The sequence below is a fragment of the Brachycentrus maculatus genome, unplaced genomic scaffold (genome assembly GCF_059751285.1).
Source record: "Brachycentrus maculatus isolate JH-2025_06_01 unplaced genomic scaffold, ASM5975128v1 h1tg000139l, whole genome shotgun sequence".
NCBI classification, from domain to species: domain Eukaryota; kingdom Metazoa; phylum Arthropoda; class Insecta; order Trichoptera; family Brachycentridae; genus Brachycentrus; species Brachycentrus maculatus.
The window spans coordinates 472,383-706,356 of NW_028280892.1; the positions used below are offsets into that span (position 1 = coordinate 472,383).

General features: G+C 35.5%; 8 protein-coding genes and 2 long non-coding RNA genes across 14 annotated transcripts; 5 read left to right on the forward strand and 5 right to left on the reverse strand.

Annotated features, from left to right (window-relative positions):
- Nucleotides 1–6,957: 6,957 nt before the first annotated feature.
- Polr2I (RNA polymerase II subunit RpII15) lies at nt 6,958–7,617 on the reverse strand. The gene has a single exon (XM_088260577.1). The coding sequence runs from the start codon at nt 7,482–7,484 to the stop codon at nt 7,101–7,103; it is 384 nt and encodes a 127-aa protein (XP_088116703.1). The 5' UTR covers nt 7,485–7,617; the 3' UTR covers nt 6,958–7,100.
- A 2,173-nt stretch (nt 7,618–9,790) lies between these two features.
- Nucleotides 9,791–14,634, forward strand: RpS23 (ribosomal protein S23). The gene is made up of 5 exons (XM_088260571.1): nt 9,791–9,835; nt 10,183–10,342; nt 13,508–13,706; nt 14,336–14,430; nt 14,517–14,634. The coding sequence occupies exons 1-4, from the start codon at nt 9,832–9,834 to the stop codon at nt 14,402–14,404; spliced, it is 432 nt and encodes a 143-aa protein (XP_088116697.1). The 5' UTR covers nt 9,791–9,831; the 3' UTR covers nt 14,405–14,430; nt 14,517–14,634.
- A 2,131-nt stretch (nt 14,635–16,765) lies between these two features.
- On the reverse strand, nt 16,766–18,668 carry asrij (OCIA domain-containing protein asrij). The gene has a single exon (XM_088260578.1). The coding sequence runs from the start codon at nt 18,530–18,532 to the stop codon at nt 17,828–17,830; it is 705 nt and encodes a 234-aa protein (XP_088116704.1). The 5' UTR covers nt 18,533–18,668; the 3' UTR covers nt 16,766–17,827.
- Nucleotides 18,669–19,906: 1,238 nt separating this feature from the next.
- Nucleotides 19,907–64,269, reverse strand: Gapvd1 (GTPase activating protein and VPS9 domains 1). Its single transcript, XM_088260668.1, has 27 exons — nt 63,472–64,269; nt 58,072–58,283; nt 53,321–53,485; nt 50,413–51,058; nt 49,633–50,021; nt 48,355–48,518; nt 46,864–47,092; nt 46,174–46,315; nt 45,216–45,334; nt 44,264–44,372; nt 43,432–43,585; nt 41,812–41,930; nt 40,717–40,845; nt 39,171–39,373; nt 37,669–37,822; nt 36,595–36,746; nt 35,497–36,507; nt 33,356–33,519; nt 32,620–32,766; nt 31,352–31,514; nt 30,980–31,076; nt 29,500–29,699; nt 28,257–28,465; nt 26,415–26,529; nt 25,423–25,558; nt 24,882–24,998; nt 19,907–23,764 (listed from the first exon to the last, which is right to left on the reverse strand). Exons 1-27 carry the CDS (start codon nt 63,757–63,759, stop codon nt 23,612–23,614), a joined length of 5,886 nt encoding a protein of 1,961 aa, XP_088116794.1. The 5' UTR covers nt 63,760–64,269; the 3' UTR covers nt 19,907–23,611.
- Nucleotides 64,270–65,557: 1,288 nt separating this feature from the next.
- LOC148309091 (DNA-dependent protein kinase catalytic subunit-like) lies at nt 65,558–133,472 on the forward strand. Its single transcript, XM_088260590.1, has 51 exons — nt 65,558–66,027; nt 66,107–66,300; nt 69,310–69,496; nt 70,133–70,227; nt 71,119–71,269; nt 72,916–73,130; nt 74,250–74,483; nt 75,418–75,582; nt 76,613–76,843; nt 77,539–78,559; nt 79,610–79,812; nt 80,844–81,015; nt 81,543–83,053; nt 84,379–84,623; nt 85,613–85,782; nt 88,130–88,335; nt 89,080–89,223; nt 90,182–90,336; nt 91,047–91,200; nt 92,589–92,834; nt 94,212–94,442; nt 94,959–95,096; nt 96,554–97,430; nt 99,679–99,994; nt 100,666–100,833; nt 101,715–101,921; nt 102,354–102,494; nt 104,298–104,410; nt 105,179–105,321; nt 105,798–106,135; nt 106,583–106,752; nt 108,703–109,011; nt 110,783–110,976; nt 111,620–111,792; nt 112,518–112,715; nt 113,368–113,495; nt 115,665–115,844; nt 116,611–116,826; nt 118,417–118,580; nt 119,250–119,443; nt 121,648–121,772; nt 122,420–122,566; nt 122,907–123,139; nt 125,260–125,442; nt 126,088–126,184; nt 128,218–128,383; nt 128,580–128,683; nt 129,048–129,233; nt 129,836–129,990; nt 131,124–131,303; nt 131,671–133,472. The coding sequence occupies exons 1-51, from the start codon at nt 65,895–65,897 to the stop codon at nt 131,746–131,748; spliced, it is 12,084 nt and encodes a 4,027-aa protein (XP_088116716.1). The 5' UTR covers nt 65,558–65,894; the 3' UTR covers nt 131,749–133,472.
- A 1,230-nt stretch (nt 133,473–134,702) lies between these two features.
- LOC148309092 (uncharacterized) lies at nt 134,703–136,631 on the forward strand. The gene is made up of 3 exons (XR_015837601.1): nt 134,703–134,982; nt 135,798–135,950; nt 136,448–136,631. It is a non-coding gene; the product is annotated as an uncharacterized LOC148309092 (long non-coding RNA).
- An 869-nt stretch (nt 136,632–137,500) lies between these two features.
- LOC148309093 (uncharacterized) lies at nt 137,501–139,901 on the forward strand. The gene is made up of 3 exons (XR_015837602.1): nt 137,501–137,664; nt 138,477–138,566; nt 139,662–139,901. It is a non-coding gene; the product is annotated as an uncharacterized LOC148309093 (long non-coding RNA).
- A 488-nt stretch (nt 139,902–140,389) lies between these two features.
- On the forward strand, nt 140,390–215,794 carry alpha-Spec (alpha spectrin). Of its 4 annotated transcripts, XM_088260605.1 has the most exons (48): nt 140,396–140,522; nt 145,075–145,239; nt 148,467–148,640; nt 149,556–149,691; nt 149,796–149,926; nt 150,762–150,950; nt 151,695–151,883; nt 153,462–153,632; nt 154,647–154,814; nt 155,503–155,742; nt 156,297–156,485; nt 157,352–157,460; nt 158,052–158,231; nt 159,518–159,702; nt 160,169–160,321; nt 162,648–162,807; nt 163,393–163,598; nt 164,390–164,494; nt 164,594–164,716; nt 165,631–165,765; nt 173,758–173,892; nt 175,041–175,166; nt 176,206–176,397; nt 177,237–177,473; nt 178,455–178,618; nt 179,807–179,924; nt 181,264–181,308; nt 183,307–183,455; nt 185,092–185,290; nt 187,212–187,357; nt 188,018–188,120; nt 188,541–188,690; nt 189,205–189,342; nt 190,139–190,256; nt 191,078–191,282; nt 192,289–192,418; nt 193,450–193,637; nt 194,364–194,568; nt 196,516–196,720; nt 197,650–197,770; nt 199,005–199,224; nt 200,427–200,574; nt 200,997–201,111; nt 207,908–207,931; nt 211,887–212,149; nt 212,590–212,760; nt 213,676–213,842; nt 214,299–215,794. In XM_088260605.1, the coding sequence occupies exons 2-48, from the start codon at nt 145,165–145,167 to the stop codon at nt 214,425–214,427; spliced, it is 7,329 nt and encodes a 2,442-aa protein (XP_088116731.1). In that variant the 5' UTR covers nt 140,396–140,522; nt 145,075–145,164; the 3' UTR covers nt 214,428–215,794. The 4 variants fall into 4 exon arrangements, with proteins under 4 accessions (XP_088116734.1, XP_088116731.1, XP_088116732.1 ...); XM_088260606.1 differs by lacking the exon at nt 207,908–207,931; XM_088260607.1 differs by lacking the exon at nt 181,264–181,308.
- Nucleotides 215,795–217,886: 2,092 nt separating this feature from the next.
- LOC148309095 (cyclin N-terminal domain-containing protein 1-like) lies at nt 217,887–221,292 on the reverse strand. 2 transcript variants are annotated; one of them, XM_088260611.1, is made up of 4 exons: nt 220,954–221,292; nt 220,336–220,545; nt 219,473–219,626; nt 217,887–218,338 (listed from the first exon to the last, which is right to left on the reverse strand). In XM_088260611.1, exons 1-4 carry the CDS (start codon nt 221,276–221,278, stop codon nt 218,143–218,145), a joined length of 885 nt encoding a protein of 294 aa, XP_088116737.1. In that variant the 5' UTR covers nt 221,279–221,292; the 3' UTR covers nt 217,887–218,142. The 2 variants fall into 2 exon arrangements, with proteins under 2 accessions (XP_088116737.1, XP_088116736.1); XM_088260610.1 differs by having other exon boundaries at nt 219,473–219,638.
- A 1,562-nt stretch (nt 221,293–222,854) lies between these two features.
- Mps1 (dual specificity protein kinase monopolar spindle 1) lies at nt 222,855–232,644 on the reverse strand. Its single transcript, XM_088260584.1, has 7 exons — nt 231,973–232,644; nt 229,478–230,607; nt 228,018–228,163; nt 226,495–226,664; nt 225,833–226,026; nt 225,340–225,490; nt 222,855–224,454 (listed from the first exon to the last, which is right to left on the reverse strand). The coding sequence occupies exons 1-7, from the start codon at nt 232,466–232,468 to the stop codon at nt 224,249–224,251; spliced, it is 2,493 nt and encodes an 830-aa protein (XP_088116710.1). The 5' UTR covers nt 232,469–232,644; the 3' UTR covers nt 222,855–224,248.
- Between the last annotated feature and the right edge of the window lie 1,330 nt (nt 232,645–233,974).

Sequence of the window (233,974 nt, forward strand, 5' to 3'; positions counted from 1 at the left end):
GGGGGGTAAAATAAATATAAGTGATTTTTTCACTGTAATATTTATTCAATATTACCCTGGACTGCTACCTGAAGCGGAGGGCTGATCACCTTTCCTTCATCTGTAAACGATCAAGATAACACTGCGTTTATATGACGCAGTGCCCTATGCACCATTGGGGTGCGGATAAGGGTTTTATTATTTATTATTATTACATAAATTCCTCAGTTATTAATATTCACTAAGAAATAAAAATACACATAATTCTAAACTTATCTTTGCATCAATAAGCTCTACGGTTTGCCAAATGCAGACAGTGAAAAGTTAGTTGTAAACGGCTTCCAATGAAGACATTTTTATTTAAAAAATATCCTTATGTTATGTATCAGAATAACTCACTTTACACTCATGAAAGTCTAGAGTTCTAAGCTATTTACTATTTTAGTGAGCTCTTTTACCTTAAAGAAACAATGTCAGTTTATAAGATATATATATAGGATATATATATATATATATATATATATATATATATATATATATATATATATATATATATATATATATATATATATATATATATATAGTCATACAGGAGAAAGTGGCCAACTACCAAAACGTATAATGTTCAGGAGGCCTATTTAAGTCGTTTTGACATTAATGCAGTTAGTCATTGTTAACATCTCAACATATTATACTTTTAAGTTTAAAATCCTTTGTGATTTTTTTCAGGGCAATATAAAGCTAGTAAGATATCAAATAGTGAATGATTACGTTTTTGTAAAAAATGCACTTGGTCACTTTCTCCTGTATGACTACAATATATGTATGTTTATAGCCTTACATCATATCGTAGCTCTTAAATGTTAGCGTATATTTCTAGACTTATCTAATCTTCTTTCTTAAGCTTAAAATAATATAGTGTAAGCTGTACAATTTGTTAAATCATTACACTTCGCTCCTTCTACTTACATAATTAAATTGTTATGAGAATACCTCTTCGTTATCGAAGATACATATGTATGTATTTGTTATACTTATGGTTGGTAAAATGGATGGAATAAAATGCAAAGAATATTGTGAAATACTTTGTATAAAAAAAATATATGTGTAGTGTTATCCGAAGGAGTATCAGGTTTAACATACTCAACATATAATGATTTTTATACTACTACTACTACTACTACCATCACGCCGTTTCCCCGCAGGGGTAGGCAGAGAGGGTGGAACGCCACACTCTTCTGTCCTGACATACACTCCTCGCCTCCTTCACATCCATACATCTAGTCATACATGCCCTCCAATTACGCAGACTTTTGACACCGCCAGATTTTAGGTTCTGATTGATCTGATCGTGCCAAGTCTTTTTCGGTCGTCCACGTCCTGTTTTCCCTCTCACATTCGCCACATATATATTTATAAATATATATATATATATATATATATATATATATATATATATATATATATATATATATATATATATATATATATATATATATATATATATATATATATATATATATATATATATATATATATATATATATATATATATATATATATATATATATATATATATATATATATATATATATATATATATATATATATATATATATATATATATATATATATATATATATATATATATATATATAAATATATGTAGTCATTCTTAGTCATTCTCTCACTATCCATTCGCTCCACATGTCCATACCACCGCAAAGAGCTCTTCCTAATCTTTTCAATTATTCCTCGTTCATGATTTTTTAGATTCTTTGTATCTTTGAAAATCCGAAATAGATATTATTCCATTCATCATTTTAAGTTCCAAAAATTCACACATTTATTTCTTATTCATATTTCAGTAAAAATGGTACAAATTATTCTGTGTTTTTTTTATTATTTATTTGCTAATGAAATAAACCCTGTTTTAAGTCTAGAATAATAATAATAATAATAATTAAATCTTTCTTTCTATATCAATTAATAAACCTGACTTGTAATAAATGTGTAGACGTAAGTAGTGATTTCAACTTTATGATGTACCTAATAAATATGAATACGAATCGAGCTTTCGCTTAATCTTGCTATAGAACAATCAAATGTCTCATCTTCCAAATAACTTATGAACTTCCAAAAAGAAATTAGAAACTTTTGGTTGTGATTTTATACAAATGCTTTGTAAATTTAGAACACTGTATCCATTCAATTGTTAGAAATTTAGAAAATGGTTATATTGTTAATTGTTTTTATGCTTAAGCTGTTACTGTTAAATTTTTAATAAATATTACTTATTAGAGAACTTTGTGGTGTTAACTTATCTCAATTATTTCAAAACAACTTATTCAAAAATTGCTGGCGTTATGCAGATAGGTAATAGGTTAGTCCAGTTGTAATATAGTATTATGATTACTACAGTTATTATGATTACTAGATGAGCAATAGTAATTTGATTGTTAACCTTTCCCTCCTAGTAATATGTATTAACTAAACTCGACATTAAAAATGAAAATATTAATATAAAATATATAAATACGGGCTCAGATTTTTCGTCTCTCTCTGGTCTCAATCCTGCGGATTGGTCTGCAGCAACAGATGACATCTCTTTCGCCATTCTCGTCTATTCGGAAGCCCTCTTCAGCTCCTCATACGTCGATTTTTTGTATTCCTCCATAATATACACTTGGGTTTGTTTTTATGTGATAGATACGTTCCACGGGGAGTCGCATAAAAAAAGACTTGAAGTACATACAAAACTGGGGGATAGGTTCCATTTTTTTTAAAAACCGCATAACTTCAAATCAAAATGATAGAATGTACCAAAATTTGCATAAAAAAAGACTTGAACTACATAGGGATAGGTTCCATTACATTTTAAAATAACATAACTTCAAAATCGCATGAAAAAGATCCGCATAAAAACAGACCCAAGTGTACTTACGTATTACATAAAAGTATTTTAATATAAAGTTATTCATTTGCAGCAACGGAAATAAATAATTTGTGTAAAAATCAGGGATAAAATTACTAACACAAACGTTTCCCAGTGTGTGCATGCGTGCCGTGCTTTGCATACACGCGCACGTTGTTGCGTGTTTAACAGAGCACAGGTTGTCATGCTTTGAAACCGAAATACTAATGTAAAATCTATATTAATAAAAATGTAAATGTTGATTTGTTCAAAATTTTAAATCTCCTCAAAGTAAAAGTTATTCACAGATTGCTTTGAAATTCTATCACAATATTGCATTCGAATACACGCGTGTTTATCTATGCTCTTTTTTCTCTTTTCCATTTCACCAGACTGAGCCACAGCGATGCTTGGCCTGGTATGGTCATAAATAAAATAAACATTCATAATAATAGATTCATATTGTGTTCTTAATTTGAATATCTTTAGTTTAATATAGACTGGTTCCTTTCTGCATAACGTCTGCCAGATAAAATTTTATATCAGTTGTAAAAATAATTGTTTTGACTGCAAAATTAAATACAAAATAAGTCAAATGAAAAAAAGAAAGTATGTAATTATTTTTAAAAAATAGTGTCAAATTCAAAATTGATAATGTTAAAGTGACATGAATTTTGACACATTAACTGCCAAAAGCTGACTAGTTGGCTTTTCGCTGCCAACCGTAAACGACCAAACACGGCTAAGTTGGTTTTCCTAACGTTTACGTTGAATTGAATGACTATTGAATTTATTCAATCAAGAATATAATATGTGACTACAATAGATCCAATTTTACATTGTTGAATGGAGTTGGTTAATTAAAGTTTTAAAAATTACATCAATAAAAAAAAGCATTGAAAAATATAGTCTGTGTTTTTTATTGATTTAAAATTAGGTTTATTTTGCAATTGAAACAATTTTATAGTATCCATTTTTGTATTTGTAAGATCATATTTTTATTGGAACCAATTGGTTGCAACAGAAGCACATTTTATGAATTTATATAAAAATGTGGTATTTCCTTACTTTATCACACTAAAGTACAGTAAAAAAAAAATTATATATTCCCAGTAAATTACAAATGTTTTATTTTCCGATTGTATGACAAATAGAAATGCAATGGCAATCAATGTTAGTGAAAATTATATGCTTTGCAGAACAAAGATGTGTAGTATTTTAATGTAATGAAGCGCAATGGCTGTGATAAGTTAATAAACATCGTATGCAAAAAGTGTGTTTTATTTTCTGTCTAATGACCCTAATTTTATTAGATATATATCGTCATCTGTGGTCTCAATCTTGTAGATTGGTTTGCAGCCACAAATGATACCTCCTTCACCATTCCGGTCCATTATGCGCCACCCTCTTCAGCTCCTCATACGTTGAACAGCCCATATCCTCGTACAAGTCGCAAAGATATTCGCAGTGTTGGTATCCTTTGGTGTTTGTTCCCGCTATTATTAGGTGCAGGAAACCCTCCTGTCGCAACATGTGACCGATTCATTTATCGCATTAGGATAGTCGCGAGTAGGTGCCTTCTTTCTTCAATTATTCATAGTACCTCGTCGTTCGATATATGGTCCACATCTTGATAGGATATCCCTAGCATTCTTCTAAAGGTCCACATCTCGAAAGCATTCAGCCTATTCTTATATCTTTCAGAAAAGTTCCCAAATAAATATACCCAATTACTTATTTGTACACACAGCATTACCACTCGCTCTCTTTGGCGATGCCCACATACAAACTTTGTCAAGAAACTGTAATCTCTTCATAGCCTGGTAGCCATGGTATCTATGTGTAAAAATAAAATAATTTCTCTATTGGCTGAAATTTAATAAGTTGTGCATAATCAACTCTCCATAATATCACCAGATCGGCATATATAGCAAGTTCAATAAAAAAGCAACAGATATTAGCGAGACACTCATATCTGTGGTCACTCATACGAAGTTAACAATTGAAAAAAGTAAATTTGCATAAATAATTACGAAACAATGATAAATGCTTACATAATGTATAGTACCTATGTATAGTATGTTCACATATCGCTCACTCCTTTCAAGAACGTCATAAATCAAAATACTTGATTTTTCAGGAGGACGTTTTTAAAGTTAAAAAATATAATACAATGTCTTAAAAATAAATATCAAGCCACTTACTGAACTTTTTACTGTGCAACAGATCTTTTTAGTTAAAATCTGAAGGTTTTTTCTCCATTTGAAAAATATTTAGTATATTCAAAAAAATTATTAAACAATACCTTTTCTTCAATACTTTCTGCCCTGAAGCGGGTAAATATTAAGTTAAAAATATGCCGCTTTTGCTGGGATATAGTACGTTTTCTGGGCATTCCGAAAACATACACAACTGAAAATTGACGATTTTTGATTTATGACGTTCTTGAAAGGAGTGAGCGATATAGCATCAGACGTGTACATCTATTTATCTTATTATATAGTGTATAACGTCGGTCTCTTTTGCTCCACTCCCGTGGCATCAGAATGTGAAGCTCTCTTTCTCTTTCCTATGTTATATCTTTCTTTTTACCTATATAATGAAATGTGCCTAATATACGCAACGCGTCATTGAAATTCCACTCTTTATTCTCGTCCAATTATTGATTATAAAATCGCAGCCTAAGAAGTTTCACCTCCGCTTTTGTCTGCGTTTTTGTTCATATTCGTTTTTGTTCTATTCAAAAGAAGTTTGTCCACCTCCGTAGTGTAATGGTCAGCACGCTCGGCTACCTTTCTGGAGGATCCGGGTTCGATTCCCAGGGGGGGTAAAATAAATATGATTTTTTCACTGTAATATTTATTCAATATTACCCTGGACTGGTACCTGAAGCGGAGGGCTGATCACCTTTCCTTCATGTGTAAACGATCAAGATAACACTGCGTTTATATGACGCAGTGCCCTATGCACCATTGGGGTGTGGATAAGGGTTTTATTATTATTATTAAGAAGTTTCACTCCAAAAATAATATATTTTTTGCAACAAAATAGTGCTTATTAAATTATTACTATGGGTCCTTTCTTGAAAAGTGCTCAATCTTAACAAAATTTCATAAAACAAGTTGAATTGAGGCTAAAAATACAATTACTTCATTATTATTTTGAAGTAGGTTTAATGCCATTATTTATGAAAATAAAAATGGACCTCTTTAATCCGAATGCCAAAAGTTTACCCTCTGTTCGGATTAGTGGAGCGCTAGGATTACAGTACAGAAAATCTGTAGGGTATTTTTTATCAAATAAAATAAATATGTAGTATAAAAAGCTTTGTCTCTCAAATTACATTAAAGCATCTTCTCTGGCACAGGAATATCTACTTGGTCTAAGACATGGGTGGCCAACCTTTTCAGCAGCCGTACCAAATTTTAGAAATGAGATTTCGTACCGGGCCGTAAAACAAAATTTATTTTATTATTCAAAGCAAATATAAAATACATTGTTGTTTAAGAAAATATAACAAAAATGAGAATGAAATATATTTATTAGATTAGAGTTAGGCAATACGAAAAATAATAATAAAAAATAAACATAATAAAATTCATTTTAGTGAGACATCTGATTTTGTTTGTCAGAACTAAGTGCATCAATGTTGATAACGATAGATCTTTTTGCTTCACGCTTTCAATTTTCCAAATGCTCATCAGTAATTTGTTGGTAATGTGATAAGTCGGTTATAGCAGCTTGTATTCTTATCAATGTGTATTTAAAAGTCGATCACAAAATGTTGCGGTTGTTTTAACACGAATATACCATACAAGAAATTATCATAATAGTGAGTTACTTCCATATACAAGATATGAAACGAAATACGTACGATAGAATGTTCTTTTGGAGGTTTTATGTACACTTATAGAAAAATTTATGATTTGCTCCGCGGGCCACAAGAAGACACCCGGCGGGTCGCATACGGCACGCGGGCCGCGGGTTGGCCACCCTTGGTCTAAGAGGTCCTGCTGTAGTTTGGAGCTGTTATGAGATTAAAAATGGATATAAAAACTCAGGAGAATAATATAAAATATTTATTTCCAATATCAAATCGAGAATTACTTAAAAGTTAGATGAAACACTATAGTATTTTTTTTTTTTTACACATCAGTGATTGTTTGAAAATTATATGAGTAACAAGTACGATATCGGAGGGAAAAATCTATTCAGTCCATCTATGTTTACAACTTGTGCATACATAATAAAGCCTCATCTCTTCTTCTGCTCTCCTCGTCTGCCCCTGGAAGAACACGGCTTCTCTGTTGTTGCATTTGGGACATTGGTGCTCTTTCGTCCTAGGCAAAGTGGGATCGCTCACCACGTCAGGATTGATATGAGTCAATTCATCTACTTCGTGCATAATTTTGTTCACGTACACACAGTTAGAGTCAGCCAGCTGTTTGTAGTCGCAATTCCGGCATGCGTAGAGAAGAACCTTGTTGTTTTTATCTTCTTTCGGATATAACATGTTATTACATTCTTGACAAAATCTTATACCGACATAACCTGGCCCGCCGTCTTTCCTTGCTTCGCCCGTTTTAATCATGTTACTCCTATAGAGAATATGAATAAATATTTGTGTATATAATGTTACCGGTGAATTCTAGCTGAATTCAGCAAGATGTTCCAGCAAACTCCTTATGAAGTTAAATATAAACAAAAGCAAACTGCATGACAGTTGGGCTCACAGACTAACTATTTTATATAAAGACCGCCAACTACCTCGATTTTTTATGGCTGGAAGTGATATTCGCCAGCGGCCGGAAGTGACGTAAACGGCTAGAAGTACTAAGCTCCCGGCTGGGCGTGACTTCGCCGCGGCTGAATGTCAAATCCACCCGCCGAAATATTTATCATTCATTTTTCAGGTTAAATGGTATTTATATTGAAATTTGTTGTAAAACATATTTTCAAAATTATAATATTAATATTACAAAGAAGATATTTCACTATCTAAATTTATTTATTTCAGTGTAAACAAAAATAGAAAGGTCACGGCTAAAACGCGACATTTATAAAAAGAGTTCAGGCGATTAAAAATGGTTACTCAACTCAGCCTTACAATGGTAAATGGTAATGGTAATGGTGGTTTTGAAATTATTATCTCAAACTATGTATAAATATAAGGCTTTTCAACAAAAACAAAAACGATAGAATTTTCAAATTACTATATTATATTTAAAATTCTAGAAAATACAATATTTTAAAAGGGCGGAAGGAGTGCCCACCACTTTCTGAAGTTATGTTTCTTAACGGGGGTGCCAGCGCCCCTTTGTGGGCGTTTTGGAAGTCTGGCTAGGCGTTTTTAAATTTTTTGCATTTGGGGGGTGCTGCAGAAGTTCAAGGGAGCGTTGTGTTAAGTAAAAAAAACTACACTTTCATACGCAAAATTTAACTTTAACTTTGGCATAATACTCAATATTATGAAGTTCTTCATAGACGGATTTCTATTTTTCTATCGATAATTGTCTATAACCATAGTCTGTCCATATTTATTTGAAATATTTGAACAACTTGTTGGTATCTCGTATTTTTCGTTCCCGTTTTGGTGTTTTTGTTAGTGTATTAGTGTGTCTCGTCATTTTCTGGTCGTTTTTTGAACAATCTGACGTTTACGAGTCGACCCCCCCTGGTTGGGCTTCTTCGGCGATCTATTAAATTGCGTTATTGCCATATGTATTAATGAATTACTTAGATGATAAGTAAAAAATGGTATCTACCTATTTAAAAATTGAAATAAATATCATTAATATTATCCTACATATTTAGAAAATTATTGTTAGCTCCGTTTTCAACGAAGTCACTATTTTTTTTAAACATCGATTGTCCTCGGAGTTCTGGTAAATGGTTCTATCAATACATAAAAAATCCTTATATGAACAAATAGGTAGAATCCTTTTAAATCCAAAGGATGATTATGTTTACTCGAATTGGTATCGGAAGCCTAAAGTTAATTACTTCGTTCAAACGTTTATTTGAAATCATAATCACCTTCAGTAAATTTTAACTAAAAAACAATAACCAATATAAGAAATAGTACTTTTAATTAAAAAAAGATGACACTTAAAAAGACAATATAAACAATAAATATAATTTTATATGATTCATTTTTGCCAACTAACTACCACAAGAAATCTACAGAGATATGGGTAATCGTTAGTTCATCGGCAATGGTTTCTACACTTTATGCTTCCACGTCTCCCTAAAAAAAATCTTTTTGCACCTCTCTTCCTATTTTTAGTAGTAATTGATAGATATACTAATGTGGATACGATTTAAATAACAAGGTTTTGCATGTTTTAGCAATATTAAACCAAATATTTACATGTATATGTATACATTTGAACATTTATTTTTGTATAAAATTACTAAACAATCTAACGCATCAAAATTGAATGTGAAAAATGTTGCTGTTTATTGGCACGTTTTTTACGCCAGGTCATCTGTGTCTTGTAATATGTTTCCTACTCCTAGATGAATGATTGTGGAATGCATAATTGATCACGTTATCTTCGATGGATTCAATGAGGTGCACTATGTACAAAGCACAGCAAGAGTAAAAAAGTAAAAGTTTAAAATATGAATGGTTTAAAAAGTAATGAAAGTTCATGATAGAAAATATTTGTTATCGTGCAACAAAAATCAAAATAATTTTATGCCACCTTCTATTACAAACGAAATTATCTCCAAATTTTTAGATTTCATAATGTTTCTTATGAAAATTCATAGGTAGGCTACCGATGTTAATTTACAAGTAGCCATATAAAATTGATTGCCATACGAATAAAAAAAAAGTAAACGCAACCATTCCTATTTGTCGCGCATGTCCCATTCAGTTTATTTCTGACAAGCCTCTTTCACTTCCGTCAAGGACTGTGTCGTACGCGCTCAAGATGGGTGAGGCGACTTTTTAAGTTTATATGTTAAATTAAGTGATTCGGATAAACTTTGCATTTATTTATGTAAGTTTGTTGCTAAAGCTAAGCAGTGAGCGTAAAGATTTTATTTTAAATCCGTAAAATTCGCCAAAATACTCTGTAGTAATCGGTCGGCGTCGTAACCGCCATAGTGCCGACATGATTTTCGCGTGGTGCCTAATCGTAATCTCATTCATCCATACTCGTTCACTTTACTATTCGCTTTAATTGTAGTTTTGAACGGTGTATTTCGACTCGATTATACGTGTTGACGAAATATTTTTGGTTTTCGGCGGTTTCTCTAAGAGTTTTTTATCTTCTGTGCAGGCAAGCCCCGTGGACTCCGTACCGCCCGCAAGCACGCAGATCACCGTCGTCAGCAGCGATGGGCCGACAAAGAATACAAAAAGGCCCATTTGGGAACTCGTTGGAAGGCCAACCCCTTCGGAGGAGCATCTCACGCCAAGGGTATCGTCCTGGAGAAGGTGTAAGTACGTTTCCCATTTTCCATCATTTTCTAGAAGTAGTTTGCTCTACCGCCCCTGTTAGCGTCCACCAGGATTATTTGTAAAATTTACTCTAACCTATAATATATTATAAATTTGTTGTTGGTGTTGAAGTTCAAAATTCCAGACAGCACATGTTCCATCCATCAGTTATTTCATGCAAGTATTCAGCAAATATACAGTTCTTTTTAAAATAATAGCACGTTTATAGTATACTCCGGCGTGTGTGAATGAGTTCATGACATGTGGTGCTCTAACTGTTATTTACGTAAAACTAACTGTATTATAAAAACATCCGAGCTTAATTGCTCGGAAAGTTGAGGTTATGCTTTATAAATCTAGTACACATCTTTCTATAACTGCTAACCATAAATTAATAAAAAATATAATTTAACCTATTTCCATGTGCAACTGTGACAATTATTTTAGTGTTAAAATAATTGCACATGTTTTAACATAAATGCATCCATTTTGACTGCAGTGTTTATTTATTGGTTTGGCTGTAATCAATTCACATAGATTAAAAACTACTTTTGGATTTTTTTTCTAACCATATTACCACCACTAACCTAACTGTTTAGTTTTCCCTTTTTTAATAATTTATATGTGGCTTATTATTTTTTTAAATGTGCAACTTAGAAGCAGATGTGACTTAGTACTTGCATGGTTAATTATTTACTAATGATTTAATCATAAAATTAGATTTTTTTTCAAAAGAACTAAAAATAGATTTAATTATTAATTTCTATAAAGTTTAATAAAATTGATTATTTTTCTTTAAGGGGATGATACTTTTAAAAGTTCATTCTTTTATAAATTTTACGTAAATATTTACGGCTTATAAAATTTTCAAAAAAATAAGATTTTATTCTTCTGGTCCATGTCCACACCCAAGTGGTGCAAAGGACACCACATTGGAATGATACAAATCAATTTTGTCACTGATTGTATGAAGACATGGTGATCAGTCTTTGGGTTTTGAATACAACTACAATGAAATTTAGGTGTATGGTAATCTTTTTCTTTTGTGCATTTTTTAATTGATGTTATAAACATATTAAATATAAGCAAAGAATTTATGATGGAAGAAAAATATATGAAAATACTGTTCTGATATCGCTCACTCTTTCAACAACGTCATGTATCAAAAATTGTAAATTTTCAGTTGTACATGTTTTCGGAATGCCCAGAAACTTGATTTTTCAGGAGATTGTTTTTTAGGGTTTAAGAATGTAATAAAATGCATTTAAAATAAATATCAAGCCACTTACTGAACTTTTTACCATGCCACAGATTTTTTTAACCTGAAGGTTTTTTCTCCATTTGAAAAATATAAGTTATATTTTAAAAAAAAAATTAAACAATACCTTTTCTTCAAAATGCAAAAACAACACTTTCTGCCCTGTAGCGGGTAAATATTAAGTTAAAAATATGCCGCTTTTGCTGGGATATAGTACATTTTCTGGGCATTCCGAATACATGCACAACTGAATATTTTCAATTTCTGATATATGACGTTGAAAGGAGTGAGCGAAATCTATGTGCGGCAAATGTGGTTGGATCCATCCATCTCCAGCTGAGGAAGATTCCGCATGATCAAGTACCTCGGATACTGAACAGTGGACAGGTCAAGAGTGGGAATAATTGCCATGTAAAAAGAGATGCATGAATTTGATAGAGGTGAAGAATGTATGCAAATACTAAGTGTGCATAATATTCAGTGTTGGTTAGTTACAATTGCAGTTAAAATTTAACTGCTGTAAATTATAGTTGTCGGTAATAATTTTTTTGTGGTTAACGCATTGTTTGCGGGAAACGCCTAAAAGTGTCTTACATACTGTTGGTAGAGAGCGGAAGACGCTTATAAGTGTTCTATTGGTAGAGTGTGAGACCCCAAAAAACATTATAAAAATCGGAATCAGGTTTGGTTATTTAGATACGATGCTAATTAGCATACTAATTAGGGTCGGGGTTGATGAAAACAAACGCAAACAATGTGTTAATAAACAAAGATATGTTTTTTTGTGAACAATACTGCCGTAATTTACCCTTGTCATTAAATAATGTGGTTTTGAGGAAAACGGACAACCAAATGTTACTGTTACTCGGACTCTTGTGGTTTTCAGCCTTTCAAATAGCTTTTAATCATCTCGCAGACGTAATCCTAAGGGTCTTTTACCTACCAAGCTCCTCTGGCATACATTTGTGTGCCTCCGTACAAGAAGCCGTCGGAAGTTGCCGGAATGGCACACTGAGGCCCGTGGTATTACCCCTGTGAATGTTGTACACTGTTACACAATCACAGGATAATACTGCGAGTTTCGGTGTCGCCCTCTACCTCGCCCCCCCGCAGATGGTTGTCAATACAATATGCTAATGCTGTCTCCGCAGATGGAATGTATTATGTTCATTCAGACGTTGCTGTTCCAATTTCCTCGCCTGTTGTCTTGCAAATCGTGTTGTCCATGTACATGTGTGTAGATAGCTGATGTTTAATTATTTGTGTTTTATTTTACATAATTTAAAAGGTGGTAAAGTAATACAGTAATTTTTATCTTTTATACTTGTATGCATTATTTTTCCTAAAGATTCATTTTGAATATTATGTTATAATCAGATATATTTAGTAAAACTCTCCTCATATAAAATGAGATTTAAATGGTTCTAGATCTTCCACTAATAATAGTCAACTAATCTTTTTGATGTAAGATTCTCAATCCGAGTATTGCGTATAAATATTAAACAATGAATGTGTGCTATGACAAAACTAATACAGTTGAACTTTTAACTAACTTCCATTTAGTGCAGTTTCCCAGTTGACCACAGAGTTTTATTCTTTGGGTGTGTATTTTGCCCTCTAAATCAATTTCTGTTTCCTGTTTCTTTTTCCTGAGATTCATTTCCCATTATAGGGATTTAGGATTTCATCTTACGTGTGTTGAATTGTTTCCATTATTTTCTTTATAATGGTTTTTAACGTTTTTTTATTGTGGTTTACTTACTGACTGTAATTTATATGTAAGTTCCACTGATCTAGCTCCCTTAGAAGAATGAAATTACTGTATTTTCACCCTATTTATTATATTCATTTTGAGGTTTTGTGTTGTGTGAGATGTTCATATTAAATGGGTGATTCTTCCTTGCAGTGGTGTTGAAGCCAAGCAGCCTAACTCCGCCATCCGCAAGTGCGTGAGGGTCCAGCTGATCAAGAACGGCAAGAAGATCACCGCCTTCGTTCCCCGGGACGGTTGCCTCAACCACATTGAAGAGAACGACGAAGTTCTAGTGGCAGGCTTCGGTAGGAAGGGTCACGCCGTAGGAGACATTCCCGGAGTCAGATTCAAGGTAAACACCAGACAGGACTATTCAATGAGAGAGAATCTATAGCTAATCATCTACAGTGGAACCTCTCATAATGAACGAAAAAATTGAATAAGTTGCTCCCTTAGGGAGTTTGCGCACTACACGGAATTTTATCGTCCGTCACGTCAGTTAGCGTTTTAAAACGGCTTGTACTTTTGTCCATCTTTCTTCGGATCGGTGCGTGAACACGTTGCGCGCAAATTAGACCACGCTAAACTGTTGTCGCTTTCATTTTTCAAAACCGGACTGCCGGATGGCAAAATTCCGGGTAGTGTACAAACGCCCTTAGCAAGGGACATTTCGCATGAGTTACAAAGAAAGGGCAAGTCCCTTTTTCACATTTACTTGTGAGCCGGGTCTTCCGTACTAGTCAAAACACAAATCTTTCGCTTAAGGAGTAAGATTCCTTAAGGAATTACGCTTGTGAGAGGTTCTACTGTATTTAGGTTTGTAAATTAGGCCAGACAAATGATGCTACATTTATTTGTATTTGCTACTCTTGAGGTAAAATGATGATAAAACCAGACTGAGTCTGCCATTCACTGCAAATTTTCTGATTGTTTATTATATCGCGTTTACTCCGTAGACTAATGATGTTGTCTCTTTCTCAGGTGGTTAAGGTGGCCAACGTGTCTCTTCTCGCCCTATACAAAGAGAAGAAGGAGAGGCCGAGGTCATAGGCTGTGCTGTGTCTTCTAATTTTAAGGTATATTAATGTAAATGATACATATACCATTTTCTTATCCTGTTTATTACTTTTACAAATGTTGTAATGCTGGTTATTGTTTGCAGGTTAATTCCTCGGCAGAGAGAATGGTGTCAGCCGCACCGCACTCTACAGGGCTGTATTTATACGCGTTGACCATCTTATCGTGTGAATGATTCAATAAAATTGTTCATCTCCACCAAATTATTTTGTTTTCATTTACTCTGAAATATCCCAAAATAAACTTTTATTTAAACAATATCTCTCGATATAACAACAAAGTGAAGACCACAACTCTACCAGAACTTTCAGTGATTCTATTTTATTTCGCAGTTGGATTTTCCATGTTCAATTTTAGTTCCAGATTTAGTTTTAGGTAACACCCAAGACATTTTTCTGAAAATATTTTTTTAACAATGTGCGATATGTACATTGTCAATTAAATTGGTAAAATATTTTAACTTATTCCCAGATGGCCCAGGCCTATTTCACAGAATATATATATAATTTAATTCACATTCCTACCACATACATAGTTTAATTTTTAATATGCTCAATGCTTAACATTTTCATAAAATGTCCAAAATATTTCTTGTGTTTTGAGGTTTGATCTCATAAAATAGAAAGGCAAACCTTTAATTTATTTTCGATATAATTTTATGGCAAATAATTATTTTCACATACATCGAAAATGGGTAGCCGAAGTGCAATTGGAAGAATTAAAAAATTCTTGTTAGTCTGAGTGTGGGGTTGTCCCCACATAATAGTAATTTGTGAATTATGAAATAAGTATACTGTCAGCCACAGGTGTCAGACAAGGTATCAATTTGTTAAATCATGACATTTTTACTGTAATGCAAGCCTAGATGGAGTTGACATAAATTGGTATATGTAAGTACAGTGGAACCTCTCATAACGAGTGATTCACATAACGATCAAAACAAAATGTGAAAAAGTTACTCCCTTAACGAGCGATGTTTTGCATAACGAGTAACAGGAAGGGCAAGTCCCTTTTCCACGACATTTAATTGTGAACCTGGACTTTCGCGGCTTGGGAAGGAGGTTAACCAAAAGAACCCTCACTTCTGCTTGGAAAAACTTTGGCCAGAGAGTGTTGTCAAATATGATTTTGAAACAGTAACTGTGGAGACTACAGTCAAAGAGATTGTCTCATTAGCCAATATCATGGGACTCGAGGTGGATAACAATGATATTGAAGAGCTTGTGAAAGAGTACAGCCAAGAGCTGACCACCGAAGAGCTTATGGAGTTTCATAGCAAGAAATTATGGAGAAGAATCTGTTGATGGAGGAGGAAGAAGTAGCGGAGCAACAATCTTCCAGCACAATAAGAGAAATGCTGAAAGCATGGGAAACTGCTGTATTACATTAAGAAGCATCATCCTAATGGTGGCTATTAATGAATAGATTTGTCATAAATTCTTTTTTTTTTTTTAAATCTGAATTATATTCCGAGTTTTTACACTCCTTAACAATTTATATGTAGTTTTATTTGAATAAATGTTTTTCTTTCGGCCTGGAACGCATTATCATATTTTACATTGATTTGTATGGGAAAAAATGTTTCACTTAATGAGTAAGATGCTGGAACGAATTAAACTTCTTATGAGAGGTTCCACTATGATGAGTCAGTAATGTAATAATAAGCATACTGAAAAATATCCTTTTTATATCAATAGCTCAATGCATTAGTACATTAAAAACCCTTCTAAAATATATAAGTAATTATTTCGCTCTTATATTTTTCCTTTACTCGGATATTTATGACAAAAGTCAAGTCAAAAATATAAATGCATTTATCATGAAAAGCTAATTTTTTATTTAAATTTGTTGCCGTTACACGTAAGTGAAGTGGAACGTATGCCAAAAAATTAATGGTAATGGAAAGCTATAAAGCCCATCTTGTCATAAATTTAAGTGTCACTAGCTCTCATTAGTGATTTACATGGAAACAATGTGAATGATAGTTACTGTTGGTTGTGGATTCAGCATTCTGAAGGCGATTTGCCTATACAGTGAAGCTACCAAGTAGCGTGCATGATCCTATGAGAGATTACTGTAATGGATTTACGCATGTTCATTGCCAACATTCAGATAAGGTCTGTATCCTAGCAGCTGCCAAGTTTTGAAAAGTTTTATGTAATTTTCTGCCACAACTAGCTTCCGAATCATAAAACTAAATTGCCTCGAGATTATATAATATATGATCAAAATAGCACCAGCACCACATTACGTTGAAAGAAATTTACAAAAATCACTGCTTCTTTTACAAAAGATTGGAAAATAAAATGCTTATTTTATCCCAGGTCAATATAATTTTGGAAGTGTGGATGTCTCTTTTTATTTTTTTTAGTAAATTCAACATTTTTTATATTTTCAGTACAAAATAACATCAGTAATTTTTCATGCCTTTATAGTACAGAAATAATTAATCATTCTTCTGCATCGTTGTCCTTATAGCTAAGATCTTTATTCTTGAGTATCTTCTCTCCTTGTCCTTAAAAATGAATTATAATATCCAATCAATAATTCTAGTCATTCATGAATGTTTGGAGGGTATTTATATTAGTAAATTCTACTATTAATTTATCTTTGAGATATTATATATTACTCCATGACTGATTACTGTTAGATATTGATAACTATTTTACCCATAGTGAGGAGTGTGCTCAAATTTACCCAAAGCTGAAGTAAATCAAAAATTACTGACGAAATCCCAAGTTCAGCTCTAGCGTGTCGAGTTTACCAACTGTTTTTGTTATTCTTGATTTATTTAGCGTATTGTATTCACGTGATCGAAGGAACTCGTCCACCTATATTACTATAATACCCCGAATCGTCAGTTTAACTCGAAATATAAGTTTAAACACCTTTTTATATATTTTATAATAAATAATAAAAATGAGAAGTAATGTAAATTGTCTGATCAAGGAAATGTCTTCGAGATGAAGGGTATTACTAGGTGAATATGGAAATTATAGAGGACAATAAAGGACATTACATAGAATCTTTTTTTTAAAGGATGAAGTATAAACCACCGTAGTATAAAAACCGAAAAAGCATTGTTGATATGAAGTGTTTGTTTAGAGTGCTTTATCTTTTTACAGTGAAAAACAGCAAAGCAAGGTTTGAATAATAAAAGTTAATTTGAAGTAATTCTACAGGATTTCACCTGGACTAATAAATTTTTATTTAAAGTAAAGTATAAAAATTATCAGAGCAAGTTGCTAAAACAGTTCTGTTGTACAATAAATAAAAATGAATATAAGTTTCTTTATAACTAACAACAATGCTAGTTGGCTTTATTAATTGTTTTACACCGGGAAAATAACTGGCGGATTCCTATTAGTCTATTATGCTCTGCCATAATGTAAGCCGCTAGTTAATGTCGTCCCCATATTGGTTCTTTGCGGATTGCTGAACCCGGGGAGGCGGAGCTCTGGAGATGGGGGGCATGGGTTCGTCTAGCCTGTAGGGCTGCGAGCGCGCCGCCATGCTATCTTCTCTGTTCTTCTTTCGGAGCTCGTCGTATGTCATCCCCGGCGCCTTGGGAAGAAGCAGGTCTTCGCTCCCACCGATTACCGAGTCCAGAGATGGCTTCTTATTCTCCTCTAACCCGCTAAACGACGGCCTGTCAGTGTCTAGATCCAGGGAAGAGCTCTTAGAGCTGGCGACCGCGTCCGAATACACGTCGGGCGCCGCTGCCCCATACATTGACAGCGGACTTCTAGAATCGCTAAAATCTTTATTCTTACGCTGTCTGAGGATCTCCGCCAGTTGGCTATCGGGCAGCTGCATTAATTTATCGGCGCACTTTTGTTGATAGGAAAGTTTTCCCCCAAAATATCCAATCATGCACGCAACCATGACTTTAGGTACTGCGCCGAATTTCCGATTAGGAGCGAGGTATCCCGATCTCACGGTGTAATAAGTTAAAAATCCTAGAGCGCCGCTCAATGGTAACGATCTTTGATAAAAACTTTCCCTATTGCATTCTTCTAACACTCGAATTTCATCTCTCGAGAATTTGTAGCCCTTTAGCTGCTTCTGTGGATTCTCCATTGGGTCACTATTCGGATTCATATTGTTTTATGTAAGTTACGATTTCGTTATATCTTCTCAAATAAAATTTACCGACTTCAAACTAAAACAATAACACTTCATTGTACAATATATTTTGCCTATCAGTTACCTAACCTAATTCACACTGACATTACGAAACCATAGAAAAACATTTCTTTAAGTGCATAGAAAAAATAAATATGAAGTACTTACCTATGAAAATTCTTCTTCTTCTTCTTCTTATTGTAGGCCTTACGGCCTGTTTTTAAGAGCGATTAGCCTCCTGCGACGTCGATTCCCAGCTATCGGCCCATCTCTTTGGTGGTCTGCCCGGGAGTCGTCTACCATGGGGTTGGCCGTAAAATGCGATGTGGGGGAGTCTGGATGGTTCCATTCTCCTCACATGCGCATACCATTATCTTCTTCGTTGCCTTCCCCACCTAACGACATCTTCGATCTCGCATATTTCCCTGATCTTGGCATTTCTCAATCTATCTCGAAGACTCTTGCCTGTTATGCTTCTCAGAGTCTTCATTTCTGACACTCAAAGCGTGTTTTTTGTGGCAGCGGTGTCTGCTCTACTTTCGATTTCATACGTCATGATGGGTCGGACACAAGTACTTACCTATGAAAATTTAAAAATTAATAACAAATAGTAGGGTAGATACTTATTACAACAGAATAATAATAAAATAGTATCATTAGAAAAAAGCGAGGAAAGATAACGAGGTTAAAATGTCTCCCTGTATTGCCGTTTTTTTTTTAAACTTTAAAGTAATAATCAAAAGTAATAATATAGAAAGTGATAATCGAAAGTGGAGGCATAGAATATGCATCAATAAGTTTTTGTGACCTTGTTAACCCTTTAAGTGCCAGGAAGTATTAGTAAAGGTGGGGACTGACCGGAGAATTTCGTCGTAACGTAACGTCGTAACTCGCTCGTGGCGTCCGCAAGCATCGAGCGCTCGGCTCGCTGTACTGACTATAGGAATGCTCGCATCGTAACGTGCTACGTTACGACGAAATGCTCTGGTCAGTCCCCACCTTAAGACTGTTCCCGGTAGGCCTAAACATTTAAAAAAAAATTAAAATCTTATAAAAAAATAATATTTTGAATGAAGATTTACCAAATATGTACACAGTGCGGTGTTAAATGTGTTTCATATTTTAGATTATGAAAATTAGTGCTTGACATTGGTTAGAAACAAGCACAAAGGTAAGCGCGTTTACACTTTGATTTTGTATGTCCCACCTGGCGAGCACATAATTGGAGAGCGCGTAAATATGCTTAAGAATGAAAATCAGTTAAAGTTAGATTCAAAATTTTTTTGAACTGTGGTTTAATATAGTAAAAAAGTTTGTAAACACTTTCATAAAACAAAACAAGAAATAAAAAATAATCGTTTAAATATATAAGTACTTTATTAAATATATTTGTAAGATCAACTTATTGGGAGTTAATAAAAGCGATTGAATGTTTTACAAGTTCTCATAAAATAATATATTGAATAACAAATAATACCATGAACCTCTGATATTATATACAGCATTGTGCACAATGCGAGTACACAAACAAGAAAGTTAATAAAATTAAAGCTTAACTTTGAGATTGAGTGCGCAAAATTATACTTAGCATCGCTCCTACATCCGCAAGTTTAACTTGCCCCCATTTTGAGCAGACATTTTAGGGTGTACATTTAATTGACTAGCAAGACTTTTATTTTATTACACTTAAAATTATTTACACATGTGGCAACACTCGAGACTTATTATTTAACACAGCTTCGGCAAGAAGAATACTAGTATAGCAAAAAAAAAATCAAACAATATCGTTATTAAATTATTTAAATATATAATTATGTACAAATATGGAATGTAATCAACCTTGTACGTCCAACACTTGGTCATATTAAAACTATTAATATTGAATTATAACCAATTTGAGTGGTTCATTAATGATTACTAATTATTATTAATAGAGTCATGTCAAGTTTGGCTATGATTTAATCCGGCATAAATTACAATCCAGATAAGAGGCTTAATCTTAAACTGAAAATAACACTGAAATTTATATATTTGCATACATTGTAAAGAAAGTAAATATATTGCAAATAGAAAAAAGTTAAATCTAAAAATTATAAAATGCAGTGCCTTCATCGAAAAAAAAACAAAAAAACATATGGTCAAATTTTAAGCAGGTAGATTTTGGTCAGCGAAATTCTTTCAAACCCATTTTCGTCCTCTCATTCAGATGGTGTCAGTTGTTGACCTGATATTATTCATGTGTGGCTGTCAATCTTTTAAGTAATAAGAGAATAAAATTATGTTTTTTCATCAAATACAGGCAACACACAACTCCAATAAAATAAAGGTCTACAGTCTAATGTCTGTAAGTCGTGCGTAAAGTTATACAATTCAACACCATAGACAAAGAAAATACAGATTTTTCTTACAAGTGAGTAGTACTCTATGAATTTTTAGTTAAATTTGGCACAAAAAAATATGACAAAAGTTAGTTATATTTATTTTAAATTCTCTTCTTTGACAAACTTATCTGGAGAATTTTTAAGAGGTGCCAGTGTCGTATTTTTAATAGAAAATTGATTTCGACCTAGTAAAATTTTACAAAACAGTCCCAACGAAAGTTCTAGAGACAAGTTTGTTGAATGATATTTTTAAAAAAAATTGTGTACTGAATTTTTGGTTTTGATACAAGTTCACGAACGGCTGTAAAAATCTAAGAAATATATATGTATATTTGTATTGATTTGCAAAATAGAAAAATATGTTTGAATTAACCTTATTAAAAAAAAACTATGTACTTATATAGGCAGAGATACAAATTAAGTAATACCGAAAAATTCCTTTAAAATCTTCAAAGAGGTAGAATGCACCACATTGTGTGAATATTATTATATATAATTTCAATTTATATAAATAACAGCAGACTATCGATTTTATCGAGATGGTTGGTATACAATTTGGCTAGAAAAATATATTTTAATGGTTCCAATTTATAGGCCTTTAAACACATCAAAAGAACCTCGGAAGTTCAAACAATATGCGAGTGATTTTATCACATTGACCACCAACAATAAAAAAAATAATATATATAGTTCTTAACCAATAGAAATGTGCAGATAAGGCTTTTTTAAAAAAGCAAAATAAGAGGTTTTTAAAGTTCAACTATAGCACGCCAGTAAAAACCGTTTATTGCAAAGACACTATAGCGGTTGGGGATACCTTAGATTGTAATATTCTTATTAATAAAATAAAATACATATCTGAAAATACATATTTAAGGAACTCTTATTTAAAGACCTCTCTGCCCGATGAAGGGATTGAACAAGTCATCAAGTCAAAATTGACACTTTTTCAATTATATTACCTAACATCTTAAATCTTCATACTTTTGGCTGATCTGTAAGCAGAAATGTAAGCGAAAGTTCGTCTTAATTCAAGCATTTGATTTTATTCAGATTGATACAAAATTGACTGGTGTTTTTCAGAAAGGAATTTGAAAAAAAAAATTTGGTCACCATATGATTATTTCATGCTTCTTCAAATTGGAAACAGACCTAGGCATCGATTGCACACGGAAATTAACGCTTTAACCACAAAGTGTAGATAATTTTAAAATTACTTGTAGACTTTTATTTATATATATATATATATATATATATATAAATACGCGGAATGGATCCCTTGTGAAAAAAGTCTTAGATATGTTTTGAAACTAAAATACCGATTATTAAAATTATTAGTGAAATAAATATTATATTGAAATATTATAATACAGAAAAACCAATTGGGGATTATAAACATGTAACATGTATTATAAAAATATCTTTGCTTACATTACATACTTGTACATATGTCTACATTTCATAAATAAATTTAAAATTTCAATTTTTTTAAATAATAATTACACAAATAAAAGTTTCAGCTCCAATTACTTATGTGAGATTTAAATGGATAATTGGCAACACTGAAATTGAAAATCTGAAATTTGAGAAGACAATATGGATATTTAATCATAGGTAGGATGATAAATGTTACACGGTTAGTAAAATGATCACTTAACGAGTCAAAGACTCTCTGTAAATTGTAAATTCTGGGCTCTGTAAATTCTCCCTGTAAATCCATATTCTCATCTCAATAATTTCGGTTTGTTAAAAAATCTCATATTTTTTCTTCCAATGGATTCTTACCACATAACACCAGCCAATTATGTTTTTACAGATTTGCCATCTGCGACGGCTCAAAAGAAATTTGAAGTTATGTACGCAATGACTAAATTTTTTACAACTATAATGATTCTCCATTGACAATTATTATTACATTTCCCGATCCCAGCGGGAAGATGAGGAATCTCTCCAGATACATAATATCACAAAAACAAAATAAAAAGAGTAAATTTTCATTCTAAATACCTTGTGGTTCTTACCCATTTTATTAACGGACACAGATTATCTATGGTAGAATTATTCTAGTCATATTGCCTATGGGACGTTTATTACGAACCAGAGAGTAAAATTATTGATAATAAACTACATATAGACTGTTGCCAGGTAAAAGGCCCCAAGTCCGAAATGGCTACTTTTCATGAGATGCATTCGTAGCGGCATAATTTAATTAAGTAAGTCATTTGTCACTGGAGCCTTTTTTGGGCTGGCCACAGCTGATATAATCAATTTTATATAAGCTCTTTGCAATGAAGACAAAATAGGAAACTGCACAACAGTTTAGTAAAGCCACTTTGAGTAAGCACTTAATATTATAATGGCTTAGTATTTTGACGTTCAAACAACTAAAAATTTACTACAAAAAATATCCTAATCAATTGAAAACAAATCATTCTCAGATTTATATTGCAATTTGCGGGAATCGAAGCTATGATACCAGTTTTGCAGTCGGGTGTCTTTTAGTAAACAACAATTATTTTGTTCCCAATAGCAAAAATTAAATTGTCAAGTGGTTAAAGAGCCACATGTAGCTGACCCCTGACCTAGGTCAATCAATATGGGGTGTCGATTATATGTGTAAAAATATATGTAGAATACAAAAATAAATTTGATCCTATGTAGGGTGGTGGTGGTCCTATCTGCGGGCGGCGCGCGTATAGTCCATGGTCTTGATGTACTCCACCGCGGAGCTGAACTGGGTCCAGCAGTACAGCTGCTCTCCCTCTAGCGGAGAGTTCAGGAAGGTGCTGACAAACTGGACCGTCGACAGCAGGGATGGGGGGTTGGCCTGAGAGTGAAAATTCATTCATAAAGTTAATATAGACTAATCTACATTTATTCCTTAGTTTACTGTTTCTCAAAAGGGAGTATAGGCCGAAACTGCCTTTGCGGTCATCTCTTATATTCTATTTGAGTATCAGTCCAGAAAATGAGAGCGCTCTTCCGCAATGACAAACTTAACCTTAAACTTGGACAGAGACTCATAAAGTGCTATTTGATCCGTATTGCTATATTGCTCACTCCTTTCAAGAACTTCATAAATCAAAAATTGTCAATTTTCAGTTGTGCATGTTTTCGGAATGCCCTGAAAATGTACTATATCCCAGAAAAAGAAGCATATTTTTAACACAATATTTACCCGCTACAGGGCAGAAAGTGTTATTTTTGCATTTTGAAGAAAGGGTATTGAATTATTATTTTTTTAAATATACTAAATATTTTTCAAATGGAGAAAAAACCTTCAGGTTTTACCTAAAAAGATCTGTTGCACAGTAAAAAGTTCAGTAAGTGGCTTGATATTTAATTTAATACATTGTATTATATTTTTAAACTTTAAAAACATTCTCCTGAAAAATCAAGTATTTTGATTTATGACGTTCTTGAAAGGAGTGAGCGATATGGCTCTGAGACCTGGACCCGAAAGGTGAATATGATGAATCGGATAAAAGCATTTGAAATGTGGCTTCACAGCAGAATGCTTCATCTGGATCACAAAGAGAACTCTTGTTGAATATCAGTGTCGGGTTGTGGTCCCGTGGTTAGTGTCGCGGACTCTTAAGTCAGAGTTTCTCGGTTCGAACCCATTCTACCACAATTTGATACCTATTTCTAGTAATGAGTCGCTTAGGCTCACAGAAATAGTATAAAATTGAAATATTTATGTAAATAATAAAACACAAATATTTATCATTAAAAAAAAAAAGATTCAAAAGATTTCATATCTGGGTCATTTTTTCGTGCAGAGAAACACTACATTCTACAAATCATCATGATGAGAAAGATTCAAAGATTGGCGCAGGACTGCGAAGGGTGATCGATTAATAGTGAAAATGAAAATGATACAGAAAGTGAAGGTCTTCGAACAGTTAAGATTAGAGAAAGAGGTTTTGAATGTGGCGGCTGACCTTAATGATGACGTAGACGAGAACCGGAGTGAGGTGGTCCGCTCCCGGAGTACCCCCGTCGGAGGCCATGCTGAGCAGGGACATGATACTGCCCACACAACGCACCACACACTCCACCTAAGTTAAACAGATTGTTAACAACATTAAAATTATTTTTCATATCAGACACTGGGTTATTTACCCTACGGATGAGATGTCAATATTATAGTTGTCTCAACTTGATGACTTCGGAAACACTTAAAAGCGTCTTTTACATACTGTTGGTAGAGAGCGGGAGACACTTATAAGCATTCTCTTTGCTTATTCTTGGTAGAACGCGAGAGGCGCCAAAAAACATTGTACAGATCAGAATTCGGTTTATGGTTACCTCTGATTAATATACTGAGGGTTGGGCGGCGGACTGTCTGAGTATAATAAGGGTTGGGGTCGATGAAAAAACAGTCCGCAAACAATGTATTAAGAAATATGTGTGTATCAACAAAAAATAGCAACAAAACTAAAATTGGAATTGAGAACATAAAAAATGCAGCTAAATGCTGACCTTATCTCTGGGTGTTTTATAGACGGGTAGGTGAGCTAGTATCCTCTGCGCCGGCAGCCAAGGGGCGCCCGCGAGCCCCCGCTCGGGAAGCCCTATGCCCCCCGCACTGAGACGCCCGATGTGCTCATGCAGCAGGCTGGAACAGATATAATATTGTTACAAAATGCTATGTCAAGAGGAACTGCAAAGAATCACGTAGAATAATATTGTTAAATTAATGTTAACACATTCTTGTTGGGCGGATCTGCACGCTAATTAATGCCAGGAGCTGGCGGTTTTTACGTATTTTTAAAAAATTAAACGTTTGTGTATAAATCTTCATATCTTAAAAAATATTTTTAGTTTTGTGATGAAAGTTTTTGTGTAGTATTTAACATACTTAGAGTAGCGTATAATAGACGTATTATTAGATACATATATATTTGAAAATTTATCCACTATATATGAAATAATATACATAAAAATATTACTGTAGCTATAAGTGAGTGACTGTTTACTAGGAGAGACTAATCTAAAATGAAGCTTGTCAGACTATGTGAGTATTAACAACATTTTGAGTGTGTCCAAATACTTGATCACAAAATCTGGATTATCTCCAATTACAGCAGTTATTTTCATATTATTTTTTGACATCTCATCAAAGATGAAGAAGAATTTGAGTAGTGTGGTTGTCAATAATGGGCAGAATTGGTGAATGTTACACCTGTGTAAAGTGATCACTTAAACCACCCTATGACGGTCGTCAGCTCCGTAAATGCCCAGACTTCCATATTCTTCTTCATCTTTGATGAGATGTCAAAAAATATGTGAGTATTCACAAGATTGCGGGATGTTGTTATTACCACTGTGTTAGCAACATACACACATTCCTACACATATATATTTTGTGTGGTTCAATGGTTTATTGATCTCAAGAAAGGTAGTGCTCATATGAAAGATATGCTTTTCAGCAACCCTGAAATGTTCTAGAGTCGGTGTATAATGTGCCTTACAGATCTCTGAGGATGTCGCCGTCTCCGTTGGGGAACATGGCCTGAAGGTACACCCGCCCCATCACCGCTCTCTCCACCGTGAGGGCGGCTTGCTCCAACTCCCATTCAGAAGCACCTGAACAGAGAGAGTCAAAATAAGACACCTACCTTATCATCCATTGTTCACTTTGTGTAATACCGTAGAACGGGGCTACTTGAACATTGATGTGTTACTTACTGGGCTCAAGTACAAGTTTTTTTGTACTGGGCTCACAAAAAAAAAATTAGATCGTGGTATCGATCGAAGTATAGTGACAATAAGTGTCACCTGTCAGGGAAACAATGAATCATGTCGATACGTTCATTATGTAGACCAAATACAGATTTCTTTTTTTTTTGTACTGGGCTCAAGTAAAACATCAAAGTTCTACGGTACCACTTTTATTACCATACCACTACACATACCACAAGTTATCAATGCTTTCAGTATACAAAATATAAGTCAAAATAATTTTATTGAGTAGATACAGGGTTGTTCTACACTCATTTCACGGCTTTAAAAATAAGGAGTAATGCACTTATACAAAAATATACAAGATCAATATCAATAAAATATACGTTTGATTTTAATCACAAATACAGCCTGACATTGGATCCCAGATAGTTCATAAGGAACTCTCTTAAGAGGTTGTATCATACACGATAAAAATAGCGAAGGATATTGGTACCATAAACCAAGCTAGGACACAAAATGCTGAACCCTGAAGTGGAAGCGGAAGGCCTGTTGACGACAGCACGGCTTCTCCTGAGAATTTTTACGTGGTTTCCACCCAGCAATGAGCAAATGCTGAGAAGTTCCTGATTAGCCCATGCTAGTATATCCCTACAAATATATTTAAGTTTTTTGCTGATACTTTGTGGCACATTTTATAAACTTTATAAAATAAAACTCAAACATTGTTCCTGATTAGCCCATGCTAGTATATCCTTACAAATATATAAGTTTTTTGCTGATACTTTGTGGCACATTTTATAAACTTTATAAAATAAAACTCAAACATTGTTCCTGATTAGCCCATGCTAGTATATCCTTACAAATATATTTAAGTTTTTTGCTGATACTTTGTGGCACATTTTATAAACTTTATAAAATAAAACTCAAACATTGTTCCTGATTAGCCCATGCTAGTATATCCTTACAAATATATAAGTTTTTTGCTGATACTTTGTGGCACATTTTATAAACTTTATAAAATAAAACTCAAACATTGTTCCTGATTAGCCCATGCTAGTATATCCTTACAAATATATTTAAGTTTTTTGCTGATACTTTGTGGCACATTTTTTAACTTTATAAAATAAAACTCAAACATTGTTTACAACATTTGAGTGTGTCCAAATACTTGTTCACAAAATCTGGATTATCTCCAATTACAGAAGTTATTTTTTTTTATTATTTGTAGACATCTCATCGAAGATGAAGAAGATTATGGAAGTCTGGCCTATGACGGTCGTCAGCCCCGTAAATACCCAGACTTTCATATTCTTTTTCATCTTTGATGAGATGTCAAAAAATAATATGAAAATTACTCCTGTAATTGGAGATAATGCAGATTTTGTGAACAAGTATTTGGACACACTCAAAATGTTGTAAACAATGATTGAGTTCTATTTTAAAAAATAATATCAAACATTGTTTTCAACTGGTTTCAACAAGCACGTTGTCATCTATAAGATGCTTGTCGAAACCGGATGGAAAAGAGTACCAAAAATAAAAGTGGTTAAAAGTTTGAGTTTCATTTTATAATTTTTTTTATCAAAGTGTTGAAGAAATCATGTCAGGGTGGTAGTGTGAGTCAGTACCGGCCCAGACGTCCTCGCGGGCCATCTCCTGGTTGAGGGCGCGCAGTGTGTGCGCGAGGCGGTCGCGCTTCTCGTCGGCCAGCCCCGAGCGCAGGCGCTCCTGCAGCCCCGCCAGGCGCGCCTCCCGCGCCGCCAGCGACACGCGCGCACGCCCCGCCGCCACCAGCGCCGCCTGCCGCAGCGCCTCCCCGCGCTGCCACTCCGTGGCGCTGCAAACCACATTCCAATTATTATTCTAGTTCTACTTATAATACCTGTTGTATTTTTGCCAGTGCCCTTTACTATGACCTAAATTATATTGTATTCCCACACACAGGCCATGCCTTTGTGGGATATTTTTTAGTATTTACATTTTATTCATATTTTGTATTTGTATTTTATTAATATTTTTGTCCGCCTACGTAGTGTAATGGTCAGCACGCTCGGCTACCGTTCCGGAGGTCCCGGGTTCGATTCCCAGGGGAGGTCAAATAAATATAAGTGATTTTTTCACTCTAATATTTATTCCATATTACCCTGGACAGGTACCTGAAGCGGGGGGCTGATCACCTTTCCTTCATGTGTTAACAATCAAGATAACACTGCGTTTGTTTGATGCAGTGCCCTATGCACCAGTGGGGTGTGGATAAGGGTTTGAAAATTTTTTTTTTTCATATTTTTATGTATTTAAATTTATGTCATGTTTGTATAATGCAAAAGAATTAAAAATAAGAAGAAAAAAATGTATCATTTTTATTTTTTATTATGAGGTCAAGGGATATTGCATCCCTTATGTCACTGCGACCATATTAGGTCTATTGTGACCTCCCTCTGTAACATAGTTCACTCTCAAGACCTACATGAGTCATGTAGCTCATGACCTGTCTTGGTGGTAAGAGCTTCACTTACTATATAACATTACTAAAATCTCACACTGCTTTATAATATTCTTCACAATCCCAATGCACCTAAATTTCTTGCTGAAAATATTTATATACTTCTCAGATCATGGTCTATCACTTTCCATTCCTCGCCATAACACATCATTCTTCAGTAAACGTCTGAGACATACTATCCATCATTAGATTCCTAACTGTCCATCCACCTTCCTCCCCTAGTTTTTTCCTCTACCCCCTCTAACGCCAAAATAAAACTTCACTTGTCTCTCGAAGACGAACCGTCAATGCAGTCATGCAGTTATGCAAAAAAAAGTCATGCAGTGAAGGGTTAAATAAATAAATAAATAAAAATAATGACAAGATACCTCTCCAGTGCGGCTATGGTGGTGACGAGGGCGCGCTTGCAGCGGGCCAGGTAGGTGAGGTAGGGCAGGCGCGCCCGGGCCTCGGCCCGCACGGCCCCCAGAGGTGCGGAGCCCGCCGCACCGAGCGCCGCGAGCGCGGCTCCCGCGCCGCCGCTGCCCTCCAGCCGCAGGGCGCAGACCAGAGACACGGCACCTGCGCGCTGTTTAAACAACAGAACGTTAGCACTTTTTTTAGGATTCCAATTGTTTATGAGTGATTTGGAATCTAACAAACAAAATACATTGTAATAATAATAAATACAGGATATAAGAGGAGATAGAACAAAAAATAATAACAATAATTAACTGACTTGACTGAAAGTAAAATATAAAATAAACTATTCAATCTACATTGATTAAATCATATTCAAATGTGGACGATAAAAATTATTGTTACCTTAAATGTAACTATTAAATGAGGATCATATAGACGTGCCCTACTCTAGCTACATTTTTGTCAATTTTGAGATATTTGGTGTACGTCATCAACAGACCGTTATCTACAAATTTAAATTTAAAAAAATATATATAAAATAAATTACGCCTAGTTTTCAGACGTATAAGACGCTATCTACATCAAATTTTCGAAATGAAATGAACTCCTAAAACGCTAACTAATTAATTTTGATAAAGCGTAAAGTTTTAAAACGATTCAATACATTATTTTATTGTGTTTTTGAATGTGTAATACTAGTTTAGAATTTCAGATATAACCGTTAATTAATAAAATAAAAAAATACATTCAAAAAAATATTCTAAGCTCTCTCCTGTAAAGTAACAGATTTGTAGATAGAGTACTTTACGTAGAGGCCGTCGATATGTGGAGGTCCTCACCGAAACGTTACATTTCCATTATAAATGATTTTAAGTAATCAGGAATTCTAGCTTGTAAAATTGTTACGTTATGATGCAATTTAATGATTTTATATTGGTTTAACACACAATTGGTCATGTTTTGTCGCAACTTTGATTAAGATTTCGATAGAATACAGTAAACAGATATGCATTTAAAAGATTTTTTGTGCAATATTGGAAATGTAACTTTTTGGTGAAGACCTCCATATATACACACACACAATGTGAACACTTATCACTACAGAATTTGATGGATATAAAAAATCTGTGGCTGTTTATAGTAAAATAAGTACCTAAGCTAGAATCACGCACGGAATTGGGTATTGTGGTTACTTGTGATTAGTATACTGAGGGTCGGGCGGCAGACTGTCTGAGCATTATTAGGGTCGGGGTTGATGAAAAAATTGCCCAACAGCAATGTGTTAAGCAAAATTAAATCTTGTTATTAACTTTTTCGAAGCTATTATATTTTTAACATAAAAAACATAAAAGTTACTGTCCTCAAATATGGTTTGCATAGATTGACTTATTTTATAACATCCCTCAATAATAGAGTGAAGAAGGGAAATATTAAAATGTAGTTTACCCCGGAAGCAAGCTCCAAGCAGTTGACATCCATGTTGGAAAGGACTTGTCTTAATTTCTTCTTTAAGTTTTCAAACTCAACATCAGTCGCGATATCACTGGAATAAAAAAAAAATCTTAATGGATATAATAAGTACATATGTACTGTTTTAATAAAAAAGACATTTTTAAAATATGTCTTTATGAATAAAAAGTATATTTGAAGTTTACTTGAAATTGTTTAACATTAAATTTTGGAGTTGCAAAATCATTTTGGAATATCGAAGATAAACTTTCATTTAAATTAAAATATTTGTCACCCTTTCTTAAAAATGGTTTCCATGTTTGGGACTTTATATTTTGTAAATAATAATAATATATGTTTATAATTTACCTGTGATTGGCAGAGTCCCCGTCGCTGGCGTCTCCCTGGGGGCCGACCAGCAGCGAGGCGGGCCGCGCGTGCTGGCCCCACTGCCCCGAGTCCGAGGCGGCCGCCTCGCTGCTGGAGGAGGAAGCTTTCCGGCGGTACTTGGCCAGGATGTCATCTGATAATTCTGCAATGATGGAAGGGATTGGAATGAAGATATGAGCTATCGATTCGGGTGACAAAATCCCTTCCAATATTTCATAAATATTTCACTTCAATACTATTTCCGGTTAAACTTGTGTTTTAACATAGGACCAAGACTCTGACTCAAGAATTTCTGAATTCTTCGGGTGCTCATTAAACAACAGCTACCTGAGCTTCCTATCAGATCTTTTCAGTATTAACACATTGTTTTTGGGCGGTTTTTTCATCAACCCTGAGTATAATTAGTATACTAATTAGGGTTGCATACTAATCACAAGTAACTGCAAAGTCAATTTCGATCTGTACAATGTTTTTTGGCGTCTCGCGCTCTACCAAAAGTAAGCAAATAGAACTCTTAAAAGCATCTCCCGCTCTTTGGCAGTACGTAAAATACGACGTAAAAAGTAAACATTCCATTACCTACTAATATCTCAAATTTATTAACCTCCCCTAACAAACTAATGTAATAATAAATTTGTGAATTTCTTAAAATTAATTGTATACATTTGTGAAAGTGTATTTTATATGCAAAATAACTTAATCAAACTTATATTACTAATAAAAACTAACTCCACTAACAGGAACACTAAGTGTAAAAAGTGTAAATAAAAAATAACTAGATACTGGCTAGACACTCGTAGGGTGAAAAGCCTTAAAAGGATAGAAAGAAGAAGAAAAATTAATGATACAATGTTTTAAAAATGTTCTTAAGTAGGTTCTTGTATTATCTATTTATATTATACTCTTTGGTGACAGATGAAAGAAACCCACGCAACCACCAATGGACTGTCCAGAGAATTGGAGGGATTGTTCCGTGTGTGTTCCGCGGAACACTGGTGTACCGTGGTGATTAGTTAGTGTGCTGCGGAAAAAAGTCTAGTTTTTTTAAAATAACACAATTGCTCCAAATTTTGATTGCCTGTGCTCAGTTAAGACATTACAGTTACATTTCTCATTAAAAATAATATGTTAAATATGTTACCATAGTATGGTAAATATGCACCTCTGAAATTTCTTAATTTGGTAGGTGTACCTTGAATAGGAAATGCGGAACACTGCTCTAGCACAATATGATATGTTGGAGTTACCTGTGTTGGTTTTGTGTGTAGCTCCAGGCAAGTTGATATCATCTCCCCTGGTTAAGATTCCTATTCCGTCTATATCACAGTCCCCTCCGCCAGCTTTGCACGGAGGCACATCCTCCATATACCCTGTCGCTGCATTGCTCCTTTTACCTGCATCATATAAGATTAGTGAGTTGTGTTTTGAAGCCAATAAAACATGAAATCTGCCTATCATTTTGTCAGATAAGATTAAATTGTCCATTTTTAATTTGAAAAAATCTTAGTAAATATTTCTTAACCTGTTAACCGGGCGGGACGCATAAATACGTCAAACGTAAACAATATCGGGTACGGGTAGGACATATGAATACGTCCTTGAAATATATGTTGCGCCCTGGAACGGGCGGGACGTATATTTTTCGAACAACAAAGGTTTTAGTCATCCATACATGTCTCGACACGAATTTAAGACACGGAGTGAATCAGTATTCGCGCCCGTTACAAGTTGCGTAATTGGACAGCGGACCACCCGGTTGACAGGTTAAAATCTATTGTGACATGCATTCCGCATCATTCTCAATCAATTTAAGTCAAATTTAAATTAAAACACCCTCTTCTACATTGTAGTAATTCCTATGCATTTTACCACAATCTATATTTGAATTTAAATAAATGAGGTAAGATAAGGTTCTAGATGAATATTTTTTTCACTCTTCTCTCAAAATCTTACGGACTACGGAGGTTCAAGTTACGGCCTCACCAAAATTAGCTGCAGACGCGGTGAATCCTCTACTCTTGTTGCGGAACTGCTTGATCTTGTTCAAGAAGTTACCGCCCGATCTCTTCATGTTGTTCTTCAGATCGCCGAAGTTCAGGCCGCCTCCTTCACTCGAGTCTTCCGGTGCTCTTCTGCCAGAATGATACCTAAACACACACATCATTATAGTGGATTCTAGGAAATTCACCCAAAAATGCTACTGATTTCACATTTCACAATAATATTGTTAACATTATAACATTATATTGTCCGCCTCCGTAGTGTAATGGTCAGCACGCTCGGCTACCGTTCTGGAGGTCCCGGGTTCGATTCCCAAGGGGGGTAAAAATAAATATAAGTGATTTTTTCACTGTAATATTTATTCAATATTACCATGGACTGGTACCTGAAGCGGAGGGCTGATCACCTTTCCTTCATAAGTAAAACGATCATGATAACACTGCGTTTATAAGACACAGTGCCCTATGCACCATTGGGGTGCGGATAAGGGTTTTATTTTATTATATATTTATTATATTGGTAAGTGGTAAGTCAGTTTCACTTGAATTTGGAGTTCACAGAGAATAAAGGAAAATACATATTGTAATAAAATATTAAGAATATTTGATTTTTGATATTAAAAACGACATTAATTCCGGGTACCCTAATTTATCAAATATTAAAATGAATTTCAAAATGCACAAGTTAATAGAAATAAAGGTTCAGAAATAAATTTAAATTTACCATTATGATACTCATAAATGTTGATATTCATTATCATTATTCATCATTACTATTATTATTTTACAACATTTTGAGTGTGTCCAAATACTTGTTCACAAAATCTGGATTATCTCCAATCACAGGAGTTATTTTCATATTATTTTTTGACATCTCATCAAAGATGAAGAAGAATATGGAAGTCTGGGCATTTACGGGGCTGACGACCGTCATAGGCCAGACTTCCATAATCTTTTTCATCTTTGATGAGATGTCAACAAATAATATGAAAATAACTTCTGTAATTGGAGATAATCCAGATTTTGTGAACAAGTATTTGGACACACTCAAAATGTTGTAAACATCCTTAAGGATGACACGCAAAATCGTGAAGCGTTCCACATTTTTAAACCAGCCGATGACGGTCGTCAGCCCCGTAAATGCCCAGACTTCCATATTCTTCTTCATCTTTGATGAGATGTCAAAAAATAATATTATTATTTTATTTATTATTACATATATTTGTATATTATTACATGTCTTACCCTCTTATGGACCTTGAGAATTGCCCCAACTGTCTCGAAGTTCAATATAAATAAAATTTAAGTAAACGAGTTAACAAAAATATAAGTATTATATTCTCAATAGTATTAATATTTAAAGCATTTACTTTGTGGTTAGTCATTTTTACTTATTTATTTTTTTACGAAAATGTTAGTAATATTAGTATACAACCACTCACCGAGATTTTTATGTCTACTGGTTTGGAGACGTACCCGTCTCTTCGTCAGGACAATCACCACCACAGCATGCAAACAATACTACCCATCACTACCATAGCACTATTTACACACTTAAAACTACACAGAATGTTTAACACATCGCTCACTCCTTTCAAGAACGTCATAAATCAAAAATTGTCGATTTTCAGTTGTGCATGTTTTCGGAATGCCCAGAAAATGTACTATATCCCAGTAAAAGAGGCATATTTGTAACTTAATATTTACCTGCTACAGGGCAGAAAGTGTTGAATTTGCATTTTGAGGAAAAGGTATTGTTTAATTATTTTTTTAAATAAACTAAATATTTTTCAAATGGAGAAAAAACCTTCAGGTTTTACCTCAAAAGATCTGTTGCATAGTAAAAAGTTTAATAAGTGGCTTGATATTTATTTATAATACATTGCATTATATTTTTAAACTTTAAAAACGTTCTCCTGAAAAATCAAGTATTTTGTTTTATGACGTTCTTGAAAGGAGTGAGCGACATGTGATTTTTGGTCGACCCGAACACCAACATCCACTAAGGGTTGTAGCACAAACATGCGTTAAGAGCCGAGGTCCAACAACTGCATGTTTGTGAGTGGTTATGCACTAATATTACTAACATTTTTGTAAAAAAATTAATAAGTTAATAAGTATTACCTGTGACTCTTTTCCGCCGTTGCGTCGAAGCTGATACTCTTCGGAATGGCTCCAGTAGAAGCCCCGGGCTTCAAGGAGCCGGTGCACGGAGTGGAGTTTCTAGGAAGAGTATTGGCTCCGTTGTTCCCGACGGGAACTCTGTGCACTTTCACGTCTGTAGAATTCAGAATGGAAATATTTAACGGCGGCGTGATTCGCCTTTCTGTTAAATTTTCCGAATTCACGTCCTGACTGGAACTCCGATCAGATGTGGAGGTATCGGCGCTATTGACAGAAAGAGTGCTGAGGGAAATAGCGCTACCCGATATCCCGTTCAGGGGAGAGTCAGTTTTAGAGTCCGGCTGTTTGGTATTCGATTTGTCGATCCTCGAAGAACTTATGTTGATAATGCTGGTTCTACTCTCCGACGTTTTCAACACTCGCGATATAGTATTCGAGATGAGATTCGGTGAGGTGAAGCTGTGCTGAGATGTCATCATGGAAGAGGAATGCATTCTCGAAATCAAACCATCGGATGATGAATCCTGTAAGCCAGTGTCGTATTCCGTATTTAGCTGAGTTTCATGAAAACGTTCGGAGAATCCGTTGGTTCCGTTTGAAGCGTCAAAGGACACATCGCTTAAAATAGAACTACTAAAGTCTTGGTTGGAAATATCCTGGTTGCCGTTCAAGAATGGTAGCATGTTTAGATCTGAGATTCCGGAGTCGTTGATTTCGGAAATATTCGCCTCGGCCCTTATAGGCCTGAACATGGAATCCGTGGAAGTTCTCTGGAGCTCCGCACTCAAGATACCGATGTCCTGTGCCGTGGAGCATCCAGGCTGGGTGTCAGAAGTGGCGCTGCCGGAATCCGGGATTATGGGGAAGCGCTGACAGGGATCATTGAGCCAGCGACTGGTCGCGTTCCCGTTGCTCAAGGCTTGCACGAATGGAGAATTGGAAGAGTGGAACATGCCATCGGGTGTGGATATACCAGATTCCAATACTTGGTTGTTAATTGCCTCATTTAATCTAAAACAAAATAAACAAGCAAAATTAAGTTTCGCATGTCAATAAGAATTGGCAATCTACTTAGTCAGTTATAAACACAAAACATACCCTTCGTTCCGCAAGCTGAAGTCAAACACGTTCATGTCGTGCGTATGTGGTCTCGCTAGGTCACCGTATGGCGGGAACGGAATTTGCTGTCCGGGACTTTCTGGAGTGAGGTGCTCCTTGTGCCGATCGGCTCCAGAAGAAAATGGGGACACCTGAAATAGAAATGAGAATGAAAAAACACTTCCTTTTGGCTACCGCTCCCATTTTAAAATAATTATTAATAATTTCAGTTCCTTTAACCAAACCGGGTGTGTGTGTAAAATTTTGTCTGATATAATGCCTTATTGATCTTGTGGTTCCACGAATGTTTTCATTTTGTGTTCTATTGGTGATTTGTTGTCATTATTCGACTTGAATGAAAAATGTTAAAAATGCATCTTTTCTTCAGACTGCTGAATCAGCATATAGTCAGGAACCACACACACCACAGTAGAGGTGATAAGAATTAGGTGTATGCATATGAAAAGGCCGTTTGCCAATAGATGGCACTTACATTTATACATGCACGTACTTGAAGTTGGCAACTCATTGCTTAATGCTCTTATATTTCAGTTGTTGTCGCATGGTAAGTCATTCGTTTTCAGTTTCAATAAGAATTTTATTCATAGACTTGAAAGTTTCAAGTTTCACACCAAATAAGAGCATTTGCGGGAAATTTTGCTTTTCTCTTTGTTTCCTTCAATACAACATGTACTGTCGGAACAGCACTTTGGTTCCTAGAAAGAAAGCTTCTTTTGAGCTCAAAGGATGGTCCGATGTATTTCCACAAAAGACCAGGATTTCTTCCAGCATGGATCCGTGCTTGCAAGAAAAATTGGTGAAAGTAGTAGTTAGCGACAGTAATTATTTCGATTAATGTATTTTTTCCTTTAGATATAAAAAATGGTTGAATTTAGCAAAAAAAACTACAATTTCATATGCATACACCTAATAATTTTGCCAAACAGAAAGATAAATGAAATTCTCGGCACACACAAATTCGTGACACACACAAGAGCGTGAAAGTAGTAGTGAAAGAGATTGAAGGTTTGTTTGTGCGTTATGTTATTTGATGTAGAAATAAAGTGTAGTTACGGAGTAGCCATTGACGAGGCCTGCGTTGGGGAAGGGCTGCGGGGCGATCCTGTCGTGGTATGCGGCCGGGCGCCGCGCCGCCTCCGTGCTGGACTCGCTGCTGCTGGACATGGGGTTGGATGCTCCGGTATACACCGACGAGGAAACACTGCTTCTGGAACATCATTTACTTGGTTAATTTTTATTCTATCCCTTTTAGCACTATGAATCAACTAGAGCAGGGGTTCCCAATCTTTTTCAGCCCGCGGCGCACTTACAAGTTTAGTATTTTGTCACGGCGCCCTACTTTAGTAAGCTATTTGGAAAAGACAATGTGGCATATCTCTCTCTCTGGTCTCAATCCTGCGGATTGGTCTGTAGCACCAGATGACATCTCTTTCGCCATTCTCGCCTATTTTCGGAAGTCCTCTTCAGCTCCTCATACGTCGAGCAGCCCATGTCTTCATAAATATATATATTATAGTTGAAAGAAATAGGTAGGTACCTACAATAATAGTAGTTGGGTAGAAAGATGCTAGCTCTCAAAAAAGAAATTGTTGCTTTATAGGTACCCGAGAATATTTATGGTTTCAGATAATGATAAAGGATCGACTCACGGCGCCCCTCTTTACTTTCTACGGCGCACCAGGGCGCCGCGGCGCACACTTTGGGAACCCCTGAACTAGGGGCATTAGAAATGAGGCTACATAGCAGAATGCTACGCATTCCATGAACCGATATGGTCAGCAATGCAAATGTGCTCCAAAGAGCAAAAGCAGGGAGGCAGTTGCTGACTGATACCAAGGTCCGGAGCGTGTCCTATCTGGGGCATGTGCTTAGAGGAGAGAAGTACGAGCTATTGCACCTAATCATAAAAGGCAAAATAGAGGGTCGACAAGGTGCGGGCAGAAGACAGATCTCCTGGCTCCGGAATATACAAGAGCGCTGTTAAGAGCTGCCCGAGACAAGGACAATTACTCTCAAGTGATAGTCCACGTCAGAGGGACCTGACATGACATGAGCAGAAGGTTAATTTAATTTTAATTAAAAAAAAAAAATATATATATATTTGTGTTTTTATTATTTAAAAAATACTTCATTTTCATACTATTTCTGTGTAAGCCTTAGTGGCTCATTATTATAAATAGGCATCAAATTGTGATTGAGTGGGTTCAAACCGAGAAACTCTGACTCAAGAGTCCGGGACACTAACCACGGGACCACAACCCGACAATGAGTTAATATTTCTTTAATGTTTTCCGCAGATACTTTGATTTAGGATTTTTATGGAGTGTGTGGAAGTTTTTTTTCGAAAGTATTCTAATATTTTTAATGTTTTTTTTTTTTATATTTAAAATAAACCCTGATGATGATAATGTATTGTAGAAACTGGTAGGTTGAATTAAATGAATAAAAAAAGTGGTGAAAACAAAGTCTATTAATTTTATAAAGATATAATAAGTTAATACCCCGAAGGTCAATAAGTGTTACTGTATGTGTAATGAGTTTGTCATTATTGTCACCTGTTGGTGGGGCTCCTCAGCACCACGGGGCTGTCGGGGTTGTCTGCGAAGTCCTCCGCGCTCCGGTTGTCCCCGCCCTCCTCGGGCTCCCGCGCGGGGGGCCCGGGGGCGGGCAGCGGGGGCGCGTCGTCGGGGTGCGCCGTGTGCACCGACGATGCCGCCGACATCTGCTGCCGGTTGAGCAGAGCGTCGCGGTTTATGTTCTGCAATATATGAGTAAAATGAAATTGATTTGAATGCAAATTAGGATAGCTCTACAACATTTTGAGTGTGTCCAAATACTTGTTCACAAATCTCGATTATCTCCAATTATAGGAGTTATTTTTCATATTATTTTTTGACATCACATCAAAGATGAAGAGGAATATGGAAGACTGGGCATTTACGGGGCTGACGACCGTCATAGTTTTCGGACTTCAGGATTCAGACCTCACATACTAATAAAAGAGTTTCTGCTCAATAAAAAGCTTATTTTCATCTCATCAATAGATGTCTCTAGTGAAGTTCTAGTGATTCAAGAACAAGGTTTCTAAATTGGTTCATATATACAGAACTTATCTATCCAATAAATTTTTCTTATTTCGGGGTTTCTCCACTTATTCAGTTATTGTACATTTTTAGAAATCTCAACAAACATGAAGAAGAATATTGAATTTCCAAGAATTTGAGTAGTGTGGTTGTCAATAATGGGTAGAATTGGTGAATGTTACACGTGTTACGCCTATGACGGCCGTCAGCACCGTAAATGCCCAGACTTCCATATTCTTCTTCATCTTTGATGAGATGTTAAAATAATAATAGGATAGTTCTACACTATCTATGTACAGAGTGAGGCATTCCATCCTCACTGACTACCACGGTTGGTTAGTACATATAGTCACTAAGTAACACTCTCCTTCATCATTTATCATTCACTTCAAATGTAGACTGAAGATCCACTTAATGATCTATAAACCTTATACACAATAAGCAAGGAAAATAATAACTGCAATACCATCGAGTTGTGGAACCCACTCTACCACAATTTGATACCTATTTCTAATAATGAGCCGCTTAGGCTCACAGAAATAGTATGAAATTGAAATATTTGTGTAAATAATAAAAACACAAATATTTCTTTAGAACATTTTGAGTGTCCAAATACAAAATCTGGATTATCTCCAATTACAGGAGTTATTTTGATATTGTTTTTTGACATCTCATCAAAGATGAAGAAGAATATGGAAGTCTGGGCATTTACGGGGCTGACGACTCTTTTAACCACTACCTATCTATCCCGAGTGATACTATATGATAGATGACTATAACTCAAGGAGTTTGTATTGCATTTGATGAGCCTGAGTACTGCTCGGGTAAATCGTATTTCGACTCGTCAGTCCTACAATGCAAGAGTCAAATATTGATCCATTTATTTTATTGAATAACCCGAGCGGTGTTAGCGCAGTCTTGTTTCGACTTGTTGGCGACGATTTCTCGCACCGCTAAATTTTCTCTCCAAAAGTCGTAAGTTAAGTGGTAAATATACAAAATACAGTCGGTGTCTTACATTGAGAGGGCTGAATTGGTAGTGCGGCTGAGGGAGATCAGGCTGAAGGGATGCAGGAACCGCTTCACCTTCTAGAGCAGCTGGGCCAAGTTCCGGCCGACCCACGCTGTTGCAGTCGTCCATATCCACCTGAATAATAAACTCACCGATATACATACCTCCAAGGCAACGCGTCATAAATTAAAAGGATACATCAAACATTGTATTTAGCCTTCTCTTCCCGGTGATATGTATTTATTACAATTCGACTTTAATAATGAGAATATCGATATAAAATATAATAGGTAAGGGCTCAGAATTTTCGTATTAGCGATGGAAATAAATAATTTGTGAAAAATCAAGGATAAAATCACCAATACACAAATGATTCCCGGTGTGTGCGTGCGTGGTGTGCTTTGTGTACACACGCACGCGGCTAGATACTGTTTCCGCCGATCTCCTTTCAAGGTGGAGACTGACCAGAGCATTTCGTCGTAACGTAACACGTTACGATGCGAGCATTCGTATAGTCAGTACAGCGAGCCGAGCGCTCCATCCATAGTTTCGGATGCTTGGTGATGCTCGCCGCGAGCGATGTTACGACGTTATGTTACCACAAAATGCTCCGGTCAGTCTCCACCTTTAGTAGCGCACAAGTCGTCCTCTATGGCGGTTGTGTCGTTATGCCAGCTACGCCGGCTACTTGCGATGTATTTTTTGTCTCGTTTTCAGAGCTAACATTACAAAATTGTTACATTTTAACTTAAACTATGGTCAATAAAAGCAACATGAAGGAATATTCACATTTTCCACGTTTTTAAATCACACTTTCAAATGGTATTCAAAATACATATCACCATTGCATGTGGAAGTTTTTAGCATTGTAAAGGTTGAGACTGACCGGAGCATTTCGTCGTAACGTAACACGTTACGATGCGAGCATTCAGGCAGTCAGTACAGCGAGCCGAGCGCTCCATCCATAGTTTCGGATGCTCGCTGATGCTCACCGCGAGCGATGTTACGACATTATGTTACGACGAAATGCTCCGGTCAGTCTCCACCTTAAGGGAAAGGTTAAAATCAAAGTTTTTTTAGTAGAATTATACATACACTGACCTCAGTCATCCGGTCGCTGTCGGAAACCAGAGCGTCGGTGCTCCAGGCCGACTCGCTCGCTGTTTCAGACGCGTCGGGTAATGGAGCCACCAGGGGTAATGTTGGTTGGGCAAGTCCCCCTAAACAAAAAACGTAATATAATAATTTTACGAAAGAAGAACAATAGGGAGAAAAAAATCTTTTATTCCGAATCCTGACCTGTCCACATTCAAGTAATTGAAGTACTTTATTAATTTATTTTTCATCATACACATAATTAGAAATTATAATAATGTGTATTTTGTATGTTAAAAGGATTGTTAACTTTGTAGTATGGTAATATAACACTCTTTTTACTACGGTTGACATGATGATGGAATGATTATTACAAAACCTGTTGTCAAAAAGTAGTGTTTTTATTTTTCAATTCGATTTTTCAATTTATTTATTTCAATTAATATATACATTACAAACTATAAAAAATTTAAATCATATACATTAAAATAAAATATATGCAAGAACTAAGAATTAAGTGTTGAGAAATAAGTGTAGAAGAATTCCGCTTTGGAAAACTCCTTCAGACACATGGAACAGATTAATATCCAATGAGATATTGTTCAACATAGCGGTGGCTCTTCCTACAGGCATAGCCATCGGCAGGTTGGTCCTGTGTATAGGAATGTGAAACAATCTATGTCGACACTGTCTTAGGTAACTATCGGGAACATACAGACCAATGTTCCAGATAATATTAGGATTACCGATCATAATATTAAGTGGCATTACACAAAGTGAATGATAATGAGTGTTACAATAATATGCCTTCGATGAGTTTTCCCATGCCAAAGGCACTTGATAATGTCACGGTTTTCTCATCTTCCTCTGCTTCTATTCCCAAACACATTCGCCTCATATTTTTTCAACCGTTCTTTCCTCATTTATTCAATCCACGTACCCAATTATCTCAATATACCTTTTTCAAATTATCAATAACACTTATTTTAGCCTTGCATTCTTTCCTTATTCCACCATTCAAACATCTGTCATACGTCATTTTGTTGCATATTCACCTGAGTGACAGCATTTCGACTGCATTCATCCTTCTAATACTTCACCATGCTTCACTTCCATATATTAGTTGTTTTTTTTTTAAATACCATTACTTGCTCACTCTTTTCAACAACGTCATATATAAAAAAACTCGGTTTTTCAGGAGATCGTTTTAAAAGTTTAAGAATATAATGAAATGTTTTAAAAATAAACATCAAGCCACTTATTGAACTTTTTACTGTGCAACAGATCTTTTTAGGTAAAACCTGAAGGTTTTTTCTCCATTTGTAAAATATTTAGTATATTTAAAAAAATAATTTAACAATAACTTTTCATCAAAATGTAAAAACAACACTTCCTGCCCTGTAGCGGGTAAATATTAAGTTAAAAATATGCCGCTTTTGCAGGGATATAGTATATTTTTTGGGCATTCCGAAAACATGCACAACTGAAAATTGACGATTTTTGATATATGACGTTGTTGAAAGGAGTGAGCGATATGTAGGTACAATTTTAAATTTGTAATAATAACTATCACAAGCAAAGCAATCATTCGCCTGCAGATGTGTTTGAATAAAATAAAATACATACCAGAAAGAATGTGCTGCTGACCAAGCGCCAAGCTCGGAGTGATTATGTTCCTATCGTAAGGGGTTTCTCCGATAGTCTCTGAATCGGAAGCCAATACATCCGTACTCCAAGTGTCCGAGATTATGCTAATTGTCTCATCGCTTTCCAGAAGTTTCTAGAAAGAAAAAAATTACTATGTAATTATTTTGTTGTACACATTAAACTATTACCAACAATATAAAAAATTACTATTACTTTTGGATTTCATTTTTTCTATGGTAACAAAATGCGTAACCGGTGGAAGGTTTAAGTATTTATTGTGTTAGGGCCTTACTCGCAATAATATAAATCGTTAAGCGTCCGGCTACGCTGAGAGCCAGTTGTCACCTAACGCCAAATTTAAAAGAAAATTTTTAGAATAGACATAGAAAATATATTTTTATATATTATTTCGAGAAATAATATATCAATATGATCCACAAAGTTAATGCTTTCAATATTCAAAACAATATTTTTATATATTTTTTTAACTCCTTACCTTTCAATAACTCTTCTTTTAAAAATAATATATTTATTTTTAAGAAAAACTTATTTTTTCAATACAAAAATGATGTTTTAAGAAAAGAAAAAAATTACGCCAAATGTGGATTTAAAGAGCTAAGTTGTCAAAATAGTTTAGTTAAATAATGCACAATTCTTCTGACTTTTTCCACATAATATACAATATTACCTATAATGACATTTTTTTAGGTTATGAATATTGACATTTAGTCAGTGTTGCTAGTGAAAATGGTATTTTTACTATTATCCATAATACGGCACCTTATTTTTGGTCAGTCAAGTTAGTACTTACCTTGATTTCAAATTTGCAAAACTTGTCCTCGATATCATTCCGAGTTCTTTTGAGAAGTTTGGCCTGTTTGCTAGCTGCTGTAGAGCTCTGCGGGATGCTGGCAGGATGTCTGTGTACATATAAACTACCATTAGAATTTGTATGAATCTCAGTGTCACTCCACCTTAATTTTTGAGTTTTCTGAGCTATTAAAATAGTGATGGATATAAATAGTGATTAGTGATTAGTTATATTTTCTCGTTTGTTTCCTTTAAGCATGCTTTTACTTTAAGTTTTTTTATATGCCTATTTACAGTGGCGTGTAAAGAGTTTTTAATCAAGGTAGGCAGTAGGGTTGGGTAAGGATAATGCATAGTAGGCACTGATCGTGTTTCTATATGGAACACGAGTAATCCAGGGTAGGCACTGCTTTTCTGCCTGTATAGAATACCCGCCTCTGTCTATTTACTATGCCCGTTTATTGTTTTATATTTTACATTTTGCCCTATGTTAATTTTGCATTTTTTTAAAAACTTTTTTACTTTTTTATTTGTGTTTCAGTCTTGTTTATTTAAAAAAATATTTAATCATTATTTTTACTGTATTCCAATCTTTGCTTTTGTTTTTTTTTTACCTCTTATTTCATTCATTCAAACCCTTATTCGCACCCCAATGGTGCATAGGGCACTGCATCATATAAACGCAGTGTTATCTTGATCGTTAACACACGAAAGAAAGGTGATCAGCCCTCCGCTTTAGGTACCAGTCCAGGGTAATATTGAATAAATATTAGAGAAAAAAAATCACTTATAACCTCTTAAAAAATCACTTATCGACCTCTTATTTACTTCATCTGAAAATTTTGTTATTTTTGATACCTTGTTAACTTTAATCCTAAAATGAGTTATGGAGTTTACTAATCTGGAATATTATATGTAATATCGGTTATCATTTGTCGCACGAATTAACTCACCGATGAGGCTGTGGCATGGCCAAGCCTGGAACACTGGCGTCGCCTTCTGTGACCTGCGATGATGGAGTGTCCCTTCCCGAGATGTTAGGGGACCCCCGACCGCTCACATTGGCAGACACCTGAAGGAAAACCAATTGTAAATAAATAATTTGCTGAATATATTATATTTATTAAGGCTCTGTGTTGAGCTAAAAAATCATATTTTAACAGTCATCTGTATATTTTAACAGGTTTTTTCATCAACCTTGACCCTAATTATAGTCAGGCAGTCTGCCGCCCGACCCTCAGTATAATCTAATCTAATTACTAATTACAAGTAACCGCAAACCCAATTCCGATCTGTACAATATTTTTTGGTGTCTCTCGCGCTCTACCAAAATTAAGCAAATAGAACGTTTATAAGTGTCTCCTGGTCTCCACCAAAAGTATGTTAAAGATGCTTTTATGCGTTTCCAGCAAGCAATGTGTTAAAAGAGTTGCCAATTTTTCATTTGTTGATTCTAGTTTAATTTTTATTTATTTTTTCAATAGCCTTCATACAAATTAACAAAAATACATTATATAATTTCAGTGTTATGTAAAAACTCATTATTAAAAAATTTAAAGAAAAATTTATTTTTTAAAATATGAAATAAGCAAATATAATAATAAACAGTATGGTAACTTAAAATTGATTGCTTTTTTGACATGGGGTTGTTGCATTTTTTTGGCAATTTTTTTAAAAAATGCCAAAATTTATATCACCATGGTTCAATTAACACGTGAATTTTTACAGTGTGATGTTTCACAATAAAATAAATAAAGCCTCTGGGATATTTTTTACTTTTTAGTAGTCTCCTTATCTACCTGGACAAGCTGGCTTCGCTTTGCCTTGGGATGGCACCGAGTGAGCTGTCAACTCATCTTATGCATTTAGCAGTGATAAGACATGCTAAAATAATAAATTAAGAAGACCAACCATATCGCTGAGGTTATCATTCTGGTCCTCGGTCTCCATCTCCAGGCTGGAGGTGACGGAGTGGTTGCTGGCTGCCTCAGAAACTGCCTCCAGGTTATCCGACGTGTTGCCAATAGAACCTTCGTCATGTGACAGAGAAAACCTAAAGACAATAGGAAAATACGTCAATATTATCATTTTGTGTGCCAGTAGTGCCCTTTAAATTTATCAACCCTTGAGGTTGGCTATTTTGCATAGCAGTAATAATAAAATTCACAGGTTAAAAAACTGTTAAATCTCTCATAAAACACTTAACACTTTCATCAAAACAATGTGTTAAGCTTCTAGATTGAGTACGATCCAAGAAATAGCTCCTAATAATTCCAAATAAATCCATTGTGGCATTAAAAATAGGAGATTAGATGAACATCTACTAGCCAATTCACGGTCACATTTTTTTTCAGAAAAATAGAACTAAAAATATCACGTTATTTAAAGAATTTACGTATATCCAGACTAGTTTTAAAAGTTGTCCAGTTCAAAAAAAACAAAATGACAGCAATACAAAATGTAAAAAAAAAATTGACCAATTACAAAAAAATTACTCTCAAGCGATAGTCGACGTCAGGGGACCTGACATAACACAAATAGAAGAAGAAAAGGTTTGATACTTGCGCATTACTGGAATAAATATAACAAGCCCTTCCTCACCTGGTCCTCTTCTCCTGCCCCCTGTGCGGCGGCTCGGAGGCCTGCGGCCCCTCGGCAGCACCCTCGCCCGGCCCGGCGGCGCTCCCCTCGGGCCCGGCGCCCCCCGCCCCCGCGCCCCCCGGCCCCTCCTCCCGCCCGCCCGCCTCCAGAAGCGGCCCCTCCAGCGCGGCCCGCTGCGCCGCCACCGAAGCGTAGTGCCACTTGAGCACCTTCGACTCGGGGACTAAGCCTGGAACGGGCACACTCAGGGTTAGATATAATTTAAGTTTTAGTCCACCTCCGTTGTGTAGTGGTCAGCACGCTTGGCTACCATCACGCTGGAAGTCCCGGTTCGAGTCCCAGGGGGGCCAAAATAAAAATGGGTGATTTTCACTCACATATTTATTTAATATGCCCCCCGGACTGGTACAAGAAGCACAAGGCTGATCACCTTGCCTTCGTGCAATTAACGATCAAGATAACACTGGGTCGCTACGATACAGTGCCATATGCACCATGGGGTGCGGATAAGGCTTAAGGGAAAAAAGATAATTTTAAATCTGGTAGTGTCAAAAGTTTGCGTAATCAGAGGGCATGTATGACTATGTAGATGTATGGATGTGAAGGAAACGAGTAGTGTATGTCAGGACAGAAGAGTGTGGCGTTTCATCCTCTCTGCTTACCCCATCGGAGAAACGGCATGATGATGGTAGTAGTAGTAGTAATTTTAAAGTAGAATTATGTATATATTTTTTTGAATTAACTATTCCTTCCCGGTGATATGTACATATTGTTATATTTACATATTATTATTTAAAAAATACATATTTATGTATATGTTTTTAAAATAACTACTATAATTAGAGATAATCCAGATTTGTTAACAAGTATTTGGACACACTCAAAATGTAATATGTATTTACTACAATTCAACTCTAATAACGAGAATATAAATATAAAATATAATAGATACAGGCTCAGAATATTTGTACTCCTCTGTAATACATATTACATAAAAATACAATTACAAAACAATTACGTATTACATAAAAATACAATATGAAGTTATTCATTTGCAGCTACGGAAATAAATAATTTGTGAAAAAATCGGGGATTGAATCACCAATACACAAACGTTTCTTAGTGTGTGCGTGCGTGCCGTACTTTGGCGTTTGAAAGCATTTCCCGCAAACAATGTGTTAAATTTTTACTATGTTAAATTTAGAGTGCGAATCGTCGATAGATGGACTCTCTATTATTGCGTATTTGAAAATTATGTGGAATACATCGAAACACGTGTCACAGTAGATTTTAAGAAATAGTGGTATTTACAAGTAAAACATTAATTAAAAATAAAAGTTTTTTATTTCTACCCACAAAATGTCAAATTCGTCAAGTAGAGATGATTAATTAGCAATTTATGCAAAATATGTGAAAATAAGCTCAGCACTATAAGGGTTAATTTATTACAAGACAGATACTTTTTTTTAAAAGTAAAATTCAATGACTCACCGATGGGTTCATAGGCCGTGTCTCCCGGCAGCTTGATGACGAGAACTTCCTGAGACATATGCGCACCTTTGTCCCCCTTCTTCTGTCTCTTCAGCGGCGATGAACATCTTCCATTTGTGCCGTCGTGTTTGCCCTTCGTGGCCGTTTTCTGCGCAACAGAGCTTCTGGAATGGGCACACTTCAGGTTGGTCACGGAATTTTAGAGGCGGTATTATATCTAATTATATTTAATATCTAATAGTGAAGGCAATACATTATATAATTTATATTTGAAGCACTAACTTTGTGATTTTCCATTTTATAATTAAAATGTAACTTTGTTTTAAAATCACTATAAATATTTTATTATAACTTAATTATTATGTCTACCAGTTTCGAAGCTTATGAACGGTTATGCAACCATCAAAATATTTTGAATTTTGATTAGTAAATAGTGTTTTAGTATTAATCAGTCTTGATAAAGAAGCGGTTAGCTTCGAAACCGTTAGATAATTAAGTTATAAGATTTTAAAACAAAGTTACATTTTAATTATGCAATACATTATGTTTTACATTTAATGGATCAAAGATTGTTGGCATTTGGCTGATGAACAATCGGTTGACTGACATTCAGCCAAACGGACATTTGGCTTATGGATTACAACCAAAATAAATTTTATATTTCCAATGGCTAAAATTGTTACAAATGTAACTAACATGTAATTAACATGTCAGGTTATTTTTTATCAAATATGAGAGTAAATTTTTACAGATAATTTTAAAATGGTATGATTTTTTTATGTTGAACCGTTTCTCAATAAAGATGGTGCCAAAGAAGTAGCATGCACAATATGCTTCCAATCAAAGCGTAAATATAACTCCCAAAATTCGAATAGTGTGGTCAACAATCAGGGGTAGAATGGTGAATGTTGTGGAGTACAATGATCACTCAAACCAGCCTATGACAGGTCCTAAACTCTATAAATGCCTTGACTTACATATTCATCTTCATCTTTGTTGAAATAACAATGAAAAAATCTTGAATAAATAAGTGGAGTTTAAAAAATCTTAAATAACCCAGAGTTTGTGAACAAAGATTTCGACACACTTAAAATATAGATGTAAATTTTGTATCAGCAGGTTTAGATAGGGAATTCCATTTGGTCAAATTTAAGCTCAGCCAAATACCCATTTGGCCAAATTTCCATTTAGCCTAATGTCCACTCGGCCAATCGTTTGTCTACTACATTCTCTGACAAATTTGGGTTATGTACAAAAAAAGTTAAAACCTTCACTCACTTTGTAAAGTTGCAATCCGGCAATCTGTTGAGCAGCGTCTCCAGCCTGGATATCTGTTCCGGGTGGACGGTCTTCAGCAGCTGTCCCAGCACTTCGTCGTTGGACAGGTCCGCCAGGTGGTTCTCGATCTTCGGGACGTCCGAGCCGTCCGGGGTGACCCCGCACGCCGTGTCAGCGTCGAGCACCGCCTGGTTCTCCTCCGGCGGGGACTTGTCTTGTACGGTGGTGCCGTTTCCCAAACTGTGGTCCGAAACTGTCATCTTGTCGGCCATTGATAGAACTCGGAAGTCTTGCTCTAGGATTGAAGTGCTCGTGCATAGGTTGATTTGTTCCGGAGAGGAATCGAAGCCGTTGGATAGGGCGTTGGGAATTCGTTTCAGCAATGATACCTGTAAAAAAAACATATTTAACCAGTTAATCAAATAAAACAATAAACCTTGAGCGTAAGTCCTTCTACATTAACAAGAGCGCAGTCTTTTTTTGGAGATGCACAGCAAAATTAAAATTATAAGTTTGCCATATGTATAAATGTATAGAAGTTGTATCAAATTGTTTTTAAAAAATGTAATTATATTAAATAAATAAATAAAAAAATATCATAAATAAATAAAAGTCAACAACACCCTGTAATGTAGAATCAAAGGCTGGAAGGCTATATTATAGGGACCTATCATATGAGATGGCGCTTGAGAGAGTGACTTGGAGACAACTCATGTTGGCCATATGCTGCACCTAGGGAGCGAACATGAAAAAGAAAGAAGAATTTTTGACTGCACTCACCAATAGTTGAAGATCGCTTCTCGTAAACAAAGCCACATTGGCATTGACAACCGGTTCTGTCTTAATCGGACTATCAATATCATCCTCGCACTCTTGCGCTTCCAGCAGACCTTCAGGAAACCCGTTAACCTCCATATCCGAGGAACCCCGACCATCTTCCGGTACAGCCGAGTAGCTCTCATCTTCGATGATGATATCTAACAACGAGTATACGCTGTCTTTTTCGAAACGCGAATATAAATCGCGTAGCTTCCCGTCCACTTCTTGATACTTCATAAGACACAAGATCTGCAGGGTCTGCGCGACTTGAACCAGGTTGAACCTCCCGATGTTTGTGATGGGTATGTCCGTAATCCCGTAGGCCTCCGGGTTGGCGATGGCCTGGCATATGAAGTTGGTGAACACAAGGTCCGCGCAGATGGAGTGGATGTCCTCCTCCGGGATCCTGCGCGTGGCCCGCAGCGCCAGGGCCGTCTGGCGGACCACCCACGCGATGGTGGGAGGGAAGCACGGCCAGTGCTCCGTGAGGGAGGTGACAAACTTGCCGACGGCGGTGGCCAGAGAGGAGATGGTCCATTTGCGATACCGCGCCAACTTTTGCTGGCACTCCGAAGTGGAACCGCTCGATGTGCAGTACTTCTTTATTCTGAGAAAGAAAATAATGGCATACTGAAAGCGTTTCGTTTTCTGTGAACACAGTCATAGGAAGGATGAAAGGAACCGATGAATAATTTAAACTAACTAACTTTCCTTGAATGTTTTTCACAGATACTTTGTGGCACATTTTATAGAATAAAACTACTTTCTTTTTCACCATTTGTTATTAGTACTTTTCTCCAACCGGTAACCAAAAGTACTAATAAAAAGTGATTAAAAACAAAGAAGATTTATTTTATAAAGTAACCAACTAACTATCACACCCATAGTCGTATGCAGAGAAAAAAGGATGCTTCACACTGTCTTTGCAAACATTTCTCACAACTTCCATATTCATGCATCTCCTCATACATACCCGCGATTACTCCGACTACTGACCTGACCACTTTCAAGTACATACATACATACATACATACTTGATCATGCCAAGTTTTTCTCTGCGCTTATTTCCAACTACATTCACCTCATAAATTTGTTTTACTGTTCTGTCCTCACTCATTCATTCTTACATAATAATTTCATATATTGATTTTTATCAAATAACAGCATTTTGAAGATGCCCATATACCGGAAATTTCTTTTTCTGCATGTCATAGAAAGGATGGAAAGAACCGATTAATAATACATCTAGAAAGGAAATGATAATAATGACTTATATTAAATTGATAAATATAATACTATCATTCAAGAGATAGAAATGAATCATATTATAGATAAAACCACATTCTTTAATGACCACAATAATTAGAATAATAACATTGAAATTAATCATTACTAGTTATGTTTATATCACACAAAGAAACCCGCAGGTATATACATATCAGACTTTTTCAAATAAAGGTATACTTTATGATTATTCCAAGAAAGGCAAGAGGACAATTGAGGGACAGTATCTTGAAAGAAGATGCCGTTTGAACACCGCTTTTGACTGGGTTTAGGATCAGGAGGAATGGGAGCTAAACATCCACCAAATTCCTCACATCATAAGGGTGCTTGTCCGCTACCCGGAATTCCATGTAATTCCGGGTAATTTTACCGTCCAGCACGTCAGTTAGCGTTTTAAAATGACGATTGGCTTGGATTGGCTTTTGTGCTTTTGTCCATTTTTCTTGATCGGTGCGTGAAGACGTTGCACGTAAATTCGATCACGCTAAACTGTAGTAGTCGTTTTCATTTTTCAAAACCAGACTGCCGGATGGTGAAATCCCGTGTAGTGGACAAACGCCCTAACATTACAGTTTTTTTTTAATATTATTATTTTTTTTTTTGACATCTCATCCAAGATGGAAGTCTGGGCATTTACGGGGCTGATGACCGTCATAGGCTGGTTTAAGTGATCACTTTAGACACGTGTAACATTCACCAATTCTACCCATTATTGACAACCACACTACTCAAATATAATTCGACAACCACACTACACACTACTCAGAGATTATCCAGATTTGTGAACAAGTATTTGGACACACCTAAAATGTTGTGGTTACAGTTTTTATCCTTCTCACACAACACCCATACCAGAGTCTCCTGTATGAAAAACTGGTAGCCTCGACATCTATGTACAGAATGAAGGAAAATGATTTCTTTGCTGGCTCAATTCAAAGGCATCACAGGAGACCATATCGCTCAGCACCAAGCAAGACAAAAAAGAAGAAATTTGAATAACAAAATAAAATTGTGGGCCATGGAGTGTAGTTGAAGAGTATTTTTCATGCCTTTAACCTTTAACCCTTTGCCTGATTTGTCCGTACCACATACGGCCAAAAAAAAGCCCATTCAATTTGTCCTTCCCTGTAAATAACTTTTAAACTGAATTAACTGTTATTTGGTAAGGTAGTTGAATGCATTCTCGTAACATAGCTCTATGTGTATGGACTGTAATGGACCCTGACGCCCAATGTCGGAATTATCTCATATGTTTTGAACATATCTTAATACATTGTTTGCGAGAAACACAAAAACAATACAAGAGCGTCTTTTACATACTGTTGGTAGAGAGCGGGAGACGCTTATAAGCGTTCTATTTGCTTACTTTTGACAGAGCACGAGACACCAAAAAACATTGCACAGATCGGAATTGGGTTTGCGGTTACTTGTAATTAGTATACGACCCTAATCAGTATACTAATTAAGGTCGGGGTTGATGAAAAAACCGCCCGACAACAATGTGTTTTTGTCCTTATTCCAAATCAAATCTTCAATAAAACTCAACAGTCAAAGGGTAGAAATAAACCAAGAGCACACTGAATACCTGTCCATGGCTTTGTCCGGATCCACCAGGAGGTACTCATCGAGCTGCAGCAGCGGCAGGAGGGGCCCCCGGAGAGCGGCAGTCAGGAATAGTCGGGCGGGTCTGAATCCCTCCACCAGTTCACAGTACAGACGAGAGAAGCTGGAGCTCCCTAACCCAATCATTCTACAAAAAATACAGTATTTTAAAATTTGACATCAGACACATAACATCACTCTCCTAGTATTAAATGTTAAATCAAACACTGATTTTGCGAGTCTACTAAGTTGTATTATATTGTTAAAATGGATTTTTATGTGTTTTTTTTTTAACAGTAAAATACAATTTTTCATTAATGTATTACTTAGTAAATACCACTTTTTCTTAAAATCTACCGTGACACGTGTTTCGATGCATTCCGCATCATTTTCACACACCGTTTTATACGGTGTTTGAAAATGATGCGGAATGCATCGAAACACGTGTCATAGTAGAATTTAAGAAAAAGTGGTATTTACTAAGTAATACATTTATCAAAAATGGATAGATTTTACCACAAAGTGACAGCCGAATCAATTAATGAAATAAAATACAACTTAGTAGGTCAAAAAATGAGTGTGTGATTTAACATTTAATACATAAATTAAATTGGAGTTCTACAAATTAAACACCAAATCTATAAATAATTAATATCTGGATCAGGAAAGAAACCATGCGGTTCAAAGAATGGCAGGACAAAGGTGGAAGTGGGCTGGTCATGTGGCACATATATCTGAGGATAGATGGACAAAATTCGGTGCTTGCTGGAGGCCTGGAACAGGACGGAGAAGCATGGATAGGCCCCAGGCAAGATGGTCCGATGACATTAAAAAAAGTGGCGGGCCTGCACTGGAAGAGAGCCGTGTGCAACAGAAAACTATGGAAGTCCAAAGGGAAGGCCTTTGTTCAATACTGGGCACAGGTATAAGTCTGAAGTAAGTGAGATATTTATTTACCAGTTATATACACACATTTAATAACAATTTAACAGTAATCAAATGAATGACTATATTATAAATTGGTGCATGTATTTGACCCATTAGTCAGGGGTCAAAACAATAATAATGATTAGTGTGCAATACATTTTTAGCATGATAAAAAAAGTCATAATAAACGTAGATACTTAAATATTGGTAGTAAAGAAGAGAATTTACCAGACTTCACAAATATTTTGGTGGAATGGATCTTCTTAGAAATCCATCCTCTAAGAATTGGAGAGTCTAATTGAGTTGGAATGGTTACTCAAATATCGAGGACTACTAACGGTCTCCATCGGTCTATTTGCATTGGAGGTCAATAAAAAAGAGGAGGAATGTGGCTGTTAAATTTAAAATTACCTAAAATGCATTTGAGCGATTATAATTTAGGTATATACCGACTTCAAGATATATTTTTGTCCATAAAGTAGTAGTGACCAGATGGAGAAAAAAAAACTTTTTAAAATTACTTTGTAATAAAACCCGTCAAAATAGACAGAAAATGCGTTCAAAGTCTGTTTTTATGTTTTTCAGCCATAAATCTTAAATCTTTTAAATAAGAACTAGCATGTGAAAGGAATCCACCAGCATTGCATATATACAAGTTTCAATAATTAATGCAATATGGATGTTCAATAATGGGCAGAAAATGATATAGTTTATAGAGCCAGCCATTTAAAAAATTGAGATACCTATAAGAAAATCACTTATCAAATGGGATTACCAACAATAAAAAAACATTTCAGTGATATACTGCTAATATCTAGTATCCTTCCACAGTGAGTCATTATTGACTCACTGTGGAACAACACATTTCAACATATAGATGGAAAAAAAATTCGGGGAATTTTGGACTCTTAAAGTTATCTCTTTCTGAGAAACAATACAAGGATAAGGGGAAATATATATCCATAATTTTAAAAACATCGCTGATTTTTACAAGCAGAGTTGATAAACCTATTTCGCAGCGTAGAATTGTATTTGTTATCCAGAAGGCGCTGGAAATACGAGATGAAATTCAGCACAGCGATGATATATGATGGAAAAGTAGATAGCAGATTGCTATCACATCCTGTTATAGCAGAGCAAATGATGGTACGGAATGTTCCCTTATCATACTTCCTCTTTAGGGATAACAATCGCCAGTAAGTACTTGTTTAATTCCAATATATTCATTTTCTCTTGGGGAGTATAGTCATATAATATTCACCAAAAATTTACCATTTTTTATCAGCAGCTCTGTTCAATTGATATGCAATTTTATATGAAAATTACACAAATACAAAAGAATAAAGGAATAATTTTATATTACTATGTTCCAAATGAGATCTCTCAGATAAATGTGCAGCAAAACTTATTTTCATCATTATTTTAACTGCTTAACCTTTTTTTATCAGCTCTGTTCAATTGATGTGCAATTATTTTGTGTGAAAATTACACAAGTACAAAAGATAACAATATAATAAAATGGGATTCTATGAATGTATTCATGTAGAGCGTTATTGTTGGTGTTTGACATTATGTAGAAATGGCAATAATTTTATAGAAAAAAAATTGCGCTATCAATAAAAAGGAAGCAGTATTGGAATTTATTTATTACACATGACCAAATGATGACATTCAAGTGGAAAAAAAACTTTGCGTCATAGTCGTGGTAATACAGTAATCTGACCGCTATAGTAAAACTGTAAATAAATTGAAGATTAACACATTTAGGATGGGTGTTTTTTACGCCTGCGGAATGCTGGCGATGGGATTCAACATTTGTGTACACATAGTTTAGACCTTAACAAAGAGATTGGTAAAAAATATATATAAAAAAATATCAAATAATTTTTTCTTTACTAATTTTGAAATGAGGCCAGCGCAGAAAGTAAAAATACCCTTCCCGTCCTTAACCTTTTAACCGCGTTGACTTTGTTCCTGAGAGACACCCGTGCGTGGCGGTATTTTGCGTTTTTTTTTTATTATTACTTTTATTATGTATTTACTTAAGAAACAATTTATTTTCCTAAACAAAAACGTTCAATGGGATTCATTGTGCCTTTTTGGTACTCTGTAATACACTTGTGTCACATTATTCTTGAAATATATCGTAATATAAACAAATAAGATCGTAACATAAATAAATCAAAGCACGCATTGTGTGTGGCTTACGCTTACCCACTGGCGATGCGTAGCATTGAGAGTGAGACAGATATAGGGCATGATTATGGCGCGGACTTATTATCGACCTCAAGAAAAATCAGGGATCTGTTCTTTTACTTATGATGTTACAAATTGTTAGTCAGATATTTCAACAGATGTCATAAGGCCAAGGATTGACGTATTATTTTATCCAAAGTTCCACACCATGAAAAAATCCCTTCAAGTTGAACTGAGGTTCAAAACTTGAAGCAAAGTAAAAACAAATACGCTTATGTCAGCCGCGTATGGGGCATGTTTTGTGAAAACACATACGGTTATGCGAGCCGCGTGGATCCGGTTAAACATCAATCGACGGAACGGGTAGAAATACCTTTCCCGTCCTTAGTATGTTAATGAATACGTAGAGTTGCAAGAATAAAAACAGTGAAAAGTATGTTGGAAAATGGAGTATAGAGAAAAAATGCCTTTGACATTAAAAAAATTGGCAAAGTATATTCAATTATACATTTGCATATATTTCATTCTTTATAAATAGCCATTCGAATGTTAAGTTGCGAGGAAAATGTTATGATAGTTCTACGATAATGACATTATTACGGACGACGCAGATAATGTAAGTGCTTATGAATATATTAACTTATTCAATGAAAATATTATGCATTCATCGTTTATAACATTTGCACACAATGGCCATACATTATGCAGGTATTGGGAACACAGGGACAAAATAGAACACCATATAAGGATGGACATAATTTTTAAATTTATTTAAAGTTACCGAAGTTCAAGTATTAAAAGACAAGGAAAAACTATTCAGCCTGATGAGCACAGCGGCGTAATTTATTTGCGGCTATGAAAAGGTTAACTGAGGATTTTATCAATCAATATAAGTAGGTAATGCAATTAATCACTATTGATGCAATTACTTACTATCTAAGTGACTATACAGATAAAATGTAATATTATGATCTAGATATGGTTCACCCATTATCTTGTATATAAACACTGACAGCTCGGCTGCCAAAAACCGATTATCTATTTTTGATGATTTTAAAGAGGAAATTATTGTAGTTAGATTTTATAATATTTATTTGGGGTATTAACACATTGTTTGCGGGAAACGCCTAAAAGTTTCTTTACTGCTGGTGAGAGCTGGAGATGCTTATAAGTCTTGTATTTGCTTACTTTTGGCAGAGCGCGATTGACGCCAAAAAAAAATTGCACAGATCGGAATCGGATTTGCGGTTACTTGTGATTAGTATACTAATTAGAGTCGGGGTTGATAAAAAAAATACGCCGGACAACAATGTGTAAACATGTTTAAAAAAATATTATTTACTGATTTAGATCCGGTAGTATGCATGAGGACGAGGGGACGCCCACGCCGAGAGTACCTGGAGGACCTGTAGGTGGACGTGCGCTGCTCATCATATGCAGATTTCAAAAGAGCCGCACAAGACAGGGAAGAATGGAAGAGAAGAATAAACCAATCCCAGGATTGAAACCAGAGAAGAAGAGTATGCATGCAAAGTGTTAGGTATCGTTTATACTTCTTAGGGTTTGGAATAGCAGGAAAAAAGCAAAAGATGCTGTAATCATATTGTTTACCTCTTGGGGTCCTCCGCGGTGGCCACCCTGTGCTTGGCGAGGTGGCGCAGCACCCGCCGCAGCGGGCCCCCCGCGCCGGCGTGCAGCCCCGAGCAGAGCGCGCGCGCCGCCGGCCCGCAAGCGCGTCGCCCCTCCGCCGCCACGAGCCACACGGACGCCATCGCGGGGCACAGACGCACGCGCTGGATCAGCTCCGACAGCACCAGGGCATCCTGCCAGATAAACTTAATATAGGCGGTGTATAGAGTGCCACAAGTGGCAGTAATAATAATACAGCAGAGTCTCGATTATCCGACCTAACCCGGCCAAGGCAAAGTCGGATAAGCGAAAAGGTCTAATAACACGAAAAATTATAAAAATGACATTAAAAATTTGGTAATTTTATTTGCACATGGAAATTTTTTCAAATATTTACATGTAACATAATTGAATGTAATGAACTAAACCATCAACAAGTCCTCTCAGCGAAAGAGCTACGTAAGCACTAAGGACTGAGGACTGTCGCCTGGCGCGCGAATATAATGTGTGCAGTAGGGTAAAGAAAAGGTACATTGCCCCGGTAGGTCGAATAACTGGGTCGGATAACTCAGGTCAGATAATCGAAGGTAGGATAACCGAAGGTCGGATAACGGAGACTCTACTGTAATAATAATTTCATAGTTTTTACAGCGCCATTTTCGTAAAATACTACCTCAAGGGCGCTTATAATGACTTGGAGAATACACTAGAATTTGAGACATAATGCTGTCCTGCTCATAGACTGCACCTAACCAGAGCAATAGTATATCAGGGGATTCCTTGATATAATAACACGTAGGTTAGGAGTATAAAAAGTTTTTTGATTTATTTTTATATAACAGGCCTTGATATAACGGACTAGTTGAGAGGAATGGGTGTCCGTTAAAGCCAAACGTCCGGTATATAAAAATAGGTTTAAAATAAAAATAAAATTGTTGTTGAAAATATGAACACTGTATTTAGATATAAACAATACAAAACATAAACAAAATTGTATTTATTGTCTTCAGATTCTCGTCATGAAGTAAGGTTGCTGTTTGATATTGACATGCTTGCTTTCGGTAATCCTGCTTTGAAAAAGGAATTGAGTTTTGTTTGCACTTTTGAAGTTTTGAGGCATAATTTGTGATTAGCATGGCCGCCAAAAATTGTTTACATGTGGCGACACTTGAATTTAAGCATGTATAATATTAAAAGGATCTATTTTTATTTTTACATTGGACCGGATTTTTGTCTGTTATATCTGAAGTTCGTTTAATAGAGGACCGTTATATCGAGGTTTTACTGTATTACAATTAATTATTTTAATTAGTATAAATAGCGAGTGGGAGAATCACGCTTTGGAAAACCTTTTTAGAAAAATAAAACAATCGCAATCCAAAGCGTTATTGTTCACAATACTCGCATCATCTTTTAGACTTTCTCTATGATATGAGGCAAAAATAGTGGTTTCTTGTTAGTACAGAATCTCATAATTTGGCATTTTTGTGAGTTTATTTTTACTAACTAACTAACTAACCATCACGCCGCTTCCCCGCAGGGGTAGGCAGAGAGAATAGAGCGCCACACCACTCTGTCCTTGCAAACATTCTTCGCCTCTTCCACGTTCATGCATCTCCTCATACATACCCGCCGATTGTTACGACTCCTAACCTGACCACTTTCAAGTATTTGGCATACCTGATCGTGCCATGTTTTTCTCGGTCTTCCTCTGCTTCTTTTCCCGCTAACATTCGCCTCATAAATTTGTTTTACCGTTCTTTCCACACTCGTTCGTTCTTTATTTTTACAGTTTATTATTATATGAAAATCTATTATTATTGATAGTGACAATTATAGTAATTAATGATTTTGATTAATGTATTCTTTATTATTATTGCACATATTGTTAAAGGCATTACTAATGTCCAAAGGCAACTAGCCGTAACTCAAGTTGCGGCTGTTTGGCTTAACACGGCTTAAAGCATTCTTATAACTGACCTCTATCATATCGCTCACTCCTTTCAAGAACGTCATAAATCAAAAAACTTGATTTTTCAAAAGAACGTTTTTTAAGTTTAAAAATATAATACAATGTATTAAAAATAAATATCAAGCCACTGAACTTTTTACTGGGCAACAGATCTTTTTAAGTAAAACCTGACGGTTTTTTCTCTATTTGAAAAATATTAAGTTTATTTAAAAAAAATGATTAAACAATACCTTCTCTTCAAAATGCAAAAACAACACTTTCTGCCCTGTAGCGGGTAAATATTAAGTTAAAAATATGCCTCTTTCGCTGGGATATAGTACATTTTCTGGGCATTCTGAAAACATGCACAACTGGAAATTGACGATTTTTGATTTATGACGTTCTTGAAAGGAGTGAGCGAAATACAATCACAGATTTTGGTTCTTTCCTTTACTGAGATATTCATTATCCAAATAGCCGCAAAATTGTATTAATTTGATACATGCTTTGGCAAAAAGCATCATTTTAAGTTAACTTTAAATTCGTTTATCTCTGTTTTTAACTTGCTGCTATTTGCCTTTGCACATTAAGATTAGCAGCAAATAAAATTAAAATGAGATAAATAACAAAATATGGGTCTTGTAAATGAATGCACAAAATCGAGATTATATTTCATTTTATTGTGAGAGTGTAGGATCACAATAGTTCCCTGTGTAATTTAGTACCTGCCATTCAGAAAGTAATAAATAAAGCAGTTGGCGCAACTATTAACTGTGACCATGATATGCCATAATGGGTAAGTACTATATGCCGTACCTACTTAACATGCTACACATTGTGATAAGGCCGCAACACTCTTATTATCTAACAGTCATTTGCTGTTGTGAATGAAAATTACACCCGGCCACCCATCGCTTTTTTACATTACTACATCAGCACGGATGTATAGCAGGATCCTCTATATTGACTATTTTCAAATCGAAATGATGTCAGAAATTGATAGTTTGAATTTAAACTACTGATATCAACAACAACAAAAAATTATGTTTATTTATTTATTTAAATCATATTTATTTATTTAAAAAAATATTGATTATATGAAGAGAATTAATTAAATTAATTAATATAGTAGTACACATGGCCAAGGTCATGTTGTCCAGGACAGAAGGACCTATAACCTGAGGACGAGGAGAGCTGACCCCAGCAGTCTACAAGGACAATAAGCTGGGATGTAGCCAGGAAGAAGAAGAATATAGTAGTACACATTTATGAATATAGTAGTACAAAACATGTGTTCGACCAATAGCCACTTACGAGATGAAGACTTTCCGATTCAGTATTTTAAATACTTTAATGTGGTCAGGTCAGGAATCGGAATAATCAGTGAATATGTATGAAAAGATGGATGAATTTGGAAGAGGCAAAGATTGTTTACAAAGGCAGATTGATGTGGTGTTTTATTCTCTCTGCCTACCCCGCAGTGAAGCGGCGTGATAGTTAGTTAGTTACTTTTGGAACTCCTACATATATTGATCAATCTCGTGACACAGTACATTTGAGTTTACAACAGTCATCTATGTTGGAACAAGTAAATCTTTTACTAAGCACACTTTTTTTATTTGTATGCAAGGTTCGAATCCTAGATTATATTCAGGGGGCACGTTGAAAATGGAAATAAAGCTGTGGCAGAAAGAGAATTAAACCCGGGCCTCTGACTTAAGAGTTCAAGACACTGAGTACAAAACTACAACGTTTGTGTTTTTTTTTCATGTTAAATGTGTTCTGCAAATGAAATTTTTTTAATTTTTTTCAGTGGGTGACTTGAATATCAACATTCAAATTTTCTCATCAATTATTTGAGAAAAATATACATTTCAACATATTTGAAAAGCTAATGTTATTTTTGATATACTGCCAAAATATTTGGATCCTAAAAACAAGTCAGATCTATTTAATATAACAATAATTATATGCACAACATATATATATTTTTTTTTTAAACCCTTATCCGCACCCCAATGGTGCATAGGGCACTGCGTCATATAAACGGAGTGTTATCTTGATCGTTTACACATGAAGGAAAGGTGATCAGCCCTCCGCTTCAGGTACCAGTCCAGGGTAATATTGAATAAATATGACAGTGAAAAAATCACTTATATTTATTTTACCCCCCTTGGGAATCAAACCCGGGACCTCCAGAACGGTAGCCGAGCGTGCTGACCATTACACTACGGAGGCGGACAACACTAGGAAACTAAATATATATAAAACACACACAAATATTGTGTATGTATTCATTTATATTTATATATACGCCCATTTTATTTTATCAAAACAGTAATGCCCTTGAAAGATAAAACAGCTGACACAAAAAATCAGTAGAATCATGAATAGTATTTAGATTAATATTATAATAAAAGATTATGGAATTCTATTAAAAATGTAAAGTTAAAAATACTTTAAGGATAATTTTCTGGCGGAAATAATTGATGTAGCAATAATGCTGATATTTCTTTTTAAATAATAAAAGGGGAGATAGTATTTTACGAAAATGGCGCTATATAAATTATTCAAATTATTATTATTATTATAATAGCCTTGAGCTTTATGCAGGTTTATTTTTAGTTTATGGTAGTTAAAGAGATTATTCTTTTTACTGTCCGTTCATATTTATTTACCTTTGATTTATTTATATTTATTTTTATTCATATTTATTTTTTATTTAATTTTAAAAAAATTCTATTTTTTTTTTCACAAATTACATATTTAAATAATACGAAATAGTTGGTAAATATACAATACATTTCAAATATAACGTTTCTACCTCTCTAATAAAGTAGATACTTGTGTTTAGAGAGGGAGTTCGTTTTACATTTTTTTTATAAACAAAGTAAATTATAATTCAAATTAAAAATAAATACAGAAAATTAAAAACAAAAAAATATTCCTTGGTATGGAGTCTAGGTAGGGGTGAGTCTTATTTTTTTTTTATTTTAGTTTTAAAGGTTTGATAATTTTATTTTATTTGTGTTCATATTTTTTTTTACCTCAGATTTATATTTAGCAAGCCAACATAACAACTAGAGGTAAAATAACTGTAGATTCACAGTAGTATTCAAACTATAAAAAATATTGCTTTTTATCTGTGAAATATTATGGCCAATAAAAATAATATCAAGATAGAAGTAATACATTGTTTTTTTTAAACAAAATTATGAAAATCTGGCAAATGACTTTCAGTTGATAATTAAAATATATTAATGGTTAATGAAGTATGATGGCTATTCGCGTCTAAAAAAATAACCTTGAATCGAATTTTATAACTAGTCAGAAAATTTGTCAGAAAAATAGAAGGAATGGTAGAATTTATATTTATTATTTCTTATTTCAACAGATTATGTTCTAAAAGAACATAACAAATATTTATTCACCTGATATCTCAGCACTTTGTGGGCGTCCACGAACACTGGAGACAGGACATAATCCGTCCGCTGACAGCATGACGACGAACTGAAGTCTCCTTGAGCGAGTATCTGCTTCAAGTTGGACCGCTGCTGATTGCTGGTCCATGTCGCCTGCGCCAGTTCTAGAGCGCTCCTCTCCAGGCGATCATTCAACTGTCTCAGGGATTCCAACTCAGATTGAACAAACAGCTTTTCGCTCCGTAACTCTTTAGCAAGGCCGATGACATCGAAATACCCCTCAGAAGTAGACTGCATTGTCCGATCTCAATAATACATAACACAAAAAATGCAAACACAATGAAAATATCTCACGGTCACTCGCCAAACTTGGTACACAACAAAGCGGAAATGTCAAAACGAGAGTTAATTATTTTAAATTCCCCAATTAATTATTGTGACAATGCAAAATATCGCTGCTCTGACAGCGCGAGCTCATCAATCGGAAGAGAAATCGGACTGCCTAGTTTCACAATTAGAGCGCGCTGACTTCTCTCGTCTTTCTCCGTATATTTACTAGATGAAAATATTAATTCACGTATATTTATGTCAAAATGCGCTCTATAAAATCGCGCAAACTGACATTCAATTGAAATAAATGCAAGAAAAATAAAACTTTACACAGATCGTATATTTACAATAAACTTTTCACTGAAAAAAAGTTCTAAATGTCAATTTTTAGGCAATAATACGCCCCCAAATAAAATTAACATTAATCGCGAGACCACCACAATGAACAACGTCCATTTTGTTTTTGCTCGGTTTCGCAAAAAAAAAAAAGTCGACTGTGTTGTCATATTTTGAAATCAGGGTGATCAGTGCACAATATTTGATAAGAGCACAGTATAAGAACTGATAAACCTTTTTTTTACTTTCGAAATCAGGTTTAATTTCTAGTCAGGACGCGGAAAAACATCCAATCAACTTGGTAAAACGAATACCAAAGTTATATTTAATACCCCCATTGCTAACATGATGATGACTTTATTTGATTTTCTTCTATAAGCGACGCTACCAGTTATATTATTTGAAATAAAAATAAAAATTGTAAGCGGTACACTGCCCCTTCAATAAAGAATTTGTTTCGCTTTCAGGGGTGGCTTAACCAAGTAACTGGTACGGATACACGAACACAGCCCTAAAAAGAACATAAAAACTAGTAATACGTAAAAATGTTAGATCAAGTAAGTCAGGAGAGACAGGTCAAAACACATTCGCTATGTTAGCTGTTCCCCGTTAATGCTCTTGCCGTATAGGATTCATGTAACAAGAAAAGGAGCTTTGGAAAACAATAATGTAGTTATCGAATCTAAAGGAAACATCGCAGAGGAAACATGGCGTCCACGTAGAATACGAAGAAGAGCATGTAATTGATGACTTTATCGAAGGTATTCTAAATCTGCTAAATAATACATAATTTAAAATACATGGGGCTCATGTGAAATAGTGTAACAGTTCGTGCCTAGATATCCAGCAACTCAAGTACTCAAGGAGTGTATATAATGGAAAGTCGAAGTTTTTAAAAAGAACTGGGGTTACGTTTAGGTTTTACAGACACCGCATTCAATGCTATGAAGGCTGTCTGAAGATCGAATTTCTTTTTAGTGTAAACTTAGGGTCTCCTATGTAATGCCTGGATTATACTTTTTCTCTTATATTCCTATAAAACCGTTCAGAGACCTATTGGTACTTAATTGTTTGACTTAGTGAAAAACGAGGAAATACGGCGCAGGACGCTGGAATCCGTGGTTATAACTATTTAAAAGATTTATCGTTAGTTTTCGATTGAACAATGGGATGCAGACTTAACTTTAAGAGAACGCAAAGCAGCTGACAGCAAACGCAAATTTTCCGACGACGGTTTTGGTTGTCATTTTCCCTTTCGTAATTCCGAATGCATTTATCTCACACGAAAATACCGAACGCAGATGTAGTTTTTGTATGGGATTCATGCGATCCTGGTATTCGGAATTCTGAAAGAGAAAAACGCCGGCGGATCCTTGCGTATGTAGGCAGACTTACTTCAAAAACAGCTGTCGGAGCTGTCATTTTTTGTAAAAAACAATACAAAATATAATCTACAAGTTGATGAAATCTGTTTTTATTAAATTCTTGTACAAACATGTACCGGCTCACCGGCTAATGAGGCTGGACAATTTTTAGCAAGGTGTTTTGATATTCCAGTACTACGCATATTTTTTATCTACATATTTCGTTTTATCTGTATGTTATCTATTGTTAATGTGGTTAATATTGCACTGTGTGAACATATTTATTTCGGCATTCAGTAAAATACGTGCATTGGAAATAGCGGGCAAATCTCACAACTATATTATGCCAAACTTTACTAAAATATTTATTTGATATATTAGTGCATTTAAAAAAATAAAAACATGACTGAAAATCAGGCTTGGTTATGTTGTTTGAATGAAGCGCTGTTAAAAAAAGACGTTAAAAATGCCGAGAGGGTTATTTTGAACATATCCTCATATTTTGGAGAAGGAAACCTCACTCAATCAGAAATTGGTAATATTTATATTTATGATTCAATTTGGTTTTCCTAACGTATAGAAGAAGCGTGATTAAACTTTGTTTTTTTTTTCAGATACAGCAATATTGCATCTGTTTAGCAAATCATCATTCCTAAATTTAAATTTCAAAGGCTTGCCCAATTTCATTGACAGTGTTTTTACAAAAAATGAGTTTGAGAAAGCTGTCTGTGAAATATTTACTCTCTTTTCTTCTCTACTGGATAGTTTTGTTACAAAACTTGATGAATATGTAGAAGACATTATTGTGGTAAGCATTCTTTTATTTTCAAATGATAACAAATTACATATGAAAGTAATTGATAAATTTTCAGATTTATATGCATAAGAATACAACCTATGTACATTCTTACTCTCTGTCAAATAATTATTTTCGATCGAGACTAAAAGAGTGTCCGTGATACTAACCATGGGAGTTTCTGGGTTCGAGCCCGTGCTAAATTTTTAATAGGGGTTGCCCAAAAACTTTTTCCCAGACCAAATATTATTGTAGAAATACCCCAACAGTCAATCTGCAATCCTTTTAATCTCGACTTGGAGGCCCGTTATTGCATTTCCTATATCTAAATTTGCAGAGAATGGTGATTGTGGGGTATATGGAGAGTTGTCATTAGCAACCATTTTATTTTTTAAGTCTCGTTTTAAGTGGGTTTTTTAAGTCATGTTTATATATATATAACGTGGTAATATTTTTCTTTATAAATTGGGTGTAAATAATATGTAAAGTGGGTGTATAATAATAAAATAAACAATGTGTTGCTTTGTTATTAAAGTTTATTCTTAATTTATCTTTATAATAACTTTATATCTATCTATCTATCTATCTATCTGATTCTGACAGTTAATAATATTATCGGAAGTCTTTTGTTTTATTCTGAGCGACGCATGCGGCATCTGGTGGTAGAACTGTTTTATGTAGGTACTTTTTGTAAGTACTTAATAAAATGTATAGGTAGGTACCTAGTTATTTTATTACATCTCCCCCCTTGGGGATGAAAATTCATAGTAAAATTTTCACTCGTCCTCCGGATCATCTTCTTGTATAAGTTTAGTGATATGATAAAGTTTTTTTTTTTTTTTTTCTTTCTTTCTTTTTTCCTTCTTTTTTTTCTTTCTTGTTTTTTTTTTCTTTCTTTCTTTTTTTTTCTATTCAGATCTCTTAAAGTATCTTCTAATATAACCAAATGTACAACTTTTAATTGTTCATCTGAATTTTCATTCGATTCTAAAACTGGATTCCGGCTTAGACAATCTACTTCTAAATTCTTCTTTCCTGGAGTATATTTTATTTCATCTTTCGTAGAAGTTTTTTCTACTTTATTTTTATTTTCATTTTTCAAGCACTGTTTCTGTGTTATTTGTATGTCTTCATTTTTATTCTGATCTTTTGAAATATCTTCTAATTTAACCAAATTTACAACTTTTAATTGTTCATCTGCATTTTCATTCGATTTTAATACTGGATTCCTGCTTAGACAATCTACTTCTAAATTCTTCTTTCCTGGAGTATATTTTATTTTATCTTTCGTAGAAGTTTTTTCTACTTTATTTTTATTTTCATTTTTCAAGCACTGTTTCTGTGTTATTTGTATGTCTTCATTTTTATTCTGATCTTTTAAAATATCTTCTAATTTAACCAAATTTACAACTTTTAATTGTTCATCTGCATTTTCATTCGATTTTAATACTGGATTCCTGTTTAGACAATCTACTTCTAAATTCTTCTTTCCTGGAGAATATTTTATTTTATCTTTCGTAGAAATTTTTTTCACATGATTTTTATTTTTAATTTTATCACTAGTTCTTAAATTTCCACGTCTTCTTTGATTATCTTCTAATCGTTTTCTTTTATCATCTTCTAATTTTTCTCTCTCACTCCGAACATATTGTAGTAATTGTTTTAATACATCTAATGTTTCATAATCCATTTCCAATTAACAAAATTGTCGTTTTATAACGTGGTAATATTTTTCTTTATAAATTGGGTGTAAATAATATGTAAAGTGGGTGTATAATAATAAAATAAACAATGTGTTGCTTTGTTATTAAAGTTTATTCTTAATTTATCTTTTTAATAACTTTATATCTATCTATCTATCTATCTACTATCTGATTCTGACAGTTAATAATATTATCGGAAGTCTTTTGTTTTATTCTGAGCGACGCATGCGGCATCTGATGGTAGAACTGTTTTATGTAGGTACTTTTTGTAAGTACTTAATAAAATGTATAGGTAGGTACCTAGTTATTTTATTACATATATATATATATACATATATATATATATATATATATATATATATATATATATATATATATATATATATATATATATATATATATATATATATAATAATATAATAAAACCCTTATCCGCACCCCAATGGTGCAAAGGGCACTGTGTCATATAAACGCAGTGTTATCTTGATCGTTTACGCATGAAGGAAAGGTGATCAGCCCTCCGCTTCAGGTACCAGTCCAGGGTAATATTAAATAAATATAACAGTGAAAAAATCACTTTTATTTTACCCCCCTTGGGAATCGAACCCGGGACCTACAGAATGGTAGCAGAGCGTGCTGACCATTACACTACGGAGGCGGACTATATATATATATATATATTTATATATATATATATATATATATATATATATATATATATATATATATATATATATGTATATATATATATATATATATATATATATATATATATATATATATATATATATATATATATATATATATATATATATATATATATATATATATATATATATATATATATATTGTCATAGGCTGGTTTAAGTGATCACTTTACACATGTGTAACATTCACCAATTCTACCCATTATTGACCACCACACTACTCAAATTCTTGGAAGTTCTATATATATCAACCAATTTCGAAACGTTGTTATTGAATCACTAGAACTTCATTAGAGACATCTATTGGTGAGATTCCATTTTCCATCTTTGATGAGATGTCAAAAAAAAAATATGAAAAATAACTTCTATAATTGGAGATAATCTAGATTTGTGAACAAGTATTTGGACACACTCAAAATGTTGTAAAATTATATTTTTGCCAGTGTCCTTTACTAAGACCTAAATTATATTGTTTACCCCCACACAGGCTATGCCTTTGTGGGATCTTTTTATGTATTTATATTTTATTCATATTTTTTTGTATTTGAATTTATGTCATGTTTGTATAATGCAAAATAATTTAAAATAAAGAAGAATATTTATGCGTATAGGCTTGTCTCAAAGTGATGAAAAGCGCTTGTGGAGTCAAGATGAAGGAGAAAAGCCTCGTGACGATAACATCCGTTATAGAGGGACCATGGAAGGATCATCTGGAGCCGCTGGTAACCTTACTTGTAAACCAAGTGTCTAGGAGATTGGATAAACCAACTATATTGGCTCGGCAGTTGCATATTATTGGTCAGTATCAAATAAATAAAGCGAATACCATAATAAAATGATACCATGATGAAAGTAGACTGAATGCAGTCGACATGCGATCTCTCAGAAGAATGTGCGACAAAACAATGTATGATAGATGTGCGAATAGTGAAATAAGGAAGGAATGCAAAGCTGAGATAAGCATTATTGATAAAATTAAGAAAGATGGTTGAGATGGTTTGGACATGTGTTAGTGGGAAAAGAAGCAGAGGAAGACCGAGAAAAACATAGCACGATCAGGTATGCCAAATACTTGAATGTGGTCAGGTTAGGAGTCGTAACAATCGGCGGGTATGTATGAGGAGATGCATGAACGTGGAAGAGGCGAAGAATGTTTGCAAAGACAGAGAGTTAGTTTTTAATAAAGCTAATACCTAAGCGACTTATACAAAGACATGGGCTGTTCGACGTATGAGGAGCTGAAGAGGACTTCCGAAAATAGGCGAGAATGGCGAAGGAGAAGTCATCTGTTGCTACAGACGAATCCGCAGAATTGGTCTGTAGCAACAGATGACTGTCTGACTTAACTAGGATAGTACACGTTTTAAATCAGAAAAAACGTCATTCTAAAATGCAAAAGAAACATAAGGACTCATGCTTTGTTTGATTCCACAGGGACCTTATGCCAACGGTATCCGGAACTTATGGAAGCTCACTCTGACATAATATTAAGATCTTTGTTGATCATTCTGCAAGAAGACAAGGCTAAGGTAAATATGGTGTCATAAATACAATGGTACACTGAAATGTAATAATTTTGTAATGTTAGCTCTAGTAAGTATCTGAAAATGAGAAAAAAAAATACATCCCAGGTAGCCACAATAGTTAGCGTAGCGACACTATTGCCGCGTAGAACGATCTGTGTACTACTAACTTGCTATGACATGCGCATATACGCAAAGCACTTCACGCACTCACACACTGAGAAATGTTTGTGTATTGGTGATTTTATCCCTAATTTTTTCACAAATTATTCATGTCCGTCGTTGCAAATGAATAGCTTATACATTTATGTAATACGTAATTGTATTACGGAGGCATACAAAAATTCTGAGCCCGTATCTATTTAAACCTTATGTATTTTATATTGATTTTCTCATTTTCAAAGTCGAGTTGTAGTAATTACATATTGTTCACTCCTTTCAACAACGTCATACATCAAAATCTACAATTTTCAGTTGTGCATGTTTTTGGAATGCCCAGAAAATGTACTGTATCCCAGCAAAAGCGGCATATTTTTAACATAATATTTACCCGCTACAGGACAGAAAGTGTTGTTTTTGCGTTTAAAAATATAATGAAATGTTTTAAAAATAAATATCACAACACATCTTTTTTGGTAAAACCTGAATGTTTTTTCTCCACTTGAAATATATTTAGTATATTCAAAAAAAAAATTAAACAATACCTTTTCTTCGAAATGCAAAAACATCACTTTCTGCCCTGTAAAAATATGCCGCTTTTGCTGGGATATAGTACATTTTCTGGGCATTCCAAAACATGTACAGCTGAAAATTGTCAATTTTTGATATATGACGTTCTTGAAAGGAGCGAGCGATATGTACACAATATTGATCGATGTATTTCTTGTTGTTGAACAGTTACCTTTTCCTGTTATGGAAGGATGCTTCGCTGGACTGTCTGGGTATATGCAGATGTCCGATCTAGAACCTTCCATGGCCCAAATAGTTTACAAAGGCCTATATGACTTTTCTGATCCTAGAGAGCAACACAGGAGAGGTTTCGCCAGAGGTAATTATTATTTATATATCGCTCACTCCTTTCAAGAACGTCATAAATAAAAATCATCAATTTTCAGTTGTGCATGGTTTCGGAATGTCCAAAAAATGATCTATATACCAGCAAAAGAGGCATATTTTTAACTTAATATTTACCCGCTACAGGGCAGAAAGTGTTGTTTTTGCATTTTGAAGAAAAGGTATTGTTTAATAATTTTTTTAAATATACTAAATATTTTTAAAATGGAGAAAAAACCTTCAGGTTTTACCTAAGAAAATCTGTTGCACAGTAAAAAGTTCAATAAGTGGCTTGATATTTCTTTTTAATACATTGTATTATATTTTTAAACTTTAAAAACGTTCTCCTGAAAAATCAAGTTTTTTGATTGATGACATTCTTGAAAGGAGTGAGCGATATGTATATATTTTAAATGAATAAATAGTTAATGGCCGTTAAGAACTCTTAACAAATTATGCATCAGATTGACCCCTTGATTATTCGTTTTTTGTCAGAAATGTGGTCAGTCCTGTGCTTCAAATTCTTAGATCTAGGAGTGGAATGTATTTGAATAGGGGAACAGATGATGTAAATCAGTGGTTCTCAAAAAGGTCCTTACGAACCCCCAGGGGTACCCGAGATGTTTCAGGGGGTCCGTGGAAAATTAAAATTGATTTGGGGCCTCCTGAACAACATCAGGGGGTGCATGCAAGGTTTAATATAAAATAAGAAAATTGTGAAACATTTTTATTAGTATGGAGTTATAATAAATAACAATGAATAAATTATTAGCTAATTTAAAAACGTATATCATCAATGGTAATAATGCCATCTTCCTCACTCTTTTAATAATTTTTAATCTGGAGTAAGACTGAACGGGCAGAAAATACTTCTTCAATAAAATGTTTTTTTTTTTTATTTTATTTTTACGTCACCTTTTTCCTATCATTCAAGACATCAATGTGAAATTTGTAATTTTTTTACTATGCATTTATGTAGTTTTTTACCCAGGGCCCGTAGGCAAGTTTTCACTATGAAAATGGGCCAAAAGAGTTTGGGAACCACTGATGTAAATGAAAGAAATCAAGGTTAAAGGACATTACTGCTCTATGGAAAAAAGAGCAGAGTAAAAATAGAAGGTGGAAAAAGGAAAACAGCATGCTAGGGCTAGGGCACTCAGGGCGTATAAAATTATTCATATTCACTTATTTAAATTTGTCCGATTTGTCTTTAGTTTCAAAGTAAGTTCTTATTTCGCATGAATTATTAGTCAATTAGTGCAAAACATTTTGCATGTTTTGAATCGAATAAGGTAGCGTATCCAACAAAGTCAACAATGCATCAAGATTTTGATTGGCTGAAATATACATATAGTCCGCCTCCGTAGTGTAATGGTCAGCACGCTCGGCTACCGTTCTGGAGGTCCCGGGTTCGATTCCCAGGGGGGGTCAAATAAATATAAGTGATTTTTTCACTGTAATATTAATTCAATATTACCCTGGGCTGGTACCTGAAGCGGAGGGCTGGTCACCTTTCCTTCATGTGTTAACGATCAAGATAACACTGCGTTTATATGAAGCAGTGCCCTATACACCATTGGGGTGCGGATAAGGGTTTGCAAGACAAGTACAATACAATTTAATAATGAATTATTTTTTCAGAGGCCCTGAATCTAATTTCCAAACACGGCGCTGTATTTGCAAGTCACCTTTGCGAAGATTTGCTCTACTGGCACCCTTTGCTGGTGAAGTGGATCAACCAAGCCAATATTGATGACAGAGTGGCGGGCTGTCGGGCTATATTCTCCTTGTACGAGAATGTTGCCGCCCATCTGGTGAGCCGGGGGCCTTGTGAGATAACGCATAAAGTTCTGGAGGTAAGTACTTTTATTTTTGAGGCATCTAATATATCTTGATATATCAAGTTTCCGCCAAATGATGCGATCCGACACTTTAACCTGTGAACCGGGCGGGACGTATAAATACATAAAATGTTAAAACTATCGGGTATAGGTAGAACATATCGCTCACTCCTTTCAACAACATCATAAATAAAAAAAAACTTGATTTATCAGGAGATCGTTTTTAAAGTTTAAAAATATAATACAATATATCAAAAATAAATGTCAAGCCACTTATTGAACTTTTTTCAAGCAAGAGATCTTTTTAGGTAAAACCTGGTTTGAAAAAAAGTTTGTGAAAAAAGGTTTTTTCTCCATTTGAAAAATATTTAGTATATTTAAAACAATAATTAAACAAAACCTTTTCTTCAAAATGCAAAAACAACACTTTCTGCCCTGTAGCGGGTAAATATTAAATTTAAAATATGCCTCTTTCGCTGGTATATAGTAAATTTTCTGGGCATTCCAAAAACATGCACAACTTATAATTGACGATTTTTGATTTATGACGTTCTTGAAAGGAGTGAGCGATATGAATACGTCCTGTAAATATAAGTTGCGCCCTGGAATGGGCGGGATCTATATTTTCCAAAACAAAGGTAATTAGTCATCCATACATGTCTCCACGTGAATTAAGACACTGAGGGAATCAGCATCGTTTCACTATCGAGAGTGGTGGACGTGTTCTGGGTGAGCAGTGACAGTAACGTACTTACATGTACCTACCTTTTTACGTATTATATATTATTTACTTATATTTCTACCTTTTTATTCTAGAATACATTTTTTTAAGTATCCATCAAAATTCGATGTTTCCATTTTTTTGTTAGTATTCTTTTCTAATTGTTTATGTTTTGTATTTTCCTCTGTGATTTATATATAAATAAACAAAAAAAACATATATTTCAGTCTTTTCATTTATTTCAATCATAAATAACGTACTGACACCTCCTAGTGAGAGAGTTCGAGCCTGTTGTATGTTGCGTAATTAAAAAATGAAATCCCCGGTTAACAGGTTAATGAAATTCATATTTTTCCTTTGGTGTCTCATATTAGCGATACATAATTGACTCAATTTCGCAACCATTGTTCCAGTACCTCATGGGTTACTTCCGTTCCTCGCTGCAGTCGTCAAGCGGGCAGCGCGCGTGGAGCCACGAGGCTCGCGTCGCGCTGAAGGGGTTCGCGCTGGTGAGCTCCGCCTGCCGGGAGCTCCTGGGGCCGGGGGCCTTCGCCAGCGTGGCCGCCAGCCTCGCGCAGAGGGCGCTGCTCACCCACCAGGAGAGGGCGGACGGAGATGCGGAGGATGAGATGGTGGACGTTGAAGAGGTCCATATGATAATATTTTGTTTCCTCAATAAATTGTGTCTTTATATATCAAAAGCAACTACATATGTCTATAATCGCCGAACTGTATAAAAAGACTTTGGTTCTGATTAACATTAAGGCCTTACTTGCAAACACAGAATTCAATCACTGCTCGACTACCATAGAGGTCACACGTCTCTTCACGCCCAATTTTTTTAAAGAATGTTTATTGTTTTTTTGTTGTTGTGTTTTTAACTCCTTACCTTTCAATAACTCTTTGTAATAAATTATATAATTATTTCGAAGAAAAACTAATTTTTTCAATGCAAAAACAATGTTTTAAGAAAAAAATCAATTACTTAAAATGTTACCTGGATTTAGAGAAAATTAAGTTGCGACTTTACGAATACTCAGCCTTAAAGCATTATATTTTTTATGTATAAATATAATTTTGATAAATGTACAGAAATGTTGGATGGGAGGAACTTATAATACCTTGAACCTTATCGAAACAGTTCAAAGTACAATCATTAGTTATTTTAAAAAGAAAAAAAAACTATCCAACAAATTTAATATTTTCAACATTCCCAAAAAGTCCCAAAAGTAGTATTCCATTAAGAAAAACGGCAATTCTTGAACTAAAGGGTGAAAAATACTTGAATCTAAAGAAAAGTTCATCTTCGAGATACCAATACCAAAATGCAATACCAAACAATTCCAACAGAACTTTGAATATTTGTGATCCAAATATTTTCCTACAGATATAAGAAAAAATTAAGACATTAAAATGCTAAAAAATGATTTAATAAACAAAAAGAAAAAAATAGAATACAGTAAATAATTCCGCATAAATAAATGATGAACTAAAAATACCTTATTTGTGATAATACCTTGTTTTTACATGCAAGATGTTTTTTCAAATTATTAAATAATATATGTTTGTTTTTTTTCTTAGTTGTGCCATCACGTGGAGGCTCTTGCAGTAATAGGTTCTATGGCGGAAGAGAGTTTGTTCCTGCTACTAAAAATACTGATAGCTGACTTTCCAAAGTGTATGCCGCACAGACATTACCTGATCATAAATGCTGTGAAGAAGTCTCTGCCCGGAATAAATATGGAGGTATTTTTTTATTATCTATTTAACTTTCAAAACTGACAAAGGATTTAACCTTAGAACGGGGCTACTTGAACTTCAATGTGTTACTTGAGCCCAGTACAAAAAAAATATTTAGATCTGTATTTGGTCTACAATAATGTATCGGCATGATTCATCGTTTCCCTGACAGGTGACACTTATTGTCACAATACGTTCATTATTGTAGACCAAATACAGATTTAATTTTTTTTTGTACTGGGCTCAAGTAACACATCAAAGTTTAAGTAGCCCCGTTCTACGGTATCATTTTGCTTCAGTCATTACATAATTATCAACATTTTTTTAATCAAAAGATGTTATGTGATCAAATTTGCTTGATGTGTTTCTGTGTTATGGATCTTGTAGTTTTATGCTCGTTACCATAAAGTGTGTTAATTGTGGTTTGTGGATTTTGCTGTGAGGTACTTTCTTGTGTGAGAGTAATTCTTAAATGGATATATAAGGTTAGTTTTATCATACAGTTGTTTGAAGATTTCCTCTGTGGGAGTCAAAACCTATTAAATCTTTAAACAATATAGTTCATCCATCTCTTCATTGCTTCTGGACTCCTTGCATATATGTATGACATATCTTTCAATAATAATAACAAAATTAGATAATTTATATAGTGCCATTTTCGTAAAATACTACCTCAAGGGCGCTTAGTGCTTTTTCTCAGCATCTTTTTAATGTATCCACACCATTTATGACTTTTTTTTTTTTAAATATGGAATGGCGTTGCACATGTAATACAATGCATTTGCCAATGTCAAGTTAATTGAATTCTTACTTATAAAATATGATAGACTATAAATTATAAAGATAAACTATAAATTTATTGCATTTAATTTCAGAAAAACAACTAACAGTCTGTACAAAATTGGGTTCCTGCTCGCCAGGATGAGATGGATATCTGTAGGGAGGGGAATAAGCGGGGCCAGAGATTAATATTCTCTTATTTTATACTAATTTTTCACAATGTCAGTGGCAATAAAGTAAATGATATTTCTTCCAGGGTTTGATATCCTTCTTCATCAAAGAGTCGTGCAGCCACGCCATATCTCTCTCACTGGAAGCCAGCAGTGATGCTCCGAATCGTAGTTCCGACCCCTCCAACTGGACGTACGAGACATTTATGCCTCTGTGGAAAGGAATATTGGAAGTCAAGTCTGCTTTCCAGTGCTATATGGAATCCGTAATGAAAATTTTACCTACTCTGGATCTTACAACCAGAGTTTTATCTATGGTACAGTATTATTGTTAAAATGTTATTGTTATGGTACAGTATTGTTACAGTAAACGATCAGGTATGCCAAATACTTGAAAGCGGTCAGGTTAGGAGTCGAAACAATCGGCGGGTGTGTATGAGGAGATGCATGAATGTGGAAGAAGCGAGGAATGTTTGCAAAGACAGAATGGTGTGGCGTGATGGTTAGTTAGTTTTTTAAAAAAATATTGTTGTTAAATTCAAAAAATACCTTTCAATAACTCTTGTTTTCAAAACCAAATAAATATTTTGAAGAAAACCTAATTTTTTCAATGCAAGAACGTTGTTTTAAGAAAAAATCATATTTGTAAAATGTTACCTAGATTTAAAGAAAATAAGGTTTGCGACTTAACGAATACTTGACCTTAAGACTAATTAAAACTAAACACTATCTATTTATTGAAAAATGTTGGCATTGTGAGTTTGAGTAGGAAGTGGATATTTTGTGTATTGATAGGCAGTTATAGATTTCTAATAATTGAAGGGATCCCCTAACACATAAACACTCCGCATTTCACTCTTATTAACTGATTAATGATTGGTTTTTCTGTACAGTTCTTTTTCCTTTCATTCATCACAACATATAAATTCCTTTTAATCTTTCTTTATACTTCTATGCATCATCAGTGTTAATATTTTAATATGCAGTTTAACATTATGTTCTCCTTTTTTAGGCTGAATTAGAAAATGAAATCAATGCTGAACTGGAAACCCTAGAACTGCCCGTAAACCAGCAGAGCTATAGGATGTTCACAAACATTTGCGACCTGACTGCTGCTGTAATGATGCTTCCTACATCTCTCGAATGGAGTAGGCCATGGTTGGCTCCGGCTCTGAGTTTGGTAACCAAGGAACTTCAGCTCCGACCTACGCTAACCGGGTACTTGAAGATAGCTCACGCTGTAATGAAGAATGTCGCAAGTCTCGGAGTGATCGAAGACGGCGAATCTTCAGAGAGTGATGCTGGTAACGAAAGCAGAGAGATTAGGAGAAACATTCTCCATTTGTTGAGGAGCATATCGATCACCAACTGCAGTGGGGTTCATCAGCTCCGTTCTGCTCTTGTAGCTCTTCATGCTCCCGCGCAACTGCTGGACCAAGAACTAATCCAAGTTGCTACGGATGCTTTCCAGGTAGTTTTACGTGTCGGTAAAACTAACCTCGATCTAGTCTCCAACGCCTTGGATATTTTAGACAAATGGGATTCTATCATCGACAGAGACGAGTTTAGACCATTGTGTTTGAAGATTTTACCCACGCTGAACGAATATCTGTGCTCCTCTGGTACATCCGACAGCAAGGTGCTGGACAGTGATAGCAACAGTGCCGTCAGTAGCTACATGTACAAGAAGCGAAGACTGCTCAACGAAGGCACCAGTCCTCAGTTGGCCATGCTGCAAAACAAAATAATGCTCTTTCTTGGTAAAATGGACTCTTCCACGGTAAAGGCTTTGACAAGTTGTTCTTCGCCGTTTGAAGAAGATCACCCCGACGATGCGGAAGAAAAATCCTTAACTGACCTGACGGAAAGGCTTAAAATCTCACTGCCTTGTCCGGTGCAACACAAACTGGATATTTACTTGGACTCTCTGATAGCGCGCATGAAGGATCTCGCTCTTAGCTGCACAAACAGGGATACGCGTATCACAGCTTGCCAGGCCTTGCATTCCACCATACTTGTCATGTATGGCACAAGTAAGTCACTTCACCATTTTTAATAATTTAATTAGAAATACAAATCCATACATTTTTTTGGAAAATATCCCACTAACACTTCATAAGAGAAACTTAGTGATGACATGATTATCACTAAGTTTCTCTTATGAATGAAAAAATGGGAAAGTAATATAATTTATATTTGAAGCACCAACTTTGTGATTTTCCATTTTATAATTAAAATATAACTTTTTTTGAAAATCACTATGTATAAAATTTGTTCTTCTTCTTCTCCGTCTTATTCCTCATTGCTGAGGGTTGTGACCCTTGCAGAGGCAATGACTCTTCTCCAGTTATCCCTTGACTGCGCTGCACGTAGCGCTCCAACCACTGAGGTGCCTGCTGCTGCCTTAATTTGATCAGTCCATCGTGTGGGGGATCTTCCTCTCCCTCTCTTTCCCTCCAGGCTACCGATCACAACTAGTCGTTCCAGGCTATCCTCGTTGAACTGGAAAATCCGTCGGAATTTATAGTGATTTTAAAACAAAGTTACATTTTAATTATATTATGGAAAAGTGATGTTTATGAAATATGGTATTATTCCTAAGACATTACATGTAACTACTCAGAATCGGTCTATTTTACAATACGGGATTATTAGATAGGGTGCTACGAGTGACAAGTGATCACTATTCAATAATGTTAATTTTGTACAAAAATCAATAATGCATATATGTAATACTTAAAGTTTAAAAACAGACTTCCATACAAGAAATATTAATTTATTGTTTCGGCATTAGCCTTGTGGTAAGACATGTTACAATGATTAAAGAAAACACTTCGTTTTTTACCACTTGAGTTTTATTATAGACTACATGTTTCAGAAGTTAAACTTCCATCATTCAGGTCTGATGTTGTTCATTCATCAACATGTAGTCCATAATAAAACTCAAGTGGTAAAAAACGAAGTGTTTTCTTTAATCATTATTAAATATTAAAATCAAATTGCTACACTACAGAGACTAATGAGATGTGTTTAGTTCCCCTTGTTACTGCAGACCCTCTGACACTAACAGTATTTCTCCTCAGATGTGTCCCTGCCCTTGTCCGGTAGGGGAGCTCTATCGGCAACTCTCTCCGACCTGACCGTGGCCATGGTAGCCTTGTCAGCCGACACGGACAGTACAGTCGCGGCCATGTTCGAGCCGTTACTGACGCAATCCTGCCACTGGTTCTCCGCCCCCATCAACTCGGGTACCAGGGAAACAGAGAACTTCCTGTCTGCACTCATAGTAAGCAATTATAATATAAAGATTTTTGAAGATCGGCAGCAAAATTATTAATAAATAAAACTTGTGGGCGACCCATCATGACATATGGGATCGAATACAGAGCGGACACCGCAGTAACAAAAACACGCTCAGAGTGTCAGAAATGAAAACTTCAAGGAGCATATCGCTCACTCCTTTCATCAATGTCATTTATCAAAAAAATTGATTTTTCAAGAGATCGTTTTTAAGGTTTAAGAATATGATGAAATTTATTAAAAATAAATAAAATATCAAGCCACTTGTTGAACTTTTAACTGTGCAACAGATCTTTTTTGGTAAAACCTGAATGTTTTTTCTCTATTTCAAAAATATTTACTTTATTTAAAAAAAAAATAAACAATACCTTTTCTTCAAAATGCAAAAACATCACTTTCTGCACTGTAGCGGGTAAATATTAAGTTATAAATATGCTGCTTTTGCTGGGATATAGTACATTTTTTGGGCATTCCGAAAACATGCAAAACTGAAAATTGTCGATTTTAGATATATGACGTTGTTGAAAGGAGTGAGCGATTTGTAGCAAGGGTCTACTAGATAGAATAAGGAACACCAGGATTAGAAAAATATGCGAGATCGAACATGTCGTTAGGTGGGGGAAGACAATGAAGAAAACAATGGTATGCGCGTGTGAGGAGAATGGAACCATCCAGACTCCCCCACATCGCCTACACGGCCAACCCCATGGTCGACAACTCCCGGGCAGACCACCAAAGAGATGGATTGACAGCTGGGAATCGACTTCAAGAAGATGGAAGTCTGAGCATACCGGGGTTTACGACCTGGCATTTGCCCGTCTTAAGTGATCATATTATACACTAGTATAACATTTACAATTCTGCCTATTATTGAACATCCATATTGCATTAATTTTTTGGATGCAATGGTCTTTTTCAATAATTCAGCGGCATTTTAACTTATGTATTTTTAAGACCTCATATGAGGGCTCAATTTAAAAGAGGGTTAAAGAATTAATTTGCTTTTCTTTAATTCAGAAAGGTGCCTTCCACCCTTCTAACAGTTCTGTGAGGGAGAAGTCCTGCCTGGCTCTGAGGGAGTTTGTGGCCTGGACGGTGAAGCAAGCTACTGACGAGCAGCTCCAGAGGCTGCCCAGTGGGGCCGCTGCCGTCTTGCGGTCCATCTGTCAGATGGCTCTCCATCCGGACCGTGAGTGCTGCCGCTTAAATATAATATGATTTTTTATCCATGTAATGTCTAAACAATAGATAACATTAGCTAACGCATTGTTGTCGGGCGATTTTTTCATCAACCCCGACCCTAATTGTACTCAGACAGTCTGCTGTCCGAACCTCAGCATATTAATCACAAGTTCTCATCTGTACAATGTTTTTTGTCGTCTCTCGCGCTCTACCAAAAATAAACAAATAGAACGCTTATAAGCGTCTCCCGCTCTCTACCAACAGTATATAAAAAAAAACACTTTTCAGCTTTACCTGCAAACAATGTGCTCAGATAGTTCCAATGTTTTGGCAGGTTTTTATCTTCCTTTGACCCTCATTCATACTTGATGATGCATAGGGCACTGTAGCATTGAGTGTGGATGAGGGTCAACTAGTTTTTACTTGATCACTGATCCCATCAAGGCAAGGTGATCAGTCCTGCTCTTCAGAAGATGATTAGTTAGTCAATTTTATTTGTGATGAGGTATAAAAATTTTTTCTTTAATATTTCAGCCTATAGAAGGCGTGGTGCCTTCCTGATATTCAACAACGTCGCTTCCCAACTTTACAAAATAGAATCTGCCATAGACAAATTTCTCCCCGAACTTCTTTACACAACTGTCAAGAGTATGGAAAATTCCCCAATTCTTAATAAAGATGTACTTATCTACAAACAAGAGGCGATGAAAGCATTGCACATTATTTCAAAATGCTTACTGATGAAAACGGCTGTATTTAAAAAGAAGAACGCCGGTAGAAGAAAACCTCCCGATTTTGGAGAAGCTTGTCTCGAAGACATCGCCCTTTGGATGCTCAAACAGTCGACCAGTTGCCTGTGTTTGAAAACGGCCGATAAGCTGTTCAAAACATTTGTCGAAGTTGCAAAACAAGTTGACGGCTCCCGAAATTGTAACGTGTTCATTGATAACCTGATTAGAAATATCGGCTCAGATAAAGTTGTGGAAAATTATTTGCATTCATCGCATTTTTTTAATGAAGAAAGTCTAAAGCCTAAAAGAGTCGAAAATGCAATTAAGACACTTTTGCGACTGCTTTCCAACATGCATATTCACAATCAAATGGTGGAAAATGTTATCAAAACAAATTTGTTTGAACGTTTGCTGTACTTTAAAAGATTCGATGCTGAATTTTTGTCATCTTTTTATGAGAGTTGCGCCAATGTTACTCAAACCGACGCCATTGATGATTTGATCTTCAAAATAACTTGGAAAAGCTACCAGCTATTTCTCAGTCTCCCGATGGACTGTGCGAATGAATACACAAGTATATTTGATAGAGAGTTGATTTCTTGTTTTAGTTCAATAACGGCATGGATTTTGAATCCAGTCAAACTAAATATTTTACTGAGAAACATCAATGAATCAGATCTATGGAGTGTTGTGAAAATGACACAGGAATTTAAACAGCGTTTATCTGTGCAGCAGTGGAAAATGTTTGAAGAAAGTTTCCAGCACAGCCTCGAATCATACCAATTGGTCAAATTATTGTCTGAACTATCCACCAAAGAGTATTCCAAACAAGTCGCTTTTGACAATTTGAGATATGTTATCGATGTGATAATCACAATGGATTCTGAGAATATTTTTACTTATTTAAAGAACTGGAATTTGGATGACGTTTTAAAAAACATTTTCAATAACACCTTTGATTCTCCGGATTCCCTGAAATTTACTAATATGGACTCGGTGTCAAAAGAACATTTAATTCTCGTCATAGCTTTTGTGATAAATTCAAAAGCTGTATCGGTTCAACAGTTGATGGAATTATCAGTAAATGCAAGTATCGATGCAAACATCAAATTCACCAGAGAGAGGAATTTCTTCAAAGCGTTTGAAAAAGACATTCTTAAATTTTACATCTTGCATTATAAAGAATTTTTCAATGAACTGCAGTGCAGGTATAATTGTAATATTTACGCGATTGAAGATATGCTGCAATATTTAGTAGGAGAAAGGATATCTGATACAGAGTTTTTGGAAGCCCTTACTAACTTTTTGTCAATGGTAAGGATCTTTAATACTAGTTTACTCTATGTAATCGTTTTAGTACTGATATTTTTCTTATACACATATGCTTATTATCTATGTATGCTAAAATTAGTGAAGATTTTTTTTGCAAAAATGGTATTTTATTGTAGTGATTCAAGAACAATGTTTCAAAATTGGTTCATATAAATAGAACTTGAGAATTTGAGTAGTGTGGTTGTCAATAATGGGTAGAATTAGTGAATGTTACATGTGTGTAAAGTGATCACTTATACCAGCCTATGACGGTCGTCAGCCCTGTAAATGCCCAGACTTCCATATTCTTCTTCATCTTTCATGAGATGTAAAAAAAAAAGAAATATAGAATTTTTAAGCATTCAAAACATCGAATTGATGGGTCATCCGTCATATAGGCCTGATTTGGCACCCAATGATTTTTTCTTAGTACCGCGTATCAAAAATAAATTGCCAAGTCAACGTTTTTCGATGCCTGAAAAAGCGGTTGATACGTTGAAATCACATGTTTTGGAGATACCTCAATCGGACTGTAAAAAGTGCCTCGAAAGTGTATTGATCTTCAAGGAGAATATTTTGAATAGTAGTGTGGTTGTCAATAATGGGTAGAATTAGTGAATGTTACATGTATGTAAAGTGATCACTTAAACCAGCCTATGACGGTCGTCAGCCCTGTAAATGCCCAGACTTCCATATTCTTCTTCATCTTTCATAAGATGTAAAAAAAAAAGAAATATAGAATTTTTAAGCATTCAAAACATCGAATTGATGGGTCATCCGTCATATAGGCCTGATTTGGCGCCCAATGATTTTTTTCTTAGTACCGCGTATCAAAAATAAATTGCCAAGTCAACGTTTTTCGATGCCTGAAGAAGCGGTTGATACGGTAAATCACATGTTTTGGAGATACCTCAATCAGACTGTAAAAAGTGCCTCGAAAGTGTATTGATCTTCAAGGAGAATATTTTGAAAAACAATAAAGCCATTTTCTATCTCAAAACTTAAGTAGCAACCTACATAATAGATACTTACTTAGGAGATAGCTCAATCGGGCTGGAAAAAGTGCCTCGAAAGTGTATTAATCTTCAAGGAGAATACTTTGAAAAACGATGAAGCCATTTTCTATCTCAAAACTTAAGTAGTAACCTACATAATAGTACTTACTCAATAGATACTTACTTAGGAGATACCTCAATCGGACTGGAAAAAGTGCCTGCAAAGTGTATTGATCTTCAAGGAGAATACTTTGAAAAACAATAAAGTCATTTTCTATCTCAAATCTTATGTAGCAACCTACGTAACAGTACTTACTTAATTTTTTTTTGTAGGTATGGCCTCAGCTGATAGCCCGGCATTCTTTCCCTACCCTTCTTGGGCTTTATTCTCTCCTGGCAATAGTGCTTCCCTCTCCCCTGGATTTCCTAGGAAGACCAGACTGTGCAATGGCGACATGGCTCCTGGAACGTCTGGCCGACCCTGACGAGGACTTTAAATTGCAGACCAAGCTCATAGTCTTGCTGCCCACCTTGTGTCCTCCGGGTTTCAAAGAAACACACTATGATGAAGCTGTCATGTAAGTCTAACAGATTTTTTTTTATTGTTAAACCTTTAAGTGCCAGATGATATTAGTATGACTGATCTCAATGAGACATTGAATTTTTCAAGAAAATAAAACCTGATAGAATTATGTTTTTTATTTATTTATTCTGAAAAATTAATTAATATGTACAAATGTGTGTCCTGGGTTCGAATCCCGAAGTAGGCGGTCACTTTTTTCTGAGATATATTAGGTTGATGCATAAGTAATGTTGTATTTTTACGTAATCTCTGGCATATTTTTTTACCAACTGTGTTGTTCTTATCGTCCACCTCCGTAGCGCAGTGGTCAGCGCGTTTGGCTACCGTGCTGGAGGTCCCGGGTTCGATTCCCAGGGGGGTCAAAATAAATATGGCCGATTTTCACTCTCATATTTATTTAATATCACCCTGGACTGGTACAAGAAGCGTAGGGCTGATCACCTTGCCTTCATGCAATTAACGATCAAGATAACACTGCGCCACTACGATGCAGTGCCCTATGCGCCATTGGGTACGGATAAGGGTTAGAATGTTGTTCTTAATGTTGTTTTTATATCATATAAAGGAGGGTTTTTTCTAACATTTTATTCAGTTTACTAATAGCGGTTACGCTATATAGAGCCCTTGTGAATTTTTCAAATGTCAGAGAAAAGAGTGCATATTCGACACTTTTACTTTTTGAACTTGACAAAGGCCACAATGCAACTGAGGCAACCAAAAACATACGTGATGTGGACAGCAGAGTTCGATGTTCGAAGCAGTCAATGATGGTTTGCTAAATTCAGATGAGGGAATAATCAACAGCTAATGAAGAAAGATCGGTACGCCCTTCAACCATCGATAATGATGTACTGAAAGCCATGCTTGAAGCTGATCCCCTGACCTTCAGTACGGTGGCCGAGCGTGCTGACCATTACACTACGGAGGCAGACAAAGATGGTTAGTTAGTTGGTCAATATAATTGATTCAGTTTTATTTTTGCAGCAAAGCACTCAGCAGCGTCACATCGCTCCACTTCCCGCAGAAGAGTGATGAACTGGCTCTGTATACTCCGGAACGCTCAAATTATTTGTCGGCCTTCAAGTTTCTTCTGGAAGCCATGGCCAACTCCGGTTCCTACATTCTGCTGCAGACCGTGATACAGTGCTCATGCTGTAAGCATCCTGATTCTTATTATTTGTATTATTTTTTGACATCTCAACATAGATGAAGAAGGGTTGTGGTCCCGTGGTTAGTTACTGCATTGGATAAACACAATTGAAAATATCAATAATCACACAAAGCCAAGAACATCAGTCCTATACTTCTAGTGTCAGTCCAAGGTAGAGTGTCTACAACACTATGACTAAGATTTTCAATGTTTTCATTAAATATTACTCATGGATGTGCCAAATGTGTCGGGTTGTGGTCCCGTTGTTAGTGTCGCGGACTCTTAAGTCAGATTTTTTCGGTTCGAACCCACTCTACCACAATTTGATTCCTATTTCTAATAATGAGCCGTTTAGGCTCACAGAAATTGTATGAAATTGAAATATTTGTGTAAATAATAAAAAAACACAAATATTTCTCTTTTTTATTAAAAAATAGATAAATATGAAAGTCTGGGGATTTCCAGGCTTACAACCGTCATGGGCTGCTTTAAGTGATCACTTAACATACGTGTTTCTACCCACGAGGGAGAACCACACTACTCAAATTCTTGATTCTTCGAGATACATTGATCAAACTCAAAACGCAGTATGCGAGAGTTCACTACAGGCATCTATTGTGAGATGAGCATAGCTTTTATTAAGCAGAGACTCTTTCATGAGAAACGCTTAAAAACATAATTATTTTTTATTTTTAAATTTATAATTTGACCAGTTAATTTATTTACAACATTTTGAGTGTGTCCAAATACTTGTTAATAAATCCAGATTACCTCCAATTAGGAGTTACTTTTTACATTATTTTTTGACATTTCAACATAGATGAAGAAGAATATGGAAGTCTGGGAAAATCATTTTAGATTTCTTAAATGCTGTTCTTGCTAGTTTTAATATTAACTATTTTTAATTTGGATTGACCATGTGATTTTGTCCAAACACTAAATTCACTAGTAATTTGTAATATTTATATTATATATGCCATAACAAGGCGAAACCATTGTCACGAAATTTATTTGTTTTTAATAATAAAATACAATTTAGTAGACTCAATTGGTCTAAAAATAATTGTTTGATTTTAACATTCAATATATAAATTTTATTATTATATATAAATACGTCCGCCTCCGTAGTGTAATGGTCAGCACGTCCGGCTACCGTTCTGGAGGTCCCGGGTTCGATTCCCAGGGGGGGTCAAATAAATATGTGTTTTTTCACTGTAATATTTATCCTATATTACCCTGGACTGGTACCTGAAGCAGAGGGCTGATCACCTTTCCTTCATATGTAAACGATCAAGATAACTCTGCGTTTATATGACGCAGTGTCCTATGCATCATTGGGGTGCGGATAAGGGTTTTATTATATATATATATATATATATATATATATATATATATATATATATATATATATATATATATATTATATATATATATATATATATATATATATATATATATATATATATATATATATATATATATATATATATATATATATATATATATATAATAAAACCCTTATCCGCACCCCAATGATGCATAGGACACTGCGTCATATATATATTTATATATATATATATATATATATATATATATATATATATATATATATGTATATATATATATATATATATATATAATAAAACCCTTATCCGCACCCCAATGATGCATAGGACACTGCGTCATATAAACGCAGAGTTATCTTGATCGTTTACATATGAAGGAAAGGTGATCAGCCCTCTGCTTCAGGTACCAGTCCAGGGTAATATAGGATAAATATTACAGTGAAAAAACACATATATATATATATATATATATATATATATATATATATATATATATATATATATATATATATATATATATATATATATTTATATATATATATATATATGTATATATATATATATATATATATATATATATATATATATATATATATATATATATATATATATATATATGTCCGCCTCCGTAGTGTAATGGTCAGCACGCTCGGCTACCGTTCTGGAGGTCCCGGGTTCGATTCCCAAGGAGGGTAAAATAAATATAAGTGATTTTTTCACTGTAATATTTATTCAATATTACCATGGACTGGTACCTGAAGCGGAGGGCTGATCACCTTTCCTTCATGTGTAAAAACGATCAAGTTAACACTGCGTTTATATGACACAGTGCCCTATGCACCATTCGGGTGCGGATAAGGGTTTTATTATTTATTATATATATATATATATATATATATATATATATATATATATATATATATATATATATATAAAAATTTTAAAAAATGGAGTTCTTCAAAGTAAACGCCAAATCTATGAATAAGAGTAATATTTATATTTCAGATGACAAGGAGCACGTGTGTGAGAGCCAGATATCCCACAAGCTGGGGTCCTACATGGCCAGTCTCGGTCCGGCCGACCAGACTTGCGTGCTGGGAAAGGTGTTCCACACATTCTCGGAGAGGTCCCGGGACCCGCGCATCCGCCTCAACCTGCTCGATAGGTTCCTCATTCCCCTAGCCAAGGCGGCGTCTGCGTCTTCCCTCGACGTAAGACCGATCCAGTTCAATTCTTATATTTATCATCCCCAATCAACACACTTCTGTTGGGTGTTTTTTTTTTATTCCTTAACACTTTGCATGCCTACTTTACGGATCCGTGTATGATGTGTCTAGCGCATGGTGCCCACTACACAGATCCGTGATCGCGCACATCAACATACAAACGCGTCATCTATTGCGTGCACTGCTGGCGAGAGTTGGATACGCGGATCCGTGCGATGGGCAAATATACAACATCAAAAATTACATAATAATAAAATAATAATAAAACCCTTATCCGCACCTCAATGGTGCATAGGGCACTGCGTCATATAAACGCAGTGTTATCTTGATCGTTTTAATTTTTAAAATTAATTTAATTGGTAATAAAGACACCTATTACTACTGGAAACAAGAAAAAAATATCTGGCAACGAGAAAAATGTGAATATTCCTAAATGTTGCTTTTATTGACCATAGTTGAAGTTGAAATGTAACAGTTTTGAGATATTAGCTCTGGTAAGTATCTGAAAATGAGAAAAAAATACATCGCAAGTAACCGCAATAGCTGGCGTAGCGACACGACCGCCGCGTAGGACGATCAGCTACTAAACACACTACGACATGCGCGTATACGTAAAGCACGGCATGCACCCACACACTGAGAAACGTTTGTGTAGTAGTGATTTTATCCCCGATATTTTCACAAATTATTTTCCATTAAAATAAGTACAATAACTGATTTTATATTTAGGATTTTTATGCGGAGAAACTACCGCAGATATTGGAATTCCTCAATAAAAAAGTCAAGGAGGTGAAGCCTTCAGAGACTCCTCTAAAGCACTTGTTCCTGGAATGGAGCGCCTCCTACCAACTGGCTGAAAACATGTTCTTAAAGGTAACAATAATTTCTTATTATTTATTTATTCCATCAAACACTGGATTTTCACCTTATATCTTCTGCAACGTTCCCAACATTTCTGCAGCAAAAATTTCATTCTGCAAATAAAATTTAACGCAACTTCTTTGCTCGAAATCATAAATAGTTAAAATTACTAAATTGAATTTTTGTGGAATGAAAGCCGAGTGAATGCGGTGGAATTGCGCTTCCTCAGACAAATGTGTGGAAAATCATTAAATGACAGAATTAAAAATGAAGATATATGAAAGGAATGTAAGGCTGAACACGGAATAATTGAAAAGATTAGGAAGAGTTCTTTAAGGTGGTATGGACATGTGGAGCGAATGGATAACTAGAGAATGACTAAGAATATATATATGGCGAATGTGAGCAGTAGAACAGAACTAGGACGGCCGAAAAAGACTTGGCACGATCAGATCAATCAGAACCGAAAATCTGGTAGTGTCAAAAGTCTGCGTAATCGGAGGGATAAATGACTAGATGTATGGATATGAAGGAGGCGAGGAGTGTATATCAAGACAGAAGAGTTTGGCGTTCCATCCTTTCTGCCTACCTCTGCGGGGTAACGGCTCGATGGTAGTAGTAGTAGTAGAATTTTTGTTTTATTATTTTGAGAAATAAAAAGACTTTGTTTTTTGATCCACTCACATTTCTACTAACATTAATTTATGACTTTAAACCCTGAAGAGGGCAACAGGTTGTTGCCGAAACTAGTTAGTCTATAATATAAAAATGTGAGTGGATCAAAAAACAGAATCTTTTTATTTCTCAAAATAATATATCAATATGATCCACAAAGTTAATGCTTTCAATATTCAAAACAGAATTTTTGTTGTTCACAAAACACGTGTGTGACTATTGGACAAATGCTCCAGGGGTTCAACTGTCTATGACTGCCAAATTACTTGCGTATTTAAAAACTTTTACTTTTCAGATAGACAATGTGCAGTCTGAGTCGTGCAGTGTAGGAAAATTAGGTGTGAAGCTTAATGTCAAATGGAGGAAAGAATTTTTCAATCGAGCCCTTGAACCCAGAGATGTAAACGTCCCTCTCCATGATAATATCACAGAAACAACGGAATATTTGAGGTTATAATTATTTATTAAATAAACGGATCAGTACCAGATTTATATTTATTTATTTATTAAACGCTAATGCCTTTAACATAATACAAATATACAGTATCTAATATAAAAATACACTAATTAATACACTAATAGAGAAACAAAAATTCTTAAACATAAATTAAAAATAAAATAACAAATAGTAAGCACTGGTAAATAAACGTCTCCGACACACACTATCAGCGAACAGTGAGAGAGAGTGAAACCTAACGTTATATACTTAGCCTATTCAATTAACACACTTTGAACGGGTAAGATATTTCTAGGGATTCGGTCGATTGATGCTTAAGGACGGGAAGGGTATTTTCACCTTGTGCGCCGGCCTCATTTCAAAGTCAGAAAAGAAGGAATTTAATATTTAATGTTTTTATATGAATTATGCACCAAACTCTTTATTAAGGTCTTAACTATATGCACATAATTATCAAATTCTGTCGCAAGCGGTCCGCAGGCGTAAAAAACACCCGTTTGAAATGTGTTAATACGTAGACTGACATCATAAAACAAAATGTACTTTATTTACAAGTTACATGTCTGGGTCGCCTTCAAAGTATTGACCTACTCGATGCACACACTTATCTCATCGATGTTTCCACTTTTGGAAACAATGGGGATGCTTCTGTGATGTCCTTCAGCTCCTGGGAATAATAGCTTTCTGTGTATTTTATCCGCAGGCAAGCTCGTTGTTCTGCCTATCGCTGCCTTCATTCTGTGGTCCTCGCAATGCCAAAAGAAGACTTGGCCCTGTACAAATACATGATGACTCCCGACAGACTGTGGGGGGGAATGATTGACACTGGAAAATTATATTCCTTCCCTATGGACCAGGTGGGGAAAAATTCCCAGACATATATAATTTCTAACAAAAGCTTATTTGTGTAAACACGATTAGTTTGTTTTCATCTCATGTTCTCATCAACAGGTGAAGGAGTTCAAATTTTCACCCGTTGATAGAAATCTGTAGTTCTCGAAATTAGTCATGTTTATAATATTTTTTGACATCTCATCAAAGATGAAGAAGAATATGGAAGTCTGGGCTTGACGACCGTCATAGGCTGGTTCAAGTGATCACTTTACACACGTGTAACATTCACCAATTCTACCCATTATTGACAACCACACTACTCAAACTCTAGGAAGTTCTATATATATGAACCAATTTTGAAACATTGTTCTTGAATCACTAGAACTTCACTAGAGACATCTATTGGTGAGATGTAAAGAAAGTCATGTTTACATGACTTTTCGTGTTTTTATTTAAATCGGAGAATATTAATATATGACCTAAATACAGTAGAATTGCGATATAACGAAAAGCGATATAGCGAAAAATGACATATATCGAGAAAAAAATCGGAATTTACTGCCTAAAACCAATTTTTCATACAAAAATGCATTTACAATATGTAATACTCATTTCACACTCATAAATTAAAATTAGTACACCTTGTTCCATATAAAGGCGAAATTAAGAATTATCTTGAAAATTTAGAAATCCAAAAAAACCTGAATTCTAATAATAATTTATTAAATAATATATTGTTTCAAAATTCTTCACCATTGCTTTCCATTTTTCCTTTGTTTTCAAACTCCATCCCTTGACTAACCCCTTCCCCTTACTTTCCCCTCTCCTTATTTATAGAACAATTTTATATTTTATATTTTAGTTATTATACAGACCTGAATGATGGAAGTTTAACTTCTGAAACATGTAGTCTATAATAAAACTCAAGTGGTAATCAATGTAATATTTGCATAAAAAAATGAGATTACTGGGCCATACAAAATTTTGTCAATTTTAAAGGTGTCTAAACTTGATATGAAACAGGCATCATTTTTCTTTTTTTTTAAATGAAAGAAGATGGAAGTCTGAGCATCCCACAATCTGGCACTTGGCTGGCTTAAGCGATCACTTTATACATTTGTGTAATGTTTATCATTCTGCCCATTATTGAACATTTATATTACATTAATTCTCGAAACTTGTACATATTTATGCAATACTGTTAGATCCTTCTGGGATTCTCAGACTTTCATCAAAAAAAGGGAAGATCGATACATGTCAAGTTGAGACACCCTTATATCATCCGTAGTGTGAATAATCCAGTGTCCAATTTCATAAATAATATAAATATTGTTAAAATTTAGTCACCTGAAAAGCTTGCAAATAAATTATTATTAATCTGCATTTATTATTTATTTTTTTTGTATTGCAGGTTTCTAAGTTCAAGTACCACCCGATCAAATCTAAACTCCTGAATAGATTCAATCGCATCGGAATGGGTGGAAATTCCACCGCTGGCAGCCAGACCCTCAGTCAGTCGTTTCTCGGAGTGCTGCACAGCGATGCGGACAGGAGGAAGAGGGTGTTCTCCCAGACCCTCTCCGATGACATACTAAGATACGACCTCAACATGGCTGTCATCAGAGACCCGCCACCGCTGGACATTGATGCTGACAAAGTATGTAATCTGTAGTAATTTATATGTCGAATATGATTGACGCATGACACTTTACAAAAATTACAACATCTTCCGATAGAGTTGATTAATTCTGCACCACCCAGTATACGTGTATTTTCTCCTTACTCCTGTCTTTCCCAGTCAAATGCATCGTCAACTTCTTGATTATTTTATGCATTTTATGTATTGGGTTGTGGTCCCGTGGTTAGTGTCGCGGACTCTTAAGTCAGAGTTTCTCGGTTCGAACCCACTCTACCACAAATTGATACCTATTTCTAATAATGAGCCGCTTAGGCTCACAGAAATATGTAGTATGAAATTGAATTATTCGTGTGAATAATAAAAACACAAATATTTCTCTTTTTTTATTTTTATTTTTTTCACAGTTGCTGATGGAAATTGATGGCATTCAGGGTTGTTGTTGCTAGTCAAATCAATTAGTTGTATCAATAATCAACAATTTTTTCAAGTCTTTAACCTCTCAAGTAGTGAGATTTTAATGAAAAGGTTGTCTGCCTCCGTAGTGTAATGGTCAGCATGTTTGGTTACCTACTGGAGGTCCCGGGTTTGATTCAAAGGATGGGGTCAAATATTTATTCAATATTACCCTGGACAGGTAACTGAGGCGGAGGGCTGATTACCTTTCTTTCACGTGTTAACGATCAAGATAACACTAAGTCAGTAAAATAATTTAGTGGAATAAAGCGCAATTCTTCCGACTTTTTCTGCATCAAATAAAACAATTCCTCTAATGACATATTTTTAATTTACAAATTTTGACATTAAGTCAGTGTTGCTAGTGAAATAAATCCTTTTTTTTACTATTATCTGTATTATGGCACCTTTTTTTAGCCAGCCGTTATTCAGAGTTATTTATTTAGTACTTACCTTGATTTCAAATTAGAAAAACTTGTCCTCAATATCATTCCGAGTTCTTTTGAGAAGTTTGGCCTGTTTGCTTGCTGCTGTAGAACTGCGGGACGCTGGTGGGATGTCTGTGTACATATAAACTTCCATTTCATGGTAGGCGCCGTGGCGTAGTCGGGTAGACGCTCGACTGCGAAACTGGCGTCGCAGATTTGATTCCTGCCAAGTGCAAAATAAATTCAAGAAAGATTTATTTTCAATTGGTTTGGGTGTTTGTGATATATTTTTCACATTTAATTTTCCTATCCGTACTATCCTACCTGCAGACAAGCATCTAAATGTAGAGGCTTTGTGGATTATTATTATTTCCTTAGAATAAAAAAAAAAAGTTTTACTTAATAAATATCACTATTTCAATTGTGGTATTTATCTAGTAAAACTTAAATTTAAAAAGGATAGATTTTACCACAATTGTCGAATCAATTGATGAAAACATTTTTTTTTGTTTAGTTACGTAATCAAACTAAGTTACGTCTGGAAGAGTCGAACCTCAACAAGCACGAGTGCATGAGCACCGTGTGCGCCGTCATCATGGCCATGGACGCGCTCAGCTCCGAGGCCGCTAACTCCTCCCTTTCCTCGTCGGCCAGGCAGCCCGCCGTCCCGCTGTGGGTCGATTGTCTGTCGCAGATATTGAGTGATTCCAACCGACACTCAAACATCAGGCTGTTTTTTTCCCAGGTAATTGTTTAGATATTTAACACTCTCCTTATCAGATGAGGGAAGCTTTTTATTAAGCAGGAAAAAATATTTATAACATTTTTAGTGTGTTCAAATGCTTGTTCACAAAATCTGTATGTTGAAAATGTTGTACATAAATTAACTGATCAAATTATAAGCTAAAATAACAAAAATGAAAATGATATTTTCTGGCGTTTCTCATGTATGTGATTATAATCCAGGACTCGTACCTTACATACTAATAAAGATATGAGTAAATAAAAAATAAGTCAATTTAAATATCAAAATAAATCTAAATTATTATATTTTTGACTTAATTTATAATTGATTAAGGGGATTAGCTATGGATGTCCATATTTTTTCGATTTAAAATCACTAATTTTTTATTGTCTAACGACTACCCAACACCGGGACGCGTGTTTATTTTAGCACCGGAAGAGAAAGGTTAAAGCAAAGAGTATCTTCAAGACTAATTAATCAATTAGTATTCTTTTATTTACTATTTTGTTTTCCAAGGTGATGGTAAATGTGCGGGACAATGGAGAGGATATATTTAAGAAGCACAGCAAAGTGTTGCTGGAGCCACTGCTTCGTACGGTACAAGACAGGTGCACCTCGTTTGACTCTACCATCAATTTTCTTGATGTTTCCATCGTAAGTTAACTTTTTTTTTTCAATACATATTACATACATAAGCCATACATATAATATTCCCGATGAGTAATTTCTATTTCTCATTTTGGGACATGGGATTAAGGTTGACAAGACTGAAACACAAATAATAAAGTTACAAAATTTTTTTTTTTTAAATAACCAAAACTAATACATGGCAAAATATAAAAACAAAACAGGTATAATAAATAGGCACAAGAAGCATATTTAAAAGAAATGAATGAGAATAACGTAAGGTAAGAAGCATATTTAAAATAAACAAATGAGAAAATATACAATTTTTTAAAATATAACAAATGACAAATATAAAAAACATAAGGTAAAAACAAAACAGGTATAATAAATAGGCACAAGAAGCATATTTAAAAGAAATAAATGAGAAAAACGTAAGGTAAGAAGCAAATTTAAAATAAACAAATGAGAAAATATAAATTTTTTTAAAATATAACAAATGACAAAATATAAAAAACATAAGGTAAAAACAAAATAAGAAAATATGTCTAATCACTACATATACATTTATATTATGTTATTTCACCACCCGTTAATGGAAATGCATTACTCCTTCAACCTTCCTTATCTGAAGTATAACATTATGCATGCTCTGAAGGGGGGGTTTGAAGGTCTCCAGACGTATTCATTGAAATATTGTATGTAATAGTTAGAGTGAAATAAATAAACTATCACAGTTAACATAAATAGCATATTTCATTGTTTCGGCATTCACTTTGTTGTAAGACATGATGAAATTGTAAATGAAAACACTTGTTTTTTACTACTTGAGTTATACTTATTTTGACGACTAGTTTCAGAAGTTGCAGATGCTTCCATCGTCGGGTTTAAATATAAACTAAAACATAAATAATTATAATTAGCATAAATCATGGAAATATTTATTGAAGTAATCAGATATTTAAAATATCTCTGAAGAATGTCATTCAGAAATTATTCAAGGATTTTATGAAAAGTGGAAGTAGATTGTAGATCTTAATTGCGAAATACATACCTACTTTTACAGTTCCTTTGTCCAAATGTGATATATGCTTGATTTCGTTTAATGTACTCCTGTGTTTTTGTTCTTGTGGTTGTATGCGTTTAGCTGAATTGAATTCTTCACTGCTGTGATATTATAAATTATGTCACGGTGATATTATATCCGCCTCCGTAGTGTAATGGTCAGCACGCTCGGCTACCGTACTGGAGGTCCCGGGTTCGATTCCCAGGGAGGGTTGAATAAATATAAGTGATTTTTTCACTGTAATATTTATTCAATATTACCCTAGACTGGTACCTGAAGCGGAGAGCTGATCACCTTTCCTTCATGTGTTAATGATCAAGATAACACTGCGTTTATATGATGCAGTGCCCTATGCACTATTGGGGTGCGGATAAGGGTTTGAATGAATGATATTATATTAATAAAAAAATTATAATTGCAGCTACTAATGCTGCTCTCGTGGAGTAGCGAAGCTGTACCGTCAACTGCGTCAGAAATATCTTCCGCATCCTCGATTCTCAAACTTCTAGTTGACCAAATCAATCCCAATGAACAGTCTGCCGAAATATTTAGACACAGCCTCGAGTTACTCAAAGAGATTCTGTCCGCGTGGGGGAGATATCTAATCATACCTTTCAGCTCAATTCTTGCCAAGTTGCAAGGCCAAGGAAAGGTTATAAAAGCGGGTGTCCAGATATCGGCTGCGGTTCTAGCCACGGAAAACATACCCTGGAATGAAGAGACATACAAAGGCTATAGTGATGGGATATGTCAAGGTATGTCGCATTCGGAAAAGGACATTTATAAACCGTCGGCGGAAGTGATCGGAATGACACTAAGCTTACTTTCTACAAAAATTACCGACTCAGAAGTCGAGAGATACCTTTTACTGTCAGCCGACATCAAAAAAGTTTTGGAGAAAATGTACATCGACGCAAAAGACAAGTTCATCACTTGCCTGTATCTAATCCAAAAGTACTGCCCGGATATATGTACGCACACTCTAGCTAATATGGTATCGTTTCTTATACCGAAACTGCCGACAGACGCGCGTAAGACCTGTTTGAAGATATTCTTGAGCGCTATGGACGTGATCGACTATGAAGTTTTGAACCAAGAATTGAAGGCACTAAACATTAGTTATTATTTGAAAGATATAGATTTTCGAGTGCCGTGTCTGCATATTCTCAATAAAGCTTCTAGTAGATTGGAGCTGAAAGAATTGGCGCTGTATATTGAAGATTTGTGCGGATTTAGCAGTCACAAAGATAAAGAAACAAGGGCTGTGTCTTATGAGATCCTGATGCGATTCTATGACTGTAAGTAAATTTTTTTACTAATAGTGTCAGCATTAACTTTGTAACACTTCGTAAATATGTATTTATGGTTAAATTAACTGAACTAACTAACTAAATTAACTGAATAGTACACCACCATGCTCCACCACGACAATACAAGCTGTCACACATCAGTCACATTTTTGAGCTTTACAACATTTTGAGTGTGTCCAGATACTTGTTCACAAATCAGGATTATCTCCAATTATAGGAGTTATTTTTCATATTATTTTTTGACATCTCATCAATGATGAAGAAGGTAATTAAAGAGTTTCTGCTCAATAAAAAGCTTCTTTTCATCTCACCAATAGATGTCTCTAGTGAAGTTCTAGTGATTCAAGAACAATGTTTTAAAATTGGTTCATATATACATATAGAACTTCCTAGGTGTTTTTGCCTAGAATTTTCACTCATGAATTACATGAAATTATAGTTACTTTAAACATAAAGAGTAAATCCACTCACAAGTAGGCATAGGCTATGAAACTTATAAAGTTGAAGCCTGAGTAGGGACATGATAAACGGTGTTGCATAAGCCGTAGCTAGATTTCAGAGTCACTTGGACGTTAGGTAATTTAAAAAAATTGAGTAGTGTGGTTGTCAATAATGGGTAGAATTGTTGAATGTTACACATGTGTAAAGTGATACTTAAACCAGCCTATGACGGTCGTCAGCTCCGTAAATGCCCAGACTTTCATATTCTTCTTCATCTTTGATGAGATGTCAAAAGTTATATGAATTTTTATTTACAATGATTAAAGAAAACACTTCGTTTTTTACCACTTGAGTTTTATTATAGACTACGTGTTTCAGAAGTTAAACTTCCATCATTCAGGTCTGTATAATAACTATTATACAGACCTGAATGATGGAAGTTTAACTTCTGAAACATGTAGTCTATAATAAAACTCAAGTGGTAAAAAACGAAGTGTTTTCTTTAATCATTGTAACATGTCTTACCACAAAGTTAATGCCGAAACAATAAATAAAACTTTTATTTACACTACTGGCTTCTGAGAGCACTTGTCCCATCGACAGTTGATTTTAACTCAGTCAATTTAAAATCCAAATTTAGTAATACTTTCAACCCAGCTATCAAATTGTAAAAGTACAACTTTATATATGCGATTTTTGGTACATTCTATCATATTGATTTGAAGTTATGCGGTTTTTTTAAATAATGGAACCTATCCCTCAGTTTTGTATGTAGTTCAAGTTTTTTTTATGCGTCTCCCCGTGGAACGTATCTATTGCATAAATAGAGACCCAAGTGTATTTATTTTTCATACAAAATATTCTTATTTAATCTGGCAAAAAAAAATAAAAAATATAAAAAAAAAAAAAATATATAAATATATATATATATATATATATATATATATATATATATATATATATATATAAACACATATATATATACACATATATATATACAGTGGTACCTCGACATACGAGTTTAATTCGTTCCGCAACCTTGCTCGTATCTTGAATTACTCATATCTCAAAGCAAATTTCCCCATACAAAACAATTGAACTACCATTAATCCGTTCCAACCTCCAAAATGTCACCCCCAGTTATTTTTGTTACGTGGTTTGGAATAATAAAAACGTATTTATAAATATCTAATATGAAATGAGTTAGGCAAGTGTCATTAAAAAGGTCAGATGCACGACCTGTTGCAACTTTTTCTGGGTGTTTTTTTTCCACGAACTGTGAAACTCTCTCCCACATTCCTAACATCTCCTTTATCTCACTTGTAGAAATAACCTCCTCCTCTGACTCCTCAAAACCAATTTCTTGCATAACCTCAGTATGCTGCTGTGACTGTAACTCTTGTATCTCCTCAGTCGTCAGTCAACCGAACTTGTATCTCGAATTTCGCTCGTAACTAAAAGCAAAAAATCACTTGCTCGTCGGCTTGTATCTCGAAAAACTCGTATGTTGGGGCACTCGTATGTCGAGGTACCACTGTATATATATATATACAAAACAGAGTGTAAATATTAGATAACTTTTTTGTAAGAATAGTTATGTTTAGCTGAGGACGCCAATGTGACGTATTTGATTGATAACGCAAAGCTAAAATAGACGTGGAGTACGCAGTGGTTAAAGTGTTCATTTCTGCAATAAACATGCAATTTAAAATGTTTGTGTCCAGCGAAATAATGCGGTCGGTATAGTATCTACTCATGGAAGTCGGTTTAAAAAAAAAAATTATGTATTTTTTAGTACTTCAAGACTCTACCACGGATGATACGGTAGAATTTCCGGACGACCTTTCTGACATTTCCTCTTTCCGGGACACTAGTGCCACGACTACCGCTTCAAGTAGCAGAATGGACTTTGCCGGTAGAAAAAGGCCATTGGAAAGTACTAGGATTCCCAAAGACAGTCCTATGGACACCAGTGTAGACGGAGACTCTAGGAAAATGTACACAAATGTAAAAAGTGCGCTTCTAACTGGCCTGGATGATGAGGACGAGGTGTTGAGGGATCGCGTCTTTCAATTTTGGACTCAAAAGCTGACAAACAACTTGGAAAAACGGTGTGTTTTACTTTTGATATATATTTGTGCTTGGTATGCCCGCTAAAAAGAATTATTAAGATAAGTTATAATTTAAAGGTGTTTCAATTTGATGTGAATATGTATCATTCTTCCCTTTTTTTATAAAAGAAGATGGAAATCTGAGCATCCCAGGGCTTACGACCTGGCATCTGGCTGGCTTTACCCTTTCAGGTCCCCCAAAATTAAAAAAAAATCTAGGTAGACAGTTACATTCCAATTGGAAAAATCCTTTATCCTCTGCTCCACATACTGTTGTAATAGATACGAGTGACAAAAATGTAAGCTTAGAATTTAAATAAATAATACTAATGTTGAAAAAAATGTCGAATAACATCCAACATGGGACCCAAGAGGAAAAAATTGATGTCAAACGAGATTCGACATTGGACCAGTAAGGGTTAAGAATTCAGTTTATACACGAGGATGTTCAGACTTCCATTTTCTTTCATAAAAAAGGGAAGAATGAAAGGGTAAAGGGATCAGTTTATACACGAGGATGTTCAGACTTCCATTTTATTACATAAAAAAGGGAAGAACGATACGTGTTTCATATCAAGTTAAGGCACTTTTAAATTGACATCTAATCTATAGTGTGAATAATCCAGTGTTATTTTGAGTGTGTTCACAAATTGTATTTTTATTTTATTTAGTTGGCTGCACTCTACAAAAGAATTGTTGCCCATGGAAAGGGGCGGACAGGGAGCAGAGTTGGGGCGACTTCTGAGGCTGGTCCTCGGCAGCTGTCGCCAGGCTCCGGATTTCGGCACGGCCACCCTATTCCAGCAACCGCTGGAAAAATGCTCGTTCACAGAGTACAAGTGAGACATCCTATTAGATTCTTTCTTTGTGCCACTATAGTATTTGAATTATTAAGGCAATTATTTATCTGACATCTCAACAAAGATGAAGAAGAATATGAAAGTCTGGGGATTTACGGTGTGTACGACCGTCATAGGCTGGTTTAATTGATCACTTTACACTTGTGTAACATTTACCAATTCTACCCATGATTGACAATCACACTACTCAAATTTTTGGATCTTCGAATTTCGAAACAGTGCTTGAATCATTTGAATTTCACTAGAGACATCTATTGAGATAAAATAAGCTTTTTACTGAGCAGAAACCTTTTCATTTGCACGAGAGGTCCAAATCCTGGATTATAATCACATATATAATGAAATAATGAAAGAATGTAAGGCTGAGATAAGCATTATCGATAAAATTAAGAAAGGTGTGTTGAGATGGTTTGGACATGTGGAGCGTATGAGTGAAGAAAGAACGGTTAAACAAATTTATGAGGCGAATGTAGTTGTTGAAAACTTGGCACAATCAGGTATGTCAAATACTTGAAAGCGGCCGGGCCAGGAGTCGTAATAATCGTCGGTTATGTATGAGGAGATGCATGAATGTAGAATGAGGCAAAGAATGTTTGCAAGGACAGAGTGGTGTGGCGTTCGATTCTCTCTGCCTACCCCTGCGGAGAAGAGGCGTGATGGTTAGTTAGTTAGTTAGTTTATATAAGAAACGCTAGAATTTTTTTTTTATTATTTTTAAGTTATAATTTGACCAGTGAATGTATTTACTACATTTTGAGTGTGTGCAAATACTTGTAAAATGTTGTAAAATCTTTCTCCACCCCTAACCTCATATTGTCAATGTTGACTAATTTTACCTACTTACCTCTATTTTTCTTCAGGTTGGATGTAAACCGTCACTCGGACAACGGCACGCTAGCCCCCATGTTTGCGGAGACCCTCAACTCCCAGCTGATGCTGCTGTCCCTGGGCCAGGATGGGGCGGAGCCCCCCAGGACTCTGAGTACTGCCGCCCGTACTCTGCAAACCACAGAACACCGATTCCTGAGAGCCACAATGGAGAGTGTAGGATTCTCCTTCTCGGAAAGGTATTTTATATTTGCCCTTTGTAAAGAAAAATATCAATGACTCTTTTGTTCTTTTTATGTTGATGTCGTGTCTGTATTCATATATATAAAAGAAAAGAGAAAGACTGTTATACCATTAATCAAATAAAACAATAAAACTTGAGTGTAAGTCCCTCTCCGAGCACAAGAGCTCAGTCTCTGTTTGGGAGAGGCACAGCGAAACTAAAATTATAAGTTTGCCATATGTGTAAATGTTAAAAAAATATATTAAATTGTATTGTTAAATGTAATTATATTAAATAAAACAAAAACAAAAAAATATCTTGGTGTCCCTCATAGTCCCTTGAGCTGTGGAACAGCCATTTTAAAAATAAAAAAAAATTGCTCTAGGGATGTGAATTGCGAACTTTGTTCTTATTTTTGTTAAATAATAATAAATAATTGTACTTTTAGTTTCAGAAGCAAATGGATGCCGAGTGAAAACAAAGATGCCAAAAACAACGATGGTTTCAGTTTGGGATCTGACAGTTCGCTTCTCTTCACCATGGAGCCCCAACTTCTGCATAGGAAGACATACAAACCTCTCCCACAAAGGTATTTGCAAGCTACTATATCTTGTGTCTGCTCATCATTTAAGAATATTGATTGGGCAAAAATGGAAAGAGATTTAAATGAGATTGTATGGTACAAAAAAAAATGTTTGTCCGCCTCCGTAGTGTAATGGTCAGCACGCTCGGCTACCGTTCTGGAGGTCCCGGGTTCGATTCCCAGTGGGTGTCAAATAAATACAAGTGATTTTTTCACTCTAATATTTATTCAATATAACGCTGGACTGGTATCTGAAGCGGAGGGCTGATCACCTTTCCTTCGTGTGTTAACAATCAAGATAACACTGCGTTTACATAATGCAGTGCCCTATGCACCATTGGGGTGCGGATAAGGGTTTGAAAAAAAGTGAAAAAGTGTGGTACAAGTAATCTAATAAAAATTTATAAAGATATTTTCATTTATTGTTTCGGCATTCACTTTGTGGTAAGACATAATGAAATTGTAAATGAAAACACATGTGTTTTACCACTTGAGTTATATTTATTTCAACGACTAGTTTTGGAAGCTATAGATACTTCCATCTTTGGGTCTAAGTATTAATTTATATAAGGGCATTTTCAGGCGTTTCCTAGTAGGTAAAATAATTCGGGAAGAATCCCACATATCGCTCACTCCTTTCAACAACGTCATTCATCAAGAAACTTGATTTTTCAGGAGATCGTTTTTAAAGTTTGAGAATATAATAAAATATATTAAAAATAAATATCAAGCCACTTATTGAACTTTATACTGTGCAACAGATCTTTTTAGGTGAAACCTGAACCTCCATTTGACAAATATTTAGTTTATTTAAAAAAATAATTAAACAATACATTTTCTTCAAAATGCAAAAACAAGACTTTCTGCCCTGTAGCGAGTAAATATTAAGTTAAAAATATACCGCTTTTGTTGGGATATAGTACGTTTTCTGGGCATTCCAAAAACATGCACGACTGAGAATCAACGATTTTTGATATATGACATTGGTGAAAGGAGTGAGCGATATGTTTAATGAAGATCTCTGCTTATAAAATAAAAATGTCCAACCGTAGATGGTGTCAAATAACTAGCACGTAAAAGAGTGTTTAATTGAAGCATAAATATAATTTAAGGATAAATATCATCTTCCAACCTTCATCTGCACCCAATGGTGCATAGGGCACTACATCGTATATAGCTTGGCTAGTGTACCTCTAGTTACATTCAAATAAATATAAGTGATTTTTTCACTCCCATGCCATGGCTTCCAGAAGGCTGATAAATAGTTTGAGCGTTCAGGAGTATACAGAGCCAGTTCATCACTCTTTTGTGGGAAACGGAGCGATGTGACGCTGCTGGGTGCTTTGCTGCAAAAATAAAACGGAATAAATTATATCGACTAACTAACTAATCATCTTTGTCCGCCTCCGTAGTGTAATGGTCAGCACGCTCGGCCACCGTACTGAAGGTCCCAGGTTCAATTCCTAGGGGTGTTCAAATAAATAAAAGTGATTTTTTCACTCTAATATTTATTCAATATTACCCTGCAGCGGAGAGCTGATCACCTTTCCTCCATGTGTCGACGATCAAGATAACAGTACTGTTATATGATGCAGTGCCCTATGCACCATTGCGTGCGGATAGGGGTTAGAAGAATCTTATAACTAATGATCCACTTATCTCTTCATAAACCGTTTAATAATGTAACAAAAGTGGAAATAATGAATTTGGATGTAGTAAAATTGTATTATAGATGATTGGTTTCCATTTTAAATTAGTAAGAGAGTTTCTATTTTATCTTTTAATTAAATCAAATTTATTCATCCTCAGGAGTAAATCTTCTATTGCCGCCACCGATGGAGTTTCCAGTCAACTTGAAGAAAGATTGAGAAGGAAATTAATAACCGATAAAAATAAATTGAAGATCAAATTTTCTGGAATTGGTGAGAAAATTTTATATTGGATTATTGTAAATTAAACGAAAAAGAAATTAACCACTTTATTCTTTACTACTTTTTTTACGAAAATAGAACTAAACAAATCAGGTTGTGTATTTATTTTATTTAAATATAATGTAAAAGTTGCCGAGTTAAAAAAAAAAAACGAGTAATAAAAAATGTTAATAAAAAACTAAATTAAAAATATCAAATTAAAATTAATTTTTCAGACGGAAGGTAATTATTGTCAGGTCGAAATAATCAGCGGGTAAGTATGAGGAGATGCATGAATATGGAAGAGGCGAAGAATGTTTGCAAAGACAGAGTGGTATGGCGTTCTATTCTCTCTGCCTTCCCCTGCGGCATGATGGTTAGTTAATTTAGTTAGTTAGTAATTACTCAAGTCAGCCAAATGCTAGGTCGTAAGCCCTAGGATGCCCAGACTTCCATCTTCTTTCATAAAAAAAATCTTAAGGTGGAGACTGACGGGAGCCATTTCGTGTTACGTGATGCGAGCATTCGTATAGTCAGTACAGCGACCGCTCCATCCATAGTTTCGGACGCTCGCTGCGAGCGATGTTACGACGTTATGTTACGAAGAAATGCTCCGGTTAGTCTTCACCTTTAGTTGTTTCATCTCAAATTGAGACACGTATGTACAGTATTTTAAATTTTTGTTTACCATGTGTATTAACTTTGTTAGAATATAAGCTGTATCGTGTATGTTAATTTTAAATAAATGAAAAAATAATTGTTATTTTTCAATAAATTCAGCTGCCTCAAAGAAGAAATTTATGGCTAAACAGCGTTTGGCAGATAAACCAGCTCAGATATTCCGGAACTTTAGAGATGGGGACTTTCCTGATATCCAAATAGGTCTGGATGATGTTCTGGCACCCCTGTTGGGTTTGGCTTCAGTAAGTATGCTCATCAATACTGATAATACATTACTTGTCAATAATTGACATCTAGTGAGCTCGGAGGAGAGCCTTGGAGCATAGCACTGACCATCTAGATTAAGAATATGGATGACCGGAAATCGAATTCAATGCTTGGAAGCAAAAAACAACCAGTTTGCAACTGATTGGAAATGAACCCATGATTTCGCAATGTATCTTAGAGATGATTCATGTGTTCTAAAAATCTAGTATCATCAATGTGTCAAGTAAGGTAAAAAAAATGTGCAACAACTTCTTTACAACATTTTGAGTGTGTCCAAATAGAATTTTGCATAATAAAAAGAGGAAGCCAATGAGATGGCGTGATACAGTGATATAGTGACTTGGAGACATATGCTCCACCTAGAGAGCGAACATGAAGAAAGAAAGTTATTCAATGAAAATTGTCAAAACAACAGACTGTCTTTATATAAAAACCTTTTTTTACTTTTCAGCGTGACCACATATTCGCAAAAGACTTCTTCATTGTCGTGTTCAAATCTCTCATGGAGCACTCCACTCAGAATCCAAACCAATCTGACAATTTCAAGACTGAAGCCGCCCGGGCACTCCTGTTCTGCCTAGACCGAAGCCGCAGCGGCCCGGCCCTTTCGGTGGCCCTGCTGCAGCTGTGTCGCATGTGCCTCCGGGAGTGCGTTCAGATATCCCAAGACTGCAAAGCGGTGATCGCTGCGGCGGCCAAGTCCTCCGGGGCCGACTGGCTCGGTAGGTTGCTGCTCGAAGAGCTGGCAATCGCGGTGGAAGGGCAAGGGATCGAAGCGCCTTGTAAAAAGTAAGAAACAATCATGTAACTTATGAATAGATCTATTTAGGAGTTTAGATTAGATCGGGTGGTACTTGAACTGGGAAACTTGCACTAAAAAAATGAAAAGAATGCAGATTTATAATACTTTATTTTTAAGTTTTTAAGGTGACAAAATTTTATATAGCCTAATAATCTCATTTCTTTTATTCAAAGATTTTGATATTGAAACGCTTAAAAGCGTCTTTAACATACTGTTGGTAGAGATCGGGAGGGAGAGGTACATACATTTAAAGCGTTAATCTATGTATGTAGTACCTACCCACTTCTATAATTATTTTATATAAAAGGCGCTGAATTTAAAGTGTTTAGATTGAAATATGATTTTTACAAAAAAATCATTCAGATTTACATGTATACAAACTTTCAGAATAGAGTTAGCTGTGTGTTTAAATAAATGAATGTGTTATATTTCAGACGCAAAGTGGAGATTAGTTACGAGGATGGGGTCCAATTGCCCATCAGTCTTACATCGGAGATCAGATCTCTCAAGTCTAACGGGAAATGGAGGGACCTTTTGGAATTGTACGGGAACGCCACACTAGATGAACAATTGGGACTTACTGAGAAGCTTCATTGTACCGAAGGTAATTTACTTGTTTTAATAACAGGTAGGCAGAAAGAATAGATCGCCATACCACTCTATCTTTGTAAACATTCTTCACATTTCGCTCACTCCTTTCAAGAACGTCATATATCAAAAATCATAAATTTTCACTTGTGCATGTTTTGAGAATGGCCATAAAATGTACTATATCTCATCAAAAGCGACTTATTTTTATCTTAATAATTACCCGCTACAGAGCAGAATGTGTTGTTTTTGCCTTTTGAAGAAAAGGTATTTTTTAATAATTTTTTTAAATATACTTAATATTTTTTAAATAAATAAAAAGATCTGTTGCACAGTCAAAAGTTCAATGAGTGGCTTGAAACTTATTTTCAATACATTGTATTATATTAAATATAATACAATGTATTGAAAATACTTATACTAAATATTTTTAAAATGGAGAAAAAACCTTCAGGTTTTACCTAAAAATATATCTTGCACAGTAGAAAGTTCAATAAGTAGCTTGATATTTACTTTTAATACATTGTATAATATTTTCAAACTTTAAAAACGATCTCCTGAAAAATCAAGTTTTTTGATTCATGACGTTGTTGAAAGGAGTGAGCGATTTGCAAACGTATTAATAATTACAATAAAAATAGTAATTATTATTAAAACAAAAACTTGTAAAATCAGAAAAACGTGGTATGATCAAGTATTTCAAATACTGTGCTGGTAAATTGGTCAGGTCAGGAGTCCGAATAATCAGTGTGTATGTATGAGGAGATACATGAATGTGGAAGGGACAAAGATGGTTTGCAAAGACAGATTGGTTTTGTGTTCTATTCTCCCTGCCTACCCTTGCAGTGAAGCGGTGTGATGGTTAGTTAGTTAGTTTTTTTTATAATAATAATAATGATGGACAATTTACAGTATTTTGAGGGTCTTTGTTCACATATCAGGATTTTTCACTAAGGAGTAATTTTTATTTATTAATGTAAATGGAGAAGAATAAAGAAGTCTGTCAATTATGCTGTTAACACACTATGGACAGGAGAGATGTTTCTACTCGTTTAGTTGATTGATGCTTTAGAACGGGAAGGGTATTTTTACCTTCTCTGTTGGCCTCATTGCAAAGCCAGAAAAGAAGGAATTACATATTTGATGTTTTTATATTTATTTTACGCACCAATCTCTCTGTAAAGGTCTTAACTTATGTCGAGTTGTGGTCCCGTGGTTAGTGTCGCGGACTCTTGAGTTTACCAATTCTACCCATTATTGACAACCACACTACTCAAATTCTTGGAAGAAAAAACAAAATACAAAAAATAATATGAAAATAACTCCTGTAATTGGATATAATCCAAATTTTGTGAACAAATATTGGGACACACTCAAAATACCTTTAGAAACCTTGTTCTTGAATCACTAGAACTTCACTAGAGACATCTATTGGTGAGATGTAAAGAAGCTTTTTACTAAGCAGAAACTCTTATATTAGTATGTGAGGTCCGAATCCTGGATTATAATCACACACATCGCTCACTCCTTTCAAGAACGTCATAAATCAAAATTCGTAAATTTTCAGTTTTGCATGTTTTCGGAATGCCCAGAAAATGTACTATATCCCAGCAAAAGAGTCATATTTTTAACTTAATATTTACCCGCTACAGGGCATAAAATGTTGTTTTTGCATTTTGAAATTATTTTTTTAAATAAACTAAATATTTTTCAAACGGAAAAAAAAACTTCAGATTTTACCTAAAAAGATCTGTTGTACAGTAAAAAGTTCAATAAGTGGCTTGATATTTATTTTTAATACATTTTATTATATTGTTAAACTTTAAAAACGTTCTCCTGAAAAATCAAGTATTTTGATTTATGACGTTCTTGAAAGGAGTGAGCGACATGAGAAACGCCAGAAAATACCATTTTCATTTTTATTATTTAAGCTTATAATAAGGCATTTCATCTATGTATCTCTTAGAATACTTCCACTGCTACGCCCGCCTATCCGACTGGGAGGAACTGCTCGTCCAGATGGGGGACCACCTCTGCCCGGAGTCCGACGAGACCTCGACCTTCCGCTCGGATGCGCCGGGCCTCCTGGACTACCGGCTGCTGTGGAGGTCAGAGTGGCGGCGAGACACCTTCCTCCCGTACGCGTTCCAGGCCCACATGCAACGCATGGCCACCGTGGTCACTGTCAACGGGTTCTTTGCGGCCGATAAGACCCTGAAAACTAAGCTGAAAGAGGACATTGGGGACTTTGGTGACTGTGTGGATAATTGGAAGGGTAAGCTGAAAGATTTGATGAGATTTTTTTACAGGTATCTCAACTTTTTTTTTATTGAATTTTTTTTTCTTACAATTTAAATAATAGAAAATACTTGATAAATATACAAAACATTTCAATTTTAACGTTTCTACCTCTCTAATAAATAAGATACTTGTGTTTAGAGAGGGAGTTTGTTTTACAATTTAAAAAAAAAAACAAAGTAAATTAAAAATAAAAATAAATAATCCTTGGGATGTGGTCTAGGTAGGGGTGAGTCTTATATGTTTTTTCAAATTTAGTTTTAAAGGTTTGATAATTTTTTATATATTTTAAGTTTTCCGGAAGTTTATCAAAGTTTTTTTTACCTACGTAAGTATAATGGTTTAATGCTGCTGTTGTTTTACATCTGTGCGATGTTAAATTATTAAAAATCTATAGTTATGTGAATTTTGCACTTCAGTTGTTTTTTCTTTAAAAGATAGAGGCTTTAAAAATTTCTTCAATTGTTGGTACATTAAGTTCTTCGAATGCTAATTTCGAAGGGTAAGTTCTGGGCTTTTAAAGAATTATTAGATGGGAGTTGCATTTATATTTATCTTGCTTATTATGTACGAGGTTTATAAATCATTAAGTGGATTTTTGTTTCTTCTAGGTAAAAAAAATAAATTATTTGAATCTGTGTTGGGAACAGGAGAGATAATCTAGTGTGAGCTAATCAGGAACTGCTTAGTATTTGCTCATTGCTGGGAGGAAACCACATAAAACTCCTGGTGTCTCAATTTGAGATGAAAGTTATATCATTTCATTAATTGATTCGGCAGTCAGTTTGTGGTAAAATCTATCAATTTTTAATTAATGTTTTACTTAGTAAATAACACTATTTCTTAAAATCTACTGTGACATGTGTTTCGATACATTCCGCATACTCGTGTTTGAAAATGATGCGGAATGCACTGCAACACAGGTCACAGTAGATTTTAAGAAATAGTGGTATTAACTCTAGTAAAACATTAGTTAAAAATGAAAGTTCTATCGTTTATATACAAAAGAAGATGGAAGTTTGAGTATCCCAGGGCTTAACAAATTGGATGCAATATAAATGTTCAATATTGGGCAGAATGGTAAATGTTACACAAGTGTATAAAGTCATTGAAGCCAGAGATAAATGCTAGGTCGTAAACCCTGGAATGATCAGCATCTTCTTTTGCATATATACAATAGATATTTGTCAGTAAGGTGAATAATCCAATCCAATAGAATCCAATAGAATAAATCATAATAAATTGCCAACAAGACGTTTTTTGATATTTCAACATAGATGAAGAAGTCTTTTGATATGGAGATATAGAAGTCAGGGCATTTACAGTAAATCATGACAGTTTTAATTAAAAATATTGTTTTTTGCCATCTCATCAAAGATGAAGAAGAATATGGAAGTCTGGGCATTTACGGGGCTGACGACCATTATAGGCTGGTTTAAGTGATCACTTTACACACGTGTAACATTCACCAATTCTACCCATTATCGACAACCACACTACTCAAATTCTTGGAAGAAAAAACAAAATACAAAAAATAATATGAAAATAACTCCTGTAATTGGAGATAATCCAAATTTTGTGAACAAATATTTTGACACACTCAAAATGTTGTAAATTTTTGTAATCACTCTCCTTCTCATTCATCGTTCACTTTGTGTAATACTACTTTTAGAGTGTTATATTACCATACCACAAAGTTAACAATGCTTTTAATATACAAAACAAAATATATTGTTTTCTTTTGCTAGGCGATTCCCAGAAAAGTGAATATATGCTCTCAACTCTGGTGCACAATCTCGCCTTGTGGAAAGCCGTCACGGGAAACCCGGAGAGAGACGTTTCCGACTCTTCCCTGAACTGGATCCGAGGGTTGTGGGCTGCGGAGACCAAAACAGACCGCAACCGTACGGCCATGCCCGGCACCCTTGATAAATTACTCACGGTATGTATGTTCTTCCTCTTATTGCTTACTATATCAACACCCAATGGTACACAAAAGACTGCATTGGATTAAAACGTTCTGTGCGTCAAATACAGCTTCTGTGTCCGTACAAATATTGCGGCCACGCATTGATGGGAGTCGTGTTGAATAAAAATAAGGATTTGTAGTCGGTTTTAGGTGTTTTGAAAACACGGGGGAATACACTTATTTCTGATGTTTTAATAGAAACTAGAATTTGATTTTTAACAAAGTTATGGGTATTCAAAAATTCACAATTTTATGTTTATCTGTATGACATTTTTTTATACACAGTGAATGTGTTATTAATATTGAGTACAATTGTTCGCCTCCGTAGTGTAATGGTCAGCATGTTGGCTACTTTACTGGAGTTCCAGGGTTCGATTCCCAGGGGGGGGTGTCAAATAAATATAAGAGTGAATGATTTTTTGCACTAATATTTATTCAATATTACCCCAGACTGGTACTTAAAGCACAGGGCTAACCTTTCCTTCATGTGTTAACGATCAAGATAACACTGCATTTATATGATGCAGTGCCCTGTGCACCATTGAGTGCGGGCGCATAAGGATTTGAAGAAGAAAAGGAAATTAGTAGTCATCTCACCAAGTCATACATTATCTAGCTGGCCGAGACACGCAAGTTTCTAGAAGTCTTCTCGTCAATCAGCGTCAGGGGAAGTCGCCACACTGAAGAGTACCTCAGAGGGGCCATCGCACACTTGGGACAGAGCTGGAGGCACTGTGTGCCCCACCGGGAAGATGACACCCTGGCCTGGGACGTGAGACTGGCCTGCAGGTAAGGTATCATTTTATTTTTATTTTATTTTTTTTGGCAGTCACCCAGTGAGAGGATGTTTCTGCCGGTGCCAAGTCTTATTTTTATTTACAAACAAAATAAAAATAACTTATTCTTTTCATAGATCCTCAGGATCTGTCTGTGCCTCCGCCTGTCGCTCTTGGGATGTTGACTGCCAACTATCTCTCCACCTTTTTGGAGGTCTGCCTGGGGGTCTACTTCCTTCAGGATTTCCTTGAAGGCGGTTCGTGGATGTCTGTCTTCTGGCATTCTAATTACATGCTCTCGCCTTCGTTGTCGTTCCCACCTCACAATATCTTCCACCTTACACATGCTCCGGATATCAATGTTTCTTACGCAGCGTATATATCGGAGTTTCCATCTCAGAGATTTGAAGTGGATATTTCATGATTTCTTGATGTCTTTTGTTCCATGAGGTGATGCTGCAACAGGCAATTCTTGTTTGATTATGTTTCCATTTTCTCAATGTCTCAGTCTTAGCATGGGTCGTGTTCCAGATCTGTCCTTTTTCCGAGGCTTTTGCGGCAGTTTTATGAGCCTTTTTACTATTTATAGATAGTTAGCTAGCCTATTCAATAAACCTTCCTCCTTTCTCAAAACAATTAATTAAAAATTTCTCCAAGTTCTCCATGTCAAAATTTTAGAGGTCCGCCTTGTGGACACTAAAATTAATTACAGCAAGGGTTAATAGGCATTATTCCCAGGTCGGTGTACACCGCCCGCCTTCAGAGCCAGCTGAAGAAGCAGATTTCGCAGGCCGACTGTGAGGAGCGAGTGAGAATCGGCACACTCATACAGCAGCTGTGCAAGACTCAGAGATTCGCCGAACTCAACCTGCTCAAGGCCGCCATTCACCAGAAGAATTTGGATCTGTCGGATAAGCTTATTAAGAAACATTACGAGTGAGTATTTCTGGCCATCGTGGATTATACTTCATGAGCTACACTAGTTACGCTTTCCTAAAAGGGTTGAGTATAAACTCTGTCTACTCATGCTCCAGAGTATCCAAAGGAGGTGTGCATTCCAGACGAATTGGTTGATAGACGTCTCATGCTTTAATCGGCTACAACTACAATGGGCAAAGTGATCTTACCAGCTCGCAACCAGCGCAATAAATTGCCTTTGCTGTTGCGGGACCGATGGCATGGAATGCTCTTCCACCAGTAGTTAGAAACAGTAATAGTGAAAGTTAGAAGAAAAAAAAAGTTTTTTGTTTTTTTTTGAAAAAAAAAACTTTCCAGTCAATGACAAAAGACATACACATGTGTACTTTTTGTTTTCGTTATTGAATACTTTTCTTCTCTATCTTTTTTATTTTAGTAGTTTAAAATTCTCCTTGTTTAAAGATTCAATAAAAACTGAAAAATTTTGTTGTTTAATGCCTTGCTCTAGTGCATTTATCAGAAATTTTATCTTAATTAAATCTCATCAGTCAAAGGGTTAATGTAAGGTTTTCACAGATTACGCCTTTAGAACAATCAAGACAATCTGACCGTTGAAATGTGTGGTTTTCAGGTATTTGGACTATGATGAAGTTGTATGTATGGTTTTCAGGTATTTGGATAATGATGAAGAACTCGCTTGGGGCTTGCAAATCACTAAACTGATGAAGCTTAAAGTTGAGAACCAAAACAATCCGAGCAAAGTTATCGATGCCATTCTTGAGACTTGGAAATTTGGAGGTAAATCAGAATTTGTACCTTGTTAAATATCTAAGTAATCCCTCAGAGACAAAATAAAAAGTTTACGAATTCATGGTAGCCTAGGTATAACAGACATCAATAGTAAGGTAGAGGAAAGGCAATTGAAATGGTACGGGCACATAGGAGAGAACCTGATCATATTGTGAACCAGGCAATCGCTGTGGATGTTCCTCGAATGACATCTAGAGGAAGACCAAAGAATTCATGGATGGTGCAGAAAGTAAAAATGATACAAAGGTATGGCCTAGGTCACATTGCCCAGGACAGAAGGACCTTTAGCGTAAGGACGAGGAGAACTGACTCCAGCAGTCTTCAAAGACAATAAGTTGGGATAGAGCCAGGAAAATATCCAAATAAAAAAAAGAATTGACAGAAATATAGATACTGCTGTAAAAGCTTGATAGTTTCAATTTCGCCACTGTTCAAAATGAAATTACAGAATCCACGCGGCTCGCATAACCGTATGTGTTTTCACAAAACATTCCCTGTACGCGGCTGACATAACCGTTTGTGTTTTTACTTTGCTCCAAGTTTCGAACCTCAGTTCAACTTGGAGGGATTTTTTCATGGTGTGGAACTTTGGATAAAATAATACGTCAATCCTTGGCCTTATGACATCTGTTGAAATATCTGACTAATAATTTGTAACATCACAAGGATAAATAAAAGAACAGATCCCTGATTTTTCTTGCGGTCGGTAATTAGTTCGCGCCATAATCATACCCTATATCTGTCTCACTCTCGACGCTACGCATCACCAGTGGGTAAGAGTGACACACGATGCGTGCTTTGATTTATTTATGTTACGATCTTATTTGTTTATATTACGATATATTTCAAGAATAATGTGACACGAGTGTATTATAGAGTACCAAAAAAGCACAATGAATCCCATTGAACGTTTTTGTTTAAGAAAATAAATCGTTTCTTAACTAAATACATGATAAAAGTAATCATTTAAAAAACGGCGAAATACCGCCGCGCACGGGCGTCTCTCAGGAACAAAGTTAACGCGGTTAAAAGGTTAAAATATGTAAATGAGGAAATAACATTTTTAATTATCTTTATTTTTGGCATGATCAAGTGTTTCAAGTGCTTGAAAGTGATCAGCTCGCTTACAAAGGCTGCGTGGCGTTCTACTCTCCCTACCCACCCCTGTGGGGAAGAGGCGTGATGGTTAGTTAGTTATATTCTTTATTGATATGGCGTTAACTTTTTGGAATGACATGTTAATTATTAAAAATTAAACACTTGTATTGGTCCACTAATTGACTTTTTATTTTACACAACTAGTTTCAAAAACTACGGATGTTTTCAATTAGTGGTTAGTTAGTCAATTCAATACCGAGTTTGGGAAAAAGTTTTTCATCTCAGATACGGAGTAATCAATCCTTTGTTCACATTATTTTTTGACATCTCATCAAAGATGAAGAAGAATATGGAAGTCTGGGCATTTACGTGCAACATTCACCAATTCAACCCATTATTGACAACCACGCCACTCAAATTCTTGGAAGTTCTATATATATGAACCAATTTCGAAACATTGTTCTTGAATCACTAGAACTTAGCTAGAGACATCTATTGATGAGATGTAAAGAAGCTTTTTACTAAGCAGAAACTCTTATATTACTAGTATGTGAGGTCCGAATCCTGGATTATAATCACACACATGAGAAACGCCAGAAAATACTATTCTTGGAAGTTCTATATATATATATATAATATATATATATATATATATATAAAACCCTTATCCGCACCCCAATGGTGCATAGGGCACTGCTTTATATAAACGCAGTGTTATCTTGATAGTTTACACATGAAGGAAAGGTGATCAGCCCCCCGCTTCAAGACCAGTCCAGGGTAATATTGAATAAATATTACAGTGAAAAAAATCACTTATATTTATTTGACCCCCCTGGGAATCGAACCCGGGACCTCCATAACGGTAGCCGAGCGTGCTGACCATTACACTACGGAGGCGAACATATATATGAACCAATTTTGAAACATTGTTCTTGAATCACTAGAACTTCACTAGAGACATCTATTGGTGAGATGAAAAGAAGCTTTTTATTGAGCAGAAACTCTTTTAATTTGGACACACTCAAAATGTTGTAATCCTTTGTTCATTTTTCTTCACAGAGAATGTTAGAGAAACTTGTCACGGAGATGGGGATATAGAATCTCACCTGGAGCTCGTGCTTACTGCTTCCGATATGGCAGACCAGTTGTGCTCCCAACTGAACGATCCTTGCTGGAGGGATCCTGGAGTTCAGAAAGCAGTCATGGATATCTTGCACCCTAATGCCCCTGTTAGCGAAGGTGTGTAGCAGCAATTACTCTTTTCTCTTGACATCTCAACAAAGATAAAGAAGAATATAAAAGTTTGGGTATTTAGGGTCCGCCTCCATGGTCAATGGTCAGCGTGTTTAGCTACCGTGCTGGAGGTCCCGGGTTCGATTCCCAGGGGGGGGGTGAAAATAAATATTTGTGATTATACACTCTAATATATATTCAATATTACCCTGGACTGGTTCCTGAAGTGCAAGAGTGACAACATTGCCTTCATGTAAGTACCGAATTTGATGCAGTGCCCTATGCACCATTGGGTGTAGACAAGGGTTGCGAGTAAGTAAGTAAGTAAGTATTTATAGGCTTGCAACGCGTCATAGACTGGTTCATGCAATTATTTTATATTTATATAATTAATATATGGTATCTATACTATGTATATATGATTTGATTAATATCACTAGTCTGTTTTTGGTTGATTGGAAGATACTGCTTTTTAGCAATAAGCCAGCCAATATACTAATTTATTTTCTGTACATAAAGTTTAAATAAGTAAAAATTTTTTTTCATCAGTGTTCAGTCATCTTTTGTAATTTATGTTTTTTTTTTAATATTCAAGCACTATCCACCCTCTGATTGCGAACAGCTATATATGGTATCAAACGTTTTGATCAATATCACTAGTCTGTTTTTGGTTGGTTGGAAGATATTTGACTTTTTAGCAATAAGCCCGCCAATGTACTTATTTCTTTTCTGTGCATAAAGTTTAAATAAATAAATGTATTTTTTTCTTCAGTGTTCAGTCCCAGCCGACTGCGCCAAGAGCTGGTCGGGTACGGCACCGGCCTGCTGCAGCGCGCCGTGCAGACTGCGGAGGCCGACGCGGCGGGGGCCGGCGGAGGCGAGGGGCGGAGGGAACGCGCCCCCTCCCGCTGGCGAGCCAACTTGCTGGCCGAGACGTACATGCACATGGTGCGCTACTGCAGGAAGGCCAAGGCGGAATATTGTGACGGTGGGTTTGTATAAGTTTACTCAAATAAATACCCAAATAAATAACCTTTACTCAAATAAAAAAAATTTAACCCTTATCCGCACCCCGATGGTGCATAGGGCACTGCATCATATAAACGCAGTGTTATCTTGATCGTTAACACACGAAGGAAAGGTGATCACCCCTCCGCTTCAGGCACCAGTCCAGGGTAATATTGAATAAATATTAAAGTGAAAAAATCACTTATATTTATTACACCCCCTTCTGAGAATCGAACCCGGAACCTCCAGAACGGTAGCCGAGCATGCTGACCATTACACTGCGGAAGTGGACAAAAGTTTACTTAAATAAATGTTTAAGTTTACTCAAATAAATACCCAAATAACCTTTACTCTAATAAATATCACTATTTATTAAATTCTGTACAGTGTTTGATAATGAATTAATCGAAATACAAAGCTTACAATAACTTCTAAGCAAACTCAATTAAAATTTTAAGTTTTGTTTCTTGGTGGAACTGAATTTTATAGAATAAATAAAAACTATGTGGTTTTTTCCACATTTATTTTATTAAACCATATCAAATTAATTTATTAGTTATAATTAATTCATTTAATATGGTCAAAAATGGCTTACTGTTAAGTAAATCCTCAGAAAATATTACTTAACACATTGTGTACGGTGTGCACATATTTGTGCGTTTCAGAAACCTTGTGTGGTGGCGGGGTGCACATTTTTGTGCATTTCGGCTACCTTCAATTTAGTATGCAAAAAACACGTCATAAACTTCTAATCTCTTGGCCTTTTTGCTTTTGTTGTGTAGTGGATAGATGTCGTTGTAATATAAAAAAATAATACTGATATTTACTGGTTCAAAACATAGCTAATGGTCGTAATCTGTTTTGAAGGAAATGTTACAAATTAACTTTAAACAATGGATACAGACGGTGCGTTTTTTTCTTTGTCCTAAGATGAAATAAAATACAAATATCATTGTCCTTTACTTAAGTCGGCAGTTGGTACTTACAAAGCAATAAACGCGTGTGGGGAAAGCCCATAAATCATTTTTTATTCGCAGATTTTGAGTTTTCGGCGGTTGTTAAACTGTGTTATTTTCTAATATTTTATTAGTGTTTTTAACATTTTTTTTACTTTTGTGATTTGTGGACTAACATGATTTTATTTTGAGACGTTAGAGACCATTTAACCGTTTTTGTATTGTTTTCGAGTTCAACCTCAAGTTTAAAATATGAAGTTCACTGACATATTTTATATTTCCGGACAGCTGTCTAATGTCGCCCGCCTCAAGATACAGTTTTATCAAAACATTGCCGTAACTAATGTGTTAACAATAAGCCTTCTAATTTATTACACAACTGATTGTATAAACAACTGTTATATAGAGGGTGTACTGGCAAAAACTAGTTAACGTTTTTTGCCAGTATACCCACGGTATTACTCTTCACTATTATGTAATAGTAAAGAGTAGTTTATACCGTCGCATCACAGATTAGATTCGATTCTCATCAATTGCAAAAAAATATGTTACCAATTATTTTTTGGTTGGTTTATATATAAATATGAAACTAACACTGGCAAATTTTTCTTTAGTTTCAGACAGTAATTGTGTAAATTTAGTTAATTTCATTATTACCGGAGTTCTTCGCGCCATGCAACACGGCCACCAAGAAGCCAGAAAACTGTTCCCAGTATTACTGCTGGAGCTAGAATTACTATCACCTGATGACCATGCTATAGAAATCTTTAAAAACGAGGTAAATATATCGATTTCTTAGATTTTCATTTACCCTAAATTATGGAAGTTAAGTAATCAAGTTGGCAAAAGAAGAATAAAGTAGACCCTCCGCCCCACCCGCAATGTACTGATCACAAATAACCACAAACCCAATTCTGATCTGCACCATGTTTTTTGGCGTCTCTCGCGCTCTACCAAAAGTAAGCAAATAGAACGCTTATAAAAGTCTCCCGCTCTCTACTAACAGTATGTAAAAGACACTTTTAAGCGTTTCCCGCAAACAATGTAATAAAAATAATATTACTGTAACGTATAACGGTACTGGAACACTTATGATGAGGATGACGGAAATGAAAGTCAATTATTTATTTTCCGAAAATTACAAAAGTAATAAGGGCGAGAAGAACAAAGCGACGCCAATAGAAAAAGAGCGAGCGCGACGTATAGGTATACGTTTGAATTTTATATGAGTATTTATATTCTTATCTGAGCACACAAAAATTTGTCCTCCACCCTTTATATAGGATTTTGAAGGAGTTAAATGTGGTAGGGACAATATTATAAACAAATAAAGTCGATGAACTGCGTCTCTTTGTTCTTCTCGCATACATTTATGAATACAATTTTAATACATAAATTTTTATATAAAATACACAAATTAAGAAGGAACAATTATTTAAATTGGTAGGTGGAGAAGACACCCAGTTGGATGTTTCTGCCTTGGGTGACCCAGATCTTGGCTCATCTTCCTACGCTGCAGGAGTGCCTGCTGCCTCTCACAGTGCGGGTGGCCAGCCAGTACCCAGCCGCCCTCAGGCATCACTACCGACTGTCCCGGGACACTTGGAAACCCTTGTGTTCCATGAAAGATATCATTGAAAGGTATATTCTTCTAACCCGGGGGTTTCCAATCTTTTTCAGCCCGCGGCGCACTTCAAAGTTTAGTATTTTGTCACGGCGCCCTACTTTAGTGAGCTATTTGGAATAGATAATATGACTATATACATATGTATATATATTATAGTCGAAAGAAATAGGTACTTACCTACAGTAATAGAAGTTGGGTAGAAAGATGCTAGCTCTCAAAATATAAATTGTTACTTTATAGGTACCTGTGAATATTTGTGGTTTCGGAAAATGATAGAGGATCGACTCACGGCGCCCCTCTTGACTTTCTACGGCTCACCAGGGCGCCGCGGCGCACACTTTGGGAACCCCTATTCTAACCCTTATCCGCACCCAATGGTGCATAAGGCACTGCATCGTATTGACGCAGTGTTATCTTGATTGTTACTTATATGAAGGCACTGTGGTCACACCTGCGCTTCAGTAACCAGTCCAGGGTAATATTAAATAAATATTAGAATGTAAAATCACCAATATTTATATCACCCCCCCTGGGAATCGAACCCGGGACTTCCAGCACGGTAGCTAAACACGCTAACCATTACACCATGGAGGGGGACTGGAAAGGTATATACTGGAAAAATATCCTCTACTTTGGAAATCACTGATCTTAGGTCATAATTCCATCATTAAAAAGTTTTATGTTGCGTTTGTGCAAAGACGATTACAAGACCATTCTAAAAAGATACTCCAACTATATCATATAAGTATTCTAAGACATTAAAGTTTTTTTTCTTTATTTTAAATTCTTTTGCATTATACAAACATGACATAAATTAAAATACAAGAAATATGAATAAAATATAAATACAAAAAAAGATCCCACAAGGGCATGACCTGTGTGTGGGTAAACAATATAATATAGGTCATAGTAATGGAGACTGGCAAGAATACAATAGATATTATAAGAAGTACACTAGAATAAAAGTGTTAACATAAAATACATAATACTTGACTATCAGAAAACAAAAAAAAAACTAAATTAAATTAAATACATAAAAAAGATGAAAAAGCATGCAAGTTAGCAAGCATGTACTACATGAGTGATACGTCTACAAAAAAAAGGAGCTTAAATCTGTCTCTTCTATAAACAATCTAAGCAAAATTTTAAATAAAACTTATTCAAGAGTTTCCCCGTCACTTTCGCAGTGGATTGGTTTAAGTATTGGCCTGTTTCGAATCGGCGGGGAAATGTTCTGCCAGAAAATTATATATATCCCCATATTCATATAAAATTGTTATCGCTCTAAACTCATGTGTCAACCAACAGTGAAAGCAGATTTCAACAGAATGAAGGTAGAATACTTGGGGTGAGAACTGATGTCCTTGAGTTTTTTTTTAGTACGGAGTTTTCATTACAAAGCGAACTTTCAAAGACAAATGTGAATATAAAGCATTTCAATAATAAACAATAAAATATTTATTTATTAACAAACTTACCAGAACTTACCCTTCAAAACTAGTATTCAAAGAACTTAATGCACCAACAATTGGAGAAAATTTTTAATAAAACCTCTATCTTACTAACTTTTAAAGAAAAAACAAGTGAAGTGCAAATTTCACGTAACCCTAGATCTTATAATTATTTAATATTGCACAGATGTAGAACAACAGCAGCGTTAAACCATTATACGTACGTAGGTAATTTTTTTTTTTAATAAACTTCCGGAAAACTTAAAATCTTTGAAAAATGAACAAACCTTTAAAACTAAAATAAAAAAAAAACATAAGACACCCCTACCTAGACTCCATACCAAGGAGTATTTTTTTTATTTTTTATTTACTTTGTTACGAACTCCCTCTCTAAACACAAGTATCTAGTTTATTAGAGAGGTAGAAACGTTATATTTGAAATGTATTGTATATTTACCAACTATTTTGTATTATTTAAATATGTATTTTGTAAAAAAAAAATCAATAAAAAATAATAAAAATTATTAGAAGAAAAAGTTTATTGTTTAACATACAATATTAATTATCAATAAAAGGTAAAGGCAGTCTTTGTTATTTTAGTTGTAATATTTTTTAGTTGTTTATTAATCTGTTTCAATCATCCATGAAGATAGTAAATGGCTCAAAATTAAATGAGCTATTTAATTTTGTAAAGTTGGCTATATTGTTTTAACAATGATGCTTGCTGTGCAACGCCTCCTAAATAATTTGATTAATTTTGATTGAAGGTTTGATGCCCTTCTGGTTGACCGGAACACAGAGAATCTGGCCAGAGCACTCGGCTCCCTGTGCTGCCCTTTCAAATTTCTACAGAATGCCATGAAGAAAGTGTTAATTTCATTGAAGACCTTGGGTAAGTTGTAAAGTATAGTATGTGCAGGCTAAAATCTCGTTACTACTAGATTTAAGTTTTGTACTGACATTTCTCGGTGAACTGCATTTTATAGAATAAAATAACAACTATATAGTAAAATACTACCAGTCTGATGATGTCGGTTATGACAAAACCCGGTCGCTGTTCAAATAAAATGTATGCGGAAAAAACTACATAGTCGTTACTTGTCCGCCTCCGTAGTGTAATGGTCAGCACACTCGGCTACCGTTCTAGAGGTCCTGGATTCGATTCCCAGGAAGGGGTCAAATAAATATAACTGATTTTTTCTTTTTAATATTTATTCAATATTACCCTGGATTGGTACCTGAAGCGGCGAGCTGATCACCTTTCCTCCATGTGTCAACGATCAAGAAAACACTACTGTTATATGATGCAGTGCCCTATGCACCTTTGGGTGCGTATAGGGGTTAGAATAATCTTATTACTTATGATCCACTTATCGCGGTTGGTTGATCACCTTTCCTTCATTGGTTAATGATCAAGATAACACTGCGTTTATATTTAACAGTGCACTATGCATCATTGGTTGCGGATAAGGGTTTGAAAAAGAAGAAGAAAGTCTTGTTCGTATAATGTGAATCAATTGAAAATTATTCTGGTTTCAGATGACAAACATTTGACGCAAGCACTTGAAGAGTTGAATAATGAACTGTACCCCAGAGATGACTCCATTTGCGGAGTGAATATAAGAGGACCTGTTTTTGGTGTACTTGAAAAGTACAAATCCATGTTTGAGTCCCTTCTGAAAAGTGGTAACTGTTCTTTATTTATAATATAATTTATATTTATATTTTGTCCGCCTCCGTAGTGTAATGGTCAGCACGCTCGGCTACCGTTCTGGAGGTCCCGGGTTCGATTCCCAGGGGGTTCAAATAAATATAAGTGATTTTTTCACTGTAATATTTATTTAATATTACCCTGGACTGGCACCTGAAGCGTAGGGCTGATCACCTTATCTTCATGTGTGAACGATCAAGATAACACTGAAGCAGTGTCCTATGCACCATTGGGGTGTAGATAAGGGTTTTATATATATATTTGAAGCACTAACCATATGATTTTCCATTTTATAACTGTAATGTAACTTTTCAGATGACAAGAATGGCCGCTTACAACAGCTGCAGAAGATATATTTGCTAACGGAGGAGGATACCAAAAGTAACAATATAACGGGAAGACGGAGCTTGGCTAACTTCAGCCCATACCTGGCGAGGTTCGGGGAAGAACAAAGCAGTGGACTGGAAATATTCGGACAGTACGACGGGTTCGGGAATGTCCCACCCAATGTTCGGGAACATGTCACCATCGGGCGATTTCATAATGAGGTTCGTTCACTGTGTTCACTCTGTCTGCTGACAGCTTTTTTTTAGGTTACTTTGTCTATCGTTACTACTTCTGTCAATGTTCCTTCCAAATTTGTGTATTTTTATAAGAATTTGTGTATTAAAATTGTACATGTTCATAAATGTATGCGAGAAAAACAAAGAGACGCAGTTCATCGACTTTAATTTATTTACATTATTGTAAAAAATTCACCTTTCATCTCAAAAATAAAACATGAAAATCTCCATTAACAAAACAAAGAGCATGGTCACTTCGAGACACCCAATACGATGCAAACTTGCAAAAATGAAAGCATAGAGCAAGTTATGCAATTCAAGTATTTGGGTGTCGAAGTGTTCAGCAGCAATAACCTCTACAATGAAGTAAGAGAGCAAGCAATAAGGCCTCTGCTGTAGCTGGATGCTTAAAAAAAATTGTATGGAGAAACAAATACATACTGAAAGAGAGTAAGGTGAGGATCTATAAAACCTGCGTAAGACCGATCCTGACATACGGCACGGAAACAAGAGCCGACACCGCGAGAACAAAAAGCCTTCTTAGGACATCCGAAATGAAGACTCTACGACCCATTGCAGGCCTTAACACTTCGCGACAGAGTAACAAACTCAGAAATAAGAAAAATCTGCGATATTGAAGATGTTGTGCGATAGGGAAGAGAAAGAAGACGTTTCTGGAGAGATCATGTGAGAAGAGCGAGTTCGGATCGAGTGGTGAGGGTGGCAGCGGACAGCAGCATAGGCGGGATCAGACCCCCAGGAAGACCACCTTAAACGATGGAAGGATAGCTGGTCTTCCACCTCCCAGGAGCGACCCGAGAATGACAGGACCTAGTCCTAAAAGAAGAAGAAGACGAAGAAGAAGACATTATTGTCCCCACCACATGTAACTCCTTTAAAATCGTATATAAAGAGTGGAGGACAAATTTTTGTGTGCTCAGATAACATTAAAATTCAAACATATATACGTCGTGTTCGCTCTTTGTCTATTGGCGTCGCATTGTTCTTCTCACCCTTATAACCTTTGTAATTTTCGAAAAATAAATAATCGATCTTCATTTGCGCGTTTCCGTCTTCCTCATCATAAGTGTTCCAGTCCCGTTAGTCGTAACAGTCGACATTGTTCCTTTTCTGCGCTAATATCTAAGGGTGATGGTCTTTCTAGACTGAAGAAGAATTTGATTGTTTTTATGGCTACAAATGTTGCTTTATACTATCATTATACTCATGACTGAAGTGTGTTAACCATTTTAAATTTGTGAGATTTTGTATTCATATATATGCTTTTTATAGTACTTCAGTAGAGGTTAGCTAATAGATTTATATTATCCACTGACACTTCGTGATGGAATTGCATTTTTAATTTATTATTAGATTAAAACCAATATTTTTAGCTTTTCCACTTTTTTATTTTTTTTTGGAAGTTTTTTTTCCCAGTCTGATGATGTCGGTAACGACGAAACCCGGTCGCTGGTCAAATAAAAAAGTGGAAAAGCTAAAAATATTGGTTTTAATCTAATAATAAATTAGAGGTTAGCTAACTTTATGACCATTTCAATTGTATCAGGAGTTGCCTTTATCAATAATTTCCTAATAATACAGTGAAGCCACTCTCCCAAAAGCAAAGAAATGCATCTTTATGTTTGGACTGATATTTTATCTCCAAGCACAAGAGCTTAGTGTCTCTATTGGAGAGAACAGCATAATCAATTTATTTTATTTTTTATTTTTTTATTTTTAAATATTTGTGTTTTTATTATTTACAAAAATACTTCAATTTCTTACTATTTCTGTGAGCCTAAGCTGCTCATTATTAGAAATATGTATCAAATTGTGGTAGAGTGGGTTCGAACCGAGAAACTCTGATTCAAGAGTCCGCGACACTAACCACAGGACCACAGCCCGACTTGCCTTTTAAGATTGTAAAGTAGAAATGTCTAAAAAACAAATTAAAAACTCTTGTAACTAAATTAAATATGTAAATAAATAAATCATTTAAAAAAGGCTGTTAGCAGTGTTATATTTAGGTGCTTATTGTGAGTGTGACATTTAGGTGCTCTCTTGCTGTTGCTGAACCACAATGCCTGATTTATCTCCCCTTCTAGGTGACTGTGAAATCGACTCTTCGCAGACCAGTCCGAATGTGTATAATCGGTTCCGACGGGAAGAGGTATGGTTTCCTGGTGAAGTGTGGCGAGGACCTGCGCCAGGACGACAGGATCCAGCAGCTCTTCCAGCTGATGAACCATCCCCTGTCCGAGATGGGCATGGCTATAACCACCTTCAAGGTTGGAATTATTCAACTTTAAATACTATGAAGAAAAAACTCTCATTTTTAATTAAAGTTTTACTCAGTAAATACTACTGTTTCTTAAAATCTATGTGGCATGTGTTTCGGTGAATTCCGCATCATTTTCAAACACCGTATGTGTAGCTAATTCCAAATGATAGAGTTGTCTCCTTTGGATGTTGAAGGTTGGAGAGGGGGTAGAAGCTGTTTCTTATTTTTATTTATGAATTGTGTTAAAGGAATAATAATTTTTGATATTACATAAATAATCTGTAAAAAAATCTTTGAGATCCTTATCCGATTTTATAATAACAAAATGCAATACCAAACAATTCCAACAAGACTATAAATATTTGGGAACCAAATATTTCAATAACCTTTCTACAGATATTTAAAAAAAAGGATATGAAAATTCTTAAAAATAAATTAAGGTCCTGTTATACATGTCATTAATCATTAAAAAATAATACAATGAAAAAAAAAGTATTACATATATCATTCATAAATATAAACAATAAACAATGAGTAACTAGTATTAAAATATGTTAAAAGTAGAAATGTCTCAAATTGCAATGTCGCAAATGAATCAAATTGTAATATTTTTGTAAATAAAAAATAAAAATAATAAATAATTATTTTTCAGGTTATACCTTTATCTCACGATGTTGGCTTAATAGAGTGGTTGGAGGGACATACCACATTACGAGAATTAGCTAATTACTCTGACCCTAAAACTGAAGGTATTTACAATATTAATATTAAAAATACGGTTTAAATTTGATTAATTTTTTTAGTAAAATGAGAATATGATATACAATACAATAACACACATAGAACCACAAGATTTATAACACAGATACGCATCAAACAATATAAAACACATTTGGTTAACCGGATCCACGCGGCTCGCATAACCGTATGTGTTTTCACAAAACATTCCCTGTACGCGGCTGACATAACCGTTTGTGTTTTTACTTTACTCCAAGTTTCGAACCTCAGTTCAACTTGGAGGGATTTTTTCATGGTGTGGAACTTTGGATAAAATAATACGTCAATCCTTGGCCTTATGACATCTGTTGAAATATCTGACTAATAATTTGTAACATCACAAGGATAAATAAAAGAACAGATCCCTCATTTTTCTTGCGGTCGGTAATTAGTCCGCGCTATAATCATGCCCTATATCTCTCTCACTCTCGACGCTACGCATCGCCAGTGGGTAAGAGTGACACACGATGCGTGCTTTGATTTGTTTTTGTTACGATCTTATTTGTTTATATTACCATATATTTCAAGAATAATGTGATACGAGTGTATTATAGAGTACCAAAAAGGCACAATGAATCCCATTGAACGTTTTTGCTTAGGAAAATAAATCGTTTCTTAACTAAATACATGATAAAAGTAATCATTTAAATAACGGCGAAATACCGCCGCGCACGGGCGTCTCTCAGGAACAAAGTGAACGCGGTTAAAAGGTTAAAGGAACTTATATTTTGCAAAAGTGCTACATATTATGTAATAATAAATGACCTATTAATACTTATTTATTTTTTAACAAAAATAATTGACCTATTAATAATTGGATAATGAAGGCGGGTAGTTTTGAAATAGATAGAACAGAATTGAATTTCCACTTGGCACCTTTTATTGGAATATACAGTGAAACCTCTCAAGAGCACCTCTTATAACGAGTAATTCGCATAGCGAGCAACAGATTGTGTAAAAAAATGCTACCTTATCGAGCAACATTTTGCATAACGACCAGAGGAAGTAGTAGAGCAACAATCTTCTGGCGCAATAAGGAAAATGCTGAAAGCACGGGAAACTGTTGCATCGTATACATATTAACAATTCAATTCAATTTATTCAATAAAAAAATAATATATACATAACAAACAATATTCAAGGCGTATATATTAAAAGTAAAAGTAAGCAAGAAGACTTAAAGGTGTAGAAGAATCCCGCTTTGGAAAACTCCTTCGGACACTTGGAACAGATCAATATCCAATGTGATATTGTTCAACATAGCGGTAGCTCTTATTACAGGCATAACCATCGGCAGGTTGGTCCTGTGTATAGGAATGTGAAACAATCTATGCCGACGCTGTCTTAGGTAACTATCGGGAACATACAGACCAATGCTCCGGATAATTTCAGGATTATCGATCATACCTCGCAACAATCGATAAAAATGCGTAATTAAATACACATTCCATCTAGTCTCTAAACTATTGTAGCCAAGCATACCCTGGAGAAACTGGGTCGGGTAGAGCCAAGGATAATAGCCGTACTCTCTCATGTAGAGATACCTCAAAAACTTCTTTTGGACTTTCTCTACCATAAGAGAGTACTTAAGCTTGTGTGGCCCCCAGATCATCGAGCCACTCTCGAGTCTACTTCGCACCAAGGAGTTATAAAGAGTTCTCAGCACGCGGGTATTTTCGAAAACCCTGGCAGTACGCAGAACAAATCCTAGCATTTTCAATGCATTACCACTGACTGCCTCTATGTGATCGTGAAATGTCAGGGTGCTCACAAATCTAACGCCCAGATAATCTAACAAGCACCACCCTAGTAAAATGGTGGCTATGGAATCCACAAATTTGATTAATGATGATGGTGTCACATTTTTGCCAAATTTTGAAGCGTAGGCAAAAACAAATGTTTTAAAAAAAGTATTAATTATTTTTCTAAATTATTAAAAAACTATTTTAAAAAAAACTGAGCATTGAGTGGCTTACAAATGGCACATTGTATTGTATTTCCACAGACATTATAGCTGAAGCGAGGTCAAAGCGGGACGAAGCCATCGGAGACTTCCCTAATAATAGCAACGCCAACAAGCTGAAGTTGTACGGGAAGCTGGCTGCTGAGATCTCCATTAGCGAGGCTCTGTACAAGGAGGGTGTCAATATGTTCCCGCCATATTTACTCAGGTTATTATTATTAATATTCATTCTTCTTCTGACGCTTATGGTGGGGACTGACCGAAGTCATTTCGTCATAACGTAACACGTTACGATGCGAGCATTCTTATAGTCAGTACAGCAAGCCGAGCTTGTTCCAGGTATAAATAAATTGTTTTAAAATTTTTGCTACTTCGTTTATATGTTATGGTTTTTTTTTGAACAGGGATGCCTTTATGAAACTAGCTGTGTCTCCAGATAATTTTGTCATTATGAGAAGCAACTTTGTGAAGTCCCTGGCTCCCATGAACATTGCTCATTGGATTTTAGGTAAGTTTATAACTTTACTACATATTACATGTCCGCCTCCGTAGAGTAATGGTCAGCACCCTCAGCTACTTGGAGGCCTGGATTTCCCCTGGGAATCAAACCCGGGCCCTCCTATACTATCTATGATATTTATTTAATTTAAATAAAGGGACTTCGGCTGTCCAAACTCAAAACACAGTAAGTTACTTTTTTTTTTGCAGTACATTTTTTTTTGCATTTTTGGACTAAGTAGAGTCTACTTAGTCCAAAAATGGAAAAAAATTCCCTTACTGTGTTTTAAGTTTGGACAGCCGACTTGTGTATGTAATATGTTTGAAAATAAATAAATGTCAAAAAAATCTAATTAAAGTTATTATGAACTTAGGAATTGGCGATCGTCACCTGTCCAACTGCCTGGTGTCTCTGAGTACGGGCTCCGCTCTCGGGGTGGACTTTGGATATGCATTTGGCACTTCCACTCAGGTCCAGTGCGTCCCCGAGCTGCTCCCCTTCCGTCTCACTCCGCAGATCCTAGGAGTCCTGGCCCCTCAGGGGTCCACGTCGGCTTCTGGTAATAACAATATATGGTTATTTATAACATATTGTTGTTTATACCTTCATTTGGCTGTTTTCATGCCGATCACATGGCTTAATTACTGGCAAAACCAAGATACATAATTTTAACTTAAAAATTTAGTAGATTGGTCTCAATTCATTATTTAGTTCGACATAACCAAGTGAGAAATTAAAAAAAAAAAAATTCTTTGGCGGCTTTTTATCTTTTATAGCAATGGTTTTCAACACAGTCTAGTTCCTCTAAAATTTCATTCATTGATTCGGTAGTCACTTTGTGGTAATATCTAAGAATTTCAATTAAAATTTAACTCGGTAAATAGACTATTTCTTTGAATTTATTGAGATACCTGTTTCGGTGCATCATTTTCCAACACGGTATGATCGCTGGCGTGCACAGTGAGTTTTTAATCAAGGCAGGCAGTAGGGTTGGGTAAGTATAAGGCATATAGAATGCACGCCTCTGGGTATGATTAAATACGTTCTTTAAAAATGAAACAGATTGCATTGAAACAAGTGTCACAGTAGATTTTAAGAAATTGAGGTATTTAAGAAGTGAAATTGAAATGAATAATGTTTGAAATTTGTTTTTTTTTTCAGGTGCCCTGAGAGAGCTGATGTGGAGAGCCCTCACCACGCTGTGCGCTCACCGCTCCCTGCTGCTCGCGGCCATGGAGGTATTTGTGCGCGAACCCTCCCTGGACTGGGTGCAAAACTCAGAAGCCGGCTTGCAGAAGTGGTCTCCTGTTAACAAGGTATGACACACACATGTGACCATTTTTTTAAAGTTCCCGGACCTAGACGCACTCCTACTTCTAATGCAAAACCAGCAGCCTATTTTTATTTTTTATTTTTTATGTTAAAAGAGAAATATTTGTGTTTTTATTATTTGCACAAATATTTCCATTTCATACTATTTCTGTGAGCCTAAGCGGCTCATTATTAGACATAGGTATCAAATTGTGGTAGAGTGGGTTCGAACCAAGAAACTCTGACTTAAGAGTCCGCGACACTAACCACGGGACCACAACCCGACACCAATTTCAATTTATTATTTACCTCATTATTTCTTGAACATATTGTCAAAGAAACCGATCGTTATGCTGCACAGTTTTTGAACACGAGAAATTTGAAACCAAATTCACGGACTAAAAGTGGACACCAATTGCTGTGGATGAAATAAAAGCATTCATTGTGCCGTCTTACTGGAAATGGCAATAACAAGACGAACCACCATTTATCTTATTGGAAAAGGAATTCTAAAAGGGACTGCATTGAATTTACGCTGGAAAACATAATTGTGAAGTGACATAATTTTATATTTATATATTTTAAAATATTGTTTGCACTTTTAAATGTGAACTTCTTATTATAAACATAAAATATCATTTTTTACTTATATAATTGAAAAAAAAACATTAAAATTGGTTATTATTTGTCCGTTTTATTTAATGCCACACTTTTTTTACTCGAATAACACAAAATATCTATGGAAATTTACATACATACTTGCAAAATAAGCTTAGCACTAAAACGGTTAAAAAACACTAAAAACACTAGTTATTTTACCATACCACAGAGTTAACAATGCCTTTAACTTTTTCCGGTCCCCCAAAATTAAAAAAAAAATCTAGGTAGACAGTTACATTCCAATTGGAAAGTCTTTTGTCCCCTGCTCCACATACTGTTGTAATAGATACGAGTGACAAAAATGTAAGCTTGGAATTAAAATAAATAATACTTATGATGAAAAAAATGTCGAATAACATCCGACATGGGACCTAAGAGGAAAAAATCGATGTCGAATGAGATTCGACATTGGACCAGTAAGGGTTAATATACAAAATAAAATAAGATTATTAATATTTGTATCTTGTTGTCTCTCCAGATTAACCAGTGCAAGCGGAAGCTGTCAGGAGTGGACCCCTCCACCATCACTATGGAGGACCTGAGGATGAGGAGCGAAGGGATCGAGTACACCAAGTACTTTTGCCAAGTGGTCCAGAGGGCTATGGCGTCGTACACCAAGGGAGTCGAGAGCAATCCACTTCTGAGTGTGGACCAGCAGGTTCATAAACTCTCACTGTCCATAAGCATTCTCTTTCGATTTTACCTAACTTTTAAAATGTACATCACCCTCTTTCAAGACAAATGAAACTAGCTAACTAGCGAGTCAAGTATGCAGTTTGATTTTTTTAAATTAACATCTCCTTTCCAGCATAACTATACCCTATAATGCTGGAAAGGAGATGTTTTTTAAAAATAAAAACAAATAATAAAAAAATAGACATTGAAAAGCTACTGAACCATTTTAGTACTGAATAATTTTGCCCACACTATGGGTAATATTTTGAAGCAATTTTTACAATAAAAAACGTTTTTATGGAATGTACACAAAATAATGTAAATTTAAAAATGGTATATTTTTTTTCTAGGTGGACCGACTCATTACTCTAGCTACAGATCCGGGTATACTGTCAATCACGCTAAGCGGCTGGTGTCCTTGGTTCTAGTTTCGCTGTGTTTAACTTAAAATATTTTTTTTCAACATATTATGCATTTTAGAAGAACAAGAATACGTATATGTTACAGGAAATGTAGATTCTCCAGTAAGATTCGACTCTCCTTAGTAAAGTCAATTCTTGCTGTGTTTTTCAGTTAAATTTTATTAAATGTGAAAAGTGATGAATTTTGATCAACATTTATTCGTCATATTTGATTACACCTAAGGAATGTATAATGTTACTACTTTGAGTTAGTAAAATTTGAATAAAACCGAAAAGTGATGAATTTTGAACAAAATTTACTACTAGTCAGAGTTGACTACACCTAGGGAAAGTACACTCCTTGAGTTACATAGTAAAAGTTGACTTTTTGCCCAACCTAACCCAATCTTAAACCTAACCTGGGTAATTAAATAAATATAAGAGTGAAAAATCACTCATAACTATTTTGCCCTCCTTGGAATCGAACCCAGGACCTCCAGCATGCTGGCCAAATGTGCTAACCAATAAACTATGGAGGCAGACAAATTTCATAAATACCTACCTATTACGTACATAAAAAATATAAAAGTATAAACATAGCATTTATTATGAAGGTGTGGCCAGAGATGAACGTATTTGCAAATCCTCAAAATCTTTATATCAACGGGCAGTAATTAACCCTTATTATATGACCAGATTATATAAATCCAATACAGGATTCAAGAACGTCATAAATCAAAAAACTTGATTTTTCAGTAGAACGTTTTTAAAGTTTAGCAATATAATACAATGTATTAAAAATGAATATCAAGCCACTTATTGAACTTTTTACTGTGCAACAGATCATTTTAGGTAAAACTTGAATGTTTTTTCTCCATTTGAAAAATATTTAGTATATTTCAAAAAAAATTTAAACAATACCTTTTCTTCAAAATGCAAAAACAACACTTTCTGCCCTGTAGCGGGTAAATATTAAGCTAAAAATATGCCGCTTTTGGTGGGATATAGAACATTTTCTGGGCATTCCGAAAACATGCACAACTGGAAATTGACGATTTTTGTTTTATGATGTTCTTGAAAGGAGTGAGCGACATGTACTTTCTATCTGTCATTTATCATTATACCTAATTTAATTAAATTATTGATTTTAATCTAAAATATTGATTTAAAATTTATAAAAATTACAATGAAATTTTAACACAACGGTAACCACCCGAGACAAGGTCAAGAAAGAGAATGAAAGAAAGAGTTGACTGCCACCATGAAGGATGTTCAGATTTTGGATAGATCTGTAGGTAGATTTATGTTTTTTACATTAGTGTTGCTAGGAATTAGATAAATAAGTACTGTAACATTTTTTTTTAAATATTGTGTGAAAGAAAACATTCCTCCTTTATCAATGCATGTTTCACCACACATACTTTTTTTAATAAAAACATTTCCATTACTAGAACACATTTATCTCTATGTAATTGACTTTCAGTTACCACTTGAATTGATATAATGCATGAATTATTTAAAATTAAAACTTCAATTTACATGAAATAAAATTCAAATGATTTCATTGTTAATGCTTATTTTGTAGAATTCTTTCATAGAATTTGTAGATTTACTAACCACTTAATTTAAAAATATTCAATTGTTTATTATTTGTGAAAAAAAATGCATTTGTGGCGATAATTTGCATTTTCATATATTTTTGTAACAAATGTATTATTAGCTTTAAATAAAATATGTTTTTCGGTAAAAAATGTTTTATTTCTTGAAATAATGATAAAATTTCAACTATCGCATTTGTATATCATCAATATATAATAGGGTAAGTACGCCATATCCTTCCATTTTGACAAATATTATAAACTAATAGTCTAGTTACAACAGTTTGAGTGTGTTCACAAAATCTGGATTATCTCCAATTACAGGAGTTATTTTCATATTATTTTTTAACACCTCATCAAAGATGAAGAAGAATATGGAAGTCTGGGCATTTACAGGGCTGACGACCGTCATAGGCTGGTTTAAGTGATCACTTTACACACGTGTAACATTCACCAATTCTACCCATTATTGACAACCACACTACTCAAATTCTTGGAAGTTCTATATATATATGGACCAATTTACAAACCTTGTTCTTGAATCACTAGAACTTCACTTGAGATATCTATTGGTGAGATGTAAATAAGCTTTTTACTAAGCAGAAACTCTTATATTAGTATGTGAGGTCCGAATCCTGGATTATAATCACGCACATGAGAAACGCCAGAAAATACCATATAAGCTTATAAGCTTATAATTTGACCAGATAATTTATTTACAACATTTTGAGTGCGTCCAAATACTTGTTCACAAAATCTGGATTATCTCCAATTACAGGAGTTATTTTCATATTATTTTTTAACATCTCATCAAAAAATTAATAATAATAATAATAAAAAAATAAAAAAATAATCTAGTTCATGCGAAAAGTGACAATCTTCAGTCAATCAATATAAAAGCAAATACGGCAGAGTAATTTATCGAATATTATATAGGTATGTGTGGACATAAATTATCACTGTGAATTTTGTAATAATTTTTTATTAGTCACCATATTGGAAGCACATTGGGTTCAAATTTGTTAGCATATGAGTTCTGGTTTACTAGTGAATATGATTTTAAATTAATGATCCTACCCTATAAGGTATCCAGTCAATCTTGTTTAATAGATTTTTTGTTTATAATTTTCCAAACCTGAAGACTTGAGTTAAAACATATGTTTGTGTCAGAAAGATAGATGCTTTATGAGTTTTAACAAAAAAACTGAAATGATTGATTCAATGGCAATTTGTAGATATTTATATTATTTAATTAACATTTGAATGACATTTTGTCATTCCTACTGATGGCAAGTACCTGCCTGCATATTGTATAATAAATTATAATCATGTTTTCAAAATCTTCATGTTAAAATTGGAATCTGATTTCATTTTATCCTTTGATTTCGACATTTCCAATTCTGAAACATTCATAGTTCATATTAACGATAGTTGTTATTATTGTAATAATTTCTCGATGGAGGTGGAATTTGATAAATGTGAAGTGTTGTCAGAAAAGGCAGCCGATATTTTAAAATTACTTAATGAGGATGTAATGGCAGCAGATCTGAAGATGAGTCTCTTTACAGCGGCGGCTGTCAGTTTCCAGTATGTGAAATATCTTGACCCATTTCCGACCCTTTCCAGATTTTTTAAGGATGATAAAAAGGATTTTCAGGCAGTGGTATGAAAAATATCAAAAAAAATTAATATGTACAAACATTGAGTTGGCAACCAAGTTGCAGTAGGAATATTGCATAGAACATATCAGGTGATGCAATGCAGCCGAAATACGACCCCTCAGACGAATGTGCGGCAACATGATATATTATAGATGTTCGAATGGTGAAATTATAAATGAATGCAATGCTGAAGTAAGCTGTTTTGATAAAATTAAGACAGGTGTGTTAAGATGGTTTGGACATGTGGAACGAATGAGTGTGGAGAGAATGGTAAAACAAATTTATGAGGCCAATGTAGTTGGAACAAGGAGCAGAGAAAGACCGTGGAAAATTTGGCACAATCTATGTATGTAAAATACTTAAAAGCGGTCCGGTCAGTAGCCAAAAAAACCAGCGAGATGCATGAATGTGGAAGAAGTGAAAATTATTTCTGAAGATAGCGTGTAGCATTCCTCTGCCTAGTATTTAGGTATTTATTTATCCCGACATTACTATGCACAGGCTTGCTGTTTAGTCTATAAAACAAATTGTGGGTGTACTGGCAAAGAACGTGAACTCGAAAATATGCAATTTTTACTTGATTATGCATATTATAAAGTTTTCAACGTTCTATAAACCGGCAAAATACACCAAGTAGTTTGAAATGTCATATATATGTGGTTTTAAAAGTAAATAAACTTTAAGTAATACATAGTGGGTTTTTTATTCAGGCTAAGTGTTTTATATAACAGGGATTTTAACATTAACGTTTTTTACCGGTATACCCACAAAATATTGTTAATCCATTAATGAAGTAGCACATTATTTTATTTTTTAGATAGATGTTTTATTCAGAGTGCCAAGTTTCAGCACATTATTACCTCTTCTACAGTCTACGAAATATCTGAACACGCATACAGAAATAATAGAAATTCTCCACTATGTTTTGCAAGTCAATCAGCTAAAATTAAAATCTGTTCCATACTCACAGGTAACAAAATGACCTTACTGGCTAATACAACATAACAAAAGATCATATTTAGACTGCATCCAAGAGTAATTTTAGCCCATATTAGATTAGAACATGACTCTAAAGAAATAGCTCAATATAAATCTTAATAATTAATATCTCAAAGTAACTTTTTGGTTTGTAATGGGTCGAAATAAGATATAAAAATTAATATCAACCCGTTCTTCTATGTGTAGCTTAACATTGTGTATATATATTTATGTTTTGATGTTGAGTTTGGCTCGAAATTACATTGAACAGTTTCTAAAATAATTTTAATAAAAACAATAATACGCATGTTACAATGTTTCAATACAAACGTAATGTGAGACTCCTTTTTCAACTGTTTTTTAAATCGATTAAGTTATTGGCGTTACATTAAAAATGAAAACTAAGGTGTACTACGGGTAAATTCATTCATAATATTGTTTTAAAACTAGTTTTTACTGTGTTTTTTTGTTACTGGTTATTGATTGCAGTTTTCAGAAATTCTACAGGATATTCCCATTTCAAAATGGCCTCAGTATGCTTGTGAGGTTGGGGAGGGCCTGGATATGCTTTCAGTGAATAGTTGCCATAGTAAATGCAAGCCAAAATATATTTACAAACAAGTGAGACTGGATGAATTATATTCTATGCTGCAATTAAAGTGCCATCGGAATCAGCAGTACAAGGTATCAAATTCTGATTTTTCTGATTCTTATCCACACGCAATGGTGCATGAGGCCTACATCAGGAATGTTTACTGGATCATTAATTTTATGAGGGGACAATGAGTATTGCGCTTCAGGGTACAAATGTGATGTGTATTTGATTTTGTTTCATTAGTGTCTGGGTAGATAATAATCTTCTTTAAGTTATTTCATTTTGTGTGTAGTCGGTCATTCTCTGTGTCATTTATCTGCGATGTGTTTTGGTCTGATATTCTTTTATTTTTGTTGTTGTGGGTTCAGGTAGTGGAAGAATACCAGTAAAAGATAGCTAGTTCTTTGACTTTGTTTTATTCCATATATAAGTTGATAGGAGCTCTATGGGAGTGACTACTTTTAAGGAGAGACTTATCTAGAATGACGCTTGCCAGACTACGCGGGTATTCACATGTTATTACCTGTGACACCAACATACTCACATACCTTAAAATTCAACCTTTTTGGGAGTACAAAAATTGATGTCCGGCTTTCTCTGGGGAGTGGGTTCTTTTTACATGAAAAAATTATATTTTTTATCATTAAATCGATGTATTATGAAGATAGAAATTAAGTTAAAATAATTTTTATAAAAAAAAACACCTTTACGAAATATTTTTCAATTATGACAAAATTACACACAAATATCCACAGATGTCATTGCCATACAAGTTACATCACATTAACTGACAGACGGACTTCGACGTACATTAACGTCGATACTCCTTTAAAAAATTTGGAAAATTCACACTGACATTCATTTACGTCCATTTACGGGCAGGTTAATAGTCCTTACATGTAGAGATTCTCCTTAATTGACATTATCTTTGGTTTGATTTGGTTTCAGCGAGAAGTGAATAATTCTGATGGCGTCTACACATCTGAAATAGTATTGCCAAAAAAACCTGGTGGGGAAGGGTGGCGAGCGAGCAAACTAGGTCCTTACATCACTTGCGTAGCGGCCTATCACTGCCCGGAGGGCGATGGAGACGCAGACAAGTCGGAAACAAGTAAACATACAAAATACTTATTATTCTGATGACACTCCAAGCACAGCATTACGATAAAACACATTATACCTTATCACATATTTTGTTCTTATAGGGTTTTCAATTTGGCGGCTATCAATTGATACCCTAAGACAATTTCATGGTGTACTGGTTAGAGTGTTTGTCTACTGAGCTTAAGGTCCGAGGTTTGAATTCCTAGGGGGTTTGAAATAAATATAAGTAGTTTTACACTGTAGAATTTATTTATTGACTCCTTTCTTTTATAACGATCAATATAACACTATGTCAATATGTTGCGGTGTCCTATTGACTATTTGGTGCAGAAGAAGAGTTAGGAGAGATTTAAACGATTGATAGACAAATGTATCAATGTTATAAAATATCCACCAACTTTAAATCATCATGATTGGAAAAATTTATGGTTAAAGGAATGTAGGAGAAATTTTAAAACATCTTGTAAATTATGGACTGGAAAATTCAACATCAGTAACTGTTTTTCATGGCTTTTTTTAAGATGGGGATTGCATTTATTATTTACCTTTCTTATTATGTAAAAGGTTTATAGTTCATTTAGTGGATTTTTGTTTCTTCTAGCTAAGTAAATATGTTTTTATTTGAATCTGTGTTGGGAACAGCAGGGATAATCTAGTGTGGGCCAACTAGTGTTTTTCATGGCTACAGACACAGAGTTGTAAACGAAGCTGACAGCCATCTCCAGAAGTCGAGAGGAATTTATAAAATAATAAGAATAACCATCGGATTATTTCATTAGTAAAACTGTATTATTAATAAATTTTCTTGTATATTTTCAGTGGGAGATAAGTCTTTAATGGGAATCACGAACCAAATCCATTTGAAATACCTTTTTGTTTACAATGATAAACCACCATTAGATACTATAGGTATATTATAATATTATATTATGAAATGCTTAAGATCAATTAAATAAATAAAAAATAGGTTTCTGAAAGTTGTAAACCTTAACCAATAATTAACCTCTTTTTTATACAGAAGGAAAGATGAGTATGTATTTTTTTCAAGGGAATGTGGATATTTAATTTCAGAAAGCGAATGACAAATAATAAAGAAAAAAATCCTATTATATATCATAAAAAATCAATATATTTTGTTAGAATTTTGAATGGCAATAATCAGCATTCACAATAGACATTCAGTGGAACCTCAAGTTGCGAACTTAGTTTGTTTCGTAAGGCAAACAATTTGTAATCAGAATCATTTTTTGTGCTCCATTTGTTCGCATATGAATCAATGGACAATGTGCAATAAATAAATTCATTGTAGGCCCCCAAAAAATTACAGTGGTTCTAATTTTTTGATAATTTTTTTAAACCACTATGTTTTCTCCATTCGCTTCCGTGCTTCAAAGGTTAGCGTGTTTAGCTAACGTGCTAGAGGTCCCGGATTCGATTCCCAGGGGGGTAGTAAATAAATATTAGTGATTTTAACCTCTAAAATTTACTTAATATTACCCTGGACCTGGTCCCTGAAGCGCAGGAGTAATCACCTTGCCTTCATATTAGCAACAATCAAAATAACACTGCGTCAATATGATGCAGTGCCCTATGCATCATTGGGTGCGAATAAGAATTAGAAGAAGAAGATGTTTTCTCCTTCTCTTTTTTTTTTGCTCTTTACAATTAGTTGGATTGTGATTACTATTTTTAAATTAAAATTCTGTTCGCAAATCTAACTATTTTTTCATCAGAAATTTTATCACATATATTTTTTTTAAATTTCATCACCCGAAAATTCTAACTAACATACCATGATGCCGCTTCCCGCAGGGGTACAGAGAGAAAATCCAATGCCGCACCACTCTGTCTTTGCAAACATTCTTCGCCTCTTCCACATTCATGCATCTCCTCATATATACCCGACCGAAATTTCACTGTAATCAATTTCCATAACATCAAATTTAATATATATTTTTTAACTCTTGATATTATATTTTTAATAAAACTTCCTTATTGTTGCAGATGACAAAGACAGTAATTGGTTCAGGCAAAACAAATTTTTATTGCTGTTTATAATTGTTTTTACAATCTTCATTTTCATTTGTATTGCAATAAATGAAGATTTTTTAAATTACGTAGAGCTCATGGAAAAAATCGACGAACTTATCACATACTATTTTTAAGCTTTGATCTCCTATGTATTACTAAAACTCCTCTTTGGAATAAAAATATATTTAATTAATAAATAAAGTCAAAACATAACACTAGTGTTATTTTAATATATAATATAAAGGCAATATAAAATCAAAAATTTTCCAGAAATCTATTGAGATGCAAAGAAGTTTTATAAAAAAAGAATGTGAGACATTTTCACGGCTTACGACCTGTCATTGGCCGATAAAAGTGATCAATTTTTAAATTGTAATATTGGCCACCATGACTATGATTGAGCATGTATATAATTTTGGTTGTAAAAACTTGTTTACATGGCACATCATAGTTGAACTAGTAAGATGGCTATACAAAATTAAATTTTCTACAGATTCGGCTATCGTGCAGAAATGATAAGTTAACGCCGTGCCAAACCAATGCGGTTCCCTATTTACTACTTCAATACTAATAGGGACATGAAAATTGTAGGTTACCCTGTGATTTCATTTCCAAAAACTGTGTTGGGATAAGTTCCTACTTAGTAACTTCTGTCAAAGTTAGCAAAATCTATGGTTAAAAAGTACGCTTCCAGCCAGCTCGTTTCCATAGATTTTTAGAGTGAGTGAAATTGGAGTGTGATGGATGCCGTCGTTTCCCGTTTTATTTATTAAAATCGTTTCATTTTGTGCATTTCGTCGTGAGTGAAAATATAAAACTGTATTCCTTTTAAAAGTGAGTGATTTTAACTGTATACGTTCATTAATCATCTTTATTATTGATATATTCGTTATTTTTATGCGTGTAATTCGGCCGCCACGGCTTGTTTCGTTTATTAATTTCTCATGCCACACCCCACTGCTCCGATGTTATTTGAGTGCTTCAATATATTTTTATCACATTGAATACGTTTGTATTATATTTGTATGGTATAAGCGGTTTACTTAGTTGCCGAATATGTAGTTCGAGAGTAAATATAGAATATAAATCAGCGGTGACAGGGCGGCCGCCATGAGCGCATATTTGGACCATTACATCATTTGACATAAAAAGGATGTACACACTTAATGCCAGGCGGTTGGAAACATGTCATTTTGAATTTATTTGAACGTTTGTAGCGTAACTTCGGATACAACGCATCAAATAATCTGTATTAAAGCGAATTAAAATTTCCTTTTTTTAAAGTCTAAATAATGTTATAATCATAAATTATATTATAATTTCTTATCAGATTCCTGTTGCTATTTGCTATCATCGTACACTTTTAGATAACTGGATCGATTTTATCAACCGCAAAAACAACTTACATTTTCAATATATTTGCGCAATTAAGTGATTAACTGTTATTTAAAAATATATATATCTTAAAAGTAAAACCTAAAAAAGAAAAAGAAAAAACATTTTTATTCTTAAAATAGTCGATACAAATAAAAGCATGTATCATTTTTTCTATTTTATTTTTTCAAACACAAAGTACCTAATTATTGCCGGTATCATACATATTGATTGACCTATATGGTATGGTTTGGTACCTACTTAGTTTTCAAGGATTATTTTATGAAATAAAATAAATTTATGTTTTGTATAGCATTTCTTTATCCATACTTTGCCTTTGTCTAAAAAAATAAACTTGTATTTGTTTTTTTTTTACAAAACTAATGTATGAGCAAGTAATGTTATAACAGAACTATTTAAAAAATATATATATACAATTGGTTTAATTGTGATATATGATATATAAATTTGTGGGATGCCTTTTTAAAATTAGCATTATTTTTATAAAAAATAAATGCAGAAACCTGCTGGAAGGCAAGGCTACTTGATACTTGTAAGATCAAAAAAATACTTGTAGGATCATAAAGGCTTTTATATATTAAATGTTAAAATCAAACACAATTTTTTTTGAGTCTACTAAATTGTATTTTATTGTTAAAAACACATAAAAAATACATTTGTTTGAAAATTCCATAACAAGGCGAAACAATGGTCAGAAATAATTTTTTGTTTTTTTGATAATAAAATATAATTTAGCAGACCGAAAAAAGTCAGTGATTGATTTAATATTTCATGTATAAATTAAAATGGAGTTTTACAAATCAAACGCCAAATCTATAATTAAATAAAAAAAGCTTTTAACCTTTTCTCTACCTTAAGTTTTTAAATCACATTAAGAAAAAAAATCTTTAAATAAATGTCTCTTTATTTAGTTTTTCTTCTTCTTATTTAATTAATCTCTCATTAATTTATACATATCTACTTAATATACTTATCATGTATTTTTTTATTTTATTGACCCTTAATAAAAAGAATTACAAAAAACTCCTATCAATTTTAATCAAATTTATTAAAATAATGCGTTTATTTATTAAAAAAATATATAATTTTAAAATATGAATAATATAAATAAAAAAAGCATGATCTCAAATAGCTAATTTTTCAAATGGGTCCTCTGTGCAATTTTATGCTAAATATGTTTTTTTTTTAAATTAAACATGAGAAGATGTAATATTTTTTAAAAAAATGTTGCCTACTACATGGGTTAAATTAGTAATGACATAATCCAGAGAGAGGTCACAAGCAATCAGCCTCCATGACCGATACATGCATACCATTGTGGTGTACAGATACACTCATACGTATGCACATCCACATACGTTTGATCCCCTCATTCATTCCATGTAAATGTACTCTCTGTGTATATATACCTATTTATAACTCATGATTTCCCGGTACAGTTAATTATTACAATAGCTACTGTAATTCAAAACAAATAGTAAACATTTTTTATTTGAGTTTTCTGTTTTTTTTCTTCGATACTATATATCTGTGGAATCAAACTGCGTTTAAAGGTGGGCGCTCCCATTCAACACATTTGGGATGATATTTTTACGCCTGCGGACCGCTGGCGACAGGATTTGATAATTATGCACACATAGTTAAGACCTTAACAAAGAGATCGGTATATAATATTCATGTTAAAACATTGGAAGATTCCTTCTTTCTGCCTTTGAAATGAGACCGGCGCAGAAGGTAAAAATGCCCTTCCCGTTCTTAAGCATCAATCAACCCGATGGGTAGAAATACTCTTCCTGTCTGAAGTGTGTAAATAAATAAATATATGATGCACCTAAATATGTCATTCAGCAGTACTCGTGAAAATTATTTAACAATTAATTTTAAAGAAACGAAAATCTACCCACTAGTAAATGTACCACCAAATGTCAAATTATGTTATTATTTTTTTTTTGTATCATTATTTTCCATCTAATAATAGTCAAGATAAAATAACCTGGTCTCTTGAATCGTCTATAACAGGGCTGTCCAAACCAAATACCACCCCGGGCCAATCCAAATAAGTAAAAAGATTGCAGGGCCGCAGAAACAATTGCTTTAATAATACACGAATGTTAATTTATCTTTTACATTTGTGTCAGTATGAACATGAATATGTTATCTGACGATGAAGAGCTAACATGACAAAATGCAAACAAATCACACTTCGGGAATTCCCTTTATTATGGTGACAGATAACTTGTTGCCTTAAGGTGGCGACTGACCTCTACATTTCGTCGTAACATAACATTCGCGGCTAGCATCCGACTTCGGATGGAGCACTTGGAACGAGAGGCGAGCAGCTCGGCTCGCTGTACTGACTATACGAATGCTCGCATCGTAAGGAGTTACGTTACGACAAAATGACTCCGGTCAGTCCCCACCTTTAGGAATAAGTATTTCATTAATTTATTTGAGATGCTGTAAAAAATAAAATAATGCTCCATGAAATAAATTTTAAAGAAGGAATATTTTCCTATTTGTGTTATATAAAAAAAAACACATTGCGGTCCTCACAAATATAAGTCGCGGGCGTTGATTGGACAGCCCTAATCTATAAAATCTAGATAACTATTACCCAGGAAATAAATACACTATAAAATATTATTAGTAAAAGAAAACTGGTAAAATAATAAATATGCAATTGCAAAAATGTCTTTTTTTAATTAATGTTTTACTTAGTAAATACTACTAGTTCTTAAAATCTACTGTGACACGTGTTTCGATGCATTCTGCATCCGTATTACGGTGTTTGAAAATGATGCAATTAAAAATGGATAGATTTTACCACAAAGTGACTGCCGAATCAATTAATGAAAAATTTCTTTACTATACTGACCTTTGACTTGTAAATTGGTATCTTTTATCACCTCAATGGATTTTTTATTATTATTATCAATTTGATATGCTAGCTGTGTGCTTCGGAATGCCATTTGTATAAGTATTCAAACGGGTGTGGCCCTTCGCTCTTTATCTGTGCTACCATATAATATTCATTTTGTAAATGCAGTTTATATTATTTTCCGTGCAAGACATCCTGAGTTGGATTACCAACGGGTGCAATATGAAAATAAGAAGAATACAGTAGTTCTCCAACATACAAACTTAGTTCCTGAAAACTTGTAATTACAATTCCATCGTTTAAATCATCCATCTGGTTTCTTCACACAGACTTAAGTGTTTACTATATGTACGTGATTCTATGTTTAGTAAAAAATATAAATTATTGAGACAACTTCACTTAATGTAAGTTTAGCTGTTTTCAAAATAATTTAAATGCACTTCATCTTAGGTGAAATTAAAATATTTTAAATTCAGGTGTAGAAAATTTTCGTATCGAGCTTCAAAGGATGAGTATATTTTGTGTTCCAACATTTGACTAAATAGAACTGTTTCAGCTGTTCAGGGAAATGCATTTTTCCGAGGATATTAATATGAGGGTAGTGTGTCATTAGTGCTTATAAAAATGCTATATTTTAAAAAATTTAGTTCAAACCCTTATCCGCACCTCTATGGTGCATAGCTCACTGCATCATACAAACGCAGTTTTATCTTAATCGTTAACACATGGAGGAAAGGTGATCAGCCCTCCGCTTCAGATACCAGTCCAGGGTAATATGGAATAAATATTATAGTGAAAAATTCACTTATATTTATTTGACCCCCCCTGGGAATCGAACTCGGGACCTCCAGAACGGTAGCCGAGTGTGCTGACCATTACACTACAGAGGCGGACAAAAAAAATGTTTATTAATAAGAAACCTCATATTTTTCACCTTTTGTATATTTTAAAAATCTATTTTACAATTATATTAGTTGTTTTTGTTATTTATTATTATTTATTACAATTGGCAGCAGTGGGTTAATAGCACAAAATGCGTTGAATACTTTTCAATAATCCATGTAATTTAATATTCCCTTGTAATACAATTCTCCTTTCTATATCTGATTACAGATCTGTGGGAGGTATCACCAGTGCTGAGCTGGCAGCGTGCAGACGCATTGTTGAATTGTATTAGTTTCTGTCTTCGACTGTTCCCTCATCATGGAGCAGATCCCGCCACCCAAGGAGGTGAAGATCTTGGAGACTGCCGAGGACATCCAGGAGAGGCGTGAACAGGTCATTTTTATAACAATTTCAATCGATAGATATATGTAATAATATAATTTTTCTGACAAAACAAATATAAATTGAATGAGTTTAAGTATTGTATTATAATAATAATTACATATAAGTTATGATAATGGTTTAAGGCATGATTCAATATAATTTTATGTCAGAAATGGATTTTTTATGTGAATTTAAATAATATATTTATAGTTAAATCTGGAAACGGTAGTCAGAAAAATTATATAAAATCATGGTTTTCAACTCCTGCCTTGTTGTGTGTATAACATAGAATTTTGTCTAGCCTCACACCAGTCTGATGATGTCGGTTACAACGAAACCCGGTTGCTGGTCAAATAAATTGGTTATGTGAAAAAAATTACATACTTGTTATTTTATATGTAAAAATATTCAAAGGGACCTTCACAGCGACAACTATGATAGTCTCAACGAAGTTAAATAATAGTTTCTCTCCGATTTCTTATTCCGAACCAGTATGCATCAGGCGCAAATAAAAGTAAAGAGTATTCGAAACTGTTTTTACTCTGCAGATTGTATGGTTTCTTTTTGTCATGTATATCAGCAGCTTAATCTGTAAAGTCCGTAAACATAATCCGGTGTTACAGTAAAACCTAGATATAAAAGACTAATCGGGGGGAGGGGTGTCCGTTAAAGCTAAAAGTTTGTTATAAAAAAGAATTACAATTAAAAAAATAATAATCTCTTGAAAATATGAACACTGTATTTAGATATAAATTTACAATACAAAACACCAACTAAATTCTGTGTATTGTCTTTGGACATTCGCCATGAAGCGTTTCTGTTCAACTTATTCCATAAAGACTATTTGTTAGATGTCAATTCCCTAAGTTCGTGTAAATTTAAAAATTTGCTTAGATTATTTATAGAAGAGACAGATTTAAGCTCCTTTTTCTTTTATCACATGATCGCTAGCTTTTTACTTTTTTACTAAAAAAAATTGTTTACTGAGAGTCAAGTATTTTTTTGTATTTTATATTAAGTTTTTTGTATTTTGTATTAACTAATTCTACTTAGAAACTTATACCCTTATACCCTGTACTGTGGCTATTTATTTTGTATACCCACACACAGGCCATGCCTTTGTGGGATCTTTTTTTGTATTCATTTTTATATTTTATTAATATTTTTTGTATTTGAATTTATGCTATGTAATGCAAAAAAAATTTAAATAATAAAAAAAATAATAATAAAAAGCGACGTTGCTGTTTGATATCAACGAACTTGTTTTTGGTAATCAAAAAAAAATCAAGTTTTGTTTGCACTTCTGAAGTTTTCTGTTTTTTATTTTTATTTTTATAAACAACTCTACAATTACGAAAATGCGTATAATATTGATTTACCTGATTTTTAGTCCGTTATACGCGTAGTTCGTTAAATAGGGGTCTGTTTTATCGTGGTTTTACGGATCTTTACAGAAAAGAGACTAGCCGCATCCTCATTTGTTACTTACCATTTGTTTTTTGGTAGTAAAGAAAGGCGATTTAACCTGTCCGGGAGTATGGCCGTACATGTACGGCCATACCAAACTTTTCTCAAAGGAGTATGGACGTACATGTACGGCCGATACAAAATATGATTTATGACACGATTTATATCAAAACATGTTAAAAACATGATTTATCGATATTTCGATAATTTTGATATAAACCATGTTCACCGGTGTAAATATCTTTGTTTATTCAAGAAAATATGTTGCTTATAGCATAGACTATAATATAAAATTGTAAAAGTACAAAAAAAAAACAAAAACAAATTCACTCCTCAGATACAGTTTTGTCCGGAAAAACTCACACCCGGACAGGTTAAGAAAAAAACATTCTTAATTTTGATACTTGAATTTAAAAGATCACTATCAGTGCATTATTGCCACATAATATTTTATTTATTTCATTGCTATTTGAGTAACTTATTTAAGAGAGATAATCACTGATAACAGAATTTATTAACGTAATGTAGAGGCCTTGAACAAATTTCATCACACCGATAGCAATAGATTCAATTTTTAATTAATATTCTTGTTGTTAAATTTTCTTTTCAAAATTTGTCAATAATAAAAGCGGTAAAGTATGTAATATTCATAGATTCAAAAACAATAAAATTTTAAAACTGACTTCTTTACTTGATTCATTTTTTGGATTAAGTGATTTAAAAAAGCTTATGTGCATATTAGTGCGCAAATTCGGTTGTGTATTTCTAACTCCTAATATATTTGGCATTAAAAATAAGCTTTATTTATTGTTTCGGCATTAACTTTGTGGTAAGGCATGTTACAATGATTAAAGAAAACACTTCGTTTTTTACCACTCGCGTGGTAAAAAACGAAGTGTTTTCTTTAATCATTGTAAAAATAAGCTCAATAAATGCTTCACAAATCCCTCAACTGATGGCGTAACCCACTCCCCAGAGAATGTCGGACATGAATTATCGTACTCTCGGAAAGGTTAAAATCAACAATTTAATTTCATGAATTGATTCGGCAGTCACTTTGTGGTAAAATCGATCCATTTTTAATTAATGTTTTACTAGTGAATACCACTATTTCTTCAAATCTACTGTGACACGTGTTTCAATGCATTCCGCATCATTTTCAAACACCTGTGTCACAGTAGATTTTATGAAATAGTGGTATTTACTAAGTAAAACATTAATTTAAAAAAAAAAATTTAAGCTGGAAAGAAATACAGACCGAGAAAAAGCGACAATTACCATCGCATGAGGGTAAGCAAAAAAGTAAAGTTAGACAGGCGCCGTGGCGTAGTTGGGTAGACGCTCGACAGCAAAACTGGCGTTGCAGGTTTGATTCCCGCCAATCGCAAAATGAATTCAAGAAAGATTTATTTTCAATTGGTCTGGGTGTTTGTGATGTATTTTTCACATTTACCTTCACTGTCCTTACTATCCTACCTGCAGACAAGCATCTAAAATAGACGCTTTGCGGGTTATTACTTATATCCTTCAACAACAAAAAAAGTTGTTAAACTTATATGGCTGATTAAGTATTCCACCCACCACTTAGTCAAGCTGGAATAAAGATTTTATTATTATTATTATAAAAAAAAAAAAAAAAAAAAACGGTTACCCATCAGCCACATGTCTATTGTTAGAGACCACTCACAGTTGTTATCAGAATTGTCTACCTGCCAACATTGTAAATCCTTGTAAAAATTACATTTGATTACTTGAATATTGGGTTTCAGGTGTTGGCCCGCTACGATGACTTCAAACTGGAGGCGCGCGCCAAGAGGGAGCGGCTGGAGGACTCCCGCCGCTTCCAGTACTTCAAGCGGGACGCCGACGAGCTGGAGTCCTGGGTGCACGAGAAGCTGCAAGCCGCCTCCGACGAGAGCTACAAGGATCCCACCAACCTTCAGGTAATAAACACGACTCAATATCAAATTTGCTCATCTTAGTTTATAAACACTCCAGAAAAGAGATGAGCGTTATAAATGAAATTAAGAAAGGTGTATTGGGATGATTTGGGCACGTGAATTGAGTGAGTGAAGAAAGAATGATAAAACCGAGGAAAACTTGGCATGATCAAGTATTTAAAATACTTGGACATGGTAAGGTCATGAGCCGAGTATGTATAAGAATCACCGGGTATGTTTGTCTGCCTCTGTGGTGTAGTGATTAGCGCGTTTTGCTACCGTGCTGGACGTCCCGGGCTCGATTCCCAAAAGGGGGAGGGTGTGAAAATAAATATTAGTGATTTTACACTCGATATCTATTTGTCCGCCTTCGTAGTTTAGTGGTCATCACGTGGGCTACCGTACTGGAGGTCCCGGGTTCGATCCCCAGGGGGGTCAAATAAATAAAAGTGATTTTTTCACTCTAATATTTATTCGATATTACTCTGGACTGGTTCCTGAAGCGGAGGGCTGATCACCTTTCCTTAATTTATTAACGATCAAGATAACACTGCGTTTATATGATGTAGTGACCTATGCACCATCGGATGCGGATAAGGGTTTTAAAAAAATATTACCCTGAGCTGATCCCTGAAGCGCAGGAGTGGTCATCTTGCCTTTATGTAAGCAAGGAACAACAACAATCATACTGCTCATAAGAAATTAATAAAAAAAGAGGGATTAGTGTATTTCATGACTGAACGCTTGCAACAATACAAAATTGGTTCAGGAAAAAGGTTTTATCAGACCCAAACACCAAGTCACTAAGTCTAATGATTCTAGCAACTGAACATTTGAAAAAAGAATTTAGAAAATTTGCCCTTTTGAATATTGTGTTTTGCCCGAGCTTCTGTATAGTGAGCGTTTGATTGTCCGCAGGCCAAGATCCAGAAGCACCAGGCCTTCGAGGCAGAAGTGGCCGCCCACAGCAACGCTATCGTGGTGCTCGACAACACCGGAATGGAGATGATCAACCAGAATCACTTTGCTGCCGATGTCATCCGCACGCGCCTTGGTGAGTCCTCAAATAAAGCATTTGCTGACAAAAATACTGAGCCTCTCTTTTCCCGATGTTGATTTATCAAACTTTTCGTTTAAATTGCCGAATTTTGCCAACAGAGGAGCTCCACCGCCTGTGGGAGTTGCTGCTCTCCAAGCTGGCGGAGAAGGGCATGAAACTCCAGCAGGCCCTGGTGCTCGTGCAGTTCCTACGCCACTGCGATGAGGTCATGTTCTGGATCCATGACAAGGTACTGTAGCTGTTCTTTTACACTTTACTAAACTGACAAAGCCATGTTCTGGATCCATGACAGCAGCTCTTTTACTCTTTGGTAAACTGACGAAGCCAAGTTCTGGATCTATGACAGCAGCTATTTTACTCTTTGGTAAACTGACCAAGCCATGTTCTGGATCCATGACAGCAGCTCTTTTACTCTTTGATAAGCTGACAAAGCCATGTTCTGGATCCATGCCAGCAGCTCTATTACTCTTTGGTAAACTGACAAAGTCATGTTCTGGATCCATGAAATGGTACTATACCTTTCTAAGTTGTTTTATATATGTTTTATATATATATATATATATATATATATATATATATATATATATATATATATATATATATATATATATATATATATATATATATATATATAAGTTGTTTTCAAAACACATAAAACCACCTGTGAATCCTTATCCTTCAACACAACTTCCATTATCAATGCGTGGTTGCAATATTTGTATAGACACAGGACCATGTTCAACGCACAGAATGTTTGAACCTTTTCGGGAGTACGGACGTAAATGAACATCAAAGTCTGTCTGTCAGTTGGTATGATGTAACTTGTATGGCACTGACATCTGTGGATATTTGTATGTAATTTTGTCATAAGATAAAACCTAGAGATGGTGAGTTTTATTTTGACATGATTTCTATCTTCATCATATATAGATTTTGCTAATTATTTTTCATGTAAAAAGAACCCCAGAGAGAGTCGGACATCAATTATTTAACTCTCAGAAAGGTTAAATAAGATAGGGATATATTTTCTTTAGCAGTCCCTTATGTCTCTGTTCCATTTCCAGGAGATGTTTGTGAGCGTGGAGGAGTTTGGTCAGGACTTGGAGCATGTGGAGGTGCTGCAGCGCAAGTTTGACGAGTTCACCAAGGACATGGCGGCGCAGGAGTACCGCGTCACCGAGGTCACCGACCTCGCCGAGCGCCTCGTCCTCGAGGGACACCCCGAGCGGGAGACCATCGTCAAGAAGAAGGATGTGAGCTTGAATTTCAAATCTCAACTCAATAAATGATTTCATAGATATTTTGCTACCATAGATAAAATAATGGAAAACACCGATGATAAAGTTTGCCCCGAGTCATTTCTATGAATGGGAAATCACAAATTTTGATTGCTTCAATAATATCTCTTTTTATTATTTTTATTTTTATGTAAGAAAATAGAAATATTTGTGTTTTTATTACTTACAAAAATACTTCACTTTCATACTATTTCTGTGAGCTCATTATTAGAAATAGGTATCAAATTGTGGTAGAGTGGGTTCGAACCGAAAAAACTCTGACTCGAGAGTCCGTGACACTACCACGGGACCACAACCCGACACATTTGGCACATCCATGAGCAACATTTAGTGGAAACATTGAAAATCTTTGTCATAGTGTTGTGGACACTCTACCTTGGACTAACACTAGAAGTATAGGACTGATGTTCTTGGCTTCGTGTAATTAATGATATTTTCAATTGTGTTTATCCAATGCAGTACCGTAGAACGGGGCTACTTGAACTTTTTTTTGTACTGGGCTCAAGTAACACATCAAATGTGTGCGTAGAACGGGGTATCGAGTGTGAATAACTGTCAAGAAAAATAATTATTTGATCACCTCGCTTTTTTTAAATTTTATTTGTGACTCATAGTGGAGGAAGTTTATGTTTTATTTGTATTTTAACCCTTCGAAGATTGTCCATTAATGTTTCAACCGCTGAATTCCTCTCGTCCTAGGATCTAAACGAGGCGTGGCAGCGGCTGCGTCAGCTAGCCCTCATACGCCAGGAGCGCCTGTTCGGAGCGCAGGAGATCCAGCGCTTCAACCGAGACGCCGACGAGACCGTGGCCTGGATCTCCGAAAAGGATGTGGTGCTGAGCTCCGACGACTACGGCCGTGACCTGGCCAGCGTGCAGACACTGCAGGTTAGTGTTGATAGTATTTGTCGATTTTGAAAAGAAAAAAAATACCCGGATTTTATGTTTAATGGTTTTTTTTATTTATTTAAAACCCGGGTTTTAGATTTGATGCTTTAAAAAATATTTTAACCCGGATTTTGGCGGGTTTACTTGGTTGGTTCCAGGAGGCAAATTATAAATAGTTTATTAGAAGAATTTCATTTATTTCTGAATTTCAAGTATAATAAATAACAGTAAATGTCCGCCTCCGTAGTGTAAGGTCAGCACACTCGGCTACCATTCTGGAGGTCCCGGGTTCGATTCCCAGGGGGAGTCAAATAAATATAAGTGATTTTTTCACTCTAATATTTATTCAATATTACCCTGGACTGGTACCTGAAGCGGAGGGTTTATCACCTTTTCTTCATGTGTAAACGATCAAGATAGCACTGCGTTTATATGATGCAGTGCCCTATGCACCATTGGAGTGCGGATAAGGGTTTTACTTTTACTAAATAAATTTAATATTATATAAAAAAATAAATTATATATTTGGCGGTCACCCAGTGAGAGGATATTTCTGCCAGTGTCAAGTATTATTTTTATTCACAAACAAAATAATAATAACAATTAATAAAAAAATCTTACTTTAAATGCGTTTAGCTTTATCATTTTAGAAATAATGACCGCAATTCTAGAATTAGGTTCTGAAGAAGAGAGTATACTTGAGTGGGGAGTTGGATTCCTGCCTGCGTTAACCTATTTAGAGAGTTCACCTTCTCTGTTGTCAGCGTACACTGGAAGAATGTATGGTTTGCATCCCCTATATCTTGTCCACATTCGCAATATGGTGATGTAATGCATTTTATCTGATCCACTGATGTGTAATACACATTTTCAACGGTAACACTAAAGGTTATGTCCAATACTTTGCCAACTGCGTATGTATTTAAAAAAAAAAAAATTAAATTAATTTATTTAATATAGTTACATTTTTAAGTACAATATAATACATTTTCTAAATATTTATACACATGGCAAACTTTTAGTTTTAGATTTGCTGTGCCTCTCCAAAAAAGAGACTGAGCTCTTGTGCTTGGAGAGGGACTTACACTCATGGTTTAATGTTTTATATAATTAATAATATAATAGTCTTTTTTTAATACATTTTTTTCTAGATTTATATGTAATGGGCATTAATTTTTTTCTCAAGAATTTTTATATCTTTTTTTTTTTTTTTTCTTTAGGGAGTTTATTGAAATATATAATTCCCAAATATTTGAAGTTTTGTTGAAATTGCTTAGTAATGCATTTTGGAGTTGAAAAATCATTTAAGAATCTCGAAGATAAACTTTTTTTGAAATTCAAATATTTGTCACCTTTTAGTATTTGAAAAATTTCGTTTTTTTTTATAAATGGTTTCTATGTTTGGGACTTGAAATTTCTTAAATAATAATTTTGTTGGATATGTTTTTTTTTTCAATATAACTTTAATTATTGTTTTCTGTACTATTTTCACAGTTCGAATATTCGTATTCGTTCGTTACTATTTTCGAGTTCAGTATTTTGTATGTATTAGTAATGATGTTTGTCTGTTGTGTTTAGCGCAAGCACGAGGGGGTGGAGCGCGACCTGGCCGCGCTGGAGGACCGCGTGGGCACGCTGGGCGTGGAGGCGGCGCGCCTGTGCACGCTGCACGCCGCGCACGCCACGCACACGGACGCCAAGCGCAAGGAGATCCAGGCCGCCTGGGAGAGGCTCATCTCCAAGGCCAAGGTAACGCACCTGATTGTCAACTCATGTTTTAGTATTCCAGTCACCGAGTCCTGGGAGATGGAATCAAGTTTTATTGGGTGTAATTTAATAACGTCCGCCTCCGTAGTGTAATGGTCAGTACGCTCAGCTACCGTTCTGGAGGTCCCGGGTTCGATTCCCAGGGAGGGGTCACGTATAAGTGATTTTGTTCACTCTAATATTACCCTGGACTGGACCTGAAGCGGAGGGCTGATCACCTTTCCTTCATGTGTTAACGATCAAAATAACACTGTGTTTATATGATGCAGTGCCCTATGCGCCATTGAAGTGCGGATAAGGGTTTAAAGAAGAAAAAAATTAATAAAGGCGTTGCAAAGAGATTTGACAAACTAGAATTGCAAAGAGATTTGTCTGAAGAAAAAAATTAATCTTTGTAAAGTTCACATTTGGCTCTTTGGCTAGTAAGTTTGCCTACCTCTAAGTTAGTATATTGGCATCTAACTGACTGGCTGAAATTGGCTCTGGGGAAAATGCCCATTAGAGCGCAACTCAGGCCACAGGTAGTGAGATAATAATATTAATTTGGATAATTTGTATAGCGCCATTTTTGTAAAATACTACCTCAAAGGTGCTTATAAAGAAGATAATGATAGATAATAATAATAATTATAATAAAACGTCATCAATCAGTCTCGGGAAATTGAGTGTACTGGAGTGAGTCTGGAGCGGGGTTAAATTGTAACGCCTTTCTCTTGATCCTCAAGGGCTGGAGAATGGCCAAAATGTTGGGCAGGACGCCTCCCTGAGCGATGGTCACGCTGGAGAGCAGCTTGTTGAGCTCCTCGTCATTGTGGATGGCCAACTTTCATCTTCCAGACTAGCACAGTTTACACTTGATGCTTGCAGCTCTGTCTCTATGCCCTGATCCATATCATATCGGATCCTTCTCTTGAGGCTATCCTCAGATCCCACGAGTCTTTTGGCAGCCCTTCGAGCATTCCACCCCTCCTCATGTGCTTTGTTTGAATAATTCAGGAACGCCGGGAGAAGTTGGACTCCTCGTACTCGCTGCACCGCTTCCTGGCCGACTTCCGCGACCTCATGTCCTGGATGGCAGACATGCGCGCCATCATCAGCGCCGACGAGCTGGCCAAGGACGTGGCGGGAGCCGAGGCGCTGCTGGAGAGACACCAGGAGCACAAGGTGAGAAGGAGTGAATCATTATTCTTTGATTAACTTTAAAGTAGACAAAGACTTTTTGGCAGAAGTCAAAAAGGGTATACTGCACGGGAGTGTTCAGATTCAAGGATAACAGGGGCTATTTTTGGTTACAGTTGGTAAATGTCCACCTCCGTACCGTACTGGAGGTCTTGGGTTCAATTCCCAGGGGGAGTCAAATAAATAGAGTAGAATCGCGATATAACAAAACGCTCAAAGAAATTTACTCCCTAAAACCAATTTTTCATACAAAAATGCATTAATGTAACGAAATCCCGTTAATACGTAAAACAAAATCATTTTTGTCCCGTACGAAAAAATGCCAATACATTTACGTAAATTTATAACAAAATATAAAAAAAAAACAGATAAAAGATAAAAATACTATTTCGCACTTTGAAAGCCGCGCCGCGCTTCATCTGCCGTATGCGAACGGTTTCATGGCCTTTTCGGCGGCGCGCGGCGGTCTGTCGGCACCCAGAATTGTCAAAGCTTCTATCAAAGACTAACTGATTTGTATTAAGATCGCCGACTCCACCCAAAATCCAAGAATGCATGTGCCGTACGCGGCCGAAAGTCGAATCCACCTGCTGCGAGTTTGACATGCCTGCTCTAGAGTACAAAAATGTTGGGATCCCCTAGTCTAGTTTCTATCTGTGTGTTTGCTTTCCAGGGCGAGATCGACGCGCGCGGGGACTCGATGACGGCGTGCGTGTCGGCCGGGCGCGAGCTGCAGGAGGGGGGGCACCCGGCCGCGGGGGACGTGGGCGCACGCATGGAGCAGCTGGAGGCCGCGCGGGCCGCCCTGGCTGCGCTCTGGGAGGAGCGCCGCGTGCGGTACGAGCAGTGCATGGACCTACAGCTCTTCTACCGGGACACGGAGCAGGCCGACACCTGGATGGCCAAGCAGGAGGTGAGAGTTATTTATTTTTACTTTTAATTAAAGATTTACTTAGTAAATACCACTATTTCTTATAATCTATTGTGATCTAAGAAATAGTGGTATTAATCATTAAATAATATTAATATATTATGTTATTATGTTATATATTACTATTGATAATTAATTATATATTATGGTATTAAATAATATTAATCTATTGTGTTTCGATGCATGCCGCATCATTTTCAAACACCGTATGTCGGTGTTCATGACATATCATTTATTTTGTGCAACAATGGCTTAATTACACTTTTAGAAATATTACTGGAAATGCCATTCATACAGAAATGGCGCAATTTTACTCAATTCTACAATGACACTCGCGCCATCTCACAGCATTTCACCACAAAACCAATTCTGTCGATGTTTCTCCCGATGTAAATAGTCTTTCTGCACATTTTGACATATTTAACTTGTTTTTTAAAAAAAAGTGCAATTGCGTCATTGTTACACTGAATGAGCGATATGTTGAACCCTGAAATGAGTAAGTTCTATGACTAATATGTATTATTTATTCCCGGCAGGCCTTCCTAGCCAACGAAGATCTCGGAGACTCTCTGGACTCCGTAGAGGCTCTGATCAAGAAGCACGAGGACTTCGAGAAGTCTCTCGCCGCCCAGGAAGAGAAGATCAAAGCCCTGGACGAGTTCGCCACCAAGCTGATCGAGGGACAGCACTATGCCGCCGACGATGTCGCCCAGAGGAGAGAAATGGTGAGATATACCTGGTCACACAATACTCCACATGCAAAATAGTGAAGAACATTGGTACCATCAACCAAGCTAGTATATAAAATGCCCAACCCTCTTCTAGTGGAACGGAATGTCTGTTGACGACAGTCAACAAGCTGGCTTAGCTGTGTGTAAACTCAAAACACAGTAAGGGACATTTTTTTGTAGTACGTTTTTTTTTGCATTTTTGGACTAAGTAGATTCTACTTAGTCCAAAAATGCAAAAAAAACGCACTGCAAAAAAAATGTCCCTTACTGTGTTTTAAGTTTGGACAGCCGGGCGATCGGCCCACACTAGATTATCCTTCCTGTTCCCAACACAGATTAAAATTTAATTGATAGACAAACCTCTTAAACATTTTGCGGGTTATTCCTTTAAAACAAAAGAAACAAATTTATTGTAACTCCAGACAGCTGGTAGAATTCCATATTGAATTGTTGGGTAATATATCCAAAACTAAAAAAGGTTTATTTGGTTGAATTCTACATTTATTTCTTCTACTTCTTCGTCATGTATATGTTAATACGTGACGCGTTTCGTCTTTTTAAGACATTATCAAACACATAGTGTTAAAGTGTTTGATAATGTCTTAACAAGAAGAAACGCGTCACGTATTAATATATACATAAACAAATGTAGAATTCAACCAAATAAACCTTGTTTAATTTTGGATATATTACCCAATAATTCAAAAGAAACAAAGCTTTTTTTTAGTTAGAAGAAACCAGAATCCACTAAATGGCCTATGAATATTGTAAATAGTAAATGCAACTGCCATCTAAAATACTCTGCATGCGCTGCGTTCCTTTTGGAGGGAAGACTTCATTGCTTGTTTATTTGTCTCTAGTTGCTGGAGCGCAGGTCGGCGCTTCTGGAGAGATCCTCCCAGAGACGGGCCCTGTTGGACGACGCCTACAAACTGCAGCAGTTTGAGAGAGATTGCGATGAGACCAAGGGTAAAACTAACCTATTCATCAAATACAAATTCTAAGCTAATTTAAACTAACTCTACAGTTAATAAAAAGTAACTTTACAGAAAATCCACACTTGATAACCTTGAGTGAAAATATGTAGTTATGATTATATCTTCTTCCTTCTTCTTCAAACCCCTATCCGCACCCCAGTGGTGTATAGGGCACTGCATATTAACGCGGTGTTATCTTGATCGTTAACACATGAAGGAAAGGTGATCAGCCTCCCGCTTCAGGTACCAGTCCAGGGTGATATTGAATAAATATTAGAGTGAAAAAAATCACTTATATTTATTTGACCCCCCCTGGGAATCGAACCCGGGACCTCTAGAATGGTAGCCGAGCGTGCTGACCATTACACTATGGAGGTGGACGAATTATATGATTACATGTATCATAATCTAGTATAATCATTTATTGATGCGTAGATTTTACCAAAAAGTGACTGCCGAATCAATGAATGAAATCTTTATCTTTGCCCTGGCTGGGGGCCATTTTGACACATGGTCAGCTCCACCTAACAGCACAACCACACATAGTACATGCGAGCTGACTCTTAGTTTGTCCCCTTAACAGGATGGGTGAACGAGAAGCTGAAGTTTGCTACGGACGACTCGTACCTGGACCCGACCAACCTGAACGGGAAGGTACAGAAACACCAGAACTTCGAACAGGAGCTGCAGACAAACAAGAGCCGCGTGGACGAGATCATCTCCACTGGGGAGGACCTCATCGTGCAGAAACATTATGCTTCCCGTAAGTAACTACTTTATTTTTTTATTTTCTTCTTCTTCTTTTTGTAGATCCTAGGGATCTGTTTGTGCCTCCGCATGTCGCTCTTGGGATGTCGACTCCCAGCTGTCTTTCCATCTTTTCGGAGGTCTGCCTGGGGGTCTGCCTCCTTCAGGGTTGCCTTGGAGGGCGATACGTGGAAGTCGTGTCTTCTGACATTATGTTTATATGTTCCTTCCAGTATCGCCTTCGTTGTCGTCCCCACCTCACGATATCCTCCGTCTTACACATGCTCCGAATGTCGGTATTTCTTACTCGGTCTCGCAATGTGTTTCCGGTTATGGATCGGAGAGTCTTCATCTCGGAGGTTCAAAGTCGAGATTTTGTTCTGGAAGTATCTGCTCTTGCCTCAACCCCATTAGTGGCTATTGGCCAAACACATGTTTTGTATATTTTCATTTACTTTCTATTCTCATGTGTTTGTTCCTCCACACCGAGTTTCTGAGGCATCCTGATATAACTGCAGCCTTGTTTATTTGTTTCTGAGTATCACCATATAGATCACCGTAGTTATTGATGTCAACTCCGCGATATTTGAATTTCATCACCTGTACAACGGTTCTGTTGTTTACAACTACTTTGCATCTAACTGGACTCTTTGATATAGTCATGCTTTTTTATTTTATTTTCATAACCCTTCCCTTAAGGTGCCAAAAACTTCCGCGTGCACCGGTGATATGTATTTTGTACACCATATGAAAATGTGATTTAAAAACGAGAAAAATGTAAATATTCCTAATTTTTGCTTTTATCGACCATAGTTGAAGTTGAAATATATCAATTTTGTAATGTTAGCTCTGGTAAGTACTTAAAAAAGAGAAGAAAAAAAAACCTAAAATGATAAAAATGAAAATGATATTTTCTGGGGTTTCTCATGTGTGTGATTATAATCCAGGATTCGGACCTCACACACTAATAAAAGAGTTTCTGCTCAGTAAAAAGCTTATTTTCATCTGACCAATAGATGTCTCCAGTGAAGTTCTAGTGATTCAAGAACAATGTTTCAAAATTGGTTCATATATATATAGAACTTCCAAGAATTTGAGTAGTGTGGTTGTCAATAATGGGTAGAATTGGTGAATTTTATACGTGTGTAAAGTGATCACTTAAACCAGCCTATGACGGTCGTCAGCCCCGTAAATGCCCAGATTTCCATATTCTTCTTCATCTTTATTGAGATGTCAAAAAATAATATGAAAAATACTCCTATAATTGGAGATAATCCAGATTTAATGTGCGTCACCTTCCAGCGCAAGTGAAGGCCCGCACTACTGAAATACTGGGTCTCTGGCAGTCGTTGGGGGGTGCCACCGACAAGAAGGGCACCAAGCTGCAGGAGGCCTCGCAGCAGCAGCAGTTCAACCGCACCGTCGAGGACGTGGAGCTCTGGCTGTCGGAGATTGAGGGTCAGCTCATGAGCGAGGACTACGGAAAGGTCAGTCGAAAGTCACATGGACTTTTATTACTAACTAACTAACTAACCATCACGCCGCTTCCCCATAGAGGTAGGCAGAGAGAATAGAATGCCACACAGCTCTGTCTTTGCAAACATTCTTCGCCTCTTTCACGTTCATGCATCTCCTCATACATACCTGCCGATTATTTCAACTCCTAACCTGGCCTCTGGACTTAGGCAATTTTGTAAATTATTTTTGCAGTTTAGTTGGGCTAAGAAAATGCTTCCATAGCGTACTGGTTAGCACATTCGGCTATCGAGGTCCTGGGTTTAATACCCAGGAGGGTCAAAGTAAATTAGCATTTTTACTTATACTCTCTTAACAATCAAGATAACACTGCGTTTATATAATGCAGTGCCCTATGCACCATTGAGTGCGGATAAATATATCGAGTTGTACTACGGATAGCGATTGATGACTAATTGAATGTTTGCGTTCTCCCAGGATCTTACGAGCGTGCAGAATCTCCAGAAGAAGCACGCCCTCCTTGAAGCCGATGTCGGATCCCACCAGGAGAGAATTGAGGGCATCCAGATCGCAGCCCAGCAGTTCTCCGAGAAGGGGCACTTCGACGCTGACACCATTGAAAGCAAGAGGGTATGCTAAATTTATAATCAATTCTCGTAAATCTTATTTGTCAGGGATACAATAATTATATATTATTTTGAGAAATAAAAAGACTTTGTTTTTTGATCCACTCACATTTTTATTAACCAACTAGTTTCGGCAACAACCTGTTGCCCTCTTCAGGGTTTAATTTATGACTAAACATATATATAAAAAAAGAAACCGTGTACAAGCTGTTGGGTTTCATTAGGATATAGGTCGGGGTAATGGTGTTTTAAGGAGGGATAAGAGCAAGGAAGGGGATAACTGTGTTTAGGTTGGGTTTGATTTTATGGTAAAAATTAAATTAAAAATGGGACTTTGACTTAAGTTTATTTGATTGTTAATTATATTTAATTTCTGGTTAACCGCTTCTTTCATTTTTAAAACTTCCAAATTATTAATTTGACTAGTTCTATGTATTATTAAAATGTAAAATTTCTATCCCATCTTCAAAATTGAATGAATGATTGTTTGACAAGATGTGGTCCGATATAATAATTGCCCTGACGGGAGGATTATCGCCATCTCGGTTTTTATGGTGGACACATTTTTGGCGAATGAAGATCTGTCTTTTTTTTTTTTTTTTACCTACATCCCCCATTAGCCACTGTTGTCTCCCATAAATTATTGCTGCACGTGTTAAAACTGCCACTTAGAATTGTATAGCTACATAAGGACCGTAGTCCATTTGATCTTCACATTCGTTTGATAATGCCCTAACAAGGCGAAACAATTGTCACAATATAATTTTTTATGTGTTTTTGTTAATAAAATACAACTGAGTAGACTCAAAAAATCTGTGTTTGAATTAAAAATTAATACATATCGCTCACTCCTTTCAAGAACGTCATAAATCAAAATACTTGATTTTTCAGGAGAGCGTTTTTAATGTTAAATATTATAATACAATATATTAAAAATAAATATGAAGCCACTTTTTGAACTTTTTACTGTGCAACAGATCTTTTTAGGTAAAAGCTGAAGGATTTTTCTCCATTTGAAAAATATTTAGTTTATGTAAAAAAACAATTAAACAATACCTTTTCTTCAAAATGCAAAAACAACACTTTCTGCCCTGTAACGGGTAAATATTAAGTTAAAAATATGCCGCTTTTGCTGGGATATAGTACATTTTTTAAGCATTCCGAAAACATGTACAACTGAAAATTGTCGATTTTTGATTTATGACGTTCTTGAAAGGAGTGAGCGATATGTTACTGTCATTTTCAAACCAAAATGTTGGATTAGAATGCTTTCTAACTTTCAGTGCCAGTAGCTTCCTTACTATATGCATTGTATTAGTTTGGCTATTGGTCCGTTAGCCAGTTAGATAAGTCACACTCCACTAGCTAGATTAGCATCATAATTAATAATAAATAAAATAAAATAAAAAATAATTAGCCTCATGTAAATTTCCCACATGTGTTGATTTAAGCAGTGGATTCTAGAAGTGGTATTCACTGTGCTGCAACATATAGCAAAAACTACCCACAACGTTTCCATTCATATGTTCATATTCCTTTAGTGATATTTTGATTGTGATTTGTGCCATTTTCACTGTCTAGTGACAATATAGGTATTTTACTTGTTGAAAAACTTTTAACACATTGTTTGCGGGAAACGCTTAAAAGCGTCTTTCACATGCTGTTGGTAAAGAGTAGGAAACGCTTATAAGCTTACTTATATTTGTTATATTTGCTTACTTTTGTTAGAGCGCGAGAGGCGCCAAAAAAACATTGTATAGATCGGAATTGGGTGGTGCAGTTACTTGTGAATAGTATACTGAGGGTCGGGCGGCAGACTGTCTGAGTATAATTAGCGTCGGGGTTGATAAAAAAAACCGGCCGACAACAATGTGTTATTTATTAACCGCCCTTCACATACGAATGAACGTGATACACGCGGTTTTTCTTCACCATTCCGCGCGCGAGAAAAGATATCTGAGAAAAAGATATAACCGAATAATATATTTGGTTAAAGATATAACCAAAAATATTTAATGCGTACCGGATACACTGACAAATTTTTGTCAAGTTTCATACCTGACAATATTTTGTGATAGTAAACGTTGCGATTTTTTTGCTTGTTTATAAAAAATATGCCTGAAAATAACCCGAAGGTAGGGTGGTTAAATGTTAAATCAAACACAGAGTTTTTGAGTTTCCTTAGTTGTATTTTATTATTTAAAAAAAACACATGAAAATCTAGATTGTGACAATTTAACATTCAATACATAAATTGAAAAGGAGTTCTACAAATTAAACGCCAAATCAATAAACAAAGTGTTAATTAGATTATTTGTTGTTTTTCTCAGGATGCTCTCATCAGGCGCTACTCTGCCCTGGAGAAACCCATGTCCGTTCGCAAGCAGCGCCTGCTGGATTCCCTGCAGGCGCAGCAGCTGTTCCGCGACCTAGAGGACGAGGCGGCCTGGATCCGGGAGAAGGAACCCGTCGCAGCATCCACCAACAGAGGTAATTTGATGTCAACACCTTGTCTAGTAATCAATGTACCTGATTGCTCACAACTCTGTAATATTGTCAACGAACTTTGTGCCTCCAATGAGTTTCACAATGTCATCACCAGGGGTATGATTATGATTCTCTCAGAAGAATGTGCGACAAAACGATGTATGATAGATGTGCGAATAGTGAAATAAGGAAGGAATGCAAAGCTGAGATAAGCATTATCGATAAAATTAAGAAAGGTGTGTTGGGATGGTTTGGACATGTAGAACGAATGAGTGAGAAAAGAACGGTAAAACAAATTTATGAGGCGAATGTTATTGAGAAAAGAAGCAGAGGAAGACCGAGAAAAACATGGTAGCATCAGGCATGCCAAATACTTGAAAGTGGTCAGGTTAGGAGTCGTAACAATCGGCGGGTATGTATGAGGAGATGCATGAACCGGGAAGAGGCGAAGAATGTTTGCAAAGACAGAGTGGTGTGGCGTTCTATTCTCTCTGCCTATCCCTGCGGAGAAGCGGCGTGATGGTTAGTTAGTTTATTTTTAAACAAATTAAACGTGAAATCAATGAAAAATATATAATTTCCCGTTAGGCCGCGACCTGATTGGCGTGCAGAACCTGATGAAGAAGCACCAGGCCGTGCTGTCGGAGATCAACAACCACGAGTCGCGCGTGGTGGCCGTGTGCGGCTCCGGGAAGGGCATGCGTGACGCGGGCCACTTCGCCTCCGAGGAGATCGCGCGCCGCGTGCAGGCGCTCTCCGACCAGTGGACGCAGCTCAAGGACAAGGCCATGCAGGTGAGACGGATCGGCCTTCCTAACTAATTGTAATAAATAAATAAATAAAATTTAATTAAATGATTACACCTTCTCCGCTCCCTATGTGGAGATGCTACAAACTGTCTCCAGGCTTTTTCTGTTGGCTGCCAGCTCCTTTGCATCCTCCCAAGTCAAAGAAATAATTAGCTTGTTGATTCCACAAATCTAATTTGAAGGAAAACATAACTAAAAAAATTAATCCATAGTACCGATTGTACCTAGAACCGAGTGTTTATATATTCATTTTTTTCTTGATAATGAATAAAATGATAAAATAACAAATCACTTGAATATTATTTATTGATTTTTAATTCACCAGTATTTTGTTGTCAGCCTCCGTAGTGAATGGTCAGCACACTCGGCTACTGTACTGGAGGCCCCGGGTTCGATTCCCAGTGGGGGAAGTTCAAATATAAGTGATTTTTTCACTCTAATATATATTCAATATTACCCTGGACTGGTACCTGAAGCGGAGGACTGATCACCTTTCCTTCACGTGTTAATGATCAAGATAACACTGCATTTATATGATGCAGTGGCCTATGCACCATTGGGTGCGAATAAAGGTTAAATGAAAGAAGAAGAGTACCAATAGTCCCTAGAACCAAGTGTTTATTCCGATCCATCTCTTTGGTGGTCTGCCTTTTGGTTGGCTGTGCAGTGCAATTCCTCACATGCGCATACCATTGTCTTCTTTGTTGTCTTCCCCACCTTAATGACATCTTGAAGTATTCATTTATTGTAATGTGTGTTTTTTTCTAATTATCCAGCGCAAGCAAGACCTGGAGGATTCCCTCCAAGTTCACCAGTACTTCGCCGACGCCAATGAAGCCGAATCCTGGATGAGAGAGAAGGAACCGATTGTCGGAAATCAGGTGAATAAACAAACCACACGAGTCAGTCTATCCGATTTGATAACAAAGTTTACAAATTAGTGAAATCGTTTAATGCTTGTTTATTTGTTGTTCCTGCAGGATTACGGAAAAGATGAAGACTCTTCTGAGGCTCTGCTAAAGAAGCACGAGGCTCTGATGTCTGATCTGGAAGCTTTCGGAAACACCATTCAGTCACTCAAGGACCAGGCACAAAGTTGCAGAGTAAGTAAACCAGTATTTCTTAGAGGGCGATAATCCACCCTTGCGGGTGTTCTAGAAGACTTTTACAGGGCATAAGAAGCCCAAAGGGACAGATAGAAGTACAAACTAAGAAGCGAGATATATATTTTTATTCCTTCCCTCTTTCTATGATGGGACATTCTGGCATTTTTATTTCTAAAAATAAATTCTGTTTCAATTCTAAGTATGCAAAGATATTCTCAATAGATGTCACTATGCGTTCAATATATTTGTACATTTTAAATAATTGATTTTCTTTACTAAAAGCCCATTTAAAACGGCGCGTCTTAGGATGTAATTTTTGTATGAGCGGTGCTCCGTTTACAGACAATTATGCGTCTTAAGACGCTTTTGGCAGTCAACCGGTTAATGAACAGAATAAACATACACAGACCATACAATAAAAAAACTAAACAAGATAACTACTTCTCCAAGCACAAGCGCTTGTCTCTTTTTTGGGAAGTTACCGCATAAAAATATATGTACCCTAGCAGGGGCTTGCCTCCATATAGGCAAAAAAGCAGTGCTTATCCTAACTTATGTATTAATTTTAAATCAAACACAGATTTTTTGAGTCTACTAAGTTGTATTTTATTAACAAAAACACATAAAAAATTATATTGTGACAATTGTTTCGCCTTGTTAGGGCATTATCAAACGAATGTGAAGATCAAATGGACTACGGTCCTTATGTAGCTATACAATTCTAAGTGACAGTTTTAACACGTGCAGCAATAATTTATCCTAACTTACCCGCATGACATAAAAACGCAACCAGTACCTACCCTACCCTGCTAAGTAGTACCTGCATACCTTACTGCCTACCTCTACTACCTACCCCTATTAATTCTCTGCACGCCACCGTGCCCTAGTAATATTTGTTTATTGTTGTGCAGCAACAAGAGACGCCCGTTGTGGACGTGACCGGCAAGGAGTGTGTGATGGCTCTGTACGACTACATCGAGAAGTCTCCTCGGGAGGTCTCCATGAAGAAGGGGGATGTCCTGACTCTCCTCAACTCCAACAACAAGGTAGGAACCGTTTTTAACAACTTTTCAAACACTTAGTCATTTATACATATCGCTCACTCCTTTCAAGAATGTCACAAATCAAAAAACTTGATTTTTCAGGAGAACGTTTTTAAAGTTTAAAAATATAATACAATGTATTAAAAATAAATATCAAGCCACTTATTGAACTTTTTACTTTGCAACAGATCTTTTTAGGTAAAACCTGAAGGTTTTTTCTCCATTTGAAAAATATTTAGTATATTTTAAAAAATAATTATGCAATACATTTTCTTCAAAATGCAAAAACAACACTTTCTGTCCTGTAGCGGGTAAATATTTATGTTTAAAATATGCCTATTTTGCTGGGATGTAGTACATTTTCTGGGCATTCCGAAAACATGCACAACTGAAAATTGACGATTTTTTATTTATGACGTTCTTGAAAGGAGTGAGCGATATGTATTTGCCTGGTGGTTTTATTGAAATCAGCAAACTGCAGTCCTTCAATAAGCAGTTTTTTTTTAGTATAGAAATATTTTTTTGTTGGCAGGTTTATTTTAAAACTATAGAAATATTTAATAAGCAGATTTGTTTTAATATTTTAGAAATATTCAATAAGCGATTTGTTTTAAAATCTTAGAAATATTTTTAATAGGAACGTTTGTTTTTATATTATAGAAATACTTTTAATAACCAGGTTTATTATGGAAATATTTAATAAGCAGTTTTTTTTCTAAATTATAGAAATATTTTGAAAAAACAGATTTGTTTTAAAATTATAGAAATATTTAATAAGTATGTTTGTTTTAAAATTGTAGAAATATTTTTAATAAGCTGATTTGTTTTAAAATTTTAGAAATATTTTTGATAGGAAGGTTTGTTTTTAGATTATAGAAATACTTTAAATAACCAGGTTTATTTTTTTAAATTATAGAAATACTTAATAAGCAGATTTGTTTTTAAATTATACAAATATTTGATTTGTTTTTAAAATTTAGAAATATTTTTCTGCAAAAGGTGCGTAGAAGTCCCCAGAATCATTTTCTTACAAAATTTTCTTACAAAAATATAATAATAATAAGTCAAATAAAAACAAAAAGCTTTTTTTCAATTTTATTTTATTGGTAGGCAAACATTTTTCACTCTTTCAACATTCATGAGTCTGCCGTTACGTTCAACAGATGGCGCTGCCATTGCGGTAATACACTGTTTAAAAAACATGTTAATACCTGTATTATATATGCGCGTATTCGAATGTGTGCCAAATTTCGAAGCAATCGGTGAAGAAAATTCGGAGATTTAAGATTTTGAACAAACAAACATTTACACTTTAATTTATGTAGATCAGAAAATATCGTGAAAATTTAATTTAACGCTTTAGTTATCTCATTTCAAGTAATCCTAGATATATACCCTTTACGGATTAAGCTGACGTATAGCATGCTTCACATTAAAGGAAATTTTAATGTTCCCCATATTGTTTTTTTTTTATTAATATTATTTTATCAACGAAAAATTTTTTTTATTTATTTATTTAATACAGAAATATTTGTGTTTTTATTATTTACACGAATATTTCAATTTCATACTATTTCTGTGAGCCTGAGCGGCACATTATTAGAAATAGGCATCAAATTGTGGTAGAGTGGGTTCGAACCGAGAAACTCTGACATAAGAGTCCGCGACACTAACCACGGGACCACGACCCACTAATGCCCAATGCTGGAAGAATACTGCATAGATTTGTCTTTTTGGGGAAAAATGTATTAAATTTTAGTATTTGCTTCCTTTAAGATTAAAAGTAAAGATTTAAAAAAAATTCTGCTCAATTTGTCATGAGCTCAGCCAGAGCGTTACATTGCAGTCATTTTGAATGTGTTTTCTTACAAATTGACGTAACCGGTCGCTATACAGGGCTGGCTACACAGGCAATAATTTGCATTATAATATGTTCTAAATATAACCGGCGCTTGCTGTCTGAAGTCACGTATGTACTTGACTCTTTATTACCATACATTATAATAAAAAATATAACCCACATACCATACATTATATAAAAATATAAACATAATCTCGGAGTTGAGGTGTTAAGACCATATTTACGTTTTGAATAAAACAGCGATAAAGAGCCGTGGAAAATCGCACCTCACAACGCCATAGGTGCATAATTTTCTCACTTCCAGCACCGGAAAATCGACAATATGCTTTTAGAAAAACAAACGATATTTGTTTTTAACGATTTTTATTGGCAAATATATTGCACGAAAATCGGTACTTTTCTCATTAAAATTATAAATATATAAAGGAAATACAAAGCGCCAAATGTATGGGGATACAGACGATAGACCGCGATAGATATATAGGCGTTTCATTGCAAATATACCTATATATAAGCGTATTTTGCAAATAATTTTTTTTTTTTTTCTAAGTGTTTTCAATAGAAAGTGGAATCTTGAAATATCCCCTCACATGTGAAATATGTTATATCCGTAATTTCTTCTGTGCGAAAAAACCCTGAGTTTAAAAAAATATTTCACTTTGTTGATATGTAGTAAAAGTTCAAATATGTTTTTTTTAATGTCCTAGAATTTTTATAATGTCTCGAATAGAAAGATATCGATTATAATTCAGAATTAGTTGAATAATCTTAATTATGTTATATATAAAAAATTCGAAGAAAAATTCTTTTTTTTTCAATACAAAAACGGTATTTTAAGCAAAAAATTCAATTATGTGAAATGTTACCTGGGTTCAAAGAAAATTAAGTTGCGATGTATCGTATATTAGGGCTTGACCGCCTCCATCGCGTATTTCCATATACTCGTAGTGCCAATTTTCTAGTGTCACCGACGACACATTTCTTCGGGTCTTTGCGCGAAACCGCAAAACCGCGTAAACAAAATACGTATTATCAAAATTCAAAATAATAAATATTATCAGTTATTATAACTAACTATCGGAGGCTGTTATGTAAATAGGTACTAGTCTCCATTCCATTCCGAAAATCCGCTCGTAAAAACAATCGATCGCGAAGTATTATAAAATTTTGTAATGATCAAGGTCTTTTTGCTTCAACCAAATCTGACCTCAAAATAGTGAAATTTACGTTAATGGAAGACCATATCAGATCCTTGATGCTTTAAAAAATTGTATTTTGCCTTGTAAGATAAAAAAATACAGTAAAACCTCGATATAACAGACCGTTTGGGGGGAGGGTGTGTCCATTAAAGCCGTTATATAAAAATAAATTTAAAAAACTTTTTTCTTAAATATGAACACTTGGAATATTTAGATATAAATAAACTACACAAAACACAAACGGAATTCTGTTTATTGTCTTCGGACATTCGTCGTGAAGTGACGTTGCTGTTTGATAACGACGCGCTTGCTTTCGGTAATCGTGGTTTGAAAAAGGCATCAAGTTTTGTTTGCATTTTTGAAGTTTACGTAATTTGTGATTATCATGGCCGCTAAAAATTATTTACGTGCAACGAAATTTGAATTTGCTCATGTATAATATTAACGGGACGTTTTTATTTTTTTTTACATCTGACCGGATTTTGTCCGTTAAATAGATGTCCGTTATATCGATGCTTTACTGTTTATTTTATTTCTTTTTTTATTTACACCAAACAATGTTTGCGCTTACGTAATTACAATCTATATTTATATAATTCGTCAAAATAAAACATGGCCGCTAAAAATTATTTACATGCAACGAAATTTTAATTTGATCATGTATATCATTAACAGGACGTTTTTATATTTTTTTTACATCTGACCGGATTTTTGTCCGTTAAATAGAGGTCCGTTATATCGGGGTTTTACTGTATATATATTTATATTTTTATTTGATAATTTTCAATTTTCAAAATCATTTACACGAAACAATGTTTGCGCTTACGTAATTACAATCTATATTTATATATTATTTTTTGACATCTCATCAAAGATGAAGAAGAATATGGAAGTCTGGGCATTTACGGGGCTGACGACCGTCGTAGGCTGGTTTAAGTGATCACTTTACACACGTGTAACATTTACCAATTCTACCCATGATTGACATGATGTAATTGATATTTAAAGGATATTTTAATAAACATTTTTTAGTAAAAAAAGCTTGACATTAAGTGAGTTCCGGGTCCTTTTTTGTTTGAATAAAAGTCCTGGTTTATTACATCTTAATATTTGTGCAGTAATTTTTCAAAACTTCTTTCGGTTTTCTGCGATTTTCGCGACGCGCGGCGGCTTTCTCTTCCGTTCGCGTCACGTGAATTGGAGGAGGATTTTTTGGCTTGAAGATTAGTACCTACAGACTCGCATCTCCATACTACGCGTCCGTGGTATTGTGTAATCGGTCATCGGTGGTGACATTCTGCGGGCTCATTCGCTAATTGGGTCGCCGCGGGCAACATTGGATAATAATAATAAATTGTGATACTAATTTTTTTCTGAATGTAATTAGGTACCTACCTAACCGCTGCGCGATTTTTTTTGTTGTTGAAAAGTTTGGTAATTCTATTGTTACCTCATTATAAAAAGTGTTGTCTTTCTTTAAATATTTAAAATTATGTGTAATAACAATAAATAATAATAATATTCATCTTTACCGAACGTAATTCAGTACCTACCCGCCGCGCGAAATGTTTTTTTTTTAATAGTTTTACTTTTGTCGGTTTTTTTTTTAATTCGAACAGCCGATTTAGTTTTTTTTAAATATAAATCTAGTGTTACCCCATTATTAAAAGTGTCGTCTTTAAATATATAAAATAAATACATGTATAATAGCAATAAATAATAGTATGATTTTTTACCAAACGGAATTAGGTACTTACCCGCCGCGCGAAGTGAATTAAAAAATGAAGTTTTCCTTATGTTTTTGTACTCGATTTACAGTGATATCCCATTATTGTTAGTGTTAGCAAAAAATCTGATTTTAGTTGTTCTTTTGTTACCAAGTTACCAAGAAAATGATTGCCAAGTTGTGTAATTTAAGAAAAAAAAAATTAATAAACATTTGTTTTATTTTTGTTTTACACGACTCTATATATATTCTTACTTAAATACCTGCCGGTAATAATGCCTAAAAATAGTTGAATGAATACAGAGTATAAAGTTTTTATAAAATCATTTTTGTTAGAAATTCACACCTATTTCCAGAATCAAATATTTTTCTTCTAAATATCAATATGTTTTTTACGAAATCTCGAAAATAAACGTTTAAATTTTATTATTATTATTATATATGCAATCATTTCAAAAATCATTAGGCTGAATATTTTTTTTGCATATGGTTTTTTTTTCGCGATTCATCGTTTTTTCGGATCGTATTATTACTATTATTACTTCATTTGTTTATTTTTTTCCCGATAATTTTCGTAAGAAAATATTAAAAATATTGCGATTGTATTTTTTAAATGACTATTTGTTTATTCAAAAATATTATTTTCCATTTTTTTTCCTTTATTTCTTTATTTTCTGTAAAATAATCTACATAAAATGTAACATTGTAACATTTGTGTCTTATCTCAAGAGAAGGCTTAAAAAATGATCTTTGATCCTCCGTGATGTATGATATTTCTTGTATGATAACTATAACTGCTACCTTCAGTTTATTTTTTTATTTAAAATTTTGTAAAAATGCCCTCGGTAATTTAAAAAAAATTATGAAATATTCCACATTCCAATCTCCAATTTATGCAGTACCTACTTTTATGTTTTAATGGATCGGCCTAAGAATGCGATTCAATTGTAGTAAAAATGGAGAAATATGTGCACATAAAGCCATTTCACATTAAACCCCTAATTCATATTACATAACCAGGGCTTTTTTTAGGCTATAGAAATCGGTAGGAAATTAAATGAAAATTCTGCACAAATATTAAGATATAATAAACCAGGTTTTTAAACAAAATAGATCCCGTAACTCACTTAATGTCAAGCTTTTCACTAAAAAAATATATACAAATATCATTTCAATATTCGTTACAATACCATATTTCATAATTTTGACGAATTATATAAATATAGATTGTATTGTGTAGGTGCAAATATGGTTTCATCTAGTTGATTTAAAAATTGAATACAAATGAAATTTATCCATGAATAAACGTGCCGGAATGCTGTTCAACCGCGTTACATGGAAGAAAAGCCCTGTACATATAGTTTTACAATATTTATTATGAGATCTATCAATATATACTTAAATTTTGCAAACAAACCAGTTATTTCTTTGTTTGTCTATTTAAATGCAAGATATTTGAAGAACCTCCTGAATGTCGCAATGTTGTGATGTTCTTTTGTTTTAATCAACGTTCAATTGTTCCAACCGCAGTAATAATTTGTTATTATGAAACAGCTACATGAAGTATTCATCGAGTGTCCACAAGTGACCAATCGCTTCTTGATAAGAATCATAATAGTACTGATTGATTTAGAAGGTTTTACAACTGTTAGACAATGTTAGGTCTATTTGGGTATTTTTTTTTAATATCTTTATACTTGAGGAGTTAATAATGAAATTTCAAAACATTTTTTATCCAACTTATCTCTACTTTATGAGTGTATATAAATGTTTTTTTATATAAATCTGATAGATAAAAACACATTTATTGATTTGGAATTTACTTTGTGGAATAACATGATGATTTCAATTTAAAAATAAAACACTTGTTTAAGATGACTTTTTGAGTTTATTAATGTAAACAAGACTAGTTTCGACAACTACAGATGTTCTTGTCAACAGCTCAAAAAGCAAACTGGTGAAGTTTGTTTTTTTAGCTGTTGATAAGAACATCTTTAGTTCTCGAAAATAGCCGTGTTTACATTAATAATCTCAAAAAGTGTTGTTATACAAGTGTTTTATTTTTAAATTAAAATGGATAAAATCTATAGTATGTTTTAAATATAATGTATATATAGTTAACATCAGATGACACTTTTTTATAAATTATATGTGTATACGCTATGCGTTTAGTGAGCTGATACATCACAACAATGTGAATCTGCTGATTAATTACATCAACATGATAACCACACTGTGGATTGTGAATATTCTATTCAATTACTTGGTGAAAGTGTTTCCGTTGAGTCATAAAAAGCCTGAATTGTCGAGTGGTAATGGTCTCACGCGTCGTCGGCTCAGTTCCCAGTCTAATGCGTATTCCATGAGACTCGGATGTGATGTAAAAAGTAATTTCACACTGAGCTGGTTGCCGCTAAGTGACGATGAAGAAGAGGACATTCTTCTCTCTGTGAGTTTCAAATGATATGGCTATCGAGACAATTGAAGGAGGTGTCTAAGCAGTACATGATATAGTGGTTAATTCACGTTATATCTGAAATCAGACCGCTATCATTAAGGTGGGGACTAACCGGAGCCATTTTGTCATAATGTAACATGTTACGATGCAAGCACTAGTATAGTCAGTACAGCGTTCCGAGTGCTCCATCCAGTATAGTCGGATGCTCGCCGCAAGCGACGTTACAAGCAAATGCTCCGGTCTGTCCCCATTTAATGTATAATGAATGATACGTAAAAAATGGAATAAAATAGTGTGATCAAGTCTGAAAAGATATTTATTTTTAGAATCCTTTTTTTATGGTGTATTTATTATTTGTGAATCCCGTGTTTTTGTCATTCAGGAAATTGGCAAATTCTTAAAGATATTAGTATTTGAGTGAGTAAAAATCTCTTTTAGGATGCAGTTTATTTATAGTTTATATAGAAATATTTTGTTCATAACAAAATAAAAATATACTTCTCTCTTATGCATGTTCTTACGGCTCTAAAATATTTCAGAATTATTCCCCTCAAATTAAAGTCTCAATCTTCTGCCAGAAATAGCTAGATATAATATTTGAAATTAATACTACTGTTATTCCGACTGTACGTAATATTAATTCCAATAGTTAACAAATAATTCTGAAAACGTATGCATATTTTTTTACACAGTAACACCATGTGACTTCCATTTGATGTGTTTATCAAGTTACTTTCATTTTTGTTCCCAGGACTGGTGGAAGGTGGAGGTGAATGACCGCCAGGGCTTTGTACCCGCGGCCTATGTGAAGAAGATCGATGCTGGCCTTACCGCATCGCAGCAGAACCTCGCTGATAGCAATTCCATCGCTGCCCGCCAAAATCAAGTGAGTTTTTACACATGTTTTTGCCATATATTTTACACACAGGGCTGTACTTGATTACAAGGCATGTCAAAAATCAAACGACTTCGAATTTGTCGCTTGTCGGTCAACCAGTAAAAACAAAAGTACAACTAGTCGTAAAAGAATCAAAAAGATGATAGAGAACACACCGTAAAAGATCCCAACGCTGGATCATTCTGCACATCAAAGAGAAGAATTAAGATGTCAGTTGGAAGAGCTGGCCGACTCCAAGGAATAATAATAACATATCTTGAATGTTTTTCGCAGATACATTGTGGCAAATTTAAAACTTTTAATCACTTTTTCATTATTAGTACACGTTAACCTACCGGTTTCAAAACATTAAAATACTCATAATTAATTACATTCCCTTGCCAAAAACTTCCACACACTCCGTAAAAAATCTAAATGTTTAGGATTTTCAGGATTTTTTACGGAGTGTGTGGAAGTTTTTTGTAAGGGAATGTAATTAATTATGAGTATTTTAATGTTTAAGAATTTAATAAACCCTGATGATGACAAGGTTCTTGTCAAAACCGGTAGGTTAAAGTGTACTAATAAGAAAAAAGTGGCCAAAACAAAGTTGTTTAACTTTATAAAATAATAACATACATCTTTCACTTGTTTAGAACCGTCCTTTAATTAATTAGCCATAGTTAAATCACTGGTCCTTCGAGAAAACCAATTTGAGGATGTGAGATCCCCAAATACCAAATTTACCACTATCGCACTGTGGCGAAACCACACATTTTTGGTATCGATGCGTTCCTTTTTTGTGATGATACTTTAAATTTTTACTGACCATTTTTCTTTTTTTTTTCTCTCCTCTATCACTTTTTTGCACCCTGCTTATAAATGCAAGGTCATGCTACGGGTAAGGGATTCTTGCTCTTTTGCTATAGTGCTTTCCAGTATGCATTATGTGGGAGAAAAAAAAGAGGGCAGAGCAGCGTTCAGCCGCTTCACTCCACCACATTTAGCTCCGTAAACATTGGTCATAGTTGTTCTACGATTCCCGGCTCCGATGTTTATACTCCTTCATGTAGTTTTTCATCTCCACAACTACCATTTACTACCTTCACTGACCATTCGGTAGACTATTTTGTAATAGTGAATTTTTTTTTCCCCAGATCAACGCTCAGTATGACAACCTTCTCAGTCTGGCCAAGGAGAGGCAGAACAAGCTGAGCGAGACGACCAAGGCGTTCGTACTCGTCAGGGAGGCTGCCGAACTCGGCACATGGATCAAGGACAAGGTAACCTAACCTAACCTAACCTCCTTTACTTTGTTCACTATTCCGACCCAACCTCGTATTGAAACAAAATTGGTATGGACATGTGCAGCAAATGGATAACGAGAGAATGACTAAGAAAATATATGTGGCAAATTTGAGAGGGAAAAAAGAAAGAGGACGATCGAAAAAGACTTGGCACGATCAGATCAATCAGAGCCTAAAATCTGGCAGTGTCAAAAGTGTGCGTAAATGGATGGCATGTATGACTAGATGTATGGATGTGAAGGAGGCGAGGAGTGTATGTCAGGACAGAAGAGTGTGGCATTCTATCCTTTCTGCCTACCCCAGCGGAGAACGGCGTGATGGTAGTAGTAGTAGTAGTAGTAACGATTTCAACCACCCGTCTTGTTCTCCGTCTTAGTCCTCATCACTGAGGGTTGTCACCCTTGTGGAAGCAATGACTCTTCTCCAGTTATCCCTTGACTGCGCTGCACGTGGCGCTCCAACCACCGAGGTGCCTGCTGCTGCCTTATCTTGATCGGTCCATCGTGTGGGAGATCTTCCCCTCCCTCTCTCTCCCTCTTAACCATCTTTCTCTTATTTCGGATTATTTTCCAGAAACGGGCAAAAAAATCACATTTTTTTCTACAGAATTATGAGAACAATGTTTGTTGTATTCGTACCTCATAAAATTTTGCCATAATAGGTACATTTATTTTATTTCTTTAGTTAGCTTATATTACATTGAATAAAAACTATTTTTTACACTTTATTTACTTTATATATACAATTTAGTTTTAAATTCTTTCAGACCGTTTTTATTCTTCATGCATTCAGGCATCTCATCATGCATTTTCAAAATTACATAATAAATAAGACGTTATATAATTTTCTGCCTCCTAAGATTAAGGATTTAATTATTATTGGCACATTAAATATTTTTTCTTGTGCGTACGTGATACGGGCTAGCGCAAAATGTTGCAGGAAAAACGCGCGTATCACGTGCTCCAATATGTGTAGGACGGTTAAACAGTTGAATACATATACTTTTTTCTTACAGGAAAACCACGCTCAAGTCCAGGATGTGGGTGAAGATCTGGAGCAGGTGGAGGTGATGCAGAAGAAGTTTGACGACTTCCAGGCCGACCTGAAGGCCAACGAGGTCCGCCTCGCGGAGATGAACGAGATCGCCGTCCAGCTCATGACCATCGGGCAAACGGAAGCCGCTCTGAAGATCCAGACCCAAATTCAGGTAGGCGGCCTTCAACCATATAGTATCCAAGGTATATGTGATTATAATCCAGTATTCGGACCTCACATACAAGTATAAGAGTTTCTGCTCAATAAAAAAAGCATCTCACCAATAGATGTCTCTAGAGAAAATTCTAGTAATTCATGTACAATGTTTTGAAGTTGGATCATATATATATAGAAATTCCAAGAATTACACTTTTGAAAAGTGATCACTTAAACCAGGCTATGATGGTCGTAAGCCCCGTAAATGCCCAGACTTCAATATTTTTCTTCATCTATGTTGAGATGTCAAAAAATAATATAATTATAATTTAATGCTCTCTCCCGAGAGCCTCCCAAGCCTCCCGGCTTGCGGAGTACATTGCCTAGGCAATTTGCCTACAGTTATGACCAAGATTTGCTGCGTCCTAAGCCTTATCTCTTTATTCCTCACACTCAATCCACTGCACGCCTAAAATTCTTCGCAGACACCTATTCTCAAAGCTAAGTACAAGGCTGCTCTGGGCCCTTGTAAGGTGCCATGTTTCACAGCCGTATACACAAGTTTACTGGCATAAAAAAAAAATATATGTTGCTTACAGAATTGACCATGACAAAAAATTATGAAATGTAAAAAAAATAATTCAAAACTCACTCTCCAAATACAGAAACAGAAAACTTACCCCCAGACAGATTAATTATGTTTTAATAAATTGACCATGTGAAAATTTTTTTATAAAAAGTATTTTTTTTAAACTCACTCCCCAGATGCAGTATTGTCTGCAGAAACTCACTCCCGGACGGGTTAATTATTTTGAAATATGATGTATATTAATGGCGAATGTGTTTTGTTTGTAGGAGCTGAACTCGAAGTGGTCGTCACTGCAGCAGCTGACGGCGGAGCGCGCGGCGCAGCTGGGGTCCGCGCACGAGGTGCAGCGCTTCCACCGCGACGTGGAGGAGACCAAGGACTGGATCCAGGAGAAGGACGAGGCGCTCAACAACGAGGACCTCGGCCGCGACCTGCGCAGCGTGCAGGCGCTGCAGCGCAAGCACGAGGGCCTCGAGCGTGACCTCGCCGCGCTGGGAGACAAGGTCACCACCCTATACCGTGCATTCTACCATAAGGCTAAATATGTGACTGCAATGACGATCCACTGCTCGATTCACGTTAGGATTAAATTGTATAGACAGACACTTGTTTATTACCACTTGAGTATTATAAAGTATTCGTCAGGAATGACGTTGTGAGGAGAAGAACTCAACAGCCCCTCATACTGGAAGTCCTGAAGAGGAGAAGGTGGACATGGTTGAGACATGTCCTTAGAATGCCACCTGAGAACATCAACCCCTCATGTCTCTTCTTCCAACCCCGAGGATTCCGGCGCCCCGGAAGGCCGCTGACGACCATTCACCGACTATACTCAGCGGAACTTCGAGACGCCGGACTGACCTGGGAGGAAGCCAAGGAGATGGTGCGTGACAGAGTGACTTGGAGACGTCTCGTGCTGGCCATATGCTCCACCTAGGGAGTGAAAATGGAAAGAAGAAGAAGAAGAAGAGTGTTTTATTAATATTTTTAATGATGTTTTTTCGGAAGCTACAGGTGCTTCCATCTATGGGTTTAAATATAAAGTGAGTTTATATAAATAAATAAAAGTGAGTTCAATAAAATAAAAAAATAAATATAATAATCACGTGGTAATAAACAAGTATCTTTATTTATAATTAAATCATCTCTTACCTTACTCAAGTGAAAGCCGAAATAATAAATTACATACGTTAGGATTAGCGGGCTGACACTGACTATATGTCACTACCATAGCACTATTTACTCACAACTACCCAAAATATCAAACCTTTTTTACAAGGTATTTTTTATTATTATAGGTATTATCAGGTTATTAAACTTTCATATGTTTATCGACAAGATCATCACACAACCAGATAGTAAAATAAATATAATGACCTTGTTGATTATACAATGAGTTATATACGGTGAGGTCATTGATCGGACATTGAACCATCATAATTTGCAAGTATTTTCACTGTGTTTTGTTTGTCACTCCCGTGCAGATCCGGCAGCTGGACGACACGGCCACGCGCCTGATGAGCTCGCACCCCGACACGGCGGAGCAGACGTACGCCAAGAAGTGCGAGATCACCGACGAGTGGACGCAGCTCACCGCCAAGGCCAACTCCCGCAAGGAGAAACTCCTCGACAGCTACGACCTGCAGAGGTTAGACCTCCATAGAATTCAATCCAATTTATTTATTTATACTTAATATACACATTACAAACTTAAATTTAAATTGAATTACTTAACAAAAATAGAAAATAAGCAAGTATACTGTTGCTAAAGGTGTAGAAGAATCTCGCTTTGGAAAACTCCTTCAGACACATGGAACAGATCAATATCCAATGAGATATTGTACAACATAGCGGTAGCTCTTCCTACAGGCATAACCATCAGCAGGTTGGTCCTGTGTATGGATAATCCATAACTCCATATAAGCCAATGCTTTTGAGAGTATAGATTTATCTAATGTATCGTTATCCACCTTGAAGTCTTTACTTTCTCAGCATTTCTTCTCCATGTTATAATGGATAAACTTTGTGTTTCACACACTCTCGCTGCTCGCTGATAGTGAAGATTTTTATTACTGTTTTTTTTTATTAATATTTTACGTATTTATATTAATTTTTTTAAAGGCATTAGCCGATTTTTAAATAAAATAATGAGCTGTAAATTTAACCCATTGTTGCCGGGCAGTTTTTTCATCAACCTCAACCCTAATTATACTCGGACAGTCTGCCGCCCGATCCTCAGTATACTAATCATACTTCTTCTTCTCTTCTTACCCCTCCGCAACCAATGGTGCATAGGGCACTGCATCATATTGACACAGTGTTATCTTGATTGTTACTTACATAACGGCAAGTCGATCACTCCTGCACTTTAGGGACCTGTCCAGGGTAATATTGAATCAATATTATAGTGTATAATCACTAATGTTTATTTTCACTGCCCTGGGAATCAAACTCGGGACCTCTAGCACAGTGGCTAAATATGCTTACCATTACACCACGAAGGTGGACCGTATATGTAATAAAGGGGTGTAAACATAGCGCATTATTGTCCGGCGGTTTTCTCAATTTTATCAACCCCGGCCCTAATTATACTCAGTCTGCCGCCTGACTCTCAGTATACTAATCTCAAGTAACCGCAAACCCAATTCCCATCAGTACAATATTTATGGTGTCTCTTGCGCTCTACCAAAAGTAAGCAAATAGAATCCTTTTAAACGTCTCCCGCTCTCTACCAACAGTATGTAAAAGACGATTTTAAGCGTTTCCCGCAAAGAATGTGTTAAAAATCAAACCAAAAAATAATTCAGGGTTGATGTTTGGTTTCTTTTCTCTGCAGGTTCTTGTCCGACTACCGCGACCTGATGGCTTGGATCAACTCCATGAAGGGGCTCGTCAGCTCCGAGGAGTTGGCCAACGACGTCACGGGTGCGGAAGCCTTGCTCGAAAGACACCAGGTACGGTATACGCTTTTTATGGTGAAAAAAAAAATAGATTATGAAAAGTATAACACTCTTTATCATTCATCGTTCGAACGATTCAAAAGTTAACGATGAATGACAAGGAGAGTGTTGTATTACCATACCACAAAGTTAACAATGCTTTGAATATACAAAATATATGAAAAATGTGCTAAGTTATAAAAATAAAGTCACGTCATACTATGTATTTTAGTTTATTTTTTTAGTCTGATTAATTTTTAAAAAAATTGGTTGTTCGTATCATCTCTCGTAAACTCTAAAATGAGGCCCGCAGGGATTCATTGGCCTATTCACAGTGGGTATGTTTTGCACAATGCACTGTCTATAATGACTATTTATACAGATAAATCTAAAGTAAATTGCATATATTGAGTATTACTTTGAATACTTTGCGAATATGTAGATAGTATATTACTTTCATCCAATTACTAAGGGGTACTAAAGTCGCTGTAAAATCAAAATAGGAATATAAAAGGATTTGCTTATACTATTAAATAGTGTCAGTTTTGCATCTATACCTAATAGATATCACTTTTTTAAGAATTTTTATTAAATATTGAAATTTGTTTCGTCAAAATACTCCTATTAAAAAAACATTTATTACATTATATATAACGAATAACGTTATGGTTACTACATTGTAATATACATCTGTATGTAACATCATCTGATATAGTGTTTTAACACCAATAATGCTGTTTTTTACAGTTCCGTTTGATTATAATTGAAATATTCAATTTTCCTTTTTTTTAGTTGTATTTATAAATTTTTTTTTCATCTTAATGTGATTTTTTAAATTAAAAAAAAAAGTTCACCTGTTCTGGTAAAACGTAAACTAATATTGCACTATTTTATTTATATAATAAAATGTTTTGAAATCATTAGAAAATTTTAATAGAAACATGAAAAATTATCACAAAAAAATATGAACATCGATGACTTAAAAAATAATATCCTAAATTGAAATCATATCTTTCTCTTTTGATTAATAACAATTTAAAGTAAACCCCCTACAATGTTGAAATAAATACCGCGTTATCAGAGGAGACGTTTTATGGGGGTTAATATTTATAAATTGTATTTCAATTTTAAATGACTCATTTGTTATTTCCGCTACTTAAAATGTAAAAATACAATATAAAACTTTAACCCATTTTAAAATTCTCTAAGATAAAGGGGTACCTATCTCAACGTTGTAGGGGGGTTTAATATATTCATCCTACATATAATATATAAAATTGTTCCCCTGAAAAAAATCATAACGGATTTCACTGTAAATGTACGCAAATGGTGACGGTGTATATGTGTTGAATAGGGTCAGAGGCTGGAAATAGATGCGCGATACGGTGTATTGCCACAGGTCAGAGGAGTGTGTCGCTGTTGTCCTTGTCTCCCGCTAACTCGTGTGTGTTGATGTTCGTGTGTTCGTGGACGTGACTTAAGCGATGAACCGACTTACGCCGATACGCTTTCAAGGGTTCATCAATTGTCTGCATGATCTTTTAATTGTAATCACATACGTATATATTCTGCGACTAATCTGTCATCGTAATATTCACACCAGGACGCGAGAGAGCTGGAAAAGCCATTTTTAATCTTCTGCTTTTTTAAACAAAAGTGCGGTTGTAATTTTTTTTTATACAGCTGTGATTGCCTGCCTGGCATAGGCAAAAAATCCAACCGATTTTAAATTAAAAATCTGTAGAAAATAGTAGTTCTACATTTGCTATTTTTCATTTTTTATTATTTTTGTATCTTCATGCAATTGGCCAAAACTGGCACTAAATAAAAATGTCTTTGCATCATCACTTAAAGATATGAAAACCTCAAATACAAACATGGTTTCTTCTCGCATTTTTCTCTTGCTAGAACGTAATATTTTCTCTTTTTTTTAATTGTATATGTTGTGATTATGTCTTTGTACAGTGTTTGATAAATTTAGGTGCAGAAAAAATTATCAACATTTTATTTCATTAAGTTTTTGTATTTACATGTATGATGAGTTAATGTTACTATACTGGCCAGATGGCAAATCTACATTTGAATATTTATACAGTATTACGTAGATTCTTTGTGTAGTAATTACTAACTAATGTTGTTGTGAAGTGAACATAGCTTTGTCAAATTATGTAATTGGCCATTGAAAGCTTATTATACTGCATGGCAAATATTCAATCCAATTTATCCTTCCTCGAATGTGATCCGCTTATTCTTTTGTCATTTTACTAGCTGATTTAATGCTGCTATTATCGGATATACAATCAATTTATTTTTATATCTGCTTGATCAGAATTAATTACTCATTGAATGAAGTATTTGGTTGCCCTATAAATAACTTAAAATTCCGATAGTATAATTTTAAAATCATTTAAAAAATTGTCCCAGTTTACAAAAGTCGCTTGCGTCCTATTTTTTTAAAGATGAATATTCTTATTTATAGCATTTTTATTTTATTTTATTGTATAATTATCAAACACTGGATATTCACCCTACAGATAATTATTTTAAAATATGTATTATAGGTTTCTTAACCTGTCCAGGAGTATGGTCGTATATGTACGACCAATACAAAATATGATTTATGATGTGATTTATATCAAAACTTGTTTCAAACATGATTTATGTCAAAATTATCCATATTTTCAACATATTCATTCAAAAAAATATGTTGCCATAAGGCAACGACTATAAAATTAAAACGATATAAAATTATAAAAAGTAAAATAAAATATATAAAAAAATTCACTCCTTGACAGGTTAATAGAGACTAATTCTCACCTATGTTCAAATGGAAAAGCTTCACTAAGTTCTCTACAGGTGGCAACACCATCTCTTAGTTTCAACTTCGCAATTATTTTACCTCTAGGTTTTTTTAAATTAATTATTTATATTGCCAAATAAATAATTTGAAAAAAAAACTAGTGGTAAAATAATTGTGAACAGACTGTGTACAAAAGTTGTTTTCAGTGTTGGAAAAATCGCATTCAAATCCAATAATTAGCCAACCCAATTCATAAACCCTGGGATTGTTAGATATATTTCCTTCGTAAAAAATATATTTTTTTTATCTCTGAGCAACCTATTGTATATCTTATTATTAGTTTTATTAGTGTTTTTTGTTGATGATCACGTTTTGCTTTTAATTGATTCGTAAAATACGTCTACTTAAATTTCATGCCAAATTGTGTAAATTGGTTATCAAAAAAATAATGTTTATTACGAGACTACCCAATATTATAGTTATGATTTCAATCAAAGTGTTTCTGGAAGTTCCCATCACCTATCAAGTTATTTATTTCATTCCGTTATTTGTCATATTCCATGTATAAAATTGTAATTTTGGTTTTGTGAATAACAGGAACATCGTACTGAAATCGACGCAAGGGCCGGAACATTCCAGGCCTTCGAGTTGTTCGGACAGCAGTTGCTGCAGTCCGGGCACTATGCCAGCCCGGACATTCAGGAGAAGATCAACGGAGTCACCGATGCCAGGAAGGATCTTGAAAGGTAATTATTTCTTACCTTGTCATTGAACTTGAACTGAAATCTGCGCCTGTAATTCTTCTGAATGTGTCCTGCATGTTTATCTAAAATGTGTATCATTGCAGTATGTAGTATAATGGATAAGAACCTTAACTTTCTAGAACATAATATTCAAATTGTAGAGAAAATTTATTTATTCTTTGTAAGTATTTAAATACGAAAATATAACACTCATTCATAGTTATTTTTAATTTTTTTACAAAAATGCTAATAATATTAGTATATAACCACTCACCGAGATTTTTATGTCTACCAGTTACGAGACGTACCCGTCTCTACGTCAGGACAATCACTACCACAGCATGCAAACAATACTACCATAGCACTATTTACACACTTAAAACTACACAATATGTTTAAATATTAATAATATTGAGAATACTCTCATTCAGTTAAATTAAGAGGCTTTACATGTTACAGGCACAACCTGTTTAAGTGTAACATACTATGTATGTCGAGACTTGCCCTTACTTGCATACACTTTCATCAAACACACAATATCAGTACTATAGGGCCCTGAAAATTGCTCATATGTAGGAAAAAATTATTACTCTGTTTAACCCAAAATATATATGCTCTATTAACTACGTTGTTTAATGTTTCGGCATTTACTTTGTGGTAAGACATGAGTAAATTATTAATAAAACACTTGTTTTTTACCACTTGAGTATTATATATTAACAACTAGTTTCAGAAGCTATAAATGCTTTCATCGAGCTACATACCAAAGCACATAGGTTAAATTATTGAATACCTTCGTATAGATATGCACAGCAGTGGTGGTCGGTGACTTTTTGTAGAAGAGATGCTGGACATTAAATGTTTATACTCGTACTTACTACATACTAGATATCAAATATGCACATCTAGACGCCATCTCCATAAATTCATTTTTATTTATTTAAATTATTAAGTAAATCGCAGGTTAATAATATTCAATAGTAGTTTAACTTCAGTCTTCAAGCTCAAAAGTAAACTGTCAAAGCAACGCGCGCACTAAGAACAATCCAATAGAGTGTGTGATTCTGTTCATTATACACATTAGGATTAAAGATGTTTTTTTGAACGTCGGATGCTGTCATTAATATCGTGTACAGTTAATATGGATGTTGGCTTGCGGGTCTCAGTGCGCATGCGCGGAAAGAACCCGGGTTCTGAAATTGTGCACGCGGTTTACAAATCGCATCCAGTATTGCTTGTTCACGTGCTTTTTACGCGTTTTACAGTACATATTTGAGAATGTATGTGTATTTAGACTCGCCCGCGATCTTTGTATCGTGTCTCTCGTTGCGCGTACACTGTGACGGGTCGATATATGCACATTCTTTTATAATAATCATATTTGTATGATTTTGTACAGCGCTGTTTTTGTAAAAAAATAACATAATATGGTCGCTGTAAAAATATCAAAATATTTAAATTGCAGTATTGCTGTTTAAGGATAGAAGTTTAAATCTTTTTACTCTAAAATGCAAGGGATGCGGAGCATCCACAGCATGTATGGACGGACCGCGCTTGATGCACAGAATAATAGACATTGCATCCTATTTTAGCCCTCAAGTAAATGGGACTCGATTCAATATTCTTGTTTTATTTCCAGTGCCTGGGTGGATCGGCGCATGCGCCTCGACCAGAACCTGGAGCTGCAGCTGTTCTACCGAGACTGCGAGCAGGCCGAGAACTGGATGGGGGCTCGCGAGGCCTTCCTGTCCGCCGCCGACGAGGTGGACTCCAAGGGAGACAACGTGGAGGCCCTCATCAAGAAGCACGAGGACTTCGACAAGGCCATCAATGCTCATGTGAGAACACACACTACCATTCCTCAGATACCTGGTGCTATATAGTATCAATCAGGATCTTCAGGTCTTGTGCCTTCCTTTTCTAAATTTCTTAAATGTATATGTATGTAGATGGAAAGCTGCGCAAATCATTATGTTTTGCAAACTTGTACAAGAAACAAAATAAATGCAATTTACAATAAACAAAAATAAATGCAACAATTCTATATATTTTAAATATTAAAATCAAACATTGGTTTTTGGGGTCTACTAAGTTATATATTTTATTTAAAACTAACTTAGTAACCATCACGCCGCTTACCGCAGGGGTAGGCAGAGAGAATCGAACGCCACACCACTCTGTCTTTGCAAACATTCTAAGCCTCTTCTACATTCATGCATCTCCTCATACATACTCGACGATTATTACGACTCCTGACCCGGCCGCTTTCAAGTATTTGACATACCTGATTGTACCAAGTTTTCCTCGGTCTTCCTCTGCTTCTTTTTCCAACTACATTCGCTTCATAAATTTTTTTAATTTATTTAATTTAATAATAAAACCCTTCTCCGCACCCAATGGTGCATAGGGCACTGCATCATATAAACGCAGTGTTATCTTGATCGTTTACACATGAAGGAAAGGTGATCAGCCCTCCGCTTCAGGCACCAGTCCAGGGTAATATTGAATAAATATTACAGTGAAAAAAAATCACTTGTATTTATTTTACCCCCCCTGGGAATCGAACCCGGGACCTCCAGAACGGTAGCCTAGCGTGCTGACCATTACACTACGGAGGCGGACAGAACATATTTAAACAAAGCATAAAAATAAAATGCAGTGAAACATCTTTTAACAAACGTAATTTATTCCAGAATCTTACTCATTAAGCGAAACTTTTTTTTTGTTTTAACCAATGCAAAAGTCCCGGCTCACAAGGGAATGTCGTGAAAAGGGGACTTGCCCTTTTTCTGTAACTCACTATGGGAAATGTCACACTTTTTCAATTTTGTTTTTGCTCATTATGAGTGGTGCTCTAAAAATCAGTGATTGATTTTAATATGTAAAATATAAATTATGGAGTTCTACAAATTAAACGCCAAATCAATATATAACGTAGTTCTATTTATTGAGTAATTATGTTATATTATAGACACTTGTAATATATCTTATTGATCTGTTTGTTTGTTGAAATTTATGAAATTAAACAACTTTGTTTTAACCACTTTTTTTATTATTAACATACTATCTGCGAGAAGGGTAATTTAACCGTTTTACTCGACTGGTGGTGTTGGGTGGGAAGGGTAATTTTACCTTTTCACTCGACTCATTGTAAATTGCGTGTAAGTTATTTTTACGCATGACTTTTGCGGCATCTTTTGATCTCATATCGATGTATACAGTATGGTTAAATGTTATCACTTCTTTTCAGAGATGTTTATCTCTATTATGAGCACGAATCCGCCCGCAGATAGTGTGTTAATACACTTTTTAACCTACCGGTTTCGACGAGAACCTTGTCATCATCGGGGTTTATTAAATTCTAAAACATTAAAAACAAAAAAAACTATAAAAATACTTTTCTTCTTATTATTATTATTATAGGCCTTGCGGCCTGTTTTTAAGAGGGATTAGCCTCCTGCGACGTCGATTCCCAGCTATCGACCCATCTCTTTAATGGTCTGACCGGGAGTCGTCTACCATGGGGTTGGCCGTACGGTGCGATGTGGGGAAGTCTGGATGGTTCCATTTTCCTTACATGCGCATACCATTGTATGTGAAAGTATAAAAATACTCAATTATAAAAATACTTTTTTATTAATAATAAAAAAGTGATTAAAACAATTTTTTAAACTTTATAAGTATAAGTATCTGCCAAAAACATTCAAGAAATGATCTGTTTGTTCTCCATTGTGATTGGTTTAAATGTTGTGAATGCAGGAGGAGAAGATAGCGTCCCTGCAGACCCTGGCCGACCAGCTGATTGCCTCCAACCACTATGCCGCCAAGCCCATCGATGACAAGAGGAAGCAAGTGCTCAACAGGTGGAAGCATCTCAAGGACGCCCTCATTGAAAAACGCTCCAGGTACTTACTTAATTGACTTCATCAATCCACTTGTGATTTGAGATTTGGTTTATAAATTAAAGCAGTTTGGAAACCACTTTAAAAAATAGGAAATCGCAGAGCAAATTAGGTGCACGAGAAATAGGCACATCAGACTATGAAAATATAGATAAATAAAGCTTGAAGTGCCCAAATGCTGCCTGTAAGTATCTAATAAAATGAAGCTAGTAGTCCTCAAACGCTGCTTGTAAGCTTATAATAAAAATAAAGCTAGAAGTGCCCAAATGTAACCGAGTCTAGATTGTCAAGGGTGGATAAAAATCTTTATGTTAAAGATCGGTGTATTTGTCTTCTTCTGACCTTTATCTGCATCTAGTGGTGCATAAGGCACTGCATTAGATAACACAATGTTAACTCGATTGTTCACTTTGAAATCAATGCAAGGTGACTTGTCATATGCACTTCAAGTACCAGTCCAGGATGATATTTAACCTATAAATCCTACTTGGAACCTCCAAGTTCAAAAATCACTGTGGGTTATATGAAAATTCAGCACTCTGAAGGTTGGATCCTCAACATTGATCCCTCTTGTGTTTTGGGATAATCCGTAGTCTGATCAGCAGATAGTGCAGTTGATGCAATATCTCTTGCGCAAATGTAATTCATCTTTCATTTCATCAGGTTGGGAGATGAGCAAACTCTGCAGCAGTTCTCTCGGGATGCCGATGAGATGGAGAACTGGATCGCCGAGAAATTGCAACTGGCCACCGAGGAGAGCTACAAGGTAACTTTGCAAAATCATTCCGAATGAACTAAACCACTATATCATCATATATCATGGATCTGTATATTTATAAATTATCATAACTTTTTTTATGATGATTGATGTGAAAAAATTGTATAGGTCATGAAATCTACAAATAGAATCCCAATGCTGTTAGAATTGACCCTTAACATAGAAACAAACTTATTTGGGTGGAATTTATATATTTTAACAACTATACATAAAACCGTTCAAGTGGACAAATTAAATTTCTAGATTTTACATACATATTATATAGTGTCCCCATACGTAATCACATTTTGTATGTTGTATACTTTATCGTAATAATAATAATAATTAATAAATAATACATTTAGTTTTAATTATTTTTAAATATATTAATTTCAAAAATGGCTATTTATTATTATTTGTTTTCGTCAGGACCCTGCCAACATCCAGTCCAAGCACCAGAAGCACCAGGCCTTCGAGGCAGAGCTGGCCGCTAACGCCGACCGCATCCAGTCTGTGCTGGCCATGGGAGGAAACCTCATCGACAAGAACCAGTGCAGCGGCTCCGAGGATGCTGTTCAGGTACTTGTTCTGGTACCATAAACCAAGCTAGGACACAAAATGCCAAACCCTCTTCTAGTGGAGCGGAAGGTCTATTGATGACAGTCAACAGTCCGCCTTCTTCTGAGGAATGCAACGTGGTTACCTCCCAGCAACGAGCAAATGCTGAGAAGTTCCTGATTGGCCCACACTAGATTATCCTTCCTGCTTGAAATAATTTTTTTTAATTAGAAGAAAAAAAAATCCACTTAATTATTTATAATTCTTCTTCTTCAAACCCTTTTCTGCACCCCAATGGTGCATAGGGCACTGCATATAAACGCAGTGTTATCTTGATCGTTAACACATGAAGGAAAGGTGATCAGCCCTGAATGATTTATAAACCATGTGCATAATAAGAAGGGTAAATAATAAATGCAATTTCCACCTTAAAAAAAAACGACAACAAAAAACTTGTTCTGTTGAATGACCCATATGCTGTCGTAGTGAAATCTCTGTAAACACCTTCATTGGATGTGTCATTTTGTTTCTTCAGGCTCGCTTGGACTCCATCGCAGATCAGTGGGAGTACCTGACGCAGAAGACTACCGAGAAGTCCCTCAAGCTGAAGGAGGCCAACAAGCAGAGGACGTACATCGCTGCCGTCAAGGATCTGGACTTCTGGCTCGGAGAAGTGATTATTTTATTACTTATCTATTCTATTTTTTACTTCAGCCCTCTTCTTGTCTCCAATATTGAACAAAGGTCTCCCTCTTGGACTTCCACAGTTCACTGTTGGACGCGACTCTCTTCCAGTGCAGGCCCGCCACTTTTTTAATATCATCGGGCCATCTTGTCTGGGGCCTTCCCCCCACACTTCTGCGTCCTGTTATAGGCCTCCAGTCAAGCACCTTTTTCATCCATCTATCCTTAAACATACTTGCCACACGACCTGCCCAGTTCCACTTTTGTTCCGCAATACTTTTCTATGTCCCTAACTTTTCACTCAAATTTACTCATTTTTAGCGTACCGAAAAATAGTAAAAAATGTATCCCTGTTAAGTCACGCGTCTTCTACATCAAATTTTCATTTTCACTTTTGTCTTTTTTCCAATTTTTAGTATAAGGCCTTTTGCAGGTTAGGCATTTTTATGGAGAAAAATTATATTTACTCATCTAATATTTGTCAGGAATAAAAAAACCGTGAAAAATATGAATGTAGCAAAAGCCACTTATTATTAGTAAACTAATATTCTAATCACAAGTTTCCGCATACCCAATTCTGATCCGTAAAATGTTTTTTGGTGTTTCCTGCGCTCCACCAAAAGTAAGCAATAGAACGCTTATAAGCGTCTCCCGCTCTCTACCAACAGTATGTCAAAGACGGTTTTAAGCATTTCCCTCAAACAATGTGTTAATAATGCTCAGAGTTGTTAAAGACGATATGATCTTTCAAGCGCCTTTAGTAAGCATTTTTTTTTTCTCTTCAGGTGGAGAGTCTTCTGACTTCTGAGGATTCCGGCAAAGACTTGGCATCCGTCCAGAACCTCATGAAGAAGCACCAACTGGTGGAGGCCGACATCCAAGCTCACGAGGATAGAATCAAGGGTTCGTATGCTGTCAAATGCTAATCTGATACATACCTTCTTAAGGAAAACAATATATCAGAAACTAGAGTCAGTTCGTTTTAGAGAGGCACACCTGACCTGTTCACAGTTTTCATTTCACCTGATGATGGAATGATTATTTCAAAACTGGTAGTCATGAAGTAGTGTTTTTTTTTAAGTGTTATTACACAAAGTGAACGATGAATGATAAGGAGAGTGCCAGGCACACCTAGGACTTCATATTGCGTGATCGCCTTCAAATCCCTTCATTGGTTGATATTATAAACCTTCAAACAGATTAACATATACACTGCTTTGTGTTTTACTTATTTGTTTTTTTTTGTATAAACAATTTTATATTTATCATGCTTAAAAACGACATAAATATTAATAAAATGAAAAGAATATATTTTTTAAATGTTTCCTCACATAGTTCTTTGGGTATGAAATAAAACAAAACTAATCCAAAAATTGGCGATTTTCTAGGTGTATTTTTGAAATAATTTTTTAATGAAAATTCAAAATATTTATACGTTATAATTTCATACACAAAAAAATATTGTCTAACCTAATTCTTATTGCTTTCCCCGCAAAAATAATCTTAAAAAGTCATCTTTTCTATGCGTAGAATAAAATAACAGCTATGTATGTTATATTTCCACATTAATTTTATTTGACCAGCAACCGGGTTTCGTCGTAACCGACTGGTCTGAAAAAATTACATAATTGTTATTTTATTCTATAAAATGCAGTTCCACCAAGAAATGTCAGTACAAAATTTAAATTTTCTAAGCGTGTTTGTTGTGTGTGTTCCCTGGGTAGACATGAACGAGCAGGCCGAGTCGCTGATTGAGAGCGGGCAGTTTGACAGCGCGACGCGGCAGGGCATCCAGGAGCGGCAGGCGGGCATCAACCAGCGCTGCGAGCGCGTGCGCAACCTCGCCGCGCACCGTCGCGCCCGCCTCAACGACGCCAACACGCTGCACCAGTTCTTCAGGGACATCGCCGACGAGGAGAGCTGGATCAAGTAAGGACAATCCCAATCCTCAAACTTCTTTATCATCAAAAAGACAGTTTTAGAATAATTCAATTCAATTTTAATGAAGAATGTATTGAGGTGCGAAATATGTCGCTCACTCCTTTCAAGAACGTCATAAATCAAAAAACTTGATTTTTCAGGAGAACGTTTTTAAAGTTAAAAAATATAATACAATGTATTAAATATAAATATCAAACCACTTATTTAACTTTTTACTGTGCAACAGATCTTTTAAGGTTAAACCTGAATGTTTATTCTCCAGTTGAAAAATATTTAGAATATAAAAAAAAACCTTTTCTTCAAAATGCAAAAACAACACTTTCTGACCATTAGCGGGTAAATATTAAGTTAAAAATATGCCTCTTTTGCTGGGATATAGTACATTTTCTGGACATTCCGAAAACATGCACAACTGAAAATTCACGAGTTTTGATTTATGACGTTCTTGAAAGGAGTGAGCGATGTGTGGTGTAACTTATGAGTACCTAGCACTCTTAGACTCATCAGAAGATTGCTTTTAAATGAAAAACGTACTTATTTGATCACAGATTATTAATTTTAAGTTTTAAAATACAAGTAAGGACTCTAAAACTATTTTTTAAGAAAAATAAAAATCACTGAATCTAAGTTGACAATAATTTCGTCACGCAACAGTCGTGTTTGCTACCGGCAAGTGTCTCTCTGAAGGAAGAGAAAGATTGCATGTGCATTAGGGTTTATATGGACTCTCCTGCGTTCCGTACGCAGGGCTAACAATCTAGTAGATTTACCAGTGCAGGCAACCTATCAGGTTTGCTTGTTTGTTTAAGTACCTACTCGTAACTGAGTGACGAGTCACCGTAATACATAGCATAAAGTTTTTAAATTTTATGAAAACAATCTATTTCAACCATGAAATTAATTTAATTTTTTTTCTTTTTTTTTTTTCCATTTACAAACCAATTGATGTGTGGAAGTTTCGAAAAGTTTTGTAACACTTTATTATGTTCTTCAGGGAGAAGAAGTTGCTGGTCGGTTCCGATGACTACGGCCGCGATCTGACGGGAGTGCAGAACCTGAAGAAGAAACACAAGAGGCTGGAGACGGAGTTGGCTTCCCACGAACCAGCTATCCAAGCCGTCCAGGTAACTTGACCCTTTATGAGCTCTTTACTCTTGTTTATATCCATTTGGGATGTAGCCTCTGATTCTGAGAATATTTTAACAATTATTTTATGTTTAAAATATAAGTAGTAAATATGTTTTCTGAAATAAGTCAGGAAATTAGTTAAGTCATGTGTATTAATTTCATACCATGAACACAAAAATAATTTGTATTCTATATTGGCAATCTATTATTAAAATATATTTTTAAATTTCATCATGCAATTCAAAAGCTACATAACCTATTTTTAATTAGCACATGGAATATAAATAAAACCTGTGATTAACATAATTTAACTATTGCAATTCCCTCAAATGGTTCAATTTTTTACTCATTTTTTGACGTTCAAAATTATTGAGAAAAAATCATAAACAGCAACGTAGAGGGTCAGCAGGGTGTGGGCAGAAAACAGACCTCCTGGCTCCGAAATATACAAGATTGTAAGGGGGATCAGGACCGTCGAGGCGCTGTTTAGAGCTGCCCAAGACAAGGACAATTACTCTCAAGTGATAGTCGACGTCAGGATACCTGACATGACACGCACAGTTTTTTTTTTATTGTAGGTAAATATCGTAGTCATACAGGAAAAAGTGACCAAGTGCATTGTTTTACAAAAACGTGATCATTGACTATTTGATATCTTACTAGCTTAATATTGCCCTTAAAAAAATCCCAAAGGATTTTAAACTTGGAGCTATAATATATTGACTTGTTAAAAATGATTAACTGCATTGGTGTTTATTTTCTTGCCAACCAAAAGTGACTTAAATGGCCCTCCTGAACATTTTACGTTATGGTAGTTGGTCACTTTCTCCTGTACGACTACGATATATTTGTTGCATGACAAAAAATATTAGGAAGGAAAAATAACAAATTTACAAACCCATTCATTGTTATTTTGAGTGAACTTCGTTATGTCTCATATAGGAGGCACTTGCTATGAGGGGGATGTATGAATGATCCACTATAATTTTACACTATTGATTTGACTCGTTATATTGAATGTCAACAGGAGGCCGGAGAGAAGCTGATGGACGTGTCCAACCTGGGGGTGCCGGAGATCGAGCAGCGCCTCAAGGCCCTGAACCAGGCCTGGGCCGAGCTCAAGGGGCTGGCGAACACGCGCGGCAACAAGCTGGACCAGAGCAACACCTACCAGCAGTTCTTGGCCAAGGTGGAAGAGGAGGAGGCCTGGATCAGGTAACCGCAATCTGCCTCAGCTTGCTGTGCTGGCTATATTCTAGGTGCGACGTCATGTGTGAATATCTGCCAGTGGTTTGGTTATTCCCTAACAAGGCAAAACAACTGTCACCAATTTGTTTTTTATTTTTATGCTTTTAAAAAATTAAATACACGACTTAGTAGATCCCAGAATCCTGCGTTTGATTTTTATATTTAAAATATAAATTATGGAGTTCTACAAATTAAACGCCAAATAAAATATCCAACGTTCAACCCCGATCAGCAAAGCAGACAGACACGAAACAGTGCCAAGACATTTGCAGAAAATGCTCAGTCATCGCATTTCCCACGCAACCATTTTTCATCGACACCCTATTACAGTGGGGACTGACCGGAGCATTTCATCGTAACATAACATTTGCGGCGAGCATCCGACTTCAGATGGAGCACTCGGAACGCTGTACTGACTATACGAATGCTCGCATCAAACGTGTTACGTTACGACAAAATGACTCCGGTCAGTCCCCACCTTTAGACAAATCTTTCACAATCCTAACAAATGATGGATAGAAAAAAAAATAACAACCTTAATTCACAACCCAGCACAAAGTCCTAACTACGACACAAAGACAACAACACAATGAAGTACATACCTTACACAAAGATAACATATAACCACGATGCAGTACTTTTAATATAAGTTGTTATCTATAGATGGAATATAATGGAGATGTTTTGTTCCAGCGAGAAGCAGCAGCTGCTGTCGGTGGAGGACTACGGCGACACCATGGCGGCCGTGCAGGGGCTGCTGAAGAAGCACGACGCGCTGGAGACGGAGCTGGCCGCGCACCGCGACCGCTGCTCCGAGATCTGCAGCACCGGCTCCACCCTCGTGTCCCAGGGCAACCACCACGCCGACAGCATCCAACACCGCTGCCAACAACTGCAGGTTGGCCATTCCTCGCCACGCATTAAATGAAATGAGTTGCGAACAAGTATTTGGACACACTCAAAATGTTGTGAATAACTGCACCTAATGATTACCATTTCACCGTAATAATGTTTAGCGTGTTTATTTTACTTAGTTAATACTACTATTTCCTAAAATGCATTATGACACATCGCTCACTCCTTTCAAGAACGTCATAAATAAAAAATTGTCAATTTTCGGTTGTTCATGTTTTCGGAATGCCCAGAAAATGTACTATATCCCAGCAAAAGAGGCAAATTTTTAACTTAATATTTACCCGCTACAGGGCAGAAAGTGTTGTTTTTGCATTTTCAAGAAAAGGTATTGTTTAATCATTTTTTTTAATATACTAAATATTTTTCAAATGGAAAAAAACCTTCAGGTTTACCTAAAAAGATCTGTTGCACGGTATAAAGTTCAATAAGTGGCTTGATATTTATTTTTAATACATTGTATTACATTTATAAACTTTAAAAACGTTCTCCTGAGAAATCAAGTTTTTTGATTTATGACGTTCTTGAAAGGAGTGAGCGACATGTATCGATGCATTCCGTGTCATTTTCAAACACCGCTCCATGAAAATGATGCAGAATGCTTCGACATACAGTGGATTTTAACCCTTATAGTCTGATCTTATTTTCACATATTTTGCCTAAATTGCTAATTGCTTTTCATCATCACTACTTGACGAATTTGACAATTTGTAGGTAGAAATAAAAAAGCTTTTACTTAAAAAAAATACGAAAATCAATGTTAAATTCACAGCTAAATTATTTTAAATGGTTATTTATAATTGTTATTAACTTGTTAAAAGCGTTATACATGCCCGCGCTAAGACACATCCGTACAGGTCGATACCTAAATCGAATTGCGCAATACTTGGTATTCCGACGCTCCACACTTTATATGCATTAATAGAGAGTGCATCTATCGACGGTTTGCACTCTAAGGGTTAAGGAATGGTAGTATTTACCAAGTAAAACTTAAATTATACATGGATAGCAGAACTAGAATTTTATAGCTGTGTAAGGACCATTAGTCCATTTAATTTTCACATTAGTTTTATAATGCCACAACAAGGCGAAATAATTGCCACAAATTAAATTTTTATGTGTTTTCAACAATAAAATACAATTTCATACTTCAAACCCTTATCCGCACCCCAATGGTGCATAGGGCACTGCATCATAAAAACGCAGTGTTACCTTGATCGTAAACGTATGAAGGAAATGTAATCAGCCCTCCGCATCAGGTACTAGTCCAGGGTAATATTAGAGTGAAAAAATCACGTATATTTATTTGACCCCTCCCTGGGAATAGAACCCAAGACCTACAGAATGGTAGTCGGGCGTGCTGACCATCACACTACAGAGTCGTAAAAGACATAAAAATAAAATTTAGTAGACTCTAAAAAATCAGTGTTTGATTTTAACATTTAATATATAAATTAAAATGGAGTTTTACAAATCGCTCACTCCTTTCAAGAACGTCATAAATCAAAAAACTTGATTTTTTAGGAAAACGTTTTTAAAAATATAATACAATGTATTAAAAATAAATATCAAGCCACTTATTGAACTTTTTACTGTGCAACAGATCTTTTTAGGTAAAACCTAAAGGTTTTTTCACCTTTTGAAAAATATTTAGTATATTTAAAAAAATTATTAAACAATACCTTTTCTTCAAAGTGCAAAAACAACACTTTCTGCCCTGTAGCGGGTAAATATTAAGTTAAAAATATGCCGCTTTTGCTGGGATGTAGTACATTTTCTGGGCATTCCGAAAACATGCTTAACTGAAAATTGACAATTTTTGATTTATGAAGTTCTTGAAAGGAGTGAGCGAAATGCCAAATCCATAATTCAGTAAAGGAATTTGTCACTATAGAGTTTGTTTGCTATAATGAAAACGTTCTCTGTGCGTCAGGGCAAGCTGGAGCAGCTGTCGGGGCTGGGCGCGGCGCGCAAGGCCGCGCTGGTGGACAACTCGGCCTACCTGCAGTTCATGTGGAAGGCCGACGTGGTGGAGTCCTGGATCGCCGACAAGGAGACGCACGTGCGCAGCGAGGAGTTCGGGCGCGACCTCTCCACCGTGCAGACGCTGCTCACCAAGCAGGACACCTTCGACGCGGGTATGTGGCAGTTCCATTCATCAAACCATATTCGCTCCCTGGGTGGAGCTTTTCTGTCGGCTGCCAGCTCCCTTGCATCCTCCCAAGTCAGATCCGCGTCCCGAAGTTCTGACGAGAACTGCCGACGAATTGTCAGTAGTGGTCGAGAACCTTATGCCTTGTACAAGAGGCAAGCTTGATTAAGGCTCTCATGAGGCGTGAGGAGTACATGGTCAAGGCAGCTGAATCGACTCTTCTTCAGTTCCATGTAGTATCATATAAATTTCAAATCAATTATAGATTTCTAGTAAACATTACTAGAAACGGATTTTAAAAAAAGTGCATTCTGGAAAAAAATATTGATTATATTAAATTACATATTTTTACTCTCAGGTTTTGTTTGTTTGCAAATGTAATATACTAAATTTAATCAAATTACTGAGCATTATTCATTATTAGAAAATATATAGTTTAACAATTTGGTGATTGGATTTTTTTTCAAATTTTGGTCTCTTCAATTAAGAACTAACAATCTGTTATTGTAGCATAATGAAATAACTATATAGTTTTTTCCACATATATTTTATTTGACCAGTGACCGGGTTTCGTCGTTACTGATATCATCAAAACCCTGTTATGGTGGTTATAAAGTCTTCTTCTTCATCTTGTAGGCCTTGTGGCCTGTTTTTAAGAGGGATTAGCCTCCTGCGATTTCGATTCCCAGCTGTCGACCCATCTCTTTGGTGGTCTGCCCGGGAGTCGTCTACCATGGGGTTGGCCGTACAGTGCGATGTGGGGGAGTCTGGATGGTTCCATTCTCCTCACATGCGCTTACCATTGTCTCCTTCGTTGCCTTCCCCCACCTAACGACATCTTCGATCTCGCATATTTCCCTGATCCAGGCATTTTAGGTTATAAAGTCATTGAAATAAATGTGTGATCTGTTGCAGGTCTCGCTGCCTTTGAGCACGAGGGCATCCAGAACATCACGGCGCTGAAGGACCAGCTGGTGGCCGCCAACCATGACCAGACTCCGGCCATCAAGAAGCGCCACCAGGATGTCATCGCCAGGTCACTATTACTTAATTATCTGATAATTCCAAGGCCAAAGGATAAGTCTTTTAACTCTTTCCACTCTCTAGGCCATACATTCTGGCCTGTATGATTCTAGCAGGCAGCTCCGTGGGCCACAATGTCTGGCCCGGCGCAGGTATAACTTTAATCACTGATTTCTCTATCACCCAAGTATATTCTACCAAAAAATATTTCAGGTAAATACAGTTAATCTTAATTAACACGGTCATACGAATTGCCAGACAGAGTGTCTCAAAATTAGGGAACCAAAATATTTATTTTAATGGTAGGAAAACGTCGCATTTTTTTGATTAGAGTAGCTGATCAGTTATGAGAAAAAATAGTCAGAGTGGAAAGGGTTAAGACATTGTTGTCGGGTGGTTTTCTCATCAATCTAGTTATACTCAGACTGCCGCCCGGCCCCTTAGTATTCTAATCACAAGTAACTGCAAACCCAATTCTGATCTGTACAATGTTTTTTGGCATCACTCGGGCTCTACCAAAAGTAAGCAAATAGAACGCTTATAAGCGTCTCCTGCTCTTTACCAACAGTATGTAAAAAACGCTTTTGAGTGTTTCCCGCAAACAATGTATTTATTTTATTTTATTTATTTAGAAATTCAACAGAACATTGACATAAATACATTTACAATAATTAATAACAAATAAAACAGGTAATTGTAATATTCCAATTACAAAATTTCAGAAATGTTAAATGAGTTAGAAGTAAACAGCAAGAATAAAATATAGCAAACGTTAAGAAGATTAATAGGCAGACTTAATTTAGAGCCAAAGTAAAAAAAACAAAAAAAACAAAAAAAAAAACAAAAACAGTTATAAGATGTACAAGTTGAGAAGAGCAATAAAGTAAAAATAAGTGCTATAAGGCAACAAATAAAAAAAACAGTAAACACATAAAAGAGAAACAATAATTCATAACTATTATTCTAGTTCTACTTATAATACCTATATATACCCTTATACCCTTTACTATGACCTAAATTATATTGTATACCCACACACAGGCCCTGCCTTTGTGGGATCTTTTTTTGTATTTATATTTATATTTTATTCAATTTTTTTTGTATTTGAATTTATGTCATGTAATGCAATAGAATTTAAAATAAAGAAAAAAATAAAATTAAAATAAAATAAAAACTTCCATACATTGGAATTCAAACAGAAAGATGGATCAAATCGTAATTTCAAAATTGGATTTCTCTCGGTCCAGGTGGCAGAAACTATTAGGCGACTCGGACGAGCGCAAGCAGCGGCTGCTGCAGCTGCAGGAGCAGTTCCGGCAGATTGAGGACCTTTACCTGACCTTCGCCAAGAAGGCCTCCGCCTTCAACTCCTGGTTCGAGAACGCCGAAGAAGACCTCACCGACCCGGTGCGCTGTAACTCCATCGAGGAGATTCGAGCTCTGCGGGAAGCCCATGCCCAATTCCAGGTATGCGATCCTCTCACCATTCACATAATAATGTACTAGTAAAGAGTTCAGAGTTTGTCCGCCTCCGTAGTGTAATGGTCAGCACGCTCGGCTACCGTTCTGGAGGTCCCGGGTTCGATTCCCAGGTGAGGTCAAATAAATATAAGTGATTTTTTCACTGTAATATTAATTAAAAAATATTACCTTGGACTGGTACCTGAAGCGGAGGGCTGATCACCTTTCCTTCATGTGTAAACGATCATAGATAACACTGCATTCATATGAAGCAGTGCCCTATGCACCATTGGGGTGCAGATAAGGGTTTGAAGAAGAAGTAAAGAGTTCACTGGCAAAGGAAGGATGAAAGTAGAGCGAACGCTGTTGAAATGCGCATATGTGGAAAATCATTGTATAACAGAATCAAAAACTAAGATATCGTAGTCATACAGGAGAAAGTGACCGAGACATTTTATACAAAAACATGATCATTGACTATTTGATATCTTACCAACTTAATATTGCCCTGAAGAAATCCCAACAGATTTTAAACTTGAAGTATAATATATTGACTTGTTAAAAATGACTAACTGCATTGATGTTTATTTTCTTGCCAAGCAAAAGTGTCTTGAATGGCCCTCCTGAACATTTTACGTTTTGTTAGTTGGTCACTTTCTCCTGTACGACTACGATATAAGAAAGGAATGTAAGGCTGAACAAGGGATAATTGAAAAGATTAAGAAAGAGTCTTTAAGGTGGTATGGACATGTGGAGCGAATGGATAATGAGAGAATGAGATAATGTGAGCAGGAGAACAGAACGAGGAAGGCCCAAAAAGACTTGGCACGATCAGATCAATCAGAACCTCAAATCTGGTGGTGTCAAAAGTCTGCATAATTAAAGGGCATGTATGACTAGATGTATGGATGTGAAGGAAGCGAGAAGTGTATGTCAGAACAGAAGAGTGTGGCGTTTCATCCTACGGAGATAGTGAATAAAATTGATATTAAATAAAAATAGTTCGCATGATATTTTGTTTGTCCAAATCCTTGTTCACAAATCTGTATTTCTCCACTTGGGGGGTTATTTTTACATAAATACCCAGACTTCCATATTCTTCTTCATCTATTGAAAGCTGTCTTACGGCATGCCCGGATCTGATACAGAAGCCACCTGTGTTGAGATGTCTAAGTGTAAAATATGAATGGGAATGTTTCTGTCGGCAGGCTTCCCTGTCATCTGCCCAAGCGGACTTCGAGGCCCTCGCCGCCCTGGACCAGAAGATCAAGTCCTTCAACGTGGGCCCCAACCCCTACACCTGGTTCACCATGGAAGCCCTGGAGGACACCTGGAAGAACCTCAAGAAGATCATAGGTAACTTTGGTCTTCCGAGTTCAAAATTAAGAAAACACTTTCTTTACATACATGTTTACGGGATTTCGTTATGTAAATGCATTTTTGTATGAAAAATTGGTTTTAGGGAGTAAATTTCTTTTTTTTTCGAAATACGTCATTTTTTGCCATACCGCGGTTCTACTGTATTTGTGTACAAAAATTTTAATTTACCTACCAAAAATTTTATGATGATAGTTTTAACTGCAAATTATACTGCACCACCGCCTTGGACTGTTACAACATTTAATAAACAGAATTTGAAATTGAAACTACACTAAACAAAAGAATCCGTATTTATAAGCTTTTCTTCTCTGTGTTAAGTCAGTTTTGATTTTTAAGACATAGTAAATAAGTTTTTGATATTTCAAAAGCATTTGGATGAGCGAATGTTTCCTTCGTAGGCGAACGCGACGTGGAATTGACGAAGGAGGCGCACCGCCAGGAAGAAAACGACAAACTTCGCAAGGAGTTTGCTAAACACGCCAACACTTTCCATCTCTGGCTCACCGAAACACGGTAAGTGACTTACTTTCTTATAAAAATTACTAAAACGAGCGTTACATTCCTTGCAACCACGGTGATGCAATGTCGGTTCAGCAGGAAACATTGTTAATTATGCGTATCACCTGATAATTATTAGCACCCGTTAATTTAGGGGGTAACAAATATAGTAGCATAACTCAAGATGGTTCCGGATCTATGTTTAAAAAAATCCCATTAAGTGATTTGGTAGTCACTTTGTGGTAATATATATATCCGTTTTTAATTTATGTTTTACTCCGTAAATACCATAATGGCATTTTCCAAATAAAACTTAAATTTCAAATCATTAAACTGCCTAATGATGATATGTAATTCAACTGTAAGTGAAGTAATTAAGTGTCGGGTTGTGGTCCCGTGTTTAGTGTTGCGGACTCTTAAGTTAGAGTTTTTCGGTTCGAACCCCCCACTCTACCACAATTTGATATCTATTTCTAATAATGAGCCGCTTAGGCTCACAGAAATAGTATGAAATTGAAATATTTGTGTAAAATAATAAAAACACAAATATTTCTTTTTCTTTAAAAAAAACTAGAAATATACATAGAAACCTTTCATGTCCTCATTTTAACTTTCTCCGCTACTCTCTCTTTCATGGATATTATGTATTATATTAAATTTAGTTAAGTTATTGTCTGGTCCAAAGCTAGGTTTTTCAGACCTTTATATGATATGGCCTCTGCCTTCTTTAACCGCTCGACTCAATTTCTTCTTGGTCTTCCTTTTTCTGTAGTATTCTTTATTCCTGTATTATAGTAGTGATAAGGACATTGTGCCGGTGATGTGTCCTATAATTTTACCTCTTTTTTTGTAAATACACCGTAAATTTCCCCACCTTTACGTCGCCTTATGCTGCATTCCCAGGTTTTAGGTTGTTTAAAAAATCAGAATTTATAGTTTTTTTTTACACATGTCAGCATTCTGCGTGTGTAAATTTGGTCAGCAAACTTTACCCAATAGAAACATGCATCTAAGTAAGATTCACATGAATATAGAATGAATTATCGATCATTATGTGTTCTGAATTGATTTCTGGAGTCCATCACGAGAGAAGCGTTCATTTTCTTTTCCGTTATCGCGGTTTCTACTGTCTATTCCTGGGTCAGTGTCCTACTCTATGGTCGCTTTGTCCGTTTCCGCTGATTTGGTATCCGGTCATCCATGGATTTGGGTTGTTCATAAAGCGTCATTTTCCCATCGTGTAACGACGTTCGTTGATTTTGTCCGATCAATTCGAAAAAATCGTATTCATTCCTGGGCAGTATATCGTAGATAGTGTTATAAACTTTGAAAACATATTTAGTTCTTTTAATTTACGTCATTAAAACGTCAAGTTCTTGTGTATAACGGATAATTATCGTGTTTATTTTGATTGCGAGACGCCGCCGCCATTTTGAGTGCGCGGTAATTGTTTACAAACACCGTGAGAAGTGTGTGAATCTTATTATTATTAAGTGTCTCGTCTTCTATAAAAACAAAACTAAAGAAGTGCTCGTATTATAAACTTTCGCTTCAATCCAAACGGCATTGTCGCGCATTTACCGAAAAAACTTTTCATTTCGAATATTTTATAAACAAAACGACGCCATCTTGAAACACGTGTTTGTTGTTTACAAACATCGTGCGAGTCAAGATTTTCAAGGGCGACGGATAGTTAATTAAATTTTTATAGAACTTTATGCTTTGTGCCTAATTTCATATAAATTTTCACATCTGTCCGAAAACACCGATCTTTATAGAAAATGAGTGATACAGAAAATGTTTCGCCATTATCGCCGGTAGCTGGGCCTTCTCAGCGCAGTGAATCTCGAAAAAGATCCCGCGATCCATCCGTTTTATCGTCAGATTCAGAGTCTCCTGAACCGCGTCAGCAAAAGCGCCTTAAAGTGTTAATGGACCCACGGATAGACTATCTAGTTCAGCAGATAGGACTTTTGACTGACGCCGTGTTCCAAAGTCAAACCGGGGCTAAGGTCGCGGCGCCAGGCGACACTTCTCCCGTAGACTCGGGATCGCAAGAAGACGACGACGGTTTTCTACAGCAGCCTCCTGGACTAGAGGAACACGAGGATCCTCAGGATATCCAAGAAGAGCTGCAGCTGGATTTCCAGGAACCCAGCACAGTAGTCAAGGAACCTATCCATCCAACAGCAAATCCCATCAGGATTCGAGCCTTAGAAAAGCTGCAACACTTTGGTAGTGAAAACTGGGCAGGCGTGCGATATGCTGATGTCCAGAAGAAATTTCTGGCAGAGCCATCGTTTGTTGAATTGAAAGTCAACGACGAGCTCAGACGCTGCGATGTCAGCTCCCCTGCCCAGGCTTCGCTGGAAAGGTCTTTCGCCGCTCTATCTCATGCCCTCATACAAAAAGAGGAGTTTCAATCAGGGCTCCAAGAACTGGTCAATTGGGCCGCTGATAAGAACACAATTCTTAATAAAAGAAACGTATTCGATAAAGTAAAAGTTTTGTTTGCTCCTGACTCCGCATACCAGAAGGTTTCCGAAGATATTCTTCAGATGGTATGTGGCAGGCGCACAGAGGCGGTACAATTCCGCAGAAAATCCATCCTCGGGGAAGTCAGAGACGAGCATGTCAGAGAGGGACTTTGCAAAATCCCTCCTTGCTCAGAATATCTCTTTGAAAAGGGGAATCTGACGGCCTTCCTCTCTAGGGTAGGTACCTCTGACAAGCTTACGATAAAACCTGCAACAACCCATCCTTTATCAAGACCCCAGGTTCCTACCAGAAAAAAGCCAGATAACCAGTTTTTTCGTGAACAGCGAAGACCTCTCGCTAACAAAAATAACGGTCCTCCCAGAGGAGAAGCTGGCCCCAGCAAATTTTCCACCAAGAAAAAAGGGGGAGGCAAGTCTACTTCTGGTAGTTCAAAAGGAAAGTTTAGAGGAAGGCACACTCGAAATTGACGCCAGAAGGAATCCATTTCGCGGGGGATGCTTAAAGTTATTCCAGGCAGCATGGGCGACACTGGGAGCACCAGCATTTATGCTAAAAATGATAAGGGGGACACGAATACCATTTGTGTCAAAACCTCCTTTGATAATGCCACACAAGAATACTTTAAATCACTTCAGCACACCCCCTTCTGCCGAGATGGACTCCCAAATAAAGGAACTCACCGAGAGCGGTGTTCTGGAAGCCGCGGATCTCACTCCCAGCTTCTTATCAAAAATGTTCCTAACACCAAAATCGGACGGCTCCTCACGGGTAATCTTCAACTTGAAGTCCCTAAACCTGTTTTTAAACCCTGCTCCATTCAAACTCATAAGCCACTGCAAGGTTCCGGAATTTTTGCAACCAAACGATTGGTTGACAAAGATAGACCTCTCACAAGCATACTACCATCTCCCGATCGCATCAAAGCATCGGAGATTCTTGCGCTTGGTCTACCGAGGAAACTTGCTTCAGATGACAAGTCTGCCCTTTGGCCTTTCATCTGCTCCCAGAATGTTCGCGACCCTTACAAATTGGGTAGCCGAGTTACTGCGTCAGAAAGGTATACGGACAATCGTGTATCTCGACGACTTCCTCCTTGCGAGCCAATCCAAGGAAGATCTAGGCCGACAAACGCGGCTAGCAGTAAACACTCTACAATATCTGGGATGGAATGTAAATTTCCAAAAGTCAGTGCTCTCCCCAACACAAAAGTGCGAATACCTGGGGGTCGTATGGGACATGCGCAACAATCGCAAGTCCCTGTCAGAACGGAAGTGTGCGGCATTCCACCAATCACTTCGAGCGATACTGTCTTCTCGCCGATGGTCACGAAAGCAAGCGGAAAGTCTCCTGGGAAGGTTAAACTTTGCCAACTTCGTGGTGAGAAGAGGACGGCTGCACTGCCGACAATTGCAGATAGCGAGCAAACCGCTGAAGCAACTTCCACCCAGAAGATTAGTTCCAATGACCGAGGAGTGCTTGCAGGAGGTGGAATGGTGGTTAGAGAACTTGAACTCGTCAAGCACCATTCACAAGGAAATGTTCAGTCATTTCCTGACAACAGATGCCTCAGACCTGGCTTGGGGAGCAACTTTAGACGATTTAACCTTATCAGGTCAGTGGACCGTCCAACAGAAAAAGTGGCATTCAAACCGAAAAGAGTTGTTCGCAGTGCTTGCAACCCTTCAACACTCAGCTCACAACCTCTCCGGTTCAGAAGTCTTAGTGCAATCGGACAACAAATCAGTGGTTGCGTATATCTCCAAGGAAGGGGGCACCAGATCCTTAACACTTTTAAATCTGACCCAAGACCTCCTGATCCTTGCAGACAAGTGGGATATCTCGTTGACAGCTCAGTTTCTTCCCGGAAAATACAACGGAGACGCGGATCACCTATCTCGGGGAAAAACACCTCCGGAGTGGCACCTTTTACCGGCAGCAACCCAACCGATTTTCAATCTCTTCGGGCAACCCGATATAGACCTATTTGCTTCCGTAACGGCACACGTGACTTCGACATACGTGTCAAGAGATTGCACGGACTCGTGCGCAATCTTTCAAAACGCTTTCAGTCAATGTTGGGACTTCAATCTGGCCTGGATATTTCCTCCGCCAAATTTAATACCAAGAATCCTAGCACACCTGAACAAGGCGACCGGAACATACCTTCTCGCAGTCCCAAGGTGGCCGAGGGCGTTCTGGCGACCAGACCTAATACGCCGATCATTAGCGCCACCACTCAAAATAGCAAACCTGGAATCGGTACTAATCGACACATCCACCGGCAAACCTCCGCCCAAAATCCAAGAACTGGAAATAGAAGTTTGGAAAATTGGGTGTGGGACGGCGTTTTGAGTAGATGGAATCCTGAGGAAAAGAATTTGCTTCTATCAGGGTGGCGAGCTTCGACGCTAAATACCTACAAGCCAGCTTGGGATAGATGGTGCCGCTGGGCATCAAATAACAATTTCCATCCTAACAAACCGTCTGCAAACCAGGTGGCCAGATACCTGGCGCAGTTGTTTATCGAAGAGAAATTGTCATACAATACTATACTAGTACATAAGTCAGCGATAGCAACATTCTGTAACCCAACAGCTGAGGAAAGTCTCAGCTCTAATTTTTTGGTAAAACATACCCTTAAAGCAATAGCCATGGCAAAGCCTACTCTTCCAAAATCTCCAATCTGGAATCCACAGATTGTTAAAGATTGGCTCTGTAAAAATAGCCCTAAACTAAACTCCTTATACGAGATATCGTGTAGAGTGGCAACACTATTGCTGCTCTCGTCAGGACGAAGAGTACACGACCTGACGTTACTAAACATCTCGGATGGAAACCTGCAGGATGAAGGCACTTCTATTATATTACATCCGTCTTTTGGATCAAAGACTGACACCCGGTTACACCAGCAATCCAGCTGGAAACTTTTAGAATCACCGGAGCTTAATATAAACCCAGTCTTTTGGACAAGAAAACTAGTAGAATTGTCCAAGGATCGAAGGTCGGAAGTGGATAACCTTAATAACCTATTTATAAGTACGAGGGGCCCCGTAAAAGCGGCTACAAGAACCATAATAGGAGGATGGGTAAAGAGCACGCTGAAAATGGCAGGAGTGGAAGCTACCCCCGGCAGTACACGCTCAGCGGTCGCATCCCTCAATTGGTTAGAAAACTACCCAATTGATAATATCTTAGAGAGAGGAAATTGGAAAAGTGAAAATACCTTCAGGAAATATTACCAAAGAGAGTTGCTTAATCACACCGTCTCAAAAGACTCCTCTCTAGCAAGCCTGTTTCAACCAGTTAACATCAAATAAAGGCATCACCCGGTCACCAGGAGATAACAGACAGATCTCTCATGATGGACTCCAGAAATCAATTCAGAACACATAATATCGGAGTTTTACCTACCATTAAAACTCTTATTATGTTTCTATTGATTTCTGGAGTCCAGGTAAGACCTACCTGGTGCATCATGAGCTTTATGAACAACCCAAATCCATGGATGACCGGATACCAAATCAGCGGAAACGGACAAAGCGACCATAGAGTAGGACACTGACCCAGGAATAGACAGTAGAAACCGCGATAACGGAAAAGAAAATGAACGCTTCTCTCGTGATGGACTCCAGAAATCAATAGAAACATAATAAGAGTTTTAATGGTAGGTAAAACTCCGATATTTCATTCCAAAGATCACACAAAAAGGGTAAATCATTGCCTTCACCATATTGATGGGATTGATCTTTTTCAATTTACACGCAGCTTTTATAAACCTATTTTGTCAAGGGGTTATTTGCATTGAATCCTCATACGTTATTTGAAAAAATTCACTGTGATATCAATGTTTATGCTTTATATCTATTGAGTATCAACTATACATATTATGCTACTAAGTTTCTCACTCTCTGAAGTATTTAAAAATTATAAAAATCAGCATTTTTCATATGAAAATTATTTTCAATAAAAAACTGATGATATTACCGGACTGATGATATCTTGTAGCATTGTTTTAGGACACCAAATGAAATTTGTGTAATTTAACAAAAATACGACGGGCACTGTGGCGTAGTTGGGTAGACGCTTGACTACGAAACTTGTCGCGGGTTCAATTCCCGCCAATTGCAAAATAAATTTAAGAAAGATTTATTTTCAATTGGTCTGGGTGTTTGTGATGTGTTTTTCGCATTTACCTTCCCTATCCTCACTGCAGACAAGCCTCTAAAAATAGAGGCTTTGCGGATTATTCCTTTTAAAAAAAATGCTAGTTTTCCTGTTACAATTTATTTGAATGAATTTTTTGGATATCCAGGTATCGAATTTTGGGCTGGGACGGGTGAATAAATTTAATTTATATAAGAGTGTTGCTCAATACTGATTGGCCTCTGTACTTGTGCTTTGACCATTACCTAAATACTTTTTCAAATTATATTAATACGCTTCGTGTTGGTAATTTGCATGAGTATTAACATTAACTGTGTTTTTTAGTTATTCTAAATATCTTTCCGATTTGAGATAATGTTAATTTCCGCCATCTTCATCTGTAAACTAAAATATGAAGGAATTTCGTAGTGAAAAAGTTGCGTCAACCCGGAATGCAACAAATAATGTTTAAAACCAAAAGTATGTACATGCTTCTTGATATGGTTTTATTTTAAATGATTTCTTTGTTGGTTTGCTGAAGATAATTTGTAATGAAGCTTTGTGATTTGTGATGCTTCAAATTGTGCTTGACATGAATTAAAATCCATCTCTGGTGGTCTGCCTGGGAGTCGTCTACCTTGGGGTTTGCCGTCCAGTGGAATATGTTGGGTAATCGCTTGGCTAAGAAGACACTGGCGTCGCGGGTTAGATTCCCGCCAAGGGCAAAATAAATTCAAGAAATATTTATTTTCAATTCGTCTGGATGTTTGTGATGTATTTTTTACATTTACCTTCCCTCCCTTACTATCCTCCCTGCAGTCAAACCTCTAAATGTAACCTCTAAACGAGATTTTGCAGTCTACTCCTTTAAAAAACTAATAACTTGAAAAAAATACTGCCAGAAACATCCTCTAACTGGGTTTATTGTAACCACAGACAATTGGTAGAATTCCATTTTAAAATTTTGGGTTATATATCCAAAATTAAACAAAGAATTAGATTGAATTCTACTCTTATTTAAATATAATATAATAAATGTGTATATGAAATGAATATGTATATTGAAGGTATCTATGTATTATGAAAATAAATAAATAAATAAAATAAAATAAAATAAAAAATATACAATGATGTATATGGATATTGTGATGTATTTTGTCTTATTGAGACATTATCAAACTCAATGATAGGGCATTCAATAATGTCACAATATCGGCTGTCCAAACTTAAAACACAGTAAGGGGCATTTTTTTTGTAGTATGTTTGGACTAAGTAGATTCTACTTAGTCCAAAAATGCAAAAAATAAAACAAAAAATGTCCCTTACTGTGTTTTGAGTTAGGACAGCCGATATCATTGTATATATTTAACCTTTTCATGGCCGCAAATAAATTGCGCCGCAGTGCTCACCAGGCCAAGTATTTTTTTGAAAAAAAAAAGTTGTCTAAAAAATTTTTTTTTTGTTGTTTTTATTAAATTATAATTTACTTACTACATATTATATCCCGCATCAATTGTTAGAGTTTTATTCTCGAAGTTAAACCAGTTTCAAATTTTCATCTCAGACAGGGTTGTCACACTGAGTCGCACACGCAAGTTTTTATTAAATTTAATATAAACACAAAACTATTATTTATCAATGGAATATAGTTTGAAATGTAAAAAAATAGTAAATTATATTAAATCATTTTAACACTTAACTATTATTTATCAGGTATCTTAGAATGAAGTAAAGTTAGAAATGAGATAAATTAGTAATTTTCCATTGTGTGGTACTTCTCAAAGCACGGTATAACACAAAGAGCCATCTTGCATTGTTTACACCTATAACTAGACTCTTTTCTTAGTTTTTTGCTAGTACACACAATACACTTCGCAGTCGGGGATGATTTTTTTTCGGTCCGTGGTAGTTTTTCCAAAAAATGTCTTTCTGTGAGTCGCGATGGAAATTCTGCCTTCCGTTTTCTGCCATGAGAAGTACCGGGTTGTTCTTTTTTATGAGTATACACTAACTGCTTTATGACTTGTAATTGAAAGGTGGCAAGAGGAACCGTTTTCCCGGTTTTTTCCGTGTACAGGATATGCGCGTTGAGCAGAGATAGGTCCATAAGGTGCATAAATAATTTTATGTACCACCTCAAAGTCTTCCTTGAAGAATGGACAGATGATAATACCATATCACATTTATCTACAGCCCCCATATTTCTATTGTAATCCTGTACAGATTGTGGTTTTATAACCTCCTCCCCTCGAAATGTTTTTTCCCCTGTATCCGTTAAAATTTGTGGGTGGAGCGTGGTAAGCATAGCTACCTCTCGTTTATCTTTCCATAATTGGGCTGACATAATATTTGTGTGAAATGATTTCATTTCACCTTTTTTTAGTTTTTCGTTGAATTTGGGCATACCTTTCCTGTTTCTTCGAACGGTTCCACAACCATTCGTTTTCAGAGAGTGTAATTTATCAAATAATTTTGGGCTCGTATACCAATTATCGATATAAAGTGAATGTCCTCGTTCCAGATAGGGTTCCAAAAGCGTCATTATTATACTTCCGGACATTCCTAATGTTGGATGTCGGACATATTCAGTGGTTTCCCCTGTGTAAACAATGAAGTCCAGAACAAACCCTGTTGCACAGTCGCATAAGATAAAGAATTTTATACCGAAGCGGCTTGCTTTAGATGGTATATATTGTCTAAAAATTAAACGCCCTTTGAACAAAAGTAAGCTTTCGTCTATACACAAATTCATGTAGGGGTATAACGCATCTTTGAACAATTTTTTTAAATGGTCAACTACAAAACGGATTTTGAAAAGACGATCACCAGCAACCTGCTCCCTATTGTCACAAAAATGCAACATTCTAAGAATGAGCTGATATCTGTTCCTCGACATGGTTTCTGAATAAATAGGGCTGTATAAAAAGTGATCGGTAGACCAATGGTCAACTAGTCTGTTTCTTGAATTAAGGGCCATCAGCATGCACATTCCGAGGAATAAATACATTTCATCCAAGGAAGTCTCCTTCCAATGCATCAGCCTCCATGATAATGTCTCGCATTGGCTTTTGACATACAGAAATTGTTTATTGGTTTCATTAACTATAAAACTGACCAGTGTATTGTCCATAAAAATTTTGAAAAAATCCAATTCTGTCATTTCTTGATCACCAAGTTTTCCACCTGATAATGAACAGTCAAACTGATGTATGGTCGGAGTAAAATCACCAGTCTGCCATTGAAAATCTGAAGATTGTCCAGCAGACTGATCAAAGTATTCAGAAATGTCTTCTAAATCATCCAATTCTATATCGCTTTCATCCGACTCTAATGTAACTCCAAGATCTTGTTGTAATTCGCTCAAAAAATCTTCTGGGTCCATTTTTAGAGGAATATCGTAAATAAATAATAAATGTTATTTTTATATAGAATAAATACCAAAAATAGCTTTACTCACAAACACTTCACTAGAAAGAAGAACTTAGAACAAAGAAATTAATTCTTTTTGAAAAGTTGTAAAACACTTAGCACGAAGAAGAACAAAGAACTTAGCACAAAGAAATAATTTATTTACTAAAAAGTTGTGAAAAGAAACCAATATCACTAGCAAAACACTGATAAAATCGGAGTAAATATAACGCGAAAGGTAATAACAAATATTTTCGTAATAATATTTTAAAATAATAAGAAAAACACAAAAAAATTAGCAAAATAAAAACCCGTGGCGTTCAAAACAATCGATTAAAATAATCAATATTTCAAGTGGTTTGAGTGGTAGCCCTAATGACATCTGTCAACTGTCAGCTGAAAATAAATACCGATAAATCACTTAAAAATATTTAAAAACTTTATAAAATATTTTGTGAGAACTTCAACAGATGGCAATGAATGACATATTGATAATGATTGTCAATATGAGTTAAAACTGCGGAGTAATACGTCATCAAAAGTACTGACGAGATATCTCGTCTCTGGCCATACGGGCACTCCGCCGTTTGCCGAGATATCTCGTCTCTGGCAACCATCGGGTTAAATAAAAGTAGAATTCAAATGAATAACCTTGTTTAATTTTGGATATATTACCCAAAAACTCTAACTGGGTGACAAAAAATAACAAAAATAAAATGAATAATTGTTTATGGATGCAGGACGTCCATGATGGAGGGTACGGGGTCCCTGGAGCAGCAGCTGGAGGCGCTGCGGCGCGCGGCGGGCGAGGTGCGGTCGCGGCGCGGGGACCTGCGGCGCCTGGAGGAGCTGGGCGCCGCGCTCGAGGGCCACCTCATCCTGGACAACCGCTACACGGAGCACAGCACCGTGGGGCTCGCCCAGCAGTGGGACCAGCTCGACCAGCTCGGCATGCGCATGCAGCACAACCTCGAGCAGCAGATACAGGCGCGCAACCAGAGCGGTGAGTTACCCAATGATGCAAGCAATGTTATCTACACCAAGGAAAGGTGATCAGCCCTCTGCTTCAGGCACCACTCAAGGGTCATATTAAATCAATTCTTCTTCTTTTATCCCTTATCTGCACCCAATGGTGCATAGGGCACTGCATCGTATAATGCAGTTTTATCTTTATTGTTAAATACATGAAGAAATGGTGATCAGCCCTCCGCTTCAGGTACCAGTCCTGGGTCAGATTGAATAAATACTAGTTTGAAAAATCACTTATATTTATTTTCACACAAAGTTGCATTCCTTGGTGGGCCACTACCGGACTCCGAAAATGTGAATGTCCTACCTTCACTTTCTCTTAGGTGTTTTCTTACTTCGATTGTTTGTTGTACCTTGTTGTCTCTCCAGGATATCCACATTAGTAACGTGCTAATAATGCTCGCTGTTTCACAGGTGTGAGCGAGGACGCCCTCAAGGAGTTCTCCATGATGTTCAAGCACTTCGACAAGGACAAATCGGGACGTCTCAACCACCAGGAGTTCAAGTCCTGCCTGCGAGCCCTCGGCTACGACCTGCCCATGATGGAGGAAGGTCAGCCCGACCCGGAGTTCGACGCCATCCTAGGTAATTGCTCATTTGTCACTCTGCTCCATTTATGGTGCACCAATATGTACTCAAGGGGCATTGCAACATAGTATTTCTATTAATATTTTTAATTAATGTTTTACTTAGTAAATACCACAAAAAAATAGTGGTATTAACTAAGTAAAACATTAATTAAAAATGGATAGATTTTACCACAAAGTGACTGCCGAATCAATTAATGAAATTTTTATTAATATTTAATATTTATTCTCCACCATACTATTTATTTGACACATTTCGGACTGGTATTTTTTACGCCTGCGGACCGCTGGCGACGGGATTTGACAATTATGTACATATAGTTACGACCTCAATAAAGAGATGTAATATTCATATAAAACATTTGATAATTCCTTCTTTTCTGCCTTTAAAATGAGGCCGGCACAGAAGGTAAAAATACCCTTCCTTAAGCATCAATCGACCAAACGGGTAGAAATATCTTTCCCGTCCTAAGTGTGTTCATATTTTCTTTCACCATACTATTTATTTAATAATATTTATAGCTTTGAAAATAATAATTAAAGGCTTTTAATATATTTTATTTTTAATCTATTTTAATACATTGTTTGTGGGAAACGCTTGAAAACGTCTTTTACATGTTGGTAGAGAGCGAGACACATTTACTGTTGGTAGAAAGCGAGATGCCAAAGAACATTGTACAGATCGGAATGGGGTTTTTCAGTTACTTGTGATTAGTATACGACCCTAGTTAGTATACTCATAAGGGTTGGGGTTGGTGAAAAAACCATCCGACAAAAATATTTTAATATTTTTTCTACCATACCATTTATTTAACAAAATTTAAACTAAAGTACTAAACTCGATTCTCGCTAATATATATTTTTTTAAACTTTTAAAAGAGTATGGTAAAACAATTATCGTAATATTACGCAGATGTGGTGGATCCCAACCGAGATGGACAGGTGTCACTGCAGGAATACATGGCCTTCATGATCTCCAAGGAGACAGAGAATGTACAGTCCTCGGAGGAAATCGAGAACGCCTTCAAAGCCATCACCGCCGCCGACCGCCCCTATGTCACCAAGGAGGAATTATATGCCGTAAGTTCAACTACCTACCGCACTCAGTCACTCACTTTTACTTTTCAATCAATTACAATTTTAAAATGTTTATTAAAATACTATTTAAAAAATTAAACACTTGTATAATGCCACTTATTGAATTTAATTTCATTACACACAACTGAGTTTCGAAAACTGAAGTTGTTTTCATCAACATGTAGTTACTAAATCAGTTTTTGTAATCACTTGTTGATGGAAACAGCTTTCGAAACTTGTCATGTGTAATGAAATAAAACTCAAAAAAGTAAGTGGTGTATTATACAAGTGTTTCAATTTTTAAATAATCAACATGTCATCCACAAAGTTAATCAATACATTCCATAATTTTATTAAAATACCATTTTTTGTAGTTATAATTTTTTTTGCTGTTAATTTATGATTTTGTGTTTCCAAAATACTAATGTAAATCTTAACAACGTTAAAATCTGTTTTTAGAACCTCACGAAAGATATGGCGGATTACTGCGTGGCCCGAATGAAGTCATACGCTGAACCCAAGACAGAACGACCCATCCCGGGCGCCCTCGACTATATCGAGTTCACACGGACACTCTTCCAGAACTAACCCGCCTCCCGGCTTCACGGTCGCTTCACACTGCCTCGCCGCAACTACTTCTTGTATTTAGAGACAGACAACCGACAGCGGATAGTGTCGCCAACTAAATGTTTCAATCCCTCGCTGCCAATAACAGTTCTTCTTAAAGAAGAGACCTCTGTCATAAAGATAAGACCTCTGTCCTCCACTCCTGGATATTGGTCTCTTCCGTATCCTTCTATTTGCTGATTGCAGCCAGTTTCTACCCCCCACAGCGACTATGTCGTCAGACCATCTCTTTTGGGGTCTTCCGACGCCTCTTTTGAACTCCCAAGGTCTCCTTTTAAAAAATTTTGGGGTCCATCTTGTGGGGGTCCTGTCTTGCAACATGTCCTTCCCATTGCCTCTTGAGTCTTGCCACGCGAGATAACAGTTACAAGTGACTTTATTAGACTTATAATCAGTAAGTTTATCAAATAAGTTACCGATACTGTTAGCAAGATCATTCCGCAATACAGCAGAACAGTAAAACCGCCAAACAATCAGTTTTATAGGTAGTCACAGCGTCTTATTTCAATTTTGAGATTATGATCACTTAATACTTATTCGATGCATTATGTTGGCATTTCAATGGTTATTTTTAGCGAGCTATGTCTGTGTGAAGTAAGACGAGTATTGCAAGCATATGCTTATAGTTTATTTATTTACTAATGTAAAAAAATACATATTTATATTGAACCTAATGAATGCTTGTTATATTCAGAAAAATATTATTTTAGTTTGTTTGCACATTTGTTTATTTTCATATAATTATTGTATACAAATTTCTACTATAAGGGTAGAAATTTATTTCCATTTGCACTTCACTGATTCCCTAATATTTCATATTTTTTTAAAAACTTGCTCGCCTTGCATTTATTTGGTTATTTATTACACTGGACATGATGATGCATTCTTTCACACCTCGCCGCAAATATCACTACACAATAAAACATTCTCGATATATTCAATTGAATCACTTATAAATTTTTCAATATGTCCAGTGTACTATATCGCCTTAATTCTAAAATTGTAATTTAGATACGTAAGTGAATTTAAAATTTTTGGTACAATTACACTTTTTTAAATTAGACTTAAGTTCACATTCAAAAGATTTTATAAATGTTCTACGCTAAATTATATATTATTTTTTTACTTTTGCGGTTGCATCCGATGAAAATGAATATGTCTGCGATTTCAAAACGACATCACACTCACTCACTCACTGTTGAATTGCGCTCATATTCATTTTCACAAAAATGCAACTTATAATTATAAAAATATTTGTTATACAGCTTAATATTTCATCTATTGTTCAAAAGCTTTATATTGTCTTGAAAATATATATTTAGATTCAATAATATGGCATTTTTATTGAAACCATATCCTCCCTTTGTTTTACTCTTCTTCGTCGCAGTTGGCACGTATGAGTGATTTTGATTGATTGAGTCTGATCATGTGTTGCCAATACATCAAGCTGTTGAGTTTACACTCTTAAATTGCTTAACCTTTCCGGGAGTATGGACGTAAATGAACGTCGGTGCGAATTTTCCTTAAAGGAGTATCGACGTTAAAGAACGTCGAAGTCCGTCTGTCAGTTGGTATGATGTAACTTGTATGGCAATGACATCTATGGATATTTGTGTGTAATTTTACCATAATTGAAAAATATTTCGAAGAGGTGTTTTTTTTCAAATTATTTTAACATAATTTCTATCTTCATAATACATCGATTTAATGAAAAGAAAAAAAATTCATGTAAAAAGAACTCACTCCCCAGAGAAAGTCAGACATCAAGTTTTGTTCTCCCGGAAAGGTTAAACCAAGCTCAAAACATATTTCTAATATGTTACAAATTCCTGGCAAGCATCGATAAAATAATTTCGAAAAATTAGGTTTTTAGTCGACTGAGATTAAACAAAAAGTTAATACTTCTGCCACTCTGCCACGCCTGAAATTTTCTGTTTTGAAATGGGTGCTTATGCGCCAAACCCTAATTTGCAAGGACATAGGAAACTTACTTAATGAATATAAGATTGGGTGGATAAAGGTACTGTGTCGCACAAACAGCGTCTGTCCAACACACCGCTAGACTGTGTATAGGTGTGGATGTGACTTCTCCGCTCCCTCGCTCTCGGGGTCGTAAATCCCGAAAGTTATGAGCTGTAGGTCCGTGTAATGGATTCGTAGTCCAGTGGGTGTAGCGATGGTCAAGTCCCAGAAGATTCCGAAATCGAAGTAGTGGCGCAGGGTCGTTGAGGATCAAAGTGAAACGAAGAACTCGGTGTGAGTGGAATGATTTATTCATAAAATGGCACAGATATTTATTTGTTCATAACCAGCGCGGTCCGTCAAAATCGACCGAGCGACAGAAATCTTCTCCCCTTACCCTAATCTGCGTCAGGCCAGCCGCTCGCAACGTAAATAACACGTGATAACGTAAATACGGTCATAAAAAACGCCGCGCGCGCTGCTCCTAGCGTATTCTATATTTGATTGCCGTTGCGAGAGGATGTTGGTGCGCTCGCCCGATTTCCCCGCTCATAACGTAAATAACGTCTTACGCACCACGTATAAGACGCCGCGCGCGCCGCGCCTAGCGCATTCTATATTTGATTGCCGTTGCGAGAGGATGTCGGTGCGCTCGGTCGATTTCCCTATGACATGTTTACATATATTTAATTTTCAATCCACAAATATGGTCCATTTTAGGGCTGTGTGCTCAGCTGGTCCGTTACAGGTACTATAGATATCTAAAATTACTATAAATATCTAGATATTAAAATTAGTGATTTTACACTGTAATATTTATTCAATATTACCCTGGACTGGTTCCTGAAGCGCAAGAGTGATCACCTTGCCTCTTGTAAGTAATGATCATTATAACACTGATCAATTTGATGCAGTGCCCAATGCACCATTGGGTGTGGATAAGGGTTATAAGTAAGATATCTAAATAGAAATGAAGTACAGTAAACCCCCCATAACGTTAAGGTAGGAACCGCGTTATCGGAGGGAAAGTTATGGGTGGTTAATGTTTTTAAATTGTATTTTAATTTTAAATGACTCATTTCGGTCATATCTGCTGATTTAAATGTATAAATAGATTTTTTTAAATTAGCACCCCATAATGTTTCCTCTGATAACACAGTACCTGTCTCAGCATTATAGGGGGGTTTACGGCAGTTTTTTGGAAAGGAAATACGAAAGTTCGAGCATTGACAGAAGCTTACAACCTATTATTAACTGATTTAAGTGATCACTTTACATATTACGACATTTACTATTGTACTAACAATTGAATATATATATATATATATATATATATATATATATATATATATATATATATATATATATATATATATATATATATATATATATATATATATATATATATATATATATATATATATATATATATTATGCATATCCATAACATAGGCAGAATGGTGAATGGTGTATGGGTTAATGAGTTATTATTACCATGAGATTACCATAAATCAATTTTAACTTAACGTAATAGAAGATAGTTGTGGCATCCTGGTCCAAAGGGCTCAATGCTCAATCTTTGGCTAGTTATATTCCTGATTGGGAACCTGTCCCGACATAAGAAGAATGTCATAGACAACAATCATACAGTTCCCATAGACAACAATTATACAAGTGCCATAGGCAACAATCACATAAGTGCCATAGACAACAATCATACAAGTGCCATAGACAACACTATGTCTACAAACTTTGCGAGAGACCGGTGTGATATAGCCACATGCGAGGCGACCCTCTGATAGAGGAAGTTCATTGCCTGGTCCTCCAGTCCACTGATGTGACAAGCAGCAAGGAATGAACCCGCTGCTAGCAATGGCTGCAATTTCGTATTGTCCAATAGTGGTGCCATTCTAAAAAAAAAACAAAAATATGAGTCAACTACATAAAATTTATTCATAATATATATCAACCATGTGGGAAAGAATTGTCAATTTCTAAAATTTTCTACAGTCACATATTAGTGGAAAGCAAAGTCAGGATATACAAAACATGCATCCAACCAATTATGACTTATGGAATCGAAGCAAGAGCGGACACAGTTAGAATAAAATAACTGGCTAGAACGTCCGAAATGAAAACACTGGCCGATATTAGGCAAAACTCTCCGAGACAGAATACGCAATGTAGAAATCTTCAGAACCTGCGTGAACAACAACGTGTCATGGAGCAGGCAAAGAAGACGATACTAGAGGGTTCATGTTGAAAGAATAGACCATACGAGAATCCCTAAACTCGCTATGCAAGGGATCTCAAAAGGACGCCCACAAAGACGGAGGGAAAACTGGACCTCTTTATCCCAGGAACAAGACAGGAGCCCTGATTAAACAGATCTATTAAGAGGGGAAGAAGAAAAAGAAAATTTAGTAGTTGTTGGGTTCAGTTGTTAGCCCGAAGCTTACATTTTGTGCACACAAAAGACCCAGCAGGTGACAAGCATAGTCATATTTATTTAAATTCTCAAAGTTTGAAGCAACCTCATTGATAACAAAATAAGTTGCAAATAATTGTGGATGAGATATTGCATCTGAGGATTATATAATTATAGAGCTGTAATGATTTAGTTTAAAAAATAGTACTTGAAGTAACATCTGTGGACTTATTTGCTTAGTTTCTTGAAGTTATTAGTACAATTATCTGTAATATGGATTTTACAATAAAAAATATACATAAAATACATATTTGCTTTGGTAAAACTGATGACAGAAGATTATGAAAACTGGCTACTGCATTTGATCATGTGATTGGAGTGGCTGTTTATGTTCACTATTCATACAAGAACTTGGTTTGCAAGAACTCACTTACTGAGGGGACGACCATAATCAAAATTGCCCATCATATTCAAATCATATTCTATATATAGAGACATTTTAAAAAAAAAGGCAATACTTAATTTCTTTCACACGGAACAACATGAAGACTCTGATCTACTTTATTCAAATCTACGTGTTAGATACACTGATTGTTATTATGTATTGAGTATATACCTGTTTCTGAGAGCAGCATGCTGCAGGTACAGCAGCTTGAGTACTGCCACGCAAAGAGGATGGATTCCCTCGGGATTCAGTCCTACAGACTTCCCGCACACCTCCAGTAACTGCTCCAGCATGTCTAGGCAGCTGTACAGGGGTAGCCTGAACCCTGCCGGACATACTAATTACGGACTTCAAGTCAACACATCTGTGCCAGGATACTTTCCAGCCAAATAATGGGGGCAATTATTTGATTTTCACTTGCAAAATCCAGTTCGGTGTAAAATAGCTATAACTTTAGAAGTAAAGGTTATATATAAATGAAAAAAATCTGTAAAAATTATTAATTTATTATGTAATGAACATTTTGTTTTTGCTAGGACTAAATCCACTCACGAGTAGGTATAGGCTATAAAACTTATAAAGTTGAAGCCTAAGTAAGGCCATTATAAGCGGTATTGCATAAGCCATAGCTTGATTTTTTTTGGGACATCAGGTAATTCAAAAAAATCTACGAAAACTAAAAAAAACAAGATATTTGAACAGAAACAGTATCCCAAAGTTACAATACATTCGCCTTACGGTAGATATAATTCATTTGCGCCGTGAAAGTTTTTTGTTACATTTTTAACATCCTTGTGTTCATTCAAAATACACCTTTACTTCCTTATCAATTATAAGTTCTGTTCTAGTGTTACTGTTCTAGTGTTACTGTTCTAGTGATCACAATGAAAAAATCATTATATTTTATACAAGTAATGATATCACACCATTTCAATGTTTTTTCTGTCATTAGTTTTTATAAGTTTTTTCAATTCATTTTAAAAAACTATCCTTTTATCATACTTTTTACCAACAAAATTTATGTATAGTTTTACCTGTAGTTTTGAACACTCTAAACTCTGAGTTGATGATAGATTCCACTTGGAAGCTCTGACCAGCATCCTTCAACAGGGACATTATCTGCGACGTGGTGACCATCTGTCCTGTGAACACTACCTTGGAAGCCAGCTGGATGCACGACAACAGCCTTAGGTAAAGCTGGTTAGTGATATGCGCTCGCACAACACTCCAAGACTTAAAAAATCCTACAAACAATGGGATTAATCATTAATTAACTTAATGGCTTTACAAGACTTAAGATAATTAGATTAAATTCTTTTATGGCACATTATTGGAGCAATTGGGGACTTCTGTATCCTCATTTATACATAAATGAACATATACCACCATTAGATGTCATTTAAAGTCAGCGTGACTGAAGCCTATCATTAGTTTTTAGAATAGGGACCAAATGTAAAAAAAAAAAGTTTTTCCTAATACATAAGTATTTACCCCATATAGACCATAGAGGTTTTCATACTAGACCTCGAGGTTTGGAATAAATAAATTAATTAATAAATCAATGGTATAATTCTAGTAACAATATTCCTACTTTCTTACTGTCCAGTGTCTGTGGGGTTCATATATTTAACTTGTCATATTTGATGCCTTACCTTCTTTATCAGACTGTGTTTCAGCTACACTTTCGAACAATTCGATAATATGATTCGATATAAAAAGATCAAATATGTCCACACTGAGGAAGTAAACTGGCAAAGGTTGGTGAAGAGCTTCACAAGTATGAAAAGTTAGCTCTACTGTGTGAGTCTGTATGGTCAGAAAAGCAGGAGCATAATCATTTCTTTTCACATTTGGTATTTCCAACAAGCAACTCTTTTGCCAGAACGGTAGAAGAAAATGGCAGATTTGCGAGTTCCACGTTTGTATTTCATGAGTTAACTCTGGACTGTCTTCCTTTTTAGACATTTTATCAGTCATTTAAAATGAAAACACCTATCTAAAAAATTTAAAAAAAGAACAAAGGCATTATTGCCATTAAAAAAAACATTTGAAATTGAAGTTCATGCATGTAGATGTTCACTCCATAAATTTCATTTAAAAAAATTGTAGCCATTATAATTTTTCCACGTGCTTTTAAATTAAAATAATTACAAATATGGGGTAATATTTACACAAGACTTAGTAGATACAAAAAAAACTTCTGTCTTAAATGCAATATTTTATCACATGGCGATATTTACAGCTGTCAAAATGTTCTGGTAATAACTCAATATCGGGAAGAACACTCTCGAAGAGTGAAAAGCAATGAAAAAAGAAAACAGTTTTTTATTTTTACACTTTTTACACACTAAGGACGGGAAAGATATTTCCAACCGTTTGGTCGATTGATGCTAAAGGATGGGAAGGGTATTTTTACCTTCCGCACTGGCCTCATTTCAAAGTCAGAAAAAGTAGATTATTTTTTTAAAAAATCCATTAATATTATGTTACAAACCAGTCTAAACTATATGTACACAACTATCAAATCCTGTCGCCAGCGGTCCGCAGGCGTACCCATTCGAAATGTGTCAAGTGTTCTATTTTTATGATTTCTCTCTTTGAGCTAGATAAGATCTGTTTCAATTCCAATGATAAAGATATTATGCATATTACTCTCATTTGATTTTTCGATATGCATCCCTTTTTCTTCTTTCTCTTTTGACCTTTACTCTATTCAGGTTATGGTTTACAAAGCATTTTTGACAGTGTTAATTTTAAAGGATGCAGACATCTTTTTGATGATACACAAAAACATTAAACATACTTACCCAGTCGTTAAAAGGTTTAAGGAAAAATAACCCATTTGTCCACCTCCATAGTGTAATGGTCAGCACGCTCGGCTACCGTACTGAAGGTCCCAGGTTCGATTCCTAGGGGGGGTCAAATAAATATAAGTGATTTATTCACTCTAATATTTACTCAATATTATCCTGGACTGTACCTGAAGCGGTTTGTTTATAACACTGTATTTATATTAGGGCTACCGAAAAGAAATCCATTTTTTTGCATGCCTTGTTTGGGATCAGTCTGTAACTGAACGCGCTGGAGTTAACATCTTTGTAAGCGTTCCATTCTATGGTACTTTTACTCAGTTTTTTTGGATTTATTTTTAATTTTTAATAGTTAGGGATAAAATGGGCAAACCTTCTGGTTTGCCCATTCTGGTTGCTTCTGCAACCGAAGAACATATTCGTCATTATATGCTATAATTTTTCGATCAAGCATTGCATTGGTTCACAAATTGATTTAGTCGTTTTGGTCTTGTTTTGTGAAAACACATACGGTTATGCGAGCCGCGTGGATTGGGTCAAACATGTTCACCTGAAAAAACATAAATACAAAATATAAAGTACTACATCTCAGCAAAACGGCATCACAATATTGGGTTAGAAGAAGAAAAATAGATAGAGTTTCGTGAAGACGGAGGTGGGATAGTAAAATAAATAAAACATCAAATATTTTAATTATATTATTGATAATTTCATATATTATATACAGATATTTTATTTACAAATATAAATTTCCTGCAAAGTTAACATGATATGTAATTACTCATAATATTACAGATATGTATCATGCGTTTACAATTTGATATTTTTAAATAGTTTTTTTCAATATTACAATTTCAAACATTGATGTGAGAGTTACCAATCAATAAGATTGAAATTTGAAAAAAAAAACATACTACATAATGTTTCCATACTAATGTGCAAAAAGCTTTTTTAAATCAAATGTCAAAATATTTTTTACAAATAGGAATAGAATCAGAATTTCATTTAGGAAAAATTCCAACCTATGAACACCACGCACATCTCACGAACTGTGTTGCTTAAAACATAATATTTTTGTCATGTAGCAACACTTACTAGCATTTTTTTTTCAAGTTCGTGGTCCAAAATATTTTTATACAATTAAAGTGTTTGTGCACTACACGGAATTTTACCGTCCGGCAGTCCGGTTTTTTAAAGTAAAAGCGACTACGACAGTTTAGCATGATCGAATTTACGCGTACCGATCGAGCACACCGATCCGAAGAAAGAAAGACAAAAGCACAAGCCAATCCAAGCCAATCATCCATTTTATTATGCTAACTGACGTGCCACATGGTAAAATTCCGTGTAGTGCACAAACGGACTTAGGATTATCATTGTTTGACAAGCTTCTACTGAATTAGAAAATATTTTCCAAAATGATTGAACAGATCATATGTGTCAGAACACACAAAACCAGGTGTGTTCTCAACAGAGATTTTAAAATTTCGCTTCTACCTTTTTTGCTTTCCAGCATCATCATAATACATGTTAAATAAATTTTGTATTTACAGTTGATAATAATATACTAAAAGTACACATTTTAAAATATTTTAAAAAATAAGTGGTCTAATTTGGTTTAATTTCGACCATCAGATTTTGTTTTAACTAGAACATTAAAATTTTGAGACATTTAGTAATAGCTGGAGGTTTCTTTTCATCAATGATGTTTCTTGATGGATTCCATTATCACATTAACACACTTAGGAAGGAAAGGGTATTTCTACCCATTCGGTTGATTGATATTGAAGGGTATTTTTACCTTCTGCGTCGGCCTCATTTCAAAGTCAGAAAAGAAGGAATTATTTAATGTATTTATTTCAATATTATGTACCAATCTCTTTATAGGCCTATACTATATGTACACAATTATCAAATCCCGTCGCCAGCTGTCCGTAGGCGTAAAAAATACCCATCCGAAATGTGTTAATTTGTCTACAGGTCAAATTGAAACGCTTGGTACACTTTCATTGTTTACTTTGTATTGTGACAGGCTGCTGCCCGCTGTTAATATCACTCTCCATAGCTGTGTATGGTGTTAAAACTCGGACTGAAAATCAAAGGAAGGGATGTGCTTCCAGCACAAATTCGGCACGACTCATTTCTCCTCCAGGTGTTGCACGATAATCCTCCACTCTGGCTCGGTGAGGGCGGCCCTGATCTTGGCCATGATGGGTAGCGGCACACGTGCGGGAGCCGTGCCCCCGATGTAGGGGATGTCCATGAGCTGTTGCACCGTAGGACGCAGCTTCGGGTCATGCGTGAGGCACCAGCGCAGGGCCCGCATTATAACAGTCGGGACGCCTGGGACATAAACTCAAATTAGTAAAATAAATAGATTGTGGATGTACTAGCAAAAAACGTCAATTGAAAAATATGCAACTTAATGATGCAGTATTATAAAGTTTCCAACGTTCTATCAACTGGCTAAATACACAAAGTAGTTTGAAATGTCTTATTTATGTGGTTTTAAAATTAAATTCAACATTAAGTTTAATAGCGAGTATTTTATTCAGGCTAAAAGCTTTAAATAACAGGGATTATTCAAACAGGGATTTCAGTTTTTTTTACGTTTTTTGCCAGTATACCCATGATATATTGAAACCTATCCCACCGTATTCCCAGATCTAATACAGAAGCATCTAGATGCTTCCTGACAGACCTTCTATTGGAAAGCATTTTTTTATTGTTTTTGTTTTATGAACTAAGTTGCTAAATTTATAAAAAAAGTGAAATATGATTGTATCCCGATTTTACTGCAAATTTACATTTAAAAGCTTTCAATATACCTGCCACTGCCAATCTAAATAAATACAAGTTTGTAAAACCACCACCAAATTTTCTAGACATCTAATCCCTTTCACTGCCTACACTGGGGCATGTGCCCCAGTGTAGGCAGTGAAAGGGATTAGTAGTTAGTTCAGTTATTCAGCTAGATTTGATTCCGACCTGATGTCGACCGGTATACAGACGCCCCCACAACCCCGACTTGCACAACAGACAGACACAAAACAGTGCAAAGACATTTGCAGAAAATGCTCAGCCATCACATTTCCCATTGGGGTGCATAAGGGTTAGAAGAATTTTACAACTGTTAATTTGATGATAGAAATTAGGAATCTAGCCGACAGAATGAATAACCTCAAAGTCTGCAATATAACCACGCCCTGACTATAATTTTCAGCATACCTTCTAGCTCAGGATAGGAGATGGGCTGCTGGGGGTTGGAAAGGGCAGCAACCTTAGCCATGATGTGCGTCATGTGACTGAAGGGGGTCCGCCCATACAGCATGCTGTACAAGATGCAGCCCAAGGACCACACGTCTGACTTATAGGAGATCTGCAATCATACGAGATTTCAAAATTGTGAAAAAGAGAAAATTATTATATTATTATAAAAAGAGTACAAGAATCCTGCATCGGGAAATCTCTTTAGGCGCAGTATTCGAAGTCGCAACTTAATTTTCTCTAAATCCAGGATACATTTTACGGAATTGATTTTTTACTTAAAACACCGTTATGGCATTAAAAAAATTTGATAAAAAATTTGGATTTAATATTGGCTTGTGACAAGCACACACGAGAGCGCTCATTTTGTATGGCCTGGCGAGCACGGAATTGGAGAGCGCGATAACGCGCGTGGCACCAACCCGGTTAAAATAAAATATGTACAGCAACTTGCCTTGATGGGTTCCCGCCCCCCCGTGCCCATGTTGACCGCCTCCGGGCTGATGTAGTTGAAGGTGCCGGTGGTGGAGTCCTTGTACACGCTGGTGGCGTCGGCGCTCAGCGCGGACGCGATGCCGAAGTCTATCAGCTTCAGCCGCCCGTGCGCCAGCAGGAAGTTGGCGGGCTTCAGGTCCGAGTGGATGATGCCTGCGCAAATATTGCATGTCACTCGTTGGCTGTGATTTAATTTTTTTCATGTGAATGTTGACAAAACAGTAAACCAAATTATATAGACCACTTCTTGGTAAAAATATTTCAAAACGTATACTTTTAGTATATTATTATTAACTGTAAATACAAAGACCGAAGGACAAGATTTTTTTTTTCAAATTATTTTTTGATATCTCAAAATATATGAAGAATATGAAAGTCTGGGGCTTATGACCGTCATAGATTAATTAATAATTATGAAATAATTTAAAAAAAATTATAATAATAAGACCAAAAATAACTCCTATAATTGGAGATAATCCAGATTTGTGAGCAAATATTTGGAACACTCAAAATGTTATATACTTTTTTTGGTTGTAAAAAAAATAATTAAAACAAATCAAGGTGAAAGTATTCCGGATTTTTCCGTTATGTGGAGTGCTTCTGGTTAATGGGTTTCCGTACCGTGCTGATGTATGTGGTTGACAGCGGAAAGCATCTCGGTCCAGTAGCAGAGGAGGATGGGCAGCGGGAGACGACTCTCTCTCGCCCGGTAGCCCTTCATGAGGGTAGACAGGTCCACGTCTCCCATCTCCAGCAGCACGTACAGCATCCTCTGCCGTTCGACGTATTCACTGTGAAAACAGAAAGACTAAATTATAGAAAGAATAAATCCCAATGATATTTATTACATTATTTTTTAACATATCAACATAGATGAAGAAGAATATGGAAGTCTGAGCATTTACAAGGCTTACGACCGTCATAGATTGGTTTAAGTGATCACTTTACGTATGTGTAACTTTCCTGAGCAAAAAGTCAAGCACTGTGTTATTCAATATATCTAGAAGTTTCAAGAATTTGAATAGTGTGATTTTCAATCATGGGTAGATTGACGAATGTTACACGTGTGTAAAGTGATCACTTAAATAGTTGAGATGTCTAAAAAAATGTTAAAAATAACTCTTAATTGGAGATAATCCAGATTTGTAACAAGTAATTGGAAACACTCAAAATGTTGTAAATACATATTTATTATAATTTTAAAGAGGCTGAGCACAATGTCAATTGTAACCATTTATTTCTATTTATTATTATTTGGCAGTCACCCAGTGAGCGGATATATCTGCCGGGTTTCTGCCTAAAAAAATCACATACAACATTTTGAGTGTGTCCAAATACTTGTCCACAAATATGGATTATCGCCAATTAGGAGTTATTTTTTACATTTATCGGTATAAACCCTGTAAATGCCCAGACTTCCATATTCTTCTTCATCTATGTTGAGATGTCAAAAATAATGTCATTTTAGAAATTATGGCAGCAATTCTAGAATTAAAACCTTACCCAAACTATCATTTTAACCTACTTAAAGTTACTGCAAATTGAAGGGAACAAATTTTTAAAAATATTTCAAATATCCAACTATCTAATTCCAAAATCTCATAAATTTTCTACATACAAACTTATTTGTGGCGATGTTATGTAAGAAATTTGTATTGTAGGTTGATAAAACAACAAAAGAAAACCAATCATTTCAATCAATTCCACTGGGATTTATTTTGCTTTTTTAAAATTATCGAAAGTTTTGCATAAAAAAAATGAGGTTGATAAAACAACAAAAGAAAACCAATCATTTCAATCAATTTAATTCGGATTTATTTTACTAGTTTAAAATTATCGAAAGTTTAGCAAAAAAATTCAAAGCATCGAATATTCATTGGAAAAAATATACCGTGGCAAAATTCTTATTACTGTTCTTTGAATGAACAATGTCTTACTGTGGTCATCTCAAAGTCTAAAATTATAATTAAGGTGTACTAGAATTGCAAATAAATTTTGCCCTTAAGAAAATTTGTAATCATTGCATGTAATGTGCAAATTTGGCTCTTTGGCTAGTAAGTTTGTTGACTACTCCATAATTTGACGATGAAAGAGATCCTCACTACTGTTTACTGTGGCGTTGATAGTTGGATAGATGTACTTACTAATCGTGCATTGTGATGACCCTGTCTGAGCCCTGTAGCCGCTGCAGCAGCTTGATTTCGTTAACGTAGCCCTGTGCAATGGTGTGGTCCACGGCTAGATTCACACACTTCACAGCGAACATGGCTGAAGTCTCAGGGTCCATCACCTATAACAAATAGGTTATTCAATTTTAATATCTTTATAAAATTAATTAACTTTGTTTTCACCACTTTTTTATTAATACAATTCAACCTACCGGTTTCAACAATACATTGTCATCATCAGGGTTTATTTTAAATCAAAAACATTAAAATACTCTCACCAAAAACTTCCACACACTCCATAAAAATCCTAAATGTTAGTTTTTGGTGAGAGTATTTTAATGTTTTTGATTTAAAATAAACCTGATGATGACTATGTATTGTTGAAACCGGTAGGTTGAATTGTATTAGTAAAAAAAGTGGTGAAAACAAAGTTAATTCATTTTATAAAGATATTATAAAATGTGCCACAAAGTATCAGCGGAAAACATTCAAGAAATATTCAATTTTAATTTATGTATTAAATATTAAAATCAAACACTGATTTTTAGAATTATACTAAATTGTATTTTATTATTGAAAACGCTTAAAAATAAAATTTGTGACAATTTTTTTTGCCTTGTTTTGGTATTTACAAACTACTGTGAAAATTAAATGGACTGAGGGGACACTTAAAAAACCTATCTACTCTCAAAAAAAAAATATTCACTGATCATTTATGATATTTTTACTGACCACTATGTACTATAAATTTTTCCTCTGACCCTTTCAACACCCTATGATGTATAGGACACTGCGTTAAATCAATAAAGCATAAACCTGATCATCAATCTCACAAAGGCAAGGATAACTGATAACTAAGCCAGTTCAGGGTAATTAAATAAAAAAAGTGAAGTAAAGAAAACACTTATATTTATATTATGCATTCTTAGAATGGAATCCAAGAGACGTCCAGGGTTCCACGGAGATGCACATTATAAATAGATTGTTTTTTGAGTTTAGTCTCATTCCAAATAATTGGTTGACAATAATTCATATACAGCAGGACCTCTATAATCCGAACGCCGAAAATTTACCCTCTGTTCGGACTAGTGGAGCGTTATGATTACAGTACAGAGAATCTGTAGGGTATTTTTATCAAATAAAACAGCTAAGTATGTATTGTGAAATTTTAAATGTTTTTATTCAACTTTTTTAAAGAAATCAATATTTTAGTCGGTCGAGACTTATTTAATGACAAGTGAAAAGCTTTGTCCTTCAATTAACGTAAAAGCATCTTCTCTGGCACAGGAATATCCCCTTGGTCAGCCCATTCTAGACATGTATTTAAGGGATGAGTGGGCGTTCGGATTACAGACGTTTTCGGATTAGTGGGGGGTTCGGATTAAAGAGGTCCAGCTGTATATTAAAATGTAAATATATATTTTTTTGTATCTTACCTTAAATACTTCACTGGAACCACCAGAGCCCACCTTTCCGAGAACCGTGTACTGCTTTCCTTTCAAAGTCATCACCCTCAATTGCCGCTGACTTTGAGGGGGCCTGGAATTACTGTCTGGCAACCCCCTTTGGGGAGTCGGCTTGGATTCTACATTCTTATTCATCAACAACCTGTCCAAATCATTTTCTTTATCCACGGAATAGGGCATACTCGGTTTCGTAGGAAAAATACTCGGCGGTTTGATTGGTTCTAGAGCCGAATCTTTTGGACATTCGTTTGTGTATACTTGGCGAATCGGTTGAGTACATTTTACGATTACATCTTTCTGGGGTGTCTCATTTACCGCCGAGTTTCTGGTCTTCGAATAACGAAGGTGGTTGGCATTAGTTACGATTTTATCATGCTTGAGTCTGTCTTGTCTCGAAGCGTTTTCATGATCACCGTGGGCATGTTCATGGAGTATTTTATTCGCAGATAGGTCTTTCAAAATAACATCATCTTTTTTTTTATTGCTCGCATTGAGATGCTTCTCTTTCAAAACATTGAATTTTTCATTTACGGCGTTTACGTTATCATACTCGCTGTTAGGGAATAATCCTTTCCTCTGGAACCCTGGCGTGGGTACAGATATGACATTACTGTCATTTTCTTTGTCCTTGCAAACCGATTGACCTGTTTTTTTCACTGAAGCTTGTAGGGAAGGCATAATCTTTTCTTTGATCGATAAAAGCGGCGTGTTGTGATTTTTGTACGGGATGATTTTGTTGTGCGTCGAAGGTGTTTCGTATTTATGGACGCCGCTCATGTCTAAGGGTTTGTTTGGCGTCACAAAATTGTTCTCACGGCATCCTCTCAAAATCATGTTGGAGGAGATGTTGCTGCTTTTCGGGGTGGCAAAGACTTGTACGGATCTCGCTGCGCTGAGTTTGGAGGCAAATGGGTTGGATTTCTCGGGGGGAGGTGCGGCCATCTTGTCGTCAGAGATGCAAAGGGCCGCCGCGAAGACTTCATCTAAGGCGGGCGAATGAGCAGGAACCAGGGCCTTGGAATTATCGTTCGAGATAATTTCAGCGTGTGAGACAGTCTGTGCACTCGTGGGATGGACTTTGCTTGCAGAGAACAATGAGCCTGATAAGAGAGTAAACCAATTATTTAATGTTATATCGGGATATCAGTGGCGAGCTGTGGTTTCTTTTGATATGGAAGTTACAGATATAACTAAGTAACTAACTAACCATCACGCTGCTTCCCCGCAGAGGTAGGCAGAGAGAATAGAATGCCACACCACAGTCTTTGCAAAAATTCTTCACCTCTTCCACGTTCATGCATCTCGTCACACATACCCGCCGATTGTTACGACTCCTATCCTGACCACTTTCAAGTATTTGGCATACCTGATCGTGCCATGTTTTTCTCGGTGTTCCTCTGCTCCTTTTTCCAATTACATTCGCCTCATAAATTTATTTCAACGTTCTTTCTCCACTCATTCGTTCTACATGTCCAAACCATCTCAACACACCTTTCTTATATAAAAAATATATATAAATCAGTTATTTACAACATTTTGAGTGTGTCCAAATACTTGTTCACAAAATCTGGATTATCTCCAATTACAGATCAATTATTACAATTTTATCTAAAAAAAATAATATAAATCAGTTATATTGACAAATATATTCATTCAAACCCTTATCCGCACCCAATGGTGCATAGGGCACTGCATCATATAAACGCAGTGTTATCTTGACCCATGAAGGAAAGGTGATCAGCCCTCCGCTTCAGGTACCAGCCCAGAGTAATATTAAATATACATCAGAGTGAAAAAATCACTTATATTTATTTGACCCCCCCTGGGAATCGAACCCGGGACCTCCAGAACGGTGGCCGAGCGTGCTGACCATTACACTAAGGAGGCGGACTAAAGTTATCAAAGTTATACAAAAATGTAAAAAAATCTCTTCATGAAAATAAAGGTTAAACATATTGAATTATACCATATATTGTTTAGTAATACCTCACCGGTGGTCTCTATTGAAATGAATGCGACTTAACAAATGCTAGGACTTAGACCTTAACAAACATATTGGTACATAATATTCACATAAAAACATTAAATATGTAATTCCTTCTTTTCTGCCTTTGAAATGAGGCCGGCGAGGAAGGTAAAAATACTTCCCACCCTTACTGGTCGAATGCCGAATCTCATTCGACATCGATTTTTTGCTCTTAGGTCACATGCCGGATGTTATTCGACATTTTTTTCATCATAAGTATTATTTATTTAAATTCCAAGCTTACATTTTTGTAAACTTACACTCGTATCTATTACAACAGTATGTGGAGCAGAGGAAAAAAAAAAATCCAATTGGAATGTAACTGTCTACCTAGCTTTTTTTTTTAATGTCGGGAGACCGGGAAGTGTTAAGCATCAATCAACACAACGGGTAGAAATACCTTTCCCATCCGAAGTGTGTTCATATTTATTTGACTTACTTTTTGTTGTCGATTTAAAAGCATCCTCCATATACAGACATTTCCTGAATGGTGTTGTCTTCTTGGAGCTACTTTTGAACATATGTGGCGTTTTCTTCTTGGCGCTAGATCTGGGCGTTTTCAGCTTGTGGGACTTAACAGAGCTGGCATTTTGCCTGCATTTCCGAGGAGTTTGCATGGGGGTGGCTGTACCGGACTTCCCTTGTCTGATCTTCGTAGCGCTGCTCTGAGAATCCTTACTAGGATACGTCTGGTTACACTGGGCGTCAGAACTAAAAGTGTCCTTAGCCATTTTGTTGTTTGGATAAGTTTTTTCAGATTTATAACTGTTTTTATAAAAGCCGCGATTGTGGTCGACAATATCGCTGTCGCTGTACGAGCGGTCCGGAGAACTATTATTGCCGTCTTCTGCTTCATATTCTTGCACTTGTTTTTTGATGGCTAATATTTCTTGCAGAAGCTCGTTTCTCCTCAAAACTTTCTTGACGTTAGACATTTTTGTTTATTTACATATATTGTGAAACACGAAAACGTGATGAAAAAACTATCATTGATACCATTTACGATTGACAACACTGCACAATATAACTTTTTTTCACTTGTGATAAATAAAGATGACAGATTGACATATAAACCACAGACTAACTATTTTATATAAACCAATAAACTTTCAATATTTTTCCGTTAAAATTTGAACAATCTTTATCTAAATATCGTCGATGATTGGTGCTGCCATAAAAAAAATAATATCTTTCGTAGGATAGGAGCACACGGTTGTTTTCCTCTTTCGGAATTCTAAATGCATGAATCCCTTACAAAAATTATGTACTAAGGAAACGTGAGTAATTATGTTGTTTATTTGTGTTCTTTTGGAATTATAATTAGAAAAACGTACATGAATTTACACATACTACTTCTACTATCTTTCGAAACCAAATGCAATCATATCAGAATATGAAGAAAAAAATCGAATATATAATTCAGTTTCCCTCAAATTAATAAAATGGTGCCTCTGTGGCACAAGGCAATATGAAGTAGGGGACAATATTGTAAAGATCGCGTCTGATCAATGTTACATATTTATTTTATCTACAATTCTAATATACTTTAATTTTAAGTTATTTAAACATATTAACTCTTCAAAAAGCATCCGATCTTATATTATATTCGAGATCTTTGTCCCTCATCGGAAAAATCGAGGGTACGTTAAATGCAAATCTAGATAATCAAAAGGGGATAAATATAGATATATATATAAACTTCACCTTGTCTTTTTTTACTCAAATTTGTAAGCATATATAAAAACGAATGCACTTTTTTGCGTAATATATGCTGTCTGGTTGGAACATGGATTTTTTTTTAAATTCAATCTTTCATATCTTTGTTTGTAACAAAATAACATCTAAGTGTCATAATACTTACCTACTTATTTGTTGCATTTTATTCTATGAAAAAAACAACGAAAACTAATTATACTCCTGGCAGCACAAGTTTTATATGTCAAAATCGGCGTTTTTCTCTAAATTGGGTGGATCGGATATCGGAGTGTGTAATATATAAACAGGGGGGGTCGACTCGTAAACGTCAGATTGTTCAAAAAACGACCAGAAATGACGAGACACACTAATACACTAACAAAAACACCAAAACGGGAACGAAAAATACGAGATACCAACAAGTTGTTCAAATATTTCAAATAAATATAGAAAAACTATGGTTATAGACAATTATCGATAGAAAAATAGAAATCCGTATATGAAGAACTTGATAATATTGAGTATTATGCCAAAGTTAAAGTTAAATTTTGCGGATGAAAGTGTAGTTTTTCTTACTTGAATTTTAAATATAATGTAGTAATTTGAAAATTCTATCGTTTTTGTTTTTGTTGAAAAGCCTTATATTCATACATAGTTTGAGATAATAATTTCAAAAAAGTTACCATTACCATTTACCATTGTAAGGCTGAGTTGAGTAACCATTATTAATCGCCTGAACTCTTTTT

Excerpts from the sequence above, each read along its gene's own strand:
- LOC148309091 (XM_088260590.1), top strand. The coding sequence starts at position 65,895 with ATGACTGAAAATCAGGCTTGGTTATGTTGTTTGAATGAAGCGCTGTTA. Across the intron at positions 106,753-108,702 it reads GAAGCTTCATTGTACCGAAG|AATACTTCCACTGCTACGCC; the intron begins GTAATTTACTTG and ends TGTATCTCTTAG. Across the intron at positions 119,444-121,647 it reads ATGAAAGATATCATTGAAAG|GTTTGATGCCCTTCTGGTTG; the intron begins GTATATTCTTCT and ends TTTTGATTGAAG.
- Gapvd1 (XM_088260668.1), bottom strand. The coding sequence starts at position 63,759 with ATGCAGTCTACTTCTGAGGGGTATTTCGATGTCATCGGCCTTGCTAAA. Across the intron at positions 50,022-50,412 it reads GAAGCGATCTTCAACTATTG|GTATCATTGCTGAAACGAAT; the intron begins GTGAGTGCAGTC and ends TTTTTTTTACAG. Across the intron at positions 24,999-25,422 it reads ATAAAACACCCAGAGATAAG|GTGGAGTGTGTGGTGCGTTG; the intron begins GTCAGCATTTAG and ends TGTTTAACTTAG.
- Mps1 (XM_088260584.1), bottom strand. The coding sequence starts at position 232,468 with ATGTCTAACGTCAAGAAAGTTTTGAGGAGAAACGAGCTTCTGCAAGAA. Across the intron at positions 230,608-231,972 it reads TTTTAAATCGACAACAAAAA|GCTCATTGTTCTCTGCAAGC; the intron begins GTAAGTCAAATA and ends CTCTCTTATCAG. Across the intron at positions 228,164-229,477 it reads GTTCCAGTGAAGTATTTAAG|GTGATGGACCCTGAGACTTC; the intron begins GTAAGATACAAA and ends TATTTGTTATAG.
- RpS23 (XM_088260571.1), top strand. Across the intron at positions 10,343-13,507 it reads GGTATCGTCCTGGAGAAGGT|TGGTGTTGAAGCCAAGCAGC; the intron begins GTAAGTACGTTT and ends TCTTCCTTGCAG. Across the intron at positions 13,707-14,335 it reads TTCCCGGAGTCAGATTCAAG|GTGGTTAAGGTGGCCAACGT; the intron begins GTAAACACCAGA and ends TCTCTTTCTCAG.
- alpha-Spec (XM_088260605.1), top strand. The coding sequence starts at position 145,165 with ATGGAGCAGATCCCGCCACCCAAGGAGGTGAAGATCTTGGAGACTGCC. Across the intron at positions 163,599-164,389 it reads TCAAGGACAAGGCCATGCAG|CGCAAGCAAGACCTGGAGGA; the intron begins GTGAGACGGATC and ends CTAATTATCCAG. Across the intron at positions 189,343-190,138 it reads TGGACTTCTGGCTCGGAGAA|GTGGAGAGTCTTCTGACTTC; the intron begins GTGATTATTTTA and ends TTTTCTCTTCAG.
- LOC148309095 (XM_088260610.1), bottom strand. The coding sequence starts at position 221,278 with ATGACTGATAAAATGTCTAAAAAGGAAGACAGTCCAGAGTTAACTCAT. Across the intron at positions 219,639-220,335 it reads TAGAGTGTTCAAAACTACAG|TATGTCCGGCAGGGTTCAGG; the intron begins GTAAAACTATAC and ends GTCCGTAATTAG. Across the intron at positions 218,339-219,472 it reads CATGCTGCTCTCAGAAACAG|AATGGCACCACTATTGGACA; the intron begins GTATATACTCAA and ends TTTTTTTTTTAG.
- asrij (XM_088260578.1), bottom strand. The coding sequence starts at position 18,532 with ATGAATCCGAATAGTGACCCAATGGAGAATCCACAGAAGCAGCTAAAG.
- Polr2I (XM_088260577.1), bottom strand. The coding sequence starts at position 7,484 with ATGATTAAAACGGGCGAAGCAAGGAAAGACGGCGGGCCAGGTTATGTC.